This window comes from Pieris napi, chromosome 16 (assembly GCF_905475465.1).
Source record: "Pieris napi chromosome 16, ilPieNapi1.2, whole genome shotgun sequence".
Lineage (NCBI taxonomy): Eukaryota > Metazoa > Arthropoda > Insecta > Lepidoptera > Pieridae > Pieris > Pieris napi.
This window is the reverse complement of record NC_062249.1, coordinates 2798037-3076427: the sequence shown is the minus strand read 5'-3', so window position 1 is coordinate 3076427 and position 278391 is coordinate 2798037. Positions and strand designations below refer to the sequence as shown.

Sequence of the window (278391 nt, the reverse complement as noted above, 5' to 3'; positions counted from 1 at the left end):
AATTTTACATTTACTGCCAGTTCTCAAATCAAGGGCGTAGAACGGAAGAAAAGAACTGGCAATAAACTCTCCGCCACTCTTTTTAATCGCCATGTTTGTTTTTTTTGATACTTCTGCCACAATGATTTAAACAAGTTCATCCACTCCGAAGCGGAGAGTTTCACTGGCTGTTTCCTTTTATGAGTCTTTAACCAATCAATATATTTAATAGTTGAGAAAGACTAGTTAGAGAGAAAGAGAAAAAAAACGAGAAAGTTCTAATAGAATTATTAATCAATAAACAGATCTATCTATCTATCGGCCCAAAGTTTGTCAAGCTTATAGGTAATATAAAAACAATCACAATTGTTACAGTATTACTGAATAATAGTTTTCCCCGAGGCTTTTATAGTAATAAAAGCGATTGTTCGAATCAATATTAATTATCAAAATGAGCTTTAGTTTAGCGAGCGATTAAAGGATAACATCAAATATATTGTGATATGTTAATCATTTAATAATGAGTTTTCATTCCTGCTAATTTGAAAGTATACCTTATGAATACGGATTAAATGTAGATTCTTGTTATCATGGTTACAATTTTAGATGAAATTGAAACGTAACACGATCAAGATAAGTTTTTGAATTTATAGGTATACTAGCTGTCCCCGCGAACTTCGTTTCTCCTTAATGTGGAAGACCACACACTAAGTGAGAACTTAGCCTACCTTTTTAGCACTTACCAACATGGAACATTTTACTATGCTACCCCGGAGACTGTTCGATTATCCGGAATGAAAACTTTTAAAGTTTTTCTGTGATTTTTTCTCTGTACAAACCTCTGAGTTCAAGTCACAAGTTTTTATTTATCAAAAAATAGGGGTTGATATTTTGTTGTCTTTTGTGATAGTTAGTATTTTGCGTAGAATAGAGCGTATTTGCCGACGTCGTTGCGCGTTCATTGTGGCGCTGTAATGATACTCTACTGGAAGAAATGTAAACGTTCACTCGCAACGCACTAAAACACTAAAGAACTTGCCTTTCAAGTTGTACTAAAGCACTCTCCTAAACACTAAGATAATGTAAATCGGCCTTTACAACGACGTTCATGGTAATCTAGGTTTTAAACTACGATAAACGAAATTTAGATTTAGTAACTTGGAATCGGAGGCAAACTATAGTAGTAGTGTAGGTATATTCATACGTATTCATAAAAAAAAACAATGTTTGCCTGGTGGCTTTAGCGTGCGACTCTATTGCGTGTGCGACGATATTGGTATGGCTCGTACGGTGAAGGAACTGTGAGGAAACCGACCTTAGTCATAAAAAAAGTCTACGGCGTCTGTCGGGCACAGATCACCTACTTGACTATTAGAAAAAACAAATGATTACGAAATAGATACGTTGTAAGGATGTATCTGTAGCGAGGTCAATAACAAAATATTTTTTACACATTTTTATAAAACAATGTTCTGCAAATAGTACACAGTTTTGATTGTCCATTTTGTGCAAATCAGATACGTGTTAGTACATTTATCGTTTGGTGCAAATCACAAGGACTTACGATTTCCGTACTTTTATAGTAACTGTTAAATTAAAGGAAGTTAATACAGATGATGTTAAGAGAAGATTCTCTTACTTCTCAGTTTAAAAAAAAAATTGCTATTGATACCCAATATACAATTAAAGAAAAGACTTTTTAACCGACTTAAGTTATGTATTATTATAAATAATGCTTTACAGCGTGCGTGGTCACGGTGACTGAAGACAAAAGGTGTTGAATAATACTATACATTTTAAAATACATATGATACCTTCCACTTGACCGTATTTCAACGAAGAGCGATTCGAATCGTCGACGACCAATCCCTCTCCGAGTGGCTTGATCACTTGGCGTTGCGTAGAGATGTGGGGTCACTCTGCATCTTCTACCGCATTAACCATGAAGAGTGTTCAGGGCAGTTATTCTGAATAATACCTGCAGCTGAGTTTTATCATAGGATTTTACCCGTATCACCTCGGCGTCCGTCGTTCCACAACTGGCCGTTTTTAAGGGATTTTTTGCCGCGGACCATTTCCGAACTAATTCGACTTAGGGTCCTTCAAGAAAAGAGCTTACCAATTCTTAAAAGGCCGGCAACGTACTCGTGAGCCGTCTGGCATTGAGAGCCCATGGATTATATTAACATCAGGTGAGCCCCGTATAAAAATAATAGAAAATATAACATACCTTTTCAACATGCACCACACCCCGAGTCCTTAACAAAAGTTAATCTGGTGCCTTCATAAACCTTATTTAGTAATTCTCATATACCTTATGAGCTCATAAAGGTGCTTACCAAACTTTTATACTCATAACAGTTAATATATAAATTATTATTAATATATATAATTTACTGCTCTAGTTATACGGTCGTTGACCTTTTTGGTAGGAAGTAATGTAGTTTCTGAAGTTGAGGTAATTTCGATCTCGATCGACAATAAACTATTTGTCATGATATTAAAAATAATTTCTGATAATTACTTATTTGAATTTTTGAAGTTATACTTCTTTTGGCGCGTTAGGGAAAAATGATGAGGGTATATTTATTACGATGCGCACGCACACCGTCACAAAAAACCGACACCCTGTTAGTCAACATTTTAGTTTTTCTATTCTTAGTGTCGGTTTTTCTACAAACGTAGAATAAAAATTTTGAAAACATTTCAATCTTGTTACACCAAAGAAGTATAACTTCTAACGCGTGTAAATACACACACGTTTTTGATTTTTAAATTTCAATAACAATCCAGAACACTCCCTTAGCTTCGCTTCGCATTAGTCCTCATCACGTACCATGCCTGAAAACACGTAAACAAACTTCGAGTTCTTTTTATATGGTCATTTGGACGGCGTGCGCGGGAGGTAAATATCACTCTCTTTAAATATTATACATTATTTTATGCATGTAGCTTGTGGTCGTACAAAAAGTTCGTACAATGACTTTCACGTTACAATATTGTAACATAAATAAATTAGTATTCAATACATCCGATCCCTTAAATCGCTCTGAACCGTCCAACTGTCGCCAACTGATAACTCCCTTGTCCTCCAGGTCCGCAATGGTCAGTACGGCTTTCGTCGTAGTCGCTCAGCTTATATACCTTACAGAGTCCAAGGGGGAGGTGCTAGCGGTTAGTTTGGATAGAGTGAAAACCTTCTATCGGGCACAAAATAATGTTCCAATTTGTACCCCGGAAAGGTGGGAAGTATCAGCCGGGGAAGATATCTGAGTCTCGGTAAAAAAGGCTGGTTTCGCAGTCTCCAAATAGTAGTGCACAGCGTAGATGTTGGAATTAAGCCCCCTAACATTTGTATTGGTAGTCTCTGTTTCGTCAGTCGCACGAAACGCGAATACAATAAGGTAAACCAATTGCATCACTTCACGCCGGTTTTCTGTGAGACAATGCCAGTCGATTTTTCTAAAGCCCGAAAGCAACAGCATGGCACTCCTACTAAGCAGGGTGTTGACTGATGAACATTTAATTATGGATTTTTTAAATGATTAATTAATAAATAATTATTTTTAAATTATTTTACTCTACAGCGATTTTTAAAGCCACATCTATACGGATTACACTTACAAACATTAAATCTTTTGTACTATCAAATAGCATATTCTGTGAATGTTTTAATGGAGTATGAGGCTTACAAATTTTGACATCCGCTTCATTATGCAAGTAGGTGATCAGCGTTTTGTGAAATAGTTATTGTTCGAACATCGAACTCAGGACCTTCTACCATAATTGAATGAATAAGTAGGTAATATAAACCATGTAATAGTAAATTGAATGGCCAAATCATTGGTTATATAAAAAAACATATTAAGAATTAAACCAAAACTTGTATCAAAAATATTTTTTCCCTTATAGGAATTATTAATAATTAATACGTTAAATAAACTTTCTATACTGATCTTAGATTATGCCAATAAATGTGGTATAACCGTGAGTAACAGTAAAGTAAAATTTTCTTGGAAATAAAAACAAATAATATTTTTAATAGATGAAGTGGCGTGTTAACATCTTAAAGGATATACCTTTACTACCTTCCAAGCTAATAAAACCATTAAAGTGAAAAGATTTTATTAAAAACCATCGGGCTTCGTCTAAAAGTCATCTGAAAGTATCGGTCGACTTCGAAGATTAAAAGACGGAAAACTTTAAATTAAATAAGCTATTAATTGAAACTTCTATACGTGAAAGTTTGTCATGTGTATTAACTTTTTAGATATTGCTCGCGTGACACATAACATATATGTTCCCCTTGTCAAGGAATAAATGAATAAAGAAGCGAAAAAAAATGAAAGAAATACAAGTCTTTCCTTCTACTTTCATTTTGTTCCCTTTGGAGCGGACTTTATCTGTGGGGTAAGAGGAAATGCTGCCAGCATTAAATGAGGCTTAGGGCTAACTTTTTAAATTTATATTAGTTTGGTATTTATAAATTTTTTATTAGATATTTAAGAATGTAAACATTATATTTCTTTAATGTTTTTACAAATAAATATTCATATATTATAAAAATTAAAAACTTCATGAATACACGGCGAGTAATGTCCGCAGATACACAAGTCCACTCTACACCATAACTCTCATACTCTGATGGAAAAGTCATCTTAGCCTATTTCTATATCACGGATACCATCAAAATCTGTCTTGACTAAAAAAACGCATTTGTTTAAATTAATGGATTAGGCAAATAGGTTTCTGAGAAATAAAGTAACTTTGTAAAGGTGAAATAAATTTTAAATCGAAATCTGGATATTTTATTTATTACCTTTTTAGCTGGCCTGGCGAACATCGTACCGCCTAACAGTCGATTCTTTATTTTTTTAAATACTTATTCTGCTATTCAGGACACCGGTCTAGCTAGTAAGATAAAAAAAAGAACGTTGATAATACAACAAATACATTATGTCAAAAAATAAAAATTTACCTCCACTAACACTTGAACTTTATGATATGGTATTAAAGTTCAAATTGCCCTTAAATATTATTACGAATATTTTGTATGGGAATATAGAAAAGTGTTGTTTTTAGACTTTTTCACTCAATTTTTTTTAAATTTTCTCTCCGTAAGAACCATCCTCGTACTTCAAGGAATATTATAAAAAAAGAATCAGACAAATCGGTCAAGCCGTTTTCATGTTATGTCGTGACAACGGAAAATGGGTTTCATTTTAATATATATATAGATTATTATACTCGTATGTACGACATCCTAGACGTCAATGTCATGAAATGTCAAATTTAAAAATTAACTTCATTAGGTGTTTCGTTGCCATCAAAGTAATTAATTGATCCCGAGGGAAACCGTGCAATTATTTTTACGGCTTATAATAAAATTAAAAACCTACTTAAATATTATAACGATAATTGTTTCTGTCTATTTGAGAACATTCAAAGATGTCCCATTGGTTTATCATAAGGTCTGGGGTTCATATTTTGGGTGATGCTGAAAATCTTTAAGTATTTTCTAGAAAGATATAAGCTGTTCAAGGTATTTCAATATCAAGTTGTTCCTTCGATGAGCTAGTAAAGCTAGTAGATCTCCTTACGCGCGATAGTTCATTTGTGTCGGATATCCGTCCTAGCGCGCTAGAGAGAGCAGAAAAGAGAGAGAGAGAGTGCGCCTGTATCTGCGCACCGAAGACTAATTCGTTGTTGTCCAGTATGAATAGAGATCACTTGCCAAAGCTGTATATGTATATGTGATTAAAGTAACAACTTAGAACGCAACATACATAATGGTAGGTTTTATTATTTTTTAATATTCAATTAAACAAAAAAAATATGCAGTCTAACAAAAATTGATTTTAATTCTTTTGTTTACAGTATCATCGACATATAAAGGCTGGCAACGCACTCGCGAGCCCTCTGGCATTGAGAGTGTCCATGGGCGACGGTATCACTTAACATCCTCCTGCCCGTTTGCCCCTGTTGTCTACAAAAAATATACCTATATTACAATTATATTTATGAAAACTAACATAGTATAAGTAGTAAAATTTAAACCATGATATTCGACCTATGTCTGGGCAACCCATATGGAAAACCACATAACATAATCTTTATATAAAACATGACGTAACTCGTCTGATATGTATATTATAAGGGAACTAACCATAGTTTGAAGAACTAATCTGCATAGGTCGCGAATATCATCAGGGTCAATGAACTGGAAAATACGATTTGAACCTTTTATTACATGAGTTACATGTTCATGAATCATTATTGTTATTCGAAGGTGAGTAATAATACATTAAAAATAGTGATTAAATTGACCATAGTGATTAATATAACTTAAATAAAATTACTTATTTGAATATTTGTTTCAATAATGACAGATTCTATAAACACATTTTATTCATTATCTGATGTTTATTGGGTGCTATAAACCTGGGACGAAGACTACTGTATGTTTTACCATTTTCATTGATATATCAGAACCTAACTATTCATCATTTTATTTATTTACTAATGTACAAATGGCGGACGTGCATGTGTTAAACGCAATACCTAAACGACGCCATAGAAATATATACGATTTGATATATAGTTTTTCTTCGTGAAAATCAGACTTGGGTAAAAACCGCCTTCACCGGGGAAGGCGTGGGCCGTGTTTTGCTCACCCCGCTATCGTCCTGCTATTCAGGCGAGTGACCACCCCGCGACGCCGACGGCCCAAGCCGAAGTCCGAGTCTCGCAGGGAAAAGCTCATTCCGTCTAAGCTACAGTCGCTTAAACAACCCGAGCTGAGCTGACAAGGCCATCAAGGCAAACAGCAAGATTCCATTTCTAAAAAAAAGTTTTTTCGTAAAAGATTTCAGTAATGCGCGAATATTATAAGTATTATATTTTTGATTAATTACGAACACACGATTTTTAACAAAGACCATGTGTTCATGGTTAGAGACTTCTTCTTAACGTTAGATTTTTGTACAATACCTATTGTACTTTAGAAATTAGAGCTGTATTGACTCGAAGCTCTTAGTGCAATTCAATGCTTCATTAAACTCACTCCATCTTTGTAACTCTAGCCGAACTTTGTTCACATTTAACTTTCAATAACTTCTGTGAACATTATCCTTAAACGTTAGCTTCAACTATCCGTATAAGAAATAATTTACTTAAAGATATTACGGTATCTATAGATATTTCATAATTCTATTGGCATATGATTATTTAATAAAGGATGCATGTCAAGAGACTTTAATATAAGGTTTAAACAAATTCAAAATTCATTATTAATTTAGGTAACACAATGTACACTTATGATCGTCAATAAAGAAATACAATACATATTAAATGCTAAGTACTTCTAATTTTACATTCACTGCCAGTTCTCAAATCAAGAGCGTAGAACGGACGAGAAGAACTGGCAATAAACTCTCCGCCACTATTTTTAATCGCTAAGTTTTTTGTTTTACATAATGTTTGTAAGGAGCTGCAACCATTACACAAGGTGTAATGGTTCCACATGACATCTTAAGTAATTAATAATAATATAAATATAAAATAATATAAATATTGGACGTAACTGTTGAAATAAATCAAACACAATTTTAAAATCTATAAAACCTGACAGGTACAGCTCATCTTATCGACATGAATAAGTTTTAAATAAATGTATACGTATTGCTATCAACCGTGTTAACTGAAAAGTCAATCAGAGGGAACGATGTCACGCTTAGGTAAACACAGAACAAAGCGATACAACGTTTTTATTTCGCTTGAAATTTTGTTATTTAAAGTAATAACGTTTTACACGGATTATCTCTATTGAGATACAGGAGATAAACATGACACAAATATACCTGTTTAGACTATCTATTACAACAATTCTACGATCGGACAAACGAATGCAAATACAGAAAAAAAGCTCTACGAACTCAACCGACGCAAAAACCTCCAAATTTTCGAAATTAAAATGGCATAAGTTTGATTTAGGTCCTGAAACCGAACCTGAAAGAGTTAAGTAATAATAATAGACAGCTACTACAGACTAGACTACGACAGCAGGCAATGGTTGCCTTTACGTGTCTTGGCCAAAAGCTTTCATCTATTAAATTGATGATTTTTATTCTTAAGCTAGTAGTTGTGAGCGTTGATTGTTTTAAAGAAAAATACAACTATTATTATTTGTTAAATTAGGTGTTATACAGATGCTACGTGTCAAACTCCACACACTGCCTGCGTCTTATCAATATAACAAAAAATCTGCAGTAACTTAGGTCAAAAACGATTATTCGACAATTACATTAATATGAAAAAATGTATTCGTATTGAATTAAAAAGACACTTCGTTCTAATTTAAGTTCTATTTGAATTAATATGACACGAAATAAACAGTACAAAGTTATAGGCGTTAAATAAGCGTCAAAACTCAGCATCCCATTTAAAAGTAAAGTTTATTAATATAAAACAATGTATGCTTCTTACATCTAAAAATACGTTCAGAGCATAAATTAAACTTGACCGAAATATATAAGCCTCATAGAGCAACGAGTGCCGTTTCTTGTAACCATGACAGCATCTATATATCGTGGCTTTATTTTGTTTATTAGATACGTAATGACCTTTGTACTGTATTGATAAAACAATGGTTTACGAAAGCTTTATGACATTTTTTCCATAATATAAAGATCAATTAACATTCAAGTCTATCATCATGGTTTAGCAAGACATGTCAGGACAGTTTAATAAATTTTAAGTGAATAATCCTTAAATGCAATCATTTTATAATATGATTGCATTTGTTTTCAAATTGTACTAGTGTATTAACTAGGTTTGAACGCAAGATCCAATGGTTTATAGTTGAATGCCTAACTACTCTACACGGTTTTTAACATTAAAAATATATATTTACATTATTAAAAAAAAAAAAAAATTCCAATGAAAAAAAACAACACTATTTTGGATATGGAATAATTTTATCATAACCAAGATAAAAACCGTTTTCGTTTCGCAACGTTACTTCGGTTTGTTGAACGGATCAAAATTTTATGCAATTAATCTAGATAAAGAATTTGTCGTAATTCTTACTTTATTCTTGTGTTAAGTTTGACTTATTGTTAAAATATCTACATAATATATTATTGATAACTTTTTTTAATACATATATGTGTCTTTACTAAGACATCATGGAACATTACGATGTAGCCTAACTAACTAATTTACTTATAAGAATATTTATACATAAGGTAGTATCCAATAACACTACTAATAGTCTATTCTTGTGTTCAATTTTTTCACAAACCACTAAGTACTTAAGACTAACAATTCAATCACTCATTCGAATGGTTATTAGTTATTACCATTTCAGTCTTCTCACTAAGCCGTGGTGTCAAGAAGTAGAATAGTATCGACAAAAATAAGATTTAAGATTACATGAACTAAATAAATAATATATTATATTATTGATAGGAAACCAAACAGTAAAAATTATTGTACTTTATACATAAATAATATATTTGTAATGGAAAGGACCAAGAGGAAGAAGGAGAAAAGGTCGCCCAAAAAAAAGGTGGATAGAAGAAATAGAAGCGGTAGCTGGAAACGAATGGAGAAAGAGAGCCATAGACAGAGTCAGTGAAGGGGTTCCGATCGACTGTACTAAAGGAAGCTAGGATACAGGATAACAAGCAAAAGAAAAAAAAGAAAAATGTAAAATCACGATTGGAAATAAAACGAGCTTTATTATAATAATAAAAATTATACTAATAATTATTATAAAACTATTATTATTATTATTAAGCTGAGTCTAGGCGCTTAACAATTGACTGCTCTAATACCACATTTAGTCCATGTCCACACAGTCCATTCTATGCACTAAATACTTCTTGCTGCTTTATCAGCACTAGGGAGTGTCATACTCTGCTCTTTACTCTATTACTGAAAGGTACAATGATAATAGCAGCGGAATCGGGAATGGCAGCGCGAGTGACCCATTTACATACTCACGCTGCTCACTCCCCTGCTCACAACCCTGTCCGATAGGGCTGAATGTAAATGTAACAAAAGATTTAATATAACATTTTTTTTAAACCATTAATATTTTCCTATCTAATTTTAAATAATATATAATGTGTACTGATGTCACAAAAATAAAACAGTCATTTGACATTTTAAGCCGGAAACGCCCACTTGTAATCATAGCCTCGTAGACGTCCACGAGCGTAGCATCATTCGTAGCAATGTATAGTAAGAATTTTAATATCATTCAGAATTGGTGCACCTTTTCCCTCTTCAACGAACTATTTATAGCTTAAATTCTTATGAGAACGGCAAAAGGGAAGTCATTAAGAATTTTTATTGTTTGAACGCTTGTAAATTGTTTTCCCACTGAAGAATATCTTTCTATGAGCAAAAGTTCTACGTAATATGCGTCTGGAGAGGTATTTGCTAAGTTTTTCTTGTTTTTAATTTTATGCGCTCCTTAATTCAAATTATTTTAGTATTTTATTGTTTGATGGAACCCAAATAGGACACATATTTACGTATGATGCATTGATTATTCTGATAAGTGCCTTGTGTGCATTCCAACTTACCACGAATCGAATCCATAGGATATATAAAACGCACGGAGCAGTTGGACATAATACATACATCTTTAAAGCTGTTAGACCAGTGCAGTGGTGAAAACTTAACTTATTATGTCCCAAATATACTGTTATTTATTTGATTAAAAATATTTATTTTTTCACCTTATTTTGAATTAATATCGAAAAAACACCCTAATTTTCAATCGAAAATACTGACGTCAAAATTTCAGCTTTTTTCAAAAAGTTGATGTGCTTTCAGTGCGTTGAAATCTCTACTTTCCTATGGTAAAAAAATATATATGTATTACCATAGTAAATCTTCTCGGAAAATGCAAAAAATCGTATGCAGTAACGCCCAGACCCGTCATCCCCTTCCCTACTTCTCGATTCTCGATCTCGAAAAACGGCTCGATTAAATTTCAACAAATTATGATTTACATAATAAATATTTATATGAAATCTTGAAACCCAACTAGACGAGAAAGGCATTTGTAACATTAATGTGTTTTCTTTAGATACTAGTTAGCCTTCTAAGCATACCTCCATTTCTCGACAGAAGATATCTGAAAATGCATAAATGCCGTCGATTTAAGATAGCAATAGGGAAGGATCACAAAGAAAAAGCTCCGCTTACCCACCATCTATGTTACACTGTAGTTTTTTAGTAGGTTATGCATAGGTATCGTTTCGGTTGCATAACGGATTTTTTTGAAGTTATACTTCTTTAGGCGCGTTATGAAAACAGAAAAATTGATGAGAGTGAAATTTTACGATGTGCCCACGGAAGATGCTACGGCATTGGACATAATTTAAAAACAACATTCGAATAATAATAGAATTTATGTTACACTTTGAGGTTGCGGGTAGGCGCGGAAAGAACTAATATCGTGCCACGTTTGTTTGCGTTTTAAAAAATATAAATACCAATCCTATCTCATTTAAAAGTACAAAAAGTGAAGCAGAAGTGCGTAATCAAGCAGTGGAAGTGTTAACTCACAAATTATATCACAAATCCACGAAATTTTAACACATGTACAACGCTTCGTCAGTTGCTTTTAAAGAAGATTAAGAATTAAAACGAAATATATGTGTATGTACTGGGATTGCTGAATGTGTAACCAAGGAACTATCAAGAAACGTGTAGAAAATCAATGTGATAATTTTATTATTCGTGAACAAAGTGCACGCAGTAAACAACTGTGAGTCAGCTTTAACTTAGCGCGACTTACGAAGTCATATGAACATTAATTTCAATTGATATTTCTAACGACGCGTGGCTCGGAGAGACACGTAGTGGTTACATGCACTCCGAAGTCGGGGTTCCAATCCGTCTTAGTCCTAAATTTATATTTTTATTTTTTCATTGTTTTTATACAATATTCCTAAATAAAATTATAATAAAAATTGGAACTGAAGAATACAAAACAAAATGGAAATTGATATTAAGGAATTTTTGAGTAAGATTAAAGAGGAAATGGCAACACAAACCAAAGACATTACAATAGCAGTAACCAAAAATATCACTGAAATGCTAGAAGAAAAATTGCAGATATTGATAGATGAAAACAGTTTGCTGAAAACTCAAGTAGATAAGTTAGAAAACAAAGTTAAACATCTAGAAGAATACGAAAAACGGAATAACCTTATAGTATATGGACTAAAAGAAGACCAAACCCAAAACTCTACCGTAGAAACCATCGTATCCACCCTACGTAAAATAGTTACAATAGAAAGTAACGAAATTAACAACGCTTTTAGAATCGGAAAAGAACAACGGCAACGTGATAAACCCAGGCCTATTCTTGTCTCATTTGTTACATGCTGGAAAAGAAATGAGATAATTAAGAATAAGAAAAATCTACCTCCTTTTATATATATCGAAGAGGACTTTACAAAAGAAACTTTAGAAAAAAGAAAACAACTTTTGCCGAAATTAAAAGAAGAAAGAAGGAATGGGAGGATTGCATTTCTTAGGGGAGATAATCTCATAGTAAAGGACTTCGGCGGTGGAAAAAGGAAAAGAAATAATTCTGAGTCGCCTCCTAAACAACTAAGCATATCTCCAGCGCCAACTGCAAAGAAGAAAAATAACCAAAATTTACTCAACTTTATAAGGAGAGAAAACGTACAAACCAATACAGAACGACCAAAAAACTAACAACTGAAACCATTATCAATAACAACAAAAACATAAAAAACTACCTCACTCCCCCAACTAATCTTCCAAGCCGGCCGGTCACCGAGGAAGATCACGACCAAAACCCTCCAGAGAAAATAAAAACAAACAGTACAAAAAACAGTCATCATAATAAATAAATCTACATAATAACATACAATGTTAAAACTTTGTCGACATACTCACGATTATTGGAATTAACAGAGTGTTTGAAAAATATAAAGTTTGATATTATTGGTCTATCAGAAACTAGAAAACTTGGAAACAAGATTGAAGAACACGAAGAGTTTATTTTATACTACATTGGAGAAACGCCAGGATTGTATGGAGTAGGATTTATTGTCAAAAAACATCTAAAACGATACATCATAAGCTTCACAGGACTATCAGAAAGAGTAGCGTTGCTAAGGATGAATATCAATAACTTAAAATTAAGTATCATTCAAGTTTACGCTCCAACGGAGGCGTCGACCGACGAGGAGTCGGAATTTTTCTACAGTACTGTCGACAAAGCTATACAACTCTCAGATAACAATATCATAGTCATGGGAGATTTTAACGCCAAAATAGGACAAACCAATCCTAATGAAGCCGCTACTGGCAACCACGGCTACGGAGATAGAAACTGTAGAGGAGATAGACTCATTGATTTTGCGCACGAGAATAATCTGTCTATCATGAACACCTTCTTCAAAAAAAATAGTAAACAAAGATGGACTTGGAGATCTCCTAATGGCAAAACAAAAAACGAAATAGACTATATCTTGACAACTTTACACAAAAACATATCCAACATACAGTCTTTAAACATCACTTACCCCTCGGATCACAGACCTATGAGAGCGACACTTAACATTCTTCCCATAACAAAAAGTCGGTGTATGTTCGGCCAATGCTCCAGATCCAAATTAAAAAACGAAGAAGAAATACAAGCCTACAAACAAACGCTGAATAGTTGCATAACAAACTTACTTAAGAACTGGAGAGACGAGGACACCGTTCAAAATCACTACGATAATATTATAAACGCAATAGACACCAGCCTAAAAAAAGCCTACGAGGTTTCACCCAATACAAATCAAGGGAAAAACCAGATACTATCAGCACGCACAAAGGCCTTAATTTATAGAAGACAAGAATTACAAAAGACAAAACCAAAATCAAGAGCCATGAAAAACGAACTAAAAGCACTCTACAAACTCATTAGTAAATGTATCTACTTAGACTACAAGGCGCACCGCACAAGAACCTTCGAAAAACACCTTAATATTTCAAACAGCGTCAAGAAGGCATACAAAGAACTGAGAACACATAAACTATGGATTGAAGAGTTGAAAGATAAAACAAAAAATACCCAAAATAGATCAGATATACTGAAAAAAGCAACAACATTCTATAAGAAACTATACAGCACACCGAGCCAATATGGATATAAATTACCAGACACAAATAGAGGAGAGACGAGAGCAAGCATAGAAGATTCTGAAGTGATTAAAGGGATTAAAACACTAAAAACGGAGAAAAGCCCAGGCCCCGACGGTATCGCCAACGAAATCATAACAACTGGATGCGAGTTCCTAGCAAAACCACTAACTCTACTGTTTAACCAGATACTGAACAGCTCAAATACACCTCGGCAATGGTCAGAGTCTAACATTATATTGCTTTATAAAAAAGGAGACCCTAATAGCATAAATAACTACAGACCGATAAGCCTACTACCTTCACTATATAAACTGTTCTCCTCAATAATCGAGAAAAAGATAAAAGAAAGCACAGAAAAATACCAACCTATAGAACAGGCCGGCTTTAGAAGAAATTTTTCAACAGTGGATCACATACATTCGCTAGAGATGTTGATAGAAAAATACCAAGAGTTCAAAAGACCACTCTATATTGCCTTTATCGATTACCAAAAAGCGTTTGACTCTCTGTTCCATTCATCAATTTGGGATACGCTACTCTCTCAAGAAGTACCACTAGACTACATAAAAGTCATAAAAAATATCTATGATAACAGTACTAGCAGAGTCAAGCTAGAGACTACAGGACCACCCATACAAATAAGCAGAGGTGTACGGCAGGGAGACCCACTCTCGCCAACTATCTTCATAGCGGTGCTACAGGCCATCATTGGTAAACTAGTTTGGGAAAAAGTTGGCATAAATATAAAAGGACGTTACTTGAGTCATTTAAGATTTGCTGACGATATAGTCCTGCTCTCAGAAAATACAAACCAACTACAAGGAATGATTAACGCTCTACACGAAGAAAGTCGTAAAGTGGGCTTGGAAATCAACCTAACAAAAACTAACGTCATGACGAACCATACTGAAAGACCAATATACCTGGAAAACTCACCCCTAACATATGTAAACGCCTACATTTACATGGGAAAGCAAATTTCATTTAGCCAAAAAAATAACGAACAAGAAGTAGAGAGAAGAATCAACATCACATGGAAAAAGTTCTGGAGCTTCAAAGAAATACACAAAAGTAAAATGACTATACGAATGAAAACGAAAGTTATGAACACCTGCCTACTGCCCTCATTAACATACGCCTGCTTGGAAATTTACTAGAAAAGTAAAAAATAAAATTATATCCAGCCAAAGGAGTATGGAGAGGAGCATTCTGAAAATAAGGAAAATCCAAAAGATCCGCCACACTCATATAAGACAGAAAACTCAAGCCATTGACGCCCTCAATTACTCACAAAAGCTCAAATGGCGATGGGCGGGTCACGTAGCGAGGCTAAGCGATAATAGATGGACAAGAGAGACAACACAATGGACAGGCCCACTAGGACAAAGAAAGAGAGGAAGACCAAATGCACGCTGGGTAGACGACATCACAAAAGTGGCAGGCACTCATTGGTTACGAGCGGCAGAGAACAGAGAATACTGGTCTTCTCTGGAGGAGGCCTTTACCTTTCATGGAGAGGGTTCTTGCTAAAAACCATTAAATTAAGTATTGTTATGAAATTGTAATACTTACCTATAGAAAGCAAGAAATAAAAGGCTTTTTATTTTATTTTATTTTATTTTATTTTATTTTTATTTTTATTTTATTTATTTATTTATTTATGTTACACTTAATGTAAGAGAATATAAAATAAATACTTATTTATTTAATTTTTCAAATGTAAACTGAACTTTATTGACTATAATGACTCCTTTTCCAGTCTTTGATTATTTAATTGTAATCAATTATTTGTATGCAATCAAAAACTATTTTTAATAATGCCAAAGAAGTATAACTTCTTACGCGCGTACATAAGTACACGCACCATTTTTTTGTGAAAAAAGGGCACCAGTCTATAAAGAAAATTACTATATAACAATAAACATTGTTTAAATTAAATTAATAAGCACGGATATTGAATTTTCTGAAGTTCGAAAAACTTGAACAATATCCGTAGCGCCTTATGTTTCCTGAGAGTTCAAGTATTTTTGTAATTTTGTCCTGGAGTATCTATTTACTTTGAGTGTCATTCTACTTTTAAAGAGCAGTTAAACACAGACTAACAGACTCTAATTAGATTTTCTCGGCGCCCGAGCACTTTGCAATCACAATATTGACAATTTCCCTGGTATTGCTATTTACACACTACGTATCTATATATAGCCCATTAATAATAAAAGCCTATTAATCGAAGTATAAACCATATACAATATTATATCCGCTTGCCAAGTGGCAACCCCACTCCATTCGCTTTTATTGGCCAAAAAAATACCCATTACGTTTGTATATATAATCTAGTCCCATTGTTTACGTGGTCATCCTCTACTTCGCTTACCTGGATAGTTTTAGAGTATAAATCTAGCTAAATTAATTTAAAAAACCAACGACCACTATTCTCCTAGTCTTCAAAAAAAAAGTTTTCAAGTTTAGTTAGTCTTCAAGTTTTTGCATTTATCAGCCTTTATTATTCCGTACTCCTTTCCCCACATTTGACATCCATAAGTTGGTACAGGTAGTATGTATGAATTGAACAGTTTTGATTTAGTTGAAGATGAAGAACTCGGGTACCTATCTCGGGTTCAATAACCATCGAATTTTATTTTTGTCTGTAAGACTTTAAAATCTGCAGTTACATTATTCGATTGTTCTTTTAGCAAATTCTACTCCGATTAATTTCCTTTAACCAACTTGTTAATTACTTAGTAAGTTACTTGGAGATATCTGCTCCACATTTTACGTAACAACGTAAAGTAAAGAGAGTGTGAGTGATAAAAGGTAATTTATTACTCAAAAATTGCAATGTATCAACATTTTAGATTGCTTCAGGTATAACGCATGCATAATTATAACAAAAGGCTTTATGAAGAAGCTTTCCCTTTTAAAGCGTAATATTATTCATAGTATTCTAATGCGGTATCTCATATATGAAAGAAATGTAAAATGAGACGGGAGTATACTTTAATCGATATAATTATAGTTTTATTTGAGGATATTTGTATCATGCACGTTTTTAAAGAGTTATGGTATGTTTATATACAGTATACAACTAAAGTCAACACCAATTACAGTTCCTCAGTGGAATAAATAGTGTATCATAACTTTTATAAGTGTGTAAGTTAAATTACAACAAATTTTTAGTTAGTTTATTGCATTCTTTGTCATAAATACTCGAAGATTGTTGGATTAAAATGATTTTATTGTTACCAATCCAGTTAATTAAGTACTTAATTATCTGTAAATATTTGTTTAGTGGCGTAAAGAGCACTTTATGGTTAGTAAGTAAGTGAGTTATAAGCTGTTAATCTCTCTCAATAAATAAAATAAAAAAGAAGTATATTTGGTAGGTACGACTGTCCTGTAAGTGTTTTAGAGTAACGCTGATAGTTGAGCGCCTATCAGCGTTTAAAAAAATTGACTAAATTTAGGGATATTTAAAGATTACTAAAAACTAAATAAGGAAAAGACAAAATTTTTGGGAGATTCATGAGATTTTTCTTACTTTTTTGAATTACAAATGCCGGAGTATTTAATAAGTTTGTTAGGAGTACAAAAATACCTTTCTTTGTCCAAATAATGTATTTTATTTCTGAGTTGAAGTTTGGCGTATTCGATCAACTTCTGTCAACATCACCTGCTCTGGAATAATTAGCCACCAATTCTTCATATATATTTTTTAATTCAAACAATTCTAACTAGATTTATGTTTCGTTATTCGGGTTTTAAAACTTTACTATGCTACAAACATGTTAAAAATTTATAAAGGATCCTGATTCTAAAACTTTTCTATCCATTGTCACACGCAAAACATCGTATATTTTTAGGTAGTGATTACCTATGCCTGCCTAGACATGCTTCTAACATCTTACGCCGTACAAATAACTGTTGTATGTGCTTAATTAAAAAGGATATCCATGAGTAAATTGCAAGGTTTCGATCAAATCTTATGCTGACAGACTCTCAATGCAAATTTGGCATATTAAGAATGTATCTACTTTAGTATTTGTATTATTTGTTTATCGGTTGCAGCGGTTTTCTTACTTTGTTCTAATAGTATTGATGTTCTAGCAATCAGGATGTTTGATAAAGATTATATCAATACGATTTTGATAGTTATGTATAATAGAGCGTGTGTGACCTGATACTTGTGTCATCTACAGTAAAAATGGCCAATCTCAATAGAAATTAACCGTTTCTGTAGAACGTCATTTGTCATATATGTGTTAAATATTTTAGGTTGAAAAACAATAAAACTATTATAAAACTAACGTATTTAATCATGCTACTTTTACACAGTAGGTACGTCACAATTAACATTGACACTTTAGAAAACATGATAATAAATTGGGTGCGAAAATATAATATTTAATAGAATCTAGTGTCTAGTGTGGACAGTTGTGTGTTTAGTCCTGGCTGATTATGCCAGCCTAGCTCCTTCCAGAAGCTCAATAGAAGGCACTTTGCAAGCTTTACGAGTGACCTCTCTACTCCAAGGATATCTGTTCGTTGGGAAGCCACAGCTACGCATTCCAGGACTACGTGGATGACTGATTCCTCTGCGCTAAAACGACCTCTGTACAAGGGATTGTCTGTTGCGTGAAGAACGAAGAGACGAGACGTTGGAGACTAATAGAACCTATTAAACACTTAACGTGGTGACATATTTTCGAGATGTATATCCATTAAAATTTCGTTGGAACAATAACTATTACAGAACCTATTATACAATTTGTCATTTAGAAAGATTACCTAATATGAATACTCGTACAAAAGTATTACAATAATGTTCAATGTTCAAACGTAGTGTTTAACATAAAGAGGACTCGACACAACTAAAATATTTTCGAATAACTTTACAAAAATATTACGAATATGTACCATCGGAAGAGCGTCACCATTGAAGTTTTCAATTGTTTTATAATTTTCCCATCCTCAGTTCCGCTGGGAAGAGGCTATTATTTTGTGGTTATATTATAAAGAAAAATATAGAAAAAGAAAACGTACACATTGGGTTCATCGAATTTTGAAAAAAAATACAAATTATTTTATATTTTTCATACAAATTTGCTATATTCCAACTTGCTGGCCTTTTTTCTACTTCATCGATTAGTAAGTCGATGTCAATATCTTCAATTTCGCTCATTTTAAATGCGAGAACAAAATATAATTACGAAAATTAACAAAATTCCATGCGATCGCGATGAAAGCGCGCGCTCATCTGAACAGCAAACGGACATTACATTAATATCAAAGCGCGCGTCAACGCGCGATCACCTGCGTCTAGAGACATTTTCTCTGAGCGCCGCGTTGACGCGCGTTGACGCGCGTTAACGCGCGTTAGCGCGCGTACATGTGAACACTTGTATGAAAATACCATAATCTCTAGTCGCGCGATTTGAAAACGCGCGTCAAGTTTTTGCCATCTGAACATAGCCTTAATATTTCGTCATAGTCGTAGAATAGTGACGGATAATGACAAATAGTCAACTTTACAGGACAGCCATTTCAAAATAATATAATCGTGTTAGTTTTTGTCATAACTATTTTAATTCATATTCTTATATTAAAATTGGCATACAATCAAACAAAAGGGTTTGTTTCAAACAAAATAAAAACATTCAATTTAACACAGAAAAGTCACATGTTTCTATCAAATCCGTCACTTTACCGACTGATTATTTTAAATTTAAAACACATGGATCTTTTTTTAATGTAGCCGTAATATTAAGTCAATGTTGTATTCAAATATGATAAAAAGTGGATTTTAACTTTTTTTCAAATCCGACATCGTTCTACGATCATGACGATTTTATTTCATGCAAATGGTAAATAAAGTTCTTGGTTTGATTTCTGGCACATTGCTTCGAGTTTTGTTCAAGGATTTTATTAATTAAATATTTCTACAACATATCCCTGTCGGTACAAAATAAGGAATATTATTCTCAAGTACAAAAAAGAATGTTAAAATATTTATAAAATCACAATGCTATCTTAACAATTTACATTCAAATTACTTGAAGTAAGCCATTCGAGTTTTTATGTTTCGTGTATTTTACACGTCATCGCCTCTAGCTCTTCGTAAATTGCTACAATGATGTCTCACTGCATAAAATACGTATATTATCACCTCTCTTTTGGGGAGAACCGAGTCGCATTTTACTTAAAATGTTTACGCTCTTTACTTAAAGTTAAAGAACTATATATGAAAAAGTTATATACAATCGACTAGAATCAGAAGTGATTTTTAAGCGTCTGATTTATCTTAATATATATAAATTACGTGTCACGTTGTTTGTCCGCTATGGACTCCTAAACTACGGAACCGATATCAATGAAATTTGCACACCGTGTGCAGTTTGATCTAACTTAAAAGATAGGATAGCATATATCTCAATTTATACCCGCAATATTATTTTATTGCAAAATATTTGTTTATGATAGTCACAATTGTAACAGATGGCGCTGTGTTGAAAGTACTAATTCTCATAAGCTACAATTTAATGGCATAACCACCAAAAAGCATGGTGGTCCCCATGACTGGTGTTCTCCTACCGTTTCCCTTGAATAGGTTACTACTATGTAATATAACTAAAACCTTAGCCACAGCAACGCTTGGTCGGTCTGCTAGTTTATTTATAAAATTTAAAACATGTATTCCTAAAACAAACAACAAACAAAAACAGAGAAAGCGTAAAAAGTAACTTACACCTTATTAAGAGCGTTATAAAAAGAATTACATTAGTCAATTCTAAACAGTTTTGTCATAGCTATGCTTTAGACCTGATAATTATATACCTATAAATTCGTGTAAAACCTTATCTCAAAAATTACTAAACCAATTTAGAAACTTGGCCTGGTCCCACAGAAGATAACTAATTTAATTCAAAATATCGACTAATTCCAAGTAATTTTTTTTTCCTTTATGGCTCTGGCACGGTTTGTGCATTAGCCAGCGACAAGTATAAGATTTTTATAATTCGCACTTGTAATTGCCATCCTCGGCCTAGAACGTATTGCTACGTTCTACACCTTTACAGTCTCCTTTCTTAGGTAGCATACTCACTGCTTGCCTTAGAAATTCGACCGTGCCCTCCATGTACGGTTTAAGCACTCGCCCGGTACCGCACACCCCTCCCAAAGGCCGAGAACAAATTTAAATTAAATTAAAACTTGCCCTCGAACCGGGAATCGAACCCGGTACCCCTCACCTAGCTGCCACTTAATAAAACCGCTAGGCTATGAGGCCCTTACCAAGTAATTTATGGATAAACCTACAAACATACGATTTTATATGCATGAAATCCTAAATACATCATCATAACATAAAACTAACCAGTTAATTAATTCTTGTTTCAAAATTGTTTAATGAAACAGAATGCTTTAAAGTATACACAGTAATATTAGGTTACTGTTTTCATTAATAAATAAATACGGAAAAACTAATTTTCAATAACACAGATGCAGAACCATTTCCTGAGAAATGTCAAACATTTATAATCAGAGACTAGTGTTAAAAAAATTCTGCAATGTATCTGTTTCGAGTATCTTTATATCGACTTTCATTTGATTCAACTGTAAGTGGCCAACACAATATTCTTCAAGGAAGTTGTAGCCTTTGACACGCGATCCGACACCGGAAGACGTTGCAATAAACAGGTCTTAGGTTCTATATAAATTTATAATATTTTTTAATAATTATTACATGGTTTTGAGTCTGTGGCATAGTATAAACTTTATACTGGTTGTATAGCAATGTCGATTAATAACTTTTGTTTCTATTAATACCCTTCCGAATTCTTACTCACATACACACACTCGCTCTCTCTCTCTCTCACACACACACACACACTCACTCACACAGACACACACCCATACAACTCTATTTCTGTTCTAGTTTAGATATATAGTTCTACATGTTCTGTGTATCTAGTTGACTGTTTTGATTAGTTTTTTTGTCCCTTGTTTAGAAACTTTAAATTTTGATGCCTAGGGAGCGTTCAAGTATTACGTAACGCAATTTTTCAAGATTATTGACCTCCCCCCCCCCCATGTGACTCGCCGTAACGTTTTTCAGTACTCACATATGAACTTTTTTTGTTATGACTCAGTATCTATGACTTTGCTGTGGAATGGAAGGTCCATATCATAGGTTCTTACCTAGCTTGGAAACCAGTCTCCCAATACCTTCTTAATTGTAATTGTATTGTTTATTTCAAATGTTATATGGGAGAAAATAATAAAGAATTATTAATATTATTATTAAACAATACTTATTAATAAACTAAAAATTATTTTGTATATATGACGCATGCTAATTATACATACAGAATTTTGGTTTTCTATTTTTAACAAGTGGCCGTAATATATACATGAAGCCAATGTGATAATAGACGTCTATGACGAAATATAAAGATATTAAATTCACTCTTTAAACCAACATTCGTGTATTTTCAGCCTTAACAAGTGCTTACGAAAACACTGAAGTCAAAATTGAGTTTTCAAGTGGACAAGACAGGAAAATCGAATAAAGTGTAAGAAATGGTTATCATTTATGAATCAAAGTGATTTTTCCGTTTTATAACAATAGGCGATAATATTTTTATACATAATAGGCACAGGGGCACATGATGTTACGTGCCCCATGCCCATAGATACTCACATTACCAGAGAGCTCGCAAGTGCGTTGCCAGTCTTTTAAGCTTTTTTTGAAGGACCCTAAGTCAAATTGGTTCGCAAATTTAATTATATGCGTTTCTTCGTAATAATCCTTAACCGATTTCAAATCCACATGGTCGTGTCATTTTATGTTTTATATCCATTACTAATATAAAATTATATCCCATCTGTCTAAAACATTTAATGTATAACATTAGTATAAGCAATGTTTAAAAACACGCAAAAATTTTGGTTCAAATATGTATTTTTTTTAATACATATTTGGACTGCTGTGAATCACTCAAAATGTTAAGTGATGTAATTTTTTTTTATGTAACAGGAGGCAAACGGGCAGGAGGCTCATCTGATGTTAAATAATACCGCCGCCCATGGACACTCACATTTCAAGAAGGTTTGTTGCCGGCCTATTAAGAATTGGTACGCTCTTTCGATATGTAATTACGCATTTATGTCTAAAATTATTTAATTTAAATTTAGTCCACAGGCCGTGTGTATTGTATGACTGAGCGCGATAAAAACTACTGAACTTATTTTTGTACGGTTTACCACCAATATGATTAAGAAAGACAGCTAGATAAGCTCATTGTGGTTTCGTGTATATTGACTGAATTATTAGCTGTGAAAATCTTTTTATTTATTTTATATGACAAACGAAACTTTGCTGGCTTTTAATAGAAGAGTATGCCCTCTTTTCTAAATTTTGGTGGACATCAAATCTCTAGAGAGCTGTAGACCAGCCATCGATGTAGTGCGGATGAAATCTGGAATTATTGTCAAAATATACGAAAGATACATTGCCGTGGACGGAAAAATTCAACTCATTTGTCCGAGCTATTTTTAATAAGGACTCTTAACAAATTGACAATACGCCTACATGTTGCGTCTCGAATGCAAGCAAACAAAGACACGTATTGTATCCTCACAATAGCTTCCATTACTGTGCTTAGTTCGAGCTGCAGCTTCATATCCATGTGACATCTTTACAAAAACAATGGACCAATGTACTATTTTTATCTTCCCATTGTCTCTTCAAGGTTAAATGTATGTCATAAGTACAAAAGCCTTTTACGTCAGTAAATCTAACCGCTTTTCATCCATGTTTCTTGTTATGTTATTATTTTATCGAAAAAGAACATTATTTACAACAAACAGGCATTAGCTAGGATTACCTGTTCCGTGGGCAGCTTGTCTCTATCTTCAAGTAGGTAAAAAATATCACCATTCCGTCAACAAAAGGGTAATTGATAGTAATATAGATAATAACTACTGTAAATAAAAATGAATCGCAAAACTCGAAGACGTCGCAATAAGAGTAATTTCCATTTATTCATTCCTGAAAAAAGCCTAGGAAACATCCCATATTTAGGCAAAACGAAATTCCCGGGGGCAGCTAGTTATAAATATGACAACTTACATATTAGACTAACGATATGGCCAAACATTTATTTATTTGCAGAAATACATACATTATCCTTACCGACTATCCCAATACGATAATGTAAAGAAAAAAATAAAATAAAGCTTATAATATCGCTACTGTGAATTCAATATTTATACAAATATGTCGATAGTGTGACAGACAGGATTCAGTAAGTGCAACGTCTTTGTTAACGGGGATCTGTGCAACAGGCTGGTTCTAAAGCTTGGTATTGCAAACAACCTTGGCCTTCGCCGCCGTGCCATGAGACTGTGTTCTTGGAGTACATTAGGTTTGCACACCACCCCTCGCAAAACTTTCAGTATATAGTAAACCAACTGTAAGTCCCGTCTGGTGTCCAATTTATTGGTGGATCCTTGCCATTTATCCTTGCAAATGTATCGTAATTCCATTATGTGATCTATGATCTGTAATCTGTAAAAGTAGGTAATATAAACTGGCTGAATTCTGGCATGGCACTAAAACTAAACACTTTTTGTTGTTTGAAACATTAATAATATTAAACCAAAGCATTGAACTATTGTATTGGATTGAGAGTGTCGGACTTATTCCAATTACAGCAGATACAAAACCTAACCTAGCCGATAACTCAGAATTCTTTAAATACAATATAAATAATTGTAACATTTATCATAATATAAAGTATTAAATGCAGTTAAACTATTTTATTTAACTGCACATTCGTTCAATTACTATGTCTGATATAAAACTAAGGTGTTCAAATGACAAATGTTTTCATATTGGCACATAGATCACGTGTAAGCGTCTGCTTTTAAAACGCTTTTCGTTTTACAAATGTAAATACATTTTTCATTAGCAAGAATTGTACTAGCAAAATTTTATAGCTTTTGCTTCTAATTGGGCATGGGCCATCTCCTTGCTTCTATTTATTTATTAATACTTTCTAAGTCAATTGGTCCCGTGAAGGCGAAACCGACCGTCATCTATATTTACGTTAACTAAGCAACGTTGGCCCAGTGGGTAATCACATTTTAATTCGCAACAGGTTCACAACCCTCAACATAAAAAAACCAATAACAATTTAGTCTTGCGTTATCTTGGCTGTATAAAATTGTTTGTATTGGACTACGGACAAAACCTGATATATATTTATGGTATATGCGGAAAACTACCACAACACCATTAATAACGTTTTTAGGGGTCCGAGTCGAGCAAGACAAATTTGTCTTAAGAGACTTGAGAATAATTATTCTCACTCATCTGTCTTTGAGATGCACATTTTTTACTATGCTATTAATAAAGTACAAGATATTCTACGCAATGAAATGCCAGTAAAGATGACTATTGACTATTCTTTTAAATCAAATGCTTACTTAAAGATAGAAAAACAATTGAAAACCAATGCAATGCGAGTTTTTGGTGAATATTATGAGTATTGAAATGTATTGCAAAATCATCTTTATTGCTTATAATCCTCATGATGTTGGTAGTTTGCTGACGAAGGCTAGATAGACGTTTTACATCAGCAATACATACAATCATGCGCATATTACGTTATGAAGTACCGTAATCTTTGAAGTCAAGATAAAAATCTGAATGTCCATCAAAGGTGATACAGACATATTCAATGAAATCAAACGACAACGCGCGATCATGTTCACGTGTGTGGACCTATTTTTTTTTCGTAACAAATATAACCTATATTTTTCGGATGTCTAGTGGTTTTAACTTTAAACTTTCACGATTGATTATTAAAGTCGAATAATGGTATTTGTCGATAATAGATTAAATACATTATTATTAGATGTTCCAAGACACAAAATAGGTTAACTATATAAGTTAAAAATACTGTTAGTATTTATTTATTTACTTAATAAATAACTATTATAGTATTTTTTTTATAGAACAGGGGGCCTCCTGCCCGTTTGCAATAAGAGTAATTGAAAAATTAATTCTCTATTCAGCTACCACAACCTATATTTTTGTGTCTGTTTCATTGATCTGTTGTCTTCAGGACTTCCACCTTCTGTGCTTTAGACACGGTCTACGTTCAGTTTTGAGGCATGTCGATTTTCTCACGAAGTTTATCTTTAACGTACGAGCAAGCGTTATTTGCATAGACTGAAAGCAAAATCCATTGCACGGCTGGGGTTTTAACGTTCCCAAGAATGGAGAATCTATCTGTCTAATACAACAATTACAATTATACGGCAGGCTTTTTAAAATAAAACATCTCTCAACTTCCTAGTAACAAGATCTACCGTTTCTTTAACAACCGAGAAGACTAAGTTATAAAATTAACAGAAAACCTTTGCTTTCTATCCATTAATCTTTTCTAAGTATAATTGAAAATCATAATATATTATTACGCTTCACAAATCGCTCTCCGGCGAAGAGTCGAGGAAACTATTAAGCTGTGATGTCACAGGATGACCATTTCTCTTCACAGAACAATGTACTGATCGGACAATATCAGTAAAATTTATTATTTATTGCTACAATCTCACATACATTTGTAGTAGCGTGTTTGCCGAGTTTTTAAAATATATAAGAATACAATTTCTGTTGGTTAATGGTTTAATTATAGTTGTTTGATACATTGTTCCACTGGGCATATTATCTAGTCCCTTCCTTAGATATTACGATAAGGAGATTCTATGTTTAGATTGTCTGAAGATTTTTGTATTTTGAGTCTCACAGGAAATTTCGTTTAATGTTGAATCATACATTCTACAAATCAAAGTATACAAGCTATTTTTATCATAGGATTAACAAATGTAAGATATGCGATCAAACCTATCGTGCGATTCTAATCCGTTAGGCGCTTCGGTAATTGGAAATCAAATGTCCAATCGGATCGGTAGTGGTTATTCTGATTAATGGTTCAAAAGGACTTAGGCTATAACTTTCAGCGAATAATTTATCATCTGAATATTTGTGTTTTTGTTATTGATGTCATAATTAATTTTTGATTTATTTTAATTTTGATTGTACAACCATCTTGCAACAAAAAACTTAACGATTCAAAATGTCTATTCATTTATGATTTACTTGATCCCAGCACGAATTGCTGTGTCAGTGTCTCGGGTTGGACTACGGTACGCAGTGGAGAGCTGTAGAACTGAGGCGCGCCGGCCCGTAATAACAATTAGTTATGTAAAACATTAAATTAATGTCATTTTATCAACTTTTTTCTGAAATGGATTACTTGGCTTGCGATAAAATATATCGTGTAAATTTCAAAATCATGTTCTTATACCGTTTCGTCACAATGAATTCAAAGTGTCAAAAATTGCCTATGTTTGGATTTTTTTTATCGAGCGAAGTGATTTAATCTTGTATAGATCTTTCAAAATGGATACATAAGCTACTCAACTCCACCATATATTTTTTCATTTCGCCATACTTCAAGAAACGATGACGAAAAATGGAAAGAAACAATGTACCTTTTTGGAGTTTGGCGACCACAATCCAGCAATTCGTGCTAGGATAGGGCCTTAAATAAAGGATAGGGCTTTATATACGTATAAGCTGATCGTTTGTTGTTGAAGCAGCTCAAATACCAAATATATTTGTGTCTATTTAATTTTTTTTCTAAATAAATCACTACTTTAGTGGGTTTAATTGACTGCCAAACCCAACAAATCATTCCTTTGTTACTAGGCTAGGTTCTTTAGCATCCGCGCATAAGTATGGCTTATCTCTATTAAGATTGGCCATCAATCAATGTTAATATCTCCAGTGAATGAACAGCGATGCTGATAATCAGTACTATGACGCCATACCTGAGTTGGGCTAGCAGTGTTTCCGCTCAGTATATGAAACAAAAGATGTGTCTATCCTCCGACGGATGTCTGTTATAACCGGAAAATTTAAATAAATAAAAAAATCAACAACATTCATTGGCGCTACAACCTTTTTTGGTCAAGTTGGAAAGTATGTGATCAGCTTCATGTGCCTGACACACGCCCAACACGCACTTTTTGGGTTCAAGCCAGTTTCCTCAAAATGTTTTCTTTCTCCGTTCGAGTAAGTCCATTGGTGCACAGCCGGGGATCAAACGACCTCAGTCAGGGTTGAGAGTCACACGCTGAAGCCACTAAGCCAACACGGCTCATTAAATATCAGGAACAATTAAATACAATATAGTATTTGCCTATAGCCTGATTTAATACAATAAAACTTTATTGAACCATTTATAAGCGCAATGGAATTTAATAGATAAAAAGCTGCCGTTAAATCTAATTGCATTCAAATAAATAGTTGAATGTGTAGTCATCAATTACGACACAAGTGGGAGGCATTTAATCGCTTTGTTTTTAAACACTTCATAGAATAAATGTGCAGAACTGATATAATTTTTGAAAGATCGGCGCTCTGCAACCGGTCTGTAAGACGCTCATATAAATAATCTGTGCACAAAGTATTATTAAAGTCAATAATTTTGGTGTAGAGAACGTTAAACAACTGTCAACCAAATAATTAAATATAAAAAACACTGAAAGTTTTTCGCTCTGTAACCGTTTTGTAAGACGGTCATATATAAAAAAAGGGTGCGTGTACTTATGTACGCGCGTAAGAAGTCTTTGGCATTATTCAAAATAGTTTTTGATTGCAAATAATTAATTACAATTAAATAATAAAAGACTGGAAAAGGAGTCATTATAGTCAATAAAGTTCAGTTTACATTTGAAAATTTAAATAAATAAATATTTATTATTATACTCTTATATTAACTGTAACATAAATTCTATTATTATTCGAATGTTGTTTTTAAATTATGTTCAATGCCGTAGCATCTTCCGTGAGCAACTTCATTCTGTTAATTTTGTGTCACGGTGCGCGCGCATCGTAAAATTTCACTCTCATCAATTTTTCATAACGCGCCTAACGAAGTATAACTCCAATAATCTGTGCACAAAGTATTATAAATGTCATTAATTTTGGTGTAATAACAATCGGAAACTCCAATCGACTTTTTTAGTTATCTCACCCTCGAAGCATTTTCACTGGCTCGTCCATAATGTTTATAATAAATAAATATTGCGTAAAGTGCATTAGTTCAGGCTGTGTTCATTTTTCAAAGGGACTTATTGAACCATTTTTCGTAAAAAAATGTATTATAATTATTAACGCCGTTATTTTAAACGTAACTCGAAACTACCAACTGTGACCCCTTATAAATATAAAACGCAATCGTTACTTAACTTTTAGCCAGGGCTGGATTTAGAAGTCTGGAAGTTTCAGGACAACGAAGTAGTCGAGGCAAAACTATTTTCCAAATAAAATTTAAAAAAAAAGTAAAAGTAGTCCAGTTTTTCAATCAATAATTTATTACGAAACCAAGTAGATTATTTTAGTATTTAACAAACATATAAAAATATATCAAAAGAAAAGTGGTTTACTAGTGTTTACTAGTCAGAATTAAAAAAAAATCCGTAGTCTCTATTATTCCCTCTTCTGTGCAGTGGCGTAGCTACCAAGGGGCAAGGCGGGGCAGTGCCCCGGGGCCCTCAAGCTCAGGGGGCCCTCGAATCCTCACCAGAAATCTCGATCGTTCTGAACTTTTGGAAATTTCTCCCATTTTCAAAATAAATAAGACAGGTTGCAACCCCACTTTAATCAAGACATTAATTTGAGAGAAATTCAAAAGTTATGCCTAGGGAATTCCCCTAAATTATTTCTGTAGGTTGGCAGTGTTGCCAATTTGACGGATAGTGATATGTGCATTTTATTATTCACCGATGCATTTTATTGTGAATTCGAGTTAAGATTTTTTTTTGAGAAGGGTTAAAAAATTCATGCTGTATCAGTAAGTAAGCTAATGTCAATAAACTTTTTTGTACTGGTCAATATAGTGATTCAATTTTATTTGATTTTACCATTCATATTGATGTCCGGTAAAGTCAATAAATCGTGTCAAATCTAAAGATTTCGGCTACAGCTCATTGTACTGGGTGGCGCAAAAGTACTGGCACTAAAGAAAATTTGTTTATTTTTTGGATTTAAACTTCTTTAGGCGCGTTATGAAAAATTGATGAGAGTGAAATTTTACGATGCGCGCGCACCTGAGACACAAAGTTGTCAGTGTGATTATAGCGTGCGCGAGCGAGATGGGAATAAGACAATCTACAAGTAAAAAGAAATAGAATATGCGTGAAGTTAGCAGCTATGCCAAGAATTTGGAATGACCATAATGACATTTACCTTTTTTTAACAAATAAAGGAGTTTTAATTATTTTTTCAAAGAAATTTAGCAATGTTTTTTCACAAAGACCTATTGTTACTTAGTTAAAAGGTTATTAAACATACCAAGTTTTTAAATTGAATGAATAATATAATAAAATAATAAATAATAATTGTTATTATAATATTAATTAATAATTGAATAATATACTAAATATTATATATTATTAAATTGTTTACTTTAAATATTAATTATTTATTAATTATATTAAAAATAAATAAAGAAAGCCAAAGAAGTATAACTTCTTACGCGCGTACATAAGTACACGCACCCTTTTTTTATATGACATTTCATTTCATTTCATTCTGTTGTTGAAAATTGTGTAGTGAACAAATGTAAAATATACTGAAAATCGTTTTAATCCCCAAGAACGTGGAATAATCGTGTCAATGTTCGTACGGAAAATCTGTCTTTCACCAAAATACGCTGCAGGGTCCGTCTGGAAATGCCCAATTGCGTGGCACGTCACCTCGTTGTTGTTTCTGGACACTCTTCCACATCTTCGCGCACAGCATCGATATTTTCAGCTGAAAGGCCTGTTTTTGGTCTCCCAGACTTAGGTCTATCCAATGTTGAGCCAGTTGCTTCAAGGCGTGTGGCAAAGCGTCGAATTGTGTGACCAATCGGTGCCGGACGGTGGGGAAATTGTCGACGAAATTCACGTTGTGTTTTTATCACTGATGTATTATTCCGTAACAACATTGACACGATTATTCCGCGTTTTTGGGGAGTAAAACGGTCCATGTTTATTTTCATTGTACATATTTTACATTTGTTCACTACACAATTTTCAACAACAGAATGACAGGAAATGTCATATAAAAAAATAAACAAATTTTCTTTAGTGCCAGTACTTGTGCGGCACCCAGTATAACGCGAAATAGATAGCAATTGAAAACAAAACCGCATCAAGCCTGGATTTAAACGAAGTCATTGATACTTTTGCGAAAACTAAAGGTAGGAAAAAATTGTAAATATAATTGTTATTTAGTCAGTTGGTAGGCCCGACCTTTATATAATAGACCCTTGAATCTTCTGTACTTATTTCATTTTATTAGCCAAGCCTACATCAAGTATTAATTGTAATTTATGTTGTTACTATTTATTATTTTTATCACCTGCCCTGCACAAATAAGAGCTTACGTAGCTTAGCATTTTTAAATTATTTGTATATTTAATATGTTAATTTGATAAAACCTAATCAGTTTACATAGCAGTGGGGCCCCATTTTTTAATTTGCCCCAGGGCCCATGGTCACCTAGCTACGCCACTGCTTCTGTGGAGGCCCCGACGGTGTAGCCCCCACTGCCCTTCCCTAAATCCAGCCCTGCTTATAGTTTAAGTAATTAAAGCTTGATGAGTTTCTGAATAAGGTTCGTCACACAGAGGAGCGTATCTGCTTATTTATTCTATGCTCTGATAATGTAGCAAATAAAAGCAGTAGGTATCCACAGCCCCCACTAGTAGAGCGTGAGCCTCACGTGATTTGCTCTGATGAACTAATAGCTCTATAAATAGATATTACTTTTTTCACTAACGCATTTTGAAATTGTTTTACAGATATAATAATAATAAAGGCCGAGTCATTTCCAATCATGACAAAAAAAAAGATAATATGCAGCTTAGTTTTTTTTATATTGTATACACTATGTCATCGTATATATCCTATATCTTAGCTACCTTCAATACCGTCGGAACCCCTTCACGGGTAAAGGCCTGTTCCAGCTTTTTCCAACTGACTCTGTCTATGCCTCTCTTTCTCCCATCGCTTCCTGCTACCGCTTCTATTTCTTCTATCCACCTGTTATTGATACCTTCAGTTAAAGGAAATATAATGCCTCAAAAATACGCCGATGTAATATGCTCCTTTAGCTAAAACATCGCTTATTAAAAAAAAACTTTTAAGCTTTTGTAACTACTTTGACGTAAAGTCTATTATCTATTATTAGAATGATGACATACAGTTTTCGTTTTAAATAGAGTTGTGAAGCCAAAATAGTTTCGCATAATCTAATTAGGAAATGTCAATGTTAACAATAGAACCTCCTGGAAAAGGTTCTGCAGTTTTACATAACTTTGTGTTATTGGCCGAGGTCAGAATTTTTTCGATGTGCGTCAAGGTGTAGTTTCTTTGGGGACGCATAAGAGAAGAAATGTTATTTTACACTAGCTTCCCCCGCAAACTTCGTTTCGCCTTAATATATATTTTTAACGTAACCTTGACTAGTTACTAAAACTATATTTTTTATGGAAAAAATAAAAAAGAAACATTAATATTCTCCATATTTTTTCGTCGTCTTCGAGTTCTGCGCTTAAAAACATATAATGCGATTAATTTTTATTTATACATATAGATAAAATATAGCCTAAAAAAATGTGTGTTTACAACCAAATAAGAATATTCTATGTAGACTACAAACAAGATTCTTCTTTAGTTCCGGTACCGTTTCTTATACCATTATGAATAAAACGGAAATCATCGACAACTTACAATACATTAATCTATATATATATATAAAAATGAAACCCGATTTCCGTTGTCACGACATAACATGAAAACGGCTTGACCGATTTGTCTGATTCTTTTTTTATAATATTCCTTGAAGTACGAGGAAGAACCATTTTTACGGAGAGAAAAATTAAAAAAATTCAGCGCATAAGTCTAAAAACAACACTTTTCTATGTTCCCATACAAAATATTCGTAATAATACTTAAAAGTCAATTTGAACTTTAATACCATATCATAAAGTTCAAATGTTAGTGGAGGGGTTCCGGGAAAGTAAATTTTTATTTTTTGACAAAATGTATTTGTTGTATTATCAACTTTCTTTTTTTTATCTTACTAGCTAGACCGGTGTCTCAAATTGCAGAATAAGTATTAAAAAAAAAAAAGAATCGACTGTTAGGCGGTACGATGTTCGCCAGGCCAGCTAGTTCTTAATAAAAATATGAATGAAATGCTCTTGAGCAAAGGCATTCTATAAGAGCGACTGTCGACTGTGCCACATACATTCATTAAAACACACTGCGTGAATATAAATGAATGTCTTGGATCTTACACAGATCTTACAATAATTGATGCAAAATTTTATGTTAATTTAATACTTGTTGTTGCGGAAACAACTTCTTTTGCAATTGCGTTTAATTTAGAAAACTCGATAATGGAAAAGACAGAGGAAGTGTATATCTTATCCGACGATCTAAAAGATTATGCACACCCTGTAAATTTGTAATATCAAATATTTAGATTTTGTTTTTTCCTGTGTAATACAACGGTTTCAGAACAAGGTTCTTCGGGACATTGTCAATGCACCATGGTACATTAAAAATGAAAGTATCCACAAGGATCATAATGTGGATACAGTCCTAAATACGGCGAAACGGTTTGCCTAAGCTCACTTAAACAGGATACACAGCATGTGAATGCTGAGGCAATAAACTTTTTGATACAACAGGAATAAAACGCCTATAGAGAACTAAACCTTTTGAGTTAATAAACAAAGTGAATATAATATGCAAGTGCGGTATCTCGGACACATTAACATAGTGTCAAAACATTATAGAACACTAAGACTAATAATGAAGATTACCGTAGTTTAATATATTTATTAGTATAGTAGAAAATTAAGTCAACAGATTACTTATTAGCCATAATTATTGTATAGGCTAGATTGTAATTCATGTAAAGACGCACTCATTTTTGTGAACTTTATAGTAAGAAAAAAAAAAGTTATTCCCTGTGTGACTAAATCTTGAATTCAATTTTAAAGAAATAGTATCGCAGCTCACATATGCAAAATCACTCGTAATCCAAAGAAGTTCTACTCACGTGGCACGCTTGTGGTGCGTGATTTACATTATCATTTATATATTATTGTATATATATAGCATTTATTATTATTATCTACAAATATATAAGTACAAAGAACAGAGGTTGCAGCGTGAGACTCTCAAACATATAGGATTGAACCCCATGCTAATGAACTATTTGTGTCAAGTTATCACGAAACAAATACAGAAATCTGAGGCCCAGACTTAAAAAATTGAAGCGCTACGGTTTTTTTATGTTACTGAAGGATAATGTATCATTATAATGGAGAAAATACTAGGTGGTTATCACATTTCTCTAATTTTGATGTGAAACATCTATAGCCGCATGTAAAACCGATTTCTGCCGTGGCGACGTGTCGCCACGCTATATGATGGTATATATGTATATACAGTCTATATGCAGTAGTGTGTACGGTGTGTGTATTTCGAAGTCACTGATTAAATAAATGTTTATTCAATAAATAGTCATCGTTATTTGGAAAAAAAGTCGTAATATTTTATTTTGTCATTATGGCATATTTAGTTCATTATCACAATTACTTTTACAAAATAATGTCGATGTTTCACATCTGCCAGGCATCCCGTGACGGCAAATATTTTTTTTAAGCCTGTTCAGGCAAGATCAGCCTCCAGATCTGTGCCTAACACATAACGTTGATTATTGTCTGCGACGACGAGCGGTCGAAAGAGTGGTCTAGGCACGCATAGAATAGTCTTACAGAACTTTTTAATAGCATAATTATCAAAACTCTTTCGTAACTTAAGTTTTAGTACCCATAACTTGGTGTACGTTAGTAGAAATAAATCTTTGCCAAGAATTATAATATTTGTGTATTGTGTTAAATTTCTTAATCCTCTGTAGCTTTGCCATTAGTTTTTCAAACGATTCAATATTTTCCCTACTTTTAAGCATACTAAGTTATTATTAGGTATTTTTTATTTTAGATTAAATTATATAATGTGGCTTTTATGATAATCTCAAATTACGTAAGTGCATTACTGATAATTGAATGTCAACTGACATTTTATCAACAAAATCTTAAAAATAGCAAATCCATTGATGTTCAATATCCATCTAGATAAGTAACGCATAAGATTTACATTCGATTGAAGTATTCTAGAACGATTAATTGTAAGAATAATTTAAATTTAATTACACTTCTTAAGGTGGGAACTGACCAATGTTACGAAGTGTAATGTAACATGTAATGTAAAGGTGGGAACTGACCAACGTTACGAGGTGTAATGTAACATGTAATGTAATGTTTCACAGCGAGCATTCGTGCAGTCAGTACGTCGTGTTACGGGGAAACCAGCGAGCAACGAGCCGCTCGTTGCTCGCTTTGAGTGCTCCACCCGGCTGTCGGTTTTTTGGCGAATCCTTTGACTGTTACGCGGTTCAGTAATTACGCGTCGCACGTCGCGAGTGATCATGATTATGATTTTCTATAAATTGTGTCTTTTTTAAGTACTTTTGGTCCAATTAAATTCAACAGTTCTTCAAAATCGAGACCTGCGTACAAAGTTTTTATACTGTCCAGTAATTATTTGGTCTTTAATATTGCAATCAATAACAAACCACCTCATACGCCTATGTTTTTAAATAGGGTTTATGTCCAGTAACATTTTTCTTCTTCTTAATTTGGATGAAACAATAATTAAATAGAATAAAAGATATCAACATTATCACTATCACATCTCGTGAACACTGGCGGCGAAAGTGGAGCACAGAGTTTTGACGAGCATGTTACGCCGATTTTAGAACACAGCGTAACATGCTCGATGCGTAACACGCTCGATGGGAATGCTACATTACACCTCGTAACTTTGGTCAGTTCCCACCTTAATGTTGTACAGCGAGCATTCGTGCAGTCAGTACGTCGTGTTACGTTGTTTTTCCCCGTAACACGACGTACTGACTGCACGGAATACTCGCTGTGTAACATTACATTACATGTTACATTACACTTCGTAACGTTGGTCAGTTCCCACCTTTATATATTGTCAGTGTAGGGAAACTATCTTTGAACCTTTTCAAAGGATTAATCGGGGAATTCTTCAATTCATAAACACCAATACAATAAAGTTTTGACATCTTAAGCACACCAAATTTCAATACAATTTCTCTAGTTCTAGCTTCCATCAAATTTTAAACAGGCTTCTACTAAAGTTTTCTATACTAAAATGTACTGTAACTGTTTGTTAACTGTGTTGTTTAACTAATCCTCGTTACAACTGTTACTTGAAATAAATAGTCAGAAATTGAACCATTATGAAAATTATTGGAATCCATTATTATTGGTTACACTCGTATATTTTTTGTAGTAAAGGCAGAGTAGATCGCCTTTTCTAAATTTTCTCATAGTTTTTTAGTGATTGTGAGCTCTCGGAATAAGCTTAAAACAAATGATTCCGAAAAGACGAGTGAATCGTAATATATAAAGAATTTTGTTCATTTTAAAGATCTAAAGCTCTAATTCTAAGGGTTCATACCCTTAGAATTACCCACTTAGTAGTAAGGATCCGACAATCTCTAATAAAAAAAAGCAGTTTTCCTCAATACATACCTAGGCTAATTAAAAATCTTTACGTCTTATTCATAACAATTATATTATAAAGTATGTTAATAAAATCACCTTTGGAAGTACAAGGACAAGTGGATTACCATGGTATATTGCTATTTATTGGTCAGACAGATTGTTAGGGTGCGTGATAATGTAAAAATAAAATTACAACTAAAAGACGACGCAAATACTTCGAACAAATCTAGTACGTACTAGAAGGGACAGGTAAAAAGTACTTATAACCGACCGAGCGTGGTAAACGTCGTAAAAGTGGATAAAGCGAGAGAGGGAGATATCAGGCCCGTAGCAAGTGGAGATCTATTAGGAATTAGAATACTTTAATAAACGTATCATTGTACAGTTTTTTTTAATACTTTAAACATAAAATATATATTGTGGAATATAAGATACAAGTATCACTAATTCCACGTCATTCAATTTGAATCGGTAGACTTCCCTACTCATCGGCAAAGAAGACAGAAGGCCGAGAGAAAAAGCCGGCGTAAAAATCTCTCGGTACTCTTTAAACAACACTTATTTTAAAACAAATATCGTAAATTAATTAGAAGTAGCCGGTCTAGCACTAGTCCCAAGCCCTTTTATCAACTAGATTATCGTTAACTTTATAGAAAGCCTTTTTAGACAGCTTTTCTTTAATACATTTCTTAAATTTATTTAAAGATAGAGATAAAAGAGCCTCTGGGATTTAATTTAAGAAAATTATCCCCTTTCCCAAAAAAGAATGACTAACTTTAGATAGTTGTACGGGGAAATTGCTGCCTGCGTTTGTCCCGAGTATTAACATTATGAGTCTGTTCTATTCTAGTAAACTTATTACTATTTTTGTATACATACATAATATTTTCATAAATATATTGTGAGGGAAAGGTAAACTTATATTAATTTCCTTGAATTTAGTTAGTGATCTTACCCGCACTAATTGCAATCCTTGATATGCATAAAGTAAATTCCTTGTTACTTTGCGAATAAAACAATATAATAAACGCACAATCGAATTACCAATGTGGACGTTCCCTATTTCATAGATATGTTTGATCGACAGTATCATTTGCTTCTCTTAACCCTGGCTGATATCAATGCGTTAAGATATTGCTCGTTCGATAAAATTCAGGTGATCTGAACACATCTATTATTTTAGTCATCGATCATTTCCAAGACTGATCGCAGTCACCATGAGCAGTGAGTATTTCTTTTATAAAGCTTTTACGGTATTAGAAAAATATTTACGTTGTGCATTAAAACTAAACCAGTCTGTGATAAAAAGATATACATAAGTTAAAATGGTGGAATTACACGGATTTATTTTTTATAAATATTACTATAATTTTGTTGAAAGAACTAGGGCGGAGTCTTTTAAAGATATTTTATTTGTATAAACTATAAACGAAACTTTATGTAAATATTTTTAAAAGTACACCTGGTTATAATCGGAAATATAGCCTGTACTTAGTTAATCAATTATAGATTTTTTTATTAAACATAGGTTGTTTAAATTAAACGAAAAGTATAGTAAGATATCTTCTTATAAAAACATTATTACAGTTTTGTTGTTCTCCAATACTCTAGAACTTTCTACTATAAAAATAACTAGTCTACAGGAAACCATCTTTCTCAAAATGATTATTAAGGAATCGTAAAGTGAAATATGGAAACGTCGACACAAAAATCTATTACATACCTAATAATCAACATATTAAAACATCACGAGATATAATGAATGTGAATAAATAATTTTAATATACTTTATCCATATAACACCCAAATCTGAATATTACAATTATTAACTTTGAATCTTGTGACATGTGATAATTGCGTAATTATTCATTCATAAGTTAGCTATTTAACAGTTCGCGCAATTCCGTTGCTGAATATAATACGCAATCAAACTGCGTTCTATATTTCGAACAAAAGCCTAAAACGCAATTTAATATTCGGTATGTCATTTATTGGTTTAGTGTTGGCTAGTTTGATGAGTGTACTTTCGCGTGGGATATTAATTTTGTGATTCTGCCACACTTCATAGCTTGGTCTCAGATTATGTTTCTTTGATAATTTATTATTAAACTATTATTCATACCCTTATGGAATTTTTTTGATAGATTGATTACATTACTGAACCAAAGATTACATTGAAGTAGTTTTTATCTCTTTTATTGTTACATTAAATATATGTATAATTATCTACGTCGTTGAACTTTATTGTTGTAAAGCAAAAATAAATTTATTTATTATTATAATTTTTTTTTTTTTTACTAAGACATATTTAATATCTCTATACGGAAAATAGCGCAGTTGGTTTAAGATGAATTCTATGATTGGAAAACTCAACACTGTTTGGTCAAATAAGATAATAATCAGCATACAAGCAGCATTAATTCTTTAAAACTAGTCTTATTTAAGAAAAAATACCCATATTTTATGTCATTTAAGGTAAGGTAAGGTTATGATAAGATTCCGAGAAGCAACAATTCAATATCTCTACATTATACAGATAAGTGATTATTTTCAAGTATTTCGTTGTGAAACAATATATTTACTTTACTTACATGACGGCATTATTTATGCATATTTTCTTTAAATCATACATCAACATACATTTACACCAAAAAATGTAATATGGTTAATAGGACAAGAGGCGTTAAGATAAGGGAGAGAAATAATGTGATAAATAAATAATGTTAAAACTTTTGTAAAATGTAAAAAATTCTTTAATTTGCAAGTTCCAACTATAGGTAGTCTCAAGTCCGGATTGTGATCTCATGACGCAGTTATTCTATAAATTGTATAACTTGAATTTTTATAACTATTTTATTAATTTTCCAGCTGCCATTAGGTTAGTTTGCTTCGCAACGGCGTTGCTCAGTGTTTCCAGCTTCTCAATACCATTGAGACAGGACCCAGAGACCCTGTGCATCGGCCAGCAGAATTTCTTGAGAATTGCAAATGTCGAAAGCTGTACTTTCTACTACCAATGCTACTCCGGCCAGTCGTACTCGATGCAGTGTCCGTTCGGTTCATGGTTCAACGAACAAGAACAGGTCAGTATTTGCTGATATTAAGTGAAAAAAAAGTAGACTAGCTAAATTAAATTTAAACATAATATTTACTTGCAGATATGTGACGAGTCTGAAGCACCAGAAGGTTGTGTGGTAGAAACAGAACCTACTCCAGAACCGGAACCTGAGGTAATTCCTGAACCAGAGGAAGAGGTTGAACAAGAACCAGAAGAAGAACAAGAACCAGAACAAGAAGAAGAACAAGAAGAAGAACAAGAACCAGAACCAGAAGAAGAACAAGAACCAGAAGAAGAACAAGTGCCAGAAGAGGAACAAGAACCAGAAGATGAACAAGAACCAGAAGAGGAACCTGTCACAGAACTGGAGCCCGAGGAGGAGCCAGAACAAGACCAAGAAGAGGAAGAAGAACAAGCACCAGAAGACGAGAATGAACCAGAAGTAGAAGACCCAGAAGTGGACTCTGAAGTAGAAGAAGAGTCCGAGTCCAATCAGGAGCCGGAAGAGAATGAGGTAGACGACTCAGAACGAAGATATAAAACAAGGAAAACAAGGCAATTAGATTCTGAAGACGATGGTGATGATGAGGAGGTTGATGCTGATGAAGAGAATGATGATGATGCAAATAATGACGAGGACGACGAATCCGCACAAAAGTTCAAAACAAGAAAATTCAAGCAATTAGAAGATGATGATGAAAACGCTCCTATAGATGAAAATGAAGACAACGACAATGAAGATGATTCTGGGGAAGTACCAGAACAAAAATTTAGATCAAGAAAATTAAAGCAATTAGAAACCGAAGAGGCTGAGGAAGATGATGAAGACGTTATTGATGACTTGGTAGATGATCTGAAGAAGCAATTAGATACTGCCGATCAGGACGAGGAAGATGATGTGAATGATGAAGAAGGCGAAGAATCCGAAGAAGCCAAAAAACTGAAACAGTTAGAAGACGGAGATGAGCAGTCTAATGAAGATGAAGAGACTGATGATTCTAATGATGATGAGGACAACGAATCTAGTGATGACGAAGTTTCTGACGAATCAGAACGAAAATTTAAAACAAGGAAACTGAAACAATTAGACAATGAAGAAGACGAGAACGTAGATGATCAGTCAGATGATGATGAAAATGACGATGAGGATTCCGACGAATCTGTACGAAAATTTAAAACAAGAAAACTGAAACAGTTAGAAACTGATGATGAGGAATTGGAGCAGTCAGATGACGATGAAAATGAAGAATTGGAGAACAATATGGAAAGAGGTAGAGACCACAACCACAACCATGGTCAACACCATGAACACAATCATGAACACGATCATGAACACGATCATGAACACGATCATGAACACAACCATGAACACAATCATGAACACGATCATAATCACGACGAGTCCGAGGGATCGGGCAGTGAAGAAAGCGAGGAACTAGTGGATGTTATTCCTCAAGGAATCCCCCTTCAGGAAGACGTTGAAAAAGATGATGAAACTGATACACGAAGAGTGAAGCGGTCTCTCCAACAAGTCATTGACAGTGAGGAATTAGAAGAATCTATTGAACAAGATGTGGCTGCTCAAAACATCTTCTATAGATGGCTCGGCGCTATTAACTAGATGTTTTTTTTCAAAAGCATATTGAGTGCTTTCTAAAACGTAGTGTTGAATAAGTTAGTTATAGTATCACTTTGTGCAATTTTGTAAATATGACGTGTGTACAATAAATTATTATGCGTTACTGTTTAATTACGATTGACTTTTAATTCATGGAATTTATCACATTAATGGGTTTCCTTATTTTTCCAATACGTCACACTTGATCTTTATTATTATTATATATACTTACGCAGTATTATACGTACGTACTATACTTACGTAGACACTTAGATCAATATACCTTATATAGAATTGTTAAGTGTTTTAACTATACTCGTACATTTTTGTATGGAAAAAAAGCTAAATAAAATAAAGGTAGTCGCTATCTTGTTCCATTATAACATGTGATTTGTAATACTTACTCTTTCTTATTTGAAGTCAACCATTCGTGTGTCAGAGATCAGCAAAATCCATATGTGATGTATCATAAGAACCCATTATGACTCTTCTTCGTATAAAGGCGTTTAATAATAAAAAAAAAATCGCATTAAATTTTAGCATTTATTACATTATTATACAAAATAAATCTCAATACAATAATAAGTAACACAACCAAAGCAAATTAAACCTTTTGAGAAATACATTGTCACAGTGCTGGCCGTAAATGCATTCGATAATTAATAAGTACGTTAACAGAAGCTCTACAGTGAATTTGACGAAGTATATTTTTTTTTTTTGGTTCAATTATATGCAATATTGGTTTGCCGCGAACCACCAAACACACTAAGATTTGTTTATTAGCGTTTTACTTTGCCAAACTCACAGTGGAGAGTTAAAAATGGATCATATTCGTCGGCGTTCACCGCTCGGATACAAAATGGAAAGTTAGTACTAAATTACAAAAATAAATATTTCTCGCTAAACTTGCAAGCGGGCCTAAAGACAAATCAATCGAAATATTCGATTGTAAAGAACTGTCGCAGGGCATTTTGTGTCAGTACTATGTCTACGTTGGTGATATCAAGTCTATGAATTACAAACTTCAACAAATGGTCCACCTAAGGCCTTGTAAAGGGTAGCTAATAATTAGATATGTGATGTATTGAACATGTACTGAAAGTTAGAACATCAGCGAAAGTTTTAGTAAAGTCGACAAAAAATTTTAAGAATCGAAAGGCAGGACTATTGTGGTTAATATAAATTTGTTTTAATTGAAATTGGAAAATAAATGTTATTATTGTTATTTCTGCAAATATTCTAACCTCACAGCATTAAAAAACTACATCTAAGCGTATATAAGTGTTTGTTTCCATACATACCACACCCTATGAACATTACACAATTTTTGAATTGTCCAAAAAACATTCAAAAACATTGTAATTTACAAAATATATCACTTTCATTTGTCATATCCATACAAAACGCCGAAAACATCTAAAAAACTAAATATAATACAAAAATTATACAAACTGCATTAAAATATATCGGAAACTGAGGAACATTAAAAATAAAAAATCTAATTATATACAAAATAATTGTATGGATGCGACAAACACTCAACAATTCCGTTGCAAATCCTCAATTGCGCGCGCGCAGGGTAAAATACAAATATCACTTGAACGAATACATAGTTACATTCGGTTAGTAAAAAACGACGCTAAAATTCTTAACCGTTGCTATAAAATTTAAAGCGTGCTTAAGATTAATTGTATCAAATCCCGAGTATAAAAAGTACGAAATAGCTGCTTGTATAAAAGTCGTAACGCGGTAAAACAACCGAGTGGGTCAAAACAGACCCAGGTCTTTCTTCATGTTTGTCTGCTTCCACGCGGGGAGCGATGCGAACTCTTCTTTGGTCATTCCGAAAGCCTCCTATTGATAAATAATATAAAACATTACAATTTGTTCAAACGCTTTTATAACAGAATATATTTGTTTATTGATAAAAACGAATTCTGTCTATACTCTGATTTTTAATTCCGTAAAATTCTGACATTTCATAAGTGTGTCGCACTGTCAGAATTCTACGGAACTAAAAATCAGAGTATACGTGCACTTTCTTAACTCTTCCGTCACTATCTGTCAAATCGTGTTTATCGTGTGATGAAAAGAGACAGAGTGTTTCAGTTAACGGTTCAATTAGACTGTGTTCGTTTATGAAAAGGGGGATTATACTTTTGCTGCATATTAGGGAAGTTTTACACACTTTTTAAACGTTCTGACAATACGACCTTTTTCATCATAAAATATTATAGTCTTTTTACAAAAAGAAGGATAATAAAGTTATAATCTGTAGCATAAATTTAATGGAAGATAGTTTAACTTAACCGAACAAATTTTAAACAGTTTGACAGTTAACAGAACCAATCAATAGATCATTTGGACGATTTGAAGATAACTTACCACTTGACATAACCGTGATTTTAACTCTATATACAAAACTCACCATGAAGTGTGGGGACGAAAGATGCCTTTCCAAATGGTGGGGGTCTACTAGATCCGGAAGTGGGCGTCGCTGTAGTGCGGCTAGCGGAAGTACGCAGGTACTGGCCGTCACCCGAGATAACTCCACACTTGCACTCACAGCCTCGCCTGCCTTGTACCCGCGCTATAACCCGTGCGTTATCATACAGTGCACTTATTTACAATAGCCTTTACTTATAAACGCCTCTTATCGACGAGATGGTTAATAGGAAGGCAGTCACGTGACTTTACCGAGAGGTTTAAGTTTATAAGTAAAGGAGTTATCTTAATATTAAATAGCATTTATAAGTACTGGAGCCCAAAGAGACCAAAACCATGTATGGCAACCTTTCGTATAATCGTAAGAGAAAAAAGATATAAGTTTTGCAAGAATGAAAAGTTTCACTTGACAGTGATTGGCCTGCGGTTGACCAATCACAGTTAAGGGACGCTATCTTTGCTGTTCAAAAGTATAGCCAGAGGGTTTAAGAAAAATTTAAAAGCAGTATTGTTTAACGTTTAACAGTAATTTTATCAACAATTAAAAAAATATTGACTTCGACAAAATATAAGTTTTTTTAATATTCTTACAGTCCTCTGAGTCGATCTTTAAGAGTAAAAATAACCATTCACTTAATTTTAATAATTTCACTTATGCTGAATTAAATATTTTTAGTTGATTCATCGTTTATATACAATTTAATTAATAACTCTGAGATCGATCACTATAATAATATCCATAGCCGAAATCCTTCAACTAGCCCAAAACTTAAACTACCCTCAACCATATAAATTTTAAGCTACCCTCATGCGATAAAACTTACCGCTATGTTAGCATCAGCGGCTTCATCGTGCTCCTCCCAGGTGTCGAAAAGCGCTGTAAAGGTATCAGGTTCGAGTCCCGCGATGACAACTTGTACGTCGGGTCTAGTCCGTCGGGAGACTGTCCAGTAGGCATCAGCTGTTCTAAGCGCGGCCGCTCTTAGTGACATCCAACGCCCTGCGAATGCTCCTACGCCTGTAATGATGCGAATAATAGTTAAAAGACAACTTTTAATTATGATATTAAATACGCGAAGTCTTTTACGTCTGTTTCATCTAAGTTTATTTTTTTTAATGAACTCAATTCAATTTAAAAAAATATATTTTGTTGCACATAAATATATAGTGCTACATATCCAGTGTTCATTATTTCTAGACACGTTATTAAAACCGTAAAACCAAAAAAATAATTAACCTTGAATAAAAATTTTACTTAATAAATCGTTGTAGTAATGTTTAGCTGAGATATATAGTGGCTGCCAGGAAAAGATAGCTCGAAAGCGATAAGAGCCAGTTGCCCTCCTTTACATTTAATTATGTCAATTGTATTACATTTCTGTATGCAACTGTTGATAATTTAAATAAATAATAAACATATATGAGAAAGTAAGTATTACATAGAACATATAATTTTAATGATATGTTATGCAATTACAGTAGTAGTCTACTATTGGTACTTCGAATATAACTTAAAATATGTCTTACCATTATTTCTCTCGACTTCGATGTCTCCATCTTCCCCTCGCGGCCACCACCCTTGCCACACCCACACGGACTTGCCGTCGTCCAACAGGAATAAAGCTGGAATATTTAAAAATGTTATATATAATATATTCTTGTAAAAGGTAGTGTTTATATACATCATCATATTAACATCATAAAAACATTTTATTCAGTGTTTTGTCAGCATAATAACAGCAATTATAATACACATTCGACCAACTCAAAAAATTTAATAAACGAAACACGTAATTGTGATAAAAGATCTAACAGGTATTACTATTAAAACTATCGAATTGTAAAGAAAATCACTTACCAGGCTGTGAAGCAGAGTACAATTCCCTCTGTTCAAACGGGAAGGAAGTGAGCAGGCTTTCATGACGTAAGGGAGACAGAACTTCGTTGGCCTCAAATTGTCCACTCAAATCCGTGAAATGGAACAACCTTGGAGTGACATCACCGCCTGCCTCTTTACCCGCACTTAACACCGAGTTATAATACTGCTTGTTGGCAACACCGAGAGCTTCCAACACCTCCTTCGGTTCCTCTCCTTCCTTGATCTCCAAGACCTTGGCACTTTGATCCCCAAAGAGGCTTTTGGAATTCCGTGAAACCAATTTATTGGCTAAATCAACGGCCACCTGCTTTGTATGCTTCAAGCTTCTCGAGCCGTGCCAAATGTAGACACACGACTTTTGCGTGTCGACTAACACGAGCGATCCCCGACTTCTCAACTGCCGAACCGAACAGGGCACTTGCAGCAAATACGCTTCGTTGGTGACATTTCCTCTTGTGACGTACAGGCGGTATCTACTTTTGTCCGTGTCCCGTTTCCCCTGGTGTACCACCAGGTTTCCTTGGAAGAGGTTCAAGAACGCTGGCGGTTCGGTTCCCTGGGCAACTCGCACTTGCGGACCTTTTCCCTTGTCTAATTCGACGGTAAGAAGTGCTGCAGCGCCCTTTTCGTTCGATGACGCGTCTTTTCCCTGCCAGCAGAAGTAGGCGCATCGGTCTCGGCCAGTTAAGTTGTGTTTCGACGGTTTTCCATTCAATTCTCGGCCGGAAACCGTGATCTGATAGTCCCATTTGATGATGTAAGAGTCTCCAGAGTAAAACTCAGCGACGTCGGCCTCGTTTTCGACGGTTTGATAGTCGTACTCCTGTATGAGCCACTTGCAAACGGCCTGCGTTTTAATTTCGTAATGCCGCATCGACTCTTTGTCGTAGTAATGTGTTCCGCGACCGATGTGAGATCCTTCTAGAATGAGATCTGGATCTTGGTACTCGTTGGACCACATTTCCTCGGCATCACACGGAGTGATCTCGACGCCATTGGATTTATTCTCTTGAGGCTTGATTTTGATAACTCGGCTGAAGTCGGGCCAGTCGAGGAATTTTTCTTTGAAAAGAATAGTTTCCATGTGTTGCGTGACTTTGGACATTATCGCCCACTCGGGTCGAGTTTTAGAGGATTTTGATAAAGTGTTAATTTCTTTTCTTTCTCCTTGTGACTCGGCAGCGTTTAAGGGGTTAACGTGGCATTCCTCGTAGTTGTACCCGTCTTCGTACAATTCTTTAGCTAATTGTGCCGCTTGGCGTCGGCTTTCTAGGGGTACATTTTTCCCGTACCAAATGTACATTTCTGAGCCGAAATCGAATACTAAGACTTTCGACTGATTCAACATGGCAATCTTTGGTACTTGGCCCCAATACTCCTTGATGGGCACCAGTTCATCATCCATGACTTCGTAGCACATGTTCGTTTGGACAATACAGGATTCGAAAATCTCATCTTCATCTGGATCACCTGCTTCTACCGGTTTGTACTCTTCGATGCCTTCGGTGACTCCGAGGAGGGACCAAAATTGGCTCCAATGTTTGTTTGAGAATACTTTGGTTTGTTCATCGATTTTTATGAATGAGTTGGCGCTTTTACATCCGAGATCCTTTGTGTTAAGAATGTGGTTGGCAATATCTGTGCTTCGGTTTCTGTAAATAAAGAAGGTTCATCAGCAAATTTAACTTCAAATATTATAGATATGACTAGCTGACCCGGCAAACGTTGTTTTGCCATGTATATTTTTTCTATGAGACATTTTTTTAGTTCAATAAAAATAACTATCTACTATAATAAAAAATAGGAGGTTGATCGTAGAGGGGTGACAATTAAGGTTTGTACGTGTTTATGTATGTTGTATCATAAAAAATAAAAACAAAAAGTTTTGTCAAAAAAATAAAAATAAAAATTTAGGGGTTTGAAAGATAGATAGTAGCCGATTCTCAGACTTATTGAATATGCATAAAAAAATTCATAAGAATCGGTCGAGCCGTTTCGGATGAACTTGGGAACGAACATTGTGACACGAGAATTTTATACATATAGAGATTATTGTACTTTAATTGATTTATTCATTAGAGCATACATGATTACAAAATCAGAAAACAAACATAAGTAAAACAATGATACTAATTAATCATAAATTTTATGGGGGCCAAAACAATGGCAGAAGCATCCATGGAGAACCCTATCCCAAAAAGCTTTGCATGTTCTCAAAGCATCATTCATAACTTTTGTTTTGGATTAGAGGTATAAATTATAAACATTACTATACTAAAACTTGTTCTAGTCGTACTTACTTCTCAATGACATTAGCGTAGAGACCAATGTAGAGAAAGAGCTGGTCAGACGTCACAAGAAGGAAGCAATCACCGCGGTTTACGTTTGTATGGATGGGCTCCACGAGGCGAGTCTGAAAATTAAAAAAAAAATATTATTATCATTCCCTATGAGGAAAATAAAAGGTATAGCGGGGAGGATTTGAAAATGGTGGCGAGGATGAGAGACAAGTGGAAGAATTTGAAGAATGCCTTCATTCCGTCGGAGGTCGTGTACAATATACACATATATATATATATATATATATATATATATATATATATATATGTTAAACATAATGACATGTGTGTATTCGAGTTTTTATAATTATTTATTCAAGTTAATTTAACATCAATTTATTTTGTAGAGATTAATAATTACAATTTATTTAAAAATTCGCGCAAATAATTGACATTCAAATAATTTATCATATCGAAAACTTTCATTTGAAAAAAAGTAAGTAATCGGAAATTTGTGAAAATTTCAAACAAGAAATAAAATAAATTTAAGTAATATTTTAGGTAAGTAAGTTATCTGCTTTCTGTGTCAAACACACGCCGTGATATTTGGGCTTTATTAAGATAATTTCCTTTACTATAGACCGGAATTAAATGCGTACATTTAGCGAAACGTCAAGTAATATCCATTAAACAAGGTATGATTAAATAATTAATTTCCATCCTCACCTGAACTCGCCGTCTGCCCTTAACATGTAACAGCATCAAAGCTTTGATGCCCTGATTTGGAACATTTGTGGCTGAAGCACTACGTAACGCCACATTTGAGAAGTCTTCCTTACTGGCAAGAGCCGCTAAAGCTTCGGCAGCCAGCCCACAGTTTCCTGTCACTGAAATTACCATGCTTTGTTAGAATTAACCTAACCTCTACTTCATTGATTTTTTTTTATAGGCAAGTAGGTTTTCAGCCTCCTATGCCTGACTCAAGACGTCGATTTTTCTGACGGATTCCTAAAGAGTTCTTCTTTTATCTTTTCAGCAAGGGTTAATTGCGCACATAGAAGATACATTTACTTCAACATCACCATAATGAAACCTTTACTTACGAAGTAGACTGGTACACTTTTTTTACAGGAGGCAAACGGGCAGGAGGAAAACGGGCAGGAGGCAAACGGGCAGGAGGCAAACGGGCAGAAGGAAAACGGGCAAGAGGAAAACGGGCAAGAGGCAGACGGGCAGGAGGCAAACGGGCAGAAGGCTCATCTGATGTTAAGTGATACCGCGCTGCCGACCTTTTTACACACGTATATATGGGTATGTTATGAATAGCAAAAACTAATTGCAATATAAAATTTCACCATCATTATCAGCCATGTGAAACTTTGAGAAAGTTTTTTTTTAAAGAACAAAAGACAAACGGACAAGAGGCTTATCTGATGTTATCGTCGCCCATGGACAATCACACTGAATAAGGCTAGCAATACATTGCCATTAATACGCCCTAAAAGACTCAACTCAAAATGCTTGTAAAATAGTGCAATGGGCAGCTGGTCCCAGTATTTTATAGATTTGATATAAGTTTACCTTTCTCTTTAAATAGCGCGTCCCGAGTGGTGAGCGAGAGAGCGCGATACTCCTGTCTCAAGTCGGTTCGAGCCGCGAGAGCCTTTAGCGGGTTACGAGACGCCACGTGACGACGTTCACGTTTCGCGCGACGTGCGTATTCGCTAGACAACCTAGAAATTTAAAAATTGCGTAAAATGTAAGTTTTTTTCATACTCATCAGAATGTTAATTATTTATTTGCAAAGTCACAGAAGTAACAACGACAAAACATAGTTATTTGATATATATACATCTTATTCATGCTCTATATGACTATTGAACTGAGGGGTTTCTAAGGATTGGAATATTCTTTAACTTATTATTGTCTAAAAGTCTTGCATATTATAAAAAAATATTGAGTTCTTATTCACTTACAGCTGTCTTGAAGCACTATCAATAGCATCGAGATCTATATCCAGCTGTTCAAATTGTTTCTCCTGCTGCTGTAGAGGCGCGAAGAATGCGTGGAAGGTCTCATCATCAGCACGTGGTACGTGAACGGGACATCCTGGTTTCTCTGCGCCGGGCGATAGTTCTTCTTCTAAAAAACACGGAAATTACTTCTTAATGAAAACTAATATATTCTTTAAGTTTTTTTAATGTATCGTAAAAAGCCCCTTTCAAAGTTGTAAATCACATTTTTTTTTCAAGAGGATTATCTTTACGGTTTGACAGCGGGAAAGCGACATTGTAATTTGAGATACGTTTTAGAATAGATTTAACTGACTTAAAAAAAATTAAGACTTAAAAAACTCACTTTCATCCCGACTGATATTTTCGCTGACCGAATGACTTCTTTTGAAGGACTCGCGGTCTGGCTTCGGTGTCTCCTTTGGCTTAGCATCAACCACTGCAGTCATAACCGCACAAGATGCAGATCGGAGAGGTCCTGATGCAAACCCATTGGTGGGAGATGTTGGTGCTTTGCGAGATCTGAAAAAGTTTTCATATAATTTAAATTTTATTAACCGTAACTATGCCTAATCCTCAAACTGTTTCATGAATGACTAAATAGGCATTTTTAAATTTAATACCGCATTTGACAAGAACAATACATAAATAAAATATATCTCATATAATGGTTACCATATGTTTTAATATGGACAACATAAGACCCAGTATATGTGGAACTAATCCGAGGCACGAACATGCAAATGATAAGAATTCTTCTATCAAAAATACGCAATCGAACTGTCAAAAACTGACATACATATTATCGTAGCACAATTACCACAGTTAATATATATACTTAGTTTATGACAGTTGACAGCCTGTCAGCATCTGGCCAACAAAATGGCGTTACAATAAACATCAATAACACATCAATTACGTAAATAAGCCGATAAAGCTCACATTACTCGATATGGGAATTTACACGAGGTCAATTTAAGGAAATACCAATTAAGACGTGACATAGTGCAACAGAACAAGTATAGTGGTTATAACATTGAGCCTTTTAAGGTGTTATTTCTCAGTTGTGTTGAATCAGACATACCGCTTGTCATTTAAATTATTTTACACTAGGCTTATAATAATATATTACTGCAGCGGAATACTAGTTTATATTTAAGTTTTAAAAGTTTAATTTGTTACGTCTACAAATATTAATAGTAACGTTTTAAAAACGCAAAAACATATTTTAAACCGCTATTGACTTTTTTTTTTAATGGCTCTGGCACGGTTTGTGCATTAGCCAGCGTCAAGTATAAGATTTTTTATAATTCGTGCTTTTTGCCTAAGAAATTCGACCATGTCCTCCATGTACGGTTTAGGAACTCGCCCGGTACCGCACAACCCTCCCAAAGGCCGAGAACAAATTTAAATTAAATTAAAACTTGCCCTCGAACCGGGAATCGAACCCGGTACACCTCACGTAGCTGGCACTTAATAAGACCGCTGGGCTATGAGGCCCCCTTCGCTTACTTAATGAAGTCTCCATTGTAACGATCACATTGTACTTCAAACTTTATGACTTAAAAATTTCGAAATTTACCATAGATTAAAAATAAATATTATACTTTCTTAAGTTTATTTATAGAAGCAAAAAGCTCTGACTAAAAAATAATAACCGCATCGCTAAATGATCCACATTCAAATAAGTTTATAAAAACTCTTATTGAAGCACGTCAAACTTAAATCTATGACACAAATTGGAATACGGGTACAAGTTTTAAAGTTACCTGAATCTGTTAGGTGGTGGCACTGCTGGGGTAACAACAGGCGTGGAAGGAGTTGTAGCGGGCGGCGTGTTTAAGGGCGGAGGTGTGACTGGTGGCGTCACTTTGTCTCGCTCTAGCCGGCCTGCCACTGTAAACATCGTCGCATCGCTTTGTGGCACGCGTTTCCTCCATCCCTGTGGGTAGACAATCAATTAGAATAAATAAATCAGTGGCGCTACAACCTATTTAGTGCTAGGCCTCAGATTTCTGAATCTGTTTTATAATCATTTGTCAATCTAATAAGCAAGTAGGTAATCAACCTTCAGTGCCTGACACACGCCATCGAACTTTTTGGGTCTAAGACATGTCAGTTTCCTCAAGATGTTTTCCTTCACCGTTCGGGCGAATGTTAAATGCGCACATAGAAAGAAAATCCAGTGGTGCACAGCCGGGGATCGAACCTACGACCTCAGGATTGAGAGTCGCACGCTGAAGCCACTAGGCTAACACTGCTCATCAATCAATTAGAATACTGTTAAAAAAATATTGACGACCGACACGTAATAAAAGCTACAACGATCAATCTTATATTTCAAAAGTAAAGTATGGCAATATACAGGGCGTCCCAAGACTATGGGACATGAAGGGAATGTACCTTAAATATCGTAGATAGGATATTTTGCTGAAAGAAGACTTTATTTTATTTTAAAAAGTAAGTATTACTGCTTGAATGATTTAAATCGGAAACGGGAATCTAATGTAAATAAAAACACCCCTTATTTTTCTGATGCCAATCAAGAGAATGGACAAAAAATAATAATTCTGCTTAAGTAACATAGTATTTTTAAAGAAAGTAATATATAGTCTTGGGTCGACAAGTTGACAAGTAACAGTATAAAGACTAAAAAGTCAAAGAAAATCTGCTAGCCTTAAAAATCATAAAAGTTTAAGATTTATTATTAATTTTAAATAAAGTATATTTTATACGCTTATCATTACTTAGTTTCCAACAAAAAACTGAATCATATCAAATCGCATTCAACCACAAAGACCTGTAAAGCGACACCAAAACAGTGGGCATTTAATACATGGTCCAATATGCGGTCACTGAGTCATTGGGTTGAAGGTTCGAATTACTCACAAATGTAATATCTAGTGACAAATATTTCAGAGTCAAAGACCTTAAACCGGTTAGAACCTTAAACGCTGGACAAAGGGTTAAGTACTCTAACAGCCTTTTACGTTTATCCAGACTTACGAGCTTTAAATGGGTAACAAAGTGTGTTTAGATTGAGAAAGCTTCTGAAATTGGAGCTTTAAATTTGGTTTATTTTTAATAAAACGTTGACTGGAACAAATTCAATACTATAGACGTCAAACAGAGCTATTTAGATCTAATCTTACTTTCTCAGAATAATAAAAAAATATATCGACATCAATAATACCCTGAGAGCTAGCTAACAGGCTTATTTAGAAGGAAGCAAGGTCATTTTTAGGTCAAATTTTAATTTTTGCAATAAAAAAAATAAAAAACATTGAATCGAAATAAAAATTTAATCACTAGTAATTGTTGTATCGTAATTTTAATATTATCTCTGTAAAATTAGCCACTGGCAATTTAAATTAAAAATAATTTACGGAAACATTTAACTAAATACAGGAACTTAAATTCACTTTCGTCCTTATTAATTAACGCTTATCTACAATTAATATTGAAATCAATACAAGGTAACGAATTCTTGATTCGCGAAGGATATTTTAAAACAGGAGACGTTATGAAACACAGGAAGGGATTGTTTGAAGGTGACGAAATAACGTAAACGTAATAATATTATACGCCTTGATATTTACAATTATCTGTGTTTAAGGACTTTGTAGTAACTTGTGATTAAGGCTAAGGCCGGTTCGTATGTTTTGTGGTTTGACTGCAGATCACGAGGTGTTAGGTGAGGCGAGAGTTATAATAATTCAGAAATTATTAATAGATACATTAGTAAGTTAACGATGTTCTTACACCATGGTGTTAGAACATCGAGATGATCACATAAAGATCTCGATAGAAACTACTACGGATGTATTGGAGATCCGTCCCAATGCAATTATGAAATAGAGAGTGCACAGCTGACACATGTACATAATAATGTAATAAGTTTATAGAACTGCCTCGGCCGATTGAATCGGTTTGAAGAGCATACAGTTATGTAACAACGTCCGTTTCTCTCACAATACACGTTTAGATTATGATATATTGAAACAGCTATTGGCACTGAGCACGGCCACCAATGCTAAACATAGCCTTATAAATTGGTGCCTGACAAAGAATTCGTCTCCCACTTTATCTTGACAAAAGGTAGGTAATGTGAGGGAGATAACTATATAAAATATACTTTAAAGCAAAATAAACAACTGATCCTATTGCGACCAGACAAGGAGGTCTTGCCAAAGTTGCATTTGCCTTTATTGCATGTGTTGACAGTATGTCACGCGCTGTTCGGACCTTAACATAAACAAATGCTTATCGTAACACTAGCTAACTATCTGATAACTATAAATATTTGGATTCATACATTTTCAATATGAAGTCGCTTAAAGGAAATACCATTTGCTTTAAAAAGTTTTGAATAACGTCATTTGAAAACTAAAATTTGTACGTCTTTTATGGAGGATACAATTAGTGATAATGTTATCATATCCTCTGAACTTTGTACTGGAATATCTGTGAAAAGCTTGTCTCTTTTGCGACATTAAAAAAGAGAAATTCGTGTATTACTTGAAGACTAACGTTTCGTTATTAATTTATTTTTTGCTATAGCAATCAAACATGACGTCATTTTAAATTAACATAAAATGTTTTGTATCTAATAAAGATTACATCAAAATCTGTGTAGGCGTTTAACGAGTTTGATAATTATGTCCTTATAAATGAAATAACAAAGAGCGCGATTCTCGAACCTGTGATCGTGCGTTTAAATTACTTTATTTTTTTGTGAGGAATTATTGCCAACCATGACAATTGCAGAAGGGAAAATGTCTACTGTCTACCGTCGGATGAGTCGCCGGTGTTGAGGATTGCAGGCTGCTAGGCAAAACGAAGGCTAAATCTAGTCTTGTTTAGAGATTCGTAAGCATCAAGTAAAAAAGCGCTGTAATTACAAATAATAATTGTTCTAATTGATTTTCAATAGTAGAAATCGATGTGACTATTAATAGGTTTACCTGCGCAGCGGTTTCTAATTTATTCCGTCGGTCAGCAAGGATATTCGATCCTAGTTCGTTTTCATCAATTTGAACTTTCTTCTTGTCGTCCACTGCTGAGTTAAGCGTCTCCTGTAACAATGTATATGTCAAGTTTATTATAAATAAATACAATTTATATATAATTTTTATAAAAGTAATGAAACTATAGGGGCGTATTTTTGATTGTGTTAACATTATCTCTAGACCATAAATAAAATAAAATAGTAGCTAAGTAGTTTGTTGGTTGCAGTCCGTGGAATAATAATAATAATTGAAACAGGTGGTAATTTTCAATTGTTACGATTTAAAATCCCTTCCTTCATATTTCGCCCATAGCCGTTAATTTCTAATGAAAGTAATAAAATGCCTACATACACGAGTAATGAAAAATTCAATCGTTCCTTCAGGTAAGCAAATGTATTGAAGCACAAAAGCTATTCTAGTACCAAAAATCCTTCGTCGTTTTGTATTATAAGGGTGATATATGTGATACCCCGTTTCATCTACGATATCTGAATCGTAGCTTAATGCTATGTAGCCTTATAGGCACATTGCCTTAGTAAGTTTAATCCAAGTTTTTATTAGAACAAGTAGTTCAAGTAGAACAATTAGATTAAGTGAAAAATAACTGGTGATACTGAGATCTTAAAGATATAATCAAGTATAGTTTAAACTTGACTTTAATCAATATTTGTTCAACTGTTGCACAATAATAATGTACCTCTATTTACATTACACCTGCCCACTAAACCCAGCGTAAAAGACTCAAATCAATAAATTATTAATTGAAACTCTCACGGAACGTTTTCTAATCATATAAAATCAAAATTAGCATGTTGATCGATTATTTTCTCTCATTTATATTAGTAATAATGACAGTCAAATTCGGCGTTGGAGATTATAACGTAGTGAAAAAGCTACGTGATTTTTTTTATATTTTATATATTAATACACAAAATATTTTACACCACCAACCACTGTGATAAAAAAAAAACAAAAAAAATTAGTTACGGAGAGAGCAAGAAGTGCAAAACTACATAAGACACAGTTACTTTGACAAAACTAATCGAACAAAGCAAAGCAATCACACAAAGAACATATGAAAATGAAAAATAGCACATGAATCACGATAATTTCAGATCAGTTAGTACGGAAGTTAGAGATACGATGTGGACAGGAAATGCTTGTACAGTAGAGATAAGGGAAGATAGAGAAAGAGCTAAGCGGATAGAGACAGGAAGTGAATTCCATAGTCCCACTGCAGACCTAAAAGGAAAATGTGTAATGTAAGAAAAATATCAAGAGGAAATTGGCTCTTTATAAAACAAAATCGACGTTTGGTGGCCTACATCTAAGTCATTGTAAAGATGGTACATGATAAAAACTCACGTACGTTTCATAATAATGACATGTTCGCAATAAAGCAAGATCGCTATCAACGATGACAAAACCTCTATTGTTAAACTGATCTATATTCTCAAGACATGTTGTGTAAAATGAATAGCTATGCACCTAGGTCTACCAAGAATCCCGGTAGACTGCGAGAGCGAGAGCCTCTGTTTCGCAAATTTGTAGGAACTCGAGGTGGTTTTAGTGGGTATTGCTTCTGAATAGCAGATATTCTGGTGTGGGTCGAGTCCCCTCCAACTTTCGGTTCGGATGCGCAAATGCATTTTCACCTCGGACAATAATAGAAAAAAGTTCTACCAAGAAATGGAAAAATCCTTTGCCAATATTTCAAGTTAAAGTGACCGTTTCAAATAGTTTAGACACAAAATTGTCTATTAAAGATAGCGTCGATTGGCATTTGTTTATAAAAATTGTGCCATTACATGACATAACGTGGTTTGTGTTTTTATTAAAACGCAATCATAGCCGGTATCGTCCGATCGTTAACGGCCTGCGTGGGCTGTCAGGAAACTGCGACATGAAAATTGTTTTACTCCTTGACTCAAAATAAATTTAACACTTCCTGGGAGAGGTCTGTATAAATCTGATTTCAAATGACTACGTGTTCTTGAGATTATTATTTATACGTTTAGAGCTATAGTTTAGTATAATGTAGAGCAGTGCTGCCTTGCGATTCTGTAACTCACTTTTCGAACTCTCACAGCGGTTTTCGCAGCGGCGGTCGCGGTCAAATCAGTCATGAAGCAGTCATTTTACGATTTGGCATTCTGATAAACAATAAACTACAAGCTCCCTCCGCTTGTCAAGACGTAATGTGAAATTGCTTAACAGAATACCATGAGATTCCAAAACTGACGTGCGTGACGAAGGGAGCATTGTTAGTGCGAGGTGAACTCACGGATTAACAGAATCGCACGGCTGGGCTAGTGGCGTAGGTTCGATTCCTGGCTGTGCACCATTAAATTGTTTTTTTCTATGAGAGCTTAGCCCGCCTTAGACGAAAAAAATTGACGGTGTGTGTTAAGCCAGAAGGCTGATCAGATCAAAAAAAAGTGATCACGAACCATACGGAAATCCAGACCAGAGCTAGAAGCCAGAGCCAACCTTATATAAGCCACTGGTTTTAGTATAATATACACTGTCTTATACAATAATACGAGACAGTCAGAAAAATTCAATAATCTCGCAATGGTCATCGGAATTTCAAATTAATGGTTTTAAAATTAATTAATTTCGCCGTTCGGTGGCCTTCCTATTAGTCTCTACATTACAGCGTATTCACTATTTAACATAATAAGGGTAAGCGTTATAATATTTATTAGTTTTTATAAAAAATTACTATACTCACATCTTGAATGTTATCAACTGTGTCAACATCAAACTTTCTAAATACTGGCTTTAGGGCACCACCATTGCTTGGGTTACGTGTTTTGGTTTTGAGCTCTCCTATCAGGGAACCAAAATTAATTCCAGCTGGAATCCCGGATTGCTTTTCCAATCTTCGCAAAAGCAGCGGTTTAGTCTCTTCCTTTTGTTCTTCAGATATCGGAACTTCCTCTTTGGGAACATCATCATCAACTTTATGCACCGGTTTGATTTCAACATCACAATTTTTTGATACTTCAGTTACATCCTTGTTTGTAATTGGTATATCACATTTCGTTAATGATAAGTTTTCGAAAATAGATTGCAACTTATCTTCATTTAACACCGTTTTCTCTAAAAACTCAGCAAGTCGCTCTTTGGGTGGACTATCTCTTTTAATACTCTTACGAAAACGAATATTATCGTCTGTATCTTCTTTTAAATGCTTACTCGGAGCATCAGTTTGTGTTTCACACTTTTTATTATTCCTTTCTTCCGCATACTTATTAATAACTGTCTCTAGTACTTCCCAATTATTGTTGAAATTTTGTATCACATCTGATTCTGCACTTGCTTCTACTTCTCGTTCATTAGCACGGTCATATTGATTATCATCTTGTAATTTTGTTAGCACCTGCTTCTTGGTTGATGTGAATCTCCAAACAAAGATAAGGAGAGCTCCAAATATAATAACAATCGCGTAAAACATTGTCAAGTCAAATATTGTGTAAAACAGTAATCAACACTTCAAACAGTCCTTGGCGATTGCATTCCATTTAAAATATTGCACTTTATTAACACTTTGTTAAATGAATAATTCATGAAATTGAATCAACATGCTTTAGTAAAATAATATTTAAAAGGGAATTACGCGGACTTGTTGACAGAGTAGCGATCACGTAAAGACTGATCGAGAGGCTATCTGCCAGATCGTGAGTCAGGCGCAGGTTCCTATAACGTTGGTAAACATATCATTGCGTATGACGCATAATAGAGAATGAGAAAACTGTAATATAGGAGCGCCCGTTAAACAAGTTGCCCATCTGTGTGACCTTGGATCGGAAAACAGTGACAATGGAGGCTGGTTTATTGACATTGTCAAGGTCATAATTAGTTACTTCCTATAGCTTTTATGTACATAAAACTGTCTCGGAAGTTGACTGTAAACAACGTGAAAATAAATCAATTTTAAGTGACAAAATGTCCAATAAGGAAAATATTTAAGTTGTTTTCCTCGTAGTGTTCGAGAGACATAATTTAATGAGGACTAGGTGCCTTATTCGTCAACTTGTTATACAAAAATGGGAACACATGAAATACGACAAAAGCAACAAACTGTTACGACATTTGAATATATTTTTACTGATTTGCAATAGACGATTGTAGACTATTATTCTTATAACATATAATACAAATGTATAGCCGTAATCTGTACATTGCAGATGTAGAAGAACCACAAATAGAATCTATATATTCTGTGACAAAAGAAAACAATAACGTAAATTAGTGTTAGATTTATTAAGAATAGGTTAGTGCTGTCGTCAAGGTTACACTTAACACATTTGTCATAATCAACCAAGTTTTTCATTTATCTGTAAGTATAGGGATCATGCTAATAGCTAAACGTTTATACGTTTTTATTGTAAAAATGGAGTATTATGTTAGGATTTCTACAATAACGGCCTTATATATGAGTTTGTCGATGATTATCAAAAATAAAACATAGAAATCGACGCATCGGCCAACCAATCATTCTCAATGACAAACAAATGAGTATCAATAAAATTTCGATACGGCACCAAAATTTTCATCAAGGTAAAGTGTTGGTTATCACTCGTGTAATAAAGTGTTATCAATCACACATGTGTACTTGAAAAATATTGCATTCTGCAATAAAACGTAATACGTTTATATAAAATGTTTATGTTCTACCAAAGCACTAGATTTTTATGTTTAAGTACATAACTTTTAATTGCCTGTGACTAAATTGATCAAGAACTTGGTAAATTCCACACTAACCATTTATTAAATACATAATGATAAAGATAAATTGTAGCTACAGTACTTTCCTAGACTTTTAAACAGTTATTTCATCAGTCGAACCTTGAACTAAATTTATGTTTTCACAGACCCTTATACGCAATAAATATCTTAGCCACAACCAAAACAAGACATGCCCTAAATACCAACACTAGAAACTATCGTCCTCGTTTTAAACCATTTAATTAGACACTTAATAAGGATAAATTAGTGAAAGTCAACGCAAATTTCAAGACCAAAAATAATGATAACGGTATCAGTACAGAGATAAGAAAAGATCCATCAAACGAAAGATAAAAAAATTACATGTCGAATTAAACCTCCTCCGTCGCATTTTTTGAAAATATAATAAAAAAAAAACTAAAATTTAAAAATCGAACACATCAAGACTCCGAACTGAGTTCTTGAACACGAGCGTAAATTTAATTTAAGAACCTGTTCGACTTCGTTGGAAAAATCTAACACGATTTAAAGTAAAAGTTTTAATTTCACCAGTTACAATTATATCAAGATTGCGCACTTTTCAATTTAGTTTCGGTATATCACAGTGAAAGCGATATTATTGAGGCTTGCGCGCGCGCCTACACCGCGACCATCAAAACAACTGACCACATTTGACTGGTGCCACTGCGTCTGCAACGGGTTTCGCACACGGCCGTATTAATTTTCACATTATAATATATTAAACATTTATGTTACTTTAGTAGTTAGTAGTATAGCGATGTTAGCTTCAGTACCCTTAATTATTTACAAATGACCCCGTTATAATACTCTAATATACGCATACTAGAACTATTTTATACAAAGCATTATTTGAGTTCTTATAAGCCATAGTAAATTGATTAAATAGGTTTACATTAATAATTAACATCTACATACTAAACCTCACATAGAGGCTTAACGCATTTGAAAATTTATAACATTAGCCGCGAACGGTAAAATAGAAATTTATTGCGGCAGCAATAAAATTAATTAGAAGTGCAAATTATTAAGGCGAGCCAAAATCTTTGTAAACAAAACATGGTGACTTGTTCAAAACAAATAATAAAAAAAGTCAATTAGCATGTTTGTTTTTTATTATGTAAGTCGTAATATGCGTCCAGTTTCCATTTAGTTTAATAAAAAATAACAGTTAAGTATCCTAAATTATTTTTCGTTAAACTCTAGTATTTAAGAATAATAACTAAAGGTATCACGACTTATAAAAAATGCTACATTTAAAAAACTACCATAAATTCCCTGATACAGTTAAATCCTTGAGCGCATATATGTATAACATAGATGTCTAGAATATTAAGTAACAAGAACACATAGACAAAGAATTTAATACGTAGGCGCTTGGCCATGTTGTAAAGAACGTTCAATATCAAGTTCACATAAACATTCATACATACTATATTATATACTATAGTAGTATGCAAAAGTTTTCTTTGTACATCTTCAGCTTAAATGAAATTTCGTTCAAAGGTCATGGCAAGTATGGAAAACTTATTTTGCTGGATTTGTCAGCATGTCCGAATTGACTAACTCGTTGTTCATGAGGTTTATGTTATAAGAGCAATATATAGCCACGAACCAATTCCAAGTTATCATTATATAGCTAATAGTAGCTTTTCTAGCTACGATAAATTCTAGTGCCTACAATTACAAAAAGCTTATGACGAATTAAATTCTAACGTAACTGAAAAATAAAAAAATAGACTTGGAAATGTTAATTATTCAAATGACTCCATGAAAAAGTTAAAATTGCAGTTTCATTTCGAGTGGCGCTTTAAAATTAATTAGTAGCTGAGTACTGAATGCTTCGGGGACAAAACAAAAATTTTAAATTTAAATCGTGACCTACTGATTACTGTGCTATGGAAGGCAGGTAATTTAAAATAACCCCTTAAGATAACAGTTATTTACATTTTTGTATCGTGGATATTTAAATGATTAACATTTCGTTGCCTTTAATTATTTTTATGGTAATAACCGAGTATTTCTATTTACTGGGTCAGATAAAAAATAAAATACATTTAAGTGACATTATGCGCGAACACTAATTAAAACCATTGGAACACTTTTGGAAAAAAAACACTTGCTGTTAAAGGAATGTTGTTGATTAAAATGTTATCTTACACAAATGGAAAATAGAATTTATCGATTCACTTTATGTACGAATTCCTAGTTCCAAACATATGTCTACGAATTACGATGCGTAGGCATATTTATTATTAGTTTTCGCGACTTGGCCAAAATGTAGAGGTTATTAGCTGGCAGAAGTATTTATATCAGGTGCTGTTTTCATAATATATTTTAAAATGCATACAATTCGGACTCGTAAGATATGCCCAATTGCATGATACTTCAATTCTAGGAAATAGAAGTGAAAGATATGTTTTTCCTTAATTTGTTTGTCATATACAATCCGGATCGGTGCACATAATAATTTAGTTCATATTAAATAAACAAAAACTAAAACTAGTCTAGAAGCCAATCAGATTTTTTCATTCCATTGGTCAGAAAAAGATGTTAACTGAATTATACTATTTCGTAAATTCTCTTTAACTGTAACTTAGACATTGCTTTGAAAAGTGTCACTTTTATTATGATAACGAACGTAACAAGAGTGTTAATGTTATCAAATATACACTATCGGATTAAAAGACATAATTATAATGTTTTTTTAAATTTAAAAAAATTCTCGACGATTCACACTTTTAGGAGCAAGAGTTGAATCAAACAATTATACATTTTGTAATAATAAATCGCGATCAAATCTGTAAAAGTATAAACACAAGGTTAAACGAACGTTTAACTTGAGGTCTGTAATCGCAATAAAATAAAACGCATACCACCGCAGTTTTACTTTAACTAAACCAGTCGTTAGGGCTGATATATTTAAAACTGTTGTATGTTCGAAATTTGAAATATTTGTATATTTTTCGAATTAATTTCGAATGTTTTAAATTCAAATAACTCCTTCACTTTTGCCGTGTTACTTAAGATCGTTTTAGTATCGGATATACATTCGTGTTAATTAGAATAAAGTTTGATAAATATGTAAAATAAAATTCATCTCCTAAGCCTTAGGACCTAAGATAACCTATAAATAATAAAATTTCAGTAGTATTCTGTTAGTATTTGAAGGAACGTAATATAAAATGGGAGACTGCCAACCCTACTATTCATGACGCATAGTCAATGAATGTACGTATAGTATAGATATTCTTATATACTTTATATGTATATAAAATTGATTTTGATCTTAAATAGCTATTGAGAACAATAATTTTACATATTAACTCGATTTAGCAAACACATATATTATTTAGTGTTGTGCCAAGTTCAATAACGTAGGTGATCAGTATTCTATCCCAAATAATTAAGGTTTCTCCTAAAATTGAACCCGAGACATGCGAGTAAAACGCCGTGTGTATAACCACTAAGCCGTGGAGTAGAAAAAGCCAAGCATAGATAATTAACGAAAACAATTGCTATGGGAAAACATAATTATAATAACAAATCACTTTATTTACATATTGTGGTTGTCACTAGAGGGCGTTAGCAGTAAATTAATTTCATCGCAGTTTACATATCCACCCATAGATGGCGTTGATACACAAAATAATTAAGTTGTCATATGAACTCTGCTATACATTGTACTGGATCTATTAAACATTACTATCGTATTATTTTCCTAACCTAGTGACTTTTACCTGATATTTAAAGTTATGTAATTTGAGGCCATCTTTTCAAAGGTTGGCCTGGCATTTACAGTGAACTTTAGACTCATTTCTTGAATAACAAATTATATTGGTAACAAAACAAACTAGAGCATTATAAATATCATTTTTATAGGTATACAATTACAATTAGGTACACATTAGACTTTAATGCAATATTTAATAGATTTAAAATTAGAAGCAAGTGCCGATACTTGCAAAGGATACTTGTCGACAAAATCGAAAATAATGTACTTCGCCTTTTGGGCAGGTGTATTTACAAAAATCTATAGTTCTTATATAAAATCACGACATAATAAACACTACAGTCAAACGCTTCCTAGATATATAATCATAGAGAGATATATTGAGGAAAACAGTCCCCAATAAATATCCAAATGCCAATGATTAAACGACAAAGTGGAACAAAAGGGATTATTCAGGTTAACAACATCTCAATACAACTATACATCTAAACCGAAACTAATAAGAGCGATAATCCCTTGGAAGTCAAATTAATTAGTGGACCATGTTAGCCCTTTACTGGCAGCATTTCAGCAATGACGTACAAGAATTTAATTAATGTTTTCATAATTTTGTCTCTATACAATTTTAAACAACTGCTTTCAAAAGCAAAGTCTTAAGCTGAAATTAATGAAGCAAAGTAACTTCACAATCTTAAAGGCCCTGGGTTCGATTACAGGCGAAAAAGTTTTGTAAGGGTTTATGTATACCTCACATTTGTATTGCGACAGTGTGTAGCGTACAATTGGTAGCGCCGGTCGTTCTTCCCGCGAACAATAAATATTAGCTACTGATTACTTTTAATTTCCTACACACTATTTAACTTAGTCACCGCAACATATGTGCATATGTAAAGCTTCAAAGACAGCTTATACAAAAAAATGCTGTATACACAGATGAGACTATTCAACTCATAGTAATATTAAAAGCGAAATTATTTTCACCACTAGATGGCATTTTGCCAAATAAAGTGGAAAGCGTAGTTTTACGCAATGGTAAGAGATATCACTGAATTATACGGCCCTGAACTTTACCTATCGATTATTTAATTTTGGTTTGACCCACGAATTTCCACAGACACGTATCTATTAGTAAAGGTCAATAGTCTTTTTTATCTTTGCAATTTGATTACCAGTATGATTATTTAATCCAGTTACAGGGTTAGGCATCCCCTGCCTCCGAGATTTAGGGTGTGTGGGACTCGATCAAAGAATCTCTGCTAATCAGTGACTGTGAGAGCAATACCCATTGAAACCATCTCGAGTAGTTCCTACAAGGCCGCGTTCCTAAGAGGCTCCCCTGGAAATCTAAGATTCGGATTGGAGACTGTTTATGACGTACGAGAGTCGAACTTTGCTTTAATAATATTTAAAGAATTTCTTTTATATACTATCAAGTACACAGTATTTACAATTTTCAATTTTATATTTAAATAGTTTTGACCAGCGCTGTGGAACTTTTTGCTCCTCAGCATAATGCTGAGCCAGGGCCAATTACACCCACAGTACACTCACATTGCACACCGGAAGCGAACCGAATGGCAAAAGGGAATTTTTATTTTTTATTTTTTTTCTTTTTGATGTCTGTCTTATTTTATTTTTTTCTTTAAGTATTGTTATTTTGTGTGTGTGTTTTCGTTTGAAATAAATGTTATGTCTATGTCTAATATAAAAAAAATTGTACGCTTTTTATATGAGAAATGATTCTTTATTATTATGTTGATAAGCATACAGTTACTCACAATGTTTAAAACTGGTAAAACTCTAAGATTTCGATCTACAGTGGGTCGTGTCATTCGACATCACAAGGCAAATCTACAATCTGCTATTAAATTGCGAGGAAATGTTGAATTATTTCAGTAAATTTAAAAAGTATTATATTTAAACCTATACTAATTATTATATTATAAAGCTGAGTTGTTTGAGGCTAAAGATTTGTATTGGATTGTCCACTTATCAAAAAAGGCTGTATAATGTATATCTACATCCTCCTCCAATTAAATATCCCCTAGCCCCTGCTATGATACATAATACTATTTTTAACTCGTAAAATCTAGTTATATATGTTATGAATCAGATAGGTCTGGAGTTAATTTAGTAAAAAATATGTTATTAAAGAAGCAAAAATGTTCTTGGTTATCTAACAAAAATCTGATAAAACCGATTGAGCTAAGCAGAACGTATGGAGCTCATGCAACCCTTAGACAATTAAAAAATCTTCAAACGCCTAAAGTAAAAAATATTCAAAGGAATAAATGCAATTTCATGGGTGAAGAGGTTTTGAGTATCCTTGTCTCAACACGCGCCTAACAATCTATTGTTCCGACTATGACGCTTTTGAGAAGAGTAAACTTTTACACAACATTTCGGATTAATTTTACATTTTTCTCTAGAAGATCGGATGAGCTTAAATATTTATGACCGAAATTCACTCTGGTCCTTTTTAAGGCGAATAAAAGAAACTAAATGCATTAAATCTATAAAATAAGAAATAATCTCCTTTTTACGTGCGAACATTTCTCGCTAAGAACTAAAGCTCTTCGAATATTTGTTGTAACATCCTAACATGTTGTAACATGTAATTATAGGACCTTGAAATCCTGCTAGATTTATTTTGAATTTTAGATAGATTTATTTTTATTTATTTAATTATTTGTTATTGGATCTTGAACTTTTGACTCTTCTTAAATTGATGACTTATAAATTCTACATTTTAATACATCATATCGTAGTTATTATTATTATTTATTGAGATTATTATACTCAACACTTCTCTTGAAAAGCCCTAAAATATTTAGTAATAATGATCCAGTGGTGCTACTGTCCTTTATGGGTCTTGTGGCCTCAGATTACGTGCGATTCTTTGATTTTATAGACCAGTAGGTGATCAGCCTTCTGATAGTCTCTCGATTTTTGATGATATTGTCGAAGGAGCAAGAAAAGTACATAGAAAGAATGATCCATTGGTGAAATGCCGTGATTCGAAAACACAACCTCAGCTGACTGAAGGATTAAGAATACCAAAACCTAGTATAATATAAAGTATGCGTGCTTTTTTATAGTTGGAAGAAAATCGTAGACTATAGACCAGTGCAGATAGCCTTTAAAATAAATAAAAAGTGAAAAAAATTACAGTAGGATGAAACCCATTAGAAAAGCAGGGGAATATGATCAAAATGAAAGGAAAAATAAATTACGGTCGATCTGAGATCGGGAAGGGATAGGGGGGGAGTTTTAAGGGTAAAAAACGGTTTATCTCGATTTCCGGCAAAACAACAAGTCCTATCGAAGAAAGTTAAATGGCAAAGTTCGAGGTAATAAAAAGATCTAAAACTTTTGTATTCACACATTTTTCACATAACCTCAAAATTTATGTGAAAAATTCAAAAAACCAAGTTTTTGGTTTTTTATTTTTATCTTTAACAAAAATAATTTTTTTTTAACGAAATTTGGTGAAAACTTACCTTTCTATGTCCCAAATACACTGTAATTTATTTGATTAAAAATATTTATTTGTTCACCTTATTTTGAATTAATATCGAAAAAACACCCTAATTTTCAATCGAAAATTCTGACGTCAAAATTTCAGCTTTTTTCAAAAAGTTGGTGTGCTTTCAGTTCGTTGAAATCTCTACTTTCCTATGGTAAAAAAATATTTATATATTACCATAGTAAATCTTCTCAGAAAACGCAAAAAATCGTATGCAGTAACGCCCAGACCTGTCATCCCCTTCCTTACTTCTCTATGAAATACGAAAATTTTAGCCCATCTAAAGGCTAAATTTTTTTTTTAGGTCACTCAGGTATATATAAGTTATCTTAAAATAGTAATAAATAGGCATCTGATTATAGTTTAAAGAAGATTCATAGAGAAGTAGGGAAGGGGATGACGTGTCTGGGCGTTACTGCATACGATTTTTTGCGTTTTCTGAGAAGATTTACTATGGTAATATATAAATATTTTTTTACCATAGGAAAGTAGAGATTTCAACGAACTGAAAGCACACCAACTTTTTGAAAAAAGCTGAAATTTTGACGTCAGAATTTTCGATTGAAAATTAGGGTGTTTTTTCAATATTAATTCAAAATAAGGTGAACAAATAAATATTTTTAATCAAATAAATTACAGCGTATTTGGGACATAGAAAGGTAAGTTTTCACCAAATTTCGTTAAAAAAAAAATATTTTTGTAAAAGATAAAAATAAAAAACCAAAAACTTGGTTTTTTGAATTTTTCACATAAATTTTGAGGTTATGTGAAAAATGTGTGAATACAAAAGTTTTAGATCTTTTTATTACCTACAACTTTGCCATTTAACTTTCTTCGATAGGACTTTTAGTTTTGCCGGAAATCGAGATAAACCGTTTTTTACCCTTAAAACTCCCCCCCCTTCCCCTTCCCGACCTCAGATCGACCGTAATTTATTTTTCCTTTCATTTTGATCATATTCCCCTGCTTTTCTAATGGGTTTCATCCTACTGTAATTTTTTTAGGTTTCAAAAATTATCGGCACTGGTCTACTAGGGGAAAAGCACGTCAAAGTCGCAAGGTCGGCGATACGACGAGGGTGCTTAAAGCTTATAGCTCTCTTGACGAAAGCTTGTTAAAAGCGTTAGGAAAATTCAGAGCTTTATTTGCTACGGCTTTATATTGAAAAAAAGTTTGGCGGTGCGAAAATAGTTTGCAAACGCTACTATAGAAAGTGTGTTAAACAAGATTTTATACGTTTATTTTACTAAGCATTTAATATTTAAATTTATGTTAACTGAATAAGTCTCAGTTGCCCATAACTCTGTCCGCTAAACTAAAATGTTTTTGTATCTCCAGGATGAGAACCGGAATCTTCTAGAATTTAACGGGACTAAATTAAACTACAGTAAAGAAATAACGTTAGGAACATAGTTCGTAGAAACATGTAATACTATATTTAAATACAATAATTAATATGATAAGCAAAATTAAACAATAGAATCCTATAGACAATGGTAGGTATACTTAATACTATTTCTGGAAGCACATAGTCGTAAAAACTAGTGAAGAACAAAAGACGCCGACAGATTAAACATTTCATTGCTACAAAGAAATCCTATTGAGGGATAATAATTCTTTTTTAAATCTAAATCTATTTAATTGCACTTCCAAGAAATATTGTATTTTTAATACAAATATGTATGCAGCTGAATTTTATAATCTTATGATATTTATTTTATGATATGATATTGTAATTTTCAATAGCATAGCAACGGTCCTAACATTTTTGTATGCGATTTCGATATAGTTGTTATATTATTCATGATGAACAATGAAGCCGGAATTAAAATAGCTATCGCCGTGGAACAATGTACCTACGCCAATTCTAAATATTCCTACCGCAGATACAATAATACTTTGAGTTTATATTCCCATATTAAGTTTTTATTGAGTGTTTAGAAATGATAAGTGAAATCGCCATACACCAAATAAATAATTTGATCATATATTTAACGCCACATAAACATTCAGAAAATGGCTGGAAGACTATTATGGGTTAAATAAAAATATCAAAGTACTCACATTAATCCTATTTTTAGCTCTCTCTATCGCCTTGGAATCATCCCTCTCGGGACTCAAACGGCAGACTCTCGCTCGCCAGTCATTCGCTCCAGCCGCTTGAAGCGCAGCCAGCCTGAAAAATTTATAATAAATATTAAATAAAAACTATTATATCATAAAAACACATTAAACAGTAGCTGACCCGGCAAATGTTTGTTTTGCCATGTATTTCTAGGAAACATCTTTTTAGTTCAATAAAAAATAACTATCTGCAATAAAAAAAAATATTGTTTGATCGGTGAGGGGTTAAAATTTAGGGTTGTATGTATTTTTGTATTTTGTAATTATAAAAAATAAAACCAAAAAAAATCTTAAAAATAAAAATATTGGACACCCCTTATCACTTAGTGGTTTACTGAATATGCATAAAATTATTCATAAGAAACGGTCGAGCCGTTTCGGAGGAGTATGGAAACGAACATTATGACACCAGAATTTTATATATATTAGATACAGCTTTGTGTTAAATAAATTCACAGGTGACTTAAACAATACAATATTCCTGTTCCAGTAGCATACGGAAAATCCCATACAACTCTTATTAAGGACAATGTTGGGACGGAAACAGATTGATAATGTTATCTCCAGACTTCTCCAACAAGTTTAAGGGTAGCCGTTATCTTTGACAAGCTGTTAAAATTGTTCTATTTCAACAGATAAGGAACTCATTAGTTAATACGTCAATGTCTAATGATAATTTAGTGGAATATGCCTGTCCTGCAACCCGGGCACAATTCTGTGTTTGTATGGTAGTTGCTATAAAAAAATCAGTGGCGCTCGTTTAGGTCTGGGCCTCAGATTTCTGTATCTATTTCATGATCATTTGTCAATCTAATAGCCAAGTGGGTGATCAGCCTTCTGTACCTGACCACGCCGTCGACTTTTTGGGTTTAAGGCAAGCCGGTTTCCTCACAATGTTTTCCTTAACCATTCGAGCCAATGTTATATGCGCACATAGACAGAAAGTCCATCGGTGTACAGCCGGGGGATCAAACCTATAACCTCAGGGATGAGAGTCGCACGCTGAAGCCACTAGGCCTACACAGTTGCTATACTTCGTTAGCAATCTATCATGTCAATCTAGCAATGGGCACAGGAATGTGTCTGGCGTCTGCCCTATAATAGTATAGCTATATTTTGAACAGTGCTGAATTTCAAATCCAAGTTTAACACGTCTCAAACAAATGTTATGAGCATATACTCAATAGATTTCTAACTAAGCCTCAAAAGGTAATTCTATTAAATTAAACGATATGGTTTCTATTTACTTTCGTGGAATACAAGTAAACTTAGTTTTGGAACCGAAGTCGGGGATTAAATCTTAAACAACGAACGGATTCACAAAGCCTCAGCTAAACTGTGTTGTGTTGTGCCGAAAGTTTATTAGTGTATTGTTACTGAATGTTGCTTTATAAGTACCATAAGTAGTTCTGGGAATAAACCAAATCATGACTGCGTATAGCAGATTAACAATCGTACTTATAATGATTTAACGGTTATTTAAGCCATTTAGCTAAGTCATCATAGATGCAATGGGAAACCAAAAAAGTCGTTAAAATCATTAACTAATCGAGAATTATAGTTTTATGTAAATTTACTGGAATTGAAAACTTATGATTGTTGGTAGCAAAACGACACAAATTCGGGTGGGCCAATCTACGGGCAGTAGCTAGTAAGGTTATATTTATTTCACATTAGCTGCAAAAGTCTGTACCTAATTAAATAATAAGGAGGACAACGGGCGATCTCTCAACTGTAGAGCGATGTCTTCCTCGCAAGAATAAATAAAATGGCAGTGCAAACCAACATAAGACAATAACTTAAAAAGAAACATCAAAAACCATTAAAATTAAAATATGATATCTCAGATATAGACGATACAATAACTAACATACACACAGACTAGGGAAAGATCTATGAGTTACCGGCTTTTAAACTCTAAAAATGTATTTCTTATCATCGTCGGTGATAATATTATCTACGGTTAAGTTGTAACGTTTACCGTTACTGATTAACTAATTAATATTAGATAAGTGACCAAAATATTTAACTTAGCTTTTGTTACTATTATCGGTATCTAGCTTTGTTCTTAGATTGTATAACTTGAATAGCGAAAAATAGATAAAATTATGACTTTCCAATTGATAAAAAAAGGGTTTAAATGGACGGATTTATTATTAAAATCTTATAAAATTAGTCAAAAACTTTTTGGAACTTTTTAATTAAAATGATTTTTTTTGGGAAAATTACGGTGGTACTTTTTTATTTAAATTTATGAACATACATACATACATCCGTGTCGGTTGCACATATCATAATTAGTTGATCACTTGATCAGCCTACAGGCCTTCTAATCATTGTTTCGTCGAGAATCGAGCCTTCTTTCAAGAACCTTCACGTAATACGCCATAAGTGTTCACCAGAAACCCTACTCTTCTTATTATTAAAATGTATGTATGTACGTAAAATGGGTTAAATGGATTTAGATAAGTTTTTGGTCCAATCGTTGAATCGTCTAACGATAAAACGAATGTTTAACAGAACTGTGTTTATTACAAATAGACGATCGACATCGGTTAATGAACTTTAGGGCCACACCGAACTAAGTACCACTCAGAGGAAACACAGATTAAAATTAATTACGTGACAGAGACACTTGTATATATTAATTCAGCGATAATGATTCATAGAAATAATATTATAATTTCGTTAGGAAAGGTCAGTAGTCATATTTTTCTCTACATTTGTGTTCTTTGTACATATGTAATAGGAATCATAACAATCAAATATTAAATCAAATATTTACAGTTTTCATAACCTACGTAGAAATAATTAAAAATGAATAAAAATAAAACAAATTTTAAAAGTTTGGTCCCTGTGGCAGTGTACCTACGCTGGCAGCATTTCATTGCATTTCATATCATTTGTAATAGGATACAAAAGATTTAACATAAAATAAGAATTCCAAATTTAGATTGGAAAAAAACGAACGAAAAGTCTACAACACAAACAAATTAATATTCGTCGTTTATTTCATGGATAAATTAGATCTTGATACAGAACCAAGACTCCCATTGGACCAAATTTTGTATTTGGATCAGAGCTTAGACCACCAGATATTACAACTATTCAAATCTTACGCTGTTCCTTATATTTCGTTGTTTGAACATTCTAACAATACTCAAACATTCACATCTTAAGAAAGTCTCATATAAAACTATACATACAAATTATAGTGCAGACTCAAAGAACTTTAATATTTCTTACAAATGCTTGCATATGAAATGCATGCACGCGGCAGTGAAGTATAATCAAGCTAGAATAAGAATTTATAAAGATTTATATTTTCTTTAAGTTGCTTTTTAAATATGCTTCTTATTTTGTTCTTAAAAACCGCACTAATTAGTAAAAAAAAGAAATATAGTTTGATTTATTTATAATTGATAGATTTTTGCAATAAAATATTTAAGGGATAAGTTTTTTAAGTATCAGACAGTATAGATTTAGTACGTTTTTATTAGAAAAAAAAAAAAAAAATAATTAAACATATTTTAAGGACGGAAAAAATTTAGTTATTTTAAAATTTTACCATAGAGTCAGCATTCTGTGGCAAATATTTTTCATATTTACTAATCTTAGATTAAAACTCGCAACATTTGGCAGGTACCAATGAGTAAATATTCCCGCAAAAAGATTTTGTCGGAATCCTCTCCTTATACTATGGAACAAAGAACCATTGAAGATTTATCTCGTAAAATAATCAAAATAATATGTAATCTAAATATTTATTTACCTTTCAGCGATGGTGCCTCCACGGTGCGGCATTTCGGCATGTGTGGCGCTACGTTGCACTCCACCGCCGAATCTGTCAACAAAAGACATTAATATTAGTTAAGCATATAAACATGGAGATATCTCTGAATCACAGCATTATGATCACAGACATAACATTCCTGAAGTAAACTATATGTATTAATAATTTTCCTATTTTTACTTTTACTAAAAACCTAAGAATCTCTTTGGTTTTAAGAGCACTTATTTCAAGAGTAGGTAAAGAAGTCTTTAACTGATATTATACTAAAGAAGTTTACTTGGTAAAGCAGTCTAATTTATAAAATATAAATTATATAGTAACAACATAGTTTAACTAGGATGGCGAGATATTCAGTAAGTTACTCAAAAAAATATAACAAATAAAATCGTCAAAAGAAACAAGAATGCAAATAAAAAAACTTACTGAAGACTAACTTTTAAACTAAATTAGGACAGCTTTAGTCCACCTATCAGACATTTAAAACATTGAAATAAATTAAAACTAATTTAGTAAACACAATACAAAATGACAGGAAAAAAATACCTAGGCTTTTCAAATTTCTCCTTCAAACTCCGGAAGCTGTAGAGCCTCTCCTCCGCTTGTTGCAACGACAACATTTTTAATTTCACTTATAATTCACTTAAACTATACAAAAATATTAAATAGCTCCGCCAGGGACAATAGATGACATTGTGTTTGGTCCGCGCGCAGACGATAACTAAAATCGTCAGTGGTTATATCCTGTCAAGTTTACGTCACAGGGCTGTCCTTAATATCAGACAGGGCTCTATTTAAGGAAGTGTAAAATTCAAATCAAGTTCTGTCAATGCTTTTTGTTAACCTCTATCAAATCGTGTCTATTAATTTGGTCATTTTCAACATTCAAGACAAGATTGTGATTTGGTACACTTTTTATAATACGACGCAATTAATTGGTGGAAAATACAGAAATTTATGTACTGCAATTATTAGATAAAAAAAATTACACATACATAATTTTAAAATATGTAACCGGTTTTCGCTTCTTTACAATGTTTAGTTTTGATTTTGATCAAAGTGCCATTTTCTTTATTTATTTCGTACCCCTACAGCCTTAATTATTATATATAATAAAAACACTTAAGATATAGCCAAATATGAAATATACATATACAAAAGTATCAAATATTTACGAATCACGGAAAGGAAAAGTCAACAATAATCATTAAATACATTTGACTTAATTTACCTAATTTGGGTGTGTTGTGTGATGGTGTGAAGTAAGTGAGGGTATGAACGTAAGTTAGTTCAAGCTTACAGCGTTATGGGTAAAGGTCTGTTACCTACACTGGCCAGTGGGCCACAAAGGCCAGACAACATAACAACAAACTTACCTTAAAAGCCTACCAACTGATTTAGATTAAACCGATCAAATTTTTATTTAGCTATGTGTTTTATTAAAAGCCTCAAGTCGCTTACTCGTTTGTGAAATTGACTTGTATATTACTATAATCATTGCGCTACTTTTGCACAAGTAAATTCTTAGGAAACAAGTAAAGTATCCATGACACAGTTAAACTAATACAGTTAAATATTATTAACAATTAGGTGCAATGGAGGAAAACATGGTAGATAAGTCGACCTCATATTTACATAATACATTTTACACTTCCTCTGTACTGCTAATTATTCCACTATGATAATATATGTGCTATAACAAACGTCATATTGGCGCAGTGGTTAAGCATGTAATTCTCTACCCTGAGATGAGGCAACCTACTTCAAAAAACAACAGTTAAAAAAAGTCATTGCAGAAGAGAGGAAACTTATTCCGCAATTTTTTTTTTAAAAACATCGTGGAAATCATACCTAGGATTAAAGCTGTGACATTGGCAAGAATTAGATTTTAAAAAGTAAAACATCTACTTGTTATTATTGTCGACCACTTCTTATTGTTTGGCCGTGTACATCGCTTTTAACAAATTCATAAAAAAAAATATAAGAATAATGCCAGAATTCACTTTATGCGTATTCATTTACGCGACTATAAGTATACAAACCACATCAGACAGAAAAATACGTAAATTTCTGTAAGACCCGGTTTTTTTTGCAAAACAGTTTATAAGAGTGATATTATAAATAAAAGTGTATTCTCGTATATATGTATCTAGTAAATAGAATATCTTCTAAAAGCTTAGCCAATCTAGTAATCAAAATACGTCGTAACCTTGAAATCTACTTGGGATTTTTAACGCCGGTAAAAATAGAGCATTTAAAATGTTTATAAGACAGGTTATCTTCTATTGTCTATGGACAGGCAAAGTGGGATTCTAAGAATATATAATGGGGCATACTACATCTAGCAAATATTTGATAAAGTTTAATACTTTATATTACCCATATGTAAATGTGTTACACAATTCAGCATTTCAATTCTACTAGATGTTTATAGGATTTAAACTAAAATAGAAACGAAACTATTTATTTAAAGGAAGGCTTATTGTACGAATAGCCATAAAGAAATAACTATTTTCATTAAAAATATCATGCAGCATTTATAAGATCTATTATATTCCACATATTTCATATACATACCAAAACAAACACGTAATATAACCTGTAAGTGAGGAACGTGCGCGCCCTACTAGGACCGCAACGCGACTGCGAAGGTTTTACCGCTTGGGCGGGCGGCGCTACGACAAACCAACTATTGATACTCGAAAATGAAATTAAGGAGACAAAATAATGTTTTACTAAGAAATATAATTTATATAACTAACGAAAATGAAATTATTATGTATGTTACCGGCTACCAAAAGTTGTAAATACGTTGTATAAAAATAATGCCAGAGCTGCTACTACCGTTTAAGTCTGGGCCTCTGATATCTGTATCTGTTTCGTGATCATTTGTTTTTTTCTAATAGGCAAGTATGCGTTCAGCCTTCTGTGCCTAACACATGCCTTTGACTTTTTATTAGTCATGCCGGTTCCTTCACCGTACGAACGAGTGTTAAATGCACAAATAAAAGTCCATTGGTGTATAGCTAAGGATCGAACCTACGACCTTAAGTATGAGAGTCGCCCGCTGAAGGCATTAGGCTACCACTGCTCTGCCAAACATAAAACCAGTAGTAAAAATTTGAATCACAACTCTAACTTAGCACATTTGCTCGGAACAAATACATTGTATTTACCGAATTAGGGCTTTTAAATCTGAATCACACAGATGTCGGTACGTCTACTTCTTGACAAAACAAACAGCTTCCACACAAGTTGGCTTCCGTTTAGCATACATGAAATATTAACAATGAAACTTCGCCTATACCGGGCCACTACACTCAGACTGCATTGTGTGCAAACAAAGGGAGGCTCCGACGCGTTACTCATTAAAACACTACTTAAGGTTCGACTCTGATACGACACGGAGGGCGCTACAATACAACTTGGCGGCCTATCCGAATTCTTTCCAGAATAATTGGGTTCCCCCAAAATGCAAATCGTAATCGTCGTTGTAAGAGAAATTCATTGATGAAACTTTGTGGCACGACATACATTTTATAAAAAAAAGCAGTGTAAAATTGAACAAACGTACAGTTTATACATTTTCACTTATGTTACACATCCTTTACAAGAAACAAATTCGTGTGAGCGAATAACTTAAACTGTATACTGACTGTAAAATGATGTCTCATTCTTCTTTTATCTCTCATATTATCTTATTAAATGCTTACTGTAACTGAGAGCTATTGACCAATCTTTCCTAAGTTAATACATGGATATACCAAGCATGACACTTCACCAGTCAAGTAATATGGTATCGTTACACATTTTACCTTTAAACTATGACAGCAGTATGCATATAACATTGTTACCGTAACTACCAGCGCCATCTAACGACATTGCTAATTAAATTCCAAACGAAACACTTCGTCAACCCCTAGTACGGGCTACGTATATTAATTTCCCGCGTTCGGTTTGCACTTGTGTATACGGAAAAGCGCATTGACACACACATACTCGTATCTACGTAGTGGTGAATCGGGCATCGCCCGTCGCGCCGTACCAGGCGTCACAATATAGACAATGAACTTGTAAATCGTAAGATCGGTATCATAGTCTAGTCGACAAGTTGAAAATAAAACAAAATAGAGATACTACTCTTAAAATTATGTGCGATAGCTCATTGGATCCGGAATGACGTCTAGAAAAATGTGCTAAAAGCGTGTATTAGCACATAAAAAATTGCAAAAGTTATAGACCATTAAAGATGAAAAAATAATGGCATTTAGTTTTTTGCCAATATTTAATAAACTATTAATATTTAAGAAATTTCAAATAAAGATTCTGAAAGAGGAGGAAATTTCTAATAAAAAACTCCTGACTCCCAGAACTCTATCTCCATTATTTATAATGTTAATTTAACGCTGAAAATAGGTCTGCGGTTGACATTTTTAGGATTCGCGCGTGGCGTCAAAAGCGACTACGGCACATTAATTAATTTATTTAAGGTATTGAATATTTTTTTTTAAATTTGAAAAAATTATGGTGTGTTCTGAACACTATAATTAATTTATTCCCGTTGAAAATTTTACTTAAAGTTAATTTTTCAACAAGTTAAATAATTATTAACTAACGAAATTTTCTCGAACGACCGTCTTAATTGTAAGTGAAAAAAAATGTTTAAATAATGGTCGTAAAAATATTTCGCTTCGTAGAGCCTTTCTTACATACATAATTAACAAGATCGTGCCATAAAAGTTAAAAAAATATTTATACTTTGTTTATAACAATTTTTTTACTAAAACAAAAACTTAAAAATCCATGTAATGATGTTAAAAAAAAAATTTTTTTTCTAAATCATCATACAATCGTTTTTTTATTAATACAATATATTTATTGATTTACAAAAACAAAAATTCCCGCCATTTGTTGATAATTTTTTTTTAAACAAATTGATTAAATCAATATTTTTAAAAAAAATTTTAACACAACTTTATTACATTAAAAATTTTATGATTTTTAAAAAAAAATTTTTTCCTTAATAACAATTTTTAATTGTTTATAATCGTTTTTTTTAATTTTCTATTGTTTAAATAATTAGTTAAGAAATTTTTTTTTCCTAAAAATCATAATTGACAGTCTTCTATAAAGTAACAGAAAAAAAAAATTTTTTAATCAACAATTCTATTGTTTATTAACTTATCAATTTGTTATAAACAAATATTCAACTTTTGTTTATTTTTTTTCTAAAACTTCTAAAATTAACAAAAACAACCATATATATAACAAAGTATAGAAATTTTTTTTTTGTAAATTTTTTGATTATCATGAATATTACTTTTATTTAAAATTAAAATTTTTTTTTCTATACTTTGTTATATATGGTTGTTTTTGTTAATTTTAGAAATTTTAGAAAAAAAAATAAACAAAAGTTGAATATTTGTTTATAACAAATTGATAAGTTAATAAACAATAGAATTGTTGATTAAAAAAAAATTTTTTTCTGTTACTTTATAGAAGGCTGTCAATTATGATTTTTAGGAAAAAAAAAATTTCTTAACTAATTATTTAAACAATAGAAAATTAAAAAAAACGATTATAAACATTTAAAAATTGTTATCAAGGAAAATTTTTTTTTTTTAAATCATAAAATTTTTAATGTAATAAAGTTGTGTTAAAAATTTTTTTTAAAATATTGATTTAATCAATTTGTTTAAAAAAAAATTATCAACAAATGGCGGGAATTTTTTTTTTTGCAAATCAATAAATATCTTGTATTAATAAAAAAACGATTATATGATGATTTAGAAAAAAATATTTTTTTTTAACATCATTACATGGATTTTTAAGTTTTTGTTTTAGTAAAAAAATTGTTATAAACAAAGTATAAATATTTTTTTAACTTTTATGGCACGATCTTGTTAAGTATGTATGTAAGAAAGGCTCTACGAAGCGAAATATTTTTACGACCATTATTTAAACATTTTTTTTCACTTACAATTAAGACGGTCGTTTGAGAAAATTTCGTTAGTTAACAATTATTTAACTTGTTGAAAAATTAACTTTAAGTAAAATTTTCAACGGGAATAAATTGATTATAGTGTTCAGAACACACCATAATTTTTTCAAATTTAAAAAAAAATATTCAATACCTTAAATAAATAAATTAATGTGCCGTAGTCGCTTTTGACGCCACGCGCGAATCCTAAAAATGTCACCCGCAGACCTATTTTCAGCGTTAAATTAACATTATAAATAATGGAGATAGAGTTCTGGGAGTCAGGAGTTTTTTATTAGAAATTTCCTCCTCTTTCAGAATCTTTATTTGAAATTTCTTAAATATTAATAGTTTATTAAATATTGGCAAAAAACTAAATGCCATTATTTTTTCATCTTTAATGGTCTATAACTTTTGCAATTTTTTATGTGCTAATACACGCTTTTAGCACATTTTTCTAGACGTCATTCCGGATCCAATGAGCTATCGCACATAATTTTAAGAGTAGTATCTCTATTTTGTTCCATTTTCAACTTGTCGACTAGACTATCATTGTTTGAACTATGTTTTATTGGCCAGACAATATAATAAAAGTGGCAGAAAATTTACGTTTCATTCAAGTGGTAGAACAAAAGAAATATTCAGAAAAGATTCTTAATTCCCGAGGAACTTTGAATACCGCAATTTTTTATATTACCTATTCATTTCTGGATATTCCAAACTTCAAAGACTAACTTATTTGTATGGATAGCAAAAATTAAAACTCTTTTAACATAGAAAGGTTGCGTAAAAAGGCATCTGAAACAAGAATGGAATACCGATTTGAAGATTCATATAGCTTCCAAATGAGCGTAGTATTTACGAATGGTCCTACAATATATAGCTTATAATTCCTTAGCGCTATAGGGATGAAATATGCCTGGAGCTTTTCCTGGATAACCGGAAAATGCGATAGCCGACCGGAATTCACCCGAGGCACGGACGTTTTATGAAAACGTGAAATTGTTTCTAGACATTTTCAATCGCTTCGATAAGATTTGTTATTGTTTTTGATTATATAAAGTGATAATGAAATAAAAATCAGTAGATAAAAATTGCATATATGATAATTATATACAACGTTTTATATAACTATTTAATATTTTACCTGTAAACATAAAAGACTTTTGAATGACCTATTGCTTTATCATACAAAAAATGTACTACTATTTTAGGTATGACACACATAATATTTATAATTGAACTATGTTTTGAATACGTTTGAAATATTTTATTGTAACTTATAATCATGTAAAACATTTTCAATGAGATAGATACTTAAATCGTATGCATTGAAAGGAAGAGCTCAATGGAATCATACATCTATACGAATCGAACCCTTAAAATCTTCCAAATGAGATAACAAATTCCTCGTTAAATTGTTACTTTATTAGAATGGAATCAATATAATACGCGTATCAAGATCATATATTAATACATCACGTCACTAATTTATGTAAAAGTATTTTCATTGATTATGAAATATCTTAACAGAGGGTCTTTTCTTTAGGTAAAAACATACTAACATCAGTAAAAAGACTATCTACTACTAGATATTCTGGAGTAGAATGGAAAAGTGCACCAAAGAGCCTCGGAGTGCGGCAATGGGATTGGCACCCGAAGTAGTGTAAGAGAGTATTGCTCAACCGTCTCTCTGATAAGCCTTATTTTACCTAAAGTGAGTATAGTCCACATATACTCGCACTCTTTTTGTGGGGGATGCGTAATTCCCCATCGGATATAAAACAATTTTTCCTGAACTGAGTTTTTTAAGGCACAACGCTACAATGTGGAACCAACTACCCATTAAATTATTTCCGAACCAATTTGACTTAGGATCCTTCAAGAAGAGAGCGTAATAATTCCTAAAAGACCGGCAACGCACTTGCAAGCTTTTTAGCAATGTGAGTGTCCCTGGGCTTAATATCAGGTCACCGTTTGCCCCCAGATATATTTAAAAAAAACTTTTAGCCTATTAAATTTACAACGTTTAATCTAACTTGTCGCATTGCTCTTTTCGTGAGCTTTACACCCTAAATGTAGATACCGTGTTGTTATTCTAAATTCTACTTAAACTAGATCTGTATTGAATTTATTCTTAAATCCCAACTCCACGTAATCGAATAATGTTTGCACATTAAGTGTGAAATTATATTTCCAGCACTATTATGAGACAATTTAACCACTCATGTTGCATTATTGGCTTTCTCTGAACGGAAGGAGCATTTGTGCCAGTCATTGTATCATTACATTACTAACTGCCTAGTTAAGAGCTATATCCCGGTCTAACTGCGCAGTTTAAAATTGCATTTTGAAATGCATACTTTAATAAAAATGTAAGTGACACGTAAATGCAATGATTTCGTAACGTTTGATATGTACGTAGTTAATCTAAACAAAAGCAAACTAACAAAAAAAAAGTATTGTGGGGATCAATCTAATTATGCAATTAAAATTTGTCGCACGAGTTATGTAACCTAACAATAGTAAAGTTACATATATATATGTTTTAGTTAATAATTAAAAGCACAAACCTTATTAGAATATTTGATTTTTATAAATTGTAATACATTTAACATTCTCGTTTACGATAATATTCAATCGTTCGACTACACTTATATTGAAACGTCACTTAGATTTAAGAACCCTTAAATAAGTGAAGTTAGTTTTTTGTTAATCCAGCGTCGCAATCCCACTACCATTAATTTTAATAATTAAAAAATAATATATAATTATTCATGTTGATACACTAGAAATATTAATAACGTATTTTCTGTATCTATTTATCACAATCTTGTCTTAACAGGTGATTCTAAACGAAATGAGCATGCATATAAAAAATCACACGATTAAAAAAAATAATAATAATTAGTGAAACAAGCTAAAAAAATTACTAGTTATATTACCAACAATTTTATTAAGTACATCGCAAGTGCGAACTCACGGCGTACTATAAGCTCGTTGTAGTCCACAGAACCAAAAATAAATATAGGTTTATGTATCGCATAATTGACACCTGCGTGTTTAAGTAGAATATAAAAAGGTCTAAATAATTTAACCTCTTTATAATCAAAATAAGAAAAACATATCACCATGGAAGAACTCTTAATATCTAGTGTCTATTTCATCTCGTCTACACACAACTCAAACACAATGAACACAACAAAATCCTATAAAAAACTAAATTGGCAAAAACGATTATTAGATAAGCATTTCGATTTGATACTGTTATCATATTAACGGTCTTATCAGTAACTGAATATCGAGCGATAATATATTATGCGGTTACACCAATGAGTTCATAGGCATTATTGGTAAGTTGTATGTATGACTGCTCGTGTCCAATTGCACAGGCACTATGTTCGATATTAGGAATTATATTTGTATTGCGTTCTTATAAAAAATACTTGCTTTACAGGACAAATTTGTTAGCAAATATATTTTTGTCCGTATCAAATTGCGTGCATTCCTCCTACATTTGCATTAACTCTTATAACTGAAATCAAAGTCCAGACACTCCAATTTGCCGTTAATTATTTTTAAGGCGTTGTGAACTTTCTAAGAATGAACCAGACGGTTACGAAAAGTCTATGGATAAAATTCTCTAAAAATATACGCGAAAACACGAATAATTTGGGATGTGTTGGAAACAGTAGAATTATATAGTTTTGATTTTTGAACTATATTACTTCCTAATTCATAAACAATACAAACTTTTAGGATTAAGAGTCTAGACTTATGTTTTTTACTACGGTACTTCAACATCCAACGCGTTTTAAAAATATCAATGAAAATTAAAATATTACTGTTTTATATAATATCTAGGTAATATGCATACTTATGAACGCACATTTTTAAAGGCGTAGAGCAGAAGAATTGGCAATAAACTCCGCTACACTTTTTAATCACCAAGTTTTTTTTCATTACCATATGTTGTAAGGATATTCTAGATTAAAATAAAACATTAAATAAACCTTACTAGGCGTAATTATCGTGCCATTCAAGTGCTATTAAATAAGTACCAGTACTAAAACAATAAGTAGCACTCATGTTTAGTAATAACGCGATAACATGTGATTAGAAAAATCCCCGTAGAAATTACTTTTACTTCCTGTAAAGTGTAGATAGCGCTAAAATATTACCAAGTATAAATAGTGTAATGCGCGAAGATTATTCGAGAGGGAAAAATAATTTGTTGCTTGTTTTTTAAATAAAAACAAATCTAATTTACTCATTTACAAAATATCACACAATATTATACTTTGTTTTTCTTTTTTAAAATCAGATACTACGAAAAAACCTGTATTTTTTTCTATTATATTTAATATCAACTATGGATAAACTAAATCTATTTTAATAAATACCCATAGAGGGTGATTTCGATGACGTAGGGTGGTTTCCACACGATAAAACATTGCTGAATCGACGCACGCGTAATATATAGCGTTTGAGCCAGGCTTTTGTCGACAAAGCTCCATTTAGAAATATTAGGGCGTTTACAAAACTCCTTGTTAGGAACACTGAATGTTAATTTGAGTCCTATTAAGACAGACAAACAATCAAAGCCAACCTGATTTATTTACAGGATAAATGCCGAACAACAATTATAATATACATTACTCGATACAAATACTAAAATGGATACATTTAATTCGTCGCATTATAAGGTTCCAAATCAAATCAAAATCATTTACTCATTTAGGTTGTTACCTATTTGTGTTCATTGTGTTCAATGAACACTTATGAACGTAAAAAAAAAATACATATTAAATTCTTCTAATTTTACCTTTACTGCCAGTTCCCAAATCAAGGGCGTAGAACGGAAGTGAAGAACAGGCAATACACTCTCCGCCACTCTTTTGTGAAATATTCCTACCGTACAAGAAATCTACTTCACCCTTGATTCTACTAGAATTACATTAGCTACTATCTGATGCTGTGAGGTATTTTTGTACCTATATAAATATATATTTATATTTTATATTTATACTAAATGTTAAAAGATACTTTACCTATACAAATAAATGATGTTATAAGCAGAGCCTATAGAAATATCATGAATAGAATTCAATAAAGAACTTTAGAAGGTATTCACGCCACACAGTCTAGCGATATTTCCTGTAACCGTCAAACTCTCGCCTCGGATGCTTCCTTTTAACGGAAATGTCGAGAGCTATTCATAGACATTTTCTCTGCTTGAAATCGTCACATACAATAACCTATTTAATAACATGAGTCTTTACTGTAAAAACTTTACATCAAATTATAATAAACTTTGTAACATTTTCAATTAGTCAAATAATATTTTGTCACGTTTCAAAGTTTCACGAGAGTTATTAGGATAAAATAATTAATAGGTATTTGAGGTTCCAAATATGTTTAACAATAAACTGTTGATTTTACATAGCTTTTACAAAAAATGTGTAATCACTTTGTTGAAGTTGTGTTTTAACATTAAAAATTATATAAAGCTGTTATAAAACCAAGCATTCATAATATACATTTAAGTTAAGATTCACTTTTCTAACACTCATGATTTATTGAAAATGCAAATGTAGAAACAAACGTTCTTAGTACTCTAACCTAGATTCTAGAACACGTCTAAGTGATTAGTGAGTACACGCGTGAGCATGGAAACTCATTTTGTACAGGAAACGAAAGCAAGACCGCGGCCTAGTTGAGCACATAATTATAACACCTATTTTTAAACGCGCCAATAAATCAAATATTAGATATGTCGGAGCAATGGCGCTGGTAGTAACACCATTGCTTCAATATAAGTAATAAAGACTATTAAATTACTACAGACTATCAAATAGTCTGTTAATTTGTAGATCTTAACTGATTTGAACTTATTTGACTTTGAAGTTATTAAATAATGAAAATGGCAGCCGATACCAGCGCCATTTCTCCGGCAGATATAACGTATAAATAATTTATTATATTCTTTTTGATTTGTCGAAACCCGAAATAACAAGTCAATCTAATAAGTCGTACGTAAACAATTAAATAACTACAATCAAACCCTTGTATTCAAAATTTCTGAAGTTAGTTAATCCTTTACTATGCTAGCCAAATCAAGTTTTAAATTAGTATTTTTTTTGCAATTGCACCGGTTTTTCTATACATTTATTAATATATCATTAAAGAAAATTGTATGGTTAATTTTGAGTACGACTGACTCAAATCACTCCTATCTTTCGACAAACACATTATAAACGTTTAATAAAACTAAAATCATTGTTAAATTAAATAAAAAATAAAATATGTTTATTATGGAATATAAGATACAGGTATCACTTATTCCACGTCATTAAATTTGCATCGGTAGACATCACTACTCATCGGCAAAGAAGACAGGGTGTAGGCCGAGAGAAAAAGCCGGCGTAAAAAACTCTCGGTACTGTTTTAAAATGGCAAATCATCAAACAGCACTTGTTTAAAAACAAATATCGCAAATTAATTAGAAGTAGCCTGTATAGCACTAGTCCCAGGCGCTTTTATCAACTAGATAATCATTAACTAAAAACTCCTATTGTGTCAATTTCAATATGAAATAACTACAAACTATTCAGAGTTTTCATGCTTTACGGCTTTGTTCATTTTACATTTACATATACTCAGCTGTCATCTTGTGACATATAAAGTAATGAGCATGATTGCGCCGCATATGTTCCCTTTCGTCACGCTTTTCTCCCCTTAGCGTTTCCCTAGCCAATAACAGACAAATGCGCTTTGAACATTGAGTATGATGAAGCATTATTTCGCGAATGAAATCTCTAAACAGTAAACGAAACAAACCTTTCCAATCAAATGTAATTTCAAAATGAATTTACTTTTTGTTATCCATAACAAATCGTAATTGCAAATATAGAAACCCTGTTTAGATTTTTATATTCTTAACTGTTACGGTACTGTGTTTATTAAAACTAAAAAAACATAACTTCTAAGGCCAAACTTCAGATAGTCTGACTGCAATAAATATTCTAAAAACATCATAATTTTAACACTAACAAATTCAGTCAACAAAAATAAGTAAAAACAAAAGATATTTATCGTAGATCCTCCAAGTTAGCAGTTAATTCTACGTTGCTCAGAAGGGTTATTCCCTCTTCCACTAAAATATCTTTATACGCGACGCCCTGACAACGTCTAGACTTCACAAAAAACCCACCCCACAGCTCATTGTATTCAGCAAAACTTTACATTTTCTTCTACCGTTCAGCTTAAATAAATTTGTAAGAAGTTTTCAATATACAAGGCACACTGTGATTGATTACGACTTGGTTTTCGTTCGTAGTTCCTATTTTCAACAAATATATGAAAAAAAAAAACACTTATTTTACTACCATCAAAATCCTTTATGAACGGGGAAGTACATAAGTACGAATTTTGCTTTTGAACTTCTACAATTTCTTTTATGTAATAGGAGGCAAACGGGCAGGCTCACCTGATGTTAAGTGATAGCGCCGCCCATGGACACTCGCATTGCCAGAAGGCTCGCACTTGGCGTTGCCAACCTTTTAAGAATCGGTCCGCTCCCTTTCTTGAAGGACTCTAAAACGAATTGGTTTGTAAATACTTCAGTGGGCAGCTGGTTCCACATAATTTTCATGGCCTTAATAGCGCAGTCGGTCTCACTCAGTCTCATGCGCGAAGATAATGCTCTCCCACTCACAGAGATATTAAAATTCAGTTTAGGGGATGATTGGCCCCTTGGATCGGTCTGTCTTCTTGTCAAAGCTTTTAAAATAGTTGTCGGATGAACATATATAAAAATGGAGCGTCAGAATTTACGTGAAGTTGACTAATTATTTTGAGACCCTTAAAGCGTCTGTCAAGCAATATGGCCGACGGAAAGTGTCTGGGAGTATTGACAATATATTTTTAACTATACACTCGAAAACATATATAAAAATCAGCCATGAGAATTTACGTGAAGTAAGTAATGTTTTTGTGTACCTTGATTACCTGATACCTGGAAATTGGCCGTTTGACCAAGCTAGCAGGTAGGCATACGATCATAGTACATACTAACTCTACCCAATCGTCCACATTTCATCCGTCAGAAAATACGTGACGTCTGGCGGCCCTTGGGATCTTGGACTATAGGTAACACAATGTACACTTGTGATGCGTCATTAAAGAAATACATATTAATGCTTCTAATTTTACATTTACTGCCAGTTCTCAAATCAAGGGCGTAGTTTTGGGTCACAGAGCCAGTGGAGTTAGTAAGTATTGTACATAATCAGAAAAACGTGAACACAGTAAATGAAGTATTCATGTTTTACACTTGCAATGCATCACATTCACGTCCATTCTTTTTTATACATTCAGCGATCATTATTCTATAAATAATAATTCAACTGAATATAATTTCCTTATATGTATTTCAATATATCTATACAGTATTGCAAATAATTGTGAAATGTACCGCCATAATAGCAATTATGACATCCGCTAATTAAATTCCACGCATTCATTACTGCTACCAACATATATAATATATATATATATATATATATATATATATATATATATATAAATAATGAAATGATGTTCGTTTGTCTGGCTAAACGAGAATCGACAATAACTGGACCGATTTGGGAAACATATATAAGAAATAAAGAAAAATACTAAACATTAAATTTTTTTTTGTTATTAGGAGGCAAACGGGCAGGAGGCTTATCTGATGTTAAGTGATACCACCGCCCATGAACATTCACATCGTCAGAAGGCTCGCAAGTGCGTTGCGGGCCTTTACGAATCGGTACGCTCTTTTCTTGAAGGACCCTAACACCAATTTCAATAAAAACTTATTCCAAGCTATTATATTTATTTATATTTTATATTTGATGTCTTTATAGATGCCTTTAGAGATTTGTGTTCAATAGCTGTAGTATGGGGTCCGATCTCTTTGGTTTGCTTTATTGTTTTATATATCTATTATGTATTATATGTAAAAAAAAATGTATTAAATTCTGACACAAATATATGTAGATGATTTAAAGTTCACCAGGTCAACTAAAAAAATTAAAATTAAGCCAATATTCACCTTAAAACATTATAAACTTTGTTCCAGATCTCTCAAAACTTCGCCTAGATTACTCATTAGTCAAAAGCAATCTACAACGTAAAACATGTATTGTTCTAGACAAGCTAAACGTTTAAGCTGTTAAGCTGTCCCACTGGCCTGTTTAGCTCAGGAACGGAAGTGAGAACAGTAGCGTATTTAAAAAGTGTAACACTTTGTTCTCACTTCTTCATGTGTAAAAGTATAAAAGCCTTCTTAAAGCATACATAAATTTTGACCTTAAAAAGCTTTCATATTTATAAACTAAAAATCACGTTAAAGTTACACCAACCAAACAACTCAAAACTGAAATAATTTAGAAATGTACATTATTAGTACAAACGGTGAATTATTGCCCTTTTTAAATTATTTATTGAACTAGTATTAAGTTGCTATAATTATAGAGAATAATAAATAAACACATCAGTGGCTCTACGACCTTTTTAGGTATGGGCTTCAAATTTCTAAATCTGTTTCATGATCATTTGTCAATTTAGGCAAGTAGGTGGTCAGCCTCCTGTGTCTGACACACACCGTCGACTTTTTGTGTCTAAGGCAAGCCATTTCCCTCACGATGTTTTACTTCACCATTTAAGCGAATGTTAAATGCGCGCCTAGAAAGAAAATCCATAGGTGCACCGCCGGGGATCGAATCTACGGCCTCAGGGATGAGAGTCGCATGCTGAAGCCACTAGGCAAACACTGCACTACTATAGAGAATAAGGTAATTAAAGATTCCTGTACTGAACTATTAGCAATAGAAAATGTAAATATGATAAGAAATGCACTTGACATATTGTGTCAATTAAAGCACGGGGTTATGCAGTTCCTTACAATTTCCTTGTACAAAAATTTTGCGATTAAAAAGATTGGCGAAGAGATTCGCGCCCGCTCTACGCTTTAATTTCGGAAACGGGTAGTAAGACCTACAACGCACTAGCGGCTGGCCGCAATGCGGTGTGCCGCTGTGGCTGGCCGCACATCGATTATTACATGAAACCGCACGATAACAGCGGCGCGGTTAGCCGTCCTACCTACGTAGTCACATATAATTATTTAACAAATGTAAACAAAATATTGTAAACCTATTTTAAAAGAGTAAAAAATAAAAAAATAAAATATGTTTATTATGGAACATAAGATACATGTATCACTTATTCCACGTCATTAAATTTGAATTTGTAATATTTCAAGAAGCACTGACGAGTGACGATTGCGGCAGACCGCAATAGGACCGCAATAGGGACGGTTAGCCGGAATACGGCATGCCGCTACGGCAGACCGTATATACTACGGCCTGCCGCAGCGGCACACCGCATCACGGCCAGCCGCTAGTGCGTTGTAGGCCTAAATGTAAATATAGACATTATTTTTTTTTAAATATATATATGTTCAAGAGCTACATAGTTTCCAATATGGTAGTCTCATAAAATATTTTATCTTAAACCGAAAGAAAAGAAAACATTCTTAAACGAATAAACGGAAAAAAATGTGTATAATATATTCTTGTCTATTCTTGAAACAGCCTTCGCTATCATCTAGATTCAAAAGAAAGGTGAAGAGGGCTTGATTAAGATACGAGTCTCCAACCGAGGAAAAATTGAAGCCTGAGATTAAAGTCTTGTATAAAAGGCCCATTGAAACTGCTATTAGTTTTTAAAATTTATACGCGGATTTTTTATGATCCAATGTTAAATTTATTTAAAAATCGGAGTAAACATAAAGGCAATATTGTTCTCAAAACTGCATATACAACGACCACTATATAAGCTTCGACTTGTTTAAGCTTTTGCGGATATGATTAAGAATATCTATAGCGCTAAATAATCTGCATCACACCAGGCGCCAAGTTAAATCTTTAATTAGCGCCTGTGCACTTGAACCCCACGGGCCAAGAGTCTCTACTCCAAAGGGAACAAAATTGAAGTTAGAGGGTACAAAGTTAAATGTATTTAATCTATTTCATTGATTTTTTCCTTCTTAAGTTACACTTATGTTTGAACCTTTGTATATATGGCGTATTTTTGGCAATATGCTTAGTACATGTTCTTTTTTGGTATATATAATTTAGGGTAAACTGTACGAAATAAATAAAAACAACGTATTTCATATAAAAAGGATTAAAAATTAAGTAAAATCTATTCCTTTAATGAATCTTTATGTATAAATTGCGCAATTTATCGAATAATTTTAGTTTATCTCTTATTTTACAATTTTCCTTTTATGGAACCTAATTAAAAACAAAAACTCTCAAATCTTCATCTACAGTGTGACGTTCTCAATCTTTAGCGTGTAATATTAGGTTAAGGTGTATTTGTGTTAAAATAAGTGTTGTTTGCCATAGTCATTTTTTATGATGATTTGCTATTTTAAAAGAGTACCGAGAGTTTTTTACGCCGGCTTTTTCTCTCGGCCTACACCATCTATCTTCTTTGCTGATGAGTAGGGATGTCTACCGATTCAAATTTAATGACGTGGAATTGAATTATAAGTGAGTGATACCTGTATTTTATGTTCCATAATAAAAATTTTTTTTAATACTTCGTTATTTAGCACAGTCTAGTTTAAAACAAAATTGCAAGAAAATCAATGTATCTTAATGCACAGTTACGAGGGTAGTAAAGTAAAATTCATCAACCTTTGAAAGCTTTCAACGTGAAATTCACGTAAACACGAACGCGTCAGGTGTCGTTTTAGACCGACACAGGATGCATTTCCCTTAAAAGCTCACGTCGAGAGTGTTGTTTTAGCGAGACACGGTCTGATAGTTCAGAATTATCGATTAATTGTTGGCTGTTGTAGACTTAAGGTCTTGAACATCGACGCGTCATAGGTAAATTGTTTTTTTTTTTACCATTCACCTATGGCGCGTCGATATTAGCCACCTTTAAAGCGGGGATTAAATCGGGCATCGTGTGCAACTAGTAAAAGCAATATAAATGGTCTCCACATTTGAAGACCTAATAAAATTCTTAAAAAGAATGGCAAATAAAAATAAATCCTATAGTATTCTTCTATGTGTGTGTATATTTGAATACAAACTCGAACAATTAATTTATTTCTGATTTAAGAATAAACAATCTATAAATTATTGTAATTTGTAATTACAGGTTGACCTCCATTACTTCTTTTAAAATTCTCCTACTGCCTCGATTTGTTTGAGCTCTCAAGGAGCTGCTTAAAAGGAATATAGAGAAGATCCATACAGTGCTATATAACCTACATTATGAGCACACCCTACATACATACATACACCCACTTTTTTTACTAAGTTCGTCCGTATTAATATATTTGTATTGATTTTTCTTTCTAAGTTTCGTAAGTTTTTTTAGTTTTGCTTTATCATTAGTATAATATTTTTTTATATTGTAAACATCTTTTTCTTTACTTAATGTTCGTTTGATTCCAGTCACATAAAAATGTAATCTAAAACCGTAGAGTATCACGTACAAATACAACTACAATTAAATAATCCTAATCGTTCACGATCGCCATTTAACAGTAAAATATGCCCAATACGGTGTGACTGAAATACAAATAAGCCAGTTAATATATTCAGTTATGTAACGATGTTTTGGTTCTATGACCCGTAGTAAACATAACTTTATTATTCAAGATCAGTCCACGGTTATTCTAAACTCGCCTTTGACTGCGGCTTGCTCGCATGAATTATGTTCATATCGTGTACCAAAAATCCGTTTCTATAGATATTTTTCATAGAACATTTAAATCGAAATTATTACACAATTCTATCTACTGGTTGTAGTTAAGTTTTTGTGTTGGTAAATGAATATATTAATATAGATAGAATTTATTTTATTAATTTACACTTCGATGCATACATAAACACAGTACAATACAAATAATTAAATAAAAAGGAAGGCAAATGGCGACCTTATCGCTTTTGAGCGATCTACTTTGATATACAAAGTTAAACGATATATATGTCGCAGCCAACTAGCTTAATTAGCCTTTCAATTAACAGCCTAGCCTTTTAACGTCAACGACTATCGGTTTTTACGACCAAATATGAGTAGTCCATTCGATGTCGTTATAATAGATTTTGACTGTATATGCAATGGCACTTCAAACGTATACCTCGTCTCAGATATATATACAATAATTGCCTGCATATATAATATATATATATCCGTTACCTAGGAAACTTAAGAACTCTTTGACTTACCTAGGTGATTTCTTACACAATACCATCTTTAATCTTCATAAAATAGCTGGTGCATTACATACCTGAAACAAACGGAGAAAATAAACGTCTATTATCGATTTTCTATAGAAATAATGTAATAATTCATTTGCTATCGTAATATTTAACCCAGTTTTACAATATATACACAGAACATATATTCTAGCTTATTCATAAACACATACACTTCAAAGAGGTTTCTATGTCATATTATTGTTGCTTTAGTTCGCTTTACAAATAATAAGAAAGTTTGAAAACTATTTTTCATAATTAAGACTTTTCCTTAAATAGTCGTATTAATTCATTATTTCATGTCATATTGACGTATATGTTACTAAATATATTGGGTCATCAAGGAATCTCTATAGCCGATAGATACTATGGTAAAGGTCGCAGCTGTATTCGCTTTGAACCGCAAACTTTATTTGAATATCGATATTTGCAATTGTAACTCTTTTGGTTGGAAAAGTAAAGGTCGAACGGACATCGAGTAACGGTATCTATTACGTCATCGAAAATCTACTTTTTCTCGTTACGTTACGAGATTACGTATTGCGGATTATGACGTTTAACAGTGTAACCTCTTCGTTTCTAAGCTAAAAGTTCAACTGTTAAGGCGACTATTAAAATTATTGGTTGATCGATACCAAAGCCAATACAAGAGTGATTGTTTGACGGAAGTGGAGCAATTCTATTTAAGTTTTTTTCGCAGTCTTCCTTACTGAAAGTACACATTTCCCCACGAAAAAAAGGCATTAGGGATGTTGAGGCACATAATTGTCTTGATTTAGTCAAACCAACGGGTAGGCAATCGACTTCTCCTTCCATCAGTTAGTCGAGACTGCGAGACATGCGGTTCTCTCCTGGCAATTGACCAAAGTATCTAAGCACCCGTTTGAAAATGATAGTTGACAGCCTTGTGGTGGTCTTTAGTTGCTTGAGAATGGACTTAGTTCTTTTTGCAGTTCATGGTATCCGCAACGTTCTCTCCCAACACCACATCGAACCCCTCGCTCATTTATCTTTAGGGCATTTCTATAATGATAAACGAAAAGTCAAATCTATACTTAGCGCTAAGCCTCAACTTTGATTCTTATCCCCCAGAAGCTCACAACTGTTTATGATATCAGTTGAATACACTAATAGACAATTATTTATTTATTTTAATTAAGTAATTTTAAACTGGCCAATTCTAATATATATATAACATACGCTCTGAGGATCAGTTTTCACCATCGATAAATTAATTATAAAGCGTGCGAATTTCCTATGGGAGACAGATGGTCGCACATTCCTGGTTTCCGAAGCCAAGAAGCCATTTTAAACAGTTGAATGCACAAGTTAATGACACTGTCGTACACGTAACGCGATATAACGATTATATCTGCTGTAATGTTATTGAAATCTGATGTAACGGATATTAAAGTACGAGGTCATTCTATCAATGTCAAAGACAAACGTCTCACTTGAATACGTATTACGATCAAAGCAAAGTTAGCCTAGAGTAAAATGTGCGATTGTTAACCTTTGCGACTTTGAATTGCGACCCTTGAGGGGCGTCCACGCCACTAAGATGTGTGTGAATACACATTCAAATTTTTATACGTCTTTAATGAGACATCATGGTACATAACGATCTAGCCCATCTTAAGACTAATAAGTAATTTAAGTCTAACCTAATTTACCGATAAGGATATTTAACGTCGTGAAACGCAACAATAGTGTTTATCCTACCAATAAGTAATAAATTGCTAATTCGGAACTTACGTAGAACTTATCCGTACATTGGGAAACAGACCCTTATAGTACTTACAGACCCTTACAGTCTCAAAGGGAAGACATTCGTTTCTTGGGTTCTATTTTTTTACTTATTACTTTGTAAACATTGATAAAGTTTTTTCTTTGTTAACGACAACTATGTGTTTTTCTTTACTAATTGGCTGAGGATAAACACCTGTTGTTTAACTATCCCTATCAATTAATTAAAATTGATAAGTACACTAACATATTAAGCTTCGAAGTGATTGTTTATAAACGTCATTACACGTAATTGAATCGTTCGATTAAATATTTTGTAAGGATTCATCCCGTCTGTGGTTTAGTGGTTGCACATTGCATATAACCATAGGGTTCTGCTTTGGATACCGCCGGATCTTCTATTTATGGGTATTTGTAAATGCTTATCGTGGTTATATAACTAAAAAGCAGATCCATTTAATGACAGTCTCCATGTCTTCAGACGTAAGATGCTGCAGCCACTGTTGATCCGTGAGCAATAGTGAATATTGCAAAGTAGAAAATTATTGTTTTTTTTTTTATATACAATTGTAAATTGCATGCTTGTATTTTTTTTTAATCTAGTTTGTTTTTTTTTACTTTTAATGTTTAAGTTATTTTCTCTTCATCATTGTAATGTTTCCCTTTAAATGTTGTGCACACTTGTTATTGATGCACATGCATGTATCTTGTTTTCTATGTTATGTGTTATCTGTTAGTGTTTGTATGTGTTTCGTTAGTGTGCCTTTTAAAATAAAATAAAAATAAAAAATGGTACATAAGTCTGATAAACAAAATAAAAATCATTAATAAAAAGTAAAATGTTATGAAACGTTTACACTTCAGTGAATCGTTTCGAAATGAAACTTAGAAAGTTACAATCTGTAAATCAATTTAACAAGCTTTTCTTCTTTTTTAACAAGAAAATACTCTTAGACTGAATTATACGTCATCATTATTTGTAAGCCAAGCCATAAATGAATCCAGAAGCGATTGATATCGACAACAGAAATCGTATTTCAAACAGTGTTAGTCTTAAAGAAATACTTCTTTTTACGTGCATAAATCGCGTTGATTAACCACTTAAACCATGATTCATCGTACTGTTTACGCTACCAAAATCTGACCCAGTAATTGCCAGGTGATTCACACACCATTTTCTCTGAATAGCTTACCATAAACGCACTGTCAACACGATATAATCTGGAGCACAATTATATCCCATACATGACAACAAAACATGACATTTTTATATACAAAATGGTAAAAGCACCAGAACTGCGGCAACATTACTAAGACAACGATAGCTATAAAAAATCTTTATAAAGATGCATAAATTTGTCTGCTGCTTAAAGTAAAAACTCCTGAAAGTTTTTAGGCAAGACAAAGCCTTATTTTTAAACAATTTTACTGTTCAAATAGAACTAAAAAGTCTAGCTAGTGGCGTATTGTCTCAACACAGGAGTATTACAAGGTAGATATTATGTATCGAAGTATAATTGGTTAACCGTTTTACCAAAACGTCCCGTCATCCGTTTTGTATAGGAATGCGAGATGAAAGCCAAAGAAAACATTAGTAACGTACAGGTGTTGAAACGCGAAAGCTACAGCTTGCTCAAACCATACATAGAACCTGACGATCACTAAGGGCCTGGCGTAATTAGTTGCGCAATGACTGTCGCAAGCGCACCTACCGAGTCAATGCGACTTTAACCATAGAATAAATTAAGTAATAATGACTACAGTATATCTTTATATAACGATTGTAAGTCTAACAGACTTTACTTGGATTTGCCATTATTAGGAGATAACGTATGTATTCAAATCACGAACCTCAAAAAATCTGAAGAAGGAGGTTTTAAGTTATCTACTCTAGCAACTCTTTTAAAGAGGCTGGTATTATTTGTCAGAGTTCAGATGGGATGGGCCTCTAAATTTAGGGAACGTTTAGACATCATGGCAGCTTGTATATTGAAGTACCTTTTACAGTAAACTTAGCGGTGGCAAAATACTTTAATATTGATGTTTCAAGAATTATATAGCCTGTGAGATGATATTCAAAGGACCAAGTTAAGAACCTTGTGCAACTCGTGTCGCAACACAGGTGAGCACCTTTCAAGTACATTAGCAATTCTATTGACTCCTACATTGTACGTTAGGAAACTGAATTTATTGGGTAGTATCGAGCGAAAGAATCTATGGATAAGCCAGTTAAAGTTCTGGACGATGTAATATCAAGTAACAAATGACGTGTTAGCCGGCTTGACGCCACCTGCTGTGATAAAGCTCGTTGAACTTAAAGCTTATAAGGTTTGATTTTTATGTTTTACATAAACATATTTTATAGTAAAATATTGTTTGTATACACTAGACAAGTTATCACTCATAAATATATGACGAAGGATTAAAACTAGAGTGAATCCATTATCTCTTTCTACTTAGTTATTTTTTTGTAACATATCCATGACATTCCGTATTTTTACTTAATAGAGTTGGACTTTCTAAAAGTTTTTTATCTGCAGTATAACCTTGAAAAAGCTTTGCATGTGTGAATCAGTCAGAACAGCTTTTTCTAAAATCACGATTTGCTTTCCGTTAATCCAACATTACAACTCAAGATCCTTTTAAGGGCAAAACAAGTTAATTACTCGAGTTATCTTAAAATGGTCTAAGCGAGAAATTTTAAGACCAACGCCAAATTGGGTAAATACAACATCAACACTTTATACGGTATCACGTGTAGCTTTGAGAACATCCTTTTTTGTATATTAATTTTAGTACAGTTATTTTTAGAAACGTTTTATAAATAAAGGGAGAACTTCCATTCTAAGTAAGGCACGGTTGTTATTAACTAAAACGATAAACAAAATGTTTAATAATGTAATGCGTGGGTAAAAATAAATAAATTTTTAATAATTAACGGGCCTTATTCATAAGAGTCTATTAGTGAATCAATATATTGTCTGGAAAATTACAAGAAATTGTTAAGGACCTAAATTTTTTTTTATAGAACGGGGGCAAACGGGCAGGAGGCTCACCTGATGTTAAGTGATACCGCCGCCCATAGACACTATCAATGCCAGATGGCTCGCGAGTGCGTTGCCGGCGTTTCAAGAATTGGTACGCTCTTTTCTTGAAGGACACAAAGTCGAATTGGTTCGAAAATACTTCAGTGGGCAGATGATTCCACAAAGTGGTGGTGCGCGGCAAAAACTGCCTTGAACAACGCGCAGTTGTGGAACGGCGGACGACGGGTGGAATTTCGTATTCTAAATATTGAAAAGCTACTAAAAGCTACTTGAAGCCTACAAAACATTTATGTACAAGCTAAGTGTCTACTGTGTATCGCTTTAAATATATTTGAACGTGTTATCCAATAATCGCACAAAGTATTAATTACTATCATTACAAACCCGCTCCCTTCAACCGTTAGAGGACGACCACCTCCCACGGAATCCTTTTACCGCACTGATAATATTACTTTATAATTCCTTAATCTTAATGGAAATTTGTTAGCAATTAAAGCTATTCAGATAAAAGTCTCACAAAGTGTGTAATAGTTTATAGACCTGATTATAAAAGCCTACTATTAACACTGCAATGCAACGAGAATTTAATTAGCACCATAGCATTCCACAAGGCAGCGATAATACATTAGATTTCGAAAAAGTCCAATAGGTAGCGTTGAAGTATTACGTAACGAATTTGGGGGGGGGGTCCTTTTGTAAAACGTTACGATGCGGGGCGGGGATTGAATTCAGCGTTATTGTTAATATTATTTTCGACTTTCCTGTACTTTACACGACATAATGGTAACTTTTAGGTATGAAGAGTCACTGGGTGGTTACGAAACGTTTTACTATTGGGTACAGAAAAACGTTACGGCGCATTACATGGGGGTGGGGTCAATAATCTTCAAAAATTGCGTGACGTAATCAATATATATAAAAATTAAACCCGTTTTCCGTTGTCACGGCATAACATGAAAACGGCTTGACCGATTTGTCTGATTCTTTTTTTATAATATTCCTTGAAGTACGAGGATGGTTCTTACGGAGAGAAAAATTAAACAAAATTGAGTGAAAAAGTCTAAAAACAACACTTTTCTATATTCCCATACAAAATATTCGTAATAATATTTAAAGGCAATTTGAACTTTAATACCATATCATAAAGTTCAAGTGTTAGTAGAGGGGTTCCGGGAAGGTAAATTTGGATTTTTTGACATTATGTATTTGTTGTATTATCAACTTTCTTTTTTTTATCTTACTAGCTAGACCGGTGTCCCGAATAGCAGAATAAGTATTAAAAAAAATAAAGAATCGACTGTTAGGCGGTACGATGTTCGTCAGGCCAGCTAGTACTTGAATACAAATGAATCTGTAGTATCCAGATATTTGATAATTGGTAATTCGTTTAGAGCTGTAACTGTCAGTTTAATTAAATTTAGTTCTCCCTACTGTTCAGATTTGGAGATGCTTTGATTATTAAATTAATTACAAAAGCAAATTACACAAATCCCAAGTTTCAGAGATTCTCTAAGTTCAATAAATAGAATTCTATTACTTTGAAATACAGACTGTTATTTTGCGAACAACAGCTACAAATAGGTTTTGTGTGTTTTTAAGTTTCACTAGAAATCAGTTTAAGCGTAACATCGTCAGCTTTTAAAGCTCTAGCTATATAACTTCCTCTGTATTTTGTTTTATTTTTGATGGGGTTTTAAAATTAAATTTATGAAACTTTATTGCCCTTATCGTTGTCCATTTAACTGACACTGTTAGGATAAAAGGTATAGGCTTTTTGAGGGTTTAGAGTCGCGAATTATGATTCCAGTGTGTCAAAATTTAATACGTTGTTGTCACACGGAGTTTAGCTGTCAAATAACTTTTGACATATACTTGTCAGTACTCAATCATTCTTATTGTGGCTTGAAATACCTTTTGTTTCTTATATATATATACGAGTATAACTCATCTGATATTAAGTAATATCGCCGCCCATGGACACTCACACTACCAGAAGGTTCGCAAGTACGTTGCCGGGCTTTTAAGAATTAGTACGCTTTCTCCTCAAAATACTTCAGTGGACAGTTGCTTCTACATAGTGGTGGTGCGCGGTAATAACGGCCTTAAACAAACGCTCAGTTGTGGAACGACGGACTACGAAACCTCGAAGTATCACTTCACGTCTTATAGCTGAATCTTAAGTTTTTTCAAAAGTAAAGCATTCATTGGAGCCGCAAAATGGTTGTATACTATTACAAAGATAAGCCTTTTTAGTTAAAGAAACAAATGAGCGCCGCATACATAGCACAGACTACTAACGATGTTAAAACAATCTCCTCATGGTATTTCAAGATAAACCATGTACGATCCAAAGAAGCCATTTGAGCAAGAGTAATTGATTGTTCGTTCAAAACGAACGCATCATCAATCACCTGCGACTCAGCACTGTACTTTGTATTTCTCAGAAAACAATTTGCGCTTTCATTACACTTTAATCACAGTGACCGTAGATTATCTTAAATTTGATGTGTGTACGATTTGTACATCTAATATTGGTCATACATTAAAAAGATTAATTGCTCTAATCAGATTAGAACGCGTTTAACAAGATCTTGAACTTCACGTCATTACATTAGTCGGTATTTAATTATTGAATTAAGTTTCATTAATTAAAAATAACTATTTAAGGAGTGTTATAAAACCTCAATGGAACAGAATCTAGATTTAAAGAGTTAGGGAAACGAAAGGCAAAAGATCGATGCCTTGGAGATGTGGTGCTGGCGGCGAATGCTCAGACCGTGGTCTGCGAAGCGCCAATACATCGATTCTAACACATCTCCGCATACGGACACGCCTGCCTATCATATGCCGACGGCAAATTAAGAGTGATAGAGAGTCGCTGGAAAGAAACCGTTGGACACAGATAGTCCGCTCCAGATCTTTCCTTGCTGACCACGAAGCTCAGACATGAGATATCGACTGAAGAGAGAGAATCTAAGTTAGATTAATTTAATTTAAATTACATGACATGAGCAGAAACATACTATAAGCAAGAACTCAAAATTAGGTCCCGTGTAACAAGTTTTTGTACTCAAGGTTAAAACGTACCGTATAATTTAAATCATTATATCCTAACCACGGTAACTCTTGTTTCGCAATGCAAAAAAAATCCACGACGTGGTCATGCAATTTTTTCATTATAGAATTATTACATTATTATTTATTTTAAATTAATAATAATAATAAAACCTGTTAATTTCCTACATTTACAAATGTACAGTTCAGATTTTTTATATAAATTTTTTTATTGTTATCCTATCTTCCTTAAGTACCATTGATCAGAACCCTTTCATGGGTTTCAGCTTCCTCCAAATATCTCCATTCACTTCCTGCTAACTCTTCTATTTCTTCTATCCACCATTTTTTAGGGCGCCCTTTTCTCCTTCTTCCCCTTGTCCTTTCCATATAGTTGTCTTTAAAGTCTATTATCTGTGCATCTTCATCATTCATCTATATACTTGTCCATTGCCAGTTCTGTTTTATATTATATTAAACAATGTTGAATTTTCATTTTATGCCCTATCGCCTGATACACAAGTGTTTTTTTTTACGCGAGTATCAAAAATACGTTAACTTTAATACATAAAGAATATAATTGACGAACGGATGTTATTTTATCAAAGACCTAGAAGGTGTTAATTTATTCAATTCCTTTAAATAATTGTTCTATTGTGATAACGTGCTTTATTTTGTAAAACTGTTTCTTGTTACACTTCTTTCTAAACAGGATACTTATCTGGCCCTTTGTTTAACCGATATTTACCAAATCAACAACCACACTAAAACAGTTCCTACATCGTAAATTTTATAAACGCCAACGTACAAAGTCTGGGTCAAAAACAAAAATATTACAACGCTTTAGAAAATTTTGCAGACGCATTTTATCTTACCGTTTAATACTTTATCAATGGTAGAGTTACAGTACACTAACGTAACATATCAGGAGATTCAAGACGGCTACAAATCAAGAAAACCCCATTGAATCGAATGTCGCAAAGGTTAATGATGTACGACTCTAATCATTAGTAAAATCTGTATTTGTTTATATGTTTGAGTCAAGAACACGAACATTCTTTGCTCCCGATAATGTCATCAAAGAAGAAAATGAATATAGAAAAAGAGGGTTTTGGCTTTTGTGTAGCCTGTAAGGCTTAACATTAAATCTTCAGTAACATGCTAAGCAATTCAGAGGGACTTTGCACCAGGGACAGTATCAAGCTCTTTCTTCTTTTCGAATTTTTCTAATTGCGGATAAATTTTAGCATGTTTCGATCTCATAATGGTATGGAAATCAAATGTTGGAAGCTTCCCAAAGAGCCTGGACTACTGTGAAGTACTTTTCAGATATATATAGTACGTATTCAGCTGCAAAAGCTTAGTAAGGGCAGTAATAATATTGTTTGTTTACGACTCCAGATTGTTTTATTGCTTATAATAATAAAAATTAATGAATGCCTACTTTTGTAACTTTACATTTGTCTAATCTTTAGATTTGATTTAATATCATGATTTATCATGTTCATCAGAATTACGGTGCGCAAAATCGAAAATTAGTCGTCATTAAACGATAAAGGAACAGACCACCTATTACGACAATGAGCTAATCGACTGATAGTACATGTGTGTGTGTGTAAACAAACAATTTGTGTCATCGGCATATGTATGCAATTTGCGTACATGAATTATGAATAATTACTCCATACACCTACTCGTATTTGTAAGGCATATTGTAAGCCTATTAAAAGCTTAAAATTTAATACTTTATACAAATACAATGCTTTGATAATATTTAATAGACAAGAAGCCTTCTGTTTATGATCTAGACATATCGTAAAAGTTTGTTTGAAGAGATGCCAGTTTCCTCACTATGTTTGCCTTCACCGTAGCAGCAATTGTTAATAAAACAAAAGCAAAATTACACAGCCGTGACTCGAACGTACGACCCAGTCTAGATCTATACATAGCACCTAACTTCGTTTATTCGTATAAAACCCTTCTACCGTTTGAATAGCTTAAAAATGTACTATTTACGACAAAAAGCGAAAATGTTAACTACTTTTTGTAGAAAAAAATATAAATTAACCAAATTCTTGAATAATATTCAAATAAAAGAGATAGGACTTTTAATCTTAAGCCGTTTTAGCACTTCAATATAATCTAAACTACAATATAGCCCAATTAAGTTTTAAATATTTTTCTATTTCTACACAGTAAGCGTATCACAGGCTCCTGAAATTACAACATCATTCTGGGACTCAATTATGTAATTACGCCAATGAATTATTCGATTTTACTTCTACTTAAAACGTACAGATAAATCATTATTTCATTGGTCGCGTGTTTTCCAAACAATAAATAAAGGAGAAAACACAACGCTACATATAATTAGTCAATCAGCAAAGAAATTATATCAGTTGTGATAAGATAATATATAAATCAGTGTTGCGTTGATGAAAATGCACCTCGTAAGATATTTCAAATTGTTTTCTTCTAAGTTGTTTTGACTACAGCTACAGAAAGATGCAGGCGATTCCGCTCTTTTTATGGTTGCTTTTCATATGGTATGAGGTGCAAATTGAAAGGACTATAAAACGCCAAAACTGGAATTGGTTGGAATCGCTCCGGAGGAATCCAAGTCACATTGCCAAGCATGCCCTCGCCTGGAATCCTCAAGGCAAAAGGAAACGCGGCTGTCCAAAACAGACCTGGCAACGAAGCATCATTACTGAGACAAGTGAAGCTGAAATAATGTGAAGTGAAATTAAGAGAGCTGCAGGACCGATCAGGCTGGTTTTCTATGGTGGATGTTCTCTTCCCCCTTATATGCCCCCTATAGGACTATAAGTCAAGTATGTCAAGCAATTAAAAATTAAATAATTAGTTGAATACCTCTGTACTACTGAATTTCTTTTACAATTTAAAGAGAAAGAGATTTATGGCATAGGAAGTGCACCAGCGACTATACACACACACAAGAGTACTACCATATCTCACGCATAAAACGTCTGACTAACCACCGAATCAGTCCAAATAATCTTCATAAAAAGTTCAATGCAGGATAATATGAGATTATTAGCGAGAAATAAGCCCTTTGACCTATCAGAATAATTGCTCCATTTATAAAGAGAAAGCCGCTTTCACGACGGAAGTGCGTATACGGACGGACAAAGACACTCTTTTATGCACTGACATTTAACAATTTAACACAACCCAATGATAACATAATCATCCACGAGAATAATTCAATTACCCCAGAGAGTAAGTGATATGTTTTGTTTGATGAAAATAAAGCTCTCATTAAAATAAAGTAATATACACCTATATACAAAATTCTGCTAATGACAGTCAAGAATGACTATTGACCGGAACCTCAAGTGGGTGCGCACCCGCGCCTGCGCAGGCGCAGGTGGTCTTTGTGTTATTATAAAAAACACTTTATACTCCTAGATCGATAATTATCAAAGTCAGCACGAGATTAATTATACGACTTACAACTATAAGATGTACGCGTAGGTATAGCCGACGAAATTTGGCCTTAAAATAGATATATTAGATAAAGAGATATTGTAATCTTTAATTTATTATATACATTTCGAATGTAGTAACTTTTAACAGAGCACTGTGACGCGTATTTACACAAGTGTATTAACAATGTTACAGTTATTGAAGGTTAACGATTTTAGAGATTTTTTTGTTTGCAATAAATACGCGTAATGAATGTTCACATTAACAATTGTTTCTGCGTTTTAAATAATTTAATATACGTAAATTGAATATTTAGTATTCAAAATATGATTTGATAGAAACCGAGTTCTTAAGTTCTAACATTAAAATCGATATTTACATATCATACTCTTTAGTTAACCCTAAAAAGCCGGCAACACACTCACTAACATGGATGTTCATGGGATGTTTATGAGTGTAGCGTAGGCTCGTTTTCCCGCATAATATCATATAAAAAAATAAAAGTTGTATTACTCTGTGTGTTTATTGCGGTTTCTGAAACAAGTATTATTTTTGGATCATTAACCTACATTAGTCTGCAACGCATTAGAGCGTGTATGTTAAGTAAATAGGTACGTAATATTTACATGACCACAGATTAATTCGTACAAACGAGTAATTTGAAGTTACATTTTGAAGCAGGTTTACGTACAAAGTCAAACAATCACACAGAGCCACACGCAGTACCAAATTATCAACTGAACCACAAAATAGTGGTCAATATAATAATCTAAAACTATGTAAACTCTGATTTATCATTCCATAGAATTCTGACATTTCATAAGTGTTGCTACTAAAAAAGTTCTCCACCGAGAAAGGGACAAATTTGACCCATTTGAGGGCAATAACAAAATAAAATGCTACGTATTTAAATGTTTTACCTACAAAAAGGTAAATCTAAATTAACTAACTTACCTACTCAAGTGACCTAATACAAAAATAACATATTATATTTCAATATCACGAACAATATATCGAATTAACTTTAATTACATTATTTTATTATTAAGCTGGTATCACTGCCTGCTAATTCCAGGTATAGTAAACCATTTAAAAAAAAATGTTATCTTGACTTGTGTTTTTTTTAATGTTTCTGATTAAAAGTGATGTAATTATCACTCACCGTAAACCACTTTTAATGTGGAGCACTGCACTTAATCAAATGGATCATTTACTAAAATATGTAGAAGTTAATACTCGTATTGAAGTTAAAAAATGTGCCCTGCCATAATGGTTTGTAATTTTAAGGTCTACGGAATTAATAATCAGAGTATAACTAAGGTATGGTTACAAAATATAGTATAATATACAAAATATATTACACAAAGTAGCGTTAGGAAATTTGCAAGCCATAAACAATTTCAACAAACTTCTTTATCGACGTACGGGAGAAATTTTGAACAAAATCGTCACGTTTTTCGGTTACGCGCCATCTTGCTTTTTTATCAAAGTTTAGTATAGTGACGTAAAGAATATAATATAATATATGATAATAATAACAACAATATATTAGTGTTGAAGTTTGGTTTATAAGAAGAATAACAATATATTAATTTGAAAGTGATAAAAAACTTGAGAGGTGTCAAGGGACACCCGGATGGAACGAAGTTCCTTTCGATTAATTAGTGAAGGAATTGTAATAAAATTGTATTCATTAAGTTTTATTTATAGCGAAGCGTAGTTCAACACGTTTTTCATATTTGTCCTAATTTTTTATATTATACCGAGTGATATCTACCCAATTCTCACATATCATCCAAATCAAGCTATTCAAGCGTCAAATAAAAATGCGATATATTTTCCCGACTCGTGTTCCCGCATTGATGCTGCGATCTGCGTTGTATGCGCGCGCAATGAGTAATGGGCGTGGCAATATAATGAGTTATTTTCCTCTAGGCATACTCTATAAATATTTTTATTCTTCTATTGAACTCCATCTTCACGATAATCCCAACATCCATTATTATCCAACTTCGTTTTTTAAACAAGGTTGTATTTACAAATTATCTATATCGTTCGCCATTATTTGGTCCACATGTTATGGTTGTATTACTAGTTTCAGGAAATATTACCTACACATCAAGAGTCACCAAGTAGAAATGTCTATTTCTAATAATTTTAGAAATGTTTTCGATACCAACATATGTTAAGGAAACTACTGTGTAGCTTTATAAAGCTCTAGTATTAGGGGATCGATAGTGTGTGATGTATCTCTATTATGTATACCAGTGGAAACCTTTATTTTAGAATAAATTGTATTATTTAATATTTCACAGATTCTATTTTTTTTTAAGTAGGCTGTAATTGTTACAAATCGTAGATTTTCTATCAATTTTAGCATTTAGCCAATACGATTCAGCTATCCAGGAGTATTAAAACTATACAGATCTCTAACAGTCTGTCAAACTTGCCGTTAAAAATACAATTCCCAACGCTAAAGACAGCGGAAGTCACTAAAATAGAACTATCAATCAGCCAAAAATAGAGAGATCCTTACCAAATCCCAGAACCAAGACGTTTGATGCTTCCTACCACTTGAGACGTTTAGCACTTAATGGATTCGATATTTTTAAACTCTTAATCCCATTTCAAGTAATGGAATCCATTTATGACTATTTATTTATTATTGATAATCCGTCTTACTTTACTGCGTAGAAGACGTACTAACACTTTCAATAGAGGTGAGGTTTCTCACAAACGTACTCACAGAAATATCTTTAATTTATTTATTTACAAAAGCATGCCAACGCTCGGCACACTCCTACATTGGAACATAAGAAAAATAAAATACATGATTAAATGTGACACTTATGGGCAAACATAAAATACATCGATACATAAATTATAGAAACTAAAGGAAAAATTATTTAATGATAGATTCACGAATTAAAATAGCACGATGATATAGATACGATGGCCGCTGTGGTCTCTATGCAGTCTTCGATACGTTAGCACGATATTACAAGGTGTTGTTGAGCAATCATAAACGTTTATATGAGGGGAAATTACTTAAAATTTCTTTAAGTTGCGTAAATATAATCACCACAAATTGCCTAAATCCTTACGAAAATATAAACAATATACAAAATTGCAATGATGTCACTCAAAACTAGAAAGGTGTTCGGTCAAGGTAACGCATAATATATACGAACATAAAAACTCATTACTGACTGATATAACCTCGAGTGCACTAAGTTCAATACCGCAACAAAACCACAATCATTGTATCACGTATTATTTAATACCAAACACATCCTTAACTTGAACAATTTTATTCAAAGAGTACAATTAAATATGCAGAATCGAAAATCGTGTAGTATAAAAGCTATAAAAATAAAGTCACGCTTTGAAACACTGGTTCGATTGTAAAAAGGATAACAACTGCAAACACTTTGTATTTCTTAATGATGCCCTTAACTCATAGAAAACAACTTTCCCGTAATGTCTAGGAAACGCACTTTCCTACTGAGATCTGCTGTGCACTTCCTGGAATACAAGAGATGGTGAAACTTGCGATATGCTCTGAATAAAAATTAGACAAGTACGGATGTATATCACGAAAAAGGGAAATGCTCTTGTCAATAGTGAAAGTCCTTGTATATTCGCGTCGCGTGCCTTATAAGATAAGATAGTTATATTAATTCGTTACCAGCTCTCTCCAATTAGCCAATAGAATAACCCGTTGATCAATACTATTGTTAAACCATAGAGCCGATAAATTTCTATTACTCGATAAATTTGTACAGCATAGAAAATTTATATGACAAATTTGGATTTTCCCAAGCTCTTCAATTTGAAAGCATCAGTATTGCCAGAGTTTGATGACCGGCGTAGCAGACTAGAGGGTTACACCCTTCAAGTTCACAGGGGTAGGGAGCGCGACGCAACGCCGTCTTTCGCAAATAAACAATCGACACAGCTCGTTGTAACAAAAATTAGGTAATTAAAAAGTAATAAACCAAAAAACCTGTCTATCACATCCGTTTATCGGTATTCATAAACAAAACTTGTATTTGTAAACTCACCGTCAAGAGTGGAAACCAATAATCCGTCGATAATTACGTATCCATTATCACATACACTACACTATATAGGACTATTTATTACTAACATATTGCACCCAAATATTGGCTTGTCTGGCAAACGTCAATTCACAACATTAATCCAAACTCCACGTGTATAATCAATTGAACAAAACAGGTGAATTTATATGAAATTTTGTTTATCGTGAGTCCGATCAGCTGTTGTGAACGACCGTTGCGTTGTATTGACGGGCGCGTATGCCGCGCGCGACTGAATACTGACTCGTTTGGTTCACCGCTGGTCGCTACTCGCTAAGCTTCGTAGTACAGCGGAGGCGCGGTCCATTACCCACACGTATAGTGTACACTACACGTAAACAAACAATACCGATTTGGAAGTACAATTCAACACACGAAACATACCAAAAAGCTATTAGGATTCGTGAATTGATAGAAATTAACGTAAACATGCAATAAAAACATCTAATTCCAACAGAGATAAGGACATAGATAGCATTAATGATAACAATTATAATATACAAGCGATTTCATGGTACTTTTAGAGCAGATGTTGCAAATGTTGGGTTGGATAAAGATCCGAAATAAATCAACAGTAGTTACATCTTCCTGGATGCATACTTGGTTATTGTTACCGTATAACAAGTCTATTGTGCAAGCATCTGCCGAGCATTCTATTCAGATGTGACCTTTGAATTACCACTCCGTGTAACGTACACGTGCTAATTTAAAAGTAAGGCAAATCTTGTATAACGCTTCTAAAATTATCGTAAATGATTCATAATTACTACATAGACTAAAACAAAGTAGGTACACGAGGGCGAACAAAAAGTGGTATAAAAACAGACATCCATTTTGGGAACGTGAGAAAAATGTGAGAGACAAATAAACTTAAGAAATGGGAAGGCTGGGACAATGTTTTTATTGATTCACGAATAGATCGAAGGCCATCGAGTCGATGTCTTTAAATTATCCGGTTCGACTGCGTAAACCGCTCAGTAATTTCGATAAAAACTCTCTTTTCGAATTCTATAATTACAGACATAATGCTTGGTTTTATGATATTTTAAATGTCAACGCTTAATTCTTTCGATCAAGACTGGCAATTCATATGAGTCATTGTTATGAGGAATTAAAATCAAATTTTAGTCGCAGTTATAAGATTCATCTATTGACTCAACAAAAATCCCACGAAGTGGCCCAACAAAAAAAAACATAAAAAAATATTTATATAGGTACTTCTTAAAAATATTATTATGTTGAACTATTAATTTTATTTTATTTACTAGACACTTTTTCACAAGACTTTATTACTTATACCGCAAACTTTTTACAAATGTTATTATTTTTTTTCTACATTCCTTTTCTTTCTTTATTTGCGACTGAGGCGCAAACTAGCTGCTGTGATCTCTGGTCATTCTGACCAGCGCTGTGGTACATTCTGCTCCTCAGCAAAATGCTGAGCCAGGGCCAATTACAGCCACAGCACACACGCATTACACACTTGAAACGAACCGAATGCGACAAGGGATTTTTTTTATGTCACATTATATTTTATAGTTTTTTTTTATTATAGTTATTTTGAGTGTTTATGTGAGTGTCTTTTTGTTTGTAATAAATGATATGTCTATATCTATAATTCAATCTCTTAAACAAGAAGCATTCATAGGAACCAATATCTATTGCATACAGCGGATCCATCAGTGAGTTTATGACCATTATCTCATACCCATTAACCCACATCCGTACAATTGCGTTACAAGACTTACAAGTCGGAACAAAATCAGTGCACCGTGAGCTACCAATGTTGAAATCGAGAGTCAAATTCTATGACTCTTATTTCCATCACAATAAGAGCTTTATCATTTACGTAACTCTTGGCGACATTCGTTCAATTGCCATTAATAAATCATTAGAAATTTTACCACTGAAGATTTAACTATGTTTTGACTTCTTCTAAAGTAAATTTGGTCTCACATAATTTGTTTTATCTAAAGGTAGTTAGCTCGTAGTAACAAACACACGCCTTTTTTTGATATCCGAAGTGGAAATGCATTTCCCCTGCCCCCAAAAGTTGCAGCGGTATGTAGGACTCGACCCACACCACAATCTCTGCTATTCCGCCTGGGTGGGCAATACCCACTAAAAAAACCACGTTACAGAGGCTCCGGGGTCGCTGTCGCATTCTACCGGGACCTCAACGGCATGTTAAACTCAAAAACCTCCAGTGCAGTATACACTACATAGGAACATGGGCATATCTTCTCCCATTTACTCCCCGTCTTCTACCTCTAAGATTCGTCCTAAAGCGCTCTCGACGAACACACGCCTGGAAAATGCCACTACAAACTTCATTGATATTCACACAACGTATCCACAATCCAAGTACAGATGCAGCTGAGGCATCTCTAATAAAATAACAGTCTAGACTCAGTCTAGACGCAATAGCCACTAGGAACTGTTTACGACCCTTAAATCGATTACCCCAGAGAAGTCACCGACAGTAATTTACACCTTTTCCCCTAAAAAGACTATAAATATATTCCATACAAGTTTATGATGCCACGAGCGCGTCTAGACAGTCCTGGGTGTATTAAATAAATCATGATAAAATAATATCTAATTCTATATAAAATTCTCGTGTCACAATGTTCGTTCCCATACTCCCCAAAACGGCTCGACCGATTCATATGAAATTTTATATTCGTATTCAGTAAGTCTGAAAATCGGCTACTATCTATCTTTCAAATGTGATAATGGGTAATAAATTTTTTTGTTTTAATATTTTTATGATACAGCATACAAAAATACATACAACCGCTAATTTTCATCCCTCTAAGATCAACCCCTATTTTTTATTATTGTAGATAGTTATTTTTAATGAACTAAAAAAATGTTTCCTAGAAATAATATACATGGCAAAACAAACGTTTGCCGGGTCAGCTAGTTTCTTTATAAGATAATCTACAACGCACTGAAAGTTCTTGAACGCAGAAAACTATAAAAAGTTTGTAAGCAAAGTGTTCAAACGAAGTCTCTCAAATGAGCAAAACTATATTCGAAGTCATTTTATAAAGTCCGTAACTAGATTTTAATTAGGTACACATTTTTAATAACAAAAAAAATAAGTGGCACTACAACCTTTTTAGGTCTAGGCCTCTACATTTCTGTCTCTGTTTCATGATCATTTGCCAATCTTATAGGTGATCAACCTTCTCTGCCTGACACACGCCGTCGACTTGAGTCTAAGGCAAGCCGGTTTCCGCACGATGTTTTCTTCACCGTTCAAGCGAATGTTAAATGCACACATAGAAAGTTCATTGGTGCACAGTCGGGGTTCGAACTACGACCTCAGGGATGAGAGTCGCACGCTGAAGCCACTAGGCCAATTCTGCAATCTCAATATCTATATAATGATAAATTCAGTCTAAAATAAACTTTCACACATAAGAATAAAGGCCGTACTTATCATGAAAACTCGGAAACATTGCGGTTAATCTTTCCCGATTAAAATGTTCCATTTTAATAAAACGTATGTTGACATGTTACTTCCTATGTCCATAAATGGTCATATCGGAAGCAAAATCACAATAAGCCTCCGTTACGGTGTAATTGCTTATCGTGTGAATATTGAGATCTAAACTCGGGAACCAGGAAGTTAGACATGAATAATAACGAAAGTCTTCTGTCGACAGTAAGTAGTGTTCCTAGTTTGATATTGTTACTAAATAATAAAGTTTACAAATTTTAGATTACAAAAACCTTCACTAAAATATATAAATACTAGTGGACCCGACAGACGTTGTCCTGCATGATATTTCAAGCAATTAGTAAAGCAAAGTATGAAAGTACCGACTGCAGCGCCATCTGGCGGGCTGATTTGTGAATCTAAACCATTCCCAGATCCCCTTGAACACACACAAAAAATTTCATCAAAATCGGTCCAGTCGTTTGAGAGAAGTTCAGTGACATACACACTCACAGAAGAATTATATATATAAAGATTTATATTTATAGCAAAGTTTGAAGTTGAAATTTCTCCAAAATATTTATGAAATAAATTTTCACACTATTTAAAATTAAAAGTGGAACAAACATTTTCCAATGGTTCCTCCCGTGTACGTCATACTAGCAAAATAAATGTCAATGTTCCGAATAGCCGCATCAGTTATTTCTAAACATATGGTGTTAAGGATATTTCAGAGAACAATATCGAAATCGCGTCATTATATGACATTATTTTTGCCAGCGGATTGAGTCTCTAATTTATTTCATGCGCCTACTGCTAATTAAATGATATATAACAAAAAACAAGTATTCAAAATATACAGCCAACAATGGAATACATAATATATAAAAGAGGTTCAACAAAAATATTTAAATACTAAGAAATACTAAGAAAATTAACTAAGAAATACCTAATTCGACTGTGTTGTGTGATGGTGTGAACGTAATGTACGCGAGGTTGTGAGCACACCCCACATAGTACAAACACACCCTACATACACAGTAGTAGTAATATGCATGTAGTATAAGATCCCGCTATACAACGACCTTCACCGAGATGCTTATTTAATGAAACTTATTTTATATTTAATTTAATATGTCAATAAATATAATCCATATGGGTTGCCTAGCAAATTTCAGTCCAGAGTATGTTTAATTAATATTAAAAAAAAAAAAAAATTTATAATTTGCATGTAGTAAATTTTTTGAACTTTTTTCAATCAATATTTTTAATCAGGGTAGTATTATATATGTATCACTATAACCTTCTTTTATACTAAAGATGTATATATACTTTAGTGTCACATAAAAAATATGTATACACATAAATAATTAATTGATTAAAAACAACCTAACGTTTGCATATTCTATGGGCTTCATACGTTCGATTGGTATAGAATTTATCTAATAATCATACCGGTGAAATGTTTAAAAAAAATTTTTTTTTTAATTAATTAAACATACTCTGGACTGAAATTTGCTAGGCAACCCATATGGATTATATTTATTGACATATTAAATTATATATAAAATAAGTTTCATTAAATAAGCATCTCGGTGAAGGTCGTTGTATAGCGGGATCTTAGACCAATGTTATTTAGCGCCATAGATGTTCTTAATACTTAAGCATATTTTGCGATAGCTTAAACAAGTCGAGACTTAAATAGTGTGTCGTTGTATGTCCTATTTAAAACTAACATCCAAGGTATACAGTCACGCTTTAAACAGTTCAAGAAATCAGCAGATGTTATAGGAAATAAGATGACGAAGTATTTTACGTGAAACTCATAGCTACTGAACCTTATCGCAGGCCGAGTAAACCGTACCGCTTCGAATCAATTGTCAAATCATTATAACGGGACGATGTCAGGCGTGAAAAGTATTGATACCGTTGTAATGCGGGCAATTGCTCTTTCCATCGCATACATTGAGTAATTTACTAATTATAGTTTAACACTTTGTATGTTATAAGAGAAATGGTATTTATTTTATATATTTTTTATCTCTTATTTATACCATTATATATTAGTATATTATACCACCCTATCCTCTATTTATACCCTTTATAAATGTAAGGGTTCTGGAAGGATTTGTCGAAAATTGTATTTAATAACGACATATACAACTTCCTATACTACATATTTTGTATATGGTACATCTCATCAAGAATCCGGATTAACTTTAATCTTGGTCAGTTTCAAAGCAGTTAAGAAATTGTGATTTCCTATGTTGCGCGTTTTAGGAAGTCTAGATAAAAGTAGAACATTAAAATGTCCATATAACGAATTTTGAAACTATTTATTGACGTAAAAAACTAATGCGGTGGTTATTTAAGTGTTGTAAATGAGTATTTAGGTCCAACGAAAAAGTTCTTATTCGTGTTGGGAGTGACTTATAAGAATCCTTAAAATACAGATACAAATTTTATTAAATATATAAAAATAAATTAATGTGTGGCGCTACAACATTTTTAGGTCTGGGCCTCAGATATCTGTATCTGTTTCATGACGATTTGTCAATCTAATCGGCAAGTAGGTGATCTACCTCCAGTGCTTGATACACGCCGTCGACTTTTTGGGTCTAAGACATGTCGGTTTCCTCACGATGTTTTCCTTCACAGTTCGAGCGAATGTGCGTCTAGAAAGAAAGTCCATTGGTGCACAGCCGGGGATCGAACTTATGACCTTTAAGTTAGGTTAGAGAAAACCAATATAAATACAATAAATGACCAACAAAATAAATCTAGAATCCAAAGAATTATAAATCCAAGGGAAACTCAGTTCATTATCCAAATACCAATTTCATTGAATACCGACTTCATTAATACAATATTTGATAACATAAACAAATGAATACTAACAAAACAGTTGCGAGATATGTTCAATAATCGCAAAGCTGGGTTTGTAGGCCATGCGCATTGTTGTATATTGTGTAACTTGTAATTGGTGTAATCGCGTGAGCACACTTTTTACCGAACTGTGATTCTATGACATGACTAATTGGTAATTTTATGTATCGGGTTACTGGAATACGCGTTAGATAACATTATTTACAGCGAAAAACCTTATATACCCTAGATTCTACCAATTCTTAAAACGTCGGCAACTCAAGTGATTTTCTACGGGCGGCGGTATCACTTAACATCAGGTGAGCCAACTGCCCGTTTGCCCACTGTTACTACTGCTACAAACAATAAACTACAAGCTCCCTCCATATCACAATGCCAAATCGTAAAATTACTGCTTTACGACTGGTTTGAGCGCGACCGCCGCTGCGAAAACCGCTGTGTGAGTTCGAAAAGTGAGTTACAGAATCGCAAGGCAGTTTTGTATTGTGTATTGCTTTTACTTTGCGGTGATTGCTTTATTGCATTTTAATAAACCTCATGAAACGAGATAGGTACTATTGCTGAATAATAGCGGCAGTTGAGCAGTTGGCCTAGTACCTTCAGCGTACCACTGTCATCCCTGAGGTCGTGGGTTCGAGTCCCCGCTGAGCACTAATGGTATGTTTTTCTATGTGCGCATTTAACATTCGCTCGAACGGCGAAGGAAAACATCGTGAGGAAACCGGGTTGACTCAAAAAGTCAACGGCGGGTGGTAGGCACTTGCCTATTAAATTGACAAATAACATTAATTTCCGTATATATATTGACATTATGCGGTCTCTACATACAGGAAGTATTCGTCGCATAGTTTAAAATTAATATTACCTAGGTAATACCTAGGAACGTATTAATGAGTTAAAAAACACGTAAAATTTTAATTAGACCCAAGCTCTAATTAATCGTTATCGCAACTAACCTACTTTTATAAATTCGTACCGTAGGTCAAAAACCTCGCTTCGGACTGCTAAGTGAGAAATTGCATGTTAAAAAAAAACTTGAATGACCAGACCTATAGGTAATTCTGAATCAAGTTTTAAAGCCAAACAAATTAGTTCACTTAATTTTTATATTCCCTAGATTTTTAACAGTCTTTTTTAATGAAGGTATTCAATTCGAGTATTCATTTAAATAATTCTCACTTCGTTTTGTTTAAAGGCGTATCACGAAGACCGCACATTACAAACATATTTTTTAATTAATTTTATTTTTGGCATTAAAAGCGATGGTGAAATAAAGCAGTAACATTCGTTAGAAGACCTATAGGCACAAAACAGGCTAAATTTCACTACTAACTAATTGAAGAACAAAAAAAACTTAAATAAAAATATTAAGGAATAAATTTTACATATGTAAGCTGTTGGCTTAACAAAAAAATTAATAGATCTATTTTTCAGCCTACGTTATAGAAGGAAACTACAATAGCACCAAGTCCAAGACCACGAGAACGCATGTAAACATTACTATGCGTCATAGCGGTAATCCCACGTTCGGAGAAAGTTTCCTACTGCCCATAAATTACAATGTTATCGAGTCTATATGAACTAAAGACCGGTTTCCTACATTGACAAAAGAACATTATTACTTATGGTAATCAAAGAACGACTGTAAGTTTTTTTTTACAATGTTTCTTGTGCCGTACAGAGTTCGGGTAAAATTATTGAATATAAAATTTTGACAACTACCGCTAATGTGCCTTTCTCTAGGTACCAAATAAATTCAACAGTTTTAATACACGTTGACAACATTATACCAGTAAACCTTTGAGATTATTAGCTAAATGTATTTTTATATTAAGTAGGTTAGTGTAGTATTAAGTTCGGTATTGTATTTAAAGAAACTGCTTTCAGCAGTAATACATTTACGTCCTATTTTTATCTTTTTTTGTGTTATTCTGATGTTAATAAAGTGTTATTATTATAACACGGAAACATTAAAAACGTTACTCTACACATTTCGATTCTTGATCAAACATTGACATAACTCCGATTGTATGTAAATTATGCCCACAGCATCATTTTCAATTTGTCAACTTTCGAATTAACCGTCACGCCGCCACGCCGATAAATCTAGCACTACGCGATTACGAAACCATTGTTTTAGGGGAAATCGTTCGATCATTACAAAGTACTTTATAAATCACAATTTCCCCAGGACCACAGTGGTATGCTTAGTTTTCTTCTTCACAAAGCGGTAGAATAGGAAGCACTAGAAGTAGTTTAGTAGGTACGTATCTTGAGTTGAACGACACATTTCCACATCGGTTGACAAAAATATCTAGTTATTAAACTAGACCTACCAAACCCGAATTTTTCACTAAATGTAATTTAATTTCCGTATCCACCTATGACCTAAATGATATTTATTTAAAGCCAACGTGTTATCTGTTCTGTGCGTGCTTAAACGAAACACAGGTTTTTGCATCGAACCCCCAATAATTGTTACTAGTGTTATTCACTGAGCCATAAACGCCGTCAAGTGCTATGAAAACCAAAAACAAACCATAGTAATTCACTTTGAAAACATAGATATTTCTTACTAAAAATAGTTATTAAATAAATTGCTTCTGTCTAAAGAGAAATCATCAAAAACACTTTCTGGAAGAAAGTAGTTAGTAAAATGAGAAAAGTAGTTCCAAGCCAATTATGTCGCAACAAACAGGTTTCGTTAATAATTCAAATTTTCTTAATTGTCCGAATAATTATCTTTTGTAGAAAGTGTGGTCACCCGTATCAAATCAATTTGTTTACTTTCTTGTATAGTAATTTTAAAGACATTATGCAAAATTCTATGTTATGGCTTAAGGCAAAGGAAAAATTATAATATATATACATGTATATATTTATAACACCATCCATTTATTTTATTTAAGTAATATTGTTATTTAGATAATTATCAAATCAATGTATACAAAACATTGTAAAAAAACATTAAAAGAAAAAATGTTCTCCATTCTTCTCCATATGAAAATACATTTTATAAGGGGCAACAAGTCTTTTTTTAATATTTCTAATTTGAAATTTTGACGAAGAAAAGTGCCTATTTGAAATAAATGATTTGACTTTACTTGACATTGGCTTGATGCAACACAAAAATCTCATAAAATATCTTACAAAACGTATCATTGTATTGCAATGTAAATATTTCTCATTATATCATCGCGTCTTACTTGGACAATGAAAGACAACCTTGTTCTATTTATGATTAATTGCAATATTGTAACAATTTCTTAACTTGTAACATCGTTTCAATTAGCCAATAGTGAAATAATTTTACCAAATTGTAATTATAAAGTTACAATGACGTCAAGTTACATCAAAGCATTCGCCCGTAGATTCGCCCGCGTGGTATACGTGTATTTTGCAAGATTTTTTAACAGTAATCGTTATATTTCAGTCAATTTAGTAAAAGCCTAATTAATTAATAATTCTACATCTAAACCATGCTTAGGCATGACATTGCTTTCGGTAGTTTTCGAGTTTCTAGCGTTCATACAGGCAAATAAACGCGACCGGCAACTTTGAGAATATATAAGGAAGTTAAGATTATATTCGACGTACCATAGACACCAACACACCGAATTGAAAACGCATCAATGATTCGCGGCCTATCTTTTACCGCAATTACGAATATAAACTTAATAGTTCAGAGCTGCTACATTCTTTACATTCTGACTTATGGAGCAAATTCAAAATCCTTTACACATCCTCTAAAGCACGTTTTTTTTATAGAACAGAGTTCAAACGGGCAAGAAGCTGACGTTATACGTGATGTCGCCATGGACACTCAATGCCAGAAGGTATAACAAACAATTGGTACGCTCTTTTCTTGAAGGACCCTAAGTCGAATTAGTTAGGAAATCCTTGAATGGGCAGCTCCACATAGTGGTGGTGCGCGGCAAAAACTGTCTTCAAAGCTCAGTTGTAGAACGAGGCATAGAGGCTAGACAGAGTCTATTACGAAACATGATATACCTTTTCACTATAGTATTTTATTCAGGAAAATAGGGTGAAAGCTCCCTTCTACTACTACTTTTTGTCTCCAAGTTACTTAACAAATAGCATCTGTAATAGTCTTAAATATATACAATAAGGTTTTGTGAGGTGAATGCGATCCTCCCTTGTGATCCTCAAAACAAGAGCAAGGGTCAAAGGTCGAGGGATTAGCGGCCTAGTAATTATTATTAATTCTATTATTATAAGTTAAAACCTACCTGTGTCGTGATCGAGTGTTGATCTGCCTCACTTCCCGTCCACCACTGCTCTCACCATCACTTCCGGACGCGCCTTCCATGGCGTGTACGGACACAGATTTGCTCACCTGATCAGATTTATTATATTATTATCAAGGTATTTTAATTACATGTATCACATTAAAAATAAAATAGATCAATAGAATAAATTAATCAAATATATTTAAATTATTTGCTGTTCGTTTGTCTCGCTAAAACTCGAGAATGGCTCGAACGATTTGGCTAATTTTAATCTTGAAATATTTGTGGAAGTTCAAACGGAGGAAGGTTTAAATGGAGAAACATGTTAAATATATAATAAATAGCAAAAACGTAAATAATTAAACAATCCAATATAATTAGTTTTTAGCTTTGCATTACATTTGATGCCTTTTGTTTTTTTATTTTGATATATGAATCTTGTAATTAGATATACAGACAAAACCGTTTACGACGACATCGTTTAGAACAACATACCGGTTATATTGACCAAAATCAAAGGTCCCGGCTGAATTCTATTGTATTAGGTACTTAATAACAACGTCATCGACTGTTACGACTATCGGTTTTTACGACCAAATAAGAGTAGTCCCTTCGATGTCATTATAACAGATTTTGACTGTATTTTTGTTTGTTTTTTTTAAGGGATACATTTTTGTATTTAAGTCGTGTGCCAGTCAGGTATGCTAGTTTTAAATACAATGTCGCGAAGATTACCACATTTTCTAGTAACAGTCTAACATCGCCTCATTCAAATATACATGACTGATTTAATTAATTATTGTATTAACTCACTTAGGATGAAGTGGTACAAAAACTCAATATTAAAGTAAGGATTGGAATTAAGAATTAAAGAGTACTATCGCTCATATGATCAGTTCTCATTTCTTATAGTTATATTTGTCAGGAAATGCTCGTATTATCAGGAAATGTTCTGAGAAATCGTTCAAGTATTACGTAACGAATTTGGCGAGGGGGTCCTTTTGTAAAACGTTACGATGCGGGGCGGGGATTGAATTACGCGTTATTGCTAATTCGACTTTCCAGTACTTTACACCACATAATGGTAACTTTAAGGTATAAAGAGTCACTAGGTGGTCACGAAACGTTTTACTATATTTGGGTACAGTACTGTACTTGGGTACAAAAACATGGGGGGGGGGGGTCAATAATCTCCAAAAATTGCGTGACGTAATACTTGAACGCTCCATTACCCACATGACCCCACTAAGCTAAGGACGATGTCAATATCGATTATTCAACCCTTCATCAAACTCATTGTTTGATGAAGGGAATCATTGTTTATAATGTTGTTTTTGTAGCTGGCAGTATAAATTGATTAAAAATAAAATAATTACCGGCGCGATATATTTCCTAACTCTAGCGGCTAATTCATCAACGTTTCTCTCTTTGTCATCAATGCCAAAGAACTTATTCTTCGCCGTTTGATTTAGGGCTGTGATTTGCAAGACCTGAAACACATACAAATATTAAACACCTTTCATTTAACACAGAAGACAGACAACTAAATTACATAAAGTTCGGTAAGACAGCTTGCTATAAAAATAAATTAAAGAAACAAGAAATATGTTTATTCGGAACACCATAGTATATAATACATATCGACGCTGTAGAATGATAACCTCTTATGTCCAAAGAACCAAACATAACAGGAAACGAAAAATGTTTCCATAGTTTAGGATGGTTTATGTTATTAATAAATAAGTCCTTACTTCATGATTATACCAGTTACATAATAATAAAAAATAAATGTGTTTTTGACATACGAGGTTATCATTCTACAGTCACGATATGTATTATTAAAGTTATACTTCCTTAATCGCGTTATGAAAAATTGATGAGAGTGAAATTTTACGATGCGCGCGCACCGTGACACAAAATTAACAGAATGAAGTTGCCCACGGAAGATGCTACGGCATTGGACATAATTTAAAAACAACATTCGAATAATAATATAATTTATGTTACACTCAATGTAAGAGAATAATAATAAATATTTATTTATGTAATTTTTCAAATGTAAACTGAACTTTATTTACTATAATGACTCCTTTTCCAGTCTTTGATAATTTAATTTTAATTAATTATTTGCATGCAATCAAAAACTATTTTTAATAAAGCAATTGCAATTGTCGTTAAATAAATCTATTTCTTTAGAAAACCTACAATTCCCTACAACGGTATTTTTCATACAAACGTGCGTAATCATATGAAGTAAGCACTCACCGGCGGCTTTCCCTCCATCGCCTTTTCCACTGGCCTCCTCAATTTTCCCAACTGTATCGGCTCATCCAGCTTCTTCACAAACCTCTTATAGGTTTCATCTGTTTTCGTTTCTGAGGGTTTCCTTCCCAATTTTCCGAGTAAGGGAACCTTCACGTTGGCATTCTTAGCCTGAGTCAAACGCTCCTGTAACTCATCGGCTCCTGGTAACTGAACTTTTCTAGGGTCTTGGTAGTTCGTTAAATCGGATTCGGTTCTTGAAGACCTGAGCTTGTTTTTCCTTTGGAAGCGACGTTTCGGTTCAGGTAGTTCCTCGGAGGTATCTGATGATGAACAGCTTTTTTCCGATGATGATACCGAGGATGCGGATGATTCGTCATCTGAGCTGTCTATACCTTCGTCTTTTAGACCCTGCAACAGAAATATCAATGGGCTATTAAGGTCCATTATAGTAAATTGGGCTTTAAATAATAATAATGTCTTATAAGTTCAATAGGCTTTAGGCTAGTCCGATAAGGACAAAATATAAAATCTTTTTTTTATGGCTCTGGCACGATTTGTGCATTAGCCAGCGTCAAGTATGGGATTTTTTATAATGCGTGCTTTAGAAATTCGACCGTGTCCTCCATGTACGGTTTAGGCACTCGCCCGGTACCGCAGAACCCTCCCAAAGGCCGAGAGCAAATTTATATAGAAATATAAGGCCCTTATGTAGAAATATGACGAGTAAATCTTTTCTTTACTCGTCATATTTCTACATTCAATTTTCAAACTAGTAATAATACAATGTATACTGCAACACATACGACAAATAAAGGAGCGTTCAAGTATTACATAACAAATTTTGGGGGGGGGGGTCCTTTTGTAATACGTTACGATGCGGGGCGGGGATTAAATTACGCGTTATTGTTAATATTTTTTTCGACTTTCCAGTGCTTTCACCACATAATGGTAACTTTTAGGTATAAAGAGTCACTAGGTGGTCACGAAACGTTTTCCTATACATGGGTACAGAAAAACGTTACGGCGCGTTACATCGGGTCAATAATCTCCAAAAATTGCGTGACGTAATACTTGCACGTTCCCTAATATATTTTTAAGAAATAAATAGTTCCAATCATAAATTATTTACCTCAGAGCTTTCTCCCTTAGCGAGTACTTTTGGCTTGGGGACAACGGTAGATCCGGACTTCAAAATTCCTCTCACTTCTGGTGTTATCATACGTTGCGCACGCTCAGACGGCGAATCGTCGTCTAGGTCTGTAATTTATATAAGCTTTTTTCAAACGATATTGATCCAGAAACTTAGTAATTTTATTTCTCTTTGGAAATATTTACAAATAAAGCAAAATTGTTTAAGTTAAGAAAGTCGACATTAATGTTAGTGTTTCTAGTCATCGTGTTAGTACGGGAACGAGGTAGACATCGCTCATAAAGATATTTGCTGCATTAAGATCGCTCAAAATAAACATTACTCAGTTATCGCAAACCGATTACATCATAGATTTTTCATTACATGCGTAACCCACAGACCAAGATATTTATAGAGGACTCGAACGATTCAAATCACTTAATTGACATATTTAAATCAATGTTTAAATAGATTATCTATATTATACTAGCTGATCCGGCAAACGTCGTTTTGCCATGTATATCATTTATAATAAAAAATAGGGATTGATCGTAGAGGGGTGAAAATTGGGGGTTGTGTGTATTTTTTAATGATGTATCATAAAAAAAAAATATTTATCTAAAAATAAAAAAATAAAAAATTTAGGGGTACCCTTAAAATTTAGGGGGATGAAAAATAGATGTTGTCTGATTCTCAGACATACCCAATATGCATACAAAATTTCATGAGAATCGGTCAAACCGTTTAGGAGGAGTTTAACTACAAACACTGCGACACGAGAATTTTATATATTATTATAAACAAAACCTGAAAAAAAAACTGAAATCTTGGTCTGTAATGTAAATTAGCTTATTACTTTCCCGTGTTAGTCAACGTGCGCATGCAAACACACCTACCAGTCAAGTTTCGAGTTCTCGTCCCAAATTTTACAAACAACGTACTTAGTACTTTATATTGATTGATTAAACATTAGAACGAAAACTCTTAAATTCATAGCGATGATACAGGTCCGCAGTGCAAGTAATAACAAAGTTGAAAATTTAAATTTCAGTGCGAACCAGAGCTGTTAGTGAAATACCATTGAATATATTATTTATATAATATATTCGACATGGAGACATGTGGAGACAACTCATTTCTTCATTTTTGTTCGTTTATTTCAGGAAAGTCCACGTTTAAATATCTGTAATTGTAAGTAAAACTTGCATCACGGCCTCGACAATATCTACACGAAAAATCCAAATCTTCAGAGCCCATATTACGTCATTAGTGAACCCAATAAGCGCAACGACAAGCATCAAACTCAAAATGAAAACCAGACCTAAACTTCGAAACTTCGCGTTTTGCTTGAGATACTCTAACGACGTGTTTTTAGCGCTCGCCGAACGGAACAACTCCATCTTAAGTTGAAAATCTGTATTACGAGGGACGTCTTCGTGCGTGAGAGACTTTGTCAGTCTTTCATTCTGCTCCATAGCTTCTTGGACTTGGCTGGCCAAAACAGGCATCGTTCGGAGCCTGGATGCTCTGAGAACTCTTTCCTCTCTGGGTTTCAGACCAGCCAGGGGCGGTTTGTGTGTTAATTTCGAGTTAAACATCTTCATTTTCTCCATAAGTGACATTTTGGCTGGATCATCGTCGTCTAACTTAGCTGCCACCGGTGCGTATTTACATAACAATGTGCACCCATAACACAGATGAGGACATGCAAAAAGAAAGGCCGACAATCAGACAGGAAGCTGAATCCGTCGTAAGATGCAATGTACATGCCGTCGAACTGACTGAAATACTCAATAAATTGTGAAAGATAAGTGTTCTTGATTTCATTAACAAAGAAATCAAGAAATATATGTCACCGTAAAATTGTAAACACCGTTAGATTGTAATCTATCCCGCGAGATTGTAAACTGTCGAAAGATTGTGAACCTCAACGAACTGCTTACAATTTAACGTATTATTATTCGGTAGATTGTAATCTATCGAAGTGAAACCGTCAAATTACAATCTTAAAATTGTCAACTGTCCGAAGGTTGTCCCTGATTGGCCGGCTTTATAGTAAACAGGAGGTTCACAATCTTTCGACAATTTTTAATCTCGCGAGATACATTACAATCTAACGGTATTTACAATTTTACGTTAACATATATACAAAATTTAAAGCGAACAGCTCTTACCATCTTCGTCTCTGTCTAGCACGTTGGCGGTGCTTTTAGACTGAGTGAGAGAGAAGCTTTCCTGCGTGTCTTTTGGAGGTGAAGGAGGCGATTGCAAGTCGATACTCTGGGTTCTGAAGCGTTCCATAACAGATGTACCGTCATTGATCTTCGACCGACTGTGGCGGAGCAGTGGTTTCGGCGTTCCTGGAATGAGGATAATGAATTCTTTAGAAATATTGAAGTGGTATTGATAAAGAATACTGATAAATTGTTATTTAATAGTACTTCACTCATTGATATACAAAAAACCCAAGATGCACACTCAACGTCAAAAAAACGTCCTCAAAAAATGAGCGCAACATTCTAAATTGTGCGCTCATTTCAAATAGTCTCGCGTCTAATAAGTGGAGTCGATGTTATTTATTTGTGTTTTTTTTTATATAAAAATTTATGTACTTTTGAACTTTTTTGTGTGTAGTTTTTGACAAATATATTTACGCTATATAAAGTGTAGGTCAGGAGGTAGCCCATTTAACATTTTTTTTTTAATTTAAAGAAAAAACTTTTTTACCGGATTAAAGTTATGTATTATTATAAATTTACAACTATTTAACATCCAACACCTTTTGTCTTCAGTCACCGTGACCACGCACGCTGTAAAGCACCCGAAAAGTCGGATAAATTTAAAATTATGTTAAATAGTTGTAAATAAAAAAGTCATGTTCGACTCCACTCAATACCTTGTCCTACGTAAAATTTTATTGCTTTAAGTACGTATACACTGCGTTGTAATAACAACTTTAAGCAATTCGCGTAAGGTTGATTTTGCAATAATATATGCTTGTGACATATACTGTTATAGACATACTGTTATAGAAAGGGACAGAAATAGTGTTTCGGGACACTTTCGAGCGTTACTTTTATTCCAGATTGTGCATCTTGGGTTTTTTGTATATCAATGACTTCACTGTATTATCTAATATATAAAATTCTCGTGTCACAATGTTCGTTCCCGTACTCCTCAGAAACGGCTCGACCGATTATTATGATTTTAATATGCATATTCAGTAAGTCTGAGGATCGGCTACTATCTATCTTTTAAACTCCTAAGGGATAAGGGATATATTTTATAGATTTTTTTTTGTTTTTAATTTTTTATGATACAGCATACAAAAATTCATACAATGCCTAACTTTCACCCCTCTACAATCAATCCCTATTTTTTATTATAGTAGATAGTTATTTTTATTCAACTAAAAAATGTTTCCAAGAAATAAGATACATGGCAAAACAGCTAGTATTATAATAAAATTCAAATAAGCGGCGAACCCGTGAAGGCGCAACAACTTTCGGGTTTGTAACTTTGTTAATATAATGAACTAGACTAGAAAAATACCTTTGGCCTTCTGTTGCAATTGTTGCCACATACTAGCTCGAGCGACAACGCTGTTACTCTTGACCAGGCCCAGAGCAAACCCGGAAGGCTCGCTTTCATCATCACTTCTGCTTTCGAGACTGCGTAGAGCCTCATTCTCTGTGGATTTCCTCTCACGATTCATGTTAAGAAGGCCTTGCTCAATGGATGACGATGACCAATCTTGGCTACTGTTAACTTCCTGGTTTTCTTTTATTTCTTGACTCTCTATCAGCCCCAATTCCTCACCTGGAAATTTATTATAATACAATTAATAATAGGTTTAAGACAAGTGTAATCTAGACATATGTTATGAGGCAGTGACTAAAACTTGTTTTTAAAACTAACAAACTTTATTTAAAATTATGTTTACAAAAACTAACGTTGGAGTTCGAATATGGAATAGAAGTGCCTTTGAAAGGATCGGGATTTGGTACTTAAAGGTTTGGGTAGGAGTAGGGATACATTAGGGGAACAAACAATGTCATTAGGTACTTAACTATAACTTATCACTACATGAACATATGGTTAAACTTATACAAGGCAAAAAATAACAGTTGAAAGTTTAATAATATAGTGGGGACCACATAACACCTCCCCCCTTAAAATAAAGGTTGCGCCTGTTGGCGTGAACTTTTTGAAGAAGTTTGTTGGGCGTCCTCTTCCTCGTCGTCCGAGCTGATGCAAGCCGTCGTCGTCGTCGTCGTATTGTATGTAGACATCGGGATTTCTATTTGTTGTCGTCTTCGGGATTGGTCGAAGCAATTATTAAATATTTGAATGCATCCTTGTTCGTGAGGGTTTCTTCTTGGGTAAAAGTATTTGAAGAGGTTGCAACAATTGCAAAACTTGTAAAGAGTATAAATAAGAAGGACTGATCCAAGTGATAAACTCATTAGAGTGAAATTGTATGGATGTTCTTGAATGATATATTTGTCTTGATTTAGTATTTTAGAGTGATGTTTGATCTCGTCTTTAATAGTATTGAGAGAGTCTAAGGAAACATCGTTAATTTGGATAGGTACGAGTCTTGGATTATAAAGATCTGGAGTTCCTTCGATGCAGCGATTTTCCACGTCGACAGTAACAATGGGATGACTTATGTTTTTCGATTTCGAGTCTTCAGCGATGAGTGTAACCATTGGTGTATAAAATTTGCATGCAGGTTGTAGCAGAATTATTCCGTGTCCAAATATTTCGCCATGTGTAGTTTTTCCGTTGCATTCCATAGCATATGTAATTTTCTTCGAAAGTATGAAAATCCATTTGTTATTTTTTAATGGATGAAATGTGTTGAAATGCGCAGAGAATGTGGATACCTCGCAGTTTTGAGGTATGTCTTTAGAATTCGTCAGCAAGATGGAGACTTCGCAGATTGGTTGTGCGTTTGAGTTGAAGATTGTGACCTTACTGCATACATGAAGGTTTGGAGAGAATTCATGACACTTATCCACGGAGTTCGTCGTCAGGTAGCGTTGACTGTTTTTGCTGATAGCAAGATACATGTGCTCAGGTAGGATTGTGGAATATAAGGAGGACTCAGGATGTTTTATAGGAATTGAAATTAAATGGTATAAGGTAAATATGTCATTTTTGACTAAAGGAAAATTTAATATATATATAATTTTGTTCATATAAATATATGATGTAATTGTGGCAGAGTTTAGAATTTTATGAATGTTTTGAAGACTCACGGTTGCCACTAGGTTACCTGATGTTCTAGCATGACTTGATGCTAATAATTCTTTGTAAAGACTTACTGACGATATGACCGAAGGATGAACTGCTCCCGATTTAATAAATAAAATGCTCGCAACGATATCATCAATTTGTTTTTCTAGAGACGTGACGAGTTCTAGAATTTGTATAGAAACAGTTGAGATCTGTTCAGATACACTGAGATTAAAAAGTAAAGTATTCGTTGAGTTAATATAGGAGTTAATTTTCATTAAATTTTCATTGATCATGTGTTCATCGTATGAAATTTTTAAAATGGTATTGTTAAAGTTAGTAATGGTTGAAGAAAGAATTTGGAGTTGTTGTTTTAAAATATCATTCGTAGAAATTTGTTGCTTTTCTAAGAGATCTATACATTCATTATAGTATTCGGCATCTTTTGCGTCTGGTGTACCAATGAGCCATTTTAGAACTGAGCTTAGACCGTCTATAAGTTCGCGCTTGAAACGCTTGTCGCTTGTGTAATATTGAAATTCATCCAACCTTGAGTCTATATTCATAATACTTAATTTAATAAAAGAACTGGTAGTATCGACGTTAGGTAAATTAGAATTTTGTTTGATTATAAAATTATAACTATTTACTAATCGTTTTAGAGAATCCCTCGATAAGAATAATGGTTCGATATCTCTATATATAATGAGTTTCCAAGAACTTTCCGACACTAGAACTTCACCAACTTCTTCATAATATAGTCCTGAGTTTGAAGGTATATTTTGTATGTGGGTATCCCCGACAACAAAGGTTGTGGAGTACCTGAAATATGGAAATAACTATTTTGTAAAATATAATATTGAAAGAAATATAATAATATTCAAGAATTAGACTACGACCTATTCAGAATTCTAATTAGAATTAAACCTATTTGTAACTATTTTCTTTATAATTATATAAATTTTGTATAGTATAATGTAAAATAATTTTTTTTATTATAGAACATATGATAAAACTAAAATAAGGATTATTCATGTGTGTATAAAACGAATGTATATAATTAGGATTCTCCTCTCCGTCGGATATAGTATTGGGAAATGCCATAGCAATTGGTAAACTGAAATAGAATTAAAATTGGTTTGTAAAAAAAAATCTAGTAACGATAATTATTCTAAATAATTTATGATTCGTGCGATGGTCTTAAACGATTTGCATGCACTATTTGGTTTCTTCCATTCTTTCTGATAATGTAATTTTCATTGAATCCTATTCTGACAATAAGATAAGGACCTTCCCATTTCGAATCTAAGTTATTAGGGTTAGGCACCTTGAGCATTACGTAATCGCCTACGTTATACTTAGCGATGTTTCTAATATTTTTATCATAACGTTCTTTAGCTTTTTCCTTCATCGCTTGTAAGTTACGTAAAGCAACGTCACGAGAAACTTTGAGTCGTTCATTAAGATCATGTAAATAATCACAGGTTGTATATTCGTTTAATTCTTTTAGAGAGTAGAGTGATCGAGGTTTATACCCAAAAAGTAATTCATGAGGCGTGAAACCCAATGATTGATTAACTGCTGTGTTATGACATATAACTGCGAAAGGAATTATTTGATCCCAATTGCAATTATTTTTCTTATGATACGATCGTATATGATCTCTAAGAGTAGCATGGAAACGTTCTATAGAACCATTACTTTGAGGGTGGTAAGCTGTGCTCAATGTATGATTTGAACCTAACAATTTCATTAATTGTTTTATGATGCTATTTACAAATTCTGTTCCTTGATCTGAGTGAAATCGTTTGGGAACGCCGTAATGTTGACAGAAGATTAATAGAGTCTTTGCTACGGTAATTGCTTGTTTATCTACAATAGGATAAGCTTGTACAAACCTTGTTAAATCATCTTGTAAGGTTAAGATGTACTTATTAGAGTCATGGGTTACTTCCGAATAAGAAACTAAGTCGATAGAGACACGTTCAAAAGGTTCAGTGGATGATGAAGTTATTACCATTGGAGCTTTATAAGTTTTTCTTTGTATCTTACTCCGTTGGCAAATTTGACATTTGTCAATGTAATTTTTAATAGTGTCGGTCATACCTTTCCAAAAATACTCTGATCTTATTTTTCGTGTGGTTTCAACTATACCACGGTGACCAGACAAAGGGTCATCATGAAAAGATTTTAAAATAGAAGGAATATCTTCAGGATTAGGAGTCTTCACTTTGTTTTCACAGATAGTAATCTTACAATTATAAATGTCTGCTAAATAAGATGTAATATGTAGTTGTTCATTGCCTTTTAATTTACAAGTTGCGTCATCTTTTAAGTCAGGTACGTAAAGTGATTTCAAATCGTTATTCTGTAAACAGCTAAGAAGTGACTTAAAATAGCTTTCAGAATCCCAAGGATCGAAATATAAGGGTCGAGAATAGTTAAAGTAAATGTTTTGTTTTTTGTTGGAAACCAATAAGTCAGTTTCGTAGAGTGCTTTAGACTTTTTTAGAAATGGTTCCACTTGAGAACACATTGAAATAGCTTCGTTGTAAAGATTGTTCTTATCGGAAATGTCACAAGAAATAGCAATAAATATGTCTTTATGTCGTTCGTCTAACAGCTTATCTGGTGAAATATGTAGATTTGGAGTGTCGAAACTATAATCTGAAATTTCTGTAAAGTGTTGATAGTTTAATTGTAAATAGTCGTCGTGAGAATCGATTTCGTTCTTATCAGTATTTTTGTCACAAGTTAAGTCAATAGTATTTGTGTTAAGAATTGAAGGCCTAGAGAGTGCGTCGGCATTAGTATTATTTTTACCAGCTTTATAAATTACTTCGTATTCATATTCTTCGAGTTTGAGACGCCAGCGAACGAGACGACTTCCAGGGTCTTTTATAGAGAAAAGCCATGTTAATGGTTTATGATCGGTAACGATCTTGAACTTTCTACCAAATAAATAGGGACGAAAATGCTTAACAGCCCAAACTATGGCTAATAATTCACGTTCAATGGTGGAATAATTTGATTCTGCTTTGTTGAGAGTACGTGATGCATACGCAATAGGTAGATCTTTACCTATTTGCCCTTGCGATAAAACAGCGCCAATCGCATGAAGAGAAGCGTCTGTTGTTAAAATAAATTCTTTAGTAAAATCAGGATATTGTAAAATAGGAGGATTGGTAAGGAGATGTTTGCATTCTTCAAAGGCTGATTGTTGAGTTTCACCCCAAACAAAAGGAACATCTTTCTTAAGGAGACTAGTTAAAGGTTTTGTTAGACTACTAAAATTAGAAATGAAACGGCGATAATAGCCGGTTAGGCCAAGGAAAGACTTGATGTCTTTGCATGATTTGGGAACTGGAAAATTATCGACTGCGTGAACTTTATCAGGATTAGGTTTTACACCTTCGCTAGAAATTATATGCCCTAGATAGGCTACTTCTTTCCTAAGGAATTCACACTTATCTGGTTGAACTTTTAAGCCATTTTTCCTAAGTCGATTGAAGACTTCGTATAGCTTTTGTTCGTGTTCTTGTAAACTAGAGGCGAAGACTACTATGTCATCTAAGAAGACAAAGCAACGTTCACCTTGTAATCCATAGAGTACGCTATCCATAGCACGTTGAAAAGTTGCTGGAGCATTCTTTAATCCAAATGGCATTCTTAAAAATTCATAATGTCCATACGGAGTATTAAAGGCAGTTTTAGGAATATCGTTTGATTCGAGTTCGATTTGGTGGAATCCAGAGGCGAGATCTAAAGTAGTGAAGTAAACAGAATGTCCTAACTTGTCGAGTATATCTGTAATGTTAGGTAAAGGATAACTATCACCTATGGTTATATCATTAAGTTTACGATAATCGATAACGACGCGCCATTTTTGTTTGCCGGAGGCGTCTACTTTTTTAGGGACTACCCAGATAGGACTACTCCATGGTGAAGTACTCGGACGTATTATATTTTCATTTAGCATTTTATCGACCTGGGTTTTTACTTCTTGTTGATGTATATGTGGAAACCTATATGTTTTCGTATTAATTGGAATATTTGATGTGGTAGGAATAGTATGCTTAGTATGGTTTGTAAATGTCAGTTTGTCACCTTCTGTATAAAATATGTCAGAATATTCAATTACGATTTTATTTAGGGAGTTTGATTCTTCTTTGTTTAAATGGTCGCCTCTAATGAGGGACCAAACTTTGCTCTGACGATCTGTTTGGGAAATACAATTAAAATTATTTATCTCATGTTGAGTTTGTTCCTTAGTATGTTTGTCAAAGTCAAAAATAGTAACAGGGATGGAAGGAGTGCTAATAATCTTATCTTGTTTGTCTAAATTAATGCAAGTTGTAAGAAAAGAGTTGTTTGCGACGGTCACTAATGAGCGTGGAATAATAATGCCATGATCTAATGTATGTTTTTCAACGATTGCTTCGCCAAAATTCATAGAATTTGTTGTACATCTAATTACTGTTTCCGATCGTTTGTTAATTACTTGTTTTTCGAGGGATACAGTATAGTTCTGTGAATTTAAATCTTGTAGTTTTTCATGTAAATAAAATAAGTCATAACTTTTGACGCCAATTGTTAAGATTTTCGATTGTACTTCAATTTTACAGTCATATTCAGTCATAAAGTCATTACCTAAAATACCGTCAGCTTTTATGTTAAGGTTTGCAACATGAAATTTATGTTTAGGTAAATTGTCAAGGGAAATATTTGCCGTTCCTAAGGTCAGCATCTGAGATTGAGAACTGGAAATACCTTGAATAGAAACTATATTTAATTCGTTAATGCAAGCTAAACCTATTTTATCTTTACGTATGACAGATATACCAGCACCGGTATCAATTAAAAGAGTCACAGGTTTATTATCTATGTAAAATGTAGCATGTAAGAGATTTTCTGGAGGAATATCATTTAAAGCAGAGATTGAAAAAGATTTAATATTCTTGTTGTTTGATTTCGACTTACGTTTATTTTTTTTATAATGGTATTTTGAATTCGATTTAGTAGTAGTATGAGATACAGCGGGTTTACAAGATTCAGCGATATTTTGAGATACAGTGGGGTTAGAAGATACAGTGCGATTTTTAGATTCAGAGGATTTTGGAGATTCATCGTGCTTATAAGAAATAGTAGAATCCGTATTATGACCAAAGGTTTGGGACTGGCTACCCTGTTTGTAGGTCTGTATAAAGCTAGCTTCGAAATCTGTCTGTGTGCAAGCTTCTTTGCATTGCCTCCGATAGGCTGGTTTATTATGCAAGGATGCAGGCACAGTGCTTTGTAACACTCGACTTGATTTTGGAATTTGAGGAAGCATTGAATAGTCTAAAGAGCTGGGTTCATCGAGTAGGAGCTGGTAGCGATTTCCAACGGGTCGCTCATTTCGTTGGTCGCTTCTAAGTTTAAATGGCGGATTGGTGCAGGGAGAGCGCGTTGTTTATTTTGCTCGTTGTATGCTCTCTTGCGACATTCGTTTATTGAATGCCCAATATTTTTACAATAAGCACATGTCTTTGGAGAAAATCTAGGATTAGGAGGCCTGAATGGAATATTTGGGTTTCTAATAGATTGGTAATTATTTTGATATGCATTACTCCTAATTGCTGGCCTAGGAGTTGGAACTGGTCTAAATAAAGATTGCCTAGCTTTGTTCATAGCCCTAATTTGATCTTCTTGCATTGCAAAACGACCTGCTTCTCTCAAGGTATCGAAACCTTTTGTTCTGAGCATTATACCCATGTCTGTAGAGAGACCGTTGAGGAATATGCTTAAGGCGGTTTCCTCGGTGGTTGCTACACGTCCGTCTAATGTTGAATCGCAAATTTCTGAGTGTAGTTTTTCTAAGATTTTGCAACGACAAAGATCTACTCTATGATAAAATTGGGTTAAGGACTCATCATGTCTCTGGAAAATCGATTGAAGTTCTAAATTCAAATGTTGAATCGTCTTGGTATTCGCGAATCTCTCAATAAGAAATCTCTTTAGTTCATCCCACGTCTCGTAAGTTTTACACCGAACTTCTGAGGCCGCGATGCCTTTAATATTATTTAGAGCACAAGTTAACAAAGTCTCCCGTTCAAACGGAGATGACAGTTTAAACACAGTATCACAGGACCTAATGTAACCGTAAATTTCATCGTGATTGTTTGTGTCGAATATAGGAATAAGATTTATAAGAGTTTGAATATTAACTGGTGATGCCTTCATTATGCTTTCGGTCTTTAATGACATGATGATTATTAAAATGTAGAATGCGTGTGTAGTTAAATATGAATAATGTAATTAAATGAAATATAAGATATAGTAATACAGGATAATATATATAAAACACACAAAATATGGAAATATAGGAAAAGAATGAGCCACAAGTAAAATGCCACTTACCACAGTAACACGAACCACAAGAGCATAGTATCGGCGAAAACTATTAAAAGCCTAAGGCTACCGTACTAGGCGATGCTAGTCCTTTGTACGTTTGCTTCGTCTTACTACACAAGTAGATCCTACCGACTGCGCCAAATTTGTTATGAGGCAGTGACTAAAACTTGTTTTTAAAACTAACAAACTTTATTTAAAATTATGTTTACAAAAACTAACGTTGGAGTTCGAATATGGAATAGAAGTGCCTTTGAAAGGATCGGGATTTGGTACTTAAAGGTTTGGGTAGGAGTAGGGATACATTAGGGGAACAAACAATGTCATTAGGTACTTAACTATAACTTATCACTACATGAACATATGGTTAAACTTATACAAGGCAAAAAATAACAGTTGAAAGTTTAATAATATAGTGGGGACCACATAACACATATTTCCGTCTAAAGACATTCATTATTTGAATGCGTAAGAGTTATACAATTTTAATTTTAATGTACTCTTTGTTGTAACAGTTCAAAGCGGCACCTCAGTACGGGTAACCGCTTGAGTCAATGAACACCTCACCATTATGAAGCGAATTCTAAAAGCACGCATTTTCATGATAAAATGCAATGTATCTGTGGCATCAGAAAAACTATACTTTGACAATGAACAGCGCACAACATTGACCCAAATAAAAGGGCCTATACATTAGCAAGGCTAAGCCGAGTTTATTTTCAAAACTGTCCTAATATGATTGCGATGCATACAAATTCTAAATATACCAAACATAAACAAACATGAGGCAAATGCAAGCTGGCTGCTTTGATTGCTTCCATATGTTTATTACAGAAACAGTTACATTTTAGTGTGTGCTAAATAAGTCACCGCGTATATTTATTCACCTCGATAATGACAATTTACGATATAAGCTACTCACCAGAATGAGGGCCTGAATCTCGAGATGAAGCGCGATTATACACTCCACTATCACAAGAAACGTTGAGACTCCAGTTGTCAGCGTCACCCTGGTTCCTCTCGTCTTCTTCCAAAGCCCGGCTATCTTCATCCAACGCTACGCGGACCTTGTTCACCTCTTGCTCTATTTCATCCAACGTTTGGTGGCCTTCAACATCCTCAGAAACTTTCTCGAAATCTAATAACAACGCCTCTCCATAGCTATCGTTTTTGGGACTGGCTATCTCAGGGCCGTTGAGAACTGGAAAGTTTGCTGTGGAACAGGAGTTAAGGGGGGGCGATTTTAAGTCCTTAAAAGGATCACGCTCAGGTTCTTCCACATAGGGATCCCTGGACGAGGATGGAGCACCGGACTCGACGGAACTGGTCGGAAAACTACAGGCAGCGGTGCCGAACGCTTGGAAACTCTGTTGGCCCGGCTCCAAACTGCGAAATGAGAAAAGAAATGTATTAATGTAGAACGCGCCCGTCTGTTAGAGAGGGACAGTGGTAGAGTTAGTTCACCTTCAAAAATTTCGATGAATTATAGCGCGAGTGATCTGGACTGACGACGCCATATTGACTTGGGAAACTTTGACATAATTGGTAATAGCGCAAAGAATAAATGTCTCGGACGCATCGGCAGGTTGTAAATCACATAACGTTAGCAACACATGTGCCGACTGTCAAACATCTCCTAATCGTATCTTTCAAGATATAAACAAAATAGAACGTTTTATAGAATCATAGCAAAATATATAACTGCTTATACCTAAACTCGGTTGGTTAGTCAAAACATTGGATTTAAAGCAACGGATCGTATAAAATATTGGTTGCGTGCTGTAAAGTACAACAGATCCAGAAATAGTAGTTGACCCAGTAACTACTGGAACGTGTATTTCCGTCATCGAGTAACCGTCTCGAGTACCAGAGACAAAACAGGACTGTTTAATTACTAACGAGATTACATTTGATGTGGACGATAATAGAACATTTAATTTTGCGTCCGCAGACAATAAAGTACACAAAGATAGATTGAAACGCGTTGGAAAAGACGCCTGGAAGCTTAATGTTGGATTTAATTAATATATATAACGAGAAACTAGGAGTGATATTATTTTATTGAAAGTGTAAAGTTTACGTTTTCATGCGACTTACTATCTTAATTAATTAACAAAATCTGGACGTCAACTGTCATATTACAGGGTATTTTATATATATATAAAATCTAACAAAATGTTATTGCCTATAAGTAGTTAGTTATTTATTTTTAATATGTAATTTTTTAGCTTGTTTTTCCTAATTCATTTGTAATGATTGTTTTTTGTTTCGTGTGTGTTTTTTTTTTGGTTATGCATTCTATTTGATTTATCCTGTTAAGAATGGATTGTGTATTTTCGTAAATATATGAATAAAATATTCAAAGGATAACTTTTTAATCACTAATTAAATTCCATGTCATATTAATAATACTTTATTTATTATAAAAACACAAGGTAATGTTTAAGTTGTGGCTTTTGAGCTTTAGGCACAATCGTCTTATCTTTATTTATCGAATTTTTTAAGGCACGTTTCGCTATAGCCCTTGCCCTACTTAGGACCTACTACTACCTACCTAACTAGCGTCTGTATCGTCAATCAGATTTTAAGAAAACTTTTCACAACTTACAATTCAAAGCATGGCCACTCCAGAATAAAACGTTCCATTTTTAAATTGAAAGGAGATGCACAAAACCAATTTTAATTCTTACATCTTCGAGACTGAATGAATCAAACCGCACCATGGTGATGTCAGACGTTCAAGTACACAAAATTAGCACCGAACACTATTAAATTTTCTAACCAGTATTTTTCAGGATGGTTTCGTAGAAAGTATGAGTCCAAGTGCATTTTATTTACTTTGATATAAAAGATTTTCTATAGAGCTATTCTACCCGGTGGGACTATAGTGTAGGGTATATAGTGTAGCATATCTACCTATATACAACAGCATATGATAACTGGACTAATGCTTAGAAAACAGTTGTGTTTAGATATATGTTGCAATTCTACAACCTCTGCATATGCATTTAAAATAGTTTTACAGGAATTTAATTAACGTTTCGTTGAAGATCGTGCGACTCTCATCCCTGAGGTCGTAGGTTCGATTCCCGGATGTGCACCAATGGATTTTTTTCTATGTGCGTATATAACATTAGCTCTTACGGTGAAGGAAAACATCGTGAGGAAACCGGCTCGCCTCCAGTCGACGTCGTGTGTCAGACACAGGAGTCTGATGCCTATTAGATTGACAAATGATCATGAAACAGATACATAAATCTGAGGCCCAGACCTACCACAGATTTTTTTACTTAAACGATCACAGTATGAGACAGTGTGGTTTGCATAGTCTAAAACTTTTCCATACAAATACAATACAATTTCCAATAAATACTTTGTTTTGTCTAACACAGTCCTAGCACAGTCACGGTGTAAAGATGTGACTCATTTAATATAATATTATTTACTTCGCTTTTAATATTGTATTTTGTCTTAAAGCAACAATACCATAAGCACCGGTTACAATAAACAAATGCGTATAGTATTAATTAAACGCATTTAATTGGATTTCATTTTAATTAGAACTGCGTTTAATGAATACTGTGTATTTTATTTTAAATAAAATAAATAAATCAGTGGCTCAACACTTTAGGTCAGGGCCTGAATCTATTTCATGATCATTATTCAATCTAATAGGCAAGTAGATCAGCCTCCTGTGCCTGACACACGCCGTCGATTTTTCGGGTCTAAGATATGTCGGTTTCCTCACGATGTTTTCCTTCACCGTTAGAGTGTTAATGTTATATTCGCACATAGAAAAATATCCATTGGTGCACAGCCGAATCGAAACTACGACCTTAGGGATGAGAGTCGCACGCTGAAGCCACTAGGCCAACACTGCTCTTTATTTTTAACACTCTCCTAAATACGACAATTTAATGTCATGGGAAACTCAAACAAGCAGGAAATGTACATTCGGGATGTATAAAGAGGGCATGCAAAACAAAAGAGTAAACGACTCATAACATTAGAACTTGCTATAGCATTTAAGACCGGCCCACGCCTCGTGTTCACTCATCAAAATAATGGCGATCTGCCAAAATTTACTACACAATAACACCCGGCAAGGAACAATCACCTTTGCACAAATTACATTGTACCAACAAAAATATACACTATAAACCGATACTTATTTGAATACTGTCCTGTATAACGCTAGAAGCTAATACCATTTATTATCTAAACAATTTAAATAAGATTTGAATTTTATAAAAACGCTTGTGTTACACCATACTCAACGATCGTACAGTTAAGGAATGTTGTCTACGTTCAAATAGGTTTCGATAACAACGAATATAAAAATGGTTCAAAAGTGTGAGTTATTAATTAATTTTGTCTACAAGTACTAACATTATATTCTGGCTGCTATTTAAAAATACTTACTTGGATGTTATTGATCGCAGCTCGTCAATAGTGACAGGTTGTGTCTTGTAACGATCGCTGTCTCTACTCTTCGGCTTCGAAGGATCTCTAAGAAAATTATCTTTTGTGAGAGCCTGCTCCATATCTTTAATTCTCGATGCAATCGATGGGAACTGTTTCGGTCTATTTTCGTTTGAAGTTTCGTTTCGATCCCAGTCGGGACCGTTTTCTAAGTTCGTATCAACTTGGCGTCTGCGATTGTTAAGAATAGACAATAACTCTTCGTTGACGTCACAAACGAGACTCATTGATCGTGGATTCGTTTTGGGTCGTAAATTTCGCCGGCGTATAACCGCACTAGGATAACTTTCATCTGGGGATGACGAATGATTCAAGACTCGCCGCGGTCCAGCCGCTAGTGAGTCGTTCGGTTCGCAACTGAAATTAGTCGCACTAGTGCTAGCATCTGTGTCAGCGCAAAACGACAGCCGTGGGCGCGGGGATTGGCTGCGTTCCCTAGTGAGACTTGAACCTCTCTGCTTTAATATTGGCTTAACTGTCGCTTCACATTCTGAACCTGATTGATCCGATGTTCGTGATCTAAGCAACGAGGACCTGCGGGAGCTTCTGTCGTCTTCGCTCAAATCGAAACTAGAAGCGTGCCCTTCATCACCAGAAAGCCGTTTATATGACTTCAAAATTGGCTTCTTTGGACGCTCAAAGTCGTGATCGTCGTGTTCTATGGATTTCTTTTTTAATATCGGTTTCGGTGTATCTAATGGCATAATATCAAGGCAAGGTCTCTCTTCGGAAAAACTCTTTTTCTTAAGAATCGGTCTCACAGTCTCCTTGTCATCCTCACGTTCTATAATCTCTGCGCCACCCGCAGCTGCCAGCAGCACGGCTTGAGCGATTGACACGTGAGATGAAGTAGTACTACTACTGGAACTAGAATTGGACTTTCGTTTTAAAATTCCATGTGGTTCTGGAGAACTCTGAGAAATGTCATCAATGATATTGTCGTCTTCTCTGCTCATTTTCCGCTTTAAAATACCATGAATTTGTCCGTCTGGGGAACGAGTTCGGACGACATCTTCCAGAGAGGATCGTCTATTTTTCAGTATTGGCTTACATGTATCTGAAGAGCCGTCATCGGCAAACGATACCTCTGGGCTACAAGATCTACGTCTGGCGACTTGGGACTCATCTAAACTTCGACGTTTTTTAAGAATTCCTTGTCGTTGTCTACTTTCAGATCGACAACTACGTGGCTCTACGACGTTAGGTGAGAAAGTGACAGGCGGCGAAGCAACAGAATTATTAGGGGTGCTAGTAGTAGTTGTATCTTCGTGAATGGACTTCCTCTTTAATATAGATACAGGTGTATGATGAGATATTGATGAATTATCTAGACGGCGATTTTGACTAGATGAATCATTATTGAGATCAGAAAGTATTGCTCTTTGCTTTTCAAAGTCGATTAGTCTCTGAGCTGCTGCATCTATATCTTGTAGTCTTTCGGTTACATCTCTATTTGGGAATGACCTATCTTGAAGAAGACCATAATTATATGTATGATTATTATTATTACTTCGTTGTTCTTCTGAGATAAATGAGCGATGAGAGTTTTGTAAATCGTGTGAATCTGCGTTTGACTTGTTGCTGTTTAAATTATTCGACAATTTGTTAACCCTATCTAATGTTTGTTTCGTGATTGCGGCTACTCTATCCATATCTTGGGATAATCTAGAACGTGTATGTGGCCTTAAAGTTTCATGGAGTGTTGACATAGTTCCAGCTTCTGTAGATTTGTCTAAAACTTTTTTACAACTACTTACTTTACGGTTCGCAGGCGAATTATTGTTTAAGAGAACTTTATGAGACGTACTTTTCGCATCACTCGTCTCACTCGAAGGTTTATCTAAACTAGTCAGTCTTTTTTTCGAATTATGTGTTTTTTCGTTACAACTATCATAATTCTTTTGAGCTCCATGTAGTTTTTCCTTACGACATGCTTCAGAATCACTCTTGGTTTTTTCAGGACTTTTACGGGTCGATCTATTTCTCAGTCGTTCGTTTCTCGGTTTTGTCTGGCCACTATCGATTTTCGTTAATGGTTCTTTCGAGTGACTTTGCTTAATAGGTGAAGTAGATGCTCGATTGCTTTTATCTGGAGTTCTTTTAGACACGGGTATGAAGCTCGGCTTCGTACCAGATTCAGAACTACGTCTTCTTTCGGGGCTTTTAACGGGGGCAGTGGTATTTGGCAATGTGTTCGCTACTGACTTAACACCAAAAGTTAAATTAAAAGTACTTTTAGATGATCTTTTGGATGACAGTATAGAGGTTTCAGTCTTGGGGATAGCTGATTCGAGGGACCGGCGATTTCTTGTCTTGGTGGCGATTCCTGAAACAAACAAAAAATATATTAGACATATGAAAAACTCTTAGATATTTTAAATTAACTAATGATTACCGGAAGAGGAACTATTGACCTGTTTCTATTGTTCAAAACAGGTTCAATGACTGCATAAAATCTGAATGTACAGTTTCGTGCGATTTTTTTTTTTTTTTTTTTTTTTTTTATAACGGGGGGCAAACGGGCAGGAGGCTCACCTGATGTTAAGTGATACCGCCGCCCATGGACACTCTCAAGCATTGATCACCGAAGCTATTGTAAACGATCTCAGAGCAACATGTAGTGCATTGTGCTTTACAATAGCCAGGTAGAAGGTTGAATTGCAAATCTATTCAATAGAATGTTTAGAATAAGTCGCTAGAATGTTTTCACTAATATAAACTATGCTATTATTATGAAAATATTGGTCTTTCATTATAACACCGTGGTGTCAAAATCAATCAAGAGGAGAATTTAGTTTTTTATATTATACTAGCTGACCGGGCAAACGTCGTTTTGCCATGTATATCATTTATAATAAAAAAATAGGGGTTGATCGTAGAGGGGTGAAAGTTAGGGGTTGTATGTATTTTTTAATGCTGTATCATAAAAAAATAAGTACAAAAAGTTTTGTCTAAAAAATAAAAACAAAAATTTAGGGGTGGGACCACCCTTAACATTTAGGGGGATGAAAAATAGATGTTGTCTGATTTTCAGACATACCCAATATGCACACAAAATTTCATGAGAATCTGTCAAGCCGTTTCGGAGGAGTTTAAACACAAACACCGCAACACGAGAATTTTATATATTATACTAACGTATCTTTATCAGGGTCGCTAAGTTCTCTGTGTAATCACACTGTAAAACTAAATATATGAGCCGGCATTTGACAAAGCTGCCGGAACTGACTTCATTATTATAACTCTATTAGATACAGAAACACAATCAGCTGTATGAAAACGTGATATGTCATTAGCCATTAGGTACATAATCTAAAATTTAAATTACCACGTAACCTAAATCGACACGTGAAATTATAACAATGTATCACGTGACCTCAACAGAATTCATCACTATTAACCATAATAGCTTAACAATGATGACGCCTACACTTACACAGTTTATAAACATTTACATCAAAAACTCTACATGTTTTTACTATTGCATATAAATATTTTTATTTCAGCGCACTTAGAGAGAACTTAGACGTGTGTAATTCACATAATTTTCATTAGATGCACAGCATTTGTTTCATCAGAAACACTAAATGACTATGACAATTTAAACCCTAAGAAACTCAATTGTTTAAAATAAAATAAAAAGCCTTTTATTTCTTGTAAAATCAAAGTAAACCTACTCCTCTGTATGGTTTCCTAATAGAACCTCCCCACCGACCTGATGGTCCATCGTTCGTCTGCCAGTTTTGCTACATCTTCATTTAAGCTTTAGAGCATAGTTTGGGCATTAGTAACTTCAGTAACGCTTTATATATATATATATAAAATAAGGCAATCTAAATCATATTACACACGGTCCATAAACGTTAACAAAACTATTTTCATTTGCAGTGGAAATTTATTTAATATCCTCTGTGGCAGATGCGAATTTCAAACAAATCCATTGTTAAACAAGCCGTTTCAAACTACGAAGTGTGCAGGTTTTAACACATTAAACGGTTTTATATTTGACGACTCATTGGTCTAGTGGTTAGTACCCCTGACTACATACGACTACAGACTACATAACACAAGCTTCACCAGCTTAGCATGGGACTAGGTCAATTGGTGTGAATTGTCTTTTACAAAAAATATTTACAGAGCAAACGTAAAATTTAACGATCACTTCAATTCAATAACTCAGAGATTTTGGATTAAGAATTTCAAGATTTCAATTCAAAATACAAATAAAACTATACGACTTTTATTTTGATACCCTCCATGTATGAACAGAATCGGTCTTTTCTTTACATTGTTTGTGTCGATGATGCTTCTAAATAAAACTTTCGCAAAATAATGAAATGAGAAAATATCTAATAGAGAACAAATGTATCCCCAATTTCCATTAATTCCTTTATATAACATTATTAGCCGACCCGGCGAACTTCGTAACTTAACAGTCAATGAATGTCGTGTTACAGATTAGTTGAACTTAATATATGAATTTATGTAAGTAATACAATGAATACAGAATAAATATTAAGTTCCCTACAATTACCGAATTGCAATACAAAAAGAAGAGACGAATATGGTTGATGCTCATTTCAGTTTAGGTGGCCTACCCCTCTGGGATTATCAAATAAAAAAAACTCCCAAGAGCTTGTCGTAGACCCGAGTAGTGAAACACGACCGCATCAAAGAGGGCTCTCTCTGAGACATTCCCCAGGTCTTAGGGAATTAAATGTAAATGATTGCTGATAATTTAGGGTCACTTGTGACAACAAAAAAAAACATTAAATTAATTTAAGAAGTTCATTTCCGGATTGGAATTGATAAAATTAAAATCATCAGCATATGCCTCTCAGACCACGTGCAAGCACCCGAAGTGCAAAGTTATACATAACTATACACATGTATATAATATATTAAATGCGCGTTTAATTATTTCATTACCAGCAATGCTATCACGAGCTACTTAATTAATAGAAAATCGGAGATAAATTCAGCTACAAGGAAACGAACCTCATTTCAATGTTTATTTTTTTTTAAACTAGATGACTCGGTGAACTCTGTGTTAACCTTCGTATATTTGTGTCAAAACTTACACCAAATTTTTTAAAACAGACCAGAGATAGGACCTCATAGCTTTGAAGCACACGTTTCTGAAGGCATCTATATACATATATATATGACAACCAACTAATAATAGTTTATTTCTAAAAAGATATCAAATATTTCCCATCTAGGAAAGGTTTTTTTTGGGTAAATTCAATTGTCGTTTTTGAGTATTTTTCTTTACATATACTTTAAAATAAAACAATCCTTTCCTATAGCCAAATCGGTCCAGCCATTCTTGAGTTTTAGCGGGATAAACGAACAGCAATTCACTTTTACGTATTTAGATAATTAAATATAAAAATGTATATAAATCTAACTTCCTCACGTTCCAGATATAAAAATACTGAATAAGTGCCACTTTTCCGTTGTTACGGTTAAACGTTAAAGGAAAACAAGGTCACAAGGTCGACCTCTATTTCAACTTTTTGCTTTCAACAGTACTTGTTATCTATCTATTTAAAAATAATGTTTTTCACATTAAATTTTAACGTAATTATTGTTATATACTTTATATATTTTAAAAGTTTGCATATTGTCAATTTAAAGTAGGTATTTTGCAGGTGAGTTCCCCAGATATATAATTATTAATCTATCAATAATATTGTAACGATATAATCTAATATATAAAATTCTCGTGTCACAATATTCGTTCCCATACTCTGAGAATCGGCTACTATCTATCTTTCAAACCCATAAGTGATAAGGGGTGTCCAACCCAAAAAAAATTGTTCTTTTTTTATGATTCAAATTCAGCATACAAAAATACATACAACCCCTAATTTTCACTCCTCTAAGACCAACCTCTATTTTTTATTATTATACTAGGTAGTTATTTTTATTGAACTAAAAAATGTTTCCTATAAATAATATACATGGCAAAACAACGTTTGCCGGGTCAGCAAATTAACTAATTTATAAAATTATATTATTAGTTTTTAAAGCCCAAAACAAAAACTACGAAAGCCTGTCTATTGAAATAAAACTGTACCTTATAAATTTAGAAAGATAAATTTTCTTATAATATCTTTAATCCACATCAAACTTAATTTCAGATTTATAAATCTCAATAAAAATTTCAAAGGATTTCTTTTCACATGAATAAAGTATGATTTAGAAATTTTTGTAATTCCATCGTCCCAGACTGCGGTGAACAACCTTTCAGTTCGAAAATCTATTCATCAGGATAATATGTCAACGACACCAACCCTTATATCACCTTATACTAATTATATTCACCTCCTTGTCAGTCATCAGCTAGAATTATGTGGTTATCGATTTTTAGGGACATAATTGTATTTTGGATGACAGAGACATAATACAACTTCTTTGACAACTCGGCGCACGGCACATGTCATAAAATACCCCGAGTAATTATATCTAGAAACATATTCAATATATTTTACGTGAACTTAACAATTCGTGACCAAACATTGATAAATGCATTGGTATTGCATGCTACAGCATACAAAAATACATACAACCCTTAATTTTCATTTACCCTCTACGATCAACACCTATTTTTATTTCTTAATTAAAATCTTATGACTTGAAATCTGAGGTTTATATAGAAAAATTAACAGAAAAACCTAAAAAGTTTTCATTCCAGAAAACCGTACAGTCTCTGGGGTAGCATAGCCAAATTTTCCATGTTGGTATGGAGAAACGAAGTTCGCAGGGGCATCAAGTTTATTTATAAATAATTATGATTTTACCGTTTAATCTAGTTAAAATGTTTTAAACAAAGATTTAAAAGACACAGGAAATTTGTTTTTTAGACGAGGCCATGAGAAAAAAAGCACAATGTATTTTCTATCATGAAACCGGTCGTGACCATCTAGATAATGTTATGATTGATCGCCATAACACTTCACTACTTTCAGTATTATTTTAGGCTTACATAAGTTCATATGTTCATATTAAACGTTGTGTGTCCAGCTAGTGTTTATTTTATATAACAGCAAACGAGCTGGAGGCTCACTAACGGTTTCAATATTTGTAAAAATGTGAGGAACATGTATACTAACAATACAACAATTGGCCTATACGTCGCATTGCTTAATTTGTAAGTAATACTTTGTGCCTATTTTATTATAGTACAGTTTTACTCTAGGAGTACATTGTCTACACATATAATGATTTAAATAATGTATACAAAATATTGTAAAACCTATTTTAAAAGAGCAAGTGCCCATTATTCTTTTCTTTTCTTTTATTTATTGAGTTCTTGCCCATTATTCTCCACACGAAACTACCTTTTGGAAGGGGCAACTAGAATCATCTTTATATTTTATTTAACGTTCAAAAGTGCCATTTTAGGTGGTTTAATTGGAATAAACGATTTGACTATTGACTTGATTATGTGACACCGCCGCCCATGGACACTCACATTGCCAGAAGGCTCGGAGTGCTTTGCCGACCATTTAAGAATAACTACGCACTTTTCTTTTCCGAAGTCGAATTGGTTCGGAAATACTGCAGTGGCATCAAAAGAAAGTATATCTTTCACTGGTTTCCTACCTCATGATAAATTCCTCATTTTAAACGCCCATTTAAGCGTGAAATCCTTGTGAGGGTTTTCATCAACAGTTTCTTAGAGTCGTTCAGTAATATCTAACTGATTGTCCTATAGTAAACATTTAAATAAGTGTACAAATGTTCGAAGCTAAGAAGGCACTGGTTAACTAATAATTAATCTCTAGAAGTATGAAAATTGTATAAAAATGCCTTTGATTTAAGATACAGGCTAGGCCTAGTTTAAACGCTTGCTCATAGATGTATATTATGTATAATTTTAACCAAAATGAAAAAATATCAACGATTAGTTACCTATTGTATGTTTACAGCCTTTAGAATGTAGGTACAAAAAGTAATTGTTTTTGCGTCAAATAAAGTGATTTATATTTATTTTTTTACTAAGATAAACAATAATGATTTTTATTTATTTTTTTACTAAGATAAACAATAATAATTATTATTTATCATAATTTATACAAAAAGAAATTCAAATATTACCACTTTAATAGAAACCCCTTTCACAGGGCCATTTTCCCTTACACAAGCAATCTGAAGCTAGTATGGGCCAGAAGTTTTAGAAAGGTATATCATAAATTAGATATATTAAATGTCACGTGACTCACAGACATATTAATTTCTTTTCGTGCAAATATTGTATCATTATAAAAGTTATGTATTTACTAAACAATTCTCACCCACAAGATGTTCAGAATATTCCGAATTCAGTACCATCTCATTATAAGAAAAACTTTCGCTCAATGGGTTTATGAGGGTAACAATAAAAACCTGTTTCCTTGGTAACACTGAGGGGTTCATTCCAGTTATAAGACTGCATTGACATTTAATTAAGTATTCTTCAAAACATACTTTACTTAGTTTTTTATGGTGATTGTGTGAGTGCCTTTCATAAGACCTCATTACTATTTTAAAACATTGTTTAATTCATGATTTAATAAATATAATTAATGCAATTAATAATCCTTCTCCAAAAGACGTTAACTGACCTGTACGTCTACCAATGAATGTCCTTATAAAGTATTTCCGAACGAATTCGACTTAGGATCGTTCAAGTCGAAACCAATTCTTAAAACTGCTAACTTGCCTTCTGGCTATGTGAGTGTCCATGGGCGGCGGTATCACTTAACATCAGGTGAACCTCCTGCCTGTTTGAATCCTATCATAAAAAAGGTTCTTTCACTTAACTTTATGAGGGCTTGGTGAGAAGGGTTCCCAGTTTTTTTTAATTAGATTTACCCTTGATAATTCATTGCATATAACATTTTATATCTAATGTCACTTAAATATATATTCTTAATTGACTAGCAGTATGTTTCTGAACAAGACCATTATTGTTATTTCAAAAGGTCTACCCGTTGGTATTACAATACATACAATGGTACGTCAAGATGCGTACATAAGAAAATTACAGTATTAATAATAAGTACTATTACTAACTAACTTTAAACGAGATCTAACTGCAACAAAGAGAAATATATAAATTATAACACGCTTATTACAAAATTTGACATCTTTGCGAAACTATGGTCAAGTAGGGCAATAACAGAAAATTTATTGGCTAACTTACACATCCTGGGAATAGAGTTGGAATCTAAAACGTTGTTCTACGCTATAGCGGGCAAAAGATTTAATTCAAAAACGAGAGTGAGCTTAAAGTGTACTTAAAATTCTTTAATTTTATTTTTTAAAGACGAAAGAAGCTAAACGCTCAAATTCAAAACTAGAATATAATTTATATGTACGTCCGTTTACAGATGTCAGGCGAATACGAAGTAAATTTCAGCAAACAAAGTAATCCAACTGTTGAATTCCCGATACAATAAACACGAAATCGTAACGAAATTGAAGAAACCTCTTTCTTGTATTTCAAAGGAATCACGAAAATTGTTTTTCCCAATCAGTCAAAATGGGTTCTCTCAAAACCTGAGGTCGTTCGTAAAATATAAGTTACTTAATCTTAAATAAGTAATAAATTTATATTAACAAGTCTTTTTCTCGAAAGGATAGGCAGAGGCCACAGATCTCCACTTGCTACGGGCCTCACATACCTATCTTCGCTTCTTCCACTCTCACGACGTTCATCATACATGTCCATCACTTATAGGTACTTTTAATTTGTCCCTCCTGGATTTTTTATGATTATACCAAGCCCGATATCACAATATCACCATCTACGGTTGATTTGTATGTAATAAAATGTGCTTTGATAATATTGATTTCTAAACGACCGGGATTTTAGTCGAAAAAGGCTCACATTTCAAAGTGTATTTTAAGTGCTCCATGCACGGGTATATTTTTTAACAGAACAAATTAAAGTATGTCTTTCATTTGTGTAGCAATTTTTCAAACGCATAAACATCAGGAAAGACATTTAGTTTCAAATGAATAATAATTAAATATTAGCGCATTTTAATCTTTTAATTACTATTTCAAATAAAGCTGTGAACGCCTTTAGGGACAGAGGCAAGGACCAAGGTGTTAGCGGGTAAAATGTCAAAGGAAAACATTAAAAAATAACTGAGCCTACTTTGTAATTAAGAGAAAATTGCCTTCAAATTATTCAACGAAAATCCTAGACACGTAGGCGTAACTTCAAATGCGGGCCTGGCATTTTCCATCCTACACGAGTTTTGGATAATATATGTAAGATGATGCTGAACATTCAATATAATTGGTACCCAGGACATACCAAACAACTTTATTGGCCAATAATTATTATTATCCTATCTCTCTATATAACTTGAAAATGAAGTCCACAAATACAGTACCTTCATGAGTTTGACAATGTATAACCTGTCATAAAATTATTGTTTGCTCTTTTATCACAAGCAAAACACGATTTCACAGAAAGAGACGGAAGAGTTAAGAGTGCATTAACATTAGCTAAATTTTTTAGTTTTGTCAAAATCTCAATTTTCTTACGACTTGCAATACAAATTTATCAAGACTATTTCACTATCACTTAACGTTAGATTTCTGATATAAAGAAAAATTTCCATACTTCGTAAGGGGCATACTAAAAGGTTTTATATATTCAAAAGGGCAAAGCGCTACACGTGGGTCACGTTCTTGTCAACCGGCGCTACAATTACATATGAAATGGACTGGATTACAGCGTAGTACTTCCAGATACAGTATCCACGTGTTTTAATTGATAATGGATAGCGTGTAAAAATAAAACAGACACAGAGATGTGTCTCATGGCCCAAACGTAACTAATAGAGTCCCAGTGGAGCTGTGGTTAAAGCCAATCGAAGCAAAGACATCTAATTACCAGAGAAACAGACGTGTAGGTAAAAGTCGATCTTTTCGGCTGCTACGTAACAATTATAGATAAGGAAGATATAGTATAAAGATAAAAAATCACATGATTCTTGTCACAAAACAGAAGAAAAATCACCGCTTAGTTCTGACTAAAACATCTCTGATCATTCAACAAATACTCCTCCCTAAACAGAAGTTTATATTACAAATATTTTAATTTTTTTTTTGGGTTATGATTTTCGCAATGCACTTCTCTTAACTTTGAAAAATTTTCCTCCAGCTAATATTGTCTTGCCTCGCGGGAGATAATACAACAAGACATAAAAGTCGACATTATCTAGACCATCAGGAAGACGCTATAAAAACCAAACGACATATTTTACGAGAGCGTAAAGCGAATTACATCAACGTTATTCCTATGAATGGGACGTGAAAACGTATTATAATAATCTTATTATCTAGAATAATGGAAATAAGTCATGTTTTTCACCGTCGCGTCGGCATCTTTGATAACAAGATAATATTAGCTTGTTTGAGGCACCGCTAAACCGATATTTATAAATTAAATTTATTATTAATTATTTATACTAGTGTCTCTAATATTGTGTGTGTGATAATAATAATCCTAATCATTAAAGCGGGCAATAGATGGACCGCATGTTGCAGTCAAGACCGACTGCAATATGCGGTTTGCTCAGGAACTGCTCGAGCGGTCCGTGTATTGCGAATATGAATTTAGTATGGAAACTGCAGATCGCTGTGCGGCGTCCGTCTATGGCCCGCTTTAGGTGTTCAGTATAAGTCTTCTTCGTTTATAATAAACAACATGACATTGATTGACAGAGACAGACATACACATAGATATACATAGATATACATATTATACTATTATAATTTTAATTTCTATAAAGTAAATCGATTCTGATAATTATAAAACAACTTAAGATTACTTTAGCAACCAGTTTTGTGGTCTTCTGGCATAGGCCAGATATTTTTGACCATTGCGTTTTATCCAAAATAGGAAATCAATTAATTATTATACCACTTGCAAGACATCTTACGAAGACTAGCTAATACTGTATTAATTAATAAATAATATAGGATGGATCAAAATATATATTATTGCATGGATCCAATTTAAAAGTAAAAAGTATTTGGAACATCTGCACTGCAATAGCCACAAAAACTGGAATTGCGACCAATTCCATCTCCGCATATCTCCATTTCAACCAATCTCAAATTTGTAGATGGAATCTTATCTACATCCGAAGATAGCGTTATATAGATTTAAAGGTAAGTAGGGTAAGTAAAATATATTTGTTCTAAAACTATTTGGGTAAATAGTATTTCTAATATCTTTTACGGTTTATCTATCAGAATTTGAGGAATTATTAAGTTATGGAACAGTGTTGGCCTAGTGCCTTCAGCGTGCGACTCTCATCCCTGAAGTCTTTGGTTCGACCTGGCTGTGGAACCAATAGATTTTCTTCCTATGTATAATTTAACATTCGCTCGAACAGTAAGGAAAACATCGCGAAGAAACGAAGAAACCTGCTTGTCTTAGACCGAAAAAGTAGTGTAAGTTAGTGTTAGTGTAAACGTCGATTCATAACCTATTATTAAGGAACCTAAAACGAAAAGTGTACATGAAGGGTATGTACACTTTTTTTTAGTTAAAGCTAATGCAGCCTAGATAAGAAAATTCAATAACCGATTCGATGTTTAGTCCCAAAAGCGTAACAATAATTATTATAAAGACTATTGTATATGCAATTTTAAAAAAAGTGTGAAATTAGAGTCAAGTATTTTATTAATTGGGTTTATCATCATTTTCAATTAAAATAGCGACCTCATAAGGTTATTGCAAGTATAACTAAATTAGCTACGATACCGCTCTGTTGCAAACTGTGTTATAATCTCATGAATAATTACATGGCAAAATCAATGACAAGGATCAAATACAAAGACACACGTGTTGAACGAAAATCCATACGTAGAATATTTATGTCTTAATTGTATCATACTCTGGGTGAATTTGGACACACCAAGGAGCAGCACAGAGAAGTAGAAGTATCAAAATAACTTTATTCATATAGATAAACAAGTACACTTATGAACGTCAAAAAAGTTAAATTAATTGTTAATTTACATTTACTACCAGTTCGCAAGAGCTTAGAGCGGGCAAGAAGAACTGGCAAGAAACTTAGCGCCACTCTTTTTAATCGCTAAGTTTTGAGTCATACAAATTGTTTGAACTGGAGCAAATCAATCCCAAGGATTAGGATCATTTAAATATTCGTGAAATTAATAAAAAAGCTTTATTGATTAATTTACGTTTAATGATGGCTTTGAATGTATTTAGTGATAATTCTCTAATTACAATTTATTATTAATTAGTAGCACTAGAAGCCATACAGGCAGTTATTAAAACAAGTATAACCTACATTTCCTGGATTCCTGTTTCTCCATCAGAAGCTAGATCAACCTAGTTTCTGGCTTACGCAGTCAAACAGTCTTATAATTGCTGGTTTCCTCACGATGTTCCTATAAACACCCTACAGCCGAATTACTACAGAAAAAACCGCTTGTCACAGCTAGTAATATATAAAGTGTAATATTTCAATACATCGGATTGCGAAAATGCGATAATCCTGAATCTCAAGAGGGGTTCTAGATTAGATTGGCTATCGGAGATTAGACAGGCCGGACTGACATTCCATTAGGATCAACATCTGTAAATACAACGCGCTTTAACGTTTATCACCGGCTCAATAGCTCAGTGGTTAAAGCAACTCTTGCAGTTTCAATTTCACAAAATAAATTTTGGATAATAAAATATAAAGCCTTAAAACCATAGCGGATGTTAAGGATTGTATGTAGCTATTTGGTTGATAATTATGATTTGTTTAGTATTAATAGATGTTGGAATATCTTGCAATGGCTCATACATATTATAATCTAACTGTTGACCGGGACTTCTTCTGCGCAGGAATAGTATTTCAAGTACCTTATATTAGCTTAGTGTAGAAAAAAAATACTAAAGATATTGACTATTTAAGTTAAACATTTCCATCAGACATTACATATGAGCGGTTTAGTACTCTAGCGCACCAATTCTTGTAAGGCCGGCGACGCACTTGCGAGCTTTCAGGCAATGTGAATGTCCATTGGCGGCGGTATCACTTAACATCAGGTGAGACGCCTGTCCGTTAGCCTCCTATTACATAAAAAAAGAAGCTCAGCGCACGCCAGAATAGCTCGCAGATTGGACAATTCACACAATATCTTTATAAATTATTGTAGCCTATGTATATTCTGATGTATAAGCTATATTATTGTAAAGTGGCATTACAATCCATTCAGTAGTTTTTACATGAAAAAGTAACAAACATCCATCCATACTTACTTCGCGTTTATAATATTAGTAGGATGTATACAAAAATACAAATCCTCTAGGCGCTATTTAGACCTAATTTCGCCGGTAGAATGCGAGAGCGACCCTGGAAAAGCGCAAATTACAGGCTGTTAGTGCTTAAAGTTATTCTAGTGGGTGTTCCTCATCCAGTAGCCATTCTGGTTTGGGTCAAGTCTCAAATAACTTTGCTACTAAAAATAAATTTCCACCTCGGACATCAAAAACAAAAAACAGTATATTTTATTTTCCTACAATAAAGTTCACAAAAGAGAGTGCGACTTTACATAATTACAATCTAGCCTATACAATTATGGCTAATAAATATTATGTTGACTTAATTTTCAACAATACTACTAGTGAATAACTTAAACTAAGGTAATGTTCATTAACAGTCTTAGTGTTCTATAATGGTTTTACACTATGTTCTTGTGTCCGAAATACCGCACTTGCACGTTTATTCACTACAGTGGCTTTATTTAAAGGTTAAGTGCCTAAAGAGAACTTAACGTTTTTTCAGTTTCAGTCTTAACACTATAATAATAATAATAATTCTAGCTACTATGATAAAATTTAGCTACTATTTAAAAATATAAAACAACCAATTCTGTATTTAAATATTTATACAGACAATATCTATAATACCTACACATCTTTCCATCCTTATCTAGTATTATTATCCAGTATCAGATATCTACAAATATTTTATAGGAATATGCATTCCACATTTTGTAAATTTATAAATACTGAGAAATTTATTCCGTAAATCATTTTATAAAAAGAGCAGCGAAACTCGGTCAACCCGGTATGCTTTTAATTAAAATGATTCTGATAAATTCCGATAGTTATATATAAAATACATATGTAAGCAACTTTTAAATTATTTTAAGTAAATGTATTAAAACTACATATGTATATACTAACATATATACGTATTAATGGAGCTACAACCTTTTAGGTCTGGGCCTCAAATTTATGTATCTGTTCCGTGATCATTTCTAATACACACACAGTCGACTTTTCGGGTCTAAGGCATGCCATTCCACACAATATTTTCCTTCACTGTAAGATTGAGTGCTTAATGCGCACATAGACATAAAGTTCATTGTCCAAGAAATATATCGTTATGTTATTGTTAAGTTCTTATTACTCAAAACCTGGAACGAATCTTAATACGATAGAGCACGTTTATTAGTCATTAAATGAATCATTTAAATATTCACCGGTGCAAAATGCATAAATCGTAAATAATTATATTATATTTTCGAAAATATTAAATGAAATGGTTTTTTTAAAGAAAGAAAATCGTTGTGACTGGCAGAGTGAAGGGAACCAGACCTCGACTCCCTGCCAGCCGATCCCCTACTCAATGGAGCGATCAAATAAAGGCCCTTACAGGGATTGCCCATGCGCAAAGGCTTGCTGAAGACAGGGGAGAGAGGAGGAAGTTATGCGGAGCGACTTCGCACCTGCAGAAATGAAGAGTGCGACTGAAGAACAAGTTGACATTGATTTTATTGCGCTAACAACCTGGACATCAATAGTGTCAGATTGAAGGTTTTAATTTTAATAAAAGTCTGAAAAAACTTAAATTTATTCAAAAAGCTTCTTTTTGATCATTTTCTTTCTGCCTCGTAATTGCTGCCTCTGCTTATATATATTAATTATTGTTGACTCTAATAACCTTTTGATTGTATTTTAAATTTTTGTCTATACATACTTTTAGTTATTATTATTGTTATTTTCCTTTAGACTTAACTTTTTTTAGATATAGTAACGGGTTATTTTGAGTTTTTTTTTTATTTGTTAATAATTTTTGCAATTCTTGTAGGTGTTTCTTTTTCATTGTTCCACATTAGGGTTGCCTGGAAGAAATCGCTTGTTAGCGATAAGGCCGCCCGTTGCCTTATAACTTTTTGTAACATGTTTTTTGTACTTTTGTTATGTGTATGTTTGTGAATAAGGTAATAAAGCATAAATAAATAAAAAAACTTAATGGACGACTGTACTGTACTGTAGACGTCTTAGTCTTTTCGCCTGTAAATAACGTAACATTTGTAAAGATTATTATTAAACGACTTTGAATAACGATTATTTACAATATTAGCATACGAATGCAATCTTATACGAAGATTATAAAACGATATTAATGTCGACCGGTAGCCGTTAATTCCGATATGTCGTAACTTTTATATAATGAAGACGACATTAGAACATGCTGTTCCGCGTATCGTTAGAGCATGTCAAGTCAAACATGTGGTATAAAATCTTTTTATAATTGAACCTAGCCATTTTGCCCGAATAAATTTTAGTTGTGTAACCTTCCCTTCTAAATGAATTATCACAGATATAATATTCAAACAAATATTTCTTATAAGAAAATAATCTTCAGCTTATAATATTAGTATTGCAATAGAAAAAATATTCCCTGTTCGTTCACGATACACACAAACGATTTCACAAATTGATAAAATGATTGGGGAAAATTTCGGTAATATCGAAGTTTTGTGTAAATACCCTGAATTAAATATAATTGTTGGAAAATTCAATCCGCTCGGGACTTATATGTATTCAAATACTTATTGAATGTTTTGTCCTTATCACTCTCGTGTCTTTAAATATAAATTAAAATGAGACATGAAACCAGCTGAACAAAGGTTATTAAGACTTATAGTATGTTCACTGTTCTGTCTTCTTCCATCGCAGCGTAAACACAATTTTACAGAAAGGGACGAAATCCACTCGTAATTAACAGCAGAGTAAAACTCAAAATTGACAATATTCAATCAACACTATGGAAATGCGACGTCGATCCAAGGAACCAAAACTTGGCAGCCCGGCATTCTTTCTAAAGATGCAATCAGATTTATTTATAAACGAAACCGATGCACCTTCCCGTCTTCGAGATAAAAGAGATTCGGTCAACGCACCAATTAGCTCAGTTTCTAATATAACTCAATTGATACTATAGTACACCCAAGCCTCTATACTCTATACATCGTCGAAGTAACTTGCTACACGTAGAGGAAACTATTTGTCTATTACCTTACCGGTACCATTCATAGTAAAGTCTTAAAGCTAATTGAAACTTGATAGGGATTCAGCTGTATTGTCTAACACAAATCTGTAAGGTGTTCCAAATTTGAATTAAGAAATATTTAATGTTTTCCAAAATTGAACTATTTTATACAGACTCTATGAATAACCATTAGAAAGAAATATTCAAACAATAACAATGATATAAATATAAAAATTTTAATTTTAATACAACATATTACCAATGATAAGTAAAAAAATAAAATACAAATGGTTTTTTCCGCTCATGGACATTATCAATGCTCTAATGCTCGCGAGTGCGTTGCTGGCCTATTAAAAATTCGTAGTATCTTCCTGAAGGACCCATGATAGTATTCATATTAAATATATTTGTCCTCCCTATTTATCATGTCTAATGTCATGTCTTACAAACACGTAAAAATAAATGAATTAATTCCTTACCTTTTTATTATTAAATTTCGATGAGATATCATTGATCAAAATCTATTGATGTGATTAGAATTTAATATGATTACGGCAAACCAACATTCCGAGATGTTTGCTAAACAAAGGTTGAATTTGTTTTCCTAATGCTACATCTGTGTCAATAATACTTTGTTATTATACACCTCAGTTCGTGTGATTAACACATTTAATTAGTTATTTATTATATTTGTCATTAACAAAAATTATAACAGAAATTTAAGTTTATCATAAAATCTCGTATCAAATGATAAGATTATACACATCACCTTATCATAACAATTGCATTGAGAGATATAATCTAAATATAGAATATACATTTTCTCATAAAACAATTGTTAATCATCTGATGACAACCTGTTAAGCTCACAAACTTTGACCCTTGCTCATAGATCGCTACAAATCAAAAAACTCTACATAGTAACTAATTAAAGAGTTCTCACATACATTTCGACTGCAAATGCAAAAACATACAAATCATAAACCCACCTTAAAACATTATAAACAAAGTTGATATTCATCAATATTCCGTAATACACAAGAAAACAACACAACTTCTATTTAAAAGTGTCCCGTTATATTTAAGGGAAACGCTATGGACGTGCGTCACCGACCGCGCTTGAACGACAACTGAGCATTCACCAGTGTAGAAGGAGGTCGGAGCTCAACTTAACTGGTTTTACCTAATGGTTTGTTCAAGAAACCTGCCAGATATTACGAGATGCAAATTAATTGCATATAAAGTAATTATGTATAGGATGACACAGCCTTATCTATTCGCTATCGCATAGACACTTAACATTTCGTAATAAACAGCTGTGTTTGAACATTGCCTTTTATTTAATTTCGTAAACGCGTTGTTAAAATTATTTAAAACAAGACCGTATATTGTCAAACCCAGCAAGCAGCTGCACTTTCGCATCAAACAATATCTGAATTGTGAACAAAACATTTGCAACGTATTAATGGGAGACCAGACAATGGCATAGAATATAGAGTTTAGTCCACAAGCCACCCCCGCAGCTTAGTGGCCGATGGCGTGTACAATCCTCAGGTCAATTTCCGTTTGAAACCTCAGTTCAGTAGGGAAAGAAACATGTATCAAAACATGCCGTGTTGAAGCTCGCTGGACATCAAAGTTAAAAAAGCTTTGACCAGCTTTTGAGCTTTGACCAGCTTTTGAGCTTTGTTTCGGCCTTTGTTTGAATTATAACAAAAGAAACCTTAGAGTCAACCGTTATTATATTTGTACAGTTCAATTAAGAACCAATATAGATTCCAATCAATTATTTTTTTATTCCCAAACAAACCACCTTAACGTGGAATATTTTTCTTTCCGTAACTACGTCTCAAGTTCAATTGGTCACGTTTTGGTTAAATCAATTCTATTAGCGGAGGTTCTACGTTAACTGGAACTATGTTTAAAAAGTTATAACACAAGATCCCTTTAAGCTAGGTATTCCTTAGTCCTAGATGGCCTTGAATATTAATAAAAAGGATTTTTTATCCCCACATTAAGTAAATTACGTTAAGTTAGAAACTTAATTAAAACCCGGCACGTGAGACAAAATAAAAATAAAAATGTTTAATTAAGAAGGTAACCTAACCTAAGCTTTGATTTTTATAATTAAATAAAATTATTTTTGCCATCTACGTTATTTCCTTTCTATGTTAATATTGACGGGCATATTTAAATAAAAAATCAATTAGTGACGCTACAACCTTTTTAGGTCCAGACCTATAATTAAATATTAATCTGAGGCCCAGGCCTAAATCTGTTTCATGGTAATTTGTCAATCTAATAGGCAAGTAGGTGTTCAGCCTTCTGTGCCTGACAAACGCCGTCGACTTTTTTGGGGTTTCTCACGATGTTTTTCTACACCGTTCGAGCGAATGTTAAATGCGCACATAGAAAGTCGATTGGCCGGGGATCGAACCTACGAGCTCACGCTGAATGCGTGCGACTCTCATCCCTAGGCCAAAAAATATGTAATTAAACTAAATCAGTCTTATAACTTTTTATAATATATATAATTATAATTATATTTTAACTTCCACCCCTTCATAACAGCGTAATCACTTGACATACGAATGAGTAATTAAAACGTCTAATAAAACTATTTTAGTTTATGTTACATATATTCTGTAGACATATTTTTTTTAAACAACTTCTTCTATACATTACGTATTATTATTGTTTGCGAGTCTGGGTGTTATATACGTTAAAAACGCATTGGATTTGAAATACGGGAATCATAGCGTATTTTGATTGCACGATTCTGAAAACGTGTTTTAGAACCGACTTCCATACTTTTGGGAAGGCGTCCAAAAGTTTTGTTTCCAATACACAATAAGAATCACTTTATACAGCTTTATTAAAATATAACCTTAACACTGACAGTGATGTGTTTTAATAGTGAAAGCTAAGGGTGTGATCCAGAAAGGAGATATAGCGCAATTTCTGACTCCAGTATGTTACGGGAATCGATAGAGTATTTTTATAGCACCTTCATTACATTAAAGAACCTGCATTTTTAACACGCAAATAGGCCATCAATATAGCTCCATTTTCAAATAGATTTTGTTTTTTATTCATGTAAAGTTTTCATCCGTTACGTAATGTATACATACATTACGTAACGGATGAAAACTTTACATACATCAATTATTTATTTGGACACAATAAATAAAACATTACGCCTAAATCAAAATAGACATCAGATACAAACTACAGTAGAACCTCTATAAGTCGAACATCAAGGGAGACGCCAAAAAATTCGAGTTATAGAGTTTTCAACTTATAGAGGATTTCGACTTAGGCGGATTTTGATTCGACATAAAGAGTTTGAGGTTTATTCTTTTTCTCTGGCCATTTTCTTATCAATGCTTATGAGCCAGTTTTTGAAAATTGCAGAAGTCATCCATGCTTGCATGCGAAAACAAATGACTGGCTTAGCTAAATTTCAAAGGGAATCAAAATTGAACACCTGACACAAAGAAAGCAAACACGTGTTTCCATGAGTCATAAATTTATTATTGTATACTCCTAAAATGTTTTCTAAGAAACAATAGTGTACTCACATTGTCGGCAAGTTCTTAAAGTCGGTAACTTATTTTTGTTCGAACAATAGAGATAATAAATTCCATATGATCAAGTTGTAAAGGTTGTAAAATAAAACGTTCCTATGTTCGAGATACAGAGGTCAAATTTAATTTTTCGAGTTATAGAGTGAAAATATGTACCAAAATGGCTTGGAGGGACTCGGTGATTATTTCGATTAACAGAGGGTCAAGATTTCAAGTAATGGAGGTTATGGTGTTTTAAGGGAAGGGAACAAAACATTTTTTCGAGATTTAGAGGTTTTTGACTTATCGAGGTTCGACTTAACGAGGTTCTACTGTATATCATATAGCATAGCTTACGTATCTTTGTCGTAATTCTCTTTTACCACTTCAAAAGAGGTTTAAACCGTATGTGTGTTTGTGTGTTCAATTATATTCGCCATAATTAGTCATTAGCCTATATATATTGAAGCCTATAGCCTAATTAATCTAGTAACGCCTGCCTATTAAAGTCTATAAAAAGATTCCAATTTCCTCTTTTTTATAGAACCGCCCATGGACACTCTTAATGCCGGAGGGCTCGCGGGTGCGTTGCCAGCCTTTTAAGAATTGGAACGTTCTTTTCTTAAAGGACCCTAAGTGGAATTGTCGATATAAATTAAAGTTAAATCAAAATCAGTTTTCGGGGACTAAGGACTCTTATTGCTTATTAAGTTAGAATAAAAGTATTGAAAAATGAAATTACCTCCACTCCGCATAACAAATTTCAGATAAGAAGCTATAAAATCTAATAATCTTGTTTTTCATTGAGACAAGTGAATGATATTTTCCGGAATATTTCCGTTAGCCCGAAAGCCTATTTCCGTGGGCGCGGTCTCGACTACGTAGTGGAATTAACCACAATCTTCCTGCCATCGATTATATGACTAACGGATTATTTAACTTCATAGCGTAATTAATATAACTTCTTAAGTTGACTGGGTTCTATTCCCGGAAAAATATAATTAAGATTTCAAATGTTCCTCTGGAGCTCATTCGGCGGGAATGACTGGTGCAATTTTACCGTTAAGTTAAATACAGACTATATACATTATACATATATGTATATAGTCTGTGACCAAATATTTTTGAGTTAAAGTTAATTAATAGTTTTTCATTCTTTCAATACCTTTGTCGATCGTATGCCTGGTATAATACATACATATAGAAAATTTAATTAATATTAAATTCTATGTACATAACAAGTGATTATTATATTTTTACTTATGTAAGGCACGTACTTTTCTGTAGTAAAACGTTTCTTACTACTAATAAGCTCTTATAAGAGAAAACAAGACGGAGAAAGTTCTAAATAACAATAATTAAATAACTTTTAACTTATACATATAATTACGATCGTATTTCAATTTTTTTTTATAGAACGGGGGGCAAACGGGCAGGAGGTTCACCTGATGTTAAGTGATACCGCCGCTCATGGACACCCTCAATGCCAGAGGGCTCGCGAGTGCGTAGCCGGCCTTTGCAAATTAAAAAGAAAACAAGTTTGATATATATTTCAACAATTTTACGAGGCTTTATTTCGAATTTATAATTATTTAATGTTTAGCTATAAACTCCGCACTATGACGCTATACTTTTATATTTTTGAATGCAAAATAAATATTAAATATAGAAGGAAAATATTTTTTTTAAATCAATCAAATTATAGGTTTCTACTAAAATACTAAGCAAAGCACCGTAACTCTGTAATGGGACATTGAATAAAACTTGGGTCCATTATCATGCCTTAATATGTTACCCGTAATAGTCCGATCAATATAGTCCACTAGTATAGGACAATATAGTCCGATAATAATATATATACTTTTGAAATAACGAAAATTCCCACAGAGCCAATTTTTGGTGGAGAGCTGGGGTTAAGCATTACAAATAAAGATTTAAAAATCCCCATCGATCACTTGTGTGCTAAAAAAGTTAAAAAAACGGTAAGTTTAATCAAGAAAAGTTTAATTATTTATTCTCATTATTTGTAATGCTAAACCTAGCTCTCCACCAAAATTTGGCTCTGTGGGAATTATTGTTATTTAACCACTATTTTTGTGTCTAAATTGACCGGACTATACGTATCGAAGACTTCTTTGCGAGATCTATCTCATGCATCGCAATTATACGCCACATATCGAATCCTTTGCAAGACCAATTCAGCCGGGCGGTAATTACTTATTATAAAAATAAAGTTTCACTGTCGATAGACAATAAGAATCTTATAAAATTCCACATCCAAATTTGAGAGTCGCTCAAAGTATAATCCTAATAAAGCTGTAGCAATATTTGATATATTTTCAAATATTAAACTCCTAAAATCTTTTAAGCGCTCAGTTGCTGGCAATATTATTTATTCGATGAAGATAAGATCTTTTAGATCTTAAATAAATTGAGTAATTTTAAATCTACGAAATAATTTGTTCTCATCATTATTATCAAAAACATTTTTTTATTAAAATAATGTTTTTGCTTTTTCTATAGTAATATTATAAGTCGGATATTTTTTATTCGTCGAACGAAGGCTGTATTAACGATGATTTATTTCTAGAGAGAAATTGTTAAGTCAGACGACAGCATGTGTAACTTTGATATTATATAAAAACATATACTCTGCCGCGTCTACCTTTCTGCCCGTTCGCGATATTATCAGAATTGCTGCATGGCTAATTAATACGGTTTTCACCAATATCAATAAAGAATTATGAAGAAGGTTTAGGTATATAATTTTACAAGGTTTTTCATAATGGCCTGATGTACGTACGACCCATACGAAGGTCATACGGTCCCCTGCGTAATGGGGCGGGTCGCTAGTGTTTTATACTTTGCTTTAGTTATGTTAAAAGCTAAATTTGCATAAAAGTTTCCGTAAAGAGAAGGATGATGAAATAAAAAACAAAAGACAAAACGTTGGCGATCATCGTTTGACTGTGATTGGTTGATCGAAATGACAACGTATCGGGTGTCAAAAAGATTCTATTGACAATGAAAAAACGTACATAGATAAATAAATATCTCATATAAATACATAAGCATTTTCTCCAAATTGGAATTACATCAAACGAAGTTTTTGAGGTATTCACTTGTTTTACAAAGTATTACTTACGCCCAACGAACATTAAATTAACAATGTTCAAGCTTTGCCACAGTATGAAGTTAGTTTCAAAGCGTAAACTTAGCGAAAACTAGTAAGAACGCTTACTCAAATAGGAATCTTTCAATATTTTCGCGATTTTTAAGTCAGAGAGTACAGTTAATGAAGATTTTATATGAAGTCATAAGCCTATTTTGAGCAAAAAATAAATCAAAATTTAGTTTTTTTTTTAAATAGTAGCGTAGTATACGTAGTCCAAAAGCCAGAAACTATATTTGACCTGCCATCATGGCTTGATGGCATTATCAAATACCTACCTACTACCTCTTGCAGGCTTCTGGGTAATATAATATGGTAACAGAGCCTCTTGAAAAGGGGGAAAAACTTAAAACGAAATTTAAATGTTTGCTTGTATTAGTTTCCTCTGACTTTCCTCCAAATATTCCTCTGACACTGTACCTAAAAAATATGCGCCTGCGTCTTTATCGTAGCTTATACGACCATAAAACTATATATATATATACAGTAGAACCTCGATAAGATAAAGTCCAAGGGAAACACAAAATATTTTATGTTATAGAGGTTTTAAGTTATCAAGGTTCTATGTCAGGTAAAGGCTAATATAGAGGTATGTACATGTTTCTATGTACCCTTCCTCCCATTTTTACTTGAATGCATCAGAAGGATGGAAAATTAAATATGTAATCATATTTATTCACATTACTTACATTACATAAAAATAAAACAACAACTAAAGGTTTAGTCTACTTAAAAAAATCTGTGATTTTCTTTTGTTTTAAAAAGTTCACTGTTTCTAAATCGATTTGATTTTCAATGACAAATAGAGAGGAGAATACATTAACACATTAACTTATGATGCAAGTAAGTCGTTGTCACAAAGCTAACCGCCGCAAAGTTTTGAAGAATTTAGATAAAGCAAACAATAGGTAATGTATTGTTTACGTTAACAATACATTAGTAAACACGTACAAGCAATAAATACCGAAACCATTTGTTTTGACACTCTTATAAAATGACTCATTCACAAACAATTTTATGTTATAGAGGTTGTGGAAACATTTCTTTTAGTTACTGAGGGCCTATACAGAGATTATTTATTTACGTTATAGAGGTTGCGTATTTTAAGTTATAGAGGTTTTGGGCTCTGATGGGAAGGGAACATAGTATTTTTTGAAGTAACAGAGGTTTTTATGTTATCGAGGTTTGCGTTATCGAGGTTCTACTGTACTAGCAAACTCGGCGAACTCCGTTTCGCCACCAGATGGCTTCGCTTTATGTAACATTTCGTTTGGTGATCCCGCTTTTCTGTTGAATTTTTTTCTGAATTTTCAATTTGCTGTAAACCTCACGGAGCCCGAGACCTTTCCAACGAATGCAAAACCGTGGAAATCGGAGTTATAGCGTCAGGAAGGAAAACCCGACTTATTTTTATATAGTAGATATATATATAATAAAAACAGATGATTCGCTAAATTAACTTTATACACAGATAAATTCGCCGGCTTTAGCTAGTGTCAATGTAAAAAATTAAGGGTATGTGGGCTTCAAAGTGCGGTGGAGTAATTAATTTTAATTGCGAAGGCCGACGTTAAGCTAGCCCGGGCCTTTGGCGATATGCAAATAAATGACTAAGTCAATTTATAATTAAAACTTAAAATACTAAGCTTGGGTCTATTTATTTTATCAAACACAATTTCGTGTTCAAACCAAGTAGTCAATTGTTTCTAATGGTAATGTCGAAAACAAATCTCTGTATTAATAATTTTTATTTATCAGCCAACATACGAGATATCGAGGGAATGCTTTAACTACAAAACAAACTGCTGTTTTTATGTAATAAGTAGCTTTCCCCGCCAAATTCGTTTCTCCTTAATGTGATTATGAAACATGGAACATTTTGCCATGCTACCCCAGAGAATTTTGAGTTTTCTGGAATAAAAATGGGTTGTTCTATGAATTTTTCTCAGAGTTCAAGTCATAAATTTTCAATTAACAGAAAAATAGTGGTTGATCGTAGAGGGGTGAAAATTAAGGTTGTATAATGTACATATTTTCGAATACAATAATAACTAGTGGACCCCACAGACGTTGTCCTGCATGATATTTCAAGCTATTAGGATATTAAAGTATGAAAGTATGAAAGTACCGACTGCAGCGCCACCTGCCGGGTTGATTTGTGAATCTAAACCATTCCCAGATCCCCTTGAACACATACAAAAAATTTCATCAAAATCGGTCCAGTCGTTTGAGAGAAGTTCAGTGACATACACACTCACAGAAGAATTATATATATAAAGATAACCGATATACACACAAAAATTCACGAAAATTGTATATACATGATCTACTAAAGAAAAAAATATAAATAAGAAAAAACAAAACAAACCTTCAATCAAAATTGCACTGAAAATATCACATACAAGATGCATGATTTTCAGGCACCAAGGTTAAACCTTTATTTGTATTTTTGGTGTTCTCAGTACTTTTAGTTTATTTATAATATTTAAGGCAAAAATAACAATAATAAATAATAGTTAAAAAAACTAAGAAACACGCTTTTAAAGCACATCAAATATCATCATCATCGTAGTTTATTTTTTTTATTTTTTTTCATTTTTTTTTCGGATTATTGCATTGTCATCGATCTTTGACAGGTGCGCAAAGTTTGAATTAAATCTGTCCGTTAAAAGTGGGTCAAAATCGAGTCCGAAGGAGTCGGTTACATACATACATACAGGTGAAGCTAATATAAAGCGTGTAAAAATTAAACTCTGAAACCAATCATCGTTACATATCCATGACATTATAGTAAACGTTGATTAACCCCACTGATCGATCTGACCAGCTTCGGCTTTGTCAAAAAGTAATTAGCGGAGGACTTCGTAGAAAAGAGAAACGAAAACTAATGACCCTTCGAACGACATATCCAATATCTTTTCCACGAAACATCTATTGTGATTAGTTTTTTCCTAATAAAGTCTTACAAAAGGACAATTTCCGCCAATAAAGTGTACAGACATTACAAGATATTAAATTACACGCTTCTAATAACGCCTTTTTGCAACTGGACAAAAGCAAATTGGTTGCTGATTTTTTGCTTTAACATATTTTTGTTATTATTATTTTTAATTTATAATGCTACAAATGTCATTATTTTTCTCACAAACTGTTTTGTTGTGTTTTTTTTAATATTTTTATTACTCTTTAATGTTAATATTCTACGGTTTCGATATTTGTAAATATGTGAGGAACATGTATACTAACTTTTTTAGTATAGTAGTTTATTCTAAGAGTACATTGTCTTCACATATAATTTTTTAACAAATGTAACAAAATATTGTAAACCTATTTTAAAAGAGTAAGTGTGGAGTTTCTTGCCCATTCTCCTCCACTCGAAACTACCTTTTGGAAGGGGCAACTAGAATCTTCATTATATTTTTTTTTTGACGTTCAAAAGTGCCATTTTAGATGGTCTAATTGAAATAAATGATTTGACTTTGACTTTGCCGTACCTTCTAATTCAAATACATATATTCGAAGCTAGCGTTTCACTGACGTGAGATATCAAAGCAGAGGAAGCAGAAGTGGGCTACGTTTGTTTGGAACATAAGGCCAAAGTACCAAAAACTTTGAATGACATTAATAAAAAAAGCGCTACCTTTTAGCCTTTCCATAGGGTTTTACCATGTGTCAGTTTAAAAATAATTATATTTATTTTACCTTTGACCTTTCCACATTGTGTGAAAAAAATTTATCTAATAGAATATGAATGTATCGTTTTAAAAGGCCTCCTATATTATTCCACGTACATTTAAGCCTGAAAAATTTATAAAGGCGTTCGCGGGTCTAGAGAAATAATCTACTATCAACCATGTTATTGCGAGTCCGATAAACAAAGAATCTAGCACCTTTTTACAAAACAGACCACTTGAAACAATAGTTTTAATTCCATCGCACATTGCGCTTTCTACACTTTTGAGACGCCTGTTATATTAAAATTAAACTCCTACCAAAAAGAGCAAGTTAACGCGTAAACGTATATGTATTTATAAGTCTATCTATAATATGTATGTATATCCGTTGCCTAGTACCCATAACACAATCTTCACCAGCTTAGGGCTGACTCGGTCAATTGGTGTGAATAAAAAAAAAAAAAACAAGTGATCTATATGTTTCAGTACTTTATAAAACTATGTTATATATTTCAGGTACAGGCATTGAATATAGTAATATATTGACACAAATTTTATTATTCACAAATCGTGAGAGTATTTCGTTAGTTAGTTAACGATATAAAGAGTTTACACTATATATATATTTTTTTTTATAATATTATTTATTATAATTGTAGTTTGTTAAATAATAAGTTAGCTATAAAAGTACTAAAGTTAATAAAACAGTGCAAATTTTGTTAAAATTTTAATATACATCGCTTTGCAAATAATTTAGACAATCTAATCCAAACAGTACCTTTAGTAATAAAAGCTCCATACTGTCGATAAAATAAAAAGTTAATTGATTCACTTTAAACACTAGATGCAACAAAGTAACATTATCTCAACTGGTCTAGACTGAAGCTGTAAAACTATATTTCATCTAACTTCTAGAATACAATTTTGTGACAAATTTTGGACAGCTCTTAGAGAATTGAATTTAAAACATGTTCTTATATATTCAAACACCAAAAATAACTATAAATTAATTATTATTTTGATATATTTATTTATTTTATTTACTAACACTTCATTGCAAGTATATAGAAACATAGTACATTTTAAATTATTAAATAAAAAGGAGGGCAACCTGCGGCCTTATCGCTTTCGAGCGATCTCTTGCAGGCAACCATTGTGAGAAAAATAATAATTATGGTAAGCTTAAAAAGTGCACATAAGACATATAGTTATAAGGACAAAGTGAAACTATGAGATTCAAATATTTTAACTGAACATGCTAAGAATAAAGCTATAATTAATTCATTACAATAAATTTATAAATAGTAATTATCATTTAACCCAAAAAAGGACTTAAAATTACTGTTTATATCGGTTAAAAGTCTTAGTTATGTTGAATTTCCATGAGTTTGCCTACGTGGCTTTAAGCTTAACGGTGAGACGGGGTCAATGACCGGCCGCGAAGGTCGTCTATGCCGATGACGTCATTGCGCTATAGGAAATTAAAACCATGAATCGCGACCCTACTTGTTAAGAATACAAAAGCCTATACAGTATACATATTGTATTCAGCTCAAAGGCTTAAGTTCATTTAGTAAATTATTTAATTTTTAAATATTACTAGTAGGAGTTAACATATATTTTGTTCGTATATGTATTTAAATTATAAATTAATATATTATGTAAAATAACGCACTCTAAATAACAATATTATGTTAATTTTGGCAGAAAGCTCGTTGATATTAAAACTTGTTGCACCACATGATTTAATTTTTCACGTATTGTAAACTTCTTTTTCTGATTCTGTATACAATTAATAAATAAAAAAATTGAAAAACTCAATAAACAATAATTCGACAGCACCGCTTTCTTGTAACTAATCGAATGACATCCTAAAACCTAAGTCTAAATTTCTCTCAGCTAATCAAAATTATAACGCATTATAAAATTTCTATTGAAAGCGATTAATTGATTATCCAAAAATATCAGACGAAAAGGTAAAAGTTCTGAAAATATTCCCCACCAACTTTTCAAATCGCACATCAGCTTACCAGACTGCATAATATTGAGATTACCATTCGAGTTAGGTATATCAAGGAGACGAATGCATCGACACTATATTGGAAAAATATATTTAAATCACGACACGTTTCGTTTAGAAAAGAATCAAATGTAATTCAACCATTTTCAAGCGTTCGTCTTTTGTTTCGAGGAAAAAGGAATTCAAAATGAAACCGACTTTAAACCTGTCAACATGATATAAAACTCCCCAAATATGTAAAACTATTCGATCTATATCTCAAACTTGGACTGTTTGTTATAAGTTGATAAGTTGGAATATACCACATTCAAAAAGGCTTTCATATGGGTTTTAGTTTCGTACAAAATTGGTGACGCACAAAGTACACGTGCTAAACTTCCACTCAGCCTAAATAAATACTCAAATATTAGCCACATTAAAAACTAAATAACCTCTTTTCGATGGTACAGAAGGCAAACGAGTAGCGAGTTACTTAGACTTAACGACACCAGGAGGCTTGCAAATGCGTTGCCTACCTTTAAGGTGTACGTTCTTCTCTTGAAGGTTAGAAGTCGTAACGTTCCCGAATACTTGGAATGGTAGCTGGTTCCTTAAAGTGATGGTGCACGAAAGTATCTTAGTCTCTTTTATTAAGGCGCTTAAAAATTCAAAATTACACGTAACTTTTAATAACTAACTATTCGTTATGACAAATGACATACATGAAAAATGTTTTGAAATATTCAAATTCAAAAATCATTTAATCATATTGGTAACACTTTGTACACTTATGACTTGTCTGTAAAGAAATACATATAAATTCTTCTAATTTTACATTTAGTGCCAGTTCTAAGTACTATAACGAAAGATCCCAATATCCAGGTGTCCATAAAATGCTGATCAAGCCTAAAACTACTAATAGGACGTCATACACAGATCGTCTAAACAGATAGTGATGAAAGTATCATGTTTTTTTTTATAAAAGTTTATTCCATCATACATAGTAAACTCAAACTCTTTTATCTAAAACTATATGATAATGTATGACAATTTAAGTAATATAAGTTTTACAAAAAAATATATATATAAGGTAAAATAAGCATACAATAAAAATCCCAGAAATTTTTGTTAAGCAAAAAAATATGTTATATGATTTACAAGATTTTAATACCTCAGAAATCCATGCTATTTAGATACAATTACGAAAGCGTACCTAAGCTTGTACTTCGTTACAAATTTAATCAACAAGATTACATTATCAACACTTTAATCCAATTTATGTTACATTGAAGCTCTTAATTCGTAGTTAAACTTTATCAGAAATAATTCAATCAATTCCAAGTTTAAAATAAATTTAAATAAAGAATGTTATAAACAGTTTGCCCACTTATTAAAAAATTCCGAAAAATATTTAAAAAAGTCCATTAAAAAATATTACCGTGTATATTTCTTATTTGTATTAATTGGCTTTGTTTAAGACAGAATTAATTTAAATTTTGATGGAATTAAAGTCCGTAGACTGAAGAATTATGCTATGAAGATACTTATAGAAGAAGATATTAGACAAAGTTTTAATATGTACTATATATACTATACGGCTGATGGCAACGTGTAATTCGTTTGTAGGTATATATTATGTTTCTCATGTAAATAAAACACATTCCTTTTTTGTAATGAGAAATAAAGTTCTTTCAACATTACTATATCCAATGTATTAGTTTTTTACGTATTATCTCACTCAAATCATATTTCTGTCTATTTGAATTTCGACGGAATGCGCCGTTATGCGTTCGCAGAAATTTACAAAAGTAGTTAAAAATAGTTTAATAATCTTTAGTCCTCTCTTCTCTCTATCATTCTTACGTCAAGACAAATCTTCCTTTTAGACATAGACAACGGGCATACACACATTAGCCTTACTTTGTAATTCTAGGTTAAAATTTTACACACATTTCAAAATTACATCGCAATACGACCACGTATATAACAGTTACTTGATACTAATTAAACATACCGTTTATTAATTAAATTTCCCTCACCGATCAAAGAAACCATGTAAGGAGTGTTTATGTTCTTAATTAATCAAATATATTATTCATAAAATACGCCTACATAAATTTTTATCACTTTCAGTTATCTGCAAAGTGTCACTGGATTGATAAGGACAAAACATTCAAACTAAAAGTATTTTACCCTCATACATGAAAAGCAATGTACCACTATATTTATTTAAAATGTAATTAATCCGTTAAACATTACCCAGATTATGTCAAGAGTTTTAAAACATTCTCTTCTTAATCTTTTCAAGATTAAATTTATACGAACGGTGATTCATTTAAGCTTTTAGCGGCGAAATTGCGATACAACCTTATTCGGTAAGGTATCTACTTATTTTTTTTAAGAAAGTAAAAAAAATAAGACGAAAAACAATTATAGGTGCCTTACATTAAGCCCTAAAACAGAAGTGACAATGGGCGGGAAATATAGATATAAATTGGACTTTAAAGACAACTATATGGAAAGGACCAAGGGGAAGGAGAATAGGGCGCCCTAACGCCCGAAACCAATAATTAATCCACAATCTCAGATTGAAAACAATCTAAGATCAGACCATGAAAGTCGATCGATCTCCTATCTGCATCCCAATAACCAAACCCTACGAAGACAATCCATTTGTGGCGACGGATAGAATGCAATCTCTTCCCTCTTTGTCGTTCCATTTTACCGAGTTTACACTCATATTTCATAATCAATGTAAACCAAATAAAGTAAATGAAACCGTACAAATAACATTAAAATATAAATGTCTATGTTTTAAACATAACTAATTTAAAAAACTGGTGTAAGTTAAAATCTGTTAAAATAATTAACTATTGAAATCGAGCTTTCGTCAACTGTCATTTTCATACAAAGGTCTATCCACAGACACCTATCCGACCTCCCATGGATAGCTTGTATCGACCGATGGCTCTTACAATCCGTCGATTGGTTATTGGCACACTTGTTACAACATTTGTCATTTTGGTCAAAAATGGATTGAGATAGGTTATTGGGTTCAGGCGTAAAAGAAGGTGGATAGATGATATAGAAGCGTTGGCAGAAAGCGAATGGGGAAAGAAATCCATGGATAGAGTTTCTCTGGAGGTGGTTTCGATCAATGGTATTGAAGGGTGGAAGGGTTATTAGGATATTAAGAAAAAAATGCATTTAACAAATCTAAACTGCACATTTGTAAAGATTGAAAACAAACGGACTTTATTAATATTATTATTAGTATCTACAATTGAGTTAGTAGAAATAGAAAGGTGCCTAAAACATCTTCGAAACGAACATAATTTAATGCAATTTCCAAGAAGATGCAAAAATATATCATAATAATTTTACCTTAACAATATATCCTTTATTGTGCTAAATGCATTAAGCATTTAAAAAAGAATAATACTGCATAAACACATCCAATGAATTATAAATATCATAAACACAAGGAAAAGAAAATGTAAAGATCAGCCACCTGAGAAAAGGTTATCAACCCCAACCTCCCAGCTGTCGGGTAATCATTAACTTTTATTTGATAGCACATAAAACAAAAACCCCTTTCACTCAGTCATTGACACTGTCGATCTTTAATATCGTATATCAACCATAGATTCATCGAAAGTTTTATTGAAAAAATTTTATACTTACAAAAAAAAATCATTTAAATGATTGACACTGATGACACTATGTTATCAAGCACAAATCTATAAAATAAGAATATACACATTCAAATTGTGGCTCACAAGGTGTGTATAATTTCTTGTATATACAATAGCAAGCGACAGTCAATATATGAGCGATAATTACTTACAACAGATGAGCTCATATAAAATACATTAAAATAAAAAATATAAAAATCAGTGACTACAACCTTTTTAGGTCTTAGATTTCTGCATGTTTCTAAGAGGCCAGTAGGTGATCAGCCTCCTGTGCCTGACACACTCCGTCGACTTATTTATTAAGGAAACTAAACAGATATACATAAAAAAACATAAAATAAACACTAACTTTTTGGGTCAAAAATGCTAACTAAAAGTATTTAACCCTCATACATGAAAAACAAGGAACCGCTATATTTATTTAAAATGTAATTAATCCCTTTAACATTACCCAGATTATGTCAAGAGTTTTAAAACATTCTCATGAAAAGATTAAAATTTGTACGAAAGTTCATTAGCCAGAATAGAATATTTCGAGCAAAGATTAATTAATACAAGTACTTTTTAAAATCATACAGTTTAACAGTAATATAAAATGCTTAGCAAATGGAGTACATGCAAACGGGACAATAAAAACGAATGTTCCGTGGAAACCTCACGGAACACTTTACTCGCAAACACTCGGATGTAATCGAAAAGCTCTTTATTTTCAGTGTGCACTTGTGTTATTGCTCTTGCAAGATGACATGCACTGCACTGATCAGAGATTCCAAAAATCTCCGTAACCTAATCTTATATTTGTCGAAGAGGTGTTAATAATGTTAATAAAACTGTCGCAACCATTTGAAAAACTATTCGCATTTTTATATTTATGTTATATAACTGTATGATGCGACAATGTCGCTGTCCACTATTGTTTAAACACTTTAAATTATGAAAATAATGTCTTTAATACGTAAAATCTTATGTAACTAAATATTCAAATAGTTTAGCAAATACTTCATAGATAGAGGTTTCAATTACAAAATATTTTGAGTAACTAAGGTTATTCTTTTTCCTGAACGTAATTCAACTTTCTTCAAACTTCAAGTAGATATATAAAACCATTGGAAAATAATATTAAAATTCATCGCTTTGCATATGAAAATTAACTATTCAAAACATATAGACGTCGTCATATGTACGTTTACATTTGAATGAAGTTTTTCACATGTTAACATTCTGAGCAACATTTACGTAATTTCAAAACAGCTCTTCTGTACACGTATCACATTCAGACTCTCAAATATTAAAGCAACTAAATAGCGTGTTAAATATGGATTCCGTGAAGGAAACGGGTCACCTAGATCTGGATAGCAAGGACTGACAAGGGTACTTTACTTACGTAAGCCACTGAATGGTAATCGCACTTTGCTTTGTTTCGCTTGAGGAATGTTACACGTTCTTAAAGTGCCTAGCGAATTTTTAAAGAACTTTATTATAAATGTATTTTTATTTACATGAGAAACTTAATATATGAGAACGTGATACACGTCGCCATCAGCCGTCCCAATTTTAGTCTTAGGCTCATTCTGATATGTATCTTTAATGCCCTTTTGAATTGGTTAAACGCGCTAATATTACGAATTTTAGACGGTAATTGATTAAATATATGCATACCCTCACACTTAATAGACTTCTTCAAATAATTTGTACGCGACTTCGGCAAGATAAGCAAACTTAACTCTAATATTAATAATAAACGCACAAGTTTCCCAAAATCCAGTATAACTAGAAACATTCAGTTGCCTCCTATCCAATTATTGCTTGTTTGTATAAAAAGTTCTCATTGTAAGGATTAGACGTAAATCCGCCTGTTAAACACACAGCGGAAGTGCCAAATAAACATGGTCGTATAAAAATCAATTACCCGTTTACAAGACGTCATGTGCAAAACGGATATGACTTTACAACACGAGTCAACAATCACGGGACGGCTTCATAAATCTACTAATCATTTGTCGAACAGTCTAGAAAAATATTTTACATACGACATGCACACGTCGTTCCACAACTGAGCGTTTTTCAAGGCAGTTTTTGCCGACACCACTATGTGGTACCAGCTGCCCATTGAAGTATTTCCGAACTAATTCGACTTAGGATGACTCTTTCAAGAAAAGAGCGTATCAATTCTTAAAAAGCCGGCAACGCACTTGTGAGTAACACCACTATGTGGAACCAGCTGCCCATTGAAGTATTTCCGAACCAATTCGACTTAAGACGACTCTTTCAAGAAAAGAGCGTATCAATTCTTAAAAAGCCGGCAACGCACTTGTGAGTAACACCACTATGTGGAACCAGCTGCCCATTGAAGTATTTCCGAACCAATTCGACTTAGGATGACTCTTTCAAGAAAAGAGCGTATCAATTCTTAAAAGGCCGGCAACGCACTTGTGAGTAACACCACTATGTGGTACCAGCTGCCCATTGAAGTATTTCCGAACTAATTCGACTTAGGATGACTCTTTCAAGAAAAGAGCGTATCAATTCTTAAAAGGCCGGCAACGCACTTGTGAGTAACACCACTATGTGGAACCAGCTGCCCATTGAAGTATTTCCGAACCAATTCGACTTAAGACGACTCTTTCAAGAAAAGAGCGTATCAATTCTTAAAAAGCCGGCAACGCACTTGTGAGTAACACCACTATGTGGAACCAGCTGCCCATTGAAGTATTTCCGAACCAATTCGACTTAGGATGACTCTTTCAAGAAAAGAGCGTATCAATTCTTAAAAGGCCGGCAACGCACTTGTGAGTAACACCACTATGTGGTACCAGCTGCCCATTGAAGTATTTCCGAACTAATTCGACTTAGGATGACTCTTTCAAGAAAAGAGCGTATCAATTCTTAAAAGGCCGGCAACGCACTTGTGAGTAACACCACTATGTGGAACCAGCTGCCCATTGAAGTATTTCCGACCCAATTCGACTTAGGACGACTCTTTCTAGAAAATAATTCTTAAAAGGCCGGCAACGCACTTGTGAGTAACACCACTATGTGGTACCAGCTGCCCATTGAAGTATTTCCGAACTAATTCGACTTAGGATGACTCTTTCAAGAAAAGAGCGTATCAATTCTTAAAAGGCCGGCAACGCACTTGTGAGTAACACCACTATGTGGTACCAGCTGCCCATTGAAATTTGAAGTATTTCCGAACTAATTCGACTTAGGATGACTCTTTCAAGAAAAGAGCGTATCAATTCTTAAAAGGCCGGCAACGCACTTGTGAGTAACACCACTATGTGGAACCAGCTGCCCATTGAAGTATTTCCGACCCAATTCGACTTAGGACGACTCTTTCTAGAAAATAATTCTTAAAAGGCCGGCAACGCACTTGTGAGTAACATTGTGTTTCTGGCAATGGGGGTGTCCATGGGCGGCGGTATCTCTTAGCATCAGGTGAGCCCCTTGCCTATTTGCCTTCTATTCTTTCTGACTTCCGCTTACTAGACAATTTCCACTAGATATCGATAAATTACTTCAAATCTTTACGTACCATACCGACATGTTTTAAAATGGCGCCTGGTAGATAGTGCCGGTGACACCAGAGCTGGTGCTTTGCTCGATTAACGAATAAGTATCGCAATACAGTGAGAAAATGCTGCCAGCATTAAAAGTACACTGCCCCAGAGACTAAATGTTTTAAATTTGTTTTAATTTTCTATTCATACATTTTTAATTATTATTATTACTGTATATTTGTGTGTTGAAAATAACTAACATTAAACTAGACTCATAAATTGATTAGGCTATCAACTTATCGTTATAAAAACCAACCCTGTTCTGTACCTATACTTAATTAAATTCTTTTTTCAAATTTTTAGAACATCTTATGAATAATAAAGCGACCAATTTTAACAGTATCATATAGAAGGCTCGTATCAATTTACATGACATATATTAAAATTCGGGCCACGGCGTTTGATATCTATTTTGATGAAAATCGGTCACAAAGCGATTTATAGCGAGGCGGTAGTAATGAATAAACAATTTCGGTACATAATATCTAACAGGAATATTCGTGATTATTCCGGAAATTAGACGAAAAATCTCTTAAAAAAATAATATACATTAACTGAAATCTAAGTGATCAAATACCTACTTTATATATTATAAGTTTTACACAAATCAAAATCGTCTTAAGAAAATTAACATCGCTGTTCATAAATATAAAAAAATAGTAGTAAAACTAAAATATTACTAATATTTGTCACAACCATGTTTTGTGATGAATAAGTTTATTATTACCCAGAAGAATTGTCCTAGTGGCTTCAGCGTGCGACTCTCATACTTGAGGTCCTAGGTTCGATCCCCGACTATGCACCAATGAACTTTCTATGTGCGCATTTAACATTCGCTCGAAAGGTGAAGGAAAACATCGTGAGGAAACCGGCTTGCCTTAAACTCAAAAAGTCGACAGCGTGTGTCAGGCACAGGAGGCTGATCCCCTACTTGCCTATTAGATTGACAAATGATCATGAAGCAGATATAGAAATCTGTGGCCTAAAAAGGTTGCAAGCGCCACTGATTGATTTATTTTATTGTAATTTATACAAAAAATTCATATTGCACAATTCCATTATAAAATATATTATAAATTCCAGTCAAGTCACCAATAAGTATTAACGCGAAAAGAAATCCGAGTTTCAATAAAATGACTTGTTACATTATGAAGCTTTGCAGCGCACAAAGGAACGATGTCCTTTGCATTGTAATATAATTCAGAGCAAGGGATTTCTCTCTTTAAATGTCTGATACTGAAGAAATCGTAATAGAAATTTTTCATATCTGTATTTCATGTCTATTTACTATTACTATTCAAATGTTCCTTATAACAAAATTGCACTAAACACAATTGGATTGGAACGATAATAGGAGTCAAAATCGCAAAATTGGATTTAGATTACTCTTAATTTTCTCCTAGAGTAGTACTGAATCGGTCCATTGGTCAAACTGCTTCGTCGTTCTTTTTGAAGTCGAATCCAAAAGACAAACAGTCAAAATCTGATATAACGACATCGAAGGGACTACTCATATTTGGTCGTAAAAACCGATAGTCGTAACAGCCAATGACGTTGTTATTAAGTACCTAATACAATAGAATTCAGCCGGGACCTTTGATTTTGCTCAATATAACCGGTACGTTGTTTTACGATGTCGTCGTAAACGGTTTTGACACTAATCTATCCGTTTTAGCTAAAGCATCTCACCTGTCTCTTTTCACTACAGCGTAAACATAAATAAACAAAAAGAGACGACGGAGTATGTCAAGTAGTGACAATGTAATTACATTAAGTGTTTATGAATAAATGGGTTAATAGTCCATTTACTTAATCACTTTGGGTCAATATCTTAATTAATTAAATAATGTATTCAAATCGCGGCGCTTAGAAGCGTTTGAGATGTAGTGTTATCATCGCATGATAGTATAGGCTGGATCCAAAAGGTCTAACGAGAAAGATTTTAATCGAGTTGGAATATCGGAAAAACTTTTGCAGAATATCAAACAATGTAAAGTTACCTGGGCCACGTGTTGTACCATGACCGCTACGCTACCTCCTTCAATTAATTATACAAAAATAAATCCAGGATGAACGGCGTGTTGGTAAAAGGAAAAAATCTAAGATTTGACGGCTATTGCGACTGCGGAAGAGTTGCTGCATGTGGCACAAGACAAGACAAGCAATTATTTTAAGCTTAATTGAACCTATCAATTAAACAATTTTACTTGATAGGTGCAAAACTAATTTTTGTGCTTATTACAAAATTTTACTTAAATTATTTAAACTTCGAAAACTCGAAGTCGATTAAAAGTAGACCCAGTTGAACGAATATAGCCTGTTTAATAATCGACGTTAATATTAAAGTGACCTCAAAACTTCGACGAACGTTAAACACGTGAAAATTCACTTGACACATTTCCCATTCTCGTTAAGAATTTCTCAAACACCCAACTCGTTCGCAATCCCCTGACGTCAAAACTTAAGTATGCTACCCACAAGAGTTATTTGAAAATGTATTAAGTTATTATCATCCTCGCGGATACACCCACCCTCATGAATTTCAGCGGTATTAAAATTCACCCTTGCTATAAGCAATGACAACAATTTTCGCTAATAGTAGACTAATATTATAAATGATGAATTGTTAATTAAATGCTACGTGTTTTTACTATCGAAAAAATAAATTAAAAAAATTAAATTTATAATTTATATTCAATCAGACAATTAAATTACTTAATTAAATTCCTAACATATCTTTCCTTTACCCTTCCCGGTAAGTCTCGGAAATCTAAATTTTTAGATTTGTATAAATTTGAACAAGAGTTAAAAATTAGTTTGCCAAAGAAGTTTCATTTCTGACATGTGTACTTTGTACACACGCACTTTTTTAAAAAAAACAGAGGGTAGACTGGCATGAGTTTTATACCAAACATAAAAAAGCACATAAAATTATTAAAATTAGAAGACCCACTCCACGAATGATCCAAATGATGACAGGTCACGGCCCTTTTGCACTATATCAATACCGATTAAACTTCGAGCCAGGGAACATGCTACTGCGATAACAACTCACAATAACCTTCGCTACATATGTGGCTGTACTGCCCGTCGTATGGGGCATCCAAGTGCGAACTAAAAGCTTCATTGCCCCAGTTAATGAGACACCTCGAACACAGAACGTATCTGTAGAATCTTTAGAAGATAGCTCAGCAACTTCGAATAAGAAATAAAAATATGAAACTGTTTTGCAGCCTGCGACACCAGGTGGTTCGGTATCCCACGTGATGTAGTCCCGGAACATTGAAGTACACATATATAATATCTCTTAATAAAGTCTCTTCCATGTTAGGGAAGAGGTATATTTGTATATAAATAAATAAAACTCGCTAAGCTCCTTCTAGGAATTGGTACGCTCTTTGACAACCCCAAGTTGAATTGGTTCGGAAATAATTCAGCTGGTTACAAAACACACAAAAACTGCCTTAAATAACGCTCAGTTGTTGAAATGTTCTTAGGATTGTTATCCTGACGTGTTCGTCATTATCAATCTTAATACGTCAGACAAATCAAAAGCTAATCAGTAATTAATCAATTAAGCATATTGATCTCTTGACTTGTCCTAAATGTCGTATCTAATTTCAAACCTTATCTTCTAGCAATTGGTCATAATTCATCATACAATATATCAAATATCTAAAATATGATATAATAACTGATTTGTTTCAAAATTGAAAGAGTTCTCCGATTTTTGGTTAAGTTTTTAACACGGTCTTCGCCAAATATATCGGGACAGTAAAACAATTTTTAATGTTAAAAACTAACTGACGTGAGATCAGCTGATATTAAATTAAATTATCATGATTCATGTGCACTTTTTACTTTTTATTTTTCATGTATCCTTTATTAGCTTAGTTCGTTTTTTTTCTTTTCTAATTTCATACATTTTTTTTTCTTTCGATCGCTCGATAAGGCCGCCAGTTGCCCTCCTTTTCATTTAATTATGTTCAATTTTTATTTTGTAATGCAACGAAGTTTTAATAAATAAATTAATTTAATCCAGACAAAGGAGTCCAAGTCCAAGGAGTCTTTGACTTTTCTGCACTAAGTCTTTATCGCGACACAAACATCGCACTCACGTAACTCGCAATAAATATCACTGACGACTCATTGGTCTAGTGGTTAGTACCCCTGACTGCGAGTCCATGGGTCCCGGGTTCGATCCCCGGCTGAGGCGAACATCGATGTGATGAGCATTTGGTGTTGTTCTTAGGTCTTGGGTGTTTAAATATGTATTTATATGTATATCTATCTATAATATGTATGTATATCCGTTGCCTAGTACCCATAACACAAGCTTCACCAGCTTAGCATGGGACTGGGTCAATTGGTGTGAATTGTCAAAAAAAAAAAAAAAAATGTTAACTTTCAAATTGACATATTATTTCAATAGCAATAAAACCAATTTCCACTATAAAAGATATTGTTTAAAGAAATATTGACAAACAAATATGGGTCAGAACTCGAGTGACTCGCTTACAATCCATACTAAAATCTAGAAATAATTCTTAAGACAAAACAAGGAACACCGGGTTGGCTATTATTCTAGAAACATACGTAATTAAAATGTAATTTGTATTCTTCATCTTAAGGTATTTAAATAACACGAGAAAACTTAGATATTTTGTACCTATATGTACATTTTTATAAAGGTTTTGCTTTCTATAAATAAACTTCAACATAATATTATACATGTCTCCCTCAGGAACGCAGAAATATCTCAAAAACCACTGAACCGGTTGTGATTAAACGTCCCCTGTTCCCTAAGTTGGAATCCACATATAAATTAAAATCGTACTCAATTATATTAAAACTCCTAGAATGTCATATAACCCAGGACAAACCTCTCTTTTTTACAGGTTAATAGCCGAGTAACTACTTAGCACACCAAAAATGCTTGTTTACTTTGAAACAATTACGTAGGTAGAATACTTTTTATAATTATTAAAATGATGGGGGTAGATATGCTACCTACATTTAAACACAGTGAAGAAGGCAAACTTCATCATTAACAATAATTTATTCACACTATGCACACAATCAAATAATTAGCGATCTCTTCCAGGCAACCCTAGAAAACAGTAATAATATAACTGAGAAGAAGTGCAAGAGTGCGATTCCTAATTTTATTAATAATACAAAAAAAAATCAATCATAGAATGAAGAAATGTGAAAACATATTTGCATTAACACAACGTTCGTAATTACATTTTAATTAGAAACACGTGAAGTGTATATTGCACTAAAACATTTAGACCGCCGGGAACTGGCTTTTGTTGACCTTTCAGGGAATGGTACGCTATTTTCTAGGCCCCTAAGTCGTATCGGTTCGTAAATACCTATTCAGACAGGTTCCACAAAGAGGAGGTGCGCGGTAGAAGTCGTGTGTTGTGGAAAGCCAGGCGTCGATTTGGAAAGGACGGAATTCCACATCCTTGATAATGGAATTCAGCCTTAGTTATTACTCCGAACAATTGGTCAGAGCACTCCCCATAATAAACGCGGTAGAATACGCTAAGGAACCAACATGTCTACGCAAAGCTAAAGATCAAGTCTCGTAAGTATTGTGACAATTGAACTTACCAATACGATAATAACATCGGCATATTAACACCAAAAACACAATCCACGACAAAATGATCGGTCCGTCGGGCATTTTCAAAACACTATCACACGTTATCACTGTATAGTTTAACACAAAAACAATATAAAAACAAAACAAATGCGTATTAAAGATGCGAAACTCCTTTGTTTTCGCCGGTGTGGGTAGGATAGGTCGATGTCACTCGAGATATGCTAGTGACCGCTCGTTTGGCACATGCGCAGGAGTCGCGATCCAAATTGTTTTAAATATTAGCGACCGGAGATTGAGATAAAATCTAAAATTTAGATATAACACATATTTTTTCGTAAATTATTTATTATAAATATTTAATGATATTGTTTATTTATTATAAAACGTGGTTTGATAAATAAAATGTTTAATAACACGTATAAATCAGACGATCACCCAACTAAACAGATGCGCGCGCGCTAGCATGTGTCGACGGTACAATACTCTCGTAAATGATAACTAAAATAAAACCGCCTCCCAAGGAGAAAAGCGAACAAATACTATCAACACATTTCGTTTTGTAATTAGGGACGAACACTGTTAAATGTATGCGTCAAAATTAGATCTAAAAATCGTGTAAGAATTTTATTGCTAGAAAGGGATTTCAGTCTTTAACCGACTTTAAAAAGGCCGGCAACGCATTCGCGAGCACCCTGGCATTGAGTGACCATGGGCAGTGGAATAACTTCAGATGAACGTCATGCCTGTTTGCCTTCTGTTACATGAAACAATTGTATAGAGATTTTTCTACAATGTATATTTATATGTCTCCCCAAGTATTATGGCGGGTGGGCTAATAAGGTCAAGTTGATAGCCGTTTGACCTCGTTATATAAAAAAAAAACAAGTAGTTAAGTTTACTATTTGGCTAAATTCAAAAGCAAAATAAATTCAATTTCAAACAAAATTTGTATCAAAAGCTGTATCACATATAAAAATGGGGTATTCATTCTAATTTGTGATGAAAATAAAAACTTTAGCAAGTTGTAGTACTGGTTAGTTTATTGTTAAATAAAAACAATTGTAAACAGTTACGAAAATAAATAAATTTTGTATTGAGTTTGATAAGAAACTGGAAACAATAACACAGGTATTTTATACTTATAAGTGTTTTCAAATCTCACAATAAATATATATGTATATATATATAAATCTATAACTATTTCATTCTGATTGTTCGTAGATAAATGTATATACTAAGCAGATATTATATCGACAACAAAGAAATCGGTTTCACAAAAAAACTTCTTTAATGTGGCGTGTAATCGATTGATATAAAACACAAAACGTTATTACTAAGCAAAACAAGTAACAAATTTCTTGCAAAATCCAGGATGAATGATAGCAAAAGCTTCGGAATGTGTAAACAAAATTGTTTAATACAATAAGTTGCAATATTGTCCAACTGTGTCAATATTTCACTTTTATCTGTTTCGTGTGTGTATTTAATTTTTGATTTATAAATGTATCAAATCTCTTTGATTTATGTGCGATTGAAGTACAGTTTTACTATTTAAATATTCGTATCAATTAATAATTTCTTTGTTTTAAATTTATTTTACTACCGTTCGTGGAATTTTTCCCATTTTACATTCGGATTTGTGACTTTTTATAAGCTGTTGGCTATCTAAATAAAAACTAGTTTAACATTATTATTATATAATTTAAGATTTAAGTTGGCGCCATAGAAAAAGTGACCCCAGAGCTGGTGCTTTCCTCGCTTAATAAGTATCGCAATACAGCGAGGAAATGCGGCCAGCGTTAAAGGTACACTGCCAGAGTGTAACTTATTGCATTATTTCTTAAGTTTTTGTAATGTATTCTTAAAATTATAACCGTTGTATTAAAAAAAAATTGTATTAATATTGTATCTCTCAATTTAACACACCTAACCTAACCACTGTAACTATTTTATATGATAGGGCAGGGGCAAACGAAACCGCCATAAAAGGCAGCTACTCCAGCCCATTGATCGAGTGTCTATTTCTGAAGTTTTAGAGAGGAGTATATGACCCATAGTATCGGCAGTACGTGCTCTTATAAACCGACTTCAAAAAAACCGAAGGTGGATCAATCTTGACGACTCATTGGTCTAGTGGTTAGTACCCCTGACTGCGAATCCATGGGTCCCGGGTTCGATCCCCGGCTGAGACGAACATCGATGTGTGATGAGCATTTGGTGTTGTGCTTAGGTCTTGGGTGTTTAAATATGTATTTATATGTCTATCTATAATATGTATGTATATCCGTTGCCTAGTACCCATAACACAAGCTTCACCAGCTTAGCATGGGACTCGGTCAATTGGTGTGAATTGTCTTTTAAAAAAAAAAAAGTTAGGTTGAAAGTAGTTCTTCGTCTTAAAGGGTCTAGGTTTCTTTGGACAATAGCATGTAGTAGTCCCACTAACATGAAGAAACTTGTGGTGGACTTAAATTAAAGTCCTAACATTCCTTAGGCACAGGCTTGCTGAAGATATGAGAAGAAATGAGACACTATGTCTTAACTTCAGAAATGAAGAACGCTAAAGAAATGGTTTGTAACGCACTAACTCATTTGTCAAGACTAATGAAAACTCGATTTAAAGAGCAAGCATGCCTAATTGTGGTTGATAGACCTTAATCGACATTACCATTCATGCGAAACAATACGGCAGTCACGATATCATTACAGCTTTTTGTTTCCATATGATGATCTATTCAATGCCTTAGGGTGTTAATTTTTGAGTTTTTCTTTTAAATGTTCTTTTTTATGTTACAGGATGCAGACGGGCAGGAGGCTCATATGATGTTAAGTGATACCGCCGCCCATGGACCCACCCTCGCACTCCCAGAAGGCTCGCAAGCGCGTTGCCGGTCTTTTAAGAATTGGTACGCTCTTTTCTTGGAGGACTTTATGTCGAGTTGGTTCGGTAACTTTAGTGGGCAGCTGGTTCCACATAGTGGTGGTGCGCGGCAAAAACTGCCTTAAGAAACGCTCAGTTGTGGACCATCGGGCGTCGAGGTGATACGGATGGTAGTTCTCTACTGAAGTTGCAACAGAAAATTAATTTTATAACACTCAGTAATAAAACAAACTATTTTTAGGATGATTTTTACGAATTATATGCAAAATTCAGTATCGCCAACATTGTATTGTATTTACTACGCTGATGTGCTAAGTTAGCTAATGCGTAGCATAGATGGCGCTATTTTAAGAAATAAATAATTTTAAGTAATTAGACTACAAATAACTTTAAGGAATTATAAAATATTAAGATGATTAAGAAAATCAATTTTGGTAAAACCCAAAGTCGGTGGTATTTCATTCTACCAATTAAGTTCATTATTGATTTGAGGAGGAGAGAGACTGAGCAAGGGTAAGAAAAGTAAAATAAAATACGAAAATTTTTAAAGGTATTATCAGAAGTATGTATTTGTGACAAGTAAAAAAACTGACGATATCATTTCATTACTAATTCCTACTAAATTAAAATATTGTCAGCTTAAATTCGGATCTGTTAAGGGCATGCGTTTATTTAATTTAAAACAATATCATAAAATTTTAATTTGATTATTACATTCCAAAAGTACATATTATCAACATCTATAATTTATAAATTTAACAAGAAACGTGGTAATTACTAAGTCAATATATGTATTTATATTATCGCTTATTTTGTGTATGTGCAAAAATCGGTACCCAGTTCGTGTGTAACCTTTACCATGAAAGGAGGCATGATTCATAACACGACTTTCCGTCTATTCACGAAATGGCGAACACATGCTATAGATAATAATATGTATGTAAAATGCTGACGTCATAGCTGACGTATAAGGTTAAACGAAATAAATTCCTTACCTACTTCTCATTGCAATTTATTAACCGACTTCAAAAAATTAGGTTTTCAGTATGGCCTGTACTTCTGTATCTATGTAGCCCTTCCAAGCAGTTGTTTTAATTTTTGTTAATTTATAATCATATTTGTACTTCGTATACAAAAACTATTGTTTAGTTAATTTAATTATCTTTATAATACAAGATCAAATAAGGAATACATTTTTAAAGGAAACTATATTAAACTAACTTAGGTCAGAACAGTCAATGTTTCATCAAAATCGGTTCAGTAGCGAATTATTTTTACTACTGAACTCTGAGTATCATAGGCTATTTTATATATATACTATATAGGTTGTATAAGTTATAAGTGTTCCTTAACAAATTTTTAGTTAGTTTATTGCTTTCTTTGATATATATATAGATAGTTGGATATTTTTTTTTTTGTTACAAATCTAGTTAATTATTGAGTACTTACTTAATTTTGAAGATTTGTTTAATAGCGTAAAAAGAACTTTATATTTAGAAAGTAAGTTAGCTATAAGCTGTAAATTCACAATAAATTAAATAAAAACAAATTTATTTCCTGAATATTCCAAAAATACGTGCGAGCGCGAACAAGTCGCTAGTGATTTATAACTAAAAAACGGTTAGAACTATTTTTTACATATATAATAACACAATTACATTCAAAATCAAAAATACGTGTTGATACGTACATTACAAATTGACATTCAGAAAATATTCTATTTCAGACTTTACAAAATATAAAATACGAATACAAAATACCTAATAAGAAATATTTATTACATTTCAACTTATGGATCAAAAACGCGAGCGGAATTTCCGCAACCCTTGGGAAATCTCAATGAAAACTAGCGTACACGGTGAGAGAATTTAATAAAAATAATGTATTAATACTGTATGGGTGATTCTCTTATAAGAGGTAACTATGGTGGCAATCTATTTAAAAGTGGTTTTTTAATCTATATATTGCTATTTTGTGCAATGAATCACTTCTCTTAAATGTCCTTTATTAAATAACATTATAATTAAATGTCTCATTAAAGCATATTTTTGTAAAACTCGTTATATAGTCTAAAAAAGTCTCTACCCTGGCCTGTCCCCTTACCGGTTTCAGCTTAACTAGCATACAATACATACAATATTTGAATTATTTGCTAAAACAAACTATGTTTACCACAAACGTAATTAAATATACTTTAATATTATTAAAGAAAAATTAAAAAATATTTGCTTATTTTCAATAATTTTTAAAACTTAATTGTTGTCCCGCTTTTTTTGTGTATCTACCCTGGCAATATTCGCACGCTGCTACAATATAAAATATAAGACGGCCACATTACCGAACTCGCTCATTGACAATTAACAACGTGAAGTTCGCAATACTAAGCACAGAAGCGGTTAGATCGACGCAATTTGCCAGTTTTTGTGTCACGTCCGTGCGATGTAACGGTTTCGCAAGGTCATTGTGTCTCTCCACTGGTAAGTAATAAAAGTTATAATAATCATTTTAATTATTTGCAATTCCTGTCGTAATTTAGTAATACTGTAATAGTCAAAGCTTGCTTTATTATTCATTGAAAACTTTCTTGGATAAACCAAAATAATGCATTATGTTATGAAAACGTCTTTCCCCTGGCGTCTTTCCCCTGGTAAGATTACTATCAGGGGAGATACTTACTGACCAGGGGAGATATGTATCATAGTAATTGTGCTACCTATTTAATGTCTGTGTGTTGCACACGCCAATGTGGATCTGATTCTTACGGCACTATTCCAAGCCAAAGTTACATCAATATCAAACCATCAAAATCTTCTTCAAATTTGTTGCAATAGGTGTAACGAACAGTGTCTATCGCGAGATTGCATTGTAAAAATAATTATCTACGTGATTTGATTATACAGTTAGAAGACAACTTGGAGTATTTTCTTCACCATGAACTGAATATAGTCCACCAACATTCTGCTTTTAAAATTAATAAGACAAATTTGACAGTAAGAGAAGCTGTGATTCACGTGAACCTTAGTGACTTTAAACAAAATACGCAGAAGAAATTCCATTTTGGAGGTGCTCGTCAACAGATAAGTCTGTACACAGTTGTAACTTACACGAAAGAAGAGGCATGAGGTGAAGTAAAGACAACATGCTATTGTTCGATGTCACAGATTTTGTTACATACGCCTCCAGCTATATGGGCACACTTACAGCCAATTTTGAACAGCTTGCCACCAGAAGTAGAGATCCTCCATTTTTGGAGCGATGGACACAATATCGCACTCATTTAATAGAAGTTTACCCAGCTCTTACAGACTTTACCTGGAATTACCATGAAGCTGGACACGGTAAGGGAGCTTCAGATGGTGTTGATGCTGTTTGCAAAAGATCAGCCGACCTATTGGTAGCTAGTGGCAAAGATATAGCATGTCTGAGCGATTTGTCAGATGCTATTCAGAAAAACTGTCCTGGCATTAATGTTTTCGTTATGACAAAGATATTTTAGACAAAGACGCTTTGCTTGCTAGTGCTAAAACACTCATAAAGACTTTTGCTGGTACTTTGCGCGTCCATCAGGTGTCATGGAACATTGAAGATCCGACAACATTGAAAATGAAGTCTTTAGCTGCTTTTGCAATGAAGATATACATTGCGATCATTCTAAGCTTGGTGTCATGACATACTCGTCTAATAAAAAATCTCGTCTCCGAGTCGAAGATGTTTACGTCCCTGATTCAGAGTCCGAAAACGAGACTCCTTTTGACATTGAACAAATAATAACTTCAAAAGATCGCAAGCACCAAATAAAAAATATTCAACAACCGTTGACATCCAAAGAAACGCTTAAAAACGGCGCATTTAGTCTGATGAATAATAAATATGATAAAAAAATGTTGCCTGATTATAAATTTCATGAACAATCTTTGATAAAAGTTGATTATTTCAATTGTATTCTTTGTTTTATTGCTTCTAATTATCTCCCCTGGTCAAATACGTATCTACCCTTATCTTCATGTCTCTACCCTGCCTGATGTATTTACCCTGGCCCTCTAAAAAGTGACAAAATATGTTTTAAGTAACTTGCCCTTACGTGAGTAGATACTCAAACGAGCCAAAAATCATAATATATATGTATAATGGATAAACTCCAACTTTTCTCCTTGGCCGTCTCATCCATACACGAAAAACCTCTTATATAAGAACTACCCGTATATTGGATAATTATATCATTCCTTAATTAATAGATTTAAATATTATTATTTACATATAACACAAATAATAGGCCTTCGACATAAGATGGCTTACCATTTATATCTATCTATACTTTTTCTAAGTCCATCCTAAGGGGTGGTGTTTTTTTTGAATATTTTTTTTGTTTTTACTTTTTTATGATACAGTACACAAATACAAAAAATACACAAACCTAATTTTCACCCCTGTACTATCAACCCCTTTCTTATAATAGTATATATATATTATACCTATAGTTATCGAACTAAAAAAATGTTTCCTTGAAACATATACATTATACATGGCAAAATAACGTTTGCCGGGTCAGCTAGTAAATTAAAAAACTCCTCAAAACATCCCTTTTCAATTGGATAAAGATACATTCTTTTAAATTCTGTCTTTTGTATTCGTATTTATTATACCACATTGCATATGAGTTCCAATACTCGCTTTTAACTAGAACACAAAGAGTCATGAATATAGGTCAGAACCGTCACCTTTCAACCTCGAAACCTCTTTTTTTTTTTCTTTTTTTTTGAGAAATAAAGTCTTTAAACCTAAAGTCGCCTTGGGAACCGCATTCCCAACGCCCGGGAGTGCAACAAGGATTATTACCTGACCTCAACTTTTACTATTTCAATTTGCAGTTACAGTTAAAATTGCATAGTTGCTGACTGAATTGTTTGGTGATGCACATAAACTTTAAAATATACATTATTTCTCGTGTAACACCGTGTAATAATATTAGAAAACAAGCTATGTAAAATAAAAATATTAGTTGCAGAAGTTGTAAAAGTGATTTATATAGTCCTACTTGCAAGAATAAACTATTTCATTTCAATGTTACAAAGTTATTTTTAGTTAATTAAAACAAAATGTCTATTTTTAATTAGTTATTATGTATTGCCTTTTCCTCTTGTCAGTATCAGATCACTACTAGACTAGCGGTTTAAGTAGCTTTATTTATTTGAAGTAGCCATGATGATCGCCAACCTTCCAAAGGAGATGGCACTATAAAAAGTTTTATTTATTCAAGCGAACTGTATGTATCGGATGGTATCTGTATGGTATCTCACGCTACTATATGTTACCTAGTTGTTTTATGTAATTTACTCTTCAAGTTTCAACACCACGATAATTGTTCAATTCGAATCAGCCCGAGATAAGCATGTCCAACTAAAAATCAAGAAATTCAGCATCTCTATATAAAAATATGTTACTAAGCTCAAAACTCGAAGACGGCTGGAAAAATGCGATATTTTTTTATTTATTCCATTTATCACTGTGGAAGGTTTTTATGGCGAAAAATATTTGAAAATATGTATATAAAATTTAGTGGGTACTAAGGTTTTTGTTCCGAAAAAGCAAACAGTATGTAGCATAGCAAAATGTGTTGCTAAATAAAAAAAACATAGTAGTGCGAAACGAAGCCAGTTAAGAATAGATTAAAGAGTCGTAATGACCAAACATTTAATGGCTACACGTCTAAAACTATTTGGTCGATCAATTAAACCTATAAATATTTAATATCCTTTAATAAAATCGCCTGAAAACATTTATACAGTTACCCAAAACAAGATTAACAACGAAGTAAATTCCTCAAATACCCGAGAGTAATTAATGAATCCTTTCGGGACGTTTGATCGATATTTACCATTCAACGGGATAATACCGAAGACTCTAGAGTTTACAGAAATGTTTTCATTGGTGTAGGATATACTAGAGACGGATTAGACCTTTTCTCGACGGATCTTGTACTAGTTTTTGCCACGCACCACCTCTATGTGAAACCAGCTGCCCACTGAAGCATTTTCAAAACAATTCGACTTAAGTTCCTTCAAGAAAAGAGCGTACCAATTCAAAGGCTGGCAATACACTTGACACGTGAGCATTCTGGCAATAACCCTTAACATCTTGCCTGGATATAAAAAAATAGTTCCGACAGGACCCATTTCACGTATAAACATCTTTTAAGATTTTTTTTAGACAGGTTTGCATTTTATGGTAGGTATGTAGCTTTTATCACGTTAGACTAATAAATGCCCATTTAATAATCATGTTTCGATTGTTTAATCACGTAATACCGTACATAATATAGTGATAAATAGGCCGTAACCACAAATTAATAATTTATAATTAATATCGTATGACATTAATGCAAACACGATAATAGACGAGTACTCGATCCCTCTATGGTAACAAATGTACGTAATAAAAATATAGTTGACCTGAAAAGTTACGACGAAGAAACGACTCCAAGTTATTCCTTATTAACTACTCTTCCCCTCGGGGATATATTTTACAGCATCCGAGTTCTTAAATTATTTATTTAGCTCTTAGCTTAAGAGCACTACAGGGATGCTGATCGTTACATAACACGCTTGATAAATGAAATATTGTAAAATACACCTTAGTGCAGGACAATAAGGATGAATTTTAAAGCAAAAAGGCAATAGTGCCAGGTCACATATGCTTTTGCTTTATTCGTCTTGCTGTATATTGCAAAATAATAGCTGATCATATAATATTAATTAATAGAATAGAACAAGTTAGAGGTAAGGATGGACCTTACTAATTCTGAATAGTATTGGATGTGAGACGGATATATTTAGTTGCACAGTTAAGAAACGCTTATAGTCCGATGAATATATAAATTTGAAATAACAAAAATTCCTGGAAATGTGCTACAAAAGTTATTGGGGGTCAAAGGTCAAAAAATTGAGGATTTTTGAGGTATTTTGCCATGACGTCCGATAGTGAAACTCAGCAGGTATTAGTCCGAACACCTCCTCTGAACACTCCATGGTAAATGCGGTAGAAGATGCAGAGAGGAAACATTAGCAGGAAAATAAAAACGACACGAATTAAAATGTTACTATATCGAAATATCACAATTAATTAATAGCTGCTACGGTATTTAAACATGACAAACACGCGTTACGCTCATTTACAATCTAATTTGTATGTAATTTATAAATACATACATATATTTTGAAAATATTAGTCTGTAATAGTAAATTTTTTAAGCAGGCGGGGGTGGGCGCGCAATACTCCGTAACTTTCAAAAGCTCTTACTATCATTTCAATATCTGAAAGATCGCGTGGCACAAAAATCGGGATCCCTATCGCTATTGTGAGTTAAGAGTTCCAGCGCCAAAGGCAAGATACAAATATAAATACTTACAAACGTATTTCGAAATAGGCTTTAATTAATTGGATTTGTTTATGTTTTAAGCCAAACCGTCAGATTAAGTTTTTACCTCCAAAATTAATAAAATAGTTTATATATCAAATGTACTCACCATCTCCATTGGCTTTGGGCGACTCCAGCACTGCCTTCGGTGTGCTGGTAATCCGGGGCAGTTGCGCGCGGCGGCACGGCGGAGTGCATTCCGGCTCCTTCGCCCGCTGAAATCAAGTTTATATTAATTAATTTATAAGCTATTTATACATACAATTTTTGTAGTGTGAATCGAAATTTCTATGTCTATAAACAAACGCGCCATGGTTGCAAAATAGTACCAATTCATTAGCTACTATTACGGAAGGCTTGGAAGAATATGGAATAGCGTTAAGCATTTAATATAATTATAAAATTAATAAATAAATCACTGGCGCTACAATCTCTTTAGGTCTTGGTCTCAGATTTCTGAATCTGTTTCAGGATCATTTTTAAATCTAATAGGCAAGTAGGTGCCTGACACACGCCGTCAACTTTTTGGGTCTAAGACACGTCGGTTTCCTCACGATGATTTCCTTCACCATTCGAGAAAGTGTTAAATGCGTACATATAAAGAAATTCCATTGGTGCACAGCCGGGGATCGAACCTACGACCTCAGATGAGAGATGAATGAGAGTCTCACGCTGAAGCCACAAGGCCAACTAAAATCTTAAAAAGTTTAACAAATAAAAGTAAGCTTCTAAATTACCATTAATTATTTGAATAGATGGTGTTTTATCTAAAGTATGAATTCGTCCTAGGACTTAACTTAGTAAAATTCAAAACGTCGTTTAAAATAACAAAAAAAAATAGTTTTGATGGGCGTAACTTAAATTTATGAACTTCCATTTAGATTGCGACTTGACACTCACCGACTTGACTTTAAATTCCTTGAAGTAAATTCTCATTTTGCTCACAAACTCATGAAATTTATGATACGAGTCGCATAAATATCAAGAGTTCACTATCACTTTAATTAAGACCTGATGTGTAAACAAAACATAGCATGAAAGAGCTTTCAAAATCTTTGTGGAATAAATTTAAATTATATCATATTGGGCAACTAATTTATTACCAACAGGTCAACAATCATACAACAAAAATAATCTACTGCAACGCTAGTACTCACTCATTCAACAGTACCAAGCCAATACCAGTGCTTTAAAATTGGTTCTGAGTGTTTGCTGATATAGCTGTTAGGGACCGTTCAAGTAAGCAAGCACTATAGGGGAGAATGAGAGTCTTTGATTTTCTTATTTGGTGATTACGTCCATAGTAATTATTTACCTTTTGCACATATTACCTACACATTGTCTATGCTTGAAAACGAAATGCATTTTCGAGGATTCCTACAAAATGTTGATACGTTTATGTAACTATTATTTTTGAGAGCTTTGCTTACTTTTGCTGACAAGATGTGATAAATTGCAGTAAATCTGCTTACATAATATATGAACGGCCCCTTACCCCTAAATGGCTCTATGAAATATTATTTTATTTATTAACACATACATTCAGAAAACAAAGAGGAAACGGGCGGCCTTATCGCTAACAAGCGATGTCTTCAAGGCAACCTAAGTAAAACAAAAGAAATACTAATTATCTCCCATAATTCGTGTTTGTGATAGGAATTGAGTCCTTTTGCGATTCAATGCATACATATAAACTTAAACAAATCCTTGTTCTAGAAATAAAGTCCCTAATAGCGCTACAAACCCTAGTCTTAGCCCCTGATTTCTCTGAAGTTTTGTATCCAACGCATGTATGCCTTCAGGCAACCTTGATCATCACTTTCCTTTACGGTAAGAAAAAGTGTAAAATGAATTTGAACATTTGAATCCACTGCCACTAGGCCTACACTTTTCATACTAACTTAGAACATATTACCATTTACATTACATAGAAATAATGCCATAAATAAGTTCTCAATACGATACGATCAAATTCAAATTCCAACTGAGAAGTTTCAAAACAAATACTACACGAATGAGATGACCAAAACTTTGCAGACAGTCAACAATGTTTGAAGTTTATGACAAGAAATATCAAATATGTAATGAGGTACTCTCAAATATATAATTCTAATACGAATTCGATTTGGGCTTTCAAATACAACTACGCCTACATCTTTCAATTTGTTCAATGATTTATTATATTTAAGTTAGTATACGCCGAACACACAAGTACTTTTGAGAGAAATTTAAAAGTTCGACGGGGAACGTTTAGTAGGAGATACAGTACATACATACAAAAAGATAAAATTCTGTATTATACTTATGTTAAATTATTTCCGAACTACGTATAGTATGTATAAAGCACACATGTACAATTAGCTTTTAATGATATTTATGTAAACAATTGCTTTTATTGTAATATCTGTTGGCCTTTTTTTAACAAATAAATAAATTTGCCTAATCATTTTTACTTTCATTAAAATAGGTATAATGACATATATCGCTGAATTAACTAATATTCTATTAACTAAATACCGTCTCGAAATTACAATGATAACCCTGAATTACAATTTTCTTTAAATATCAAAGTACCAATGCCTACTCAAGTGTAACTATTGCGAAATTAAGACCTAGGTCCAAATAACCGCCGTGTCCTTTGTCGGTTAGAATGTCGATCTAGATTAGGTAACACTGACAGTACTAGTCTAGTCGACAAGTTGAAAATGGAACAAAATAGAGATACTACTCTTAAAATTATGTGCGATAGCTCATTGGATCCGGAATGACATCTAGAAAAATGTGCTAAAAGCGTGTATTAGCACATAAAAAATTGCAAAAGTTATAGACCATTAAAGATGAAAAAATAATGGCATTTAGTTTTTTGCCAATATTTAATAAACTATTAATATTTAAGAAATTTCAAATAAACATTCTGAAAGAGGAGGAAATTTCTAATAAAAACCTCCCGACTCCCAGAACTCTATCTCCATTATTTATAATGTTAATTTAACGCTGAAAATAGGTCTGCGGGTGACATTTTTAGAATTCGCGCGTGGCGTCAAAAGCGACTACGGCACATTAATTAATTTATTTAAGGTATTGAATATTTTTTTTTAAATTTGAAAAAATTATGGTGTGTTCTGAACACTATAATTAATTTATTCCCGTTGAAAATTTTACTTAAAGTTAATTTTTCAACAAGTTAAATAATTGTTAACTAACGAAATTTTCTCGAACGACCGTCTTAATTGTAAGTGAAAAAAAATGTTTAAATAATGGTCGTAAAAATATTTCGCTTCGTAGAGCCTTTCTTACATACATACTTAACCCAGCAATGCCTAGCGTGTCCATATGGACACGCAGTAAGTAGTAAATTTAAGCGATGACTGTAGTCAGACTAATTGTTTTCTAATTTTGGCAATGCCATGTAACTACTATCAAAGTATCAAATGACGTTTCTTTTTAGCGCGAGTGAGTATTGCGTGTAAAATAAGGTTCTAAATTTAGTTTGATTTTGAACTTTAGAAAAAACATGGATGGCAGTGGAAAGTAAGTAATTTTTCTTATAAATTATTTTAAACGCTAACTGCTTTTTGCATAGTATTGTGGTCAATAGTGTTATCTGACGTTTGAAATGATAACCTAAGTGAAAACATTGTTTCGATCGAGTTTTAGAACAAATTTGTTCGCGTGTCCATATGGACACGCTAAGCACTTGAATGAGCTGACATTACTTTGCTTCCGCTTTCTTGTTATCAGGTATATGGATTATGGAATATTCAAAAACCAAAGAACATTGAGTGATATTTTGAATGCCTCTTCACAAGTCTGTAGTTGCTCAATTATCTTCGATAAGGCTATGGCTATGGCGCGACAGGTTCCGTACGTAAAAATCGTTTGCGAAAATGCCCGATGCTCACCACAAACAAGCAAATATAAAAGAAAAAAGAGGGTATTATAAGTCAGCGATAAGCAAAGAAGATGGCGTATAGTGTTTATTGCTTCTAGTAATCTGGACGTACCCATAAGTACTGTGAAGCGTTATTCAGAGAAAGATAAACGAATGTACAGGTCCCACGTCCTCATCTTTTTGGTAAATATAATCGGTTCATGGGAGGCGTCGATCGTATGGACGAGAATATAAATATGTATCGAATACACATTAGAAGCAAAAAATGGTATTGGGCCCTATTCAGCTGGAGGCTGGGTACTTGTATTCACAACGCTTGGCAACTACAACGGAAAGCAGGCGCTAAAGTGGCACCGCTTGATTTCAGAAGGGAGATTGTGTTACATTATTTGAGCAAATATAACTCTATACCCAAAGGGCTAGGGAGATCTAGTACTTCTAGTTCAGCGATAGCGAACACTTCGCGCTTTGACAAAATGAAACATTTTGTTACTAAAACAGAAAAAGAGGAGATGTGTGCAGTGTGGGTCCGTCCGCAGTTCGAACAGCTTGCTGCAAATGTACTGTTGGCCTTTGCGTCGATTACTTTAGGGATTACCACAAAAACAATTAAGTCCTTTCTTGTTTTTTTCTTTTTCCGTTTGTTATTTAAATTTGTGAAGAATTAATTTAATTTGTACACCTTAACGCTTAGCGTGTCCATATGGACACGTTTGATTTTTCGCAAAATAAACAATTTTTTTTTTAAAACAACTTGTTTTTCTCTTTATTAATGTTATTTTAAGTGTGATGATTGCAAAAAATACAAAAATAATAATTTAAAAAGAAACTGGGCATTGCTGGGTTAACAAGATCGTGCTATAAAAGTTAAAAAAATATTTATACTTTGTTTATAACAATTTTTTTACTTAAACAAAAACTTAAAAATCCATGTAATGATGTTAAAAAAAAAATTTTTTTTCTAAATCATCATTTAATCGTTTTTTTATTAATACAAGATATTTATTGATTTGCAAAATAAAAAATTCCCGCCATTTGTTGATAAATTTTTTTTAAACAAATTGATTAAATGAATATTTAAAAAAAAAATTTTAACACAACTTTATTACATTAAAAATTATATGATTTTTCCTTAATAACAATTTTTAATTGTTTATAATCGTTTTTTTAATTTTCTATTGTTTAAATAATTAGTTAAGAAATTTTTTTAGAGAGTAAGTTAGTTAGTTAGTTAGTTAGTTTAATAGAGTTCTGGGAGTCGGGAGTTTTTTATTAGAAATTTCCTCCTCTTTCAGAATCTTTATTTGAAATTTCTTAAATATTAATAGTTTATTAAATATTGGCAAAAAACTAAATGCCATTATTTTTTCATCTTTAATGGTCTATAACTTTTGCAATTTTATATGTGCTAATACACGCTTTTAGCACATTTTTCTAGACGTCATTCCGGATCCAATGAGGTATCGCACATAATTTTAAGAGTAGTATCTCTATTTTGTTCCATTTTCAACTTGTCGACTAGACTAAATTTATGTCAAATTCTTACTTGTGTAGGTAATCGGCATTCGCTAGATTCTTGACTACAATAATTTCAAGTCGGTATGTAAAAGTGTCTTGAAAATTTTGATAAGGATTTACTATGGTTTAGATTTCTCTAGGCTTTTTATTTGTTCTTGTTTCGCAAACTGTTATTTTAGTACACATGTTTTATCAGGTACTAGCTCCCCAGATCGATACTGAACATGTTGTTTTCTGACGGACTATGTTTAGTACTATTTCGTCTCTTTCTGTCAAATTATGTTTCCGCTGTGACGAAAAGAGACAAGTGTTTACTTTAAACAGTGCAATTAGACGCAATTCGTTTTGTGGTTATAATTTGTCATTTCACTGACCTAACATTTATTGCGTCATTTTTCTCACCTTATCCAAAGCCAACGAACTTTCTCGTCAACAGTTAACAAACAATGCATGTACGTGATAATTAATTAACCCAGTAATACAATTGCCCTATAAACCGTGTCAATGACTCGATCCCAACGGTATCATTCAATGTATTTAATACACTAAACAACCTTGAACTGCGTGTATATACTATAGAGTATAGAGGACACGTAATATAATTATTATTTATTACTTAAGATGTCATGTGGATCATGGTGTAATGGTTGCAGCTCCTTAGAAACGTTGTGTAAAACAAAAAACTTGGCGATTAAAAAGAGTGGCGGAGAGTTTATTGCCAGTTCTCTTCCGTTCTACGCCCTTGATTAAGAGAACTGGCAGTAAATGTAAAATAGAAGCATTTAAGTAATGTATTTTTTTTTGATGTTCATAACGGTACATTGTGTTATCTATATGAATAAATGATTTTTGACTTTTAATTAAAAAATATATTAGAAATGTCTTTAAAATTACTCTATACCGCTGTATTTAACGGGTTATCTGAACAAGAGGATATAAAGCCTGGGAAACAAACATATGTTAACATATAAATTTGTTTTAAAAATAGAAGAATCTATGGTAATTCCGATACTTCTGCGCGTGGTGTTAGAACTTATTATATCAAATAACGAATTAATTCATTAAAAATTACGACTCTAAAACAGCAATCTTTAAAGGGGGTTCTAAACCACATTTCCTACCTTTTGGTAGCAATGGTATTAGATTTATTGTTAAATAAAAAAAAACAGTGGCGTTACAACTTTTTAGGTATTGGCCTCAGATTTTTGTATCTGTTTCATAATCATTTGTCAATCTAATAGGCAAGTAGATGATCAGCCTCCTGTGCCTGACACACGCCTTCGACTTTTTGGGTCTAAGGCGATAAAAATTGTGTTTTGCTACCCTTGCCCTTTGCTATCATTACTATTGTTGTGTAGATGTAAGCATGTATTATATCAAACAACTACATTAATAAACAAGTGTTTAAGAAATCAATCAAATAATTTATGTAAATATTCTTGTACTTATCCTTGACTCAAAAACGAATTCTTCCTTTCCATAATAAACAAAGAGATTTACAATTCAAGCCATTTGAATAAACATAATTGGCATTCCAAAAATAGATAATAATTTCCCGTCGTAGCCCTAATCAATCATGACCCAAGGTTCGAAAGACCCGCGTATGACTATATTTGGTCCGAACGACCGAGGTGAACACAGCTTCCGATTGGCGCTAATAGGTTTCTGATAAGCCAATGCCAACAGTTCACAAGTGATGATACCTAACTTGTGATTAACATATACAACATATAATATATGACGACTCATTGGTCTAGTGGTTAGTACCCCTGACTGCGAATCCATGGGTCCTGGGTTCGATCCCCGGCTGAGACGAACATCGATGTGATGAGCATTTGGTGTTGTGCTTAGGTCTTGGGTGTTTAAATATGTATTTATATGTCTATCTATCTTATAATATGTATGTATATCCGTTGCCTAGTACCCATAACACAAGCTTCACCAGCTTAGCATGGGACTAGGGCAATTGGTGTGAATTGTCTTTAAAAAAAAAATCTATATATAAATTAAAAATGAATTCCTATTTCCCTTGGTCACGGCATCACGCGTGAACGGCGGGACCGATTTCGCTAATTCTTTTTTGTTATGTTTGCTATAATTGTATTACTGGAAAATTGCGCGGAAAATTAGAAATTTTAAGAATACTTAACCAACATATTAAGTAATAATTATCCTTTTGTTACAATAGCAAGTTCAATTCAGTGTATAGGGCTTTTACATTTAAAGAAAAATGAATATCGTTTAAAACTAATGCTTCGATTATAGAGTTATTATATTGATAAAATACATATTAAACTAATCTATCACATGGCCAGTTTTATGTCGCCTTTTCCCGTGTCGGAAACCAACAAAGCTATTTATATTTTTTATTTAATTATACCAATGCGAAATCAATATTCTTAGTTAAGACAGGACGTCTGTCTAGTGTAATATATAATAATAATTTGATTGCCGGAACAAGAACAATAGTATCATAGATATATAATAAAAATGAATTATACGTGTCTACTTATAGCACATTTAGTTAAAATAAATGTTTTAATATCTACCTACTTAACATTATTTAACAAACAACATGCAAAACGGTTTAAGGTATCGCGCTTAATTTTCAAAAAGATTTTTTAAGTTATGTTTTTCACGAATTTTCAAAAATATGATCCTTCAATAAAATAATCAACGTTTGTAATCTAATTTTCCTATTAACTAATCTAATCTAAAAATGTAATGCACTTATAACGCATAAAGGCATTTTTATTATATATCCATCGATAAAATCACTACTCTCTCAATCCATAAATATGCAACGAACCGACAAAATACGTCATATAAAAGTACAAACAAAATATTATAACTTCGTAATATCATTTAAATTTCTAATAGTTAATTTTACTCTTAAGTAATTATTATTGTAATGCGTCGGTGGACAGAAAGTTTTTAACCACAACATTTCTGTTGTTGTTTTATTCTAAATAAAATATATAATTTTTAACAAGAGATATATCCCATCCATAAGCGATAAATTCAAATTACAATACACTCCACATCAATCGACAGAAGGGAACACTCAGGAGCTCAATAAAATTTCACAAATAAACCCTAATAAGAAATTGACTGGAATCTAGTTCCCTACGTATAGATTTCCAATCAATCACAGCACACATACAATATTGAATCAAACAACTCATACTAATAAAATATTAGTAAAAAACCTAATAAAATGCGCGCGTTTGCGCGTCGTATTCGCGTATAACTGAACGTGCAATGTCTTTCACTTCGCTCGTGTCCTTAGCATTTGACAACATTAGAACATTTGGTGTAGGTGGATTTGGGTACACATTCATTCTAACAAGGTTAGTTTAGTTTAAGAGCAATACAATACAAAAATAACCGACTTTAAAAAACGTGTGTGTACTTATCGTGTACATAATATATGTACGTTAGAAGTTATACTTCTTTGGCAGTAACAAGATAAAAAATCTTTTCAAGAATTTAATTCTACGTTTGTAGAAAAACGACACTAACAATAGAAAAAAGGTTTTAAATTTAATACATTGAAAGTTATTATAACGCATTATCTAGTTAAATAAATCTATCTATTTAAATAAATATTATTAAAATATCACATAATAAAATGTTGACTATAGCTAACTTCAGGGTGTCGGTTTTTCGTGACAGTGTGCGCGCGCATAGTAAAAACATACTCTTATCCTATAAACGCGCCAAAATAAGTAAATGTTTGTGATAACATATACGATATACTTTTGATATACCATAAACTTTTGTTTAATGAAATATAATGTTCGTTATTTATTATGTAAAAAATTAATCTACAACGTCAAAGTATTAAATGGATACAAATAAGCATAGAAACTTCTACTTGGTTAGTACCTAAAATGTATATACAGTAGAACCTCTATAAGTCGAACATCAAGGGAGATGCCAAAAAATTCGAGTTATAGAGTTTTCAACTTATGGAGGATTTTGACTTAGGCGGATTTTGATTCGACATAAAGAGTTTGAGGTTTATTCTTATAAATTTAAAAAAAATTGAACACCTGACACAAAGCAAGCAAACACGTGTTTCCATGAGTCTTAAATGTATTATTGTATACTCCTAAAATGTTTTCTAAGAAACAATAGTGTACTCACATTGTCGGCAAGTTCTTAAAGTCGGTTACTTATTTTTGTTCGAACAATAGAGATAATAAATTCCAAATGATCAAGTTGTAAAGGTTGTAAAATAAAACGTTCCTATGTTCGAGATACAGAGGTCAAATTTAATTTTTCGAGTTATAGAGTGAAAATATGTACCAAAATGGCTTGGAGGGACTCGGTGATTATTTCGATTAACAGAGGGTCAAGATTTCAAGTAATGGAGGTTTTGGTGTTTTAAGGGAAGGGAACAAAACATTTTTTTCGAGATTTGGAGGTTTTTGACTTATCGAGGTTCGACTTAACGAGATTCAACTGTATAATTTATATACTAAAATTTGTATGTTTTCAATAGTAATCTGGAAAAAACTTTTGTCTTTAGCTTTCTATAAGGAATTACAATTAAAACAATATTGTGTCAATCAAGTCAAGCGTATCTGCGTGTATTATAATTATTATGAGGAAGTGGATATAAAAGTATACATTCCGATTACAGATAACTTATTAAATACATTTATAATCATTACATTAGGTGCTTCATTTGAATTTGCAAAACAATGTTTTGCATGTAATTCCTATTGAATGTTGCGCTTTGACAGAAAATGTAGGTTGATGATAGTATTATGGACAGGGATTACTGGATTTTGAACCCTGGTCCTATGTTCGATCCGAAGCCGTCCATTGATGAATATGTACGCATATACCACTTTAACTTCGTGAGGCGTGTTTTGGACCGCCGACTTGAATTGAAATTTTGTAAAAAATACCCTTTGGTGGTATTTTTTACCGACAAAATAAACCCAAAAAACTTTTGACTATTGACACTACTACCCTATTTGGATCAGCAAAATATATATAATAATAAATTATTGCATAAATTAATCAGTTTTTTAATAGGAATGGCACAATATGATTTTTGGGTCTTTTTATATATAAAGGGTGGGGAGGGGGGTAACTAGTCGACGGGACGTCTAAAAAGGGCAGTCATCGCAGCCCATGGACATCCATTTTAGTGGATGCGTTGCCGGCCTTCGAGGGAGGAGTACAACTTTGAATATTTGGAGGTCATATCTGTCAGGGAAGACCCCTACCGGGAGTCGATTCCACAGTTCGCTAGTTCGCAAAAGAAAATGCCTTGTGAAACGGACTGTGGAAGACTTTCAGCCATTAAGGTGATGGAATTTTGAATTGATACGGCTCGTACGGTGTTGAAACGAGGCAGGAGGATCGACCCAAACAATTCTTCAGAACACACGTACACTTTTTAGAAAACGCAAAGAGACGCAATGTCTCTGCGTAGAAAGAGAATCAAGCCGATCAGTAATACATTGGAGTTTGACAATTCGACAAGCCATTCCCTGAATTTGGTCAAAAGGAAGAAGCTGGTATTTGGGAGCACCAGCCCAGGGATGTGAGCAGTATTCCATGTGAGGTCGTAGGTACTTGAGCCCAATAGCCATTGGTCCACAGCGGCGAGAGTCAATACTCATCAGGGGGCCTACCATGAGCTCTTATTGCGAGCCTATTGACAACCTACAACTGAGTTGCATCGCTAATTCGTACCATGACATCGAAAAAACGAGACAGTTTATGTTCCCACGTGACCTTAGCGATTATCAGATTTCGTTCGTTCAATTTGTATGAAAATCCGTACCATGACCGCTCGGCTGAACCGAAATTTGACAGTTGCGCCTTCCAACTATGACAGAATAAGCGATTCTAAAAAAGTTACTTTTTGTTCAACTTTTTTGTATCGAAATGTCCAAATAATAGTTTAGAACCTATAAAATTCAATATTTGTATTAAAACTTGTTAATAAAGTTAAAATAATAAGATTTATCTACTATGGCTAACATATGAAAAAAAATATAATTTTTATATTTTGGGGTATTTTGAGTTTAGAGAGTGTGATAATAAATAAATTATTAAAATATCGACGGAGATGAGAAACAAGACGGCAATGCCCTTCTACCGACTTCGAAGATATTGATTTTATAATTTATTATAGATTAACTACTTTGACTCATTGAAGATTTCAGTGTACCTACAAATAATTGCACATGGTTCAATAATATTTTAATTAATTATTTAGGCATGTCTAACAAAAACATAATTCCCCAATATATCATATTTACAATAAATAATAATGCCATATCACTAGTAGATATTTATTATAGTTAAATTTTTCCTCATTATGTTCATGAATTGTATTATTCTCCTCTGCTTTTTCTTTAAAAAAACAGAGGTGTTTCTCAAATTTATAATGTGTAAATAATAAGCCATTTGAAAGTATTACAATAACAGTATTTATTTAGTTAGGATGACTCCATCAAGATAGAAAAATCTTGTCTTGTCTTGTCTTGAATCAGGCAATGTTCAATTGGATATAAACATATATTCATTTATATATTTTCTTCTCTCAATTCAGCGAGTTTGTCAGGTTTAAGCTGTAAAGACAATAGAATTATTTATATTATATGAATTAGTTAACGTATAAATTGAATTTGTAAAATATTAAGGAATCAATTTTTATCATTATTTACTTGATGATTTTCGAGTAATAGGTTGATTGTAATATCTTATGCAAAGAGTTTAATATCAGCAATTCACTTCGATATAGATATTTATTTTTAATAAACCAATTTTTGAACAATACTTACCCCATAATATTATTTTATAAGTTAAACAATTTGTAAAACTATATTTATGAAACCGAAATTTTGTAAACACCAAATATATTGAAAGCTCCTATCAAAATTTGAAGGAAACGTTTAAAAATAATAAGTGTCAACTGCACAGCACCAGAAAACTTTAAATTTAAAATATATCAAAATAATAGTTTTGTATTTAATATATATTAAGACATAATAGCTTATTATAATTGATGAATTATTTAAAATAATTTTATATTTTATTAATTTTTTAGAAACATCTGTCGAAGTAAGTTTGACAGTTAAATTTCTAAACTTACATAGAAACCACAAACAAAATTATCGTTCTTTCATTCGGTCTTGCGATGCTAATACGATTCAGCTTATAGGCGGTCATGGTACGAAAAAATGCGATTGACTTTAGGTACCTAAACTCAACTGCATCTCAACTGGATTGTTTTAAGAAAGTTCATGGTAGGCCCCCTGTACTTCTTATGTAACTTTAATACATAGAGGCCAGATCAATACTTCAATTGTGACATTGATTGAATACCTTACCACATTATTCATCCAAATTAAACAAAAGAGGCGAAACAAAAAAGGCCATACATCATTCTTTTGTAATATTGCCAATATTCGCGTAGTAATTTACCAATGTACAATGCACTTTCAATCAATCACGCGATGATAAAATATTTTGCGAGATATGCGGTAAAATCAATAATTAAATTCGTTATGCAACTTGACAAAACAAAGTTATAAATCGATGTCTACGCTTTCACCTTAGCCAATCCAATAATTTGGATTAAAATGGAGGCTTTTTCAGACGCGGAAGGAAACAAGAGAAATTTATTAAGAAATTTTCTTGATATAAAAAACAACTAAAAATATTTTGTTTTTTATTATGTTTTTTTTGGTTACAAACTTTATATGACCATTCCTTCGTCCAAGTGGCCCGGAATCTGTAAGATTTGACTTCTGTATATCATATAGGCCATATGAGAATAAAATACGCCATCATGAGAATTGTAAAAATCGAACTTCAATGATAAAATTGTTTACAATTTCATTTCAAAGCGGTAATAGTGTCTCATATTACGCAATTCTAATGTTTATTAATCAACAATTAACAAAAATGTACTCTAAAGATTATCAGTAAAGGCGACCTATATAATTATAAATTAATAATATAATAAATATAATATTCAATAACTTTTCTTTTAGCAGGTTACGCATATTTGTTTTCGACACAAAACGGAATAATTCAATCAACTTTCGAAGAAAACCTGCAACTGCATATATGGTGGTAGCATATGGCCAAACCCAATATCAAACTTATTTATGAGAATGTAACGTTTCTTGGCTACCATTTAACCATATACATAGGTACTGAATTATTTGGAAATAATTTCAAAAAATTTACGCCTTGATATAATATTTATTTATTTCGTAATCCTACATTATTTTTAACAAAAAATAATTATACTAAAGATATATAAAAATGTAATACATAATATAAACAATAAGGTTCATTTAGGAAATTATTAAATACATTTAACTAAGTAATACCTAATTCGGCCGTGTTCTGTGATGGTGTGAAAGTGAGGGTATATACGTGAGTGTGTGTATGTGAGTGTGCCCATGATGCAGGTGATTTAGCTATGGATATTCTTAATACTCCTTTTAAGCATATTCCTCGACACTACCCCCTTTCTCTACTTCCTTCGAGGCGTACATGATATACATACAGATGCGTAATCTCCCATACTACCAACGTGCAAAGAAGTTATTTGGGCTGGAACCATTCCAGGCCTTTCAGAGAACCAGCTGGGCTATACCATCACCTCGGGTACAACTATATTAGAACCCCACGAATCGCCCCTTTCTCATTCTACCGGGACCTCAGCGTCACTCGGCTTCGCCATACAATAACATAAATTTTGCTTCATTATTTGATATTTAAATGACTTTTACAGACTTACTCTTCATTACACTGAGTAACGAACGTCTATTCATTTATCTTCCTAAGTCATTCCTAATGTCAAAATTCATTACTAGACCAGTGCCGATAATTTTTGAAACCTAAAAAAATTATAGTAGGATGAAACCCATTAGAAAAGCAGGGGAATATGATCAAAATGAAAGGAAAAATAAATTACGGTCGATCTGAGGTCGGGAAGGGGTAGGGGGGGAGTTTTAAGGGTAAAAAACGGTTTATCTCGATTTCCGGCAAAACTACAAGTCCTATCGAAGAAAGTTAAATGGTAAAGTTGGAGGTAATAAAAAGATCTAAAACTTTTGTATTCACACATTTTTCACATAACCTCAAAATTTATGTGAAAAATTCAAAAAACCAAGTTTTTGGTTTTTTATTTTTATCTTTAACAAAAATAATTTTTTTTTAACGAAATTTGGTGAAAACTTACCTTTCTATGTCCCAAATACACTGTAATTTATTTGATTAAAAATATTTATTTGTTCACCTTATTTTGAATTAATATCGAAAAAACACCCTAATTTTCAATCGAAAATTCTGACGTCAAAATTTCAGCTTTTTTCAAAAAGTTGGTGTGCTTTCAGTTCGTTGAAATCTCTTCTTTCCTATGGTAAAAAAAAATATATATATTACCATAGTAAATCTTCTCAGAAAACGCAAAAAATCGTATGCAGTAACGCCCAGACCTGTCATACCCTTCCTTACTTCTCTATGAAATACGAAAATTTTAGCCTATCTAAAGGCTAAATTTTTTTTAAGGTCACTCAGGTATATATAAGTTATCTTAAAATAGTAATAAATAGGCATCTGATTATAATTTAAAGAAGATTCATAGAGAAGTAGGGAAGGGGATGACAGGTTTGGGCGTTACTGCATACGATTTTTTGCGTTTTCTGAGAAGATTTACTATGGTAATATATATATATATTTTTTTACCATAGGAAAGAAGAGATTTCAACGAACTGAAAGCACACCAACTTTTTGAAAAAAGCTGAAATTTTGACGTCAGAATTTTCGATTGAAAATTAGGGTGTTTTTTCGATATAAATTCAAAATAAGGTGAACAAATAAATATTTTTAATCAAATAAATTACAGTGTATTTGGGACATAGAAAGGTAAGTTTTCACCAAATTTCGTTAAAAAAAAAATATTTTTGTTAAAGATAAAAATAAAAAACCAAAAACTTGGTTTTTTGAATTTTTCACATAAATTTTGAGGTTATGTGAAAAATGTGTGAATACAAAAGTTTTAGATCTTTTTATTACCTCCAACTTTACCATTTAACTTTCTTCGATAGGACTTGTAGTTTTGCCGGAAATCGAGATAAACCGTTTTTTACCCTTAAAACTCCCCCCCTACCCCTTCCCGACCTCAGATCGACCGTAATTTATTTTTCCTTTCATTTTGATCATATTCCCCTGCTTTTCTAATGGGTTTCATCCTACTGTAATTTTTTTCACTTTTTATTTATTTTAAAGGCTATCTGCACTGGTCTATACGTCTTTGAGCTCGTCATATCCAATCCAATTTTGTATTATAGAACAGGGGGTAGGGGAACAGGGGGAACAGTTAAGTTGTACCGCCGCCCATGAACACAATGCCAGAGGGCTCGCGAGTGCGTTGCCGGCCTTTTAAGAAATACGGTGTAATATAATTAAAACTTAAAAGCCAGTGAGAAAAAACTCGCAAACAATAAATATACAATATTTATTTACAAGACTAGTTTCCACACAGCTTTAACCATAAATGGCATTGCCGTATCTGGTAGTGATATGAAGAGTCGATAATTTACATGCAATTTCATGACATGTCCATATACGCGTCACTCTTGACCTGGTTAAGCGCAGTTGGGTCGATATGAGGTCTTATCAATTATTTCATATACAATATAGATAAGGAAATCTAAAGTAAGGAAATCTATGCACACTTTTTGCCTTAGGTAAAATAAGAGAAATGCCATCATTTATATTTTTATTAATTATTTTTACCGCAAACGTGGTTTTAAGAAATTAAAAATATATTTATTATCTTGTGACTAATTCATTGTAAATAAAAATTAAATTGCATTAATATTTATCATCACTTATATAGAGTTAATCACGAAAAAAAATACCAGCTTACTATATTCCACAAAGCCCATGTGTAATTAGCTAATTAGTAAAGGGATAAATTGGAAATTTTACCCCAACACCGTAATTAATTGAGAAGATTTTCTTTCATGCTCAGTGCCTTAACATAAATATAATCTGTGTATTTCGAGTCTTCTTTAGTACTATGAGCCGAATTCATTGTGTATTTTTGTTTCTTCTCTATAGTAAATTTAGTAACTTATTTCATACTTCTTACATTTCCTTACTACGTATACTTAAATAAATCTACCTTAAGTTAGAAACCTCAAATTAATTTGGGGTTCTTGAAAGGGATCACTTAATTTAATTAAGTGATCTTATATGATTTTTTGTAAAGTGTCATCGTATTGGATTTATTATGAGGTTACTAGCAATATACAGGTGTCCCAAAAAGAGTGTCAAGCGATGGTCCAGAGATAGAGCACCCTTAGAGGAACCCGAATAATCCCCGTATGTTCGACAATTTTTTGTCGTTTAGGATTTATAATTTTTTGGTGATGTTCAGATGTTTAGGAAAATAATGAAGATAAACATTTTTCTCTTTATGTTTTATGTCAAATAGGCTAGTGTTTAAGCTAAGTAATAAAAAGTATTTTAGTAAGTTTGAGTAGTAATTATTCGGGTTTGTTTTGGGACATTCTGTATATTCTTATATTATTCATATATCTTTTGCTAATCAATTAACCATTAAGTCTATTTACATCTACTAATACCTTGAGAAGTTATCCGAGCTTGCATTAGACTTAGAAAAAGATTTTTAAAAACAAATACTGAAATATAAACAAGAATTAATAACCTTTTCGGACAGTTCGCCTAATTGGATAATTATTTTGGGTTAACAAAGGACGTAACTAATTAAAAAGTAAATAATTAATGTTTATAATATAAAGCGTTATATATCTGATATCGAAAATGCTAATATATCTTTTTCACGTGACAAAAATGATTTTATTGAGAGATATTGTAAATTTCCCAAAAATTGTTTACAGTTTGCTACAACTTGAAGTACGCATATTCGTGGTTCAATTTAGTTCCAACTACGTCCGCGGGGCGCTGCTCAAGTATTGAATACAGGCAATTATATTACGTTTAATGTACGATTTTAGGTAATTTATATGCGTATTATTCATTCTTTTAAATTATAAATAAATGACTGTGATGAGCGCGTATTAATCTAGCGATTCGCATTCAGATGCGAAATATATTTTTTTTAAATTCAAAAATTTATCCATATACCAATGTTGAGTACTATCAGGTATAAGAATTCTACTAAGAGTTTGCAAAATTGTAACTTGCATTAATATGAAGGAAATATAACCAAGTTAATGGTTTTGTATTAATAATATTAATTATGTTTAAAAAGCTTACCGAATCACTTTTAGTGTCAATCCCATTATCCACAAGTAAATCTTCAAATAAAACATCAGCTTCACAGGGTGCACATAAATTATGAAACAGTTCACTAAATTTTTCTACTTTACGAATACACACTGCTCCCAACAAACCCACTTCCTTCACTTTTGGCACATCACCATTACATTTTACAATTACGTCTAAATCATCTTTCACTATAGGAATGTTACTTTTATTACTATATTTGAGCTTTCTATTATCAATTAAAACTTCCTCATCACCATTCGAATCTTCAACGAGATCTTTATACAACTCTTCAAAATTATCTTTGTCTAAACTGTTTGGAGTGTTATCACCAAGTATATTGTTGATAACATCATCCACGCTTCCCTCGTCTTCTTTAATACTAACTACGTCAGTCACTAATTTACTAGTCGTTGTAACTATTTTAGAATTATATTTCACGTCAACATTTCTTCCTTTAGGAGTACATACTAATAAATAGCTTTTGTCTTTTTCTAAAATATTTTTATTAGTGGAATGTTTCATTCTAATAGCACCATCTTTAGATGTAGTCGAAATGTTTTTAATATTTTCTTTTTCATGACTCTGTCGTCTGTTGGTCAATGGTCGCTTTTTATCTTTAAATTTTGAATTATCATCTTCTAAGAGCGACTGCACGGAGGAACTTCTATTATTCTTTTTCGGTGAAGACTCTACATTACTGGCAGCGGCAGCTCGGAGACGGGAAGTTCGAGTGGTTCTGATAGGCACAGAGGTTGAAGCAGTGTTCAGATTCAACTCAGAGGAAGAGTGTAGTTGTCTGGCAATCTCTGGAGATTTCTGAACTGCTTTCCTGGGGCGCCTGAAATTAATTAAACCTCTATTAGTAACAGTAATAACTTACCAACAAATATTATAAAGAAAAATTTGATCTAACATTATATCTTAAGCCTTTGAAGATACAGAGAAAATATTTATTAAATGGCAAGGAATACATAGGAGCGTAGTTCAAGTCATAATTTATCTATAATTTTGTATATAAAAATAAGTCAAGAGAATTCTAATCGAAATATCGGAAGTAGTGTACCCGGCCAAAAGTCACCAGTTACACTGCATTAAAACTTTAATAGACAAACCACAAGTCACATCGCATTCGTGATCTATCATTCAGACCGGAAGCAATACCACATTGATAGAACACGATCAAACTACTCGATGATATTTTACCTTTCAGTGACATTGGCCGAAAACAAAGTGGCCGTCCTCGCTATGAGCTGATTCCTTCGTTCCTCCTTGTACTTTTGAATCCTCGCTCTCGCTTCGTCCGGGGACTGACTCATTGTGACGTCCCGATGTCACGTGGTCCAGCAGCTCTGAAATGCCTTCGCTTGGGCTTCCTTGCAAGTGGTCTGGATTAAATCTAGCATGGCGTCATCAAGCACGCAATAGGGCGGAATAGTTGGCAGTGATGGTTACAGACTACGGGCGGGAGGTAGCATTGAAGGCGCGTGCAATATCTGAAATAAAACAAGTATTGTTTAAGTTTCTTCGTATAGTCAAGTTATTTAATTATAATATTACAATGTAAACTGTGTTATCATCAAAAGTTGTTTCTAGTAGTTCCGTTTTAAAATAAATTCCGTGTCTATCCTTAAACAAAAAAGCAACAAAGCGTAGTGGCGGGACTCGCGAGATGCCTATAATAAAATAAATTAGTGGCTCTACAACCTTTTTAAGCCTGGGCCTAACATTTCTGTATCTGTTACATGATAATTTTTTGGTAAATCTACTAGGTAAGTAGATGATCAACCTCCTATGCCTGATTCACGCCGTCGACTTTACATCGATGTTTTCCTTCACCATTCGAGCGAGTGTTAAATAGAACTAGGTATATATATACATATTAGGAATTGTCTTAAAATAAAATATGTGTACAAAATAAGAATCTGTACCACAAGAGTCGGGGAGTTTAATTTATAATTATAAAAAAATCCACAGCCCATAGTTACACCATTTTAACATTACATTTTCGGTGTCCAACATTCGATTTAGATTGCGGTAGACCGCATAACTCAACATAGATGACAGGCGTGAAATGCTATGCAGATATCATGCGCAGGAGCGATTGTAAGGGCGACAAATCGCTAAATAAAACAATATAGTTTCAACCGCGGAATGGATTGCTCGAAGAGGCTTCGCCTTTGTTCTATTGTTTGGTTTTCTGAGACATGCTGAGACAATTGTGTTAATTTAATACATGGGATTACGCACGGGTATACATCACTTTCGTGAAATGTGTCTACTGATCATAGAGTAAATATTATAACAAGTGTTTAATTCAGACAGGTGTTACATACATTTAATAAAAAACACAGCACTCCAATTTTCTGTTGTCCGTGACCTATCAGGTGCCAATTTGCGATGCAATATCGGGTAACAGAATATTTTAAGATATTTTTTATACCGAACTTGTTATACCGAAACATATAAAGTAAATATTTTAATGTAACTATTTTACATAGATAAAAATGCATTAATTTTATTTTTATATTTTTTATTTGGACCACAAAATTAGGACAAACACATGATCAAAATTGACATACATACATAAATATCAAAAGCGGTGCCGTCCCTATAACATGTGGACACGACCAGCGAAATCAAGTAGATACAAAAACAGTGTTAAATACAAAGAAATCGTTGGCGTTACAACATTTTTAGGTCTGGGCCTCAGATTTCTGTATTTGTTTCATTTGTCAATCTAAACTCACTCACCAGTTCCGTACCGTTCCAGCAAATGATAAATGTGCACAAAGAAAGAAAGTCCATGGCACAGCCGGGGATCGAACCTACGACCTCAGGGATGAGAGTCGCACGTTAAAACCACTAGGCCAATACTGCTCTGCATTTCACATAGATACCGGGTATTTATACGCACGTAGTGAACAAATCCCGTGATTTATTCATAAGATAACCTTAGATAACTCTAGTCTATGCTAATACATGTTCTTTCATCCATCGCAAATCATGATAAGTGTATTGACGACATTTAACATATTCATGTTAATACTAGATAATATGCTGCCACTGTATACCTGACTGTAATCTTTCGATTGAATGTGCTGAATCTATATGAGTTAGCTACTTGCCTATTTATTTAAACGTTCGAAAGATGAAACAGTTATATAAGTCCACTAAAGTATTACGGGATATTCCTATTTATTGATATTTTCTGTTAGACATGACATAGATCACAGAATGCGCGTTACATTTTTCTCTATCACGTACGTTTCTCACACCCTAATTCACACGTCTGCGTAGATTACAAAAGATAAGCGTATCGCTCAGCAATGCAGCGCTGTTGCGGGTCGTCATGGCTAATGCATTGGCAATGATTTAGCGCTGCAGCGCTTCACTTGCCAAATGGATCCGCATAGCGATCGGGCATTGAACGTGAATAAATTAAAAAAATCGGCTAAGGTAAGTAGCGCAGAAATTAAATAATACACCTAGTTTGTTATTACACAGCTAGTACATATGTATTATTACTTGTGCGAAAGCGAGCTGTATGCTATGTTTATAACGCTTTCCCGGCAAAGCTACTGTAGCGATTTACTGGATTCCAACTTCCACATCATTGTATCTTACTGAGAACAATATTGTTTTCAAGTTTAATTCATCTAATCTATATATATAAAAAGAAAATTGTGTTCGTTTGAGGCTCTTTCACGCTTAAACCACTGATCGTATCGACATGAAACTACCACTATTCGATGCGATTTTAATTCCAACGTTCCTTCATTTTTTTATTTCTGTTTTAATTTTATGAAAATTTTTCCCGCTAATAAAAACAAAAGAGGCTTCCTAGGACCTCTAAACGTCAACATCTGTTAAAAACTCGATTTTCGAAATATTTCAATTTTCTTAGCGGGAAGTTAAAAAGAAGAATAATAAAAATATGAAAAAAAATAAAATAATGAAACATAAAATTTATTTTAATTCGTCCAGCAAAGCGGACGGGAAACGGCTAGTAAATATATATATCAAAGTATAATTTGAATTATGATCTAAAAATCCATACTGAAGTTTTTTTGGAAAAAGTGCGCTAATTTCGAGAACATCACAGGTTCGAAATTTAAAAAATTACTTGTTTTCGATAGACCACCAACTAATATAGAATCCATATAGAACACTAACTTGCTTTGGATTTTAACCGCACGATTTATCCGTAAACAAACCTTGTTAATTTTTAACTACATTTTTGATACGTAAAATTCACATGTATTGAGATGAAGACACATTTAAAAACGAGGTTAAAAATCACTGTGTACAGCTTTAGGACGATAACGCGACAAATAAATATTTACTCAGTTTTCAACGTAAACAGTGACGCAAAAATAACTTTCCATTTCGTTATATTAAAGTTAATTTGTAGACTCTCATACATAAGTCTCCACGTCTTAAACTAATTCCGTTTTAGTCAGTTAAATATGGTAGTTAAAAAACAATCATTCAACTTATTTAAACGAGCGGTCTGGTAATAATATATATTTTTTGTATGTTATAGGAGGCAAACGGGCAGAAGGGCGCGTCTTATCTGCGCAAGAGCGGTGCTGGCCTTTTAATAATTGGTACGCTCTTTTCTTGAAGGACCCTAAGCGGAATTGGTTAGGAAATACTTCAGTGGGCAGCTGGTTCCACATAGCGGTGGTGCGCGACAAAGACTGTCTTAAGAAACGATCAGTTGTGGAACTAAGAGGTGATACGGATTGTATTTTGTATTCTGCCTTGAAGTCCGATAGTGAAAACTCATCTGCAGGTATTAGCGCGAACAGCTTCTTTTAACACTCTCCTTGGTAAATGCGGTGGAAGATGCAGAGAAAATTTAGGTAATAGATTTTGATATGAATCTTCCAATATTTGCATATATATATTTCACGGGTAAATAACGTTTCTAGAACATATCGTCAACACGATGATTGAATATTATGCAAACAAATACGGCATATCACGTGAGTATTATTCAACAATGTATGTAAACAATAACTAAATAGTCTTTGTCACGAAATTAATATGTATCTGCTAGTTATTTTATTTTTATTTACTCAGGCGCATTTTTTCTGAAGCGGCAGATAGAACACTACGGATCTACACTTCCTACGGTCCTGACATACTTCTCTCGCTTCATCCACTTCCATGACATTCACCAAGCTTGCTCGGTGGTTACGGGTTCTTTTAACCTGACCCTTCGTTATTTATTTAGACTGTATTAAACAAATTTAGTAAATAATAAATTCAGTCCTGTCAATGATATTTTTTATTTGGATTGTTTTAATATAACAGAAGGCAAACGGGCAGGAGGTTCACCCGATGTTAAGAGATACCGCCATGGACACTCAATGCCAAAGGGCTCGCGAGTGCGTTGCTGGCCTATTACGAATTCGGAAATACTTCAGTGAAGTGGATTTTGTAAAGTTATGTTTAGTAATAGTAAAATATTTTAAGCAAAGAGATCGATATCATCCAAGTAGTAACGTTAAATTGGTATGAAAGAAATAAGTATAAAATGAATTAGGACTCGCGAGTGCGTTGCCGGCCTATTAAGAATTGGTTCGGTAACACTTCAGTGAAGTGGATTAAAGGCAAAAAGCAAAAAGATCGATGTAATCCAAGAAGTAATGTTAAATTGGTATAAAAGGAATAAGGATAAAATGAATAATTTTAAGTACCTACACAAATTAAATTATTTCATATACTGACATTTCAATGAAACAAAGGTTGACGATTTTTACTTTAACTGTGTTTTCTTATTATTTTATGCCCGCAATAAAATGTCAATAAATAAAAAGGAAGGAAATATCACTTCCTTAAAATGTTAAAACCTGAAAGAGGTCGTTCACTAACTGTTTAACGTGTTTTATATAAAAGTACCCCAGACAGATCTGGCCCCATTACCTCTAAAGCCGTGCGCAAAGGTATGTATTCCATCTCTCACAGCCCCAGATCACGAGATATTATATATCTGGACACGAAGGCTTTCCAATACTAACTTAACTCTTAAAATTTTCTTGTTAAAATTTTGCAATGGAATTTATATTCCTACCTGGGATTCAAAGCTTCACGACTTGCAATCGAGCGTGTTCACCATTCAACCAATGAGTCACTATATACCCAGCAAGTAAATAAAGACCGGATTGTATTGAAAGCCAGTTTCACTTTAACGATTTGCCTGTACAAGGACTCGTGGTTAAAATACAGTATTTACGTTTTTAATCGATTCCTTCAGAATATTCAATATTGGATAAACTATATTTGCAATTGTATCGTACCTATTTAGCTAAAAGTGTTTAGGTTAATCTTCTTACAGTTATTATTATTAAACATATCATTTCTAATTTCACAGCAAAAGAACTAGTTGCCGCGTCTGACATTGATCGCGAAGTATTTTAAAATTTAAAAAAAAATGTTTTTATACTGAGGCAATCTAATATTTATTTATTGCACTGTTATTAAGGAGGCAACGTGTCGTATCGCTAACAAGCGATTTCTTCAAGCCCTAGTAAGGAAAAAGAAAAACTTAGCGTGCATGAAGTGGATGACTAAATGAACAAAAATAAAATTACAAGTAACAATGGCTTCTTCTTATAGTGCCATTTCCTTGCGAAATTATGATCGCCAAATTAAGGCTACTTTCAATTTTGGATGCCGCGCTTCAAAACAATGACTTGGTGCTTTGACCAAAACATTGTCTAAGGTTTTTCAAAGACGTGAGTCTGCGGCCAGGTCTCCTTCTACCTGCCACTTTGCCTTGTATGATTAGTTGAAGGAGCTCGCATTTTTCTTGGTGAAATACTCAAGTTTCCTTTCCTTAACCGTCATAAGCACTTCTTTGTTCTTCTGCATTCTGTCCAGCACGGTTGTATTTCGAATGCGGTCTGTCCAAGATATTTTAAGCATACGTCGATAAACCCAGAACGCTTCAAGTTTTTTGGACGTAGTCAGCGTCCAAGATTCTACGCCGTAGAGTTAAATAGCAAAGGTGATAAAATGCAACCTTGACGCACACATCTCTGAATCTCAATAAGATAAATGTCTGCTGTTTGGAGCACTTAGCCAATATAGGTTTTTAATGAAACGGCAATCATTATAATCGAAGCCAAGTTTCTGAAGAGATTTGGCTTAACAATTAACGCAATGTTCCAAAATACAATACAAATAATATTATTACATATAAATAGTATAATCACAAGTCACGACTGAACTTATGTAGAAGACTTTAATGCGTACCGATTCCTGAAAGGCCGGCAACGCACTCGCGAGCCCTCTGGCATTGAGAGTGTCCATGGGCGGCGGTTTCACTTAACATCAGGTGAGCCTCCTGCCCGTTTGCCCCCTGTTTTATAAAAAAAAAAAAAAAAAAAATGACTACTATCGAAGCATGGTCATGATAGGACACCTCACTAAGGTCAAAGTTGTTAGAACAGAGCCTCTAGTGCAGTGTTTTCCAACGAGGGGCCATAGGGGTGCTATTTTATTTCGAAGGAATTAGAAAATTTATTTAAATTATTTGGAATTAGAATTTCAAGTTTTTCATTATATGTTTTACTTACTGTGTATAGTTAACAATTTCCTAGTAATTTCTTCCTAACAAGGAAAAATATGATATTTATTTATTTGGGAAACAAAACAGATACATCTCTCTACAATAAAAAAAAGGTAAAAAAAATACATTGGATGTATCCACAAAAAGTTTCACTACTAAAAAATATGATACAGAGCAAAGCAAAACAAAACATGACAGCACAAAATTAATAAATCCGGAGAACGACAAACATACTATATTCTATATAGTAGCTATAATAAAGAAGATCCTGGTAGGAATAATACATAAATAGTTGTTTTAAATTATTTTTAAATGAAGCAGTAGAGGAGTGCGAAAAAGGGTCGATGTTATTGGCAGAATCGAAAGCAGAACACATCCTGTGAAGAGAAGAGGCTAGGTATCATTTATGTTTCTTTAAGTTAACGATATTTTTTTTTAAGTTAAAAGTTGATGTTGAATAAGAATTTTAGTAAGGCTAAATAGGAGCATGGCCCAAAAAAGGTGAGATAACACTGCTCTAGAGCATCTTTCATAGTCTATAGATCTACAATTTTAGTGGCAGTAAGTTACTAGGTTCACTTAAAAAACGACTGACATAAAAAACGTATGCAAATGACGGAAGAGAAAACTGTATAAAAAACAAATTGATTTGCAGAATTGATGTTTATGTGCATATATTTGCATGACATCGACCTTATTAAATGTTATTTCACTTTAACAACCATAATTTACACGATACGTTTCGGAGAAATAACTCATTAAAATGTTTTATCACAGCTGTAATTTGCTATAACAAAGAAATGTTCCTTCACGTCTCATATTTCTTCAATGATTCAACGCAATCCGAATCATTCGTATTTCTGTAGAAACAATTTTAAAAACATTTGGCAAGGCGCGAGTCGAACTCAAATTTAGTTTCACCATTGAAATTTTAGCAGTGACAGAATTGTGACATGAATATGTTTCAGAATATGGGCCAATATGAAACAATTTAATGGCAACACACTCGTGAACCCCCTGGCATTGAGAGCTTACTGTCCGTTTGTTCCCTGTTCTATTAAAAAATATTGGTTGTTTGTAAAGTAGGTTTACGATCGAGATGTTTACGTGATAACGTCTTATTGGTGATATAAGTTTTTGGGAAGTAAGGAATTAATGAAGATAACAATTTTTTCAAATTTTAAATTACATCTATCGTTTTATTCACACTTTTGATGATAAATTTCGGGTGTAAAATGACAAGTTTACTTATTCGACTATGATATACATTTTTCTTCATACATTCACGGAATGACTGGCAGCGCTCGAGATGAGACGGGAGATCGGTCCGTCTCTCTCTCGTTATACCTGCGATCGCGCTCGTGAGGTTTTGGTGTGACACAAGTTTCTGAACATGTCACCCGACTAAAACGATTTTAAAGACGTTATCACGTCAAAATCAACTTTCCTAGATGTTGTTACGTCTTGAGTAGATTAAGTAAAAAAAGAAGAATATCGTCTTTTTACACTAAAAGGTTTCGGCTTACGTAAACGCGTTGGCTGTCATCAATATATAACACTATTATTATAAGTAACAATCAAGTTCATCGACACGAGCTATTTAAGTACTGAACATGTCCGCTATTTAATATTCATAACGTTAAGGTCATGTCTAGATTGTAATAACGGTCATATCGTTGAGAAATTAAAAAAAAAACAATGCCTGTTTTGACTTCAGTTTTTGCAATATCGCTCACAATTTACCGTTGCGAGGACCGCTATTTCGAAGTACAAAAACTTTTCGAAAGCTCGTACTACAGGCTTTCTTGTTTTACCTGATTAAGCTGATTTAGCTTTCTCTAACGTTATCAAGTTAACACAAAATGTCATTGATAATATTATCACTGAACTAAAATGAAACATACCGTGACGGGCTTCAAGATAAGTCCACAAGATCCTTAGTCGATACGCGAAAATAACGCTGCTGACTATAACACAACACACAATAAACACTAAACATTAGTGCACCTGTGAGCACGCGAAAAACGTTACTGGCACGATGCACGCGCCATAAGTCGCCGAACACGTCCGTGTCATACGGAAGCCGGTTTTCTACACAGCTATCACTTCGATGTAAACTCTGATAGATCTGCCATTTTTAGATAAGAGAAAAGTGGAAGAATTCGCCTACTTTCCTTAACTTAATCTTAATATATATAAATTACGCGTCACGTTGTTTGTCCGCAATGGACTCCTTAACTACTTAACTAATTTCAATCAAATTTGCACACCGTGTGCAGTTTGATCTAACTTAAAAGATAGGATAGCTTACATCTCATTTTATAGCCGCAATATTTTTTTATTGCAAATTATTTGTTATTATTTGACAGTCACAATTCTAACAGATGGCGCTGTGTTGAAAGTACCAAGGTTTCACATAAGCTACAATTTAATGGCATAACCACCAAAAAAGACCCCCATGACTGGTGTTCTCCTACCGTTTCCCTTGAATAGTTAGCTACTATGTAATATAACAAAAACCTTAGACACAGCAACGCTTGGCTGGTCTGCTAGTATCTAATATATAAAATTCTCGTGTCGCGGTGTTTGTGGTTAAACTCCTCCGAAACGGCTTGACTGATTCTCATGAAATTTTGTGTGCATATTGGTTGTGCTATTTTTTATAATAAATGATAAACATGGCAAAACGAAGTTTGCCGGATCAGCTAGTATACTATAAACACGTAAGAATGTAATCTTTAAGTTTCAAAAACAAGCACTGCCTGTTAACTATTAAGCAACGCAGCAAAATTAATTCCCAGGTGTTGTTATTGCAGTACATATTTATATTATGCTTTTACCTTCGCGAGTTATAGTGAAAATAAAATAAATGGTGTTGATAACCAACCGATACATCAACTTTACTCTTTTGTTGCCTTTTCCGTATTAACCTTATGATAGAAGGCTTCTTAAATAAGTTTACATACACACGTAACAGGATTAATAAGTAGACAATATTCACTTATAATACCACAAGAGCTTCAAAATTATCGGGTATTTCCCGATAGGTTCGTTGCAAACAATTAATATAGTCGTCATGACGACTATATTTGTTTGCAGGGAACCTTGAGGGAAATGCCCGATAATTTTGAAGCTCGTGTGGTAATCGGGGGATTATTTTTCCGACCCAAATGTCGGCCAATAGAATTGCACCATGAGACGAAATGTACAGTTAACAAATAAGAATTTCATAATGAATAAAACAACTACTTAATACTTTTCTTGAAGCAACGACCAGAGAAAATTTTCACAAAAAATTTTCAGTATAATACCATGTAGGTTGTACCACGTGACGTCGAATGGTGCAATTCTATTGGCCGACATTAGGGTCGGAAAAATAATCAAAGTAAATATAACAACGAAACATTAGCGCGTGGGATACAAAGATGAACAATATATAGAATGAGTCAATTTGGGCACAATCTGGTTTGATTAGTCATAATTTTTACATATAATTTTGGACATATTTGTTTTGTCTTCATAGCATCACATCTAAATACATTTTCATCAGTTTAGGTTACTTTTATGATTATATTCAGACCTACAGATTTCCTTCTTCACTAGAAAGGTTTTACTATTTCAAACTTTTTTATAGTAACTTCAGGTTTTTTTTTTTTAATTCCCGTTAAACTATACACAAAATAAATACTTGATGTTCCAAGTCAAAACAGTTGTTGTTCTGCCGAAATGAGACGTACCTTTAAATTACAAGGTCGCATAGAGCTGACATGCCACCTAGACCTTGAATAGGTGGGGTCTATGTAAGATATTGAAGTAATAACGCATACAATTATTTTATAGCTGCCTTGCTTCGACTCTATGTAGTATTATTGGTCAAATAATGCATTATACAGAGGCACTAGAGCAATTAGCTGGTGTTTAAAGTCATAAAGGTGAAGGTTATATGATATTTAAGCCATCTGCTTTAAAAAAATGCAACCGGCGACTGTAATAAGCACCAATCAAGCTATTAAGTCTATCCTGGAAGAATTAATTATCGCAACTCGCCAATTTCCGGCTTCACACAGTGTGACCAATACTAATAGCGCCCGACCTTGCCCAGCTTTCCTCAGGACAAAAAAAAAAATATGCACAGAACCTTACGTTAAAAATGTATGATATATATATATATAAGGAAATTAAAAAGCCCTCCATATGTTCCATAGGACTAAGCAGAAGGACGAATAGAATTCGTGTAAACATTGCAAATGTATGGAAACTAGCCAACTCTCAATTAGTATCGACGTTGACGAATACTTGACAATATGATTGTAAGGTTCGTGCTAAGACTTAAAAATATTATAATCTACTAGCTGAACCGGCAAACGTTGTTTTGCCATGTATATTATTTGTAGGAAACTTTTTTTTAGTTTAATAAAAATAACTATCTTCAATAATAAAAATAGGGATTGATCGTAGAGGGTTGAAAATTAAGGGTTGTATGTATTTTTTAATGCCACGTATATAAAAAGCATAAAAAAAACTTTTCCAAATATAATTTGTTTTTGGGGTGGACACCCCTTATCACTTAGGGGTTTGAAAGATAGATAGTAGCCGATTTTCAGACTTACTGAATATGCATAAAAAATTTCATAAGAATCGGTCAAGCCGATAAATAGATTATTATCAAGCTTTACAATCAAACACTTTAACCATGAAAAATACTTATCGTATTCCTCGAAATCCAAACTGTAGACATTCCTTGAATAGACCACGAGGCCGTTCGTACTTAATTCACGTAAACGTATTAAGTTAAGCAACAGTAGGTAGGTACATAATTAATATTAGATCCTTACATATGAAACTGGCGTTTTGTATGGGAGGAACAAAAGTAAATTTTATTTAGATATACTATTTATAGTTGTTTATTGAAGATAATATTAAGTTATACGATATAACATTTTTCAAATCATAACTTTTTGTTTACTTCGGACCTCACTGGGAAAAAAATATACTCTACCAAAGTGACCCTGTATTACAAGTTTTGGCGCATATAATAGGGATTCTGAAAAGGTATTACACATGGTCATGAGTCCCTCTAATCTTTCTAGGACGAAAAAACAACAACAACGATTCGGACTTATGATAGATTATTTACTATGACAGATTTTTCGATTTTTAATAAGAATGAGTAAAAAAGTCAATTTTCTTATAAAAATGCAAAATAAATTATAACTCTGCAGGGGTTGAGCTTAAAGACCTCCCGTAGAACAATTTTTTGCAGCTGATGACCTCATCTATTCCCTATTTGCGTTTGATCCACAACTTTTTGGCACCCTGTATAGCCAGTTCCTATAATCTCATAATTTAACTGGTTAGCATCGTTTATTAAGTGCTAGTTAATGAATAACCATTCAGACATCGAAATGATGTCAATAATATTCTGATTAATCGTGATCTGTAAACCATTAAGAGTTAAAGGTCATAGCAATTAGTATTTAAGTTATCAATGACGAATAAATTGTTGCGTCCCAAAAAACTGAAGTGCTCTATTCAGGGTATCGGTAGTTCTACTAACCTAAAACCCAAATCAAGATAGACATATGACATATCATATTTAGATGATGTATTTATGATTAATCACGGGCGGATGGTTATTTCAAGAGGTATTTAATATATATAATGTTTTTTTTAAATGTCGGGTCACTAATGATCACACGTCCATGCGTCGGGTTCTCTCGCCCTAAAATGGCTAGGGGGCCGATGACTGGCCATGCGTCATACTCGTGAACGGGTGCTACTTGTGGTGACTGGTCGAACTTGAATTCGTGTATGCGGTGATGTTAGCTATTTTGACTATGTATTTGCGTGTTGTTCTCACGAGAATGTAAGTGCGTGCCACCACCATGCCACCAGCCCCTGGCTGATAGAGGACAAATTTTTATTTTTTTTATTTATTATTATTAATGAACTATTAATTTTTTAAAGATGTTATGTGGACCATGGTGTAATGGTTGCAGCTGTTTACAAAAAAAAACCTAAAAACTTGGCGGTTAAAAACAGTGGCGGAGAGTTTATTGCCAGTTCTTCTAGTCCGTTCTACGCAATTGATTTGAGAACTGGCAGTAAATGTAAATTTTGAAGATGTATTTCTATATTAACGTTCATAAGTGTACAATGTGTTACCTGTGATGATTATTGGTGAATGATTTTGAATTTTAATTTTAATGCCAACTTAAGGGCCGCTTAAACCTCTCACGCGAATAACCCTAAAATAAAATACTATTGAATTCTTGCAAAATTAATGACATCTTTAAATCAATTTCGCAGAAACTCAATCGCGTATAACGGGAACAAATTATTTACTGATAATGTTATGGTTTGTGTTCACGGAGCGACGACCATTTCGATCACAATTTCACTTTTCAAAAACACACTTTTCTAATACTTTAAAGAATGTTTTTTTTTTACTGACACCACAACATTTAAAATTTATTTATCCATTATAGTGATGTTTTTTTAAGTTAAACCTTTAGCCAGGTGTTTACCGTCAAACCGCTTAAAGAAAGGTAGATACAGAGTATGATAGTAGTTTAAGCTACTGAAGAGAGATCACAGAAATGTGAGAGATTTTAAACAATTATCATGATTACAAAAATGGAGGTTTTTGACATATTATGTCATTATTATTTTTGAAGACTTAGCTTAGATGGTCAGCCTTTAGAACATATTTTTAAGACATAAGTGAAAAAAGTTCCACACTTTAATTTCATAATGTATATTCATATTACAAACATATACAGTTAGGTGTGGGTTCTAAATTGTATAAATGAAGTCACAATCCAGTATTGAATACGGTCAAATATGTTGTACTTCATAAAAAATATTAAAAAGTTGTCAAAAGTTTGTAAATGTGTGTTCTTCATTACAAGTCTTAGTTACCTAAGTGCATGTTATATTCATAAAAGAATGTCCATCCATTTTTATCAAACTAAACAATGCACTATCAAGAGAAAACAAGATAAGATAAAAAAGACCTTGTATTACTTTTATCATTCCTGGGATTCTATTTCAAACACTACATCAGTATAATCCAGTAAAATGACTTTTAGAAAACCCTCAAAATTTCCAATACACTTGTGCTTGTATAAGTTGAAAATGTTTTTAATTACTGCTATTATTCTAGTAAAAGATAATGAGTGTGAAAACCCCTGTTAAAACACATAAAACATTGTATTTGTTTATTTAACTTATCACTCTGATAATCCATGTTAAAATACAAATAGATGCTTCAATATCATATTAGTTGATTACGAACTTAAGAGATATTTTTAGTGTTTTAAAGTATTTTTAAAAATTGCATATATAATAAAGGCATTCTTTCATACTTGAATAGAAAACCAAATGTAAAATAATCTATATTATTATATTCAATTTTTTTGTCCCACATGACAAAGTCAATTGAAGATAAAAATAGACATCGGACCTTTGGCTAATCGTAATGGTCAACACTCCCCACTTGATGCAAATCATTTTAACCACACAAATGGAACTTAAAAATTGCTTTTGACAATTGGTGTCATTACAGGCTAAATATAGAAAATAAAATTGTTTCTTTTTAGTCTTAAATACACAAATACAACATTACAAAACTTATATATATATTAAGTCACATTATATTTAACTACAGCGACAGAGAAATATATAATAGCACTATAAGTGATGGCATTTTATAGGGAAAATAAATATCTTTCATCTATTTTATGTAAATATGTGAAAATTAACATTTGGGATCAAATTTTTATATATTTTAGGCCTGATTAAAATCTAATATAAGTTTAGTTTTGGAAATGGTTTTGCAATATTAATGTAAATATGTAGTTAATAGGCTTTAAACAAAATCAACAAACAACTGACAGATATTGCATATTTAATATGGTATATATATAATACAGTTTATATAGTGTAATGTACATGTGTATAATTAACTATAGACAAAGTGTTTCACTTAGCTGAGATGCTTGTTATTTCGTAAATAAACTTGAAATGCATGCATATATAACGAATTTTAAACAAACATTAACTGACAGCTAAATACTTTTTAATTATGTTTTTATTCTTATTTTTCATAATCAAAGTGTTAACGTTACACTTATGAAACAGTTAAAAACTATTCATCAAGATATGCTTAAAAACCGTTAAATTTAATTTTTGTTTTGCTCATAAAACAACTTGCAGAAGTTAATATTATATCATATATTCTCTCATGTTGCAGTCACGCTTAATTTTATTTTAAGTTATTCAAAATAAAATAATAAATACACTATTACAAACCTTTAGAGGCTCTGTAGAGGCAGATCACAGGAACAAAGTAGACTGATATTAAAATGGCTATAATTATTATTCACGTTAAACAATCGCATAACGTTATTAAAAATAATATCTACAATTTTAACAACTACTTTATTTCTACAGTAAATCTATTTAACAAGGAACGCGAATTTCACAACAAAAATTGTACACATGACACAACACAACATTCAACCGTTTTTCTTTAATGAAAAGTTGACGTTTTGTGTTTGACATTGTCATTTTACAGTTCAAAGAAGTTGACCGTGAGGGGTCGGTATAGAAATTAAAAGCGATAAATATTAAATAGTAACATAAATAATAAAAACGCATTTAAAGTTATGAATGCCATATTTTTATTAGTCTATTTTTATAAAGTCTTTTATATTACATAATTGATTATGGGAGTTCGCGCCCTCTCTGTGTTATTTATCACAACAACGTGCTACTACATTGTAGTCGTCACTACAATCACCTTAATGCTGTTCTTTTACAAAAGGTGGCGTGAGAAATGTATTGAAAAAGTTTAGCGTTAAACATGTTGTAGTCCGTTATTTTTATTGAACAATTGAAAATTTAAATTAGAATATGTACTTCCATAATAATAAGAAAATTTTAAAAATTGTAACAACACTTGTAACTCAAATATTAACTCTTCGTAATTCGTTATTTTTCTATCAATTTTGCCACTGTTTTTGAATTTTTTTCTGTTGTGTGTTAACTAAATAAAATAGATACTTACGTGACATCGATTTACTGAAATCCTACTTACAATTACTAATAATTTTAACCGAATTCAAAAAAACCGTACGAGGAGTTTATTGAGTTGTGTAAGTTTTTTGTGTAATTGCGGTTAATAGGTCGCATAGACAGGACTTTGTAATATTTGATAGTTTTCAGGATATTAACTGAAATGTATCATGAAAAATACAAAATTTGCGCCACGTCGTGCTGAGACGCTTAGAATTCGATAGTTTATTAACCTATGTATATCGATAAAAGAAATAGTTCTGGTTTTAAGACGAATGGAAAAGTGTATAAGAAAAATGATGATCCGCCGATATAAGAGGATTATCTCACATAAAAAATAAAAAAATTAAAAAGTTAAAGTAAACTGATTTTATTGCGTCACGTACACGTTATCATACTTTTGACAAAGTTTTATTTATGTATCCGATACACATAATTGCAGTGATAAAAACGTCTTAGTGGAGACAAGACATTGAAATTCGCGGCGCCAAGACCGCGCCGTGCTTTCAAAAAATCGTTTAATACATTTAATTCTCACAGTAATACAATGCCAATCAATTGAAATGTTATTATTTAATACTTTTTATAGCATTTCAAGTCGGATTTTTTGAAGGACTTTATTTTTAATCAGTATTTATTTATTTATTTATTTATTTAATAACAGCACAATGGCCAAACTTAGACTAAAAAACACAATAAACAATACAATAAAATACAATTAAGATTTACAACACAGGGTAGCATTACCCCCTTATCCCCTCCAGGTACACTCTGAAAGCACAATATACCACCCCCATAAGCTTCCCAAACAGGTCGCTCTCCGGTGAAGAGTCGAGAAACCCATTAAGCAGTGAGAGTAGCCGGGGAATGGGCGCTTGTTGTCGCTGGACAGTGCGAGCCGAACGCACAGCGAAAAGGTTATGTTTCCGGCAGCGGTAATATTTGTCCGGGACGTATAGCCTCATGATCTCTTCCAGCAAGTATGCGCTTTCCGTTTCATTCTTAATTACACTCAAACCAAACCTGACCACCGAGAAATCCCTACGAAGCTCTAATGAATTATACCCTAACACCCCCATCAAGAACTTTGTAGGGTAGAGGTAAGGAAAGAAATTGTATCTTCTTTTATATAGATTTCTCAGGAACTTCTTTTGAACTCGTTCGATCATATCCCCATAATACCTTTCATAAGGGGACCATATGACGCAGCTGGTTTCGAGAATTGGCCTTACTAATGATGAATATAGCACCCTAGTGGCAGTGTCCGTCAGACCAACCGAATTTCGCAGAACAAACCCTAATCTCCTAAAAGCAGCATCCGTAATCGTCCGAATATGCTCCGCAAATGAAAGATCGGGCACGAAAAGGACACCCAAGTCGCGGACTCTGTCTACGCGCCTAATAACTTTCGATCCTATGCCATAGTCGCAGAGTATTTTATTCGGAGAGGCACTAAAGGTCATCACTTCACATTTGTCATAGTTGAATTGGAGTTTATTTAATTCACTCCAATGCAGCAGTTCATCCAAATCAAGTTGCATACACAGACGATCATTGTCAGTCTCAATTATTTTAAAGACCTTAACGTCGTCAGCAAATAATAGTATTTTGGAATATTTGATAACGCTTGGAAGGTCGTTAATCATTATTAAAAATAGCAACGGTCCCAGGTTTGAACCCTGGCTAATACCAGAAATTGTTGGATAAGGCTGCGAAATATACTGTCCATATTTAACATATTGGTTACGATTTGATAGGTAACTAGAAAAAAACTTAAGCAGAACAGGTCCACACCCAATTGCGGCCAGCTTTTGGAGAAGAATGTCGTTGTCTACTCGATCAAACGCTTTGTGGAAATCCAAATACACTACATCCACCTGACACCGCCTATCAATTTCACGCGATACCATGTCAGCCAAAGTCAATAGATTAGTATTAACTGATCTGCGTGGAAGAAAGGCGTGCTGGCAAGGAGTGATGTGGGGAATGCATTTAGGCAACATTAATGAGTGTAAGGACATTTCAAACACCTTCGCCAGCGTACACAGAATCGCGATAGGCCTGTAGTTTTCAGCTCTGCTTCTACAATCAGCTTTAGGAACTGGGGTCACGCGGGATGTCTTCCATAACGTTGGGTAGACCCCTGAATATAAAATAATATTGAAAATATGCGATATAGGCAGTATTAAATATTCTGCCAGTCCTTTAATTATATAAGCCGGAATCATATCTGGACCCGGAGGTGTATTAGATTTTAGTTTATTTACACTACGCATAATAACTTCTGTTTCGAAATTTTTGATATCAAAATGATTAGAGTATGCTTTTGGATTATGATTGGCAGTTTCTGGAATTAGTTTCGGGTGATCTGCCAGAAATACCGATTTAAAGTGACTAGCAAATGCCTCTGCCGCGTCACAACCATAATATTCAACATCATTATAAGAAATTGCAGACTCTTTAGCTTTTGGGTTTCTAAGAGAACGAATATATTGCCAAAATTGCGTCGGTTTATTAACCAAATTTAATGAGATGGTATGTAAATAGTTAATGTTAGCTTTGCGAATGTCGTTCTTAATGATTGACCTAAGACGTTTAAATTCTAAACACGCGTTATTATCATTAAGAAATTTCCACTGCCAATGGAGCTGCGCTTTAGTTCTTAATTTAGCGATGATTTCATTATTAAAATATACAGGGTAGACCCTTTGTTTAGTTAACTTTCGAATTTTTCTAGGAAAACATTGATCAAAAGAGCTATATAGAATGCTATTAAAATGTTCCACCGCTTCGTCGACATCATCAATAGCAAGTAATTCTCTCCAGTCTACGTCCTCAAGAATATAAAATAATGACAAAAAATTTCCTTTATTAAAGTTCCATTCATTTACGTTAGTAATATTCGATGGTTCACGGGTTTGCGCAGGCTGGTAAAAATTGTAATTAAGAGTTACTTTTAAGGGTGGATGATGAGCGTCAATTCGGGATAACTCATCACCTGAATCTACCGCTACCACATTCACACTGCTGTAACTCGACTCTTCACCGGTAAGGACTGCATCTAATACCCTGCCGTTCTTATTCAATATTTTATTGAACTGAGTTAAGCCCATTTCAGCAAGGAAACAGTTAAAATTCATTATACAACCTTCACTACAGCTATAAAAATTGAAATCTCCTAATATTAAAATCTTATTGCTATTACTAACTACCTTTACAATATTACTTACATGATCAAACCAGTTTATATACAATTTTTCAGAAGTTGAAGGTGGTAAATAGACAACACAAACGTATACGTACTGGCCCATAAAATTAAACCTAGCCCAAATATCTTCAACATCGCTGCTTTCATATTCAGGTAAACGCGTCAAATGTAAGGGTGATTTTGACAAAAGCATAACACCTCCTCCACGACGCCCACGGTCTCTGCGAATAACAGACCAGTCGCCATCAATGACTTCGGCGTCACATACAGATCCATCCAGATTTGTTTCTGTTATAGCGACCAATTGAACACCGATAAGCGTTATTAGGTTCGTTCTGAATGTTAGTAATTTTGTTTTAAGGCCTCTCACGTTCTGATAATAGGCAACCAGACTTGATTTTTCATTCTTATTATATAGTGTGTTTATTAAGGGAGTCCTATTTTTCTTTTGATTTGCCACGAAAATTAGTTTTCCAAGGCTTGACGCATATTTTATCCGCCCAGCTCTCTTCCGCCATGACTAGGTTGCCACACTTGGCAGGAACTCCAATTTTAAATGATGCGTAATTTCCGCGGGCGTTAAGAGCTTCTACAGAGATATCTTTGGTCGTACAGATGTTTTCAAGGTGCTCACGAACCTGTTCAACGTTTGTCCCATATTTTAAATAAAACAAATGGTAATAACTCATTTTCTCTGAAGCCTCGAGAGTTGTTGACCCCGGCAGTGCAGTACCTCGCACAAGATAACGAGTGCTCAACCGTCGACGATTGACCGGCAATTTTACCTCCGTGCAGTTTACATGATTACAGGAATTCGTTGATCTCTCTGTGTTATTAGGTGATTCTATATGTCTCTTAGGAGCTGCTGGCTTGGGCAACTCCTTCACCTCATCGATGGGAGAGGTATGAGTAATTGGAGCCGTTGATGCATTTTTGCGTTTTTGCTTCCGATTTTTCTTGGTTGGTATTGGATGTAGTGTAGTACTTGCCTCGCTTTGCTTATTTCTATTTGAATCAGTTAATATCGGCTGGCTGGCAGTTCCAGATACGAATAGTTTATCTTCTATGATCTTTAACCGATTATTTAATACTTCAAATGAGTTGTTTAGAAGCCTCGAAATATTATCAGTTAGAGCGAAGACTGCACGTTTAATTTCTCCAGAGACAATTTCCTCAATCATTACTCGCAATTCGGAACCCGAAAGAGATGGCAAAGTCAGCAGTTCTCGATGACGTCGCTGGTTAAAAACTATGTTATCAGTAGAAGCACGACTTGGGTAGGACATATTTAAATTGTCAAGGTTATCGTGGTTCTTACATATTGCACATATCCACGAATTACTCTCGCTAGTACCCTCCGGACTGGCCAGTGCATTGTTAACACATCTAATGTGATACTGTCGTTGGCAAACTGTACATTTTAATGATTGGTTTACACCAACTATTATATCGTTACACTCATAACAATTCATATTTCAATACCCAATTTATGTAGGTAGATAATATCAACAATATTGTACCCAAGATCCAAAAGTGGGTAGACTCGGGTCCAAGAATGTTATTATTTATTCGTTATTTAAAGATTCTCCAATTCTGTCCCCTATCACGAACTCTGTAGAAATATAATATTATTACGCTGTAGATCACTAATTAGCACTTATTTATTGGTTTTTTGTTATACACAGATGTCGAACATTTTACACTTCAAAGCACTTAAATGCACGTTCTTTTGAACGGATAACACTTTCACAGCATCCCGTACGCTAGGTGATAACATAAATGTACTTTAAACTATAAATCTCAAGTAAACAGATTTTAAAATGATTAAATACGCGGACCCGATATTGTTGCGACTTGGTTGCGCCTGCATTTAACTTTAAACTCTGACACAAAATATTAAATAGGTATGTCAATGCGCACGACTTGATCTCGTGATTTTTCCGTTAAGGTGGGAACTGACCAACGTTACGAAGTGTAATGTAACATGTAATGTAATGTTACACAGCGAGCATTCGTGCATTCAGTACGTCGTGTTACGGGGAAACCATTGAGCAACGAGCCGCTCGTTGCTCGCTTTGAGTGATCCACCCGGCTGTCGGTTTTTTGGCGAATCCTTTGACTGTTACGCGGTTCTGTAATTACGCGTCGCACGTCGCGAGTGATCATGATTATGATTTTCTATAAATTGTGTCTCTTTTAAGTACTTTTGGTCCAATTAAATTCACGAGTTGTTCAAAATCGATCGGAGACATGCGTACAAAGTTTTTATACTGTCCAGCCTTGCGATTCTGTAACTCACTTTTCACAGCGGTTACAGAATCGCAAGGCAGTAATCATTTGGTTTTTTAAAATTGCTATCAATGACAAACCACTACATGCGCCTCTGTTTTTAAATAAGTTTGATGTCCAGTAACGTTTTTTCTTCTTCTTAATTTGGATGAAACAATAATTAAGTAGAATAAATGATACCAACGCGTCCTTGCTGTCGGCCATCTCGTGAACACTGGCGGCGAAAGCGGAGCACAGAGTTTTGACGAGCATGTTACGCCGATTTTAAAACACTGCGTAACATGCTTGATGCGTAACACGCTCGATGCAAATGCTACATTACACCTCGTAACTTTGGTCAGTACCCACCTTTACACTATATTCAAAAAAAGTAGATTCTACTTGTAATGTTTTTATGATTGTGATATGATTAAGCTATTTTGCAAACACACAATGCATTTTTTCTATAATTCTGGCCCTCCTAGAATTAAATTTTGAGGCCCACCATTAAAACAGTTTGCCCACCACTGGTCTATATTAAGTTATAGTCTTTGGAAGTTTGGTCGTACTCTTGGAGGAAGGATATATTGTGCAGGAAAAAAAACGAGAAAGATTTCAACTGAAACATTTTTTATTTAAATCATAACTTAATTTTAATAAATAACACTCGTTGGAAGCCTCTACATAAACTAAGAAATAATTTCACAAACATATATTAAATATACAATACAATTTACAAAGGTTTAGATATATAATTTATAACTTTCGTTGTATTATTCATAATATCCAGAAGAGCATTGAAGCAATCAATTTTCACCTAAAAGAGAGACAAAGTTTTATAATATTTGTATTGACATGAAACACCTTTTAATCAAAATCTGTTTTTTTATTGTAAGGCGTTATATTTACCTCACGTCAATAAAATTTGATTATGTAAAGCAGGGGTCTCCAAACTACGGCCCGAGGGCCACATCTGGTCCACGGACAGATTTTGTCCGGCCCGCGGAGAGCTAGCATACTTGAAAACTCCTTTTAGAGAACATATTTTTTAGAGCAAATTAAATTTAGTTTACTGAGTATGTATTCTAATTTTATGTTGAATAATTATTAATATGACATCTACATTCATATGGTCATGGGCTAACTACTCATAACATTGTTGTAGGCTTAATGTTATTGTGATAAAAACATAACTTATAAACAAGCATGGTATGGTATGGTATGGTTTGTGGACTCGTTTTCCGCACTTAGACTCTCACTAGGTCCGTTGTACGTGAGCCCTGGCTAACTAAGCCAGCCTAACTCCTTCCAGAAGCACAGAAGCTTCCTGGGCACTTCGCAGGCTTCACGGAGCGACCTCACTGTTCCGAGGATTTCTGTACGTTGTTTAGCCACAGCCTCGCACTCCAGGACTACGTGGGTGACTGTTTCCTCTGCGTTGAAACAGCCTCTTATAAACAAGCATAATGACATATGGTTTTGGCCCTCGGAACTTACTGGAGTAATCAGTATGGCCCTAAGGCAGGAAAGTTTGGAGACCCCTGATGTAAAGTATATTAATCAAATGTCCAAAATATCTTTAACATAATTTTAATAAAAACATGCAAAAGTTTCATGCAACAATTCATAATACTTTTTGAAATAAAATAATTTCTGATCAATTTGGCAGTCTCATTTTTCAATATAATTTAATTTTAATGTTATATGTATAATTTTTTTAGAATTTATCTAACATTAAAATCACAGTTAACATTATTTTATGTCACTTATTTTGAGCAAATACAAGGGTTAGAAATCAAATCAAGTCAATAAAATCATGTAAAATTTAGAGCATGTAGATTTATGTCGTCCAATTTATTATCTAAGGCACATTAGTTTATTTCTAATTTAATTATTACATTTAATTGATGCAGAAAATAAAAATATTGTTATATATTATGGTTTGTTAACTGGGTCTACTAAATACAAAAAAAAACAATTTATATTACTTTAATAGGCATGGTGCTATCCCATAATTCATAAAAAAATAATCAGTATAATGGCGCTCTACTAAGTATTCAATTGTCTCTTGTCTTCACAGTGTATTTATAATTTGACCAAAAGAGACGAGAAATTTTAACAACTGAAATTAATCTAATTTTTTTATGAATAAGAGCTAGTATTTAATGACTAATTAGTGATGTATAGATATGCAAATATATTAATCTTTATTGTAGTGCAATATTAACAATGTGATGATAAGTTTTTTCAACTATAAAATGCCAGATTATTCAAAAATCAAAGCGGATCTGCTTCTGGATCTATACTTAATTAGTAACAACTTAAACTATTGTTAAAATAAGGTTAAATAAACTGTATTTAAGGTAACATAACAATAATCACAAAACAAACTATTGATGAATATTTGTTCAAATTAGTACAATAACATTTAAATAACTAAAATGTAGGATGTTTAGTTTTAAAAGTGGATTACAATCTTATTGAAAACAAGTAGAGAACTTAAATTATCATATGACAGCATTCTTATATAAGCATTTGTTTAGTGATCATCCCAAAATTAAATTAATAGCATAGCTATAATAGTAACAATTGCCAACAGCAAGCCGAGGAGCGTCAGCCAATCGAAGTCTGCCAGTTGTTGGGAGAGCATCAAGGTGTAGGAACAAGCTAACATCAACGTGCCAGAGTTGTGCCAATCGTGCTTTGACTTCGTGTTACCGCCTGTCAAAACAACAGAAACAACAAAACAAAATGTCAATAAACAACATCAAACATAATTGACAGGGGCTAGTGCAAATGAACGATAAGTGAGGGCATGATCACTGCGAAACCCATACAGCATGCATGATAACAGACCACGTACCTTTGTCATCGCTTTGCGAATTTTGCCTTTTAGCTCTCCATGGTACTACGTTTTTTGGCAGTGGATTACTCTGACTAGCAATATTCTCATCTACCGACAATTTTCGTAGATGTTGATTCATTGTGCGAACAAGCTTTGGGGAATTAAGGTCGGTACGATTATCTTTCTTACAGTTAGTAGTATTTTCAGGCGCAGTTTTAGATTCCTTTTTATTATCTAATTTGAAAATAGTTGCTAGTTCCTCTGATGAATTGTACTCAGTTGAATCCGCTCCATCTTTTCTATCTTCCAATGCATCATTTTCATATATTGACTCGTTAATACTGTCTCGTTGGGATTTTTCGACATCTTTATCCAATTCTTGGTGTTGTATTGTATTTTCTGTGATATTACTTGATGACTTTTGAGTACTCTTTGGAAGAAAAATTTTTTCATTGACTTCTGATATTCCGGCAATTAAGTCCGATATACCATCTTTTAATTCTTTAAACGCGTTAATTTCGGTAATTTCATTCACTTTAGCATCGGAACTCAAGAATGGATTTGATGGATGAAATTTTATGGAAGTTAATTCAGGTTCCGGTTTAGAATCTTTTATACCATCGACAAAAGCTGCGTCATTTTGTAATGAATGAGATACAACATCTGGTATAGATTTAGCATCTTCTATATGCGTCGTTTCAGTACCCAATGCTTTTTCAGAATCATTAATATACGTAGAGTATCCTATACTTTGATCGTCAAAGTTTCGCTCTTTTTCATTACTATGTTTAAGCTGATTTTCAACTTTATGTAACTGATTAGATATTTCTATTAAGCTATCTTCCGTCTTCTTTGCTTTAGAATCGGTGTCTTCACTCGTAGTAAGAGCGTTTGGGATGGCTACATCTTTGATATTTATTTCTCTTCTACCAGATTCTAGATTAGTTTCTTCTGTGGTACAATTTGTTATAGCATTCAAGAAATCGGCTCTACTATGAGAAATCTTATTTTGTGTAATAGATAAATCATTTTTATTTCTATTTTTGTCTAATTCTGCTAATGCTACACCAAGTTTGTTGCTTGTATCCATTGCTTCTTGAGCTAGCATACTAAGGACTTGTTGAAATTCATCTTTAGATGATCGTTTTGATGTTTGTGGTGATTTTTTTGATGGTGAGGATGTCGTGGACTTATCACAAGATGATGATCTAGCAAGATATTTATTTTCGCTGTGAACGAATGAATCATCTTTTGCAAAGTGGTGAATGGGTATGTGCGTATTATTAGGATATAAATTAACAGTATTATGTCTTTGTTTTACCTTATTACGTGGATAACAATCACGCTGCGTGTCGTTGTTTTCAAAGGTTTCTCGGAGACGCCTTATCACGTCGCTATTACTGTATGTTTTCTGTAATCTAGAAGTCTTTGACATGTTAATTGCATCGTCAATCTCTTTTTGCATCACTGTAAATATATTTGCAGATAAAGATCTAACAGCACGTTTTTTCCTTACGTTGCTACCTGATTCCTTATTAAACGGAAACTCTGTATAGTTATTGTTCACAACACCATTATAATCATCCCCGTTAAACAAAGTAGATTGTCTGTTATCTTTGCGTAAGCTACGATAAGCCAAATCATCAGCAACAATATCTGGTGACTTCTTCGGTATGAAACGAGACCTCCCTCTATTTTCTGGTGTTGCGTGTAAATAGTCGCTTTGTGGAGCTGGAGATACGGGGCCAACTGGAATGCCGAATGGTGGTTGAGGATCTATGGTCTTCAGTCTACTATTGGTCTGCTTAATATTTCTGTAAACAACGTCATCATAGATAATGTCCGGTTCGTTTCGTTCTGATTGCCTGTCATCGTCTGATGCGTATGGCACATACACAGGTGATGCCAACATGTAGCTAATTTGCGCTTGAGAATCTCTGTAATTAGATTTTTCTTTGTTTGTTAAAGAATTCATGCGTCGGAAAGCCATATCATCTTGAAGTTTATCGGGTAATGTAGACCTTCGACTTATTCTTCTCAAAGGAGTGGAAGGTTGGCTCCGAAGTTGAATATCGTCATCATTACCGTTCCAATCGTTACAACAATCATTCGTTTTTGGAGTCATTAATTCTCTTCTCTCAGCTCTGTCTAATAAATCTTCATCTCCTAATCCAAGACTATTATAAATTGCTTCCAATTCATTGAGAGCATCGTCAAGGTTTGTAGATTTCCTTCGTTCTGATCCGTCTTCGTCTGACGGAACTTGATAACTATTTTGTATAAATGTATCGGATTTGTGTCGTGTGTGTGTTTTTGGCGAAGTGGAAGATTTTGGAGGTTCTACCGTTACAGAGCGTTTATATTCTGTAGTAGCTTGCCATACCTTAGAGTCTGATGGTGCATTAACATTTGAAATTATTGCTTTTCCATCATTTTTACTACTTAGATTTTCTTTTGTCTTGTTTTGATCTAATAAAGCTTTATTAATATGCGCCGAACTTGAATATTCGCTCTTAGCTCTTAAATTGGAGTAAATTTGTTGTTTTCGTTGTTTTTCCGCGTCATCGATTTTTTTCCAAAAATCTGATGCATTTCGAGGCCTTCTATATAATACTTGATCCGTCATATTGGATGTTGTTTGAGAATCACTTAAATATTGATGTTCAATACCATTTTGTATGTTAATGGGTCGTCTAGATCTGGGACTTTGATCTGCGTAATATAAATAGTCTTGTGTAAGAGTTGGATCAGGCTTTTTTGTCACACTTGGCTCTAATCTCTTTTTCCACGTAGGACTGTTAATATACATACCGTAATGATTAGGTTCTGCTGATACTGAAGCAGGCCTTCGTGGTTGTTCATTTCGATAATTATAATTTTGTAAGTGATCGTTACTTTGCATTGCTATATGATCTTCTGAGTTAGATAATGGTCGTCTGAGTCCATTTAACCCTGGAACTACAGAGCGTTCTTGACTCCGACGCATTATTCTTTCGAAATCGTTATTGGGTACTCCATGTAAAAGACTTTGGTTAGAGTTAGTTCTGTTGCCACAGTGCGAATTATTTTCATAATACATAGATATAGGGGTAACGACTTTTCGTTGCATATCACGAGGAGGTGGAACAGGTGGAGCTTTTTCTTCTAGTTTAATATTATTTACGTTTCCTAGAGGAAATTTAACACACATAATGCTATCGGGATTCTCATATTGACTGGAAGGGGTTCTTTCTCTGTTATTATGAAGTACATCCCTATGGTGAACATTATTATTAGGACACTTGATAGAGTAGTTGATACGTTCGTTGTTAACTTTTGCATTAAAATTGATGGATGACGCATAGCTTTGATTAGACGGGAATGATGAAACTGATTCCGTTCTCAATGATCTTCGTTTTATGTCATTCGGAATAATGTTGTGATCAGTTTGTAAGTTGTGGACAGGTTCACGTTTGCATGTTCCGTAGCCACTGCTCTGACTTGTGGGCGTACGAGTTAACATTTCAACTTCAGCTTTTGAATAACCCTGTTGAAGTAGTTCAGCTTCCTTATTAAGTTGATTTTCTTCATCTCTTGATAATCTTTTAATATATCGTTCGTTTCTTGCACTCCTAGATTTTGCTGAGCTGTCTCTTGATCGCATTAAAGAATCGTCACTTCTAAATCGAATCATTGAAGACGAATTTGAAGACTTTAGCGAATCTTCGTCACTACTGGATTCACCTTTCAAACTATTTCGCAGTGCCTCAACACGGGCTTTGAGTCTACTTTTTCTACTTTTTTTGGGAGGGTTATCTAAATTCATCCTTTCCAGTCTGATTGTATTATCATCTTTCACTGCAAGGTAGTCATGATAATCGGGTACATCTCGACTTCTGGGTTGATAGTTCAAGAAACCCGCTGAGGGATCAGATAATATGCCATCATCGGTTATATCACGAATGCTGTGATTGGCTAAGCTTTGAGCTCTTCGTGTGTCTCGTATGACGATGTGATCAAAGTTATTAACCACGGGAACTCTCTTTTTCTTTTTGCTTTTCTTTTTCGATGGAGATCGTTCGCTAACACCTTCATCACTTTGTGATGACGTGCCACTTTCTTCTTCTTTCTTCTTTCGCCTGAACAGTTTGCCAATTGACCACTTCTTTTCTTTTTTGTTCCGTTCGATGTCGAGGTCCGGTTGCGGTCTGTCGATGTGGCGTTGGACGGAGGCATAGTCTTCGTTGTATGGGCGATATGACGTTGCTGCTACCCCGTTGATGTCACGATGTGGCGGAGAGTTAACAGTCTGAAATTGAGAAAATTATATATGAGCGAAAATTCTTTATACTTAATCTAATATATATAAAATTCTCGTGTGGTGTTTGTGGTTAAACTCCTTCGAAACGGCTCGACCGATTCTCATGAAATTTTGTGTGCAAATTGGGTATGTCTGAGAATCGGACAACATCTAAATGAATAATTTTTCATCCCCCTAAATGTTAAGGGTAGTCCCCACCCCTAATTTTTTTTTTATTTTTAGATTTTTTTTTCTGTTTTTATTATTTATGATACAACATTAATAATACATAAAACCCCTAACTTTCACTCCTCTACGATCAACCCCTATTTTTTATTATAAATGATATACATGGCAAAACGACGTTTGTCCGGTCAGCTAGTGACTACATAGTATAAAACAAAGTCGCTTTCTCTGTCCCTATTTCCCTTTGTATGCTTAAATCTTTGAAACTACACAACGGATTTTGATGCGTTTTTTTTTAATAGGTAGAGTGATTCAAGAGGAAGGTTTATATGTATAATAACATCCATTAAATAGTGGAGAAGTACTGTTATTTTTTAGGTTTCTAATGTGATGTCGTAAATAATTACATTTTTTCCGCTTACATTGCAAACGCAGGCTGAACCCTACGAGTTTTATCAAAATAAGGTACTAAGTATTGTACACATTGAAAAGGTCTACAGAAAAGTCCGTGATGGTATATGTCTATCTCTTATGGATAACCCACAATAACTTTTTTTTGTCATTTACTTTTTACGACAAATAATGGCTAATTTTCGAAGCGATTTTAACCAATACAGCATTAATCCTTAACCAATTAAATACCTTGAATACATTGTTCATTTAATATAGATCTATATAGCCCTTTACACCGTATGATTTAAGTGAATATTTTCGAAGATATTACAGATTTAAAAATTGCGGGACGTAGCGTTTGCGGCGGTACCGGCCGGCCGCAGTTTTTCTGTAGTGTATTTAGTATCAGCATTGCACCCGTGCGAAGCCGGGGCGGGTCGGCTAGTATTCTATAAGGTTTTCAACATAAACCTTTGCAGTAATATTACTTTAATTTAAAACAGACAGTATCGTCTTGCAGTCTAGTCTTAGAGTCGAGCAAACAAGGACAGCGGTCTGGCATGTGTTCAAATTCACAAGTTTTTTCTGTTTGTTTACAGCTGGTATACTGAGGAAACGCTTTATCATTTAGAAGTCTTAAGTTCAAAGTCGTATTGCGTAACGTATGCGAAGCAGATAAAGACACTATCATCATTGTCGATTAAGATTTTTAAATCGATAATAACAAAGTTTTTTTTTTTTTTTCAAACGGTTCAAATATAATTAAATGTAGCAAATACCTTAGTAATAGTTCACAAATATAGAAAGGAATGTCTTTTCTGTCTTTTTAAATAGATTATCAGAAACTTACAGGTAAAAAAGAAACAAAATAATCATTATTTCTTCGATCAGCAACCAACATCATAGAAAAACATCCAACACTATTTGAAGAAGACACCCACGAATTGGCGCGAGAGCGACAAACACAAATATTTTATCAACACATCATATTTTATTGGTTCTCTTTAAGAAAATATAGTCTATTTTTTCCACTTATTATATCACATAAACATTATTTAAGTGATTCCATAATAATCACAATATTATATTTAATTAGAACAAAAAGCACCACCCGTTGAAATAATATTTACATTATTATGTGTATTATTGTGTGTGTGTATCACAGAGCCAGACGTGTGCTCTATCTGCGTTCCCGCGACTTGTGATTATTTTCACAAAATTAAACGGCATGTGATGTTTTAATAGGACACGATACGATATCAATACGACGTAATATTCGTTTGTTTAATTGTTTATAAAGTAAGTCATAATAATGTAAACAAAGTATTTAGTTTATAAGGAATATAAATGTAGATTTCTAGCGGTGCGGAATTTATAGAATTAGGTTATAAATTATTATATATGTAATGTTGGAGCATTATTAATTTAACACTGTTGCATTAATAGCACATATACTATCAGACAATATAAATTATCAAGCAGGCAGTAGAGAAAAAGATAAAACTTCGGGTACTTAATTAACAAGAATAAAATTACAAGTATCAATTTTGTCTTACATGATTACAAAACTAACATCAAAAATAATCTTAAGAAATTAAAGCAATGTGTTAAATATTTTAATATCTAAATGAAAACGTAGATAATATAACCACACGATATCGGGAAACGGGTGTATTAAATTTATGAACTATTTTTGTTATCGTAATCGTTCACTGTAACTATATTATTTTAGCCTATAAAACAGAACATTCTCTACACGCTTGGATATTAATAAGTTCCCAATTATTTATTTTTTTATCTCCTGCTATTCAGAGGACGCGAGGAATTTTCTCCTTAAATACGCGGATATAAACTTTTTGGTGCTATTTTAAGGGTGATTTAATGCGTTAAGAAGCTAATTAATTCTCGTGGGTGATAAATAGTCTTAGTTAAAAATACGATTGATTCGAATACTCCGTTTAATCATTTAAAGTTGGATTTGCATTTTACCAAATGGGTTTTTTTAAACACGATGAAAAAATATCGTACTATTCATATAGAGTTTTTAATTCAACTCAAAATATTGAGAAAAAGAATTTAAATTAAACATTTATTTAATGAAGAAGAATCTTAAGTAAAAGGTAAATTTATTATATCAAAAATTATTTTAGTATAACGTAACGAATTTTGGGGGGGGGGTGTCTTTTTTTGTAAAACGTATGCGGGGCGGGGATTGAATTACGCGTTATTGTTAATAAAACTTTTGACTTTTCAGTACTTTACACCACATAATGGTAACTTTTAGGTATAAAAAGTCACTGGGTGGTCACGAAGCGTTGTACTATTGGGTACAGAAAAACGTTACGGCGCATTACATGGGGGGGGGGGTCAATAATCTTCAAAAATTGCGTGACTTGAACGCTCTCTAAGTTATAAATATCTAAGTTATTTAATCTTATAAAATATGACATTTCCTGTGTTCTGGCATCCATTAAGAATCTCTTGTCACTAACAAATTCTAAAACGATTCTCAACATGACATGCGTTTTATAAATAGCTTCGAGTGACCCATTTAGCATTATCATAACTACGGCTTCCTTAATAATTCTAAGAGCTAAGTTTAAGCATAACCTATTTTATATAGGGAGAGCAGTGTTGGCCAAGTGGCTTCAGCGTGCAACTCTCACCCCTGAGGTCGATCATGAGGTTGGTTCGATCCCCGGCTGTGCACTAATTAACCTTTCTTTCTATGTGCGCATTTGACATTCGCTCGAACGGTGAAGGAAAACATCGTGAGGAAACCGGCTTGCCTTAGACCCAAAAAGTCGACGGCGTGTGTTAGGCACAGAAGTCTGATCACCTACTTGCCTTTTAGATTGACAAATTATCATGAAACAGATGTATGTATGATGTTGTAGCTCCACTGCTTTTTATTATTTTTTATTATATATAGGAATCAAATCGGGACGAATATTCCAAAAACTGTTGTTTTGCTGAACGAAGACATGATTGACAAAAAGACCAGCATTTTTTTAGACCGAACTATACTGGTTTAAAGGATGTCACAAGATTAAGAAATCAAATTCATCTCCCTAAACTATCGTTATGTCCCTTCAGCTGTCACATTTAACTACGCGTGTCCGGTGTGGACACCGCCTTATTTATCACTGTTACTCTTGACTGATGGGGTGTGTCGTGTTTATAAAAATAGGTATCGTAGTATGTCGTATCTGTGGCTGTACCATGAATTTGACAATTTATATGAAATACTAAGGATTGCATATCCGTATAATATGAAAAATCTAAGTTTGCAGCTGAGAGGACGAAATGTTGAAGAAAAAACAGCAATGTCTTGAGATTACTGTATCTGTTATGTGACTTTTTTATTAATAGACAGAGTGCATTCAGTGCCTGACACACGCCTTCGATTTTTAGGTGTTGGACGGAGCTGTGTGTGTTTGGAGCTGTGGAGGCGAGAGGCTATTTTAAAACACTGACTTCATGTTACAATTATTCCAAGCACAATTACACATTTATTACAATAATTAATGTTTATAAAACCCTAGGTTGTTTCACTGTCCGCGTCTAGAAGAGAAGTACAATTTCATAACAGAAAACATTCATTTTATATAAAATTTAAATAGGCATTCCAATATTCGAAATCAAAAACTTTTTTGTCACATGTGACAAGTGTTGCCTGCCATTACTACATATTCAAACTCCAACAAAAAACAAAGGTCTAATACATGGCGTTTTCCTCACGATGTTTTCCTTCACCATAAGAGCGTGTGTTAATGGCGCACCCAGAAAGAAAAGTCCACTCAGGGTTCAAAGTCCCACCTGACACAAAATTCCAGAATCAAAATGCTAAACTCATCCCATGCGTTATTCTAAGAAACGTATTTTCCATTACCCAATATTCCAAACGTCTTGCACGTCGTCATTCATTATTACATGTCATTTCCTTTCATGTGCAAGGTATGCTCCTATTCATGCTCTTTAAGATTGTTTAGGACGCATCTTTTAGATGACCAGACTGCAAAACTTTATTATGAAACAATTTGGTCGAAGAAATAAAATCTATGAATATCAAACCCTATTAACCTACTCCTTGGGATTGATTTGCTCCAGTTCAAACAATTTGTATGACAATACTTGGGGATTAAAAAGAGTGGCGGAAAGTTTCTTGCCAGTTCTTCTTACCCGCTCTACGCCCTTGACTTGCGAACTGGTAGTAAATGTAAATTTACAATTAATTTAACTTGACAATTCATAAGTGTACTTGTTTACCTAAATGAATAAAGATATTTTGAGTTTGAGTTTGAGTTTGAACCACTACAAGTTGTGTCGTGGTTATATACGCAGAAAACATATACTCTATACATAGTCCCATAGGGACAATCTTCTTAATAAACATCTTATTGTCCTAGGCGCGACAGACAACCCCATGTGCAGAGGCAGAGAAATCAGTCACCTACGTAGTCCTGGAATGCGAGACTGGCTAACCAACGTACAGAAATCCACGGAGCAGTGAGGTCGCTCCGTGAAGCCTGCGAAGTGCCCAGGAGACTTCTGTGCTTCTGGAAGGAGGCTGGCTTAGCCAGGACTTTACGTACAACGGACCAAGTGAGATTCTAAGTGCGGAACCTGACCCAACCTTTAACGTAGAAAACATGACTTAAACTGTGATTTTTAATTCCGTAGAATTCTGACAGCTATCATTTTTTGACATGTCAGAGATGGCAAACCTTTTTGGCCGGGCACATTTTTCAATTTCAATACGAGTCTGAACATTTAGTCAAATGTATAGATATACATACTATACATACATTGTATTTGTTTGTGAATGTATCCATTTTATTAAGTGCGGTACTCCACATTAAATGTGTTTAACGGAGAGTGATAATTACGTCCTTTTTCATCACAAACAGTAAAAAGGCACAAGTAAAGATAAAAATTTTTTTAAAGGTTTACTAAATCTGGAATTAGTAGGCAGTGATGTCAGCTAAAGAATAAAATAAAGTAATTACTTAAAGTTAATTCGATATATTGTTCGTGATATTGAAATATTTGTTATTTTTGTATTAAGTCACTTGTGTAAGCAATATTTCGATTTACCTTTTTGTAGGTAAAACATAAACATACGTGGCATTTTCTTTATTTCCCTCAAATAAGTCAAATTTGTCCCTTTTTCGGTGGGGAACTTTATTAGTAGCAATACTTATGAAATTTCAGAATCAGAGTATAGAAAGAGATTTAATGCTAATATAAAATGTCAAAAACGTGAGCCGTTAATTCAAAATCACATTTCTTAGACCTACTTCATTTAAAGCTACTAAAATAGAACCTTTGACCAAGCCTATTCTTCATAACGCTAATAATTAACGCCTGCTATTAATAATAGAGTACGGACGCTCATTAATTTATATTATCGCATTCTAATTATTCTATTATGTGGTTGTAATTCATGTAGTAGCCATGACAGTCACATATGGTTAGTCAATTGTCAATGACATGCAATTTAAACGTGACTTGTCATAGTTCCTTTGAGAGATCCTTTGGTAAAAGTTAATTTCTTTCTAATAATAAAATGAAGTAAGTAAGTTTGAATTATCTTACAAAGGGATAACATCTTTGCATAGTTTTAAAAGAAATTTAAATAACCCGAAAGTAGATTGTTAATGTCCGTGATTACGAGGTTTCATTTGTTTTTTTTTATATATCCTAAATAAAAATCATAACAGCTCTAGGGATATTCGAAATAGTAATATATATTTTTATAGCTTATTTTCTAATAATTTGATAACACGATGTACACAACTAACATTCAAAATTTTCTAAGTGAATGGAATTATTTGGGAAAATAAAGCATTTTTGAACCGAATCAACCTCTTGACGATAAGTTTTATATCTTAAATACCTATATAAATCCAGATAGTCTTTTTATTTCATAACTAGCTGTGCTTTGCAGTTCTACCCGCGTTAATTCGGTCACACCACGATGTTCTATAGCTGAAAGCTTTTCTCGGGGTCTTTGTTAGATCTGTCTTCCATAATACTGTATGACATCAAATTGCTCTATTGTTAATAGTTTTCGCAGCGATTTAGTTTTTTTTTAGTATTTTTTCACGCCGTGGGTTACACTATCGTAATTTCAAAAGAACCCTATCATAGACGTAGGGTTATATTGGTGAAATAATTCTTCAAACCAGTCCTCCCATTTTGGAGCCTATTCAATACCTAACCACTCCTTATATGGAAATTGTATTCGTTTTTACAACAAACTCCCAAGCGAAATTAGAGAATTATCACTAAATAAATTCAAAGCCCTTGTTAAACGAAAATTAATCAACAAAGCTTTTTTAAATTTGAGGACTAGTTAAATGATCCTAATCCTTGGGATTGAATTGCTCCAGTTCAAACAATTTGTATGACAATACTTGGCGATTAAAAAGAGTGGCGGAAAGTTTCTTGCCAGTTCTTCTTACCCGCTCTACGCCCTTGACTTGCGAACTGGTAGTAAATGTAAATTTATGATTAATTTATTTTAACGATTCAAAAGTGTACTTGGTTACCCACTTGAATAATGATATTTTGAGTTTGAGTTTGAATCAACTTCCCTTTATAATATTAGTGTTGATACGCTTTCGAATTTCCCGTCCCGACGCGACAATTTCGTGGCGTATCTTTATCAAATAATTTAAACACCACAACAAATAAAAACGTGAGAGTTCACACAATATGGAACTATCAGTGCGTCATGCAGAGGCGCCGAGACAAATGATTTGCGTCAGACGTTACAACACTGAATAAGTCACGCTTTGCCACTCCTGATAATTTAGTTGTTTCTAGTACTTATACCTACTACATATAGATCTTAGGTTCATTGTACGATTAGAAGGAATGCAAATCGCAATAGACATTTATTTTAAATACTGGAAATTTGCTAAAAAGGGTAATGTAGCTATGGGTAAAATAATATATAATCTTTTTTGTTTATAATATTAGTAAAAAAGTAAGTTCACTGACCATAATAAAACAAAAAACATCTGTTTCGTGACCGTTTTTGAGTTAAACTTGGATAAATTTATAATTTACTTTAGAAAACATTCTTACATAATAAATCTAGTGAGTTATCATAGCAGTGTATATTTCAATCATAACATAAGTATCTGTATTTATATACAGAAAGATTCGACACGTTTTTGAAATACGGGGGTCGTCATATTATATATTTTCTTTATATATCATAGCTTGAACATACGCATAATGTTAATACTCGAAACAAACGCCGGCTGCAATTTCTGCGTTCTAGACTGTTTATAGTTAGTCATTCTTTTTTGGAAAAAAAGGATACTTTTCTTTAATAAAATCCCAGAGGTTCTTTCATCTCTGCCTTTTAATAAATTTAAGAAATGTATTAAAGAAAAGCTGTGTAAAAAGGATTACTATAAAGTTAACGATTATCTAGTTGGTAAAAGGGCTTGGGACTAGTGCTAGACAGGGTACTGCTAATTAATTTGCGATATTTGTTTTAAAAAAAGTGTTGTTTGACATAGTCATTTTGTATGATGATTTGCTATTTTAAAAGAGTACCAAGAGTTTTTTACGCCGGCTTTTTCTCTCGGCCTACACCCTCTGTCTTCTTTGCCGATGAGTAGGGATGACTACCGATTCAAATTTAATGACGTGGAAGTGATACCTATCTTATATACCATAATAAACATATTTTCTTTGTCTGTCCTTGTTTTAGCATTCTCAATACTAAAACCTATTTACTGAGCCTGAAGACACTGTATGCTTGTCTTTCGTCGTTTACGTCTGCCTAGAGTTCATTCAAAAATGTCACCCAATCCAACGGACTTCTTATATGTTTATTTTATTTTTTAATATATGTTAAGGCCTTGTAAATAACATGTTTTTTTAAAGTATAAGTGCACATTTAGTATAGCATATTTAACGTGTTATTCACGTGCCAATAAGGTATTTATATAAATTAATAATACATCCGTTGAATGTTTCGATGCGTGTGAGCTGTGAGCTAGATTTAAATTGTGTAGGTTTTGTTTTATTTTAACGACATTGTAATAAACTATTTATAACTATTAGACGTTTTTAGCTCTGGATTCTCATAGAAAAGCAATGTTTAGTCATGCTAGTTTATGCCTATATGCGCAGGATTACTTAAATTTAAAAAAAAATTACGAGGCATAATAAATTAATAAATTGCTTAGATTCTCTTAGTGTGCTGTATTTGTAGTTTGACGGTTTATTCATTGAGTACTTCTGTCCTAAGTTATTACGTAATTAGCTAACCTAACAACATCATATAGTATGGTCACTGATAACAACATTTAAAATATTTTATGTTTTTAATAAACAGATTGTCTTGGCAATCGCATTCAAAATTATTTAATATAATATTACTCGTAAAACATAAAAAAGAAAATATATTATTATATTAATATATTATAATAATAATATAAAAAATTGAGGCGTCTAGTTTAAACCACAACTAAGTTATAGGGGTCGAAAATGGCCTGAACTGTTTCGAGTAAAGGATCGTACTTCTCTGGCTATTTTTTATATGATATATCGGACTATGTCATTTACTAATGGAGTATATATAGCTTTTTATAATATTTTACACGACTATTGGATATTACTACTTGTTAATAAACTAAAACAAACTGTTCCAGCGATTTCTTTCAAGAATGCGTTTTCGTCAAAGCTCACCGATGTCCAGATAGAACATTCTGATAAACGAGCTAGGTTTGATATCCATAGTTGCTACCCTCACACTTTAAAATCGATTTTCGAGTTTCTGTAATAATTATCTCGTGTATATCATTTTTGCCTATAGGTAAATAATTGTATATTGTGGTTCTTTTACCAAATCAGAGTTGGCAGGCTTTTATCAATTAAAAATTTAATAACAAGCCATTGTGTCAATTATATTTGTTTGTCGTCATTATCGACACAATATTTTCAATTTATAATATACACATATTACATGTTAGGTATAAGATTACAGTTAATGGAGTAACAAAGACAGGTCGTCAAAGAATGACATTTCCGGACGTATAACCATAGACGGATATCGGATATTAAATACAGCTGGCGACCATTAAATATTATGACGTCAGTTCCGCTGACTATGTTTAAAATACCTACTTTTTTCTTCTTTCAAAATAAATAGCGTTTAAATCCTCGTTATTACTAAACGCTGTTTTTATTACTGGCTGTGCTTTCGAATTTTTCGCGTTATTTTGGTTTGAGTCTGGTGTCATGGATTCGAGTAAATGTTGTATATTTTGCAATGAATTGAAGATTTCTCAGTCTTCTATATCATAAACTCACTTACTTTTCTAAAAAAACAGTGCGCGCGTACAAAGTACACAACTCAGAAGTGAAACTTCTTTGGCGAACAAATTTTTCATATTTGTACAAATCAACAACTTTATATTTCGGAGACTGAGGCTATGTTCACATGTAACGCGCGACAAAAACGCGCGACAAAATATCTTTGTGACGCTAATATAATTATTATTGCGTTTCATCCGTAAAAAAAATACCCTCACGCGCCTAAAGAAGTTTCACTTAAAAAAACTTTTTATTTTATTTTCTAATATGTAGATACAATCTTTGCCCTGTCGATAAGAAGCAAAAAAGCGGAGTTTATTTTTAGTAATTAAAGATTTATTTAAGAAATATTTCGTCTAATATTATCAATGTCACGATAGAATTGTCTAAAATACACGTGAGTCATCTTTAGGCTTGTAAAATGAAGAATATTTTAAACAATACTAAGCTACCTTTGGTGCAAAGCAATTTACCCAAAAAATACAAAATAAAGATTGAGGTAACAGTTATTGTCTAGTGCAAATAGAGGCTTATAGTCAAAGACCAATTTTTGCTGTAGTAATGTGTCCCAACGATTATCTAGATATTACAAAGGTCCTAAAACGAAATAGGAACGTGAGTCCATTCGAACGTTTTGGGGACTCAATTTGGGAAAATGTGGAAAATCGTGGAAATAAATGAGTTTTGTTTACGTATGCGATCCCTTTTCTACCTAATAAGGAATTAACTTATTGGCCTAGGTAACAATGATTAAGCGAAAACGATTTTTATACTGGACTAGCGGCCCGTCCCGACTTCGCACGAGTGGACATTTTTTTTTTAATTTGTAGATATTGATATGGTCTCTAATATTGTGGAACATATTTTTTTCTATCATTGATAGTTTTAATATATTTTATAGGCATTTTCTTTACCTTCTTTAATTATTGTAGTTTTAGGAGGATCCTTATTTTTTCTTTCAATTAAAATAGCATATATTAATCAGTGGTAAGGTAGCATTCAAATGGTGATTTCGATTTTTTTTGATAGTTTTACGAGAAACTACATTTAATATACCTTCTGAATAATTATAATAAATAATTTAAGAAACAATTTATATAGTTTTAGATTGACATTTGAATGTTTTTTTACAGTACAGGGGCCAACCCGGTAGAAAGCTAACCTGATGTTAAGTGACGAAGCCCATGGACCCTCACACTGCCAACAGGCTCGCATGTGCGTTGCCGGCCTTTTAGGAGTTGATACACTCTTATCTTCGTATGTCAAAAAGGTTTATGGAATAGGAGGCAAAGTAACAGGCGGTTATAGTCACCTGCAACGCCAGAGGCTATCGTGTGTTGCCGACCTTTCAGGGAATGGTACGCTATCTTCTTAATGGCCCATTAGTCTTATTGGTTCGGAAATATGTACCAGGTACCTCTATTGGCAGCTGGTTCCACAAAGAGGTGTTACAGGATTATCGTTACTTGAGTTTGGTTGGATAGAGGTCTTACCGTAATAATTATATTCTTAGCTCTAAAGAATCCCAGGCATTTCGTTATTTGCCAAAATTCTGTTAAATATTGGCAAAAAACGAAATGCCATTTTTTTTTCATCTTTAATTGTTTATAACTTTTGCAATTTTTGATGTGCTAATACACGCTTTTGGCACATTTTTCTAGACGTCATTCCGGATCCAATGAGCTATCTCACATAATTTTAAGAGTAGTATCTCTATTTTGTACCATTTTCAACTTGTCGGCTAGACTATATAGTCAAAACTGTTTACGACAACGTCCTTTAGAACAACATACCGGTTATATTGACCAAAATCAAAGGTCCCGGCCGAATTCTATTGTATTAGGTACTTAATAACAACGTCATCGGCTGTTACGACTATCGGTTTTTACGACCAAATATGAGTAGTCCCTTCGATGTCGTTGTTGATTTTGACTGTATTACATTCACTGTAATTATTAGTACAAAGGAATTCCTCTTATTCTATTTCAGTGAACCACGTGACCTAACAGTGCACGGCGCTTGACCCACAAACATTCTATAACTTTAATCTTAGCTGTTTAGAGTTTGAACCAGTAGTTCCGAACGTTTTATGGTTAACACCCTCCTAGCCTTTCTAAAATTCTTACTCCCTATGTAACCTACATAATTTTTAATTAAAAAAAAAATAGTTCCCTTAAGAAACTTTAATGATAGGTTTTAGGAAGATATCACTAGTCTGATAATCACAAAACATGTAATGTAAAGCTGAACTACAAATTCCAAATAATTTTAATAAGTTTTTGAATAAGCCCTTGGAATTGCCCCCTTGTGGGGCGTGGGCCTCACGTTGGAATACACTGATTTGAACTAAATTATTGTTTTTTATGCGGGTACATTTAAATAAAAATTCTTAAGCGGAGATTAGAGTAATGTTAGGTACATCATTGACACTCACTGACTACAAGTGGTGAAAAACCAAATGTTAATATAATAAACGAGAATTTATTGTAGTAAAATATACATATTATTTAAATGTATGTTTGATGTGTTTTGGGTACTTTTTTGATAAAATTATATAATCAATAACTAAGGCCTGGTTGGTGGCTTCATCGTGCGACTTTCATCCTTGGGTTCGTAGGTTCGATCCTAGGCAGTGCACCAATGGACGTTATATCTATGTGCGCATTTAACATACGTATAAGGAAAGTATTGTAAAAAATCCGGCTTGCCTTAGACCCAAAAAGTCGACGGCGTGTGTATCACAGGAGGCTGATCACCTACTTGCCTATTAGTGACAAATGATCACGAAACAGATACAGAAATCTGAGGCCCAGACCTAAAAAGGTTGTAGCGTCACCGAAAATATAATTAATCAGTGTGAGACAATGTATATAAGCGCTCGAAATGCAAACACGACACAGCTGTCCAAACAATTTCGCTGTGCAATAATTTTTTAGAAAAACATAGTCTATGTTTTCGACAATCACAGAAAATATATTTTTCGGGGTAAATTATTACCCAAATTATTTACTAATATTTTATCGTTTGTTTATTAAATTAAACTCCCAAACTACTGGATCGATTTGAAAAAGTATTTCACCATTAGAATTATCCCTCAGTAACATATGCTATTATTATTTATTTCCCTCATATAAAATAAACGTCCAGCCAGCAGCAATTAAAAACAAAATCGCATCATCGTAAACAATTCCAAGAATTAAATTCTTATTTCAAAAACAAAAGCGTTTTGCATTCTTCCCAATTAACGTTCCGAATATAGCAACAAAAGTGCAAGTGTAATGAAAGTGATGACGTCAATGTGTCATTGTCATTTGATGCAAGAAAACAATGGAGCCCGTTGAACAATATTTATTCAGTAACTCCTTGTAACTTAAGGTTATCTGAACTTACTCTGTCTTATACCATACCTACAAATGTTTTTTTACGTTCATAATACACCAATATAGACAAAAATGAGAATTCCGGCTGAATTCTATTGTATTAGGTTCCTAATAACGGTAACGACTATCGGTTTTTACGACCAAATATCGTCAAATATAGTCCCTCCGATGTCGAAGACTTGACTTTTAAATAAAATAAAATTCCTCAGATTGCTGTATCTGATTCGTGATAATTTTATAAGCAAGCAGGTGATCAGCCTATGACACACGCTGTCGACTATTTGGGTCTGAAGCATCCCGGTTTCCTCACGATGTTTTCCTTTACCGTACGCCAGCCAGTGCTAAATACGGATAGTCAATTTACTTTAAAAACAAATTAGGATAGATATAATTAAAGACCTTTAATATGCGTGAGTGATTTTGTAAATGCAAGTGTGCATTAATAGCTTCAAGTGTACTCACAAAAGTCGTTTTATATAGTACTTCTTTAAATTTACACTTCTTTGTTTCTCTCTTTTGCCTGCTAAAATATAGAGATAGCTTGTATGTTTATACCTGCTACACTCTTAGTTATGTACGTTTTTTGATTGTACTGTATAATTCAAAGAATTGTACAACAAAGAATCTAAAATCCGACGAATCTATTTCTCCAAGCTCCATCATCATGTCATTGATCCTGGGAACTATGTTAACACATATTTTCCAAAACGTATATGTATATATTTATAGAATAGGGGGGCAAAAAGGGCAGTTATAGCAGCCCATTTTAAGGGGGTTAACCTTGCAAGAAGTTATCCAAATTTCGCAAAAAATCGTAATCTGTTGGAGCAACGTCCGGGGAGTACGGTGGATGTCTTACATATTCCCATTGAAGCTCCTCTAATTTAGTAGCAGTCTGTTGTGCAGTGTGTGGTCTAGCGTTTTCGTGAAGCAGCAGTTGGCTAGAGCGTTTAACCAGCCTTGGTTGTTTAGCAGCTAGCTTTTCCATCATGGTTTGCAGTTGCTGACAATAGACATCCGAGTCTATTTTGCCGGCCTTTGAGGGAGTATACTCCATACTCTTACTTTGAACAATTGGAGGTCGTATCTCTCAGGGAAGACCGCCTCCGGGAGTCTATTCCACAGTTCGCTAGTTCGCAAAAGAACGTGTTTTGTGAAGCGGATCTTAGAAGACTTCCAACCATCAAATTGATGCTCATGAAATTTTGAATTAATCAAACGAAACAACTCGTCAGAATATAACAAAAACATCGATCTATTTTATAGTCGGATAGAAGAGGCCTGGACTATACGTGCCAGAAAATCCAAATGATTAAATTTTTACACACCCACGCATAAACTATTGATGTATTTACGAAGATAATTTGGTCCGAACTCGAGATGAAAGGTCAATGGCTTCGCGGTGTATCGGAAATTCAATTATCTTATTTTAGGCGAGCTCCTGCCCTGACTTTGTATGTTAAAGGCAAAGGATATTCTGGATATGATAGGCTCTCTACTGAGCCTGATAACCTAAAGCCTTCTAGCGTCTGAATGCCTTATGCAGATATGAAATTATTATGGTCTTTTTAATTGATTTTTTAAAGGCGAAATTTAAAATAGTATCTATTAATAAGTATTAGTAAAGATAAAAAATACGTTTTTAAAAACCGTAAGAGTTTGACAGTTAAATTTACTATATAGACCAGTGCCGATAATTTTTGAAACCAAAAAAAATTACAGTAGGATGAAACCCATTAGAAAAGCAGGGGAATATGATCAAAATGAAAGGAAAAATAAATTACGGTCGATCTGAGGTCGGGAAGGGGTAGGGGCCCCCCCCTACCCCTTCCCGACCCGTCATCCCCTACCCTACTTCTCTATAAATCTTCTTTAAATTATAATTAGATGCCTATTTATTACTATTTTAAGATAACTTATATATACCTGAGTGACCTTAAAAAAATTTTTAGCCTTTAGATGGGCTAAAATTTTCGTATTTCATAGAGAAGTAGGGAAGGGGATGACGGGTCTGGGCGTTACTGCATACGATTTTTTGCATTTTGTGAGAAGATTTACTATGGTAATATATATATATATATTTACCATAGGAAAGTAAAGATTTCAACGCACTGAAAGCACATCAACTTTTTGAAAAAAGCTGAAATTTTGACGTCAGAATTTTCGATTGAAAATTAGGGTGTTTTTTCGATATTAATTCAAAATAAGGTGAAAAAATAAATATTTTTAATCAAATAAATTACAGTATATTTGGGACATAATAAGGTAAGTTTCCACCAAATTTCGTTTAAAAAAATAAATTTTTGTAAAAGATAGAAATAAAAAACCAAAAAGTTGGTTTTTTGAATTTTTCACCTAAATTTTGAGGTTATGTGAAAAATCTACAAATACAAAAGTTGTAGATCTTTTTATTGCCTACAACTTTGCCATTTAACTTTCTTCGATAGGACTTTTAGTTTTGCCGGAAATCGAGATAAATCGTTTTTTACCCTTAAAACTATCCCCCCCTACCCCTTCCCGACCTCAGATCGACCGTAATTTATTTTTCCTTTTATTTTGATCATATTCCCCTCCTATATTAACTTTGGACTGGAAACTTAAATATGTTTGTGCCCAAATGAAATATTATTTATTTAAGTACAAAATAAGTAAAGGAAAACGGCATGTTAACGCAAATTGAATACGGGAAAAATGATCTGTTTTCGTAAAGTTGACTTAGATATTGTCATATAACATATTTATATATATAATATATTGCAGTAAACAGCTTTGAGGATCCACTTTTAGTATATTAAAACCACTTAACTAATTGATTAAAGAAAGCAATCCGGAGTAAAACTTTAATTTTAATTCACCAATTGGTATAGATTTTGACAAAATAAAACCCAATTTATGTATTATACTCGCACTTAATCAGTAATTTTAAATTACAAATTTTAAATAAAGACTGTTGCTTTCAGCAATCTATTTCACAAAATATATCTGTTATACAATATTGCAGGAACATAAAATATTGTCTTTGATTCTTACAGTTGATTCGAAAAATATTTTCGTATCCTATTGAAATTGTGTTGCAATTATTAAATCAAATTCCAATTTATTAAGTACAAGGCATACGTTAATGCCGTTACATTTTATTTAGTTATGGTTTAGTCATTATATAGGTACTAGGATCTTTAATAGATGCTAGTACCGATGAACCTAACTAATTTATTCATAAAAATTCATACACTCCATTTTTTTTTTTTTTTTTATAAAACAGGGGGCAAACGGACAGGAGGCTCACCTGATGTTAAGTGATACCGCCGCCCATGGACACTCTCAATGCCAGAGGGCTCGCGAGTGCGTTGCCGGCCTTTCAGGAATCGGTACGCTCTTTTCTTGAAGGACCCTAAGTCGAATTGGTTCGGAAATACCTCAATGGGCAGCTGGTTCCACAAAGTGGTGGTGCGCGGCAAAAACTGCCTTGAAAAACGCTCAGTTGTGGAACGGCGGACGTCGAGGTGATACGGGTGGAATTTCGTACTCTGCCTCGACGTCCGATGACGAAACTCAGCTGCAGGTATTAATCCGAACAACTCCTCTGAACACTCTCCATGGTAAATGCGGTAGAAGATGCAGAGAGACCCCACATCTCTACGCAACGCCAAAGGATCAAGCCGCTCGGAAAGGGATTGGTCGTCGACGATTCAAAACATTCCATACATTACTGAGGCAACACATTTTAATTATTAATACATTTATGCGTTAAATTAAGCATTAACGCGAGAATGTAAGTGCGTGCTTCTATTTCACCATGCCTCCTGCAGATAGAGGACAAATCTTTGTTTTTAATTTATTTTATTCTTATTTATTACTTAAGATATCATGTAGATCATGGTGTAATGAGAACTAGCAGTAAATGTAAAATTAGAAGCATTTAATGTATATATAATTATATTTCGTTTTTGAAGTTCATAAGTGTATATTGTGTTACCTATATGAATAAATTATTATTTCACTTTTGATTTCCAAAAATCTCTCCAGGTACATTTATACGAAACCACTTTCGATATTCAAAATCGTCCATTAAAGAAAAGTATTTCCATGAAAAAGGGAAAGCTATCGTAAGATCTAATCGCATTATTCAACGCTAATAAATCGCTTGAATGCTTGAACACAATGGTGTACTTAGCCGTTCGCAGCTTGTTAGCTTAACTTTTCCAAGTTTTCGTTATGGCGTTATTCTAATAGCGAATTTCGAAATTGTTTCTCGGCTTGCATTTCCAACTTACCACGTTATGTGCAAATGGAAGATGGAAAACTTTTTCTAGGATACGTTTCTATAATGCTTTCCAATGGAAACTTTTTGTGGATCAATTTTCTTTGAACAAGTCAAGAAATAAAGCTTTAATTTATTCCTAATAAACAAAAGTTTCGAGATTGATATTGTCTTTTGATGTAATGTCATGGCCCTTTTCATCAAAAAGTATGAAATCTACGATTACCAAAACTATGTTCAGCTAAATTAAACTTGAATTCCGCTACTCAGCTTCAAAATTGTACAACGAAATTTTTAACGGTTAGACAAATATGACTACACCACATCATACACAACGCAAATCTACATATAAACTACCCAAAAAGCACTTTCTTCGCCCAACGCTGTTTCTTTAGACGCCCTTTCATCTTTAACCACTTTCTTAAAAACTAAATTTTCACTAACAATCTCAAACATCTTCTCTACAAACCCTATGCTGAAATGGAATGTTTTCTTATTGTGTAACAGTAGTTTAATTATAAAATTGTAAGGATCTGTTTCACAATGTATGGATAAAGTACCAAATAGCTATGCACACATAAATTATTTGGAAGATAAATTGTGCTATTTGACACTTCATCGGACTCATAGCTTATGATGGACTTTATGTGATGAATAGCGCTATCTAACAGTCGTGAAACGCAACAATAGTGTTTATCCTACCAATAAGTAATAAATAGCTAATTTGGAATTTATGTAGAACTTATTCGTACATTGTGAAACAAGTGTAGTTAATATGTCAAGTACCGTTAATATGTCAAATGACTAGCTGCCCACAATACAGGCAATCCTAGTGTGTGGGCTAGTGCACTTTCTTTTTTAACTAAAGATCCTTTTATATTTTGCAATTAATAATGACAGTGATTTTTACTTGAGACTGGTCTTCAATAAACTGTTTTTTAAACAACGCGTAATTCCTCTGTAGAACAATTTTAGGTGTCTATAATAATGGATACAGCCTGGCAATAATGTCGGTATGGACCGATTCGTCAACCGGTTGGAGCTCCATTTTCCGCACAATTTTTCCCGTTTTCCTCATTTTCCCATCGCGTGTCAACGCTCATTAAACGACAATAACTACATCTATATAATGAGGTTGAATCATGGAACACTCCAAATTGCGATGATTACTTATAAAAGCTTTTTCAAGTACGTTTTATTTTATTTTTGTTATAAAAATTTATATTTAAAAATTTTCCATATATTCCTATAGGCCACATCTTATTGAACATCAGGCAGTATTGGACTGGACTGGACAAACGTCTGTGCAGTGTTGTATAAAAAAAGAAGGGTATCTTCGTTAAATCATGTTGGCCTAGTGGCTTCAGCGTGCGACTCTCATACCTGAGGTCGTAGGTTCCATCCCCGTCTGTGCACCAATGGACTTTCTTTCTATGTGCACATTTAACATTTGCTCGAACGGTGAAGGAAAACATCGTGAGGAAACCGACATGTCTTAGACCCAAAAGTCGACGGCGTGTGTCAGGCATTGGAGGCTGATCACCTACTTGCCTATTAGATATAAAATTGAATATGAAAGAATGAAACAGATTCAGAAATCTGAGGCCAAGACCTAAAAGAGGTTGCAGCGCCACTGATTTATTTATTTATTTTATCTCCGTTAAAAACGGCCGTTTAGTTGACGACTGGTTTAAGGAAGCATATCATTTTAATACCTTATTTAACTTTCGTTTAAGTGTGTGAAATCATTTAAATATTCATAATATAGCTTTAAATTGAATTAACTCTTAATGACTGACTATGAGCTATGTAGCTTTCTTTTGATAAAATAATGTTTTTAATTCCTTATAAAGTTAAAGAGATTCATACAAACAAAGTCCTCTTAACAATATTTGTATGGATATTTCTATAATGTCAATGTCTTCCCAAGCCTTATTGCGTGTGCGCTAATAAGGTCAAGTTGATAGCAAGTGTCCTAGATACAGATTGTACACACAGCTCAAAAAGGAATACTTTCCGATTTAATAAAAGTCTATATAATTTAAAATTGTTTTTAAATTGCTAGTGCATTTTTAAAGTTAGGAAATGCAGTTTTGCTCTTCGCGGGAAATGTTTTATCAAACCCACTTCCGCGCTAAAGGCGGGAATTTAGACAAAGCGAATTGCTGGTTTATTGAAGTCCGAGAAAGAAGCTATCTAATGAATTTGTAATTATCTCATCGTGTAATTTAATAATAATGGACCGCTAAGCGCACCAATCGATCCTTATCCATATTACAACCATATACCGACAACGCATAATTTCGTACTTTGGTCACAAAATGGGTAGGGGCGAGAACATAGATAAGCTTATAGTGATTGGCATCAGATGAAAAAATCGCAACGAACGGACTGATCAAGTCTTAAGTCAAATACTTGTGGTTTACAAAACTATATATAAAAGAACCGCAGTACCGAAATTGGTGAAGTTAAATTATTACTATACTACTAGCTGTCCATGTTAATAAGACCGGCTTTATAAATCGTGGATTACTGGAACACCGTAACCATGGAAACAGATAGCACTCTACTAAGTCGTAAGACAAGTCACAAACAAATAGGAATTGTTTTATACTGATATAGAATAATGTGTTTGGCAGTTTTCTATTTTACCTTGACTTGTCCCATGTTTAATGTGTTAGTAGAATTTATTCACTTCTATCGTATTACCTGAAAAGAGAAAAAAAGTTAGTTGTTTTTAATAAATATTGTAATGTACAGCCGTATAGTTTCAAATATAAAATCATATTTATTCCTCACCCAAAATAAGACGTAAACGACGTAGATAGCATACTTGTCCATGAACGATTAAAAGTGGGCAAATAAGATTAATAAGCTCAATTTTTAATCGCGTTGTGTGTCCAACGCCTAACCACATATCACGACTGACAGAATCTCTTCTCTACGAAATTTAAAATTAGAAGTAAAGTTTGGTTAAAGGGTAAATAAACTGAAAAGAAAAAGAAAGGCAAAAATCAAAAGATTTTTTCGTGGTCCGATTTGCAAAGGCAAAGAAAAAACGATCGAACGAATATATTACAAACCCTGTCTTAACGATGAAATATATATGATAAAGAAAAGTTGTAGAGCTTCGTAATGCCTATAAAAATTCAGAAACATATCTAACTTTTATAATTTATATGGCAACACAATATTTCGGAGTCAACTTAAGCAAGACCTGCCGATCTTTGTCTTAATATTCTATCCTATGTTCATAAAAATGGAAACAAACAAATGATAAACGCAAACATGCACCTATTCCACAGGACTAGTAGCAAACGAGGTCCCTGCAATATGGTAGACGGGCACATTAGCACTAATGGACTTACAAGCTTACGCGCCTTCCGTCTGGTCACACCTAGCTAGTTAACTTTATTACGTAGACCGCTTCAATGAACTTTAGCTATTGTATTAATATATTACCTTGACATCAAGCAAAAGGACGAAATAAGAAATACAGGTCTTTCTCTTCTAAAGAAAATGGAAATGCGCTGGACACATGGCCAGATACAACGTCGATAGGTGGATACAAAGACTGCTGAAACGCCATGAGACACAAGATGGATAGACAAAATTGTGATAATAGCGGACGTGTCTTTCCCCGGAGATAGTCAAAATTTTAAAATTCTGGAATGCCTTGCAGGAGGCATTTACCCGTGGGGGTCCATATAAATATAACATTTTATTTTTTAAACTGATAGTGTCTTGTGCCGTATGTGTTGGTATTTTCATGGAGTAAAACAAAGCTGTATTATTATTATTGCTATTATGGTCGTAGGTAGAAACTTCCTGCCCAAACTCACTGACTATACGTAGCGCTGCGCATTACGCTTTCTGGAAACTTAGCAGAGGTTTATTGACATTTGAGACTTGACAGTTGACACTCGACCACAATGTGTTTACTTATTATATATACTATATATTATTGTTTTTTATTAACATAACTTTTACACATCACCTCATCGTTGTCACCGTGACCACGCTCCCTGTAAAGCATGCGAAACGTCGGGAAAATTTAAAATTATGTAAAATAATTATAAGTTTATAATAACACATAGCTTCAATCCGTTAAAAAGTGTTTTCTTTAAATACTATATATTGCTCGATTTAATTAAACTATGTAGTTAGTATTTTACACAGATAATAAATAGTAACGTATATACCTAAAGGAATTCTACAGCTAACATAAATTAATATAACAAAAAATAAATAACCTTAAAATATAATAATTAAAATATATTATTAAAAAGAGTCCCTTTAGGCAAGGTTCCGAAGATACTGGCAGCATTTCCCCTTTGAATAGATACACTAATTCTTTGTCCGAGATAGTTAATATTATATTTGTTTTCTAACAAGAATATTGAAAACTTTTAAATTTTTATTGTTTTTACATTAAGCTAAAATACGTCCATAGGCGGAGTCTTCATTGTTGTTTAAAAAATCTTGGAATAAAAGTCAAATTTCTCCCAAAAAAGTGAAAACTATGTAAACAATATTGAGTGCTATCCTAAACTACATTTCTGTCTAGCCTCGTTTATTCGCCTCTCAAAACTAATGAATTCAACGTATACAAAAGATAAGACTGTCCAAATATGCCTTTGTAAAAACAGCCAGCAATTTGTGCTGAATCTACAATAGCTTGGACGTGAGTCAAAAGCTTAACAAAAAAACATTATTTATGGCACAGTTTCCCAAGTTATCTCGTGCCGGGGCTATATTGTGCCGGCTGTAGGTCCTAACGCTTTCAATAAACTTGAAATTCTTTGTTAACAAGCGTAAGAAGAGCCGATATTGTTATCCCGAAGTATTCAGTTTCGTGGTGGAATTGTAGATTTTTGTTTGTTTACAAGATCTTTGAAAGCAACCAAATTTTACTTTTATTAAAAGGGCAATATATATTTAACTTTTAGAGGCGATATATAGTGAATTAAGCGGGCGACTTTTTGGTTTAAAGAAGGCACAGGTTAAAAGCAGTTGATGACGAGCATGTATGGTTAATGTTAAGTGGATCTTTGGCCTTCGGGAAAAGGCTTGAATGTCTAAATATATAAAATATTTTACTTAGAGCCAAGTTAGAGTCACACCGCTTAAGTGTCATTGCTCGTGGCGGCGTCCATGCGTCGCGTCGGGTTGTTTCTCTCCCTAAAATATGGCGAGGGGGCCGCTTAAAAAGAGTGGCAGAGAGTTTATTGCCAGTTCCTTTCTTCCGTTCTACGCCCTTGATTTGAGAACTGGCAGTAAGTGTGAAATTAGAAGCATTTAATATATATTTCTTTGTGTACATTGTGTTACCTAAATGAATAAATGATTTAGTTTTGAGTTGATTTCAATGACATAGACTTAACGATAAGTTTACTTTAGATTAACCAATTTTCCCCTAAAAGCCTCCGAGGCGGTGAGCTCACCAAAATGAGATGTCTATTGTAGAACACGATTTTAATTAAAAAACTATATTATTAAAGGCAAACAAATTTCCATATCAACTCTCGACGCAAAGCTTGACCCTTCCACGAACTAATTAAACAGAAATTCATTTGTATTCCGCTGACAAGAAACAGCCACAACTAGAAATTTATCTTCCCAAAGGCCCAGGCCAAAGTACTGAGATTTTAATTGCATTCCTACCTACCTTTTTTACCCTAATCCTCACAAGGAACTAATTAAAGTGTATTCTTAAATTTATGAGAGAATGTTATTAGAGCCAAATTGAGCCTAATGGAGGAGACGTTTTTAAAATTTCCAAGATGCTTCAAATGGTTAGAGTGGCACTGCAGGGTTTCCCGCAATTAAATCTGCAAAACTACTGTTTATACAGGAGAACATTTTTTTTTCAGTTGACATGTTATACCAATACAATGCATACTGTTTCAGTAATTTAGGCTCACCTTATGTTAAGTGATACCGCCGCTCATGCACACTCATATAAGAAGTGCGTTGCCGTTTAAGACTTGGTACGCTCTTTTCTTGAAGGAACTCGGCGGGTTAAAAAAAACTGCTTATACTACTGGTACTGGTATAAAGATTGCTTTTGTGATAGTTATATACCTACTCATTTTTGAAACCACAGATTTTTAAAAACATGGTTCAATCAGTCTCGTAAATACAAAAGCAAACTTTTTCTCGTCATATTTATTTTCGTACCTGAAATATTGATTTTATGCTTTTAGTCGAAGTCAAATTTTGTGTTGACCCGTGTATGTCATACGATACGATACGACAGTTTTAAGTTATTATAAAAGATTCAAAATTTGTATAATCGATTTAATTGAAATTAATAATGAAAAGTTAAAGGTACACTGCCACAGGAACCAAATTTATAAAATTTGTTTTCATTTTCTTTTTATTGATTTTGATTACTACTTCGTCTCGTAAGAAAATTGTAATAAATAAACTGTATTTTTATAATGAAAATATTATATTATAGCAAAAATTCCAAAATGTCTATTAATTTCTAGTCGCAGTTAAAAACCGTGGCGGTTAATTCGTAGTGCGACTTCACCGTAAGAAAGCGTTTTAAGAGTATCAGGCGGTGTTCGGTTAGGAGCCGAATACTTAATGGTTCTTTAGCCTCAGGATGTGAGGTCTTTGAGTTATGAGCCCTGCCAGGCAACAGTATTTTTAAACGGTTTTATTTAGCTCACCCCGTTTGTTTTATTCTTGGGTCAAATTTAGTAATTCAAATTTCACCCTTTTCCTGTCAACCGATTAATCTGAAATTTTGTATACACTTTGGATTTTGGTGACAATACAATAAACTAAATAAATAAAATAAAAATAACTAAATATTATATAATATATAAATATATATTATAGATATATATATATATAACATTATATTAAAAAACTGTATCTATTTTATTAATTAAATATATATTATATTTATATTATAGAATTGATTTATTTATATAAACTAACGGGCAAGGAACCTTGCAATAATGAAGCACTAAATGAATTAAACAGAATGCGAAATAAAAACTAAAAACTAGAAAATAAAAATAGGTAAAAAAACTTTTTAAGTTAAACGGTTTTATGTTAAACATACATTGCAATGTTTAAGATAAATGTACTAAAAACCAAAAAATAATAAAATAGATACAGTCGTGGGAATTATAAACATATGCATAGACTAGACTAAAATAAAACCGTAGGGCACGTCAATTGTCTACAATCGTTGATTAAAATGTTTGTTTTGTAATGTTTCACTATAATTAGGCAGTTGTTCAACCGACAACGATGGACGTGTGATAAGTAGGGCTAGAATGTGGAAACAAGCTAGCAAGCTCGATTATAAGCGAGTTTTAGGGTTTCATAGTGGTGAGCGAGTAGTACTTTTATCATATCTTTTGTCGATTAAAGACAAACTACGAGCAGTGAAACGATTCCTCGCCAGCCAGCAGTGTGAATGTCCAACGATAAACTAGTTGAAACATCTCTTTTATTTACATGGAGTGTATAACTATTGGAATTTCCATGAGCAAGAAAATAGTAAGTAATTTCCTGACCGTCTGCGGGCCAACTGCCTATTTTAACGACGAATTAAACGATTCTTCTATCGCACATTAAGTCGATAATTTGTAGACAATTGACGTGCCCCACGGTTTTATTTTAGTCTAGTCTATGCATATGTTTATAATTCCCACGACTGTATCTATTTTATTATTTTTTGGTTTTTAGTACATTTATCTTAAACATTGCAATGTATGTTTAACATAAAACCGTTTAACTTAAAAAGTTTTTTTACCTATTTTTATTATATCATACAACTACTCGTTATATACATACAAATTGAGGGTATGCTTGTTGAAGACTTTTTTGTTCTATTAAAACAGAATCCAGAAGCAATTTTAATATAATTTTTATTCGTTTTAACTTAATCGAACTATTTAATAAATTAATAAAATATTGGAATCTTGAATGAAAATCTTGCATTGGAATAAGACTTTTTGTAAAAATAAAAATATACCACAAAATTAAGATAATATTTAAAAAAATATAGTTATTTTAAAACTTCTCGTTCGTAATACTTATATACTGAATCAAATACCACAGACCAGACATTTTAACCCATAACTTCATCTTTTTTAATACATCCTTCTTTCGGTCCTTTTATATAAATCAAAGTATCATTTGTTCATATAGTAAGCTTAATGTACACTTAGGAACGTCAGAATTTAATTTTAATGTTTAAAATTCAATCAAGTTAGAACAAGAAGAATTTATTTTATTTATTTATTTATTTACACTTCGTTGCAATAAAAATAAAAGAAACACAAATAACACGATACATACAAATTATAAGGGATGCAACGGGCGGCGTTATCGCTAATAAGCGATCTCTTCCAGGCAACCCTAGGCAGACTAGACTTGGCAATAAACTCTCCACCACTCTTTTCGTCCTGCTCAAATGTTATGGTATGGTTATGGTATGGTGGATATATATATCTTTTTTGGTATAAAAGTTTGCTTTTGTGATAGTTATAGTAATACTACTCATTTTTGAAACCAAAATTTTTGAAATGATCGTTCAATCGCCCTCTCAAATACAAAAACAATCATTTCATGTCATGGTTTTTATGTCGAATTCCAACCTAAAGTCAAATTACGACCTAAAGTCGAATAATTGTAATTTATAATTAAATAATGAATAAATGAATAAGAAAACCAAACGGTTAAAAATGATCAAGGCGCGTTTAAATATGGGCACACTAAAACCTCTGTGATGCAGGACAGTAAATAAACATTTTTAAAAATCTGTTCAAAAGAGATTTAATGTGGATTTCAACACCCAACAGTGAAAGGGAATTCGTTGAGAAAAAGTGGCCGTTTGTCATTTTTATTATTTAAACTGCCCCTGTGACCCAGAGAGGAATTTTTATTGCCGTAGCTTTGAAATTATGTGAGCTTTGGAAGTGTTGAAGCAGGAAATAGATACTATTGAACTAGGCGTGGCTGTTTCTTTTACGAAAAAAAATTTATATACAATTTATATTTTTTATTGCGATACTATGTGCAACACTTTTCGTGAAAAAAAAAATATAATTTATCTGCGGGCTCTCTTATGATTATTATTAAATTCTCTTTTATTTTACGTAAATTTAATGGAAATAGTAGGCAAAGATTGACAGACTATTGGCAAAGATAGAGCCATTTAGAAAGGATTGGGGGTTGGGGTTGAAACCCAAGATATCCACAGGCGACTATCATTTTACTACTAACATTTTAGTAAGTAAATACTAACAATACAATTGGAAAAGTAAATTAAGGACATGGAAATAAAATAAGGCTTTAATATTTTTATTTTACGTAAAATGTCTCATATTGATTTCACAAACAAGAACAAAAATAATAAAAACTGACTTTAATGATTTTCAGACTCATACATTATGAGTTGCGCGGAAATTGAGAATTACCTAACAAAAAATTTATTGTTTTAATACGTACTTATCTTTAATAATTCGTATAAAGATAGAATTTTGTATAGATAAATAAAATACCATTAGCATGCACAAGCCGTTTACAAAATAGTAATAAGAATTTTCCTTTTCCCATAAAACGATATCGTTGCATCGTTTCTCCAATAATGACATTTGGACGGCCATCGCCGAGGACAATCGCTTACATTTATTTTTATCGTTTTACATTGACATTTTAGTAACAATATAACTACAGTCAGTGAGTTTGACAAGGTTCTAAACGCTAGCGTTGTTGCGGCGAAGTGAGTTACCCGGACGTGTTTGATACTTTGTAAAACTCATTGTACTGTATATTTCTGGGGTTCATTCAATATAGAGTAGGCCTACTGGCTTCAGCGTGCAACTCTCATCCCTGAGGATTAAATCGGCGAAGGAAAACATCGTGAGAAAATGGGCATGTCTTTAATGTAAAACGACATGTTGCAGACAGAATATCGTGAGGAAATCGGCATGCCTTAGATCCATCGGCGTGTGTCAGGCACAGAAGGTTGATCACCTACTTGTCTATTAGTAACAGCTCACCTGCTTGTCTGTGAAATAAAAAAAAACGTGTGTGTACTTATGTACACGCGTTAGAAGTTATACTTCTTTGGCGTAATAATTTTCTTCGAGCACTTTATTCTTGTCCATTTTAATAGTCATTTGCAATCGAAACGATTTAATATGTACTAATCATGATATTTTACAATAAATACTATGTTCATTATCATTGGAACGGTTTTCTCGTATAGAAATCATTATTTTTGGTTTAAATAAACACTACGCCATGACAGACAATGCAACTTGTCGATAAAACAGAGCAAGCACCAACTAGCGGCCCAGACTGCTTTAGCGACGTTTGAACAGATATTCAGGGTGTCGGTTATTTGTGACGGTGTGCGCGCGCATCGTAAAAATTTACTCTCATAATTTTATCCTAACGCGCCAAAATAAGTATATCTTCAAAAATGACCAAAGAATTGCATACAATCTGAGGCCGAGACCAATATACATACAACATATATAATATATATATATATATGTGGTAGCGCCAATAGATACTATTATATACAGTCACCGTCTAGCCAAAGAAAGTTTTGTTTCCGCACATTGGGTTAAGAATAGCACCTCAAGAACTCTCAATCAAAACTAATAAAACATTCCAACTCGAAGTCTTTAGAAAACAAAACTTTAATCTCAAATATAAACAACGTTCCATTCATAAATTTAAAATCAAAGAAAGTTTCCCAAGGTACTATTAAAACGTCATCAAGAGTAGAATACTTTGAATTAACATATAAATTAACATACAATATGACAGCTGCGGTGCGACACGTGACGCATTGTAAGTGAAATCAATAAACACGCAATGGTTATTGCTTAATTATTTTAACTTGTCGTTTGGTTCCGGTCGGATTGTTTTGTTTGTTCACCATAAATGGTTTTATTTATTTTTAACCTATAAATACTATATTATTAAGGAGGCAACCGGCGGCCTTATCGCAAACAATCGATCTTTTCCAGTTCCTGTTTTCTTTTTCCTTAGTAGGGTTAAAGAATTTTTTTTAACAAAAATAAAATTGCTAGTGACAATGTAGACTTATACAAAATTAAAAAAGTGCGTGCGTACAAAGTACATGTCAGAATTGAAAATTCTTTGGCAAAACAATTTTTTTAATCTTGTTCATATTTATACAAACCTAAAAAATTAGATTTCCGAGACTTAGAGGGAGGGAAAAAGGAAGATATGTTAGGAATTTAATGAATTTAATTGTTATTTTAATATTAAAAGTGTCGAAAATTAATACAAATTATAATTTTAATTTTTTTAATCTTTTATAATAAGAACATGGGGCATTTTAATTTACAATTCGTCAATAAATTATTTTGCATAAAAGATAAAAACTAATATTTTATAAATTCTCTTTAAGAAATTTAAATTTCAAAAATTGTATTTCTATAAGGTAATTCGCCCTTCTCACTCTCTCTCAATCGCTCTCCCCCTTTTCTTCGACAAAAACGCTGCACATCTTCGTGGCGCTAATATTATTATTATTGCGTTACATCCGTAAAATTTTCTATGTGCGCATTTAACAGTCGCTCGTACGGTGAAGGAAAACATCGTGAGGAAACCGTCATACCTTAGGGCTTAGAAACCGTCGACGACGTGTACCACAAAAGGTTGATATACTGAGGCCCAGACCTAAAAGGTAGTATCGCTTTTAGTATATATATATATATATATATATATATATATATATATATTTAAAATACAAGAAAATAATATATCTACAATTACATAAGTAATATAAAATAGTGTAACTAAAATCACGATTTAATGGATAGGATTTAGTTAAGAGGTGTTTATTTAGAAGACTTTTAGTATACTGTTCAATGTTATTCCTGGTAAAACATTAATAATAATAAGAATAATGTCGATCGGAACCCCTTCAAGGGTAAAGGCCTCCTCCAGCTTTTTCCAACTGACTCGGTCTATGGCTCTCTTTCTCCATTCGTTTCCTGCTACCGCTTTTTTTTCTTATATCCACCTTTTTTTGGGCGAACTCTTCTCCTTCTTCCTCTTGGTCCTTTCCATACAGTTGTCTTAAAACAACTATTTTTATGTAAAGGAGACAAATGGGCAGTAAGTTCTTCTGATGTTAAGTGATACCACCGCCCATGGACTCACACTGCCAGAAGGCTCGCAAATGCGTCGCGTTTTAGGAATTGGTACGCTCTTTTCCTACCCTAAGTCGAATTGGTTCGGAAATACTTCAGTGGGCAGCTGGTCCCACGTAGTGGTGGTGGGCGGCAAAAACTGCTCTATGAGTCTCTATTAAACCCTTGTTAAACGCTAGTAATACTTTAGACACGTAACTTGTATGGAACTTTCTTGAAAATACTATAATAACAGTGTTGTGGCTTCCATAATACCTCGGCTTAAATTACATCATTATTGAAAGTGGTTATTTTGTAGAAATTGCTGCAAATTACAAACTACTAGACAAGAAAATGTTTGTTACTTTCGTATACGGAATAGCTCCAGTAATAGAAAACCTACATGACAAATATGTATTGAAGTTATACTTCTTTTGGCGCGTTAGGGAAAAACGTCACAAAAAACCGACACCCTGAAGTTAGCTATAGTCAACATTTATTTTGTGATATTTAAATAAACTTTATTTAACTAGATTATGCGTTATAATAAAACTTGCAATGTATTAAATACCTTTTTTCTATTGTTAGTGTCGTTTTCTCTACAAACGTAGAATAACATTTTTGAAAAGATTTTTATGTTGTTACGCCAAAGAACTATAACTTCTAACGCGTAACCATATTAATTAAATGTTTAATAATAATTAAGGCGCGTATGTATGTTACGAAAATTCAAAAATAGAATTTCAAAAATTCTGTTCAGTAATTTCCTTCCGCTAAATATGTTCCATAGCACTAGTAATAATCTATTAGTAATATTTATGAGCGACGTTTATTCTATTATCTCCTATTATGGTCTATTGTGACGGCAGAGGTCGCGAGTGGGCCGGCTAGCCTTAACCCGGCCTTGGTAGTTAGCACGTGAAACGACCTGGGTGTTATATTCGCTTGGAACTGATTTTATCTAGAACTTGATATTAGCGTAACCTAAATATAAAGTATCTTACATCATCTTCAGAAAATATGCTTTTTTAACCTACTTAGTATAGAGAATTGTTAGGGTTAGATTCAGAAACGATACTAGCGCTAAACGTCAAAAATGAATTTGATTTTCACATAGGGTAGTTCGCGCTATATATATATATATTTTAAAAGTTTTGATATGCTAGTGTAGGTTTGACAAATGGAAATTTGGTATTCGTCTTTATTTTAGTTAATTTCTTTACTTTTTAAATATTAATATGATATTATATCTTATTAATTGTCGCATAAGTAGGGAATAAAATTGTCTACAGCCAGGTTAGAATGCACGACCATAGAGTTAATAAACACACGCTTAACCACTGGTGGCACTGAATAATTAAATTAAAAGCAAATTTATTTGATTAAATTTATCATTATAAATACAAGATAGACATCTGTGCTTATATTCCAAATTGAGGTTATTGACCTAACTGATAAGACAATTTCTTTGTTGCATATGCATCATAAATCATTTCATCCATCAATAATAATGATATATAATACAGATAGCAAAAATATAATACGCAATTATTGACAGTGTCCTTGTCTCGCTGAGATTTCAATAAATTATTTTGCATAAATTATAAATATCATAAATACGAAATGTTTATTTTAAAAATAGAATTTCTATTAGGTAATTCGCCCTTATCACTCTCTCTCAATCGGCCTCAATTGCCCTCTCTCTCTTCTTCGACAAAACGCTGCACATCTTCGTGACGCTAATATTATTATTATTGCGTTTCATACGTAAAAAAATTACCCTCATGCGCCTAAAGAAGTTTTACTTCAAAAATGCGAACTTAATTTACACGTCCTACAGTCGAGTAAATTGGTTAAATAAGCTGGATTTGTAATATTAATATTAAAATGTAATTCACTCGCTGAAATAGTATTCTTCCGGATCCAAGTTATAGATGACTTTAAACAATTGCATACTAGTCTAAGATCCCGATATACAACGACCTTCACCGAGATGCTTATTTAATGAAACGTATTATATATTTAATTTAATATGTCAATAAATATAATCCATATGGGTTGCCTAGCAAATTTCAGTCCAGAGTATTTTAATTAATATTAAAAAAAATATATTTTTTTAAACATTTCACCGGTATGATTATTAGATAAATTCTATACCAATCGAAAGTATGAAGCCGATAGAATATGCAAACGTTAGGTTGTTTTTAATCAATTAATTATTTATGTGTATATTTTTTATGTGACACTAAAGTATATATACATCTTTAGTAAAAAAGTTATAGTGATACATATATAATACTACCCTGATTAAAAATATTGATTGAAAAAAATTAAAAAAATTTACTACATGCAAATTATTAAAAAAAATTTTTTTTTTTAAATATTAATTAAACATACTCTGGACTGAAATTTGCTAGGCAACCCATATGGATTATATTTATTGACATATTAATTAAATATAAAATACGTTTCATTAAATAAGCATCTCGGTGAAGGTCGTTGTATATCGGGATCTTTTACTATACGTGGTGGTAAATCCTGGCTCCCATATAAGATTCATCCTTCCAATAGACCTCACATCTGGTTTCTGTATTAAAGGTCGCCGCTATCTTGCCTACATTATGAACTCATAACCGAGGTACTCTTCGGTACCCAGGGTCGCCCTCGTAAATCGACCTAAATCATTTTTAACGGCATGTGAAGACCCGTGGCCATTTGGTTTCAAAACTTTAAACAAACCTAGTTAGTATGAGATATTTCACAAACTGACGACATTTTCGTATACGACGTAATAACAAATTTAATTTTACAAAGTAAAGATTTTAATTAATGGGTTATATATATTTGTTCTATTTATTGTGTCAAGAATTCCTTATTAAAAATCAAATAAAACGAAATAATAACGACCCTAATACAATTTCTATTTTATGAACATGATCCGATCAAAGCCACCTCCCGTTTGCTCTCTCATGTGAAATAAACGTAAATCCATTGTTTCAATCAAAATGAACGGACCTCTCAAAAACATCCCTTCATATTCATTCATGAGATAGAGAACGGAATAAAAAAGGCGAATAGTTTATATTCTATAAATAGTCCAGCCCAAAGCTTAGTCGAATAATACATACTTTCATATAAGAAAATAAATAACATTTATTTAACCAACACACAAATAGGTATACATTATTTACAATATTAATCTACATAGTAATAATAATAATAAAAACTAAATATGGATAAATAGAAAATTAAAACAAATTTAAAAACGTTGGGTCCCTGTGTGGGTATCTCAATTTCTGGCAGCATTTCCTCGCTGTATTACGAAACTTATTCGTTGAGCAAGGAGAGGACCAGCTCTGTGGTCACCGGTACTATCTACCAGGCGCCAACTTAAATCTTTAATTAGTGCGAGTAAACTTGAACCCCACGGACCTCGAAAAATATGATTGTATATTAAAACCAAGCGTTATTACACGCCAGTTTCACACCCTCAGGGCTCACAACGCTAAGGGCGCCCGTTCGAAACTCGACTATACTCGTATGGTGAAGGAAACTACCACATGGAAAAAGCAAAAATCGAAGACCTGTCAGGCAGTGCGCCAGTACTGCAATAGCCCTTCCGAGGGTTTTGCAATTTCGATGTAGTTATCATATCCGTACTGATGTTGAAACGTTGATATCACGCGGAACAAACCCCCAATATTTAAGTCCGCAATTGTTTTGATGAGTCTGAAGCCAAGAATGTGAAATTCTCTATTATTTTTTATCCAGTCTATTTTTTATTTTATAAACTTAATTTAAAACAGAACATTTCCAAGATCTTACTGATCTATGTGTAATATAAAGTTATTTATTGTGTATCTATAAAAATATTACTCGGAAAATGTTGTGCTTTCAGAGTTAAGTTCATAAAGGGAAAAGTTAAAAGCATTGCTCTGTTGCTCTGAAAAATGTTCTTATTCAATTATGCGGTGGCCGATACATCTTGTGTTATGGAGAAATTAATTGAATTGACTGAGATGGATTCTCCGGTGATATATATTTTTCTTTTGTTTAATATGTTTTAGTATCTGTCGAATATTGTTTATTTATTTATTACATTTTAGGAAGATTTACAGTATTTTAACAAAAAGTTAATTATGATTACAATAAAATAAAATCAGTACTTATTCAAAATCCCCACCTGTAGAAATTCCACAAATACCTTAAGGAGATAGGAAGAATATAATTAAAATTAACATTTATGAATTTATAAAACTACGAAACATAGTATTGTCTTTTATAACATAAATTTTACACATTTAAAGAAAACTTTTTTTACCATATTATTATAAATTTACAATTATTTTACATAATTTTAAATGCTTTACAGAGTGCGTGGTCACCGTGACCAAGTTTACAAGCACGCGAAACGTCGGAAAAATTTAAAATTATGTAAAATAATTGTAAATTTATAATAATACATAACTACGAAACAATTAAAAGATTTAAATTAAGTATGAAAAAGCAGAAGATTTAATTTAATGACTATTCTAACTAGCCTACTAGGAAATAGCCGTCTCACAGAGTCAATGGATGAACAGATAAGGTAGATGTCAAACTGGGTTGAATATTGGTTGTAGGTCTGTACACTTCGAATCATAAATGTATTTTTCCTATAGTTGGTATTAACTGGAGGCATTTTGAAATAATGGTAAGGTAAATAAGTTTATTTTATTTAAATGATGATAGGCAATAGGTATGATGAATTGTTGAACGCGTCATCATCAGCTAGACATCCACGTCAATGCAGATCCTAACAATTAATAGTCGTAAAACCCTCACAATTAATTTTTTTTTCCTACGGGTACCATTCACTTGAAACTTATATTCACTCCGTTCACGCTATGAACGACAATAATGAATAATAAATGATTTTAAATTTACATTTACTACTTGTTCTCAGATCAAGAACATAGAACCGATAGCTTTTTGCCAATACTTGTAAAAGCATGCACTTATTATTTGCTGTATTTAAATATAAAATCGGACAAAGGATTAAAATGTAAAACGAAATATGTACTACACCTGTCGATAAATTGAGATCAGTCCACAGCATCTGTCCAATCACAGATAAGCAACACAAATACTCGTTTCATTCGACCAATTGCAATCAAAATAAACGCGCAATATTATCTTTAAAGGCTAATTAATATTATTAAAACGTTTACTTTAAATATGTGAAATTTTAAAAGTGATATTTAAAATCAGAAATAATATACAAGTATTGCGTGGCGAGGAACAAAGGCACGTTGATATTACGATATTCAAATTTCATATTGGCGCAAGCGGTGCAAAAAGTTTTTATATCACCTATTGTATCACTGTAGTTTTAGTACGTGGAGGAAAATATAGTATTGTGGGTGAATTTGCTTTGTTTGTTTCTTCTTCTCTTTGACAACCAAAAGACCAAATGGCTTTAATTAAGCCTGAATAAGCATAAAGCATTCTTCTAAAAGAATATATAGTATTATCACTAAATCAATTCAAAGCCCTCGTTAAACGGAAATTAATCAATAAAGCGTTTTATAAATTTGAGGAATACTTAAATGATCCTAATCCTTGGGATTGATTTGCTCCAGTTCAAACAATTTGTATGACAATACTTGGCGATTAAAAAGAGTGGCGGAAAGTTTCTTGCCAGTTCTTCTTCGCTCTACGCCCTTGACTTGCGAACTGGTAGTAAATGTAAATTTACAATTAATTTAACTTGAAAATTCAAAAGTGTACTTGGTTACCCACTTGAATAAAGATATTTTGAGTTTGAGTTTGAGATATATATATGTTAACGTAAAATTGTAAACACCGTTAGATTGTAATCAGCTCAGCTTACTGCTTACAATTTAACATATTATTAATCGGTAGATTGTACTACACTAACTTAGTTATCATTCACACTTCTTTGGTCAATTACAGATTAATTTTACTTTCCAACAATTTCATATAACTACCGAATAATAATACGTTAAATTGTAAGCAGTTCGTTGAGGTTCTCAATCTTTCCACAGTTTATAATCTCGCGAGATAGATTACAATCTTACGGTGTTTACAATTTTACGGTGACATATATACACAAAAAACAGTTGTTCTCCACAAGTCTGTAACACAACCTAGGGGGACAGAAAGTAAACTTAAAAATCTTAGCCAATTTCTGACTAAACTCTTTACCAAAAGAGTACCCAACAATTAATTAAAATACCAACGCATCAAGCCGCCGATCGTTTTACCTTCGGTCAAACCAAAATGCAAGGGACTTCAAAAACAAATTAGGAAAATGTCCAGATTAAAGTGGAATTATCCAATTTCACGAACAATTCTTTATACCACGGTTTGGCCCTCGAATTAATTAGATTTCAATCTCATTACGAGACGTCACGTTAAATTTAACATTGCCTCTATTAAGTAGACACTTGAAAATGTAATTTTAATTTTCGTAAGACGACCATGTTAAAGTCTATTAATTGTTATTTGACTTCAAATACATTTTTGTTTATTTTATTGATATGTAAGTAGGTAAGAGCTCTTTGTTTTTAAATATATAATACAAGGTGCAAACGAACAAGAACCTTACTAGATGTTAAGTGATACTGTCGCTCATGGACACTCTCAAGGCCTCACGATTGCGTTGCTGTTGAGGAATTGGTACGCTCTTTTCTTTTCTGTGGCTGACACACGTCGATTAGATCTGGTACTTAGACATAGTTTTACTGATTTCTCACGATGTATTCCTCCACAGTACGTACAAGTATTCAATGCATACATCGCGAAACAGTACGACCCTAACGTTAGGAATAAGCTAACAATGTAAAAAGCTCTCATCTTAAAAAAAGTGCCCTTTAGGTACAAGTAGAATATATAGAAGTAGAATTTTGGTTCATTACTGTTTATGTCTTGTATCGTATATATATGTTTATTTCTTTTATAATAAAGCTTTATAATAAGTATTAAGCCCTTTAAGCACTTTTACAGTTTAAGATTTTATATAAACCACTATCTGTTTACAAAGTGTGTGAATTATAGTATGATTCCTCTTATATATATCGAATCTAATAAAATTTTCATACAAAATCAAAAATCAAAATACGTTTATTCAATTTAGATGCTTCTTAGAGCATGCATATGAATGTCAACAACGTTTACAAAATTCACGAAAGAGCAGGACTACGCCATCCGTTCGAAAAACTACCAGGAGGCCTTGTTCTGAGAAGAACGGGCAAGAAACTCAGCAAGTTTTACCCTCCCTCTACATTACAATTATTCAAAGTCATATACGATAGTCATATTTAGGGCGAAGTTTCGACTCTGAATCTTACCCAACCGACTTTAGTGATTAGAAAAATACTTGATATTTCAAACTAATTTAAGCTTTACGAAACTATACGCAACTATATTTTGTCATAAAACTTAAAATACTAGACACCAATGTTCGTACACTTAAAACACAAAATTTAATTTAGGGTTATAATTCGTACAAATCAATCAACTGTCGATAATTACACAGAATGCACTCCAATAGGCATGACGTCATGTTATTAAACCGTTTCGGCAAAGTTTTGCCATACAGAGCCGATATTAATTAATCCATCGAACAGTTTTGATTTACCAGTTTGGATATTAATTTTGGATATTGTATGTATTCCGTAAATCCCCGATGGCCTAGTTGGCTGAGGTCTCTCAACCATACGTTCAAATCATGGCTGACCATTGGAGTTACTTTGTGTCTAATTGAAGGAAAACGTCGTAAGGAAACCAGCTTAGACGAAATAGACGGCATGAGTCAGGTGCAAAAGCTGATCTACTTGTCATGACTTAAAAAAAATATAAAAAACAGATGAAAATATTAATACCCCAATATCGAGCAGTGTCCGATGCACAGGTTCGTTAGTCGTCCTATGTGATAAATAAAAAAACATGTGTTTGTACTTATGTGCACGCGTTAGAAGTTATACGTCTTTGACGTAACTAGATAAAAATCTTTTTAATTTTTTTATCTTTCGCCTTATTCTACGTTTGTAGAAAAAACGACACATATACTAGAAAAAAGGTATTTAATACATTGAAAGTTTTATTATAACGCATTATCTAGTTAAATACAGTTTATTTAAATATCACAAAAAAATATTTCTACATAATTAAAGAAATTGAATTTTTTTTATTGTAAAATGTTGACTATGCTAACTTCAGGGTGTCGGTTTTTTGTGACGGTGTGCGCGTGCATCGTATAAATTTATGCTCATCATTTTTCCCTAACGCGCCAAAAAAAGTATAACTTCAAAATTGCGTTCGATTCCTAGTTGTGTTGTTATTTTCTTACAATAAATACACTTAACAGATGTACCGTGGTAAATATTACCACATTGATACAGACGGATTTCCTATTTGTCTAAAAAATAAAAAAATATCAAGGAAACGAATGCAATTTGCATTTCGGTCCTATTGAGAGTCTAAGTGCGGAAACTGAGTCCACAAACCAATAAACCAATGCGATTTGAGACTTAAAACCAAAAAGGTTGTTACGCCACTATGATTTTGAAACATACGACGAATAACGACGTACGACGACGGAATAAAGGTAATAATAATAATATGAAATAATTAATTTTTATTAAAGCAATAACTATATTTATTTTAACTTATTTACACTTAAATCAATAAAGATACCTGTGAAAGTGCATTTCGACGGGTAGTTATGGTACGTATAGTGTCACAAACTAACCAGAGTCTATCCAAAACAATCTATTCAAAATTAAATCATCTCGCATGTCATCTAAGTACACACTTTATACGGTCGGGTTCGTATTACTGTTATGATTAATCGGGCTTCTTAGAATGATATTGTTTGTAATCACTGACTGGCTACTGCTAGTAGTTTTGCCCGCGTGGAATTCTTTCGTTATATTTTAGTCACGTAAACCTTAATTAATTGTATTCTTTATAGAACGGGGGCAAACGGGCCGGTATAATGTATTCATATAGGTAACCAAATACACTTGTCAACAGAAAAGATGTTAAATTGATTCTAAATTTACATCTACTACCAGATCGCAAGTCAAGGGCGTAGAGCGGGCATGAACGCTAAGAAACTCTCCGCTACTCTTTTTAATCACCAAGTTTTGAGTCATACAAACTGTTGAACTAGAGCAAATCGATCCCAAGGATTAGGATCATTTAATAATCGAATGTTAAGGGTTACCACCTTTTTAAGAACTGGTACGCTCTCTTCTTGAAGTGGTTCGGAAATACAACAGCTGGTGGGTAGAATTTCGTATTCCGCCTCGACGACCGATGATGGAACTTATGCTCATGCAACCGTCTGAATACCGTCTAAACACTATGGCTGAGATTCAGAATCGGGACTTGACGTACTAAAATAAGTACTTAACGTAAAATATCCAAGACGTTTCCGTCATACGAGAGGTCACTCTTAGGGCCAAGTCTCGTCTCTGACAAGCATCGATGTAACCTATCCCAGACAATAAGATTGGTGAACGACTGAGCCATGGAGCGTAATAATATCTGTTATACAATCGAGATCTGAAGGTATCTACAGTGAATTGATATTTTACCTTGACTGAGTTATTGAACAGGGCCTTGTGTTTGAGTTAAATTGGTATTGTCCAAACTAATTGGATACTTTTATTTACACGAGTTTCCAATAAAATCTAATTAAATGGATTTATGTTTAATTGGTTTGCAGTGATTTTAATTGTTTAGTAACTTGATAGTTGCAAATGATGAATTTGTGGCTTTGAATATGAAAAATCATTTTCTTTTTTATAAAATAGGGGGAAACGAGCCTACGGGACGCCTAAAAAGGGCAGTCATCGCAGACCATAGATATTGTAGCGGTCGCGTTGCCGGCCTTTGAGGCCGGCGTTGCTTAAAGTGAAAAAAGGCTTTTCTAGTTCTCTCTAGTCTCCTACCACGTTTTTCGCTTGATGCGTTTAATTTATTATTTATTGCTGCTCACCGATTAAAGAGTTTTTCAATATATGTATAATCTTTGAGTAACATAAGATATATTAGTTCCCAAAATATTTAAATAAAATAAATGTGTAATTTCAGTGCTAGTATATAATATTCTTATTATATCATACGTGACAGCTTCAAATCCCTATATAATGTTTCAGTGATATATAGGACGTTGGCGTCGTGATTTATGAGGAAAACGTGTTTTTATTTTCAATTTCGGTGATAGCAGCGTAATTTTAGCAGCCTTAATATTCATATGTCTTTATTATTACATTATACTAACACTTTCAAATATATTTATTCCTGGAGACATGATCTCCAACTGTTTAAAAAGAGCATATTCTTCCCGCAAAGACCCGCTAAAATGGGTGTCCTTTTTGGGCATCCCTTATTCTAGTTTGCCCCTATCCTATAAAACATGTAAAAATTTAGGTCTGACCCTCAGATTTCTGTATCTGTTTTATAATCATTTTTCAATAGGCAAGTAGGAGATCAGCCTCCTGTGCTTGACACACGCCGTCCACTTTTTGGGTCTAAGACAGTCGGTTTCCTCACGATGTTTTCCTTCACCGTTCGAGCGAATGTTAAATGCGCACATAGAATAAAAGTCCATTGGTACACAGCCGGGGATCGTACCTACGACCTTAGGGATGAGAGTTGCACGCTGAAGCCACAAGGCCAACACTGCTCATTTAAGTGTAAAGTATCTGAAATAAAAGGCTAATTGTCTATTATAAGACAATTAATTATCTTTTTTAATGGTTATTTCAGATGTCATCTATCAAGTCCGTACACCAGTTATTAAAGTCATAACATGTTATTTAATAATTACATTCGTAATGTAGTTAACGTGTCAGTCACCTTACAATGTTGACAC

The 278391-nt window shown here is 33.3% G+C and overlaps 3 protein-coding genes and 1 long non-coding RNA gene across 10 annotated transcripts; 1 reads left to right on the top strand and 3 right to left on the bottom strand.

Moving 5' to 3' along the window:
• The first annotated feature begins 37989 nt into the window (after positions 1–37989).
• LOC125057021 (myb-like protein X) lies at positions 37990–41707 on the top strand. The gene is made up of 3 exons (XM_047660435.1): positions 37990–38120; positions 39765–39979; positions 40055–41707. Exons 1-3 carry the CDS (start codon positions 38114–38116, stop codon positions 41573–41575), a joined length of 1743 nt encoding a protein of 580 aa, XP_047516391.1. The 5' UTR covers positions 37990–38113; the 3' UTR covers positions 41576–41707.
• A 394-nt stretch (positions 41708–42101) lies between these two features.
• Positions 42102–224628, bottom strand: LOC125057018 (supervillin-like). 5 transcript variants are annotated; one of them, XM_047660428.1, is made up of 27 exons: positions 224428–224628; positions 209739–210028; positions 208524–209373; positions 190926–191031; positions 137861–140246; positions 134361–134824; positions 125360–125626; positions 123982–124167; positions 123129–123458; positions 121808–121935; positions 120679–121086; positions 119790–119903; positions 118414–118520; positions 73104–73175; positions 69272–69383; positions 55152–55262; positions 51957–52129; positions 50534–50709; positions 50152–50317; positions 49757–49908; positions 48902–49062; positions 48197–48309; positions 45876–47548; positions 45545–45640; positions 44842–45035; positions 44001–44162; positions 42102–43426 (listed from the first exon to the last, which is right to left on the bottom strand). In XM_047660428.1, exons 2-27 carry the CDS (start codon positions 209849–209851, stop codon positions 43340–43342), a joined length of 8907 nt encoding a protein of 2968 aa, XP_047516384.1. In that variant the 5' UTR covers positions 209852–210028; positions 224428–224628; the 3' UTR covers positions 42102–43339. The 5 variants fall into 5 exon arrangements, with proteins under 5 accessions (XP_047516384.1, XP_047516385.1, XP_047516386.1 ...); XM_047660429.1 differs by lacking the exon at positions 224428–224628 and adding an exon at positions 218019–218160; XM_047660430.1 differs by lacking the exon at positions 44001–44162 and having other exon boundaries at positions 224428–224623.
• Positions 202661–203077, bottom strand: LOC125057022. The gene is made up of 2 exons (XR_007118152.1): positions 202922–203077; positions 202661–202825 (listed from the first exon to the last, which is right to left on the bottom strand). It is a non-coding gene; the product is annotated as an uncharacterized LOC125057022 (long non-coding RNA).
• Positions 224629–231281: 6653 nt separating the features above from the next.
• Positions 231282–239542, bottom strand: LOC125057020. 3 transcript variants are annotated; one of them, XM_047660434.1, is made up of 3 exons: positions 239222–239542; positions 234835–237801; positions 231492–233389 (listed from the first exon to the last, which is right to left on the bottom strand). In XM_047660434.1, the coding sequence occupies exons 1-3, from the start codon at positions 239273–239275 to the stop codon at positions 233342–233344; spliced, it is 3069 nt and encodes a 1022-aa protein (XP_047516390.1). In that variant the 5' UTR covers positions 239276–239542; the 3' UTR covers positions 231492–233341. The 3 variants fall into 3 exon arrangements, 2 of the variants coding, with proteins under 2 accessions (XP_047516390.1, XP_047516389.1); XM_047660433.1 differs by having other exon boundaries at positions 233532–237801; positions 239222–239539; XR_007118151.1 differs by lacking the exons at positions 231492–233389; positions 234835–237801; positions 239222–239542 and adding exons at positions 231282–231485; positions 233532–233668.
• Positions 239543–278391: the final 38849 nt, after the last annotated feature.

What these genes read in the sequence shown, in the direction of transcription:
- LOC125057021 (XM_047660435.1), top strand. An exon ending in GGTTCAACGAACAAGAACAG is followed by an intron (nt 39,980 to 40,054) that starts GTCAGTATTTGC and finishes ATTTACTTGCAG; the next exon opens with ATATGTGACGAGTCTGAAGC.
- LOC125057018 (XM_047660428.1), bottom strand. Translation starts at nt 209,851, where the DNA reads ATGAGTCAGTCCCCGGACGAAGCGAGAGCGAGGATTCAAAAGTACAAG. An exon ending in CGATGGAGGGAAAGCCGCCG is followed by an intron (nt 119,904 to 120,678) that starts GTGAGTGCTTAC and finishes TATGTGTTTCAG; the next exon opens with GTCTTGCAAATCACAGCCCT. An exon ending in AAATATCAGTCGGGATGAAA is followed by an intron (nt 50,318 to 50,533) that starts GTGAGTTTTTTA and finishes CGTGTTTTTTAG; the next exon opens with AAGAAGAACTATCGCCCGGC.
- LOC125057020 (XM_047660433.1), bottom strand. Translation starts at nt 239,275, where the DNA reads ATGATGTTGGTTGCTGATCGAAGAAATAATGATTATTTTGTTTCTTTT. An exon ending in ATTTTGTTTCTTTTTTACCT is followed by an intron (nt 237,802 to 239,221) that starts GTAAGTTTCTGA and finishes TCTCAATTTCAG; the next exon opens with ACTGTTAACTCTCCGCCACA. An exon ending in TTCGCAAAGCGATGACAAAG is followed by an intron (nt 233,390 to 233,531) that starts GTACGTGGTCTG and finishes TTGTTTTGACAG; the next exon opens with GCGGTAACACGAAGTCAAAG.